Source organism: Hippopotamus amphibius, chromosome 1, assembly GCF_030028045.1.
Source record: "Hippopotamus amphibius kiboko isolate mHipAmp2 chromosome 1, mHipAmp2.hap2, whole genome shotgun sequence".
Classification (NCBI taxonomy): domain Eukaryota; kingdom Metazoa; phylum Chordata; class Mammalia; order Artiodactyla; family Hippopotamidae; genus Hippopotamus; species Hippopotamus amphibius.
In genome coordinates, this window is record NC_080186.1 from 100,559,777 (window position 1) to 100,848,134 (window position 288,358).

General features: G+C 36.5%; 6 protein-coding genes across 7 annotated transcripts; 3 read left to right on the forward strand and 3 right to left on the reverse strand.

Annotated features, from left to right (window-relative positions):
• Window positions 1–10,437: 10,437 nt before the first annotated feature.
• SIKE1 (suppressor of IKBKE 1) lies at window positions 10,438–16,341 on the reverse strand. Its single transcript, XM_057717174.1, has 5 exons — window positions 16,096–16,341; window positions 15,758–15,863; window positions 14,727–14,869; window positions 13,416–13,529; window positions 10,438–11,270 (listed from the first exon to the last, which is right to left on the reverse strand). Exons 1-5 carry the CDS (start codon window positions 16,252–16,254, stop codon window positions 11,169–11,171), a joined length of 624 nt encoding a protein of 207 aa, XP_057573157.1. The 5' UTR covers window positions 16,255–16,341; the 3' UTR covers window positions 10,438–11,168.
• A 32,697-nt stretch (window positions 16,342–49,038) lies between these two features.
• Window positions 49,039–57,886, forward strand: LOC130832668 (bile acid receptor-like). The gene is made up of 10 exons (XM_057701304.1): window positions 49,039–49,102; window positions 50,933–51,295; window positions 52,896–53,036; window positions 53,708–53,805; window positions 53,945–54,049; window positions 54,182–54,281; window positions 54,902–55,033; window positions 55,422–55,547; window positions 55,700–55,813; window positions 57,639–57,886. The coding sequence occupies exons 1-10, from the start codon at window positions 49,039–49,041 to the stop codon at window positions 57,884–57,886; spliced, it is 1,491 nt and encodes a 496-aa protein (XP_057557287.1).
• Window positions 57,887–60,952: 3,066 nt separating this feature from the next.
• Window positions 60,953–202,594, forward strand: SYCP1 (synaptonemal complex protein 1). Of its 2 annotated transcripts, XM_057747262.1 has the most exons (31): window positions 60,953–61,060; window positions 62,220–62,304; window positions 62,481–62,524; window positions 62,701–62,757; window positions 63,886–64,050; window positions 64,780–64,847; window positions 71,976–72,049; window positions 75,715–75,773; window positions 76,998–77,067; window positions 77,669–77,742; window positions 80,088–80,196; window positions 105,501–105,595; window positions 106,291–106,475; window positions 107,694–107,761; window positions 116,660–116,721; window positions 140,118–140,222; window positions 141,007–141,110; window positions 142,473–142,590; window positions 143,407–143,477; window positions 146,473–146,554; window positions 152,035–152,097; window positions 152,276–152,338; window positions 169,716–169,832; window positions 170,617–170,727; window positions 171,852–171,944; window positions 172,470–172,544; window positions 182,945–183,004; window positions 186,348–186,527; window positions 193,736–193,879; window positions 202,104–202,193; window positions 202,291–202,594. In XM_057747262.1, exons 1-31 carry the CDS (start codon window positions 60,953–60,955, stop codon window positions 202,426–202,428), a joined length of 2,937 nt encoding a protein of 978 aa, XP_057603245.1. In that variant the 3' UTR covers window positions 202,429–202,594. The 2 variants fall into 2 exon arrangements, with proteins under 2 accessions (XP_057603245.1, XP_057603251.1); XM_057747268.1 differs by lacking the exon at window positions 172,470–172,544.
• A 19,650-nt stretch (window positions 202,595–222,244) lies between these two features.
• Window positions 222,245–222,973, reverse strand: LOC130859859 (hypoxanthine-guanine phosphoribosyltransferase-like). The gene has a single exon (XM_057747324.1). It carries the CDS (start codon window positions 222,952–222,954, stop codon window positions 222,325–222,327), a length of 630 nt encoding a protein of 209 aa, XP_057603307.1. The 5' UTR covers window positions 222,955–222,973; the 3' UTR covers window positions 222,245–222,324.
• Window positions 222,974–233,027: 10,054 nt separating this feature from the next.
• TSHB (thyroid stimulating hormone subunit beta) lies at window positions 233,028–238,207 on the forward strand. Its single transcript, XM_057749249.1, has 3 exons — window positions 233,028–233,072; window positions 237,271–237,433; window positions 237,877–238,207. Exons 2-3 carry the CDS (start codon window positions 237,272–237,274, stop codon window positions 238,129–238,131), a joined length of 417 nt encoding a protein of 138 aa, XP_057605232.1. The 5' UTR covers window positions 233,028–233,072; window position 237,271; the 3' UTR covers window positions 238,132–238,207.
• A 9,870-nt stretch (window positions 238,208–248,077) lies between these two features.
• TSPAN2 (tetraspanin 2) lies at window positions 248,078–285,401 on the reverse strand. Its single transcript, XM_057745417.1, has 8 exons — window positions 285,286–285,401; window positions 268,313–268,415; window positions 259,627–259,724; window positions 258,378–258,452; window positions 256,787–256,885; window positions 255,489–255,560; window positions 251,965–252,048; window positions 248,078–249,394 (listed from the first exon to the last, which is right to left on the reverse strand). Exons 1-8 carry the CDS (start codon window positions 285,352–285,354, stop codon window positions 249,329–249,331), a joined length of 666 nt encoding a protein of 221 aa, XP_057601400.1. The 5' UTR covers window positions 285,355–285,401; the 3' UTR covers window positions 248,078–249,328.
• Window positions 285,402–288,358: the final 2,957 nt, after the last annotated feature.

Sequence of the window (288,358 nt, forward strand, 5' to 3'; positions counted from 1 at the left end):
TGGGATCTTCCTGGAGCAGGGCTCGAACTTGTGTCCTCTGCATTGGCAGGCAGATTCTTAACCACTGCGCCACCTAGGAAGCCCCGAGATTTCTTTTAAGTAAGGCTAAATTGATTCAAGATTTAAGGACTGTTCTTTGTTTTTTTTTTTTTTTTTTGGCTATGCCATGTGGCATGCAGGATCTTAGTTCCCAGACCAGGGATACAGCCCTTGCACCCTTCAGTGGAAGCTTGGAGTCCTAACCAGTGGACCGCCAGGGAAGTCCTTAAGGCTGTTTTTATTCTGACATTATGTCTTTCCTACCTAGGGAAGTTAATGGAACTTCCTTTATAAAATTATGGTAATGGTGGATGGTAAAGGAATCCACATTCAAGAGTTCGGAACAGGAAAACACAAAACTTCATAAAGAATATTACTTCCAAAAGAATGTAAATAACAATTAGTCCTAGAACCCCACAATCCAAAACTTTGTATTCATTAACGAGCCACCAAAACATTTAAATGACTGAGAATAATATATAAGAATAACAATTATGTAATAAAATATTACAATTTAAATAAGAATGAGGCAAAAGCTTTATATAATACTTCCCTTTAAAATGTCAGCATTACATTTAATGGAAGAATTATGTGGACATGCAAAGCTGCTGCACTAAAAGTATCACCATAACATTTTAGCTCTGGGAATCGGCCAGAGAGAAGCATGGAGCAAAACCTATTTCAAATTTAATTAAAAAATAAAAGCAATTGCATTTGGAATAAAATCCAAACTCTTTTACCGTAACCTATAATACAAGGCCCTAAATGACCTAGTCCCCCCTAAGTCTCCAGCCCCTGTTTCACTGTGTTTCAATCCACTGCCACCAACATTGCAAATTTGTTCCTGCTTCAGAATCCTTGCCTTTACTCTTGCCTCTGCCTGGAATGCTCTTTCCCCAAATCATCATATATTTGGCACTTTCTCATCATTCAGGTTTCAGCCCAAATGTTACCACCTCACAAAGATCTTTTCTAAAGTAAAAGTACCCACTATTACCGTTGCTCTCCATAATACTATTAGCTTGTTTTATTGCCTTTATAAAATGTATTGCTATCCAAAATTAACACATTTATGAATTTAATTTTTCATTTCCCTACTTCCTGAACAATAATGTAAGCTTTGGTTCATCATTGTATCCTCTAAACATAGGATAGTGACTGAGATAACAGTAAGTACTTAATAAATATTCATTGGGTGAATGAATTATACTTATTTAACTACATCTAAGACAGTATCGATTGTGTGATACATCATTATTTATGTACCAGCAAGAAGAAAATGTTGCATTTTCACTATGACATAGGGAAATTCTCTGGCAGTCCAGTGGTTAGGACTGTGTGCTTCCACTGCAGAGGGCATGGGTTCCATCCCTGGTGGGGGAACTAAGATCTTACAAGCCATGCTGGCACGGCCAAAAAGAAAAAGCAGCTCACTATGACATAATACTTTTATTACTTAGAATTTTATATTTATTAAAAGAGATCTTTTAAACTTATTTAGACCTAGTTTTTTAAAAAAATCATGTGTCACACGTGTGTATATAAAGTAAAAAAAAAAATAAGCAAAGTAGGGAGTTCCCTGGTGGCGCAGTGGTTAAGAATTCTTCTGCTGGGACTTCCTAGGTGGTGCAGTGGTTAAGCATCCCCCTGCCACATATGGACACCAAGTGGGGAAAGCAAGGGTGGGGGTTGGGGTGGGATGAATTGGGAGATTGGGATTGCCACACATACATTACTAATAAGAAAAAAAATCAAGTTGTATGCTTTAAATATATGCAGTTATTGTATGTCAATAAAAGTTCGTAAAGAAAAAAAGAAAGAATCTGCCTGCCAATGCAGGGGACACGGGTTTGATCTCTGCTCCAGGAAGATCCCAGTGCCGCGGAGCAACTAAGCCTGTGCACCACAGCTACTGAGCCTGCGCTCTAGAGCCCGTGAGCCATAACTATTGAGCCCACACTCTGCAACTACTGAAGCCCGCACTCCTAGAGCCCAATCTTCACAACAAGAGAAGCCACCACAATGAGAAAACCATGCACCACAATGAAGAGTAGCCCCTGCTCACTGCAACTAGAGAAAGCCCATGTGCACAACGAAGACCCAACACAGCCAATAAAGAAATATAAATAAATAAATAAATAAATTTATTTAAAAAAAAAAAGTGACCTTAAAAAAAAAAAAAGAATCCTCCTGTCAATGCAGGGGACATGGGTTTCATCCCTTGTCCGGAAAGATCCCACATGCCACAGAGCAACTAAGCCTGTGCACCACAACTACTGAGCCTGCATGCCACAATTACTGAAACCTGTACACTTAGAGCCCATGCTCTGCAAAAAAAGCCACCGCAACGAGAAGCCTGCACACCACAAATGAAGAGTAGCCCCTACTCTCCACAACTAGAGAAAGCCTGCGTTCAGCAATGAAGACCCAACACAACCAAAAATAAGTAAATAAATAATAAAAACGATACTAGGAAAAAGGAGCCTACCAGAAAATGTTTAAAAAAAATAAGCAAAGTAAATTAGTTACGGTATTCCTAAAACTTCTCTACAGGAGTCTAACTCTTCTTAATCTCTTTTTAGTAATAAATTTGAACATATTTTTTAAATGCCACACATCAAGAGCAGCATAAAATAATAAAAAAACCTAACAGACTAGGAGAAAATATATTTGCAATATATAAAACTGACAATGTATTATTATCATGAATATATAGTAAATTAATATATATCGATCGATAAGAAAAAAAATCAAAGAAAAGGAAAATAGAGGAAAGACTTGAATGTCAATATTTAAAAACCCCTGTATAGGCAAATAAACATTTGTAATTATGCTCAGCCTCACTAGTAGTCACGGAAATGCACATTTGTTCTGAGATAATTTTAGACTTACAAAAGAATTAGAAATACAGCGCAGAAAGTTCCCATAAGCTCCTTCACCCAGTTTTCTATTGTTAATCTTACCTCATCATAGAACAATTTTCAAAAGGAGTAAATTAACCTTGACACAATAATATTAACTACGAAATTAATTCGGGTTTCACCAGTTTTTTCTCTAATATCCATTTTCTCTCCTGGAATCAAATCCAGGATCGCACCCTACATTTAATATGTCTCCTTAGTTTTCTCCATTCTATGACAGTTCCTCAGTTTTTCCCTGTCTTTCATGACCTAGATGTTTTGGAACGATATTGGTTAGTTATTTGGTAAACTTCCCTCAATTCGATTTTGTCTGACGTTTCCCTTGATTAGACTGAGGTTATGTATTACTTGGAAGAATGTTACCATTCTCATTGCATCACATCAGGGCTTATATGATGTTGAAAAGTATTATTAGTGATGTTTACCTAATTAATTAGAGTGTTGTCTGTCAGGATTCTCCGTGGTAAAATTACTGTTTTTCCCTTTATAATAATTAAATATTGTGGGGGAGATACTTTGAGACCATACTTGATTGGTGTCCTCTTAAAATTCATGTCTACCCAGAACCTCAGAATGTGGCCTTATTTGGAAATAGGGTCTTTGCAGATACAGTCAAGTTAAAATGAAGCCATACTGGACTAGGGTAAAGCCAAATCCGACAACTAGTATCCTTAAAAGAGGGAAATTTGGACACAGAGATATATAAAGAGAATACCATGTGAGGACTGAGAAGGCAGAGATTGCAGTGATGCATCTGGAAGTCAAGGAAAGCCAGGAATTGCCAGAAGCTAGAAAAGGGGCATGGAACACATTCCTCCTCAGAGCCTCCATAAGGAACCGACCTGCCAACACTATGATTTCAGACTTCCAGCTTCCAGAACTGTGAGAGAATAGATTTCTGTTGTTGTAAGCCATCCAGTTTGTGGTAATTTGTTACGGCAACTCTAAGAAACTGATACAGAGGCTATACAAATATCCTTTTTCTGCTTGAACTTCAGTCCACTAATTTTAGCATGCGTTGGTGGATCTTGCTAATAAATCTCTTTTTTGTCTCATAGATGTGCAGGTTTTTCCACACAGAAGTATTCTTGGGCCACCAAGAATACTGGTAATGCAGTACTTTCTAAGAGTGGTTCATTGTTGTCTCCAGGATTTTATTCAAAGCTGCCGAAAGCCACTGTGGTAGGCAGAATTTTAAGATGACCACCAAGATTCTTATCACCTGGTACACTTGCCATGTGTAATTTCTTCCTCCTGAGCTTGGGCTGGGCTTGTAGATATTAGAGGATATCACCTATATCTCATTAATGGCAAAAGGAATCACTGCAGATGTAATTAAGATATCTAATCAGTTGCATTAATCAAGAGGGAGCTGGCCTTACATTCAGGTGTTTAATCCATTTTGAGTGTATTTTTGTGTATGGTGTTAGGAAGTGTTCTAATTTCATTCTTTTACATTTTGCTGTCCAATTTTCCCAGCACCACTTATTGAAGAGGCTGTCTTTCTTCCATTGTATATTCTTGCCTCCTTTGTCAAAGATAAGGTGCCCATATGTCCTTGGGTAAGGCCAGACACTATAAAACTCCTAGAGGAAAACATAGGCAGAACACTCTATGACATACATCAAAGCAAGATCCTTTTTGACCCACCTCCTAGAAGCATGGAAATAAAATCAAGAATCAACAAATGGGACCTCATGAAACTTAAAAGCTTTTGCACAGCGGAAGAAACCATAAGCAAGACAAGACAACTCTCAGAATGGGAGAAAATACTTGCCAACAAAGCAATGGACAAAGGATTAATCTCCAAAATATACAAGCAGCTCATGCAGCTTAATACCAAAAAAGCAAATAACCCAATCCACAAATGGGCAGAAGACCTAAATAGACATTTCTCCAAAGAAGACATACGGATGGCTAACAAGCACATGAAAAGATGCTCAACATCACTAATCATTAGAGAAATGCAAGTCAAAGCCACAATGAGGTATCACCTCACACCCGTCAGAATGGCCATCATCAAAACATCTAGAAACAATAAATGTTGGCGAGGGTGTGGAGAAAAGGGAACTCTCCTGCACTGTTGGTGGGAATGTAAGTTGGTACAGCCACTATGGGGAAAACAGTTTGGAGGTTCCTTAAAAAACTAAAAATAGAACTACCATATGATCCAGTCATCCCACTGCTGGGCATGTACCCAGAGAAAACCATAATCCAAAAAGAAACATGTACCATAATGTTCATTGCAGCACTGTCTACAATAGCCAGGACATGGAAGCAACCTAAATGCCCATCAACAGATGAATGGATAAAGAAGATGTGGCATATACATACAATGGAATATTACTCAGCCATAAAAAGGAATGAAATTGAGTTATTTGTAGTGAGGTGGATAGACCTAGAGTCTGTCAAACAGAGTGAAATAAGCCAGAAAGAGAAAAACAAATACTGTATGCTAACTCATATATACGGAATCTAAAAAAAAAAAAAAAAAAAGGTACTGATGAACCCAGTGACAGGGCAAGCATAAGGATGCGGATGCAGAGAATGGACTGGAGGACACGGGGTTGGGGGAGTGGGGGGCAAAGGGGAAGCTGGGACGAAGTGAGAGAGTAGCATAGACATATTTATACTACCAACTGTAAAATAGATAGCTAGTGGGAAGTTGCTGTATAACAAAGGGAGATCAACTCGATGATGGGTGATGCCTTAGAGGGCCAGGACAGGGAGGGTGGGAGGGAGTCATGGGAGGGAGGGGATATGGGGATATATGTATAATTACAGCTGATTCACTTCAGTGTACCTCAAAAGCTGATACAAGGGTATAAAGCAATTATTTTGCAATAAAGAGCTTGAAAAAAAAAAAAGAGGGAGCTGATTCTGTGTGGGCCTAACCTAATCAGGTGGGCTCTTTTTGCCCCCTGAGTGGCTGGAGACTATTTATTTTGGCCACACCAGCAGCATGCAGGATCCAAGTTCCCTAACCAGGGATCAAACCAGTGCCCCCTCCATTGGGAGCATGGTATCTTAACCGCTGGACCATCAGGGAAGTCCCCAGGTGAGCTCTTAAAAGGGAGTCTAGAGGTGGAAGACAAGGGAAGTCAGAGATGATCTCCTATTGGCCTTGAAGCCCTCTGAGTTCTACACTTTCAATAAATAGGTGTTGCTTTAGAGTGCTAAGTTTGTGGTGATTTGTTATACAGCAATAGAAAACTAATACAGCCATACTCCAAGTTCTTGTGCTGGCACTCTTGATTTTATAAGAAGTGTTAATGGAAAATGCACAGAAAATAGCTAAACCCCCATTCCTTTCTCAAATGGTCCTGTTTGTTGACTGAAATATCAGGAGCTTGCCTTTGTCCAGTCAAGCAACCAGGAATGCAAACCAATTTTGCTTATGCTTAGAATCAACTAGACAACCTCTACGTGTATAAGACTTATCCCAATTTCAGAGACATTAAAGTATGAAATAAAAATGAGGCTTAGGATCAGTAACATACAGAAATCCATTTCTAGGAGGCTAGACAAAATGTTGAGTGAATTGTAGTTCATCAAAGCTCTGAAGGTTCCACCTCCTCTTCAGCATTCTTGGAGAGTGACAAAAGAAAAAGCGTCATGTGCTTTCCACAATGAATATCATTGGATAACACTCCTTAATTCACTTTGAAAGTTGCCATGAGACAATTGCAAGTGAAATAACTGCAGAATATGAAATACAACTGCTTATAGTGAAGTGTCTAATATCAATGAGGTAGATGGAGGGAGAATTACAAATTAGGAGTCAGATATTAGCAAGGATTTTTAAAAAATGTATAATTTTATTATTCTATATGCATGTATCTCAACAATATATTGTAGTCATGATGAATTCTAGTACATCAGTGAAAATGAATGACAACTATATACAACAAAATGAAATTTAGAAACATAATGAAGAGTGAAAAAAATCAAATCCTCATAGACTACTAACTATACAGTCTGATACCACTTTCATAGAGCTCAAAAGGTCTTTTTATATGTGATAAAACTATTAATAAGAGGGAGCAGAGGGGTAGAGACAGGAGAGGAGCTCAAATACATAAATGAAACATATGGGTAATGTTCTATTTCTTAAAAGAGGTGATGAATTATTATGCTTGATAATTCATTTGCATGTCACATCCTCTTATAAGTCAAAAATTACATTAAAACAAAAGTAAAAAATTATGCATAAAGTGTTGACAGAATTTATATTTGCATGGTTGCTGTTTAACCTATGCTTATTTTATCAGTCAGGGTTCTTAAATTATAGTCAATTCAGGTTTTTTTTAACAAAAAGTGATTTTATTAAAAGCTATTAAAGTAATCCTCAGAATCTCTGGATAGCCAGAAAACCAGAAGTAGAGGCTATACAACCTCTATAATTACTTCAGATAATTGCTTCAGTGAAGACCCCACTGTGTGCACTGTTGGGCAGAGAACTGCAGCTTATAGCACTGAAAAGTTGTCAGTAGAGCCACTTTTGCTGCTCCTTCTGTGGAGCTGGATGTAGTAGCAGTGTTATATGTCACTGCCTTTACTCAAAGAATCCTGCATAGTTCCCTGCTTCTTTGTATCACTAATGTTTGAGGCAGAGGTATCTTCCCTGGCTGCAAAGAGGCTGGGAAAACAAATATCTGACACTTTCAAATTTTTTAAGATTAGGTGATGGGTTTCCTAACTATATCATAGGACTTAGGATAATGGGAAGCCAAAAAAAGAAATGACATATGTCTTCCACAGCCCATTCCTTGGCCACTCAACATCAACACACTCCTTCAGCTAATGCTTACACTTGTTAAAAACTATTCAATGTAAGAGGACTTGTGTCAGACACTGTTAGCTGCTTTCTCAACACTTCCTTTTTGCTAATAAAATACTGATTTTATTTGGGGCAGCTATGTACCCAGCCTCCTTTGCTGCTAAAAGTGACCATTTAACAGGTCAGGCAAATAAAGAGAAAGGGACATCTGTCTGGATTTCTAGGAAAGCTTTGCTTTTCCTCATAAAAGGGAATACATATAGCTGGCATAGGCCATTTCCCTTTTCTTTTTTTTCCTGCCTTCAAACATGGACATGACTTCTGGCACAGCACCAACCTTCTTGCAACAAGAAAATAGCATGAACGATGAAAAACAGCATGCTAAGGAGGCAAGTTTGAAAAACAGAACTGTACCCTTTGCTGTATGTATCAATAGTAAGGATGGTTAGGCACTGATAAAGCATTGTTCGTTTCAGTTGCACACATACACTCTCAGCTACCCACTCTAGAAAACAGATGACAATTATGTCTCATTATTTAAGATCCATTTATTAAATTCATGATATTTCCTAATATATGGGCTGCAGTGTTTCTTTTGCACTACTAATAAAACAGATTTTCCTATCAAGAACCATATGAACTCTGAACAGTATTTGGCATTTAAAGGAATCTTAACTTAATGGTTAAAAACGTTTAAGTCTGGGTTTGAATCTTGGTTTCAGTTTGGAAAAATAACATAACCTCCTTGTGCCTGAGTATCTGTAAAATGAGGTACAGTTGAAATGGAGATTATATAATAACTGAAAAGCACTAAGCTTTCTAGTTCTCCCACTCATTTTTGTCTCTGTTGGGTTCTCAAGTTGTAAATAGTCCCTCCTCTGTACTCTATACATCCTTATATTGGATTTATCACATTATTTGCCTCCTCTACAAGATTTTTCTTCAAAAACACTGTCAATGTCTTCCCCTGCTTTCTTAAATTCATAATTCCAAATGAAGTGCCTAACATGTAGACTAGACGGTCTCAAACTAGCATCCTTGGAAGTTATCTGGGAGTGATGATTAAAATACGAATTCCTAGATTCCATCCCCAAATTCCTATTTTAGTAGGTCAGTGAACCACATTTTGAGGAACAGTGAAATAGACCTTTGATGTTTGAATCAAATTATGCATAAGATATTAATATAAGGTTATAAAGGTAGGTATCAATAATACTTAAGCATTTTTTCAAGATACTTCCAAGCTGTTTTAATGTTATACTTTGACTTGTAATCATATAAATTATGATTTCTAACCATGAGGAAATCTCAAACCATTTCAGAAACAACTGTTTGTTGTTATACTAACTACAGTGTGATAATTAGGAAGTATTTATGAAAATCTGTCTACTTGACAGGTTGCTATATAAGTGAAAAATAAACTTTTGCACTTCCTAATAATTAGACTTAATACTGAGTAAAATTAGCTGATATTCTCAAAATCAAAATAAGATTTTTATTAGAAAAGATAAGTTTGTACTAAACTTCCATCATCCACTGCAAGATAAACTTTCATACCCACTCAGACCAAAGTCAAGAATATTCCTTCTCCCCTTCAATTTTCTAACTATACACTATTTTCATAGTATTAACATGAGCTAGAATTTATCTTATATAGGGTGCAGAGCGCTCTTGAGACTTAGGCTTCAAGCTTTTGATTTGCTGGCGGGGTGGGGGGGGAGTTAACATTTAGATTTATCCTGATATCTGAGATGTAAAGAACTTTACAAACACTCTACAGGAACATAAAGCAGATAAAGGGACACCATGTTATATTTTAATGGGCCATTTGATTATCATTTTCACTGAAAACTGGGCATGGCAGCTGACAAATGGAACTGAATGGAACTGTGGGACATACAGTGTGGCACTTAGGGCATATACTGCAAGGCAAATGGCTAGACTAAAAGTTTACATACTCTTAGGAAATGAGATAAAAACATCCACACTTTGGGTGGAAATCGTTTGCAGGACACTGAATGGAAATTTGACAAATTAAAAAATGACATACCAATTCATTATAGCCTACCATTTTAGGCAAAGTCCTTTGGTGTTACTGGGATCAGATGCTTTGGGATATTTTGGAGAAATTCTGTTTTAACTGGAGTTAATTCTTTATGGCAGTACAAAAGAAAGTTTACACCACACAAAGCACTGACAAAAAACTCTTTCTAATGATGTGTCTCTCCCATGCAGTATAGTGCCTAGGGTCACTGGGAAATATTGACAGGTTCAGCATTCATTATTTCAGTTATTTTTGGGCAAACCTAAATTACATGAAATAATTTATAAATTTGAAATGTGAGTAAACTGAGATGGGGGAATGAAATGATGAGTAAGCCTAGCTGACCAGTTAGTATTTGAATCTCAACACAGCTTCTATGAAGGTAATAAACTCTCATTAAGTGATAAAATTTTGCTTCCTTGTGAAAAATGGATCTAAAAAGAAAGCCAACTACTAGTACTAGTAATGAAAGACATCCAACTAAGTGATGGTTCTTAATTATAAATGAAAGTTACATATAAATTAAATGGTAGAATGTAGTACCTAAGAATTATGATGTGAATAAACCTATTATATCTTCTTCACACTGGGTGAACTACCCAAGTTGAAGATTTCCTAGAAGGATAAAATTGAAAAATTGACTACTACTATCTAACAGAACAATGAAAGTTACTTTTAGCATCTAACATACACAAACACAGGATACATTTTTCAGTATTCTTTGAACAATACGATGATTATACTACCACTAGAAAAAAAAAAGTTGACTTATTTTCAAGTACGTTTCCCAGGGACTAGCAATAGGTTCTCTCAAATTAAGAGTAAAGACACCAGGCCATAAAGTGCCAACTCTTAGCACCAGAGAGACTTAGAACTTCATAAAAGGTGAATGACATTACAAGTTAGAGGACCTGCCAATCTACTTCTGCAGAATTGTATTATTTTTCTCAAATGGAAAAAACCCAGGTTTATGCCAAATAGATTTAAAAAGTAATCTCTTTTTTAAATTTTTTAGAATTGCAATTTGCAATCCTATATAAAATAAAATTGCTGGTTTATAATAAAATGCTCGAAGTTTCAGAGATATGAAAGAACAAAACTGAACTGAAAACACAGTTTATATAATTTGAGGTCCCAGAAATGAAAATTAAAAGTAGTCTCTTAGCAAAAGGAATGGTGAAACTCAGTGTGTATTTTCACTAACACACCCAAAATCTGTTTTGTGGACAGCCACTTTTGACTGCGAATTCTAAACTGCCACTTGATATATTTAATCAACAATAAATCAAGTCTGAGGCATGACATTGAATGGACAATACTTGAATAGAGAGATAATAACTTCCTTCCTTGATAAACAATCTCCAGCCGTTATCCAGAAGTTGAATTATTTGATGGCTTGGGAAGCAGTGTCAATTGAGTTTTCCTTCCTGACCTGAAGAGACTCACTGCTGATGGATAATAATTCTCGAAGTTCCTTATTTTCAAGCTGGAAAAAAAAAGTGTATGTTCATTTCAGGCATTTTGACTATCAAATTGTATCAGAACACATTGTTTTGGGCCTGAAATAGAAAGCATATTATTTTAATTTTAAAAATTTTAAGGAAGCAAAAGAACTGAGAATTTCCTAAAATTCTACTTATTTATTCATTTAAAAAACATTTACTGAGTAATTTCCACATGCCACATGTTAGAACTACACAGAAAAAAACAAGGTCCCTTTTCACTTGAGAAATTCACTGCTTGTCAAACTGTTTATGGTTTCCACAAGTTTTAGTATTATTTCTTCTATCTTTCAAATTCCTAATTATATTTTTACTCTGTTCAATCTTCTCTCCTAGCTGCCCTACAGTTTTGGAGAAAGGAAGGAAAGGGGGAAAAGAATTACTGGGCACACAGCCAGGTATCACATGGGTATCTTACATATATTATCTCACACAATATGTAGGGTAGGTTCCTTTGCCTATATCCATGTCCTCTTTGAGATGAGGACACTAGCTCACAAAAGTCCAAAAACTTGTCCAAACTCAGACAACTTAGATGTGGTACTGCTGGGGTCTCAATCTGATGCCAATGTTCTTCCACTTAAAGTATTAAGTAAAATTTGTCCCACATTTCCTTAGGGCTGTTTCCATAGATAAGATAAATTAGGGATAGCACAGACAAAGTCATTCTATCATCTTAACTAACTCCTCATTCTTAACTGGGACCTTGCCACTCCCTTTGATTTCCAGATAGGGCAGTTTGCACTCTTCATCCTTATTCTCTCTGCAGGAAATTCTGGTAAACCATAGCATTTTCAGATTTCACCGAGAGTTAGACCCCATGGTCATTAAACCTTGTACCATATAAAGTGCTTCCCTCAATACTCTGTATCTCTCTCCTGGCATTTATATACCATTTCATACTAAAAAATACTAGTCTTATTCTTTTCATTAGACTCTGAGCAGGGACCCTGTCTTTTCTGTCTGGTATTTCTCAAAGGACGCATGACAGCATCTTGTAATAAGGAACATTCAAATCATCTATTGTAATGCTTTTCCTTAACAATTTTATGGGCACACTAACACCCTAGACCTTTCTTTGTAAATTATTCCCATTTTAATCAAAATATTAGATGAAAATAACTTTTAAAGAAATCAAGACTATGGGACCTCCCTGGTGGTCCAGTGGTAAAGAATCTGCCTTCCAATGCAGGGGACGCAGGTTTGATCCCTGTTTGGGGAACTAAGATCCCACATGTCATGGGGCAACTACGCCCACGCACCGCAATTACTGAGCCCATACGCCACAACTAGAGAGAAGCCCATGTGCTGCAGTGAAGAGCCTGTGCACTGCAATGAAAGATCCCACATGGCACAACGAAGATCCTGTGTGCCACAACTAAGACCTGATGCAGCCAAAAATAATATAAATAAATAAATAAATAATAAAAAAGAGTATTAAAAAAATCAAGACTATCCAATAAAAATTAATTTTAAAAAATCAAGACTATAAGACTTATAAAATAGACTGCAGTCCCTTGGCTTTGTTTCCCAAAGGCAACCACTTTTAATATTTTGATCTATTTCTTTTGGTATTTACTTCCATAATTCTAAATAATATGCCCTGTACTGCTATTTCCTAATCATCAAATTTATTTTTTATTTATTCATTTTTTTAAAAGTCTTTATTGAATTTGTTACAATATTGCTTCTGTTTTGTAGTTTTTTTGGTGTTTTGGCTGTGAGGCATGTGAGATCTTAGCTCCCCGACCAGGGATGGAACCTGGGCCCCCTGCACTGGAAAGCGAAGTCTTAACCACTGCACTGCCAGGAAAGTCCCTGATCGTCAAGTTTAGACATTATCTATCTGAGTTCTTTTTACAGCAGATGAGGGACTTTAGCTCACATGTATCTGTCCCTTTCACTCCCTCTACCCTCTCAATATGATATCTCAATTTCTAGCCAATACACAGTTGGCATTTTCATTGTTTGTTGCTAATTACATTTCCTTTCTTGAAAAGGGTATGGAGAATGTATTTTAATTTTCAATCAGACCACACAGGAAACATCAACACATTACAGTGATGGCATACCTTCCAGATTCTGAAAACTCAAAAAATTTTATGAACTTAAAATAGCTACAATCTTACCTCTAATTGCGCTAGTTTTTCCTGAATCTTACAGAATTGGTCATCATCCATCTGAACTGCTTTCCTCATCACTTCTCCCATTTCACAGATTCTATCAATCTGACTCTCAATTTCCTGTGAAGATATTAAGAATACAAAAGTGAAAAAGTCATCTTTTTTACAGATGTGAAGTTCATGAGAACATGTGCATTATGATGTTAAAAGTTCATTTAATCTGTGGTACAGAGGTTATACAGGAGTTTCACTACAATCGAAGTCCTCAGAGGTAAAGCCATAATAAAGTTATCTTGTGACATTCACAGATAATTTGTTTTCAAAAGATCAATTCTAGTCTAATCACCCATTGGATATTGGACACTGTCTCCAAATGGCTGTTTAACTTAAATTTGAATACCTTTATTGGCAGGAAGTTTATATTTCAAAGTACCTTATTCAATCGTTGGACATTATCTCTTAGCAAGTTTTTCATATAAGCTAAACTCTGTCTCCTTCAAGGATCAAGTTTTCTCCTCAGGACCACAGATTATTATCTTGTCCAGATGAAAGCCATTCACATGTTTAAAATATCCCTGTTCCCTATGACTTTAGTTAACTAAAGTCATTAAAATGCTTTCAATGGGATCTAAGATGAAACTTAACTTCCATAAATTCCACTGCAGCAAATAGCGAGGTGTCAACCTATTAATCTAGGATTAAATGATATAGTACGTGTGAATGTACAATGACAACTCTGAAGCACTCTACAAACTGAAGAACAATTACTGGGTCTCCCAAATTAAATCATAAGCAACCAAAGTACAGAAACTATATCATGTCTTTTTTTTTCTTTTTAAACCATACTTCTCTCTCCTAACAACACAGTACGAATGCTATGTAGTTCAGTTTAATAAAAGTTTACTGACTCTCTGCTATGTGCCAAGTACTATGTTAGGGATAAAAGATGAATTCATGCTCCTTACAACCAAGGAACTTACAGTCTAGTGAAATGTACAATAATAACCACCCATGTAGTTACTGAACACCTTCAACACTAACTGGCATTCTGTTTGGTGGAAGAACTAACTAAGCATTCACAAACATCTTGAAAAGAGATCTTGGTGAAGGAGGGAGGAACTTTATAGTCTTACTCAAATAAAAGGTCCTGAGCAGCTCTTTACTCTCTTCTTTGTATTCATATCTTTACAAAGCTATACTAAAACCTACAGCAAATGTGATAAACATGAAAGGAAAACTTTTCTTCAAAAGCCAGCACACAATCTAAAACAATTTCAAGATTTCAATTCATTTAGAATTTATTCATCAGTTCCTTACTGCAGAGTGAGACTGGTGAGCTTTCAGGACTGGTTCAGCATCCACTGCTTTTTTAGCAACCATTAATTGCAACATCTGTTTCCGGTATTTGCTCATGATGAGTTCCAAAGCATCCTGATGTTCCTCCAAGGAAACCCATAGCTCTATGAAAAAATAAGATAACTTGGCAGTGATATCTGAGAGATACCTCCTAAAGCCAAACTCAAACAGTTGGAATTTTATGACACTCCAAGAAATATTATGAATCCAAAGTTGTAAATTATTAAGTCCACAGAACTCAACAGTTATGGTCTATGTGAAAAATATCTTTTTAGGCAGCAGCAGCATTAACTGGTAGAAACAACATGGGATGTGGCATCAGAAGACAAGAGTTTAAATTCAGTTCTGTGAGTTACTAGATTACTACTCTTAAGCAAATCATTTAACCTCTCTAAGCCTATTTCTTATCTGCCTTGTAATAATAAAAACCTGGCTTGTCTACCTCAAAACAAAGATATGAGAATACGATGGCATGATATATGTGAAAGCCCTCTGTAAACTAATATACAAATAATGATTCATACTACTATCATTAATAATGTATTCATCAAGCCCAAGAATATACACCCGAGGATACGATTTAGCTCTTCCACCTTGCACAAGGAACATAAAAAACCCTTCAATCTTAGCTTTAATGTTTATTTCAATTAATATTTAAACATTAAATTTTAAGTCCTTGAGGATATTAACTCTTTTGTTATGCAAGACTCCATCTCGGGACACCTAATAAGCCATGCAATAATTCAACACTACTGAGCACCTCTCCCATAAGCTGCCTTTAAATAAAAAATCAGTCCGATGGCCTTGGAAAGGGTAATGTAACAAACTTTATTGCTACTGGGCCAGCACAAGCTAACCTTTCTGTTAAAAGTACTGACTTGGAAATACATACAGCATGTGAGTTTTTGTGAACAGTTTGTCAGTTTTGCAAGAACTTTTGAAATATTACTGTATATGAGAAAATCATAACTACACAAAAAGGCCTGACTAACCTCTGTTTTCCTGCTGCAAGTCTCTAATCTGTGTATTCTCTTGGGACAGCAGAATGTGAGGTTTGTATTTGGACATGTCCTTTATATCGGATGCATCCTCTTGATACTGGACAAACAGAGACAGACTAATTGCGCCGTAAACAGAACAGCCAAAGATACAACTTAAGAGGCAGGAGGCAGAGCTCCAGGGCAGCATTCTCAGCCCCGACCCCAAAGAAAGGTCTCATCACCGCCTTCTGGGACCAGGAGAAAATTCCAGGCCGAGTTCCCACTTCACCCCACCCTCCACCCCTCAAGTGCCCGAACCCGAGAGCACGGACCCCTACCCTCTGCCTGACCTGGTCCGGAAGCGCAGTCCCCGCCTCCCGCATAGCCGCCACCCGCCGGTGCAGCGCCGCCGACTGATCCACTAGCGATTCGGCGGCCGCATCGTGCTCCCGCAGCCTCTCCAGCAGAGTCTTAGCGTCTGTCAGAATCTTCTCGATGGTGCAGCTCATAGCGGCCCCAGGACCACAGTCGCAGCAGCGCTCACCTGTGCGAAGGTCTCAGCTCTCCCAGAGCGGGTCTCAGCGTTACAGACGTCACTTCCGGGTACGTTTAAAAGGCGTCTCTGTGGGAACCGCGTTATGCGCTTGCGCAGTGGCAGCCTAGGCGGCCAGTGACCCGCCTTAACCTGCGGCTCCGCTGCAGCCTCGCCCAGCGCAGAGCCCTGGAGGTCTGCCCTTGCCACGCCCTTGGTTTCCTGTTTCCACTGCCTGGTGGTCAAGTTGTGTTAGGGCTGGGCTAGTTTCTCCTTTCCTAACTGGTTTTGATTGATGGGGATTGATTGTTATTGTCAGTGGTTTTTAAAAAAATTTTTTTAATGTGATAAAATACACATAGAATTTATCATCTTAACCATTTAATAGTATTAAGTACATTCACATTGTTGTGTAACCACCACTACCATTCATCTCCAGAACTCTTTTCATCTTGCAAAACTGAAACTCTGTACCCATTAGACTTTCCCTATAGTGCCTTCCTCCCAGCCCTTGGCACTATTCTACTTTCGGTCTCCATGAATTTGACTAGGTTAGGTAGCCCATACAAGTGGAATCATATAAATCATAATTGTCATTTTTGTGAATGGCTTATTTCACTTGGCATGACGTCCTCAAGGTTCATCCATGTTCAGCAGAATTTCCTTCCTTTTTAAGGCTGAATAATACTCACATGTGTGTATATATGTCACCACGTTTTGTCTATCCATTCATCTATTGATGGACCGTTGAGTTGCTTCCACCTTTTGGCTGTTGTGACTAATGCTGTTGTGAACACATGTATAAATATGTCTGAATCCCTCCTGTCAATTCTTTTGAGTGTATACCCAGAAGTGGAATTGCTGGGGCATGTGGTAATTCTATTTTAAAATTCTTGAGGAATGATCATACTGTTTCCACAGTGGCTGCACCATTTTACATTTTCACCAACAGCACGTCAGGATTCCAATTTCTTCATATCCTTGCAGACACTTGCTATTTTTCTGTTTTTTTAATAGCCATCTTAATGGGTGTGAGATGGAGTCATTATTTTCTACTTACCTGTTTTTTTCTATTTTAATTCAATTATTAATTGAAAATAAATTTAACCAGAACAGCAAAGACTTGTGCTGTTATATTGGTTTGTGAGTTTACCTTGCCAAGCTTGTGTGTCAAACATTGTTCCTTTTCATTAAATACTTTAATACTGTAGAATACTTTTGGAGAGTTTTGTTTCAGGCACTGTTTAGTGTGGGGGAACACAGCAGAGAATGACACAAGGTCTTGGCCTTTAGGGAGTTTATATTCTAATGGGAGAAAGAGTTCATACTCTTCTAAATAATTGGCGGTAATTGTGGTGCTCCAAGGACAATGGTGCTTCAAGGACAAAGGGTAACTCTGCCTGAAAAAGTTTTGTCATTACACATCCTACTGGACTCTTAATTGCCCTCCCCACCATATTGCGATGGCTGCGAAATTCCTGAGCCCACCTGGGCTATGGGACCTGTTCCTCTCTTATCCCAAATAAGGAAATGCATCTGCCCTGTCCCACTCCCACCCTATAAGAAGGAAGGTATATGTGCCTTGACAAATCAGTAAATGAAATTTTGTCTGGGACCATTCCTTTGTTTTCTGGCTGTAAAAACTGATCAATAGCACATGTTCAGGCTTGACTCTCCCAGATTACTAGGAAGTTGGCCCAATGCTCTGGCAGCGACCCTTCCCTCTAATAAATTCTATCTTCTTTACATTCTGCCTTGTGTCTGGAAATTCTTTTCCAACCCGCGCTCAGGCCATGACAGTAATGACAGGATTAGGAACCTGGTGAAAGGGGCAAGAGTGTCACAGCAGTAGTGAGAGGTCAGAGAAAGAGGTGGGGGAGGAGAACTGGGCTTTTCGCCTTTGTATTCCCAGCAGATTCTGGAAGAAAATCTGCCTACTATACCTCCTATAGATAATAGTGCTGGGCCACCTACCCCAGCATTGCAGAATTTGCAAACAGTGTTTTAGTATATTCTTTTACTAAAACCACAGTCCGTACAATTAGTGCTCTCCTACACTTTCCCACACCATTTGAACCACAGCCCTACAGTATATTTACATTATGCAAAGGAGAGATGCTAGGTATACACAATAGGCAGTGACCTATAGGAGAGACAATCTAGTGGAATTCTCTAATTCTCTTTTTGCTGCACTCATACAGTCTGTTCCTATTGAAATCTGGAAGATGACTTTTTAGGTCCATTCTAAAGCCACAAAAGTACGTAATCAACTCTATCGAATTCTACCTCTTATTATGCTATACTGCGGAATTTTTTTCCTATTACCATTCTCTGCTGTGCCTCAGGAGGCCTAGATCCTGTCCTTCCCCCTTTTTTCCTGACCTGGGAAGCCAAAGTTTACAGTAGAAGATATACTAGTTCTATGGTACCATAACCATCTCTAACACCTGGTCTATGGAAAGGATTACATCCAGAATTGCTATCAGTATTGACAGTAATACTGATGTTTATTAAGTGCTTACTCTGTCGGTCACTGTTCTAAGGCCTTTATAGTAATTAAGTTATTTAATCCTCACAATTACCATGTGTTAGATTTCCTCCAAACGATGCCTGATGCATCAGAGAGCTTTAGTATTATCTATCTAGCTCAGACTTTTCTTTTCAGATATTGACCACTTTCCCTAAATCAGCTTTTGATTACACAAGTCCATAATTCCTTATTCAAAACCTTGGGACATGATGTGTTCCGAGATTCAGAAAATTTAATACTTTAAAAAGTAGTAAGATCCATGTAGTGTTCATTGTATATACCCTGGCAGGGTCTGAATGAATTATGTGCATCCTTTGCACATATATTGTATTTTTAATAAAACTAACTGCCTACAGTTAATAGTTTACTTCATATTTCCAGTCTTAGGCCGCTCTATGACAGAATAGAATTACTATTTTTCTTTAGGAGCATGCATGTTTTTGGTATAAATATTTGCTTATAAGAGCTTGGGAGGACAGTCCACAACAGGAACATGAAGGTCTGAAATTCTCTTCACTATAACTTGGAGTAAAGTGTGTGAAAAGGAACTGGACTGCATCTGCCAGGGCAGTGTCTGAGCAGGACAGTCAGTGAATCACACATGGGCCTAGTTAAGGCTGAATGAGTCAGGCTTTGGAAACTGTGCTGTCAACTATTATGGACTGGCTTCCTGGAGGCAGGGTCCATATCATACTTTGCATGGTGGGAAATAGGAGATCTTTCCTGAATTCAGCGCTTGTTCCCACTATCAGTCATCCTTAAGGAGAAAATGTGGCTCCTAGGTAGAGGCCAGCCTTTTCTCTGGCTGGGTCTGAGAAAGAGAGTGAGAGCCCATGGCTTGGAAAGGAAAAGATAGTGCTAAAGTGACTCCTTATTTTGGGAGCAGAGCTGCCATTCTACATACTGTGGCCAACTGGAGGACTGGAGGATAAGAAGAGAAATCACTGATAGGGAACCCTCAGGGATAAAGTATTGCCAGTAGATTCCAGGGCAATGATAACTAAAATTTGTTTTAAATGATCATCTTTTCCTGTGTTATAGTCCCTTTCATTTTTGAGTCAGTAGTTAAATTTATAAATACTAAAGCCTCAGGTTAGCTGTACGTAGGAATTTTAGGTAGGTGCCTAAAGATAAAGGTGATCACCTCAATTCTGGAGAACTTGGGGAGAATTTGAAGGTTACACTCGTAACGCAAGGAACCTTGACTGAAGCTTACCAGGATATGTTAGGACCCTTTTAGAGGGTGGAAATACGTGGCAATCCTGGCTTTGCCAGCCTTGACAGAGTAGGTCTGACTGTGGGGAGTAAGAAGCTTCCCCTAATGCTACACCTTTAAGCCAGTCTGGCATACATGGTAATGTTAGCTGGAGACAGTCTAGTGCTGTTTGTGTCCAAGTATTAAACCTAATTTCCTCTCCTACCCTTTTTCTATCTGATTCTTGGCTTCACTTCTTGTTTACAGTTCTGCTCCTGCTCATTGGATACCTCATCCGTATTCGGTGTTCCCTGTTGGACCCTTGGCCTTTCCTCAAGGATTTGGATCAGAGCCACCTTAGTCTTTCAGGCCTCAAAAATCAAGCTTTGTTTTGGGATGATGAAAGTGCTCTAAAATTAGATTGTGGTGATAGTTGCACTACTTTGTGAATATACTAAAAACCACTGAAATATACACTTTAAATGCATAAATTTTATGGGATATGCATAAATATGTGAATAAAGCTGTTAAAAATCAAGTTCTGGATCACTGGCTAGTGCACAATAAAAATAATCATAGCTTATATTTTTAGAACATTCATTCTGTGCAATGAAATGATCTAAAGGCTTTGTTCATAATTCTCACAATGACACTATGAGGTAGGTATTATCATTACCCCTCCTTTAACAGAGAAGGAACGTGTAATTTTCTCCAGGTCCTACCCCTTTTATGTTCCAGAGCCAAGATAAGGGTTGGGAGTCTGGCTTCAGAATCAGTACTCTTTACCACTACACTGTGGCATGGTATTAGAGCAGGGAGGGGAGTTAAGTATGTTTATCTCATTAAAAAAGAAGGTAAAATCTGGTGCTGAGAATAGTAGTAGGGATGGTTATTAAATGGTGCAAGGGTTTGGAATAAAGTAATTACTGAAGTGAATCAGAGGGTACATCATTTATTTATTGCTGCATAAAAAACGACTGCAGAACTTAGTGGCTTAAAACAATAATCATTTATTTTGTGCTTGAGTCTTCTGGGTAGTCCTTCTGGTCTGGGTCAGGCTTGGCTGATTCTGGTTTGTGACTGGTTGGTTGGCAGGGGGCTAGCTGGTCCTGGGTATATTCACTCACATGCCTGGTGGCAGGCCAGCTATCAGCTGCAGTGATGGGGGGGTCGGTCGTCTGTCTCTCATCCTTTAGTAGGCTAGCCATGGCTTGTTCAGGTGGCTATGGGGTAACAAGATCGTTACAAGACCAAATGTGCAAGTGTTTTTTCACCTCTGCTTACTCACGTATGCTACAGTGTCTCACTGATCAAAGCAAATCATGTGAGCAGCCCACACTGAAGGGATGGAGAAATAGACTCCACTTCTTTCTGGGAAGGAAAAAATGTGTGTCCATTTTTGCAATCTACCATGGAAGATTTGCAGTCTCTCATAGAAGGAGAGGTACCAATGGTTAAAGATAAATGAGAGATGTTAGGGGTCTGACTAAAATTAGAAATTACACTTTTGTGGTGGCATAGTCTCCATGATTTTACAATTTTCTGTAGCATGGTTCAACTTCTTAGAGACAAATTATAGTACTAGCAGTGGAAGAGAGTTAAGTCTTTGGGAATCAGTAATGAGGCCCAGCTGAAGAAGAAAGCAGTGGCCTAGGGGGATGGTACTTAGTGGATGGACTGATAGGCAAATGAGGGGGCAGTGGTGCTTGATAGAGGCAGAACCATCCAGTAGAAGGTGCCTAGTAGAGATTACTGCTTTTAGTGAGATAGGAGGGGCAAAATGACATGGATTCCAGATAGCCTTTGACTGGTCCTGTTATCACATGTAATACATTCTTTAGGACACACGTAAATATTTTTTGCTAGAAGACAGGGGTCTTAAAAGAACAAGAGGAGCAAAGCTGATGATACATTAGGTTTTTAAATTTCATACACAATATAAACCACAATTCCCAAGAAGATAGTGGCTTTAATTTTTGATATATTAGAAAGTTGGATTAAGTAAGCGTGCTTGCTTTATTTTTCTTTTCTTTTTTTCTACTTGTGAATGGTATATGTGTGTATGGGGAGTACTGGCAGGGTTATAACTTTAGCTATGTTACTCCCAAATGGGGTAGTAGTGATTATGTAGTTGATTTCCTCCACTGGACTGATGCCAAAGTTTCAGCTTTTCTACTTATGATTGTATATGCTTTCAATAAAGATTTAGGATTGTAATGTGTAATTTCTAAACAATGTGAACTTTTTTCAGATATCATTAGACATCTTTTTCTTCCCCTTTAAAAAGTGCTATAGGAATTCTTTGATTTAATGGAACATCTTTGTTAGAAAAAAAAGTAGTAACAAAACTTAACCTAAATGTATCCACCAAAAAGCGCAAAAATATCTTTATAAGAATAGTCATGGGACTTCCCTGGTGGCGTGGTGGTTAAGAATCTGCCTGCCAATGCAGGGGACATGGGTTTGAGCCCTGGTCTGGAAAGATCCCGCATGCCACAGAGCAGCCAAGCCCTTGAGCCACAACTACTGAGCCCACGTGCCACAGCTACTGAAGCCTGCATGCCTAGAGCCTGTGCTCCTCAAAAAGAGAAGCCACCGCAATGGGAAGCCCAAGCACTGCAACGAAGAGTAGCCTCCACTCGCCACAATTAGGGAAAGCCTGTGTGCAACAATGAAGCCCCAATGCAGCCAAAAATAAATAAATAAAATAAAATAAAATAAATAAAATTAAATAAAAAAAGAATAGTAATAATAATAAACATTTATTGAGCACATTTTATGTTTTAAGCATGTAATAAACATTTACAGATATTAGTACATTTACTCTTCACAACATCCCAGAGTTCTGAGGGTAGAATAGTGGAGAGAAAAAAAAAAAAGCCTGAGAGAGAGAGAGAGAGAGAGAGAGAGAGAGAGAGAAATGAAAGAGTGCTCTGGAGATGTGGACATGGCTGGGACTAGGGTGAGGCAAGAGAGATGTTCAGACCACAGACTTCAAGGAGGAAGTCTGTGGTCTGGACATCTTATTCTTAGGTTCTTGTTGGAGCCAGAGAGTGAAGGCCTCCTTAAATTTTGTGCCTGGGCACCTCTCTTGCCTCACCCTAGTTCCAGCCATGTCCTCGATCTGCAAAGTGTCCCCTAAATTTTTCAGCCAAGTACTGATTAGCACAAGAGTATTAGGAAACTGCCTGAGGTTGGGGAAAGAACCACCTAAAAGACTAGAGGGAAGCAGGCTCAGAATTCCTGGGTCAGAGATGAAGGGCAGTTTATTAGTCTCTGCAGTAACAGCAGCCAGAGCATCAGGACTTTCATGTTGGTGCCCCAATCTTCACCTCCCACAAAGTGATGGAAAGAGACAGGCTGGCACCTGAACATGTAATGGGTTGATATAGGAGAACCTGGATCTTTGGAAACATGAATCTTTTACAAAGGGTAGTAAGCATGCTTCCCTTTTGGTCTGGAGGGAGACACTATCTTATCCTTAAAGGTTGTTTTCTAGTCAAACACCTTTGAAAAGATAGTACGAATAAAAGAAAAGTGCATCAGTTGCAAGATGTGCATAAATGTAAGAGAATTTATCAACCCTTGGAGAATTGTCTCTCAACAACTATTTCCTGGTATTATTCCAAATACCTGCTGTATACCTTTACAGGAGTTGTAAACTCAAAGCCCAGGAGGGGCCATCCAGGAATAGTAATGAGTTAATTGAGCTCTGTGCTCATGATAGGGAGTGGAAGGCTCTGTGGTGAAGAATTCAAGAGAGTATTCCTCCCCCCACAACCCTACCTAAAAACATTCAGATTAAAAATTTTTTTTTTAATTTAGTGCTTGCCAAATAAAACTATGGTCACTGCTCACACTCACTCAAAGATGAGTACAGCTCTTTCCTTATACACTTGTGTTGGTATATTCCCTACTAGCATTTTGAAAACATGCCAGCCTACTTAACATTTTTAAGTTGTCTGTGATTTTTCACCATAAATATAAATACTTACTTTTTATGAATTTTTGAATTTTTAATTTTTTATAAAATGTTTAAAGGTTACACTCCATTTACAGTTATTACAAAATATTGACTATATTCCCTGTGCTGTACAATCCATCCTTGTAGCCTCTCTTATACCCAATAGTTTGTACCTCCCACTCCCTCACTCCTACCTATTTGCCCCTCCCCACCTCCACACTGGTAGCCACCAGTTTGCTCTCTATATCTGAATACACTTATTCTTTGATAAAATTAAGAAATAATAGGGCTTCCTAGGTGGCGCAGTGGTTGAGAATCTGCCTGCCAATGCAGGGGACACAGGTTGGATCCCTGCTCCAGGAAGATCCCACATGCTTCGGAGCAACTAAGCCCGTGAGCCACAGCTATTGAGCCCATGTGCTGCAACTACTGAAGCCCACGCGCCTAGAGCCTGTGCTCTGCAACAAGAGAAGCCTCGGCAATGAGGAGCCTGTGCACTGCAACGAAGAGTAGCCCCCACTCACCACAGCTAAAAAGAAAGCCCGCGCATAGCAAAAAAAAGACCCAACACAGCCCATAAAATAAATAAATAAATAAATAAATAAATAAATATTTAAAAAAAGAAATAATAAACATTTATAAGATGAGAATTAACTAACAGGAATATTTAATTATATCATTTAATAAATTTGGTTTTAATACTTAATTGAATAAAACATCATTTATCTGTAGGTTTCAGTCAGTGTATCTCAAAAAATTTGGGAGTCTCCCAAATTCCATTTATATATATTATACATAAATATGTAACATATATTAAATATGTATTCCATTTATATTGAAAAGAAAAAGCCTCACTAATTTATACTGATTCATCCATGCTTAATTCAGGATATCCCAATGAGGGCCACAGTATCCAATACCTAATACTAACCTATCAGTTAATGTGCTTTGATTTATTGTTAAAGGAGATTTCTCCCAAACTAGTATTTTCATTTATGCTTTTGTTTGATGCTCTGGAAATATAACCCAGGGTGAAGTGTCATGGTAACATTTGGGTTGGATGAAGGATATGTACTTCTTTTTGTAAAGTAGGATAATTATTTTATGAACATAGGCTCATTCTTGCAAAGATCAATTGTGAAAAATACTTCTCGAGATTCATGAAATTGACTTATCAGAAACATCCTTCAATGATGTAAGGATGTTTTCATGCATTTCCAGGGGTACTGGTATCCTAGTTTAGACACTGCTGACTTAAACATGCCCTTAGAACATCCTTTCTTTCGTGAATAAAGTCTTCAGTTGCCTGAATTATTCAAACATATTTTCTATTCCCTTCCCTTTTTTAAAAAATAAATTTTATTTATTTATTGGCTACATTGGGTCTTCGTTGCTGCTCGCAGGCTTTCTCCAGTTGTAGTGAGCAGGTGCTGCTCTTTGTTGTGGTGCATGGGCTTCTCATCTCAGTGGCTTCTCTTGCTGCAGAGCAGAGGCTCTAGGTGCACGGGCTTCAGTAGTTGTGGCACACAGGCTTAGTTGCTCTGTGGCATGTGGGATCTTCCTGGACCAGCGATCAAACCGTGTCCCCTGAATTGGCAGGCAGATTCTTAACCACTGTGCCACTAGGGAAGTCACCCCTTTCCTTTTTTGAAGCTTGACTTTCCCTTGATAATATTAATCCTTTGAACTCTTTCAAGAGGTGGCTGTCAGTAATTATGAAAAACAGAATGGAGGTTCCTCAAAAAAATTAAAAATAGAATTATAATATGATTCAGCAATTCCACTTCTGGGTATTTATGTGAAGAAAATGAAAACACTAACTCAAAAAGATATATACACTGCTTTGTTCATTGTAATATTTACAATACTTACAATAGCCAATATATGGAAACAACTTTAGTGTTCATTGACAGATGATTTCTCCATCAAATCTGAATGAGAGCCTTGCCAGGTAGAATATTCTTGGTTGTAGGTTTTTCCCTTTTACCACTTTAAATGTGTTGATCACTCCCTTCTGGCCTGCAGAGTTTTTGCTGAAAAAAATCAGCTGATAACCTTATGGTAGTCCCTTGTATATTATTTGTTGCTTTTCCCTTGCTGCTTTTAGTATTCTCTATCTTTAATTTTTGTCATTTTGATTACAACATGTCTTGGTGTGTTCCTCTTTGGGTTAATCCTCACAGATAGATGAATGGATAAAAAAATGTGGTATGTATATACAATGGAATAGTATTCAGCCATAAAAGGAATGAAATCTTGCCTTTTGCAACAAGATGGATGGACCTTGAGGCATTATGCTAAATGAAGCATCAAACAGAAAAAAAGATCTCATTTATGTGTGGAATCTAAAAATGAGCAAACAAAGAAGCAAATAGCAACCCCCCCCCCACCCCCCTGCCCAAGGCTCATGGATACAGAGAATAGATTTATGGTTGCCAGAGGTGGGGATGGGGCATGAGTGAAATGGGTAAATGTGGACAAAGGGTACAAACTTCCAGTAATAAAATAAATGTCTTGTGGATGTAATGACAGCATGATAGCTGTAGTTAATAGTACCATATTGTATATTTGAAGGTTGCTAGGAGAGTAGATCTTGAGGGGTCTAATCACAAGGGAAAAAAATTGTAATTATGTGTGATAATGGGTGTCAACTGGACTTAGTTTGATGATCATTTCACAATATACACATGTATCGAATCATTATGTTGTACACCTAAAACTGAAAGTGTTGTATGTCTATATATCTCAATAATAACAACAAAAAAGAACCATCAAAAAAAAAAAAAGAGGTGGCTGCTCTCTCTTGGTCTTCAACTCTCTCATAGTTCTAGGAGATGTGGCATCTAATCTGATCACTGATCTGACACTTTCATTCTTTTGTATTTGTCTGAGATCCTTCAAAGCCTAATTCTTTAATTCTTCAGATTTCAACTCAATCTTTCATCTGGGAAGCTTTCTGAAATCTCAGTTTTGGTTAGTTTCTTTTATTATATACTGTCAGAAGATTATGCTCTTTCACACATTTATTTTATTTATAGTTATGTTTCATCAGTATGATTATGAGATTACTTTGTTTCCCCACAAGACAGTAATCTCCACTAGAGTTGAGATAATGTTTACTTTTGCTATCATTGATCCCTAACACCTGCAGAGTGCCTGAAAAATAGTAGGTATTCAATGAATATTGTGAAACGAATGAATGATGCCTCCTGATCATGCTCCGTCAGCTTGAATGTGAAAGCTCCTCAGTTTGATTCTGATGGTTACCCGGACTTGGGGACCATTGCATTACATATACTAGAAGGTCCTATTTAACATCCCGGACTGGGCCAGCAGATAGAAATATGGCACAAGAAAATCATGCTACCATTTATTAAGCACTATGTCCACCAACATTCTTAGATGCTAGCTATAGAATAAAATTTTGGTTGGTTTGAATGGAGAATCATTTATTTTAATGTTATTAGGTTGCCTAAAGATCTGCTAGGAAGACTGGAAAATCAGGTTCACAGTTGTGCAACCGGGAACGATGTTCAAAATCACGTTGAAGAACTTGTCTAGTGAGAACATTATAACCACCACCTTTATCACTAGATGCTTCAGCTTGTTCTGCAGAGAGTTTTCAAATATCTCTACTGTAGTTGCTCCAGGAACTTTATTTGCAATTGCAGCCACTACCACAGAGAGTTCTGTGCATTCTTTGCTATTGGGAAGAGTTGGGGTAGGGGGTGATATCTGGTCAGTTGAGCCTTAGTCATGGGCCCATGTTCTAGCTGCAAGGGAGGATGCCACATTTTTAACTTCCATAGTGAAATCTGGGCTCTGCCTTACCAAGAATCACAAGGAGAGGAACTTTTCCAAACATAACGAAACGTTTCCGGTACCAGGTAGCTAGAAAGAATGATAAATTTCATCTACAAATGCTTATTGTGGGCTATGCTAATTACTTATTTCTTCCTCTGCTGTGTCCTCATAGTTTTGTCTGCTTAGCACTCATCATGTTCTACCCTGTGTGATAGTTATTTATATACATGTCCTACTCCCTACCTAAAAAGAAATTATGTTTTATTTATCTTTGTTCTGCTCTAGTAGCCAGTGAAGTGCTTAGTTTATAGTCAGGTGGCAAGAGATCTGGGGCAGTCATTGATACTTGTTAAGAACTTCCTATTGAGGTGTGCTGTAAATTGAACTCAATTAAATTTGTGATTAGAAGGGCTAAAATATTCTGATCTGAAAATTCTTTATTTAACTTTTTTTTTTTTTTTTTTGGCCGTGAGGCTTGCAGGATCCTAGTTCCCTGAGCAGGTATCCAACCTGTGTCCCTGGCAGTAAGAGGTCGTAGTCCTAACTATACCAGGGAATTCCCTGAAAATTCTTTAATCTAGAATGCTCATGTAATGTTTAATAAACCAAGTCCTGATACTACCAAATCTATAATCTTAAAATTCTGAAGATTAAATAATTATAGTGAGTGTTTCTTGAACAATTCCCTGACACTTCAGTTTCACCAGTCATAAATAATTAGAATTATATTAACACTAAAACAAGAATTTACACTGTCTCTTCCTTCTAATGCTTTTACTTTCTGTCACATTTATTCTTTTTGGGCTGAAGAGAATAGATTAGCTCTTCACTCTAATTTTTAGTGTTTAACTTCAGTTTGATAAAATACTTAAACGAGGGTACCAAGTGAAAAATGAGGTTACTAAAGGTTAATGTTTTAATGCTTTTAATAACTATTAGTGCCACTTCTGCATCTTGTCAAAATGATACAGATTCATTCTGGCAGGACTCAGAAGAGCTGCTAATAAAGAATTACTTGATTTAGTTAAAAAATAAGGAAGAGCAACTATCCTCCCCCATAGATAACTTTAAAAATACCCATTCTAACCCTGGCATTAATATAAAAGGAAGTGCCAAGTATTCATAAACAGTATATTAAAAAGGTGAATAATATTTTATCCTTACAATTAGAGCCTGAGCTGATCTGTCAATGCCCCATAAAATAAAACAGTCTGATAAGGCCAAAAAACCCCCAAAACAAAGAAACAAGAAAAGCCCAGAAAACAAACAAAAAAACTGTCTGCACAAATTATGTGCATTTCTATAACATTATGCCAAACATGATATTGATTAAGGAAAAGGGTAAGTAGAATGAAAAGAAGTCTTAGAAGATTTAATTCTATATTTTAAGGTGCGTGTATACAAAATATCTGCCAGTCTAAAACCAGTGGTTAAATTTCCAGGTAAAGTGTGTCAGTATGGTAAATGGTGACTCTCAAATTCTCTCTGATATTATTCGTCTCTTTAATTCACACAAAGGAGAATCACCTGGCTATTTAAACCAGGTGATTTTTTTTCACTCAAAATAAGCACCCTTAACAGGTGGTCCTATACTTTGCCACTTTGGAAAGAAAATAATACTTTTTCCCTGCAGATTTTCACTAGTATTATGGAAAAATATTGGACAGTATTATTTTACAAATTCTCTAGATAGGAAAATTGTAACTAGAATACTTTAGAAAAATGTCCTTTCCTTGAAATTGAGATTGTTATGTGATTTAATTTTTCATTGGTTATTTTATTAAAATGATTTTTTAAAATGTATAATATTCTGCAAAAGCTGAGTGAAGAAATTTCATAAATTATTATTTAATGTTCATTAGAAGCCATACATTTTTGGAGCTGTTTCTTCATAAACCAGTGCTAATCAATAAGATTTTAAAAATATATTAAGTATAAATTATAAATAGGTAGAAACATGTCTACCATTATCTACAGTTTCTGTATTCTGAAAAGTCTGTATTACCTTAATATGCTAGAAACAAAATAAAAATGAAGAGGAAAATATTGATTCTCTCTCATATGCAAGTGACTGTATTAAACACAGGGAAATAAAAATAAACATGGTCTCTGCTTATAAGGTATACATGATTAATTCATTAGGGTAAATATGAATAAAAACAATTATAACCCAGAGAGATAAAGTACTAATAGAAACATAAACAAGTGTCAACTACTAGTGTTCAGTTTTCCTCCCACAAAATGAGAATAAATAAATCTTGAATTCAAAACAGAAGGTGTAAGATAATGAAGTCCTTAATTTAGTATTTTGACTTTGTTGAATGCCAGAGGCATTACTTTATTACATCTTTACTTTCACTTCCTGGATAGTTAACTCAGCTGGTTAGCATAGCAGCCATTCATTCTTCATTCATTTATTTGTTTATTCAATCAAGAAATACTTATTGAGCATTTATTTTCAGCCAGGCCCTGTGATGGGCACTGAGAATACAATGGTGAAGAAGATATCCACAGACCAAGAGTCTAATGGAATAGTAATGAAAAAATGTCATTGACTGAATCATCCTAAGAGCCTTTCCTGCTCTATAGCTACAGAGTGACCCCCTAGTCTGCAAAGTGCAATGGTGAACTAGAAAAGAAAGCTCAAAGAATATTCTCAATTGATGATCAGCCACTAGCATCATTTATATATATATATATAGCTTGCATCTCATCATTATCCCTTATATTTTGAATTAGCATTCTAGTCACTTGCCTTATTTTTCTAATATTCTCAACTCTATAAAATATGAAGACTTGAGGAGAAAAGATTACAAGAGTAGAGCATATTTTCCTATAAATCACTTAAAACTTTGTGGCATTCTCATTAAATTCCAGTAGAACAGTCTTTTGAAATTGAATATTTAAATCTAATTTTGTTTTTAGATACACAAACTGATAATTTTGCTTGTGCAATCTCATAAACATATCATAAACTAAGAAATATGTTTTAAACTCTCCCATGCTCTTTTTTGCTCAATTAACTAAAAATTAAGTATAATAGAAAATGTCTCTAAAGGTGGCTTGATTAAATAGGAATCTGATTTTTATAGCTTATAGACATAAATAAGCAGCTGAAAACTCTGCTTTTCATTTCATTGAAAAGTATTGTTAAAATAATTACTCTAGTATAAAAGAATTAGATAACTTTGCAAGAGAAATGCTGTAGGTCTTCAAGATTCTTTCATAATAAATGGAAAACAACAACAAAATAACTTGGAACACTCCTATAATTAGTTGCAGTAGCTTTTAAAGAGATGTTGCTTTGCCCAGATCCTATTCTCTGTTTAAATTTTGTTTGACAAGCATTTTATAAATGATTAGAGGAGGTGGTTTCTGTTTCATTAATGAAGCTGATAATGGTTAAACACTAAAGCGGGGTAAACAGTTCAAAACCAGACCAAGAATGAAAAGCCAATTATGTAGAAATGATCCAGCTGTTCTAAATATGATTTCCTTCTACTATTAAAAACCTCAAAAATGTTTTAAAACACTTGAGAGAGAGAAAAAAAAAACAAAAAAAAAACCAAGCAAGCCACCTATCATAACTTTATTTCTTACTGTTTTGTTTAGAATTGAAAGGCACATCTAGCTTAGTTTTCAAATCTAATGAAACAGCTCCAAAAACACAAAATGGAATTTACTTGATCTTAACATAAAATGAAAATCAGTGCAACTTTAAGAGACAACCTTTCTGTTTGCTTATTATGAACCTCAACTGTAGAGCCAAACCTTTCTTGTTTCTAAACTGAGGTGAGATTCATGTAACGTAAAATTAACCATTTAAAAGTGAACATCCAAGTTGTATTTAGTACACTGTGTTGTGCAACTACCACCTCCATCTAGTTCCAAATCATTTTCCTCACCCCAAAAGGAAAGCCCATACCCACTAAACTTTTACTTCCTATTCACCCCACCTCCAGCTGCTGGCAACTACCAATGTGTGTTCTGTCTCTATGGATTTACCTATTTTGGATGTTTCATATAAATGGAAACATACAATATGTGACCTTATGTATTTACTTTCATTCACTTAAGGTTTCTGAGGTTCATCTACATTGTAGCATATATCAGTATTTCATTTCTTTTTATGGCTTAATATTTCATTGCATGTTTATTATTTATTTATTAGTTTGTTTATTTTGTGCACCATGTAGGATGAGGAACTTCCCCAACCAGGGATGGAAACGGTGCCCCCGCAGTGGAAACACAGAATCTTAACCACTGGACCACCAGAGAATTCCTCATTGCAGGTTTATACCACAATTTATCCATTCAACTATTGATGGACATTTACACTGTTTACATTTTTGGCTAAAATGAATAGTGATGCTATGAACATGTATTTATTTGAGTACCTGTTTTCAATTCTGTTGAGTATGCTCTTAGGAGTAGAATTGCTTGGTCATTTAGTAATGCTATGTTCAACTTTTTGAGGAATCATCAAATGATTTTCAATAACACTGAATCATTTTACATTCCCATCAGCAATTTAGGAGGGTTTGAGTTTCTCCACATGCTTGCCAATGCTTATTTTCTATTTTTTAAAAAACACTATTATAGCTACCCTAGGGGTTGTGATGAGATACCTCATTATGGTTTTGATTTGCATTTCCATGGTGACTAATGAAGTTTAGCATCCTTCCATGTGTTTGTTGGCCATTTGTACGTCTTCTTTGGAGAAATGTCTAATCAAGTCCTTTGTCCATTTTTTAATTGATTTTTTTCTTTTTTGTTGATTTGTAAGAGTTCTTTATATATTCTGGCTACTAGACCATTATCAGATATATGATTTGCAAATGTTTTCTACCATTCCATAAATTTTCCTTTCACCTTCTTTTTTTTTTTTTTTCACCTTCTTGATAATGTTCTTTGATGCAGAAAAGTCTTTAATTTTGAAGTCCAATTTATCTCTATTTCTTTTGTTACTCATATTTTTGGTGTCATATATATATAAGAAACCATTTTTAAATCCAAGATCATGACAATTTAGTCCTATGTTTTCTTGTAAGAGTTTTATGTTTTAGCTTCTGATATTTAGGTCATGGGCCCATTTTGAGTTAATTTTTTGATACGGTGTGAGGTAGGGGTCCAACTTCATACTTTTGCTGGTGGATATTGAGATGTCTCAGCACTATTTGTTGAAGAGACTATTCTGTCACCATTGAATGGTATTGGCACCCTATCAAAAATCATAGAAGTATGAGTTAAAGACTGGCTTTTAAATTCATTCAAAGTTAAGTGGACATTTCCATCTTGCTACAATGATTCTCAAAAATTTGATTCCAGACTAATAGGAAAGTGAGGATTTTCCAAGTGTTAGATGTTCTGGACCCCAGGTTTAGTTCTTATAATAGGATGTAGCAGTGAAGAAGAATTCTATAGTGGAAAGAGCATTCTCTCTAGGCTGCCTAGGGTTTGAATCACACCTCTGCATTTACTTGTCATTGACCCCAGGCAAGTAGTATTATCTGCTTCTACAGGACAATGTCTAGAAGTTCTTTAGTGGAATTAATCATTGTGGTGCTCATTATTGGTATGCTGCCAAAAAAATGCAGTTATGCTTTTGAGCATTGTTCTTCTACTGCTATGACAACTGGTGCGGAAGGGGGTCCACTGGATCTTTTCTCCATGATAAAGCTTCTTGTACAAGAAAGAAGTTTGGTATTTACATTTTGATTGTACATGCTGTTCCCCCCCCACACCATCTGCTTAGTGGTGTGGACTCATACTAACTTATGAAACCAATTGTGTGCATCTCTTTATAACTTTATGTTGGTATGACATCATGTTGATACACCAGAGAAATCATCAAATGCTGCAAATCAAGTTTGTTTGTTTTTTTCCCAATGAGCTGGTTCACTAGCTCATCGCTGCTTCCACTCCTGCTTTGCCTTACTAATTTTTAATAACTCAAGACATTTTAAGTGAAATCTCACTCCAGAAGTCTTCACTCACTTCCATAGGTCAAGTGTATCTCCCCTCTTCTTTCATAGAAACTATGAAAGTGCATAATTTTATTGCCTTTTCAAGGACTTTTTTGAGGATCAAAATCTGTATCAGCCAGGATTCAATCCTAGAAGCAGAACCAGGGATTTTAAGGGATTTATTACAGGGAATAAGTTGATGCAAATGTGGAGGCTGGCTAAGCAAGTCCAAAGTCGATAGGCAGGTGATCAGGAAGGGAAGATCACAAGCAGGCTAGAACCTATGGGCATGAGTTTTTTGGAGTCTTCCTTTTCATTCTCTTTCTCCCCTGCATCATTAGTCTCTCCCCTCCTCACAATGATCATTCTCATCATTTTACAAACATAGTCTACTATGTCATGTTAAAAACAACAACAACCATAAAATAAAACAAAAAATATCCCTGGACTTTATAACCCAATCTAGATGCCATCCTATTTCTCTGCTCCTCTTCACAGCTAAACCTCTGGCCAAATGAATAGAAAGTGTTTCTATTCATTGCATTTTGCATCCTCACCTTCCATTCACCCTTCAGTTCCCTGTAACCCAGTTTCAGTCTCACCACATCATTAAAGCTCTTGTTGTCAAGGTCATCATGGCAGGCACTTTTGATTGCTTAAACCATCCATTCTCAACCTCTCTTTCTCTTGTCCATTTTCACTGTAGATGCTAGAAAACTTAAATTCTCACCTTCCCAGAGTTTCCCTTGCAGTTGAGGATGGTTGTGTTATATAGTTCTTACTAATGAGATGCAAAATAATTCTGAGAGAAGAGAAAGTTTTTCTACTCTTGTTAAAGGGGCATATGTTGCTGGCACCACACCTTTGCTTTTTGACCCCTGCCTTGTACATGAGTCCAGAGCAATGACACCCACTTTCCAACCATGAGAGACAGTCCAAGGGAATCACAAAGCAGCAAGCTCTGACAATTGGCTCTCTAATGCCTTTAGCTGCTTACATACAGACTTTTTTGTTGTGTGGGAAAAACAGCAGATTCCTAATTGGGGTTTAACTGGATTTTTTTGTTTCTTGACTCTGAAATCAGTTCTAAGTGATTCAATCATCAGTTATGTTTGTACTGCTAAATTCAGTGGAAATTTTTTCTTTCTTTATCTTATTTAGCTTCTCTCAGTAACATTCTACGCTATAGAATACCTTCCCCGTGAAACACATATCTCTCTTTATTTCTTTGATGCCTCTTTCTTGGTTTCTCTCTTACCTTTTTAGCTACTCAAGCTATTTTGTGAGTTCACTTTTCCCAAAGCAAAACTTAAATGTTGGAATTCCTCCAGGTTCTGTCCAACTACTTTTTTTCTTCCTAGGAGATCTTATACAGTTCAACAGCTTTAAATATCATCAATATCCTGATAACTTCCAGATTATTTCCTGCAGCACTGACTTCTCTAAATTCTAGCCCCACATATCTAATTCTTTGCTTGATATTCTAGATGCTTCACAAACATTTTAATCTCAAAATTAAAAGTTGAACTCTCACTTTCCCTTAAAAATTCATGTCTCTTCCACTCTCACACATACTGGAAACTGCAATATAATCTGTCAACCAGAAACATGCAAGTAATCCTTCATTCCTTATTCTCCATCATCCCTAGTGTGGCAGGTACTATGGGTTGGCTCACTTAGTGCCAATTGCAATAAACTTCTCCCTGCTTTTCTCGACTTTAGAGACTGGAAAATAAAATATTCATTTCCTAGCCTCCCTTGCAGCTGAGTGGCCAGTGACATAGTTTTGATCAAGGAGATATAGATGGATGTTTCTGGAAGTGCTTAACTTTCTGAATAAAGTCTCACTAAAGGAAAATTTTTGCAACTTTATCTTTCTTATTGGTACTTACCTGTGCTACCTTAGAATATAACATCCATCTTGTGACCATATGGTTCAAATTCATATGTTAATGATGAAAGAGCAAAGAATAGAAGGATCTTAAGACATTGATGACATCAGTAGAACTGCTTACACTCAAGACATTTTTGTATGGTGGAAAAAGCCTCTACTAAGTCATCGTAGTAGAGTGTTCTGTTATTTGTAGCCAAATGCAATTTCTGACTCTAAGCATCCAATCCGTTAGCAAGTCCTGCAGCTTATACAGGAAAATATATCTTGAATCTGCCCTCTTGTCTCCTAGTCCATATCATTATCATCATCTTAGTCTAGGCTACCATCATCTCTCACCTGGAGTACTGTGATAGTCACATTACTGGTTACCTCATTACTTTCTTGCTCTCCTCCCCATATAGTATCAGAATTATATGCAAATAAAATTCACTCATACAGTAGTTTAGTTAGGAACAGAGGAGAATTACCTCAACTTGATAAAGAGCATCTATGAAAATCTTAGCTAACATAACATTTAATGATGAAAAACTGAATGCTTTCTCTCTAAGATTGGAAGAAAGGTAAGGATGTCTGCTCTCACCCTATTGAAAATAGTACTGGAAGTTCTAGCCATTTTAATAAGTCAAGAAAAAGAAATAAAAGGCATAGAGATGGGAAAGAAAGAAAACTATTTCTACTTGCAGATGACATGATTGTCTACATATAAAATTCCAAGGAATAGAAAAATCACTTTAGAGCTAATAAGTAAGTTCAGCAACATTGCAAGATACAAGATCAACAGAAAAATGCAATCATACTTCTATAAGCTAGCAATGAAGGAGCTAAAATTAAAGAGGATACCATTTACAATCACTCCAAAGAAAATGAAGTACTTAAGTATTTACTTAGCAAAACATGTACAGGATTTGTATGCTAAACTTTATGATGAAAGAAATAAAAAACCACCTAAATAAATGAAGAGATATACCATGCTCATGGGTTGGAAGTCTCAACATAGTAAAGATGTCAATTCTCCTCAAATCGATCATAGGTTTAATACAATTCTTATAAAAATCCCAGCAATTTATTTTTGGTATAAATAGATAAGCTTATTTTGACATTTATATGAAAAATCACAGGTCCTAGAATAACTATGACAATCTTGACAAAGAAGGATAAAGTGGGAAGATCCCTCCATTAAACATTATCTTTCTAGTTAGCTATGACAAAACGGTGTGCTATAGTAGTGGTGGCGAGATAGACACATAAATCAATTGACAGAATAGAGAACCCAAAGATATACCCACACAGGTATGCCCAACTAAATTTTGACAAGGTGCAAAAGCAATTCAACAGAGAAAGAATCACTTTTTCAACAAACAGTGATGGAGCAATTGAACATCCATAGACAAACAAAACAAAATAAAACAAAACAAAACCTTAACTTAAAATTCACATCTTATAAAAGTATTAACTAAAAATGAATCCTAGATGTAAATGTAAAACTTACAATATGAAACTTTTAGAAAAATATGTAGAAGAAATTCTTTGGGATCTAGAGCTAGGTGAAGAGTTCTTAGACTTAACACTGTAAGTACAAGACATAAAAGGATAAATTGATAAATTATACTTCATCAGAATTAAAAGCTTTTGCTCTGCAAAATCCCCTGTAAAGAGGATGCAAAGACACTACAGATTAGGAGAAATATTTGCAAACCACATATGCAACAAAAGACTAGTATCTAAAATATATAAACAATCCTCAAAACTCAACAGTTAAAAGATAAACAATCCAATTAGAAAATGGGGAAAAGACATGAACGGACATTTCCCCAAAGAGGATATACAGATGGCAAAAAAGCATGTGAAAAGATGTTCAGTATGATTAGCCATGAAGGAAACGCAAATGAAAACCACACTACATCAATGCACATCTATCAGAAAGGCTAAAATTTAAAATTGTGACAATATCAAATTCTGGAAAAGATGCAGAGAAATTGGGTCATTCATACATTGCTAGTATAAATGTAAAATTATACAGTTATTTGGGAAAAGTTTGGCAGTTTCTTGTAAAAGATACAATTATCATAAGACTAGAAATTATACTTTTAGGTATTAACCCCAGGGAAATGAAAACTTATGTTCACACGTAAATCTGTACCTAAGTGTTCATAACAACTTTATTTGCAATAGCAGAGAGTGAAATTAACCCATGTGCCCTTCCAAGGGCGAATATTTAAACTGTGGTATGCCCATAACCATAGACTACTACTCAGCTATGAAAATGAGTGAATTATTGATATACAAAACAACTTGGATCAACCTCCAGGGAATTATGCTGAGGAAAAAAATGCCAATCATAAGAGGTTATACAATGTGTGATCAACTATATAACATGTTGAAAAGACAAATTTTTAGAAGTGGAGGACAAGTTAGTGGTTGCCACAGGTTGGAAATGGGGAGAGGGAAAACGGAGGTGGGTGTGGTTAAAACAGGTTGCTATTAGAACTGTTCAGTATCTTGACTGTGTGATGGCTACATGAACCTACAAGTGATAAAATTGTACAGAATTTAATTCACATACATAAATAAGTACAGGTAAAACTGGAGAACTCTGAATAAGACGGTTTGTATCAATGTGCATATACTCAGTTGTTATACCACAATTTTGCAAAATGTTACCTTTGGGGGAAACTAGGTTAAGCACATGATCTCTCTGTATTATTTCTTAAAACTGCAACTTAATCTACAATGATTAGAAAAATGTCAATTAAAAACAAAACAACAAAAGAAAACAAAACAAAAAATACACTTCAGATTATGTGTTTTTTTCTGCTTAAAATCCTTTAATGATTTCCTATTACACCCAGAATAAGATTCAGACTTCTCTCTAAGGCTTGTAAAATCTGGTTTTATTTGCTCTCCAGTCTCATCTTGTTCTATTCCTGTCTTCTGTCGCCATTCATCACAATGGCTTTCTTTTGGTATTACACAAAGCAACACGCAAGAGTGTGTTGTTCCTACTAAAACACTCATCCCTTAGCTCTCTGTGGCTGGCTTTTCCTCACCCTTTAAGTCTTGTCTTGGATGTCACTTTCTCAAAGAGTCTTCCCTAATGATGCTCTTAATTATACAGCAAACAAGTGGGTTAGATTTGTAACTCTTTAGATTATTTGTTACTGATAATGTAATGATGTTAATATTTGTTTTAAATGGCATGTATCTATAAACACAGGCCACCTGTGTATTGAGTGACAGTATAAAAAGAATAAATTTCAAGAAATTTCCTCATTTACGCTTATTAAGGGATATCAGTGAACCATGTGATTATAAATAGAATGCTCAGTTGACAGTAACCTGTGTAAAATTTGAAAAATATATTCTGCTTCCCTTATTTTAAAATATCAACATATATTTGCACATATCTTTAAGTACCTTGGAATGAGCACTAGGCTAATGTCACAGTAAGTCTAGAGTATTATTATAAACCAGGGAAGTACATGTCAAAGTTTGTAGCTGTAAAGTTCTGGATGAATCATTCTTTTTTTTAGTTTTTGTTTTTGTTTTGTTTTTTTTTTTTGGCTGAAGCCACATAGCTTGCAGGATCTTAGATCCCAACCAGGGATTGAACGCAGGTTACCACAATGAGAGCACAAAGTTCTAACCACTGGACCACCAGGGAATTCCCGAATCATTTTTTGTAAAACTAAATAAGGAAGCTGATTGTCAATGGATTGTAGTATCTCAGATATAATCAGGGTGGGGTTGAGGGTATGCGTGGTCAGAATGATATGAATAAGTGAAAAGTTTGAATCATTGAGCATTTGAAATTGTATTTTTTTGATACAGAAACTAATAATTCAGCTTGTAAACAGAGGATAAAATTGGGAATTATCTAAGCAATACAATTTTATAAATTATCCCTGATATTTGTATATTAATAGTGAAAAGATTGAAGTTCTTTAAAAAATGTTCTCTTAAGAAACAAATGTTCTGCATAAATATTTAGAAGTTAAGTACTGCTTTCAAAAATATCAAGTAGTATATGTTTGTTTTGCTATTCTTCTTTCCTTTCCTCTTCTTTTCTTTTTTCTTCTTTTTTCTTTTTTTTTTAACTTATTCTATCATTTATTGAGGAAAAAGTTTTACATATTAGGGTGAAGTGGTAGAAATTGACATGGAACCTCATCATTTCCTGCCTTATGTAGTTGTTTTGCTATTTTTCAATGTAAGGTTTCTAGTAGAGTGTCACCTCTTTTAAGACATAATTTGGAGTCTATTTTCAGAATATTTTAGAATCAGTATAAATGAATTATAATACTATGGTTGTTATTCTTCGGTTCACTAATTAAAATTCACAGATACAGGGCCTATTATTTTAAAAAGTAAACAAAACTCCGTGTGACGTGACTTGATCTTGTCATGAATTCTGCTTTGTGGTAGATGAGGACCCTTGAAGAATTCATCGTCAGTATTATAGCTTGAAGTCAGAAATTGGAGGTGGACAAGATCAGGAAAGGTAGAGGCATATACTAAGGCTGTGCCCTGTTTACGTGAAAGTGGGACTGGGCAGGTCTGAGATAAGAGCATAGAATTAGATAAAAGAGTGAGTCATCAGGTCAGAGATGGTGTGACCAGGAGAATGGAGTTTAGTGGTAGAACACATTTGTAAACTTGCCTCTGCAGAAATGCCTTAAAGGAATGAGACTCTGAGTCTGGTATCCAACAGACTTTATTTATGTACATGATATTAAAAAACTCATAATAAAATTATTTATATATCTTGTTCAACTGCTTGGATTTTCATTGAGTTTCATCTCTGCTACTAACTAGCTATGAAAACTTGAACAAGGAGTAGTATCTATTTGTGTTGCAGTTTTTCTTAGCCCAAAACATGGGAGAGTTGGATTAGATGATTTATACACATCTAACACTGCAGCAATCTCTGAATTATTATTACATGCTGCTAATTGGTTTAACAAATTCCCTTTTTATAGATAATGAAAAAATAAACTTCAAGTTGAATTGTTATAGCACCTGTATTAGTGGAGTTTGAATTTAATGAAGTTTTTTTTTTCTTCCTGTATATATTACTTAGTAGTTTGTAGAGACCCAATGTTTTGTAATCAGAATGGAAGAATGTCAAATTCAATCAAGAAAACAAAGTATGTATTAAGTAAACAGTAAAGAATTCTGGGAGAGTGTGACCTGAAGGTCCCAAAGGCTTCTATCCCTGATGATCTGGTTATTATTTGATTTATGTCAGTTTGTAACTGCCCTTGCTTTGACCCAAGAGGATTGCGTGGGAAGTTTGTCTCTCAGAGCTGAAGCATTGCTCTGCAGAGTGTCTAGAGCCCAAGTGTATGCACAGTGTGCCCCCACCCCCACTCCTTGATTAACTGGGAAAAGTCTCAGTTGCTCCAGATGGAAAGTTAAACTCATTGCTAAATCTATCTATACTCATTCTCTGAGAAAAAGGACAATCTCTAGTAATATCGTTGAACTGTGAGTATTTTGTTCTCTCTAAAATAAGAAAAATGTATTTTATTCTGTGTAAATGAATGCTAATTTTGTTGACAACTCACTTCATTATTAAACTCTAAGATATTAATAAATTAGAGGGTATTTTTTGAGATCTTTAGTTTCCACTAACATTAACTTAATTTTTGCAAGGTGAATAAGACAATTGTTGTTACTATGATAGTCAAACTATAGAAAGCATTTTCTCCTTGAAAATAAATTTAATTAAGTAGATTACACAATTATTTGGTTCTTTCCTAAAGAATGACAAGGTAATTTTGGATTCTAGCTGGACTTGACATTTAATGTGATAATATGTCATTTCACAATAATGTTTACTGTTATATTTTTAAAAATTAAACTTGTTTTTAAATCAAGATCTTATTGATAAAATATTTTATTTATTTTATTTTTTGAAGCAATAGGTTATGTGTGAATTCAAACCACTTGAAATAAATTCTGACAAATATGTATTCAGGAAATTATATTTTTGTTGAAGTCTATGATGATATAATTATGAAAATTATGTCAGATTATGGAAAAAGACACAAATATTTCTATACCTCTGAAGTATATAGAATATTAGTTTCATAGTCATGAATTTTCTAAATATTTAATCTATTTTCTCCTTCTGTCTTAAGCTGTGAAAAGTACTTAATGTGATATTAATTAAATACTTTTTTCATTTAAAACTATATATGAATTATATGATTAGATTTATATGAAATGTCCAGAATAGGCATATCCATAGGAACAGAAAGTTGCTTAGTGGTTGTTGGGGTTGGGGGAAGGAGGGAATGAAGTGCCACCCTTACAGTTATAGGGTGATCACTTTGGGGTGATGAAAATGCTCTGGAATTAGATGATGGTAATAGCTGCACACTTTGTGAATATTCTAAAAACCACTGAACTGTGCAGTGAATTTAAAAGTATGAATATGATGTTATGTAAATTGCATCTTGATAAAGCTGTATAATAAAATCATGAGAAGACTTCACAGGGTAAAATCCTCCCTGTATTCAAAAGTTAAAGGATAGATTCTTATGGAGGAATCAAGAAGCCTTAATTCATGTTATTATTCAAATATATTCTTTTCATTTTTCCTGGTTCCAATAAGCTCAGAGAACTTTGGCTCAAAGAAGCACTACCATAAAAACCTTCTTATAATTATGTATCATATAGCACTATCACTCATTTTTTAGTAGATGCTACTATGAAAACTTTTCTGGTGCTTTTCTTGTGAAGCAATCTACTTTTCAATTATGTCAATTATGTCAACAAGCAATGTATTATTCATGATTCAAATGACATATTGCAAGAGTAAAAATGTGAAAACTGTAAAATTCTTTAACATATAGATGTAGTTCTCAGGAATCAATATGTTTTTCCTGTTAAGGTTTGGGCATATAAAGATTTACTAAGAACAATTTATGATTAAAGCAGAGGAGATGCAAATTCGTTTATGCAATTAAGCATCTTTTCAGTAAAATAGCTATCATGATCTGTGAAAAATACAGTTTTTTATAAAGTTAAATTTGTTAAAGAAAAAAATAGCCTTTGCCCAGGCCAAATTGATCCTCTTGATAAAAATCTCCTCTCTCAGCTAAGTTATTTTCTTTTTAAATAAATATTTACTAGGAAAGATAATGAAATAGAATCATTCCAAGCCCATTGTAACTTTTCTCTTTACTTTAATAGGATAGGAAGTTTTTGATTACATACCTCTATGTTATTAATAATTTAATTAAATGTTTTAAAACTAATTTTATAAGCATATTATTTCTGAAAGTTTGTTTTACTATGCATACATATTATAATACTTCTAATAGACATTTAAAAGTCTGAAGAAAAATTTAATTAGTGAACATTTTATGTAGAAAATAATGCAACTATTTCTATGAGCATATAAAAGAGATAAATATTTCATATTTTAAAAAGCATATTTTAATCAATGGCCTATTTATGTTTATGTTTCATATATGCTCTGGAATATAACTACAAGTGTACTTCATTTTATTGCACTTTGCTTTGTTGTGCTTTGCAGATAATGAGTTTTTTACAAATTGAAGTTTTGTGACAACCCTGCATTGAGCAAGTCTATTGGAACCATTTTTTCCGACAGCAATTAGCTCACTTTGTGTCTCTGTGTTATATTTTGTTAATTCTTGTAATATTTCAAATTTTTTTCATTATTATTGTATTTGTTATGGTGATCTGTGAGCACTGATTTCTGATGTTACCATTGTAATTGTCTTGGGGCACTGTGAACCCATGCCCATAAAAAGTTAACTTCATTGATAAATGTTGTATGTATTCTGCCTGCTTCACTAACTGCCTGATTCCCATCTTTCCCCTCTCCTTGGGCCTCCCTATTCTCTGAGGCACAAGTATATTGAAGTTAGGCCATTGAATAGCCCTACAGTGATCTCTAAGTGAAAGGAAGAGCATCATATCTCTCACTTTAAATCAAAAGCTAGAAATAATTAAGCATAGTGAGGAAGGCATTTTAAAAGCTGGGATAGGTCAAAAGCCAGGCCTCTTGTGCTAAACAGTTAGCCAAGTTGCGAATGCAAAGGAAAAGTTCTTGATAAAGGTGCTTCCCCAGTGAACACACAAATGATAAGAAAGTGAAACAGCCCTATCGTTGATATGGAGAAAGTTTTATTGGTCTGGATGAAAGATCAAACCAACCGTAACATTCTTTTAAACCACAACTTAACCTGGAGCAAAGCTCTAACTCTCTGCAATTCTACAAAGGCTGAGATTTGATGAGGAAGCTTCAGAAGAAAAGTTTGAAGCTAGCAGAGGTGGGTTCATGATGTTTAAGGAAAGAAGCCATCTCCATGACATAAAAGTGTAAGCTGAAGCAGCAAGTACTGATGAAGAAGCTGGAGCAAATTATCCAGAAGGCATACCTAAGTAATGAATGAAGGTGGCTCCATTGAACAACAGATGTGGATGAAATAACCTCACACTGGAAGAAAATGCTATCTAGGACTTCCATAGCTAGAGAGGAGAAGTCAATGCCTGGCTTCAAGGCTTCAGAGGAAAGGCTGACATTCCTGTTAGGGGCTAATACAGCTGGTGACTTGAAGTTGTAACCAACGTTCACTTACTATTCTAAAAACCCAGAGCCCTTAAGAATTATGCTAAATCTACACTGCCTGTACTCTATAAATGGAAAAAACAAAGTCTGGATGACAGCACATCCATTTACAGCATGGTTTACTGAATATTTTAAGTCCACTATTGAAACTTACTGCTCAGAAAAAAAAAAAAGTTTCTTTTCAAAATATTACTGCTCATTGACAATGCACCTGGTCACCCAAGAATTCTAATGGAGATGTATAGTAAGTTTAATGTTGTTTTTATGCCTGCTAACACAACATCCATTCTGCAGCCATGGCTTTTGACTTTCAAGTCTTATTATTTAAGAAATACATTTTGTAAAGCTATAGCTGCCACAGGTATTGATTCCTCTGATGGATCTGGGCCAAGTAATTTGAAAATCTTCTGGTAAGGATTCACCATTCTAGATGCCATTAAGAACATCCAGGGACTTCCCTGGCAGTCCAGTGATTAAGACTCAGCACTTCCACTACAGGGGGCATGGGTTTGATCCCTGGTCAGGAAATAAAGACCCCACATGCCAACTGGTGCAGCAACCCCCTGCCCCCCCCCCCCAAAAAAAAAAAACCTAAAAAAAAAAAAGAACATTCATGATTCAGGGGAAGAGGTCAAAATATCAACATTATTGGGAGTTTGGAAGAAGTTGATTCCAAACCTTATGGATGACTTTGAGGGGTTCAAGACTTCATTGGAGGAAGTAACTGCAGTTGTGGTGGAAATAGAAGTCAAGCATGAATATGTGACTGACTTGCTGCAGTCTCATAGAAAACATGAATGGATGAGGGGTTGCTTCTTATGGATGAGCGAAGAAAGTGGATTCTTAAGATGGAAACTACCACTGGTGAAGATGCTATGAAGGTTGTTGAAATCACAAAAAGGATTTAGAATATTAAATAAACTTAGTTCATAAAGCACAGGCAGGGTTTGAAAGATTGATTCCAATTTGAAAGAAGTTCTACTGTGGGTAAACTGCTATGAAACAGCAGTGCATGTTACAGAGAAATCATTCATGAAAGGAAGAGTCAGTTGATGTGGGAAACTTCATAGTTGTCTTATTTTAAGAAATTGCCATAGTCATCCCAATCTTCAGCAACCACCACCCCGATCAGTCAGTAGCCGACAACATTGAGGCAAGACTCTCCACCAGCAAAATGATTATGACTTGCTAAAGCCTCAGATGATGATTACATTTTTTAACAATAAAGTATTTTTTAATAAGGTATTTTTTTAAAAGACATGATGCTGTTGCACACTTAGTAGACTACAGGATAAAGTAAATATAACTTTTAATATGCACTGGGAAACAAAAAAATGTATGTGACTTGCTTTATTGTGATATTTGCTTAATTTCAGTGGTCTGGAACCAATCCCTCAATACCTCTAAGGTACCCTGTAGTCCATAAACTGATAAAAACATTTCTGCTTTAGACAATATTTTGGAGCACTTATTTATCAGTATTGGAAGGATTTGGTTTCAGAACATTATTTATGATATGAACACTGACAGCAGCATTGTTATAAGATACTTAGGTGTGTATTTGCCAGGATATTACCAGTTTTGTTTTAATATGTTACCTCTAGTTTATTGTATATTCTTTCTTTTTTTTTTTTTGATTACATACATGATTTTTTTGGTCATTGGTAACTTTAGTGAGAGAGTATGTGTGGGTTGTAGGAGGTGGGGTCCAGGCTGAAGGCAAGTCCTGTGGGTCAGGCACTGTGCTACATGCTTCACATTTTTTAGGGATAGAGAGTCGGCAGAGGTAAGGTGACAATTATGTCCCATAGTTAAAATTACCCTTGAAAATTCTTTACTTACCCCATCTATTAGGTACAGCGTATGTTAGTTTCAGGTAAAATACTATATATAGCAATACACATACAATGATGTGCAGAGTAAAATTTTACTTTATTTTAATTAAAGAGAAAGAAGAAAGCATATTAAAAAGAAAGATGTGGGGACTTGCTGGTGGTCCAGTGGTTAAGACTCCTCTCTTCCACTGCAGGGGGCATGGGTTTGATCCCTGGTCCAGGAACTAAGATCCCAGGTGTCGCTGGGACTTCCCTGATGGTCCAGTGGGTAAGACTCTGTGCTCCCAATTCAGGGGGCCCAGGTTTGATCCCTGGTTGGGGAACTAGATCCCTCATGCATGCCACAAATGAGTCTGCATGCTGCAACTAAAGATCCTGCGTGCAGCAAGTAAGACCTGTCACAGCTATGTGGTATGCACTGGTCCAGGTGGTAGGATGCAGACCAAAACTCAAAGTCTGTTGGAGTTAGAAGAAGGCAACATAGAAATACTTGATGGCATCTGGTTTCAGGACTTAATGAAGATCAGGTTCTTGATGTCTCATTGCAGAAAGAATTAAGTGAGAGACAAAGTGATAGGTAGGAAATGGATTTATTCAGAGACAAAACACACTCCACAGACAGAGTGTGGGCCATCTTAGAAGGTGAGAAAAGCCTCTATATTATTTCTTTTTTTTTTCAATCTTCGTTGAAGTATAATAGCTTTATACTGTTGTGCCAGTTTCCGCTGTACAACAAAGCGAATGAGCTGTATTTATACATATCCCCTCCCTCTTGAGCCTCCCTCACAAGCCTCCCTCCCACCCTCCCTATCCCACCCCTCTAGGTCATCAGCAATCATTGAGCTGATCTCCCTGTGTTAGGCAGTTCCTTCCCACTAGCTATCTATTTTACATTTATTTCTTAAATGAAATCTTGCTCAGTGAAAAAAAGGAGTATCAAATACTTTTTAATTTTCAGATATTTAGTATTATATGAAGCCTAATGCTAAAAGCAGCAATTTTAAAAGAAGGGTGAGTAACAACTTCAAGTTTTCACATTCATTTGAAATTTTCTAAAATCAAATTGAGACTCAAAAGAGAAGTTTGGAGAGAACTAAATGGGATTATTGCTAAAAAGTATGACAGAAATTAAACTGATAGCATTTAGAATTCTTTTTATATGGAGACCCAATTAATCTGTTGTAATACTGACTGATCTTATTGATTTTAGTCCTTACTTTTCAAGGAAAACTTCATATTGAAAGTGCTTCACTTTTGCTTCATCTGTTCCATTCAGTACTTCCTCTACATGACTACTGCTATGCTGTTAGAGAGTGGGGGATTCAAGTACTTCTAAAGGAAGCTTGAGCCTATTAAAGAATATAGGAGACAAATTTCAGAGATATTACTATTTTAATCATCTTCACGAATGTAAAAACCTTAGCCTTGACCCCATCACATGAGAAATAAATCTAAATAAAAGATTTTTCAATATAATCTCAGAAGCTATCTCAGAAGTTTGTTGTGTATATCTTTTGGTATGACTTAAAACTGATTTTATTCTTTTATGGTTCTTTTAAAAGGTGAAAACAGCTTTACCTTCGAATAGAGAGGATAAAGCTATAAAATATCAGGGATTCTAAAGTGACCTTTACTTTCTTTTAATAATTTCCAATTTCTTTAACTGTGATTTCCTGTTTAGGTCTATTCAAAGATACATTATTTTTGGAATTCCTTCCTAGGAAATAACAATAATAGTTTTTTTCCTATAAGGGGTAGTCTTAGATTTTGAATAAGTTTTCCTCATAATGGCTTATGATTTTTAGTCTTTACTATTAAAAAATAAAACACTTTTTCAGTAATCAAAAAACCAAAATTAATGTTTTAATGTTAAGCATATCATAGTGCTATGAAAAATATTTATGAAGAATTTAGAAGATTAAAGTGCTATGAAAGCCATTCTTTTCCTACTCTTTAATTTACTTCATGAAAAGTGTACTTTTTCTTCCTAATTCATCTAAATTTAGAACACTGAAATCTATTGAAACTATTAGAATAATAATTATAGGACTCAGTTTTTAAGTCAAGAAATGTGCTGGATTTTATTTTTTTTATTTTTTAAATTTAATTTTTATTTTTTTATTTTTATTCTTTAATTCTTCTATTTATTTATTTAAATTTATTTATTTATTTTTAGATTGGGTCTTTTTGTTGCTGCGTGTGGGCTTTCTCTAGTTGTGGCGAGTGGGGGCTACTCTTCGTTGTGGTGCTCAGGCTCCTCATTGCTGTGGCTTCTCTTGTTGTGGAGCACGGGCTCTAGGCACGTGGGCTTTAGTAGTTGCAGCACGTGGGCTCAGCAACTGTGGCTTGTAGGCTCTAGAGTGCAGGCTCAATGGTTGAGGTGCACGGGCTTGGTTGCTCTGCGGCATGTGGGATCTTCCTGGATAAGGGATCGAACTCATGTCCCCTGCTTTGGCAGGCAGATTCTTAACTACTGCACCACCAGGGACGTTCCTTGCTGGATTTTAAACACATTAATTAAACTCTCCCAGCAACTTTGCTAGGTGTGCTTCATACTTTCGTTTCTACAAATGTGGAAACCAAGGTTCAGGGAGGTGTAAAAATGACCCATAAATAAGTGGTGAAGGCAGTGTATGAAGTCTAACTCCAAAGTTTGGTACCCTTTCAAGAGCCATAATGCTTATTACCAAGATTTAAGTTATTTTAAAGAGCTGAGCAACAAGAAATTGTCAGAATTAAATAATTTGGTATGTAAAGATATGAAAAATCAATGTTCTTCCAGTTAAAGTGTAAATATAAATGTCTTGTATAAAGTCTGCTAAATTCTTTATTTTTTGAAAACAGTATTATAGTTTTATAAAATCGTACTGATTGGCTAATCATACTTTCAAAAAGTCTACAAAATTTTTGTTTCCTTCAGGTTCTATTTTAGCATCTACTAATGAAGAAGTGAAAATTGGAACAGAGAATGTCCAATACTTACGTCACTGCATCTGATGGGTACTGTCTTGCTGAACCAGTGCAGTACTATGGTATGTGACAAAAAAACTACAGTATGATAGTTGATAAAACTTTCTTTGGGGTGGGAATTGTGGTTAATCAGAGTTTTTTTTTTTTTTGGGGGGGTACACCAAGTTCAATCATCTGTTTTTATACACATATCCCCGTATTCCCTCCCTTCCTTGACTCCCCCCACCTCGAGTCCCCCCCACCCTCCCCGCCCCAGTCCTCTAAGGCATCTTCCATCCTCGAGTTGGATTCCCTTTGTTATACAACAACTTCCCACTGACTGTCTATTTTACAGTTGGTAGTATATATATGTCTGTGCTACTCCAGAGTTGTTTTTTTTAAAGAAATTAACAAATGAACCAAGGACTTTCAATTACTCCCTACCAAAGAAAATAATTAATTTCAAAAATCAGAAATACCAAAATGTTGTAAGTCAGAATCAAATGTAAGGGAGAAAAAGCACAATAGTCTAAAATTGTATTCAATTTTTAAAAATAGAATTTACATGCAAATTATGTTATTTTTAGGGGTTAGCTGAAGCTAGTTCACATGCAATTCAGAAAATGTCATTCAGAGTAGTTATTCAATGTACCTGAAACTTAATGGAAGATTTTTATCTTATAAAAAATAGAAATAGAAATAGAAAACAGCGTTCAAAAGACAACAGGATTTTTCTTCAAAAAGACTAAGATTATAATATGAATTGATTTTAAATGCAGTTTTCTTCTATATTATACTTTGAACTCTGATTTCCATGCCAATGGATCAGCCACTATTCTGCAGTCTTTTGACACTCAGCCAAGAAGGGTCCTCGTCTTTAAAAAAAGTTACATTGTTTTTATTGATAACTTTTCTTCTTCTATCAGGCTGTCATTAGCATTTATTCAACACTTTGCAATGGATTGGATGCTAGAAGATTGCAAATGCTTTATGTGAATTAATAGAAATTATGCTGTTTACTAATCTTGGTAGAATTTTGAGGGTGAGAGTAAGTCTAACCACCTTGTGATTCAGCACCAGGAGAAGTACAAATATTACTAAATACAGACATAGAGCAACTAAGTATTCCTGGGTCTTTTTGTAGCCAATTTTCTGGATTTATTTCAGTAATCCTCCTGAAAACAGAAAGTAAGTTGGTGTTTGGGAGCTTCTGATAATAATAAAAATAGTCATTAAGTATCATTTTGTATTTTGTACATGCTTTTGGATATCACATTTTATTTCATTCTTACAGTCACCCTGTGAGGTAGGTGAATTTTATCCCCAGATAACTGAATTGCTAGACAACAAAATAGAAAAGAAACTTTAGCAATTTAAATCAGGTCTACAAATGGTGAACGAGAGTGTTAAGGTATATTAAATGAGGAGTTTAAACATTTTTTTTTTTGCTTGAAATAACTAGATAACTGGTATAATTGTATTTTAGTTTGATTTTTTGGTGCGGGCGTGGGATAATTTATTAATTCATCTCTTTAGTGATCTGATTGCACTGAAAACAATTTTATTTACAACAAAGAAAATGCTGAAGCTGGGGAAAAGCTTTCCTTTCAAACTCTGGGAAATATTCATTTCTACTTATGGAAATAGACTGGATTGGTATGTAAGCCATTAGCAACCCTTTCTCCCAGCTCCTGAGCAACCTCTGCATACTTCTGGGATGGCAGCATTTATCATGCATTGAAATTCAGTTTACTGTCTGCCCCTCCTGCTAGAGAGCGAGTCCCTGGGATGTAGTGAACATGTTGAACTAACTCTGTTCTTTGAGTGTAAAACTCTTTGAAATTTGAAAATAATTATGAACCTGACTTTCACCATTTTTTTGTGTGTGTGTGTGTGTGTGTCAAAAAAACTAGATATTCTGCCAGAACAAATCAATTATCAGCTGCACGACACTGAATTTCAAGAATCACCTTATTGCCGATATTCTACTGTCCAGTTTCCTCCAGCTCTACAGTCCCAATCTTTACAAAGTCATTTCAACACTTATAGCTTGGATCCACAGTTCAGTGATGGAGAATATGGACTTTTTTCCTGTGCATTAAATAAATCCACTCATGTGGTTGCCCATGATGCTGAAGATGGTTACCCTGGAATAAAAAGGTCCAGAATAACTCATTCTTCCATTCATATTAAGGGACAGGAAGAACTCTGTGTAGTTTGTGGTGATAAAGCATCAGGATATCATTATAATGCACTTACTTGTGAAGGCTGCAAAGGTAAGGATAAAGTTAAAACTTTAATCATAGTGTTCACTGAAGAGTCACAAAATTTTAAACATGTAAGAATACTCTTTTTAAAATGTGAAAAATAAAACCAAGGAGAGCCATTGATATGTTTAAAGGTGATCAATCTGTGGGATCAAAGACATGAAAATGGAATTTAATGAAGTTTTAATTTGGTTTTCTTTTTAATTTTGATGAAGACTTTTGCATTTAAACATAAAATTCAAAATATTTATTGGCAGAAAGTTTCCGTGTTCCTAGGTGAATCTGATGTTGAAATAAAAAAAGTCTTTTAAAAAGATCTGAATGTTAACTATTAGGTCTTCTCATGTGGCTGGTATAATTCATGAATTAGGAAGAAATTTCAATTAAATGACTTCTAAGATTCTAAGTCTACTTTTTGGGAGTGCTTTTTTGAAAACAAATTGGAGGTCTGCAAGTGAAGATCGTCATTGACAACAACATTTTTGACTAAAATAGTCCTTGAGGAAGTTTTGAGGTTTTGAAACACTTCTGCATTTTTTTATTCACAAATGCAATATTGGGACAGAAGCTGGAAATGATTAGATAACTACAGCACTAGGTAAATATGCCTAGAAGTTCAAGGTGAAGTCTTATTGTCAGAATCTCACAAATACCCCACATGAAGAATAGCCAAAAAGAAGATCAAGGGAAAGGAGGTAACAGCTTTATGAGTAGAATAGCTGGGCCAGTATTTGCTTACTCTTAAAATGCAGGGCCTTGGTGTTAAAACTAAGTTGAAGAATGAGGCATAGTTCTGGAAAACTAAGCTGAGCTTTCTATTCCCTTTGCTGAATCTAAGTCATGAAACTCCCACTTTCAAGTGTGTCTATAAAAAGGGTATAGCAGGCTTCTAAGAGAGGTGTTGCCTAGCCTTATCAACTTCACTGCTTGGAATGGAATAAGAGGAAGATGGCAGGGATCATTGCATAGGAATGGGAAATCAAAGAGGAAATGGGAAGAGACTGCTATGCATTAATTTAGGAAAATGTAGAATCTCCACACCCCTCCTCAACACCCCCCCCCCCCCAGCCCATTCAAAATCTTTAACTAAATAAATTAGCAATACTTTCTCATCTGGGGAAGTGCTAAAAAGGAAGAAAGACAAAGGAGTAAGTTTGGAAGAATATCTTTTCCTTTAGGAGTTGAGGTAGAAAATGTGAGGAGAGAAAAAGAGAGGCTTTTCTTATAGTTTTATTTTACATGAGCACATATTCCTTCTAGAGAACCTTGAGAGATGTGCTGTTGAATCTTGATATTCTGTAAAATATAGTTTTAAAATGCTTTTAGATGATATAACGATAGAAAATAGTTGTTTTAATGTGTTGGGGTTATTTAGTTTAATTTCCAGATAGATTATTGACAAGAACCACCATGGAATAAAATATATCAAATAACAGAGGATTAAACCAATTATCCAGATAAATGTATATTAAACTAAACCTTCTTACTGAGGGAAAAAACATTTTATTGTACTAATTTAGTTAACTTGATTACATTCACTATGAAGGTTAAAAACAAGTAACTAAAAATACCTAATAGTAAAATTTTAAAAACTCTGTTTTGTTATTAGGGTTTTTTCGACGTAGCATCACCAAAAATGCAGTATATAGTTGCAAGAATGGTGGTCACTGTGAAATGGACATGTACATGCGTAGAAAATGTCAAGAGTGCAGATTAAAAAAGTGTAAGGCAGTAGGAATGCTGGAAGAATGTAAGTGCCATTGTGTTTTGTTTGTTTGTTTGAGACGGATTTTAGTTTTTCTTACCTTACTGGGAACTTACATTCTTCAAGTTATTATGGACATATTTAAACATAACATATTTGTCTGGATTTAAGCTATTTTTCTAGCAACTGCTAAATTAGGATAGCCAGTTACCAATCTAGGTAATTATTTCCATAAACTCTGTTCTATGCTATATTGCTCTAACTTTGGTAATAATCATATTTTCTTCTTAATTGGAAATCCTTGTATTTTTATATTACTAAACCTAAAGTTATATAATTCACCTAGAAAAAGAATTTTAAATTAGCAGTTTCCCTTCAATGTACCAGTTGACATTCTGTTGCTTCCAATGTATAATTAATGTGGAAATTTCTCTAACATAAAAAGGTCTAAATTTATAATTTGGAGATGCAAAATTAATTTTTAATTTATGTCTAGGATGATTTTGTAGTTTTAAGTAGGTAGTTGTGGAAGGAAAAGAAGTAAGAAATGCAGTAAATTTAACTGCTGTTGTACATGGTCGCCAAAAAAGAAAGGTTCTTTGTGAAAAGACAAGTTCATGATCACATATATGTACAATATAAGACAATTTTTGTGAAATTCCATAATGTTATTTGTTGTACCAAAAACATTTTATGTGAATTTTGTAATATCACAGGTTTGCTCACAGAAATTCAGTGCAAATCAAAGAGACTTCGAAGGAACTTTAAGCAGAAAAATAGTTTTTGCTCTAACATCAAAGTGGAAGAGGAGGGGGTAAACAACAAAGCTGTATCATCCACTACTAGATCTGCAAAAGTGGCAAGACTTTTCTTATAAAATTTCTTGTTTCTTTAATGATGATGTCTTGTTTAATAAGTATGCATTATAGTTTTTCCCCTATATCTTCTTACAGATTCAGGAGAGCATGGAACTAACACAAGAGGAATATCAGCTCATTAACAACATTGTGGCTGCTCATCAAAAATATACAATTCCTTTAGAAGAAACAGAAAGATTTGTATGTGTTTATTACTAGCAAGAAATAATTTGTATAATTATGTTAGAAAATAACAGCATAATCATAAAAGTTTAAAATTTAAACAGTTATTTGAAAGAAAAAAATTATTACTCATTTCTTTTTGTTGATTAGCTGCAGGGATATGCAAATCCTGAACTGATATTTTTGCGACTCTCAGAGACAGTTGTCCTTTACATACAGAGGTTAATGGATTTCACCAAAGGACTCCCAGGTAATCACTTTACCTTTGGAAAAAAGTAATTTAATATGTAATTTTTTTTTTAAAGTTCCTTGTTTTAAAGGAAGGTGGCATTTTAAGAAAACAAAACCCTCTATTTTTCTACCAAAACTGCTTCTAAATTCAAAAACATGTTTACTTTGTTTGCTTTAATCAATCAGGTGGATGAAAATATAAATGTTTAAAAATATTATTCAAGTGACTTCAAAGACTTAGAGTTAAGAAAAACTATCATTGGTAGTATGTTTTATTCTATTTTTGGAAATAAATTGTTTTTGTTTTTTAGATAAAACATGAAACAAACAAAATTCCCTGTTCCATACCAAAAAAAAAAAAAGTCAAGCTGCTGTTGGCCAAAATTTAGCCATCTATTTAAATGTGAAAATAAATTCTTCAAGGCTAAACCAACTATGTTTAATTTGCTCTTGCCATGGGAAAGTATTATCTGGTTCTGATGAAAGTGCCCCAAAATATTACCATGTGGAATCATGATTATTCTAAGGGAGCAGTCAGGATTCATATTACAAGTAAAAAATATAAAAATGTTAAATCCTATACCTGAACATTATCTTTTCATTACTTATTTCAAACAATTATGTGGTCTTTTCGCAAAGGATTTGAAAATTTGACCAATGAGGATCAGACTGCATTACAGAAGGGATCAAAAACTGAAGTGATGTTCCTTCATGTGGCCCAAATTTACAGTCAAAAAGAATGTTTGTCATCAACTTCTGAAAGTAAAAAAGGTCAATTAACTCAATCTTAATGTTATTGTTAATTTTAGCAACAAATTATATAACACTGAGCTATTTCTTCTTATATTGTTATTTTACTAGTTAGTGTACAGATAAGTACTTCATAATAGCTGTTTACAGTTTTCCAATTCATCGTTTGATCTTTTGCTTTCCTTTTAAAGAAAGCCATTCTTTTTATATAGCATCATAGAAAACACATATCTTCTATATAATTTTTATATAAAGAGTGAACTATTATTCTAGATTCATGTTTCAGTAATAAAAATTATAAAGCTACCATTTGTTTGGAATGTTTCCTGTCTTAGAGATTAGAGAGACTGAATTTACTGTCCATATAAAGATTTTAAAAAATCAGACTTTATATTTTTCCCTTAACTAGGTACTATGAAAATATCGAATCATTCAGATCATTCACTAAATTGTCACAGTCAGAGTGGTGATAAAAGTGCTGTTTATTCTAAGGAAACATTTTGCAGTGAAGACTGTCTTTCTACCTTGCTGACTGGTAATATTACATATAATACAAAATATTGTATTGGATGGAAAAAATTGCTCAGACGTTTCATTTTCTTATATGACTTTGAGAAAATATGATAATGGCAATATGAGTCTGTACTATGTTCTGATGAAAAATACATTTGATATTAATCTTTCTAGGTATTGCTGAAGAATTTATTACCACACTGTATTACTTCTGTAGAAGAATGAGCGAGATTAGTATTACTAATACTGAATATTCTCTGCTTGCAGCCACAACAGTATTTTTTTCAGGTAAAAAACTATTTAGCAGTAAAAGTTTGGATTAAGTTTGGCAATGAAATCATGAAGTTTGTGGTGGTTATATTACTCATTGATTCCAAATGTACCAATTTTCATCAAAATTGCCTTCTCTATAAGAGCATTCTCTTCAGCTTACGAACATGCTGTAATTTCTTGCATCTTAAAAAAATGCCTTTTTGACCTCAAATCCCCTTTCAGCTATTCTCCTATTTCTCTGTTCTACATTACAGCAAAAAAAAAAGTTTTTAAGAGTTGTCTGTACTCGTGCCTCCATTTCTCTCTTCTCATTCACTTCTGAACCCAATACAGTCAGATTTTGTCCCTGCCTTTCCCCTCCACCATAACTTATCAAAATCTTCAGTAATTTGGCATTGCAGATTCCAGTGGTCAATTCTTAGTCTTGATCTTACTTGACCTGTCAGTTATGCAGATCACTCCCTCTTTCTTAGAACACTTACCATTTGGCTTCAGTTGATCATGCCCTTCTTGACATGATTTTTTTCCCACTTGATTTCCAGGACATTATTCTCTCTTGGTTTTCCTCCTCAGTAGCTGCTCTGTCTTGTTAATTCCCCCTCATCTCACACATTGATAAAGGTTAAAATGTCCCAGGACTCAGTTCTCTTTTCTTCTATACACACTTCCTTTGAAATTTCATCCTATCTCATGACTTTAAATGCCATCTAGAGGCTGACAACTCCCAAATTATATACCAACCTGGACTGCTATCCTAAGCGCCATTTAATAGCCTACTCAAGATTTCAATTTGGATGTTTAGTAGGCATATAAAATTTAACATGTCTGAATGTGAACTCCCGATTGCTCCCCTGACCCTCTTATATGCTTCCTCCATCTCTACTAAATGGCATCTCCATCCTTCAAGTTGTGTAAGCCAAAATTCTTGAAGTCATCCTTCACTTCTTTTTTTCTTTTATACCCATATCAAATATGCAACAAATCTCATTGGCTCTAGCCTCAAAATAGATCCAGAACTCAACCACTGCTTACTGTCTCTGTCCCTGCCATCCTAATAAAACTACTAACTCACTTTCCTGTTTCTGCCTTTGCCTCCCTAGGGTCTATTCTTTGTACTGTAGCCAGTGATTCTTTGACAACAAAAGCCAGATCATGTCATTCCTCTGCTTATAACCCTTTAATGGCTTTCTATTTTACACCGTTTAAAGCCAAATTTCTTTCCATCATTGCCTATTACTATTCCTTTTGCTTACACCACCACAGCCACATTGCTTTTGATGCACATGCTCCCTGAAAATTTCAAGCAGGCTCCTTCCATAGGTTCTACTGTACTTGACAAATCTTCTGCGTATAAAGCTCTTTCCTAGATAGCTTCATGGCTCCCTCCTTCACTGTCCTGGATCTCTGCTAAATGTCATCTTATCTCTGATTACCCTTTTAAAAATAGCTACCTCCTCCTCACCGTAAATTCTTATCCCCTACTCTCACTTATTGTTGTCATATATTTTTATTTAAAAAAACTGTGTATATGTCTCTTTCCTCCCAGACCCAAAATATAAGCTCAATGAGGGCAGGAAATTTAGTCTATGTTCACTGCTGTATCTCCAGCACAATGACTGGATAAATGAATGCTGTCTAATCATTAAGAAATACTCTTCATAGAGTATTATGAAGATTAAATAAGACATTGCATAGAAGAAAGTTACATAGCATGAAATCTGGCATATATTAAAGGTTCAGTAAATATTTGCTATTTTTATTATTTAAAACTGTATTGTTCTAAATTAATTATCTTCCACTTTTCAGCACTTATTAAGATATATCTGATGATGTTTTTCAGATCGTCCATGCCTGAAAAATAAGCAACATGTGGAAAATTTACAAGAACCCGTTTTGCAAATTTTGTACAAATATTCAAAAATTTATCATCCAGAAGACCTACAACATTTTGCTCGTCTCATAGGGAGGCTCACTGAACTGAGAACATTGAATCACAACTACTCAGAAATACTTAGCATTTGGAAAACAAAGGACCCCAAATTGGCTAGTTTACCCTCTGAGAAATGGGATTTGTATTCACTTTGCTGAAATTTTAGAATGTTGTGGTTTGTCTTAAACTTCCTAAATCCAGATTTTTTACTCTATCATTATAGGATGACTGGTTTGAAAAATATGAGCAGAATTGCTGTTACCAATGTAATCACCATAAAATGGACATCATCAACGGCTCATCAAATTTTGTGGAATATAGGACCACCACTAGAGGGACATCTAGGATTCTTTTCAAGATTTGTCCCCAAAGAAGCAATGATTATTGTTACTGCATGATTCCTTCATAGGGAGTAGTACTAAATAGAGTTCTTACCTGAAGAAACTCTACATTTTTTCATTTAGTAGAAAGTTGAATGGAAATATATAGATTACTTGTAGACATAAAGATTATCTAGTGGAAACAGTTGTAATGAGAACAAAAGCAGTTGTAAACTTCATTAAGGCTAGATTGATAGATAAGGAACTAACATTTTAAAACTATTCCTATTATAGCATTTTACAAATTATTAAAGAGGAACAAAGCTTTGTTCAACTCTTACTTTTTCTTAATCGCTTAAAAATATTTTTTTTGATATGCACCACTTTAAAAGTCTTTATTGAGTTTGTTAAAATATTCCTTCTGTTTAGGGATCTTAGCTCCCCTACCAGGGATCAAACCCACACCCCCCACATTGGAAGGTGAAGTCTTAACCACTGGACTGCCAGGGAAGTCCCTTAATGTCTTTAAAATAGAGATCTTTTATAAGCCTCAATTAAAAATTTTGTCATGGCAAGATACCGAAAAAATTAAAATGACAAAATATGTTAACATATATTGGGAAATTAAGCACAATTTAATGCTCATTCTGGTAGACAATATTTTGACACTTTTGCCAACACCTTTTGTCGAAAAAATAAAGTTTTTAAAACCTGGAATCTTACCACAAATATTTTAATCCGAGTAAGAACAGGATTAACATTAAAAAAATTTCATGTGAAATACATGAAAGCGAGAAATTCTATGGAAGCACTAGATTTCCATAGAATTTTGAAAGACTGGATATGAGTAAGTAAAATACTGTGAATTTAAGTTAATTTAATACTAGGAATAGCATTTTGGTTTTCAATACAGAAAAAAGACCATAGTTGAATATTTCACTGTTATAAAACTTAAAAAAATTGGAATATTGCATTTATACCCTCAACTTCTAAAATATATTAATTAAATGTATCAACTATTCCCCCCAGGGGTTATCTTGTGCATTTATTCTTGGTATCATCTCTTGAAGGGAGTATTTTATCTTCTTTAGGGTACCTAGACTCCGTTTCATGTAAAATGAAAGCCTTACACTGGATCATCCTTTCTAGCTCAAAAATGTAATTTTAGTAGAAACTATTATGTCTGATAGGTTCATTTATACAAAACAAAATGAGTTATTTAAAAATATTACTAAAGTCCTTTGGAAAAGCATCAATTATATTGTAGTACATGGAGAAAGTGAGAAACCAAAGTCAATATCTTGAAAACAGAACTCACTGTCTTATGGCTCAAACCTAGGTACCTAGCACCACTGTATTTATTGTGTCTATTAGCCCAAGTCTGAAACCAGGCAGTCATCTTAGACTTCTCTCTTTTGCTTCTCACTTTAAAAGAGCCATCGAATCCTATTAATTTTATTTCCTAAATATCTTTTTCATTTCACACATTTTCTTCATCTTTACTGGCACTGTCATAGCTCAGGTCCTTATACCTTACTCACCCAGGCTATTAAAACTGTCTCCCTAACTGCAGTCTCATAATCCTAAACCATTTTTCATACTACAAATTTTCTTCTGAACTTGACCATGCCTCCCTTTCCGCTCAAAATTCCTCAAGATTCTCATCCAAGGCCTTCACATCTACTATGTCTCCAGTCTCATCATTTTCCCACTTGCGTCCTCACACACCTACACCGCAGTGACTGGACTCTCACTCTTGAACTCATCTCTCTCACAACTCCAACGCCTTTGCCTACCGTCCCGCAGCCGGTGACACCTCTTCCCGCTTTCAGTATCTAGTCAACGCTCTGTTCACCCTTCTATTTTCTATGGAAGCAATAACAGAAGCGTACTATATCCGTGAAGCCCTCTCCTGACTCTCAAGCCACTGTAAAGGCCGCTTTCCCTTTTTATGGGTCCCAAAGACCCTTAGAAAATTACTTCCATTAAATTATACAGGGGGCTATAATCATGTTTGCATTTCTTTCCTTCCTAAGACTGTGAACTCTTAGAGGACAGAAACAGATTTTTCACTCTCAGCTCCAGTCTATCATAGCACCTGACAGTTTTCCTCACATTCTTTAATAGCAGAAGCTCGAAGAACAATTCTAAACAGAAATAGAATCCAGACGAGAATTACTACTAACGTGAAGGGAAATCTCGCGAGATGTAGGTCTCGCGAGATCTGACCAACTCACGCCGACGACCGTTATTTAGCTGTTAAACCGCCGCTCGCCTTGCCCTTCGCTTCTGGCGGCTGAGTTGGAGCGGTTTCTCGCCTTTTCCGAGGTTCGGACGCAGAAGTTCTTGTTGGTTCTTTCTGCTTCCCTAATAGACGTCAGGTGGCGGTTCGCGTGGGCACCAAGGCCCCCGGTTTCCCGCTTTTTTTTTTTTTAAAGGTAAGGGCAGGTGTGCTGAGTTCCCTCTCTTGAGGACGGAACCCAGAGCTGGGCGAAGTTTTGATACTGCCCCTCCCTCACGCAGGCAGCCCCGGGCGCCTTCTCCGTAGTCGTTGAAGCACCTAAGGTAGTTCTTCCTGGCGAGGTGATGCAGTTTAACAGGGCAGGTGGAGGTAACGGGCTTCTTTTTAGGCTGTCGCGCTGATGATGCCTAGTTCGAGTTTCTGGATTATCTGCATCGCCCCCGTGGCCATTGGTGGTGAGGGGATGACGGGGACAAATAGGGGATGTTTCTGCTTTGAACACCCCCGGCAGTAAGAGTCGTCGTAGGCTTACATGGAAGCAAAGGTTTCACCGATTCCTTTATATACCCATTTATTATAGAATAAGTATGCATTAATGAAACAATGTAAAATACTTTCTTCCCCCTCCTGAGCAATAGATAATTCCGACTGGAACAGTGAAAATGGAAAAGCAAAAGCCTTTTAAATTGTTTGTACCACCAAGATTAAGTAGCAGTCAAGTATCTGCAGTGAAACCTCAGACTTTGGGAGGAGATTCTAATTTCTTCAAGGTAAATTTGCACGTGGATCTTGATTTGCCTGTTCTTAACTTTAGGTAAATGAGGTAAAGTGAGCTTTCTTACCGGTGTTATTTTATAATTTTTCAGTAAATATGTTCTGATTTACCCAAGAATTTTGGATAGAATTGCTTTGAGTGAATAATTAGCATATTTAATGTGTTTAGGCATCATTTATTTAAAAAAAGAATCACTGATGCTTTAGAATTCTGCATACATAATGGGACCTGCTTATTTTAATCCTCCCTCTTTCTTTAAATGGTTTAAGGCAACTTATAAACATATATGATGAAATAGTAAAATAGAAATTAGAAGAATATTAGGATCAAGGAAAATTAAGAAAATTTGGACAAAGATGTTGACATGTTGGTAAAAATTAGTGTGTGACTGAGGTTAAAATTTGACTCTGAGCTTCCTGGTTGACAGGATAAAAAGGGAAATGTGTATATGTAGTAGTCTTATTGGAAAGGAGGAATTACACCAAGTTTCTCTGGTGAAATAGAGCTTTTTTTAAAGTAATTTATTAAAATTCTTATGTGGGAACTTCCCTGGTGGTCCAGTGGTTAAGATTCCTTGTTTCCACTGCAGGGGGCACAGGTTCAATCCCTGGTCCAAGGAACTAAGATCCTGCATGCTGCACAGCACAGCCAAAAAAATTTTTTTCACGTTAAAAATAAATAAATAAATTTCACATGTGGAACTTTATGTTGGAGATGGGATGAAGCAATGAATATTTTAATTTTCTGTGCTGTAGAAAAAATCTTATGTCTCTATAGCCAAAGAGTATAACATTAAAATGCTGTTTAGTGAAGAAAATTCTCAGTTCTACCAGGGGAAAGATCATAATGAAATTGAAGAAAACTAATATTTTAAGCTACTAGTTAAAATCACTGATATTATTCCTGAGTACTTACAAAACATGTATCATGTAATTTTTAGTTTAGCTTTCTCTTATAAGTGAAAATTAAGAATTTTTGCTTTGTTTACGTAGCAGAATCATTTGATATTTTTTAACACTATGTATACATTGAAGCATGTACAATTATAGTCACTTCTTTAAGCAGATGTATGTTGTATATGTAATTACATATTACACTGCTAGTTATTAGAGTGGCATGGGACAGTGTGTTTAAGAACTTCTTTCTGTTTCTAGAGTTTAAACAAATGTGTTGAAGATGATGTTGGTTTTCCATTTACAATGACTAATCTCTCCAAAAATGGGGAAAACATTGATTCAGGTAGGAGACTGGAAAAGCAATGTTTCACCTTACATAGAAGCATTTTAAAAATATACATCGCTAGATATCAAATATGAGTATTATATTGATAGCCTTGACATTAAAGCTAGATATAATACTTAATATAAAAAGTAAGATGTTGGCATATTTAATTCCAGTTGTCTTTTATCTTGCAGATCCTGCTTTACAAAAAGTTAACTTTTTGCCAATGCTTGAACAGGTCAGTTAAGTATAGTGTATATAGATATAACCTGTTTAGATATTGAATTGCTTGCTTGAAAAAGAAAAGAAAAATCTTTAGTTGTTGGATTCCTAGTCTTCAGTATTTAATTTCTACTATTTGGAAACTCTCATCAGAAATATTTTCTCACAGGAAAAATTTATTCATTTTTTTAGGTTGATAATTCTGACAGTTGTCATTACCAGGAGGGACTAAAAGACTCTGATTTTGAGGTCAGAAGATTTCCCATCCATATTAAATTTCTTGTAATTGGAGTATCATTTATTATTACTTGTATTTTTCTTTTGAAGCTTCAAAAGGATTAATATTTAGTTAATGTTTTCAGTTGTATTCTTTCAAACCTTTTCCCCTCTTTGTTTTTCTTTTGAATTTGCTGAAACACTAGGCCTCTGTATTTTTCTGGGTTATAAAAGCATCGATTCTTAAGGGGCAATTTAACTTTAAACCATAGAAATCAAGAATAGAAAAGGGGAGATGGATACACTGTGTGAAAAGGCTGAGAATGAAGTCAGTATTTTACAAACAATTCTTGAATTAATAGTTATGATTGTTTGGCTGATTTACTGCCTAAGGAATTTGTAGGATATACTGTACTTTTGATTTTAGGTATAAAAATCATTCTTTCTTATGGCACCTAGATGTCTTTAAAACAAAGAGAAATTCCATGGCCTGATAAAATGCTATATGTTTGTTGCTGGTATTATGGTATCACAAATTTAGAAATACGGAATTTATTCATATATTTTAATAACAGAGCTATCAGCAAGGTGAAAATAGTGTGATTAAAAAAAAAACCCAAACCTCTGACATTTATAATGTGTAAATGGATGATGATGCAGGAAATCCAAATAAAATCCAAATGAAGCCTCAGGCTAAATGAAAGATCTTGTGTTCACTATTATTTTTCTTGTCATTGTATCTTAAACTTCACATCCTTTGGTTAATCCTTAAGCTGTTTGTATAACCAAAATTTGTCGAGACCATTTGCTAAAGTTTATAGATTTCATGTAGAATGATTTATTTTAGCTTTTAACCAGCCAGATTCTCTCATTGACTTAAAGATTTCTGACTTTTGGCTTAGGTACATTTTGAAGTTATTTGATTTTATTCAGCAAGGAGTAACTTAGTAAAGTGACCAGTAACCTTAGTGAAGTAGCTAATATTGTCTTAGTAGGTAAAAAAAGTTAATATAGCTTTCATTATGGTATTAGGGCATAAATTGAGGAGAGATTTGGTCTCAACTATTAAGATACTGATGGATATTTTCAGTAGGCAGCTGTAGTTTGGTTATACTAAAATTTTGAGCAATTAACAGTCTTTGAAAATCTATTTTATAATAGAATTCAGAGCCAATGAGCAGACTATATTCAAAACTGTATAAGGAGGCTGAAAAGATCAAGAAGTGGAAAGTGAGTGTAGAATCTGAACTGAAACAGAAAGAAAACAAGTTGCAAGAAAATAGAAAAATAATTGAAGCACAGCGGAAAGCCATTCAAGAACTACAGGTATAATGAGATTTGGACTTGAAAATATAGTATAGTAAATATTATAAAACTATTTAAACTAGAGTATGATTTCAAAGTAAGTTGGGCTTATCTTGTTTCTGTGATATGAATTTTAAGAATGGTGTTTTTTGAAGTTTCGTTACTATTAGTTGAATTTGAACTTGAGGATGAGCACAGAGGACAGGTTGCACAAAACAATGCAAATGACTAGGGAAATTGTAATTTACTCGATAAAGATTGATTTAATGATTCTAATTATAGAGTTTTAATTTTTATTAATTCCTATTACTGATGATGTTTTGTTTGATATGTCTATGTCTTTTTTATTATATTAGAAAATGACATTGTAGATAAAACTTTAAATTTGAAACTGTTTAGCTTCAATTTTATGGCATAGTGAAAGAAAAATTTTGAGAAAATGCAACTTTGAGTTAGGAGGAAGATAAAACATCATTTCAAAATGTTTAGGGAAGGTAATATTACATTAAAATATTGTTAGATACATTTTGGAGATAATTCAGCAAACCTAATTTTAGATTGATGACAGTGAGACCCATATTCTTATAGGATATCTGTAAGTGTGAAAAAAAATTCTTTTTTGTGTTTAAAGAAAATAAATCTTATAGACCATCATAGCATGTTAGCAAAGAAATGCTGCTTAATGATTATACTCATGTTTATTTTGTGAAGTAAAATGTGATGAACTGTTCTTCTGTCTTTGTAAATTAGTTTGAAAATGAAAAAGTAAGTTTGAAATTAGAAGAAGGAATTCAGGAAAATAAGGATTTAATAAAAGAGTAAGTAATAATTTAGTGAATTTGTTCTTTACAAATTTATTTTTTATTCCAAACTAATTATTAAAATAATTTCCAAAAATTGAATGAATTCTTTCTGTTGTATAGTATTAATTGACATATAAAATTCTATCTGGGTGCTGTGGAAAAAAAGAAGACATACTTGTTTTACATTCTTGTATTTGGAAAAACAATGACTAATATCTTCTCACTTTAAAAAATCTTATTTTTTAATTTTAATTTTTTAATTTTAATTTTTTCAGATATTTATTGGAGTATAATTGCTTTACAGTGTTGTGTTAGTTTCTGCTGTACAATGAAGTGAATAATCAGTGAATATATTTATACATATATCCCCATATCCCTTCCTTCTTAAGCCTACCTCCCACCCTCCCTATCCCACGCCTCTAGGTGGTCACCATGCACTGAGTTGATCTCCCTGTGCTATGCAGCAGCTTCCCACTAGCCATCTGTTTTGCATTTGATAGTGTATATATGTCAATGGTACTCTCTCACTTCATCCCAGCTTCCTCTTCCCCCACTGAGAATGCACTCAAGTACATTGTCTACGTTGGAGTCTTTATTCTTGCCCTGCCGCTAGGTTCACTTTTTTAAATGACAGGCAGGACACTAGGTTTTACTTTTTTAAAAAGTATTACTTTTTAAAATGACAGGCAGGGGAAGTCATTACTTGGTATTGAAAAAGGTACCTGATAATCCTATATCCACAGCTGCCTATGTATATTGTATACCTTTCTGTTTGACTATTATTTTAGGTGCAGCCCTTGCAGAATAGGGCTCAACTTAGTTCCAAGCTAATTCTTACTCTCAAATTCCTGTTTTTGCCAGTGGCCCAATCATTCTTCCATTAACCTTGGCTTAAAACTTTAGTATCATCTTTGACTTTTCCTTTTCTTTGTTTTAGGCAATAACTAAACCTTATTTTATGCTCTTCTTACTTCATTCAGATGATATCATGTAGAATTTAATAGAAAAATGTAATTGTTTAATTCATTTGCCAAGTAAGTATTGAATAGTTAGAATGTAATGTATGAGTCCACATACAGTCATGAATATGTTTATTCCTACTTGCTTTAAGTTAAATGTCATGCTAAGTGTGGTTCTAGAAGGTTTAGTACCTTGTCAGTGAAGTTACTATTAAGTGAAAAATGCTATTACAGCAGATTGTTTTAGCTTAATTGAAAGACAACCTATGACTTCCCAGAAAAGTCTAAATGTTGTACCTTAGTTTTTTTTGCTGCCTAAATGAGGTTTTGTTATTAGGGGGAAGGGAGAGAGAAGATGAAGGTTCTAACATTGTGTGGCTACTGTATGTTTGGTACTTGTCACTTTTATATGGGTATATGATTGTATTTCTACAGTATAAGACAGAGCTAAAGTCTACTTTAGCCCCAATACCAGTATTTGGTAACTTGTGAGCTTTCTTAAAATGGTTGCTGCCTCCATTAATAAACATTTGAGTTTTTGTGAATACTGTGACTACTTAGTTTAGTTATATAGTACACAGTGTAGTGTAGAATAGTGTAGTACAACATAGTATAATATAGAATTTATGCCACTTTTTTGAGGTGGGAGGGAGTAACTTTATTTTTTGGTGTGATATCTTTCTATTTTAAGTACTTAAGTCAGTTGAGTGTCAGTTTCGGCCTCAAATACTGAATTGTTACTTGTCATTTGAGAGACCCTAACATTTAGTTAAGTGCTATGTCAGAATATAGGTAAGAAACAAAGTAGAAAGTAGTACTTAAAATAGAGTTACTTGATTATTGGATAACAAATTTAATAGAAAGTAGCTCAACAGCTCATTATTCACTTGATCATGACTTTCTGAGAGGAATGTAGATTTTAGTGTATTCTTTCTTGTTTTTTGTTTTTGTATTTGTATTTTTTTTCTTGAGCTTGAAAGAGACTTTGGGTATTTAAAAACCATATGCCTGACCTGTAATAGAAGTTTGAGAGGAAATAGACAGTTTGGTTCATTGACCTTTTTGAGCAGGAAGAGAGTTTTGAGATAATTTAGATAATTTTGGAGGCATTATTCATTTTGAATGGAAAAAGACCTTACCTGATTCCCATCATTAGATGTAACAGTGATGTCTAAATTTTCAAATTCCAGCAGTCACGTCTGAGGCATCAACAATTAACATATTTTCCTTAAAAAATAACATTGGATTTTGTCCGTCTTATATGGGATTTGTTTAAATCCTTTGATGAGTTAAACTGTTATTAAGCCCTGCCCCATGCATATGCTATGGTGGTGGTTGTCAGAGGCTTCCTAAAGAGGAGAATGTATGAAGGGTGAATAGGAGTTATCCAAAAGGCTAATTAGAGGCTGCTACTCTAGCATTTTGTGCCATGCTAAGGAGTTCTGACTTTATCTTGAAGTGGAGGAGAAGGGTAGGCATTGCAGAAAGGTGGGCTGAAGAAAAGGCTAAGTGGTCACAGGTGTGGTTCCCTTTCTCTCCTTACTTCAATAAGAACAGCTATATTTTTATATGATTTAAAATCTTGTGATTTATATGATTTAACATCAGTTAAGATTTCATTTTGAAAAAGGATTTTGTTTCTAAAAAAAGTTTGAAAGTTGCTGCAGATGCTTATTTTGGAGTCAGTGCAGTTTTAAGAATTCTAAAATTAGGCCATTGTGAATGTATAGTGAACTTGCAATAAATATTTTTTTGATTGAATGCTGACTTGTATATAAAGTATATGGCTTTTGATTTTATGGTTTATGGTTTTATGCCAAGGCTGTGCTACTCAGAGAGTCACTGTGGTTGGGGAGCAAATTGCCAAAAGCATGTATTGACATATTCCTCTACCTTTCACCTTAAGTTGACAGGGAAAGACTGAAGTTGTTTCTTCAAGTTGTAGTTGAATAATTAGGTTTGCAGTTATTTGTTTTGATTTTACAAAACCAGTAACAATAAAAAGTTTTTCTCTCTAAACCAGTGGTTCTTAAACTTTAGCAAGCTTCAGGTTACCTACAGAGCTTGTTAAAACACATGTCGTTGGCCTCTCCTCCCCTGCCGGAGTTTCTGATTCAGTGGAGCAGACTTAAGAGTTTGCATTTCTAACAAGTGATGTGGATGCTGCTGGAGCAAGGATCATACTTTGGGAACTGCTCATCTGTGATAGAGAATAGTCACAGGCTTTGAAAACAAAACAAAACCACCTTTGATTTCAGTGACTTGTTAACCTTTTCATTTATTAGATTTTTGAAAATGTTAAAGGATGTAGTTTACATAATATTTCAGCTTTTGCTCTTTGTTAAACTAAGATTTAGACTTAAAAATGATTATAAAATGTTAATCTGTAACAGTTCACTTCTGCAGAAAAATTATAAGTTGGAAAATTAAACTTAACTGCTGTATATGTTAGCAACTTCAAGACAGCTAGAGGTCTTTTTTTTTTTTTAACTTTCAATACCATTTAATGATATTTGGAAGATACGACTACATTATATTGACCTTTAAATTTTTTTTTGGTTGAGATATAATTGACACATAACATTATATTATTTTCAAGTGTACAACATAATGATCGATGTATGTATATATTTCAGAATGATCACACAATATGTCTAGTTAACATCCATTACCACATATAGTTAGATTTTTTTGTGTGTATGGCAAGAACCCTCAAGATCTAGTCTCTTAGCAACTTTCAAATATACAGGATTACTAACTAGTTTCATCATGCGGTATATTATATCCCAGGGATTTATTTTATGACTGGAAGTTTGTACCTTTTAACTCCCTTCACTTGTTTCGGCCACCTCCCACCTCTATCTCTGGCAACCATTGATCTGTTATCTGTATCTATGAGTTTGTTTTTAATTTTTTTTTAAAGATTTTATGAATGAGACCATGTAGTATTTGCTTTTCCCTGTCTGTTTCACATAGCATAATGCCCTCAAGTTCCATTCATAATATTGTAAATGGCAAGATTTCTTTCATTTTTATGGCTGCATATATTTTTGTACACTTTATCTGATGATGGTCATTTAGGTTCTTTTCATGTTTTGGCTGTTGTAAATAATGCTGCATTGAACATAGGGATGCATATATCTTTTCAAGTTAGTGTTCTTGTTTCCTTTGGATAAATACCGAGAAGTAGAATTGCTGGATCATATGGTTGTATTTTTAATTTTTTGAGAAACCACCAAACTTTTCTCATAGTGGCTGAACCAATTTATATCCTCACCAATAGTGCACAAGTGTTCCCTTTTCTCTGCCTCCTCACCAATACTTGTTATCTCGTTTCTTTTTAATAATGGTCATTCTAATAGGTGTGAGGTAGTATCTCGTGATTTTGATTTGCATTTTCCTGGGGATTAGTGATGTTGGGCACCTTCTCTTGTACCTGTTGGCCATCTGTATGTCTTCTTTGGAAAAATCTCTGTTCAGATCCTCTGCCAATTTTAAAATCAGATTGTAGTTTTGCTCTTGAGTTGTATGACTTCTTTATATACTTTGGATATTAACCTCATCAGATATACGATTTGGAAATATTTTCTCTCATTTAGTAGGTTGCCTTTTAATTTTGTTTATGGTTTCTTTGCTATGTAGAAGCTTTTTAATTTGATGTAGTCCACTGGTTTATATTTCCTTTTGTTGCCTTTGCTTTTCAAGGAGTTTACTGCTTATGTTTTCTTTTAGGAGTTTTATGATTTCAGGTCTTAGGTTCAAGTCTTTAATTTCTTTTGAGTTCATTTTTGTGTATGGTGTCAGGTAATGATCCAGTTTCATTCTTTTGCATGTGACTGTCTACTTTCCCCAACACCATTTAGTGAAGAAACTGTTTTTTCCCCATTGTGTATAGTTTTTGTTTCTTTGTCATGACTGTATGTCCGTGGGTGGGTTTATTTCTGGGCACTCTATTCTGTTCCATTGTTTTATGTGTCTGTTTTTATGCCAGTGCCATACCATTTTGATTACTATAGCTTTATAATGTAGTTTCAAATCAGGAAGTATGATGCCTCCAGCTTTGGTTTTCTTTCTCAAGATTACTTTAGCTAAGTGGGGTTTTTGGTGATGCCATACAAATTTTGGTATTGTTTGTTCTATTTCTGTGAAAAATGCCATTGGAAATTTGAGTGCGATTACATTGAATCTGTAGATTGCTTTGGGTAGTATGGTATTGTGATTTATAAGAAAAAAAATGTATTTAGTCATTCAGATGACCAAAATAATTTCACATATATATTTGGTTTTCATCCATCTTTCCTGACTCACAACTCCTCAAACTCTTGGAATTTCCTAAATGTTGAGAGTGGCAGAAGTGTCTTGTTATGCTAATGAGGTGACTTTTGGACCCCACCTATGTATATGGGCTGGTTGCCAGGAAAGCCACCCAAGTGATTAGAAGATCTGAACTTTCAGTCATTCCCCACCCCCCCCCCCCCCCCCCCCAGTCTCTGGGGAGAGGAGAGGGCCTGGAGGTTGAATCAATTGCCAATGACTAAACATTTAATCAATCATAACTATCTAATGAAGCCTCTGTGAAAACCTGAGAGGATAGGATTCAGGGTTCGAGAGGTTCCTGGTTGGTGAACATGTGGAGGTTCAGGGAGAATGATGAGCTCAGAGAGAGCATGAAAGATTCTCGCCCTTTCCTCATACCTAGTCCTGTGCATCCTTTCTACTTGGCTGTTCCTGAGTTATATCCTTTTATGATAAACCAGTAATCTAGTAAGTAAATTGTTCCTCTGAGTTCTCTGAGCCACTCTAGCAAATTAATAGAACTCAAGGAGGAGGTGGTGGGAATCTCTGATTTATAGCCAGTTGGACAGAAGCACAGGTAACAACCTGGGCTTGCGACTAGCATCTGAACTTGGTGGGGAAGGGGGAGGGTATCAGTCTTTGTAGGATGGAACGCTTAACTTGTGAAATCTGATGCTATCTCCAGGTAGATGGTGTCAGAATTGAATTGTAGGACACCCAGCTATGGTGCCCAGAATTGCTTGTTGGTAGGGGGAACCCCCTCCTCAATTTGGAATTGGTACCAGCCTCCATTTAGGTAGTGTGGACATTTTAACAATATTAATTCTTCTCATCCATGGACCCAGAAGATTTTTCCATTTATTTGTGTCTTCTTCAGTTTCTTTCATCAGTGTCTTATAGTTTTCAGTGTGCAGGTCTTTTACCTCCTTGGTAGATTTATTCCTAGGCATGTTATTCTTTTTGATGCAGTTGTAAATGGAATTACATTCTTAACTTCTCTTTCTGATAGTTTTTTATTAGTATACAGAAATGCAGCTGATTTTTATGTATTGGTTTCGTATCGTGTAACTTTCCTGAATTTGTTTATTAGTTCAAACACTTTTTTGGTGGAGTCTTTAGGGTTTTCTGTATATAATAACATGTCATCTGCAAATAGTAACAGTTTTACTTCGTTCTTTCTGATTTAAGTGCCTTTTATTTCTTTTTCTTGTCTGTTGCTGTGGCTAGGACTTCTAATACTCTGTTGGATATCATTGGCGAAAATAGGCATCCTTGTCTAGTTTCTGATCTCAGAGGACAAACTTTCAGCTTTTCAGGGTTGAGTATGATGTTAACTGCAGGCTTGTTATATATGGCTTTTATTATGTTGATGTAGGTTCCCTGTATACCCACTCTGTTAAGAATTTTTATCATAAATGGATTTTGAATTTTGTCAGATGCTTTCTCTGCATCTGTGAGATGATCAGAGGTCTTATTCACATAGTGAATGACTATTTAGAAAGTTACTTATTTTATGTTTTGAAAGTAAGATAGCTAGAATATTTCTGGGGTAATTAGTAAGTGAAAATCCCAATCCTCTCTTCTCATTTTATTTCTTAGGTGAATCTGGAACTGTATACTAAAAAGTTATTGAAAGCTACTTGGGTAGAAACTTGTTTGTTAAGGAGCTTTTTACTTTAAAGGGAGGCAGTTATTAAATCATCTTTGCTAATAGTACAGTTAACCCATTTGTCCTTCATATAGTCACTTATGAGTAATATGTGATATATATAAAATATAATGTTTTAAGAATTTCTTTAAAGTTGTAACAGTAATGTTTCATAACTTTTATATATGATTTTGCTTTGAGATCAGATTACACTTATGCAAACTCTTTCCTTTGTTTCAGGAATAATGCTACAAGGCATTTATGTAATCTACTCAAAGAAACTTGTGCCAGATCTGCAGAAAAGACAAAGAAATGTAAATATCTTTCTCATTTTATATTATTTTATCAATTATTGTTATTATTTTACTGGTGGGGGATGGAGAGGGGAACAGATTGTCTTTTCATTTTTTGGAACCAGTTTTTGTTTGAATGACATATGTGTCTCATACCATTTCTTTATATAAGTAGCAACTAGATTCTCAATTCTTTGAGCTTTGAAAGCTCAAAGTTTTTTGAAAGATAATGTATTTCAAAAGATATATATTTACTTGGCATTTATGGTTAATTCTCATTTCAGTTAAAGTGTGGTCTTGAGACTAATGTTCTCTTCTGTCCAGAACAACCAGGAAATTGAATCAGGATTATATAGTCATGTTCGTAATAGAAAATACTGCTGGAGGGCTATGCTGAAAGCAGAATACTTAAGAATAACAGTATAGTATTTAAAAATAGAATTCTCAGATTTCTTCTAAAGAAATATTATTTTCATATTTATTTATTTATTTATTTATTTATTTATTGGCTGTGTTGGGTCTTCCTTGCTGCACAGGCTTTTCTCTAGTTGTGGCGAGCAGGGGCTATTCTTCATTGTGGTGCGTAGGCTTCTCATTGTGGTGGCTTTTCTTGTTGTGGAGCATAGGCTCTAGCTGTATGGGCTTCAGTAGTTGAGGCACATGGGCTCAATAGTTGTGGCTTACGGGCTCTAGAGTGCAGGCTCAGTAGTTGTGGTGCATGGGCTTGGTTGCTCTGTGGCATGTGGGATCTTCCCAGACCAGGGCTGAAACCCATGTCCCCTGCATTGGCAGGCAGATTCTGTTTTTTTGTTTGTTTTTTCCTTTAAGAACTTTTATTGGGTTACGATTGACATACATTAAATTACATATATTTAAAGTGTACAATTTGATATTTTTTTCTTATTAGTAATGTATATATGGCGATCCCAATCTCCCAGTTCATACCCCCAACCCATGCTTTCCCCACTTGGTGTCCATATGTTTGTTCTCTACATCTGTGTCTCTGTTCTGGCAGGCGGATTCTTAACCACTGCACCACCTAGGAAGTCCCTTCCATTTAGTTTTTTTTTTTTAATTTATTTTTATTTACTTATTTAATTTATTTTTTTATTGGCTGTGTTGGGTCTTTGTTGCTGCACACGGGTTTTCTCTAGTTGTTGCGAGTGGGGGCTACTCTTCGTTGTGGTGTGCAGGCTTCTCACTGTAGTGGCTTCTCTTGTTGTGGAGCACGGGCCCTAGGCACATGGGCTTCAATAGTTGTGGCACATGGGCTCAGTAGTTGTGGCTCCTGGGCTCTAGAGCACAGGCTCAGTAGTTGTGGTGCACGGGCTTAGTTGCTCCGTGGCATGTGGAATCTTCCCAGGGCAGGGCTTGAACCCGTGTCCCCTGCATTGGCAGGTGGATTCTTTACCACTGTGCCACCTAGGAAGTCCCCTTCCATTTAGTTTTAAGCTAAGTCAGAGATCAGGTGGTGGGAGAGGTTTGAAGAACTTTTTAAGCATTTTTAGGTGATCTCTTAAATGAACTAAAGAGTATATCTTTTTTTTCCTTCAATTTTCAGTTTATTTATTTATTTATTTATTTATTTATTTATTTATTTATTTATTTATGGCTGTGCTTAATGGCTTATGGGATCTTAGTTCCCCAACTGGGGATTGAACCTGTGCCTTTGGCAGTGAAAGCACAGAGTCCTAACCACTGGACCACCACAGAATTCCCCTAAAAAGTATATCTTCATATGACATGTAGATTCTTTTTTTCCTAAAACATCTTTTATTTATTCTATTATGATTACAATTATTATTTTAAAAAATTTTATTGGAGTATAGTTAATTTACAATGCTGTGTTAGTTTCAGGTGTACAGCAAAGTGAATCAGTTGTACATATGCATATATCCACTCCTTTTTAGATTCTTTTTCCATATAGGCCATTACAGAGTATTGAGTAGAGTTCCCTGTTAGTTATTTATTATGTATATATAATAGTGTGTATGTCAATCTCAATCTCCCAATTTGTGTCTTTCCTCCCTGGTAACTATAAGTTTGTTTTCTACATGTTCCCCAACCCTGAGGCTTAGCTTAGTGAGGGTGGAGGGCTACAGAACACTTTCTTAAGTACCTGCCACAATCTAATAAGCTCGCTCAGCTCACCCTTTTAAAGGCCTCTTCCCTACAAACTACACACACAAAGTGTGTGTGTGTTTATGTGTATGTGTGTGTATGAGAGAGAGAGAGGAGGGAGAGGGGAGAGCAGGAGGGAAGGGAAGAGGGAAGGAGGAAGAAGGGAGTGAGGTGGGGGTGGGGAGATAGATAGATAGATAGATGGATAGGTACCAGGAAAACCAAAAAGGTAGGCTTATATTATTACAGTATTATATCAGAACATTAGAACACTCTGCTACCAAAGTCCTTTCTCTATGCCACCTGTAGCAGCTTGCTCCTGACAACTGTAAAGTACATCTATACTGATTTATTTTCTTTTTTTGTAGTTTTATTTATTTGTTTTTCAGTACTGGCCTATTGGAAGAATGACTGGACGGTATTTTGGAAGTAGTGGTGGTGGTGGTGGTAATGGGAAGATTGGAGGTGTTGGCAATAGAATGCAGTTCTTTGGTGTAAATAGTTTCTGTGGAATAGAGAAGGTTTGTTGCTAAATGTGTTTAGTAGTGAACATGAGACAGTGAGTAGCTGGAGCGAGAAGGATGAACTATCTTTCTGTTGAAACGCTAATGTGTTCTGTCTCTGTTTCCTTAAATTTTACAGCCCTTTACTATTCAAATAAAAGTGGTTTGGCTCCTGTTGCATGTGCTGTGATAAGTCTAGAGCTCCCTCCAGTATTTTTGAGGGGTTTAGGATACTTGTATTCTTCTAAAGTCAGTTCATTTGGCTCCTCATTGACATTTGAGTCTATCATAGCTGCCATTCTCTTGTTTTGCAGCTTGTTACTGAGAATCTGAAACAATTACCCTTCCTTCAGTTTAATGTGGTTTCTGTGATGCTTGGCTTTACCTGGGGGAATGATGAAGGGACAGCCACATTTTCTTTTACTGCCTTGTGCCTTAATTCTCTACAGCACCACCTATTAACTCTAAGTTTTACTGACTTTACTCAAGGCTTGAGTATAGTTAGAGAGAATCATTGCTCAGGTTAAAAAAAAACGAAAAAAACCCCCACAACAACTCTAAAAAATATTATAGAGGATTTATAGGAGATTTCTCTTTGGGGCTACACCTGTTCTTAACTTGTTATTCTGCTCTTGAGGTTTATCTTCCTGCCTCTTCAGAGATAGAGCAGAAACAAGAGTGAGCTTTGCCTTTCATCTGTATTTCATGAATCTTAAATATACAAAGGAAAACTCGTTAAATCCCTGCTTATTGTAAAGGCTAAAACAATAAATATACTTTACAGAGTTTGAATAAATTAATGAATAGTGGTAATTCTATAAAAGGAAATTCGAGATAATTGAATAGCACCTAGATTTTGAGGTTGATGTCATGAAGTATGACCATACCTTACTATGAAGCTGCTTTTGATACTACTTTAAAAGACTCAAAAGATATACCAATGCCCTTTACTAACATAGATTTTTAAATATTTTAATGTTTACCTGAGACATTTGAGTATTACCTTGTTGGAATCATAATTATTTTAAAATTTAATTTTGAAATATTTTATACTTATAATAGATGAATATGAGCGGGAAGAAACTAGGCAAGTTTATGTGGACCTAAATAGTAACATTGAGGTAAGTGGTAGTGAAAATTTGAATATTTTAAACAGAGGCATTTCTAAGCAAATTAGAGTGACAACTACAAAGATATGAACAACTGTTTTTGATAAAGGGATTATTATTTACCTTTTGATATATGATTATATCCAATAAAATTCCCAAGGTTCTATACTATGAATATTGGGTTCTTTTTTTGGTATTTTTTGAACTTACATGTTAGTGACACTGTTTAACTTAATTTATTAGATATTAACTCCATGTCAGAGACTAGGACATTGTGACACATAATGATTAATTTAAAAAACATACTGAGTATTATTAATCTGTGTCTGGTGCCTGCTTACCTTTCTCATCCCGTCTCCTGTCATTCTGCACTTTGCTTCTCTGCTGTAGTTGTTCCTTTCTTTTTTGTTTCTCAAGCTTGCTAAGCTCTTTCTGATCTTGCTTCTTTGAATTTGTTCCTTCTATCTAGAACTTTTGTATCCAAGATCTTATACAAATTCATAAGCTTCATTCTGCTGTTCTATTACCCCCTTACTACTTTACCTAAAATGTCTTTGTATTCAATTATCCTCTATCTCCTCACTTGGTCTAACTTTTCAGAAGAGTGCTTAAAACTACATAATATTTATTTGATATACACTTGTATATGTGTGTGTGTGTGTGTTTGTGTGTGTGTGTATTCTTTCTTACACTGGAATATAAGATAGTTCCAGTAGGGTAAGGACTTTGTCTTATATCTTAAGTGCCTGAAACAGTGCCTGGCACATCATTGACACTCAGTAACTATTTATTAAATGAATAAATGAATTCATCCAATTTTACAAATCAGGATTTGTTGAATGAACTCATGCTGCCAGGTAATGGAAGTATAATTTGAACTCTTACGGGAAGAGACTTCACAGAGGTTACATTTTAGTGAAGACAGAAACAAGTAAGCAAAAATCAATAGAAAATTACAGATTTTGATATGGGCTTATTAAGTAAATGACTAACTATTGTTTCTGCTGCTATTTGGTATTATATAACCTGTCTTCCGTGCCTTTAAGCATCTGGGAAGCTATCATAATAGGCACTCTTAATATTTTAGTAAATTATTTAATTATTAAAAGTTATAGAATTTTCATTATTCAAAGTTGTATAGTTTTAAATATAATGATCACGATACAAATTTATTATTTTCATTGTTTAAAGAAAGCTATTTAAAAAGTCTAAGTATGATTCTTAAATATGTTTCAGAAAATGATAATAGCTTTTGAGGAACTTCGTGTGCAAGCTGAGAATTCCAGACTGGAAATGCATTTTAAGTGTAAGAATCCTTATTTTTTATGTTACTCTTCTGCTGTTTATATTTGTATTAGATTCTGTTAATGTTTTCATACCTTCAGCTTGATGCCTAAACTATTGAAAATTTTTATGTTGTGTATGGTTTTATAAGCCCCTCAAAATCTTGTGGAATGTGGCAGGGAATTGGTATATGTTAAAAATACAAATTTTGGCTTCAAAAGCTATGTTTTCCCTGAAATCAAATTATGGTTTGTATTTAAGTTTTTAGAAGTGTGATTTGGTCTTATTTTTACATTTCTTGGTCAAGTTGCATGTTAAAATAATAATATATATACATTTAAAATCTATTATTTCAGACAAGTGTGTTATAAAGGAAAAACTTTTATATATGTGCTATTATAAGAATTATAGATTTTTGAAATTATTGTAACTGATATTATTTAAATTCATTATTTTATTAAACAGAAAGTTAGCAGCAAGAAAATAGCAGCTTTAGCTTGTTAGAAATGTTTGGGGTTTAATACTTAGACAAATAAGGAAGTGGAGTAAAATATCAGAAACAAAATTTTGTTTGTTATACAATTATGTTAAGATATTAAAGTATATTTGTTTTATTTTTAAAGTAAAAGAAGATTATGAGAAAATCCAACACCTTGAAGAAGAATACAAGAAGGAAGTAAATAACAAGGAAAAGCAGGTTTTTGTTTTTTAAATCAACTTTCTGTATTCTTTATATTTGCTAATTCATGAGATACTTAAATTTCAAGAGAAGTTTGTATTTGTTGCCTGCTTGATAAATTTCTGAGAGAATTTTAATGTTATACATATTTAAATATATTTTCCATTTGCCTTAATTTCCATTGACTCAAATTTGCACATACTGAATGCTAGCCCTTTTTTAAAATCAGTGAATCTTCTACAATATTTATATTAGTGGGTATTAGGATGTTGCTGTAAAAATATATTATCTTGTGAGAACTTTTGTTCAGACAAAAACCTTATAGAATGTAAAGATGATGATCATTGACCACTCAACCTACGTTTTGCTGTTTATTTTGAAATACATGATTCATGACACCAATGAAGGGGAACTAAAACATTCTTTTGCTTCTTTCTATTAATGTTACATAGTGGGAGACTTGAAAATGGTGAGTCTATGTTCTTCTGCAGTCACAAGACTGTTGATTTCAGATGATTATTATGCCAACTTTAACACTTTCAAGCCTTCTGAATCCAGAATGGAAAATGAAATATAGGAATCCTCATCTCTCTACTCCCCACCTGTTTTTCCTGAGTTTTTATCTGACGTGCCACAGATACCTTGTAATTATAGATAACAAGGGTATCTACTTTATAATAATGGCAAATATTAATTGAAAGTACAGAGAAGATTCTTAGAGTTTTCTTTAAGTTCTGGTTAAATGATAGAATTCATATGTGTTATACTTTGATCTTTTGAAAGAGTTAAGAGTTAACAATTTTTTCTGTATTTTAATGTATTTTTTAAACCAGATTTCTGAAAGAAAAAGTTAAAATTGTGCTTATTAATACAGAACACAAAAATAGAATAAAGTGCTAAGAAGTTTGCTGGAATCTGGGATATGTGAGCAGACCTTACAGATTTTGGGAGTTCCATGTAAAATGATGCTGTGGCCTGCTAGTGTTTTTGTGGGGACTCCTAATGTCATTATTTGTAAGACTTTTTTTTTTCTGGACTTCTCCAAATTCTGGCCTGGGAATGTAAACTTTGCTGATAGCATTTTGGGGCTGGGTTGATTGGGTAAGAAGGACAGGCTGAGTCTCATCATTCCATATGCTGACTTCTGAATTATATCCTCTGTCTTCACCCCTTCCTGTGCCTGGAATACCCAGGTTTAGAGATTCTTTTTTTCAATTTGATCATGCTGATGTCTCTTACAAAGGTGGAGTAGGTTAGTTCTCTGACTGCATTGGTTTTCAGGGAGTAGAGTCCAGGGAAGGAGGGTTAAGAGGGCTTAGGGAGGTCTTACTAGTCTGTAGACTTCCGGTCTCTTTGTACTTAGTCTTCTTTTTTACACCTACCTTCCACAGTGCTTGTTGCTTCTAATTCTTGAAATATTCTGTGTTTCTTTGGCATTGAATTATCTTGCTTCTCATTTGTAATCTTCCTTGTGTAGACTCTTAGTTTTGACCTTGCCTTTCTATGCTAAATCATTTTCTGTTCCTTCTAACTGCTTTCCTTTTTTACATATTGTGGTTTGGATTATAGAAATCTCATGGTTTCATGGAAGATGAAGTCCATCTTTGTTGTTCTCCTGATTATTTTTTGGGTGATTTGAAGATGAAAATAGGGTAGAGAGGTCTCTCTGCCATCTTGAATCTGCAGGTCTTCAGTCTATCTTTATAAGTTTATCTTTCACCTTTTCTTTATTTACATGCACTCTGTATTCTAGCCATCTGAATATTTTCAGCTCTCTGAATAGAAGCGTGATCTCTCGATCCTTTGTGTTCTTATACAAGTCTAAATGTTCATTTCCCCCTCCTAGCCTGATTAATTTGTACTTGTCTGTCAAGACTCAGTTCAGTTCTCTGGGAAGGATTAATTTTTGATTACATCCCCTAACACTGATTTAGGTGTTCCTTTCTTGATTCCTATAGCATTTTTGTCTTATTACTAATAATATTCAAGTATAGTTGTTTGTCTCCTGGTCTAGGCTATGAGTTTTTTGAAGGTGAGTTCCATCATCTCTATATAGTCAATGCTTATTATGGTTTCTGGAACAGAGTAGGTACTCAGTAATATTTATGGAATAAATGAACCAGTATTTCAATATATAATCTTCTAAATGATAACTTAAAATGTATACTGTAATATTGGATATATCGCATTAGTTTATTCTTTCAATCATAAATGTTTATTGTGCAGATGCATACTAATGCCAGGCACAAATAGCTGAAGAGCATATAAACAAGTACATAAAATAATCATAGATAATGACAAATGCTAAGGTGCCATATTTATTTTTCATATCTGTAATGTATTATTTAAATATTTCATTTTAGGTATCACTGCTATTGATCCAGGGTACTGAGAAAGAAAATAAAATGAAAGAGTTGACATTTCTGCTAGAGGAGTCCCGAGATAAAGTTAATCAATTAGAGGAAAAGATAAGTAAGAATTCATATAAGAAAATATAACAGTGTTGTATATATTCCTCTTGTTATGTTTTAAATTTTAGCTTTCATTACAATTTTGTTATACTGCTTTCTAATGCTGTAATTTTCCACCTAGGTTGGAACAGTTGGAGGAGGGGATAATAGTCATTTAGGAAGCTTTTTAAGAGTATACGTGCTCCTCTTTTCCCTTTCCCTACTCTCACCTTCTTCATAGTTTCAATAAGGTACTTCATGAAAACAGGGATCTTTTTTTGTTGTTCATTGATGCATCCCTAGTGCCTAGAACAAGTGCCTGTCATATATTAGGCACTCGAACATTTTATAAATAAACGAATACTCTGGGAGCACTATGGAGGGAATTATTAATTATTCTTGGAGCAAGGCATTTGGAAAGGCATTAAGGAAAAATTGTTTGTTGAACTAGACGTTAGGTGATTAAAAGTTCACTAGACAGTGAATTGGAGGAGGGAGTATAGGCAGAAGAAATGGCTTGTACAGTTCCTGGAAGTGTGAAAAATATTTGGAACACTGATTGGTGTGTCTATATCTTAAAGAACACAGGTAGATGAGACTGGAAAAAATGTTTGGATCAAATTATGAAGGATCTTTAGTGTCATGTAATTTTTAGACTCTCTTATTACTGAGTATTTTTCAAACTTGTTCAAATAGTAAGGCACTTGAAAGGCATATACTTTGTGAAATACCATGCCCCTTTCAGAACATCTTAGAGATCTTGTGACATTTTTTACCTTTCTCTTAAAAACATGGCAAATAATTTTTAGTTCCTGCTAACCTATGCCTGCTTATTTCACCTTAGTGACATTACTGTGTCCTACACTCCAGATATACTGAAATTGTTTAACTTCCTTTACATTTTATGTTCTTCCTATCTCACCATCATGCTTTTGGCTACTTCATTTATGCAAAATGAACATCCTACCTCCTCTCCAAATCTAGGCTAAATTCTAGTGAACTCCTTATTGTTAAGAGTGGCTTAAGCATTACTTGTGTGTCTCCTGTGACCATGAGTGTCTTGAAGGCAGGAACTGTGTCTCACTAAATATGTTTGTAACTCTAGTGCCCAGCATATTGCTATGTATATATAATAGGGGTTTAATAGGTGTTAGGATGAATGAATGAATATTTAATCTTATATAAACTGGAAACAACTTACTGGTAATAAATAACTAGTACTATGTGATTCTACAGACCATTAACCACTGAAATATATTCAAGTTACTTTTCATTGTTTCCCATATTTATGTATCTTCCATTTGTTTTTCTCTTTATTTCAACTTAGAGATCTTTTATTGACCTGTTACCTAACCCTGCCTTCTGCTGTGTTTAATTTGCTTTTAAACTCACTTACTGAATTCTTAACTTTAATCATATTTTTTCCTTCTAAATTTCCATTTAATTATTTTTCTTAAGATTCCAATTCTCTGGTTAATTTCTCCTCTTTTAAAAATGACATTTCATCCTTTTTGAATATATTAATCATTGATATTTATAGCTATTCTCTTTTTACTTCAATATCTGGCCCACCTGTTGGTCTGTTTCTTTTTTTAAAAATGTGATAAAATACATGCAACATAAAATTTACCATCTTAATCATTTATAAGTGTACAGCTCAGTGGCATAGATACACTCACATTGCTATGCAGTCATCACTAGTATTTATCTCCAGAACTCTTTTCATCTTGCAAAACTGAAACTCTGTACCCATTAAGCAGTAATTCCCCATTCCCTCCTCCCCTCAACCCTTGGTAACCACCATTCTGCTTTCTATTCCTTTTTTTTTTTTTTTTGTATCCTTTTTCTTTGTTTCTTTTTTTTTTAAAGAACTTTTATTGAGATACAGTTAACAGACAATAAACTGCATATATTTAGAGTGTACAATTTGGTATCCCAATCTCCCAATTCATTCCCCCCCACCCTCCCTGCTTTTCCCCTTGGTGTCCATATACTATTCCTTTTTAATCTTACTTTTTAGTGATTTGTCCTTATCTTTTGATGTGCCCAGTACTTTTTCTGATTGAATTCCATACATTGTTATAAGAAACATTAGAGACTCCGGGTGATGTTGTCTTCTACATGCTAGGGAGAAATTGGGAGTATGGTGGGCTATAATCCAATTAGAGACTGAGCTGAATGAGGGGAAATAGTCAAGTTTATGAAGCTTTTTGAGTCTCCAGTTTTGTTTCCCTAGCTCTTTGAGACCCATAAAACTATGCTGTTTTTTTCTTTTTTTTCTCCCCTGGAAGTGGCGCTCTGCTGGGACCAAGCCAGCATTTATACCTCTTGCTGATGCCCAGAATCAGTAGATATCAGCTGCACTTTGTCAGTTCATTTATCAGTTCTTTCTTTCTTAGGAATCTTAGCCTCTTTAGTCCTTTTTGTTTTGATTTATTTCTGTCTTTTCTAGTTATTTTCAGCATGAGAGTTGGTCTGTTAAACTATTTCATTCTGCCTGGAACTATCCGTTTAAATTAATTATGATCAGCTAGTTTTTGTTTTTAATATTTTCTTGCTATTACCTAATTTGTCACTTGCCAATACTTGTTGCCTGCTAAAGAGTATCAGTGATCAGAGATTTAAGAAAAAAACTTAAGGGGAGAAAAATTTGACTATTTTGTCTCTGTGTATTGAGTACTATACTTTTAAATAGAATTCTGTTTGGAGGGGGTTTGGGTTTTTTTCATGAGGCCACATATCAGTCATCCTTGATTAAAACCCATTAATTTTTTTCATTCTCTTATCAATGCTGGCTTTTCTCCTTGTCTTAATCTCCTATTGTTCCTCTCTTTCCCAGACTTTGTCTTGGAAACCTTGCTTTTCTTATGTAGCATATAAAATTTCTTTTTCCCTCAACCTATTAATGCAAGTTTTCTTTACCTTCTGGCTTTAACAAATTTGAGGTCTCTGCTTCCTCTGCTATCCTCTTGAATGGAAGCTGCACATTGTCCTACATCCATGTATAATGGAGTTGGAGGGCAGTTGGAAACTTTCTTTTGGATATATATTGCCACTTTCAAACCATTTCTCATTCATTCATCCATTCAACTTTTATTAATCTCCTTTCTGTTCTATACCAGGTACAAAGCTAGTTATGGGGAAAGCAAATTATTTATTATTGTATCCCTGCTTTCTGGAAGAGAATTACTGTCTATTTCTAATGTATCAAGGAGTTTTATAATGAATGGATATTGGCTTATCAAATGCTTTTTTTTGGGGCATATATTGAGATTGTCATATGGTTTTTTCCTTTAATTTATTAGTGATTATTTTCTAATGTTAAAACTAATTTTCTAATGTTAACTTTTTATCCCTGGTTATAAATCTACTTTTATTATAATTTTTATATATTTTATTCAGTTTTACATATTGTGTGATTAAGGTTATTTTTAGGACTTTTTTGGCATCCATGTTTATAAATTAGATTGGTTTGTAATTTTTTTTCTTACACTTTCTTTAGCAGCTTTTAATATTAAGTATATCCTAGCCTAAAAATGAATATAGAAGTGTTTTCTCATTTTGTATATTATGAAAGAGGTTAAGTATGCTTTGGGTTATTTCTCCTCTGAATGTTTGGTAGAATTCCCTAGTCAAGTAATCTGTCCTAGATGTATTAATTTTAGGGGGAGTAATTTTTAAATTTTTGATTTCATTCCTTTAGTGGTTTGGAAATATACAGGTTTTCTGTATCTTCTGGAATCAGTTTTGTTCCATTAGTTTTTTCCTAGGGGTTTTTACTTTTTAAATAAATTTTCTAAATTTTTTTTCATAAATTTGTTTCTAGTTTCCCTTCAGTCTTTTCAATATTTTGGCTTTGTAATCTTCTCTAGTGTATGTTTGGTTTCTATTTCATTAAATTTCTAATCTTATCATCATTATTTCCTTCCTTCTACCTACTTTGTGTTTATGTTTCTAACTTCTTCAGATAAATTTGTAGCTTATTTATGGTTGTTTTAATATATGCATTTTAGTCTGCAATATTTTCTCTAAATACTGCATTAGCTGTATCTCACACTTTTAATATATGTTATTTTAATTATTGTTGCGTTAAAAGTATTTTCTTATTTTCTTTGGGATATCTTCTTTGATCATTGGGTTATTTGGAAATGTGCTTATTTTTCAACCAGATGGTGATTTTCTAATTGTTATAAAAATATATTTATAGCTTAATTGCATTGCATTTTCTATAGTTATTGGCTAGAATATCCCAAAAATGTGTATTAGGTGAAGTTGGTTAATCATTTGTTCAGATTCTTTGAATTTTTGTCGATTTTTTTTGTCTGAGTCTCTGTGAATTATTAAAAGTAACGTGTTAAAATCTTTTATTTTTAAATTTATTCTTGTACTTTTAAATTTATTCTTGTACCTCAGTTGGTTAGTGTTTCCTCTATTTAGAGACCATGTTTTAGGTACATACAGATTTAAAAATGAGATATGTCCTTGGCGAATTGTATTTTTTATCATTATGAAGTGAATCTATCGTAGTAATGCTATTTGTCATAAAATTTTTTTCCTTATATTAAAATAACTCTACATGTTTTATTTATTTATCTGACTTCATAGCTCTGGGGTGAATACTCAGGAGTGCAAATTGCTCAGTTGTGTGGTAACTGCATATTTAGTTTCAGAAGATACTGACAAACTGTTTTCCAGAGTGGCTATAACATTTTATACTTTTACCAGCTATGTGTGAACCATCCTGTGAGAATTTGGTGTCAGTTTTATTTAAACTATTCTAATATCTGTGTAGAGATATCATGTGGCTTTAATTTGCATTTCCCTGATGGCTGATGATCTTGAGCATCTTTTTGGTCCTTAATTGCCAGTTAATATTTTCTTCAATAAAATCTCTCTTTGTGTCTTTTACCTATATTCTAATTGGATTATTTGCTTTTTTATTGCTGAGTTTTCTTTATATATTCTAGATAATAGTCCTTTGTCAGAGTTGTGGTTTGCAGGTATTGTCTCCCAGTCTGTTGGTTGTCTTTTCATCTTCTTTTAAAACTATGCATATTTTTAATATATTTCCATTATGAGATCAAGGTCTATATCATATGCTATAATTTCCTTATTGACTTACACATGTACTTTTAATAAATAATTCCAGTGTTTTCAAACAAATTGTACATTAAAGTTCTTGTTTTACTGCACACTTGCTAACACTGAATGTAGTAATTAGTTTGTGCAAATGTCATGGGTGAAGTATGTATTATAATAGGTTTTAATTTGCAAATATATGATTTGTAATAAAGTTGTGCATCCTAACCTATTGTTACAGATGATTTCATTTATTTATTTTTGGAATTATATTTCTGTTGGTATTTATAATAAATTATCTTTTTATTGAGTTGTAGAGGCTTTCTATATATGTATGGTATTAATCTTTTCATTTTTTAACTGTCTTTATTGTTAACTTTATTGTTTAACTTTCAAACTGTGTATATTATTAAATGTGAAGTGAGTTTCTTATAGCCAGCTTGTAGTTAAAATAAAATTGTCAGTTTCTTTCAGTTGATGTATTTAGACCATTTAAACGTAATGTAATTATTGATATGTTAAGGCTTAAGTCACGTATTTTTTTCTTTGATTTTTGTTTCTATTTTCTATTTTCTGCCTTCTTGTGGGTTGCTTGAAAATTTTTTAGAATCCCATTTTGACTTATGTATATGTTTTTATGTGTATTTCTCTATAGACTTTTTAATGACTGCTCTATGTATTTTACATATTTTATATACATATATATTAATGCAGTCTACTGGTGTCATTTTACCAGTTACATTGAAGTAGGAAACTTTCCTCCCTTTTGTGCTTTTTCTCTCCCCATTTATGATATAATTGCCTTAATTTTCCTTTACATATATTTAGAACCACGTGAGGCAGTTATAATATTTTGCTTCAACCATCAAACATAATTTAGAAAACTCAAAAGAAGGAAAGCTCATTGTATTTACCCATATTTGTGCTTACTATATTCTTCTTTCCTTCTTGATGTTCAGAGTCTCCTCATTTCATTTTCTTTTCTGGTTAGAGGACTTCCTTTAGACATTCTTTAAGGATAAGTTGGCTTGCAACAAACTTTTAGTTTTCCTTCATCTGAGAATGTCTTGATTTCCTAGGTGTCTTTTTTTCTGAAATAGTTTTGCTGGTTAGGATTCTCATTGACAGTTCTTTTCTTTTATATTGAAAAATATTGTGCCACATTCTTCTGGCTTCTATGATTTCTTATAAGAATTCCATTGTTATTCTGATTGTTTTACCCTATATGTAAGATATCGTTAATACATCATTTTTCTCTGGCTTCTTTCAAGATTTTTTTCTTTGTCTTTAGTTTTTAGAAGTGTAAATAGAATGTGTCTTGGGATGTATTCTTTTGGTTTATTCTCTTTGAGGTTTGCTAAGCATTTTGCATCTATGGGTTTACGTGTTTTGCCAAATTGGGAAAATTTTAGCCGTTATTTCTTTGAGTACTTTTTCAGCCTCATCCTTTTTCTCTTCTTCAGGGACTGCAATTGCATGAATCTTAGATCTTTTGTTATACTTACACAGATCCCTGAGCCTCTGTTAATTTTTTTTAACTTTTTTTTTTAAACTTTTTAAAGAACATTTTTAGACTCACAGCAAAATTGAGAAGAGGATACAGAAAATTCCCATATATCCTCCTGCTTCAACATATACGTAATCTCCCTCATTATCAACATCCCCCACCAGAAATGTACATTTGTTGTAATTGATGAATCTGTTAACACATTGAGATGTCGTTAGCACCTGAACTCCACACTTTACATTAGGGTTCACTATTGGTGTTACATAAGTCCTGTGTGTTTGGCCTGTTCATCCTTCCCTCCCTGGTAACCCCTGGCAAGTAATGATCTTATTGTCTTTGTAATTTTTTCTTTTTGTGATGTCATATAGTTGGAATTGTGCAGTATGTAGCCTTTTTATATTGGCTTCTTAGTGATATGCATTTAACTTTCCTCCATGTCTTTTCACAGCTTACTAGCTCATTTCCTTTTAGCACTGATTAATATACCATTATCTAGATGTTCCACAGTTTGTCTACCCTTTTACCTACTGAAGGACATCTTGGTTGCTTCCAAGTTTTGGCAACTATGAATAAAGCTGCTATAAACGGCTGTATATGTTTTTGTGTGGACATGTTTGTCAACTCCTTTGAGTGAATACCAATGAACACATTTTCTGGTTTGTATAGTAAGAATATGCTTAATTTTCTGAGAAACTGTCAAACTGTCTTCCAGAGTGGCTGTATCATTTTGCATTCCCACCAGCAGTGAATGAGAGCCCCTGTGCTCCACATCTTCACCAGAATTTGATTTTGTCAGTGTTCTGAATTTTGGCCATTCTAATAGGTGTATAATGGTATTTATCGTTGTCTTAATTTATATTCCCTGATGACATATGATGTGGAACATCATTTCATATACTTATTTGCCATCTGTGTCTTCTTTGGTGAGATGTCCCTTAAGGTCTTTGTCCCATTTTTATATTGGGTTGTTTTCTTATTGTGAGTTTTAAGAGTTCTTTGTATATTTTCAATAATAGTCCTTTATCAGATATGTCTTTGCAAATATTTTCTCCCATTCTGTGAATTTTCCTTTTGTTCTCTTGACAGCATCTTTTGTAGAGCATAATTAAAAAAAATTATTTATTTATTTGGCTGCATCAGGTCTTCGTTGCGGCACTTGGGGGTCTTCGTTGCTGTGTGTGGGATCTTCATTGTGGCATGCAGGATCTTTTAGTTGTGGCACGCATGTGGGATCTAGTTCCCTGACCAGGGATCGAACCCAGGCCCCCTGCATTGGGAGCTCAGAGTCTTAGCCATGGACCACCAGAGAAGTCCCAACAGAGCAGAAATTTTTAGTTTTAATAAAGTCTGGTTTAGCAGTTCTTTCTTTCATGGATTGTGCCTTTGGGGTTGTATCTAAAAGGTCATCGCCAAACCTAAGGTTGTCTAGATTTGCTGCTGTGTTGTTTTCTAGGAGTTTTGTAGTTTTGTATTTTACATTTACATCTGTGATCCATTTTGAGATAATTTTTTGTGATGAATGTAAGGTATGTGTCTAGATTATTTTTTTTTGCATGTGCATGTTGTTCCAGCATCATTTGTTGAGAAGGCTTTTTGTTTGTTTGTTTGTTTTTTAATTGTTGTATTGCCTTTGCTCCTTTGTCAGAAATCACTTGACTGTGTTTGTGTGGGTCCATTTCTGGGTTCTCTATTCTGTTGCATTGATCTGTTTGTCTGTTCTTTTTCCAGTACCACATGGTCTTGGTTACTGTAGCTTTATTTTTTATTTTTTTAAAATAAATTTATTTATTTATTTATTTATTTATTTATTTATTTATTTATTTATTTATTTTATTGGTTGTGTTGGGTCTTCTTTGCTGTGCGCGGGCTTTCTTTTTAGTTGCCGGTGAGTGGGGGCTACTCTTTGTTGTGGTGCGTGGGCTCCTCATTGCTGTGGCTTCTCCTGTTGTGGAGCACAGGCTCTAGACACGTGGGCTTCAGTAGTTGCAGCACATGGGCTCAATAGTTGTGGCTCACGGGCTCTAAAGCACAGGCTCAATAGTTGTGGCGCACGGACTTAGTTGCTCCACGGCATGTGGGATCTTCTTGGAGCAGGGATCGAACCTGTGTCCCCTGCATTGGCAGGCGGATTCTCAACCACTGCGCCACCTAGGAAGCCCTACTGTAGCTTTATAATAAGTTTTGAGGTTGGGAAGTGTCAATAGTCTAGCTTTGTTCTCTTTCAATATTGCATTGGCTATTCTGTTTTTTCTTTGTCTCTCCATATAAACTTTATAATTAGTTCTTTTTGAGGACTTCTCTGGTGGCGCAGTGGTTAAGAATCTGCCTGCCAATGCCAGGGACACGGGTTCAAGCCCTGGTCCGGGAAGAACGTGCCACGGAGCTACTAAGCCCGTGCACCACAAATACTGAGTCTGCACTCTAGAGCCTGTGATCCACAACTACTGAACCTGCATGCCACGGCTGTTGAAACCTGTGAGCCTAGAGCCCGTGCACAACAAGAGAAGTCACCGCACTGAGAAGCCCACGCGCTGCAATGAAGAGGAGCCCCTGCTTGCCGCCACTAGAGAAAGCACACGCACAGCAACGAAGACCCAACGCAGCCAATAAATAAGTAAATAAATAAATAAATAAATAAATTTATAAAAAAATAAAATAATTCTTTTAAATTGAAGTATAGTTAATTTATAAAGTTGTGTTAGTTTCAACTGTATAGTAAAGTGATTTAGTTATATATACATATGTATATATTCTTTTCCAGATTCTTTTCCGTTATGTTATTACATGATACTGAGTATAGTTCCCTGTGCTATACAGTAGGTCCTTTTGTTTACCTGTTTTATATATAGTAGTGTGTATATGTTAATCCCAAATTCCTAATTTCTCTTTCCATCCCCTAAAATCAGTTTCTTAATATCCACAAAATAAATTGCTGGGATTTTGATTGGGATTGTATTGAATTTGTAGATCAAGGTGGGAAGAACTGACATCTTAACAATATTGTCTTCCTATTCATTAATATGGAATCACTCTTTATTTAGTCAATTTCTTTAATCAGAGTTTTGTAGTTTTCCTCATATAGACCTTATACATATTTTGTTAGATTTATATCTAAGTATTTCACTTTTTTTAGGTGCCGATGTGAATGATATTGTGTTTTAAATTTCCACTTGTTCATTGTGGGTATATAAGAAAGCAGTTGACTTTTGTATATTAACCTTGTATCCTGTAACCTTGCTATAATTTCTTTTTAGTTCCAGTTTTTTGGATTGATTCTTTCATAATTTCTACATAGCCGTTTACATCATCTGTGAATGAAGATAGTTTTATTTCTTCTTTCCCAATCTGTATACTTGTTATTTCTTTTTCTTACTGCATTACCTGGGACATTTAGTACATTGTTGAAAAGAAATGGTGAGAAGGACATCTTTACCTTGTTCCTGATCTTAGTGGGAAAGCTTCTGTTTTCTCACTTTTAAATATGATGTTAGCTATAATTTTTTGGTAGATTTTCTTTGTCAAGTTTAGGAAGTTTCCCTCTATTCCTAGTTTACTGAGAGTTTTTAACATGTATGGGTGTTAGATTTTGTCAAATGCTTTTTATGCATCTGTTAATTTGATTATGTAATTTTTCTTCTTTACCTTGTTGATGTGATACTTTAATTGATTTACAAGTGTTGAACTATCCTTGCATACTTGGGATAAATACCTATTGGTTGTGTATAATTATTTTTATACATTATTGGATTAAATTTGCTACTTTTTTTTGAGGCTTGTTGCATCTGTGTTTGTGATAGATATTTGTCTGTAATTTTCTTTTCTTGTATTGTTATTTGGGTATTAGAGTAGTACTGGCCTCATGAGTTAGGAAGTATTCTTTCTGTTTTTTTTTTTTTTTTTCCTTCTGGAAAATGCAGCTTTCTTTTGTTTTAGCATGGTATCCATTTCTCCATTCATTTTCTTTTAGTCTACTGTGTCTTTATATTTAAAGTGGATTTCTTGTAAGTTGGGTCTTGTTTTTCATCTGTTTTTGACACTCTCTGTCTTTTGATTGATATATCCAGATCATTGCTGGTTAAAGTGATTACTGATACAGTTGGATTAATATCTACCATATTTGTTACTGTTTCTATTTGTTTCCCTTGTTCTTTGTTTTCTGCCTTTTGTAGTTTTAATTGAGCATTTTATATGATTCTGTTTTTCTCCTTTCTTAGCATATCAGTTACACTTGTTTTTTCTACCTTTTTTTAGTGATTGCTCTAGATTTTGTGATATACATTTGTAGCTAATCTAAGTCTGCTTTCAATTATCACTATACCAAGATGATCCTAATTCCTTCCCCTGTCCCTTGTATCATTTCTGTCATTCATTTTTCTTATATATAAGAATACACACGATGACATATATATAACTGAATATGTTGCTGTCTTTATATCGAACAAAACTATCTGTTGAATCAATTAAGAGTAAGAAAAATAAAAGTTTTTATTTTGCCTTCACTATTCCGTTTTCTGTGCTCTTCCTTTTTTAATGTAGAACCAAGTTTCCGACCTATATTATTTTCCTTCTCTATAAGAACTTCCTTTAAAATCTCTTGAAAGAGAGATCGGTGGCAGTAAATTCCCTCAATTGTTGTTTGTTTGCGAAAGGCTGTATTTCTCTTTCACTTCTGAAGGATAATTTTGCAGGTGCAGAATTCTAAGTTGTGGCTTTTTTCTCTCAACACTTAAACATTTCACTCCACTATTTTCTTGCTCACATGGTTTCTGTGGAATAGTTAGATGTAATTCTTATCTTTGTTTCTCCACAGGGGAAGTGTTTTTACTTCTAGCTTCTTTCAGGATTTTTTTCTGCCTTTGATTTTCTGTAGCTTGAGTATGATTGCCTGGGTATAGTTGTTCTTTACATTTAACCTGTTTGCTGTTCTCTGAGTTTCCTGGATCTGTGGTTGTTGTATGATATTGATTTAGGGGAGATTATTGTTTCAAATATTTCTTTTGATCTTTTCTTCTCTTTCTGGTATTTCCATTATGGGTATGTTACATCTTTTGCAGTTGTCCGCAATTCTTAGTCTATTCTGTTTGTTTGTTTGTTTGTTTTTTAATCCTGTTTCTCTTGACTTTTTAGTTTTGGAGGTTTCTATTGATATATCCTCAAGCTCAGAGAGTCTTTCTTCAGCCATATCTAGTCTACTAATAAATCCATCAAAGGCATTCTTTGTTTCTTTTTTAAAAATTTTTATTTTCTTTTAAATTTTTATTTTATATTGGAGTATAGTTGATTAACAATGTTGTTTTAGTTTCAGGTGTACAGCAAATTGATTGCTATGCATATACATGTATCTATACCTTTTCAAATTCTTTTCCCATTTAGGTTATTACAGAGTATTGAGCAGAGTTCCCTGTGCTATTTGTGTCTTCTTCAACTTCTTTCATTAATGTCTTTTTTTTTTTACCTTGATTTTTTAAAAAATTTTATATTGGAGTATAGTTGATTTACAATTTTGTGTTACTTTCTGCTGAACAGCAAAATGAATCATATATATATATATATATATCTCCGCTCTTTTTTAGATTCTTTTCCTATATAAGCCATTACAGAATATTGAGTATAGTTCCCTATGCTATACAGTAGGTCCTTATTTATTAGTTATCTATTTTATATATAGTAGTGTGTATATGTCAATCTCAGTCTCCCAATTTTACCCTCCCCTCCTTCTCCCCCAGTAACTGTAAGATTGTTTTCTACATCTGTGACTCTATTTATGTTTTGTAAATAAGTTCATTTTGTACCCTTTTTTTTTAGATTCCACATATAAGCAATATGATATAATATTTGTCTTTCTCTGTCTGACTTAATTACTTTGCTCAGTATGACAATCTATAGGTCCATCCATGTTGCTGCAAATGGCATTATTTGTTCTTTTTTTCTGGCTGAGTGATATTCCATTGTATATATGTACCACATCTTCTTTATCCATTCCTCTGTCGATGGACATTTAGGTTGCTTCCGTGTCCTGGCTATTGTAAATAGTGCTGCAGTGAACGTTGGGGTGCATGTATCTTTTCGAATCACAGTTTTCTCCAGATATATGCCCAGGAGTGGGATTGTTGGATCATATGGTAGCATTTTTAGTTTTGTAAGGAACCTCTAGGCTGTTCTCCATAGTGGTTGTATCAATTTACATTCCCACCAACAGTGTAGGAGGGTTCCCTTTTCTCCACATCCTTTCCAGCATTTATTGTTTGTAGATTTTTTTGATGATGGCCATTCTGAGTGGTATGAGGTGATATCTTATTATAGTTTTGATTTGCATTTCTCTAATAATGAGTGATGTTGAGCATCTTTTCATGTGCTTTTTAGCCATCTGTATGTCTTCTTTGGAGAAATATCTATTTAGACCTTCCACCTATTTTTTGATTGGGTTGTTTGTTTGATATCGAGCTGTATGAGCTGTTTGTATATTTTGGAGATTAATCCCTTGTCACTTGCTTCATTTGCAAATATTTTCTCCCATTCTGTGGGTTGTCTTTTTATTTTGTTTATGGTTTCCTTTGCTCTGCAAAAGCTTTTATGTTTAGTTAGGTCCCATTTGTTTATTTTTTGTTTTATTTTTTTGTTTCATTACTCTAAGAGGTGGATCCAAAAAGATATTGCTGCGATTTTTGTCAGAGTGTCCTGTCTGTGTTTTCTTTTAAGAGTCTTACAGTATGTGGCCTTACATTTAGGTCCTTAATCCATTTTGAGTTTCTTTTTGTGTATGGTGTTAATGAATGTTGTAATTTCATTTTTTTACATGTAGCTGTTCAGTTTTCCCAGCACCATTTATTGAAGAGACTGTCTTTTCTCCATTGTATAGTCTTATCTACTTTGTCGCAGATTAATTGACCATAGGTGTATGCATTTATTTCTAGGCTTTCAATCCTGTTCCATTAATCTATGTTTCTGTTTTTGTGTGAGTATCATATTTTTTTGATGACTGTAGCTTTGTGACATAGTCTGAAGCCAGGGAGCCTGATTCCTCCAGCTCTGTTTTTCTTTGTCAAGATTGCTCTTGCCATTAAGGGTCTTTTGTGTCTCCATACAAATTTTAAGATTTTTTGTTCTAGTTCTGTGGAAAATGCTGTTGCTAATTTGATAGGGATTGCATTGACTCTGTAGATTGCCTTTGGTAGTATAGTCGTTTTGACAATATTGATTCTTTCAATACAAGAACATGGTATATCTCATCTGTTTATATCAATTTTGATTTCTTTCATCATCGTCTTATAGTTTTCAGAGTGCAGCAAGTCCCCTACATATGAACAAGTTCCATCCTGAGAGCACGTTCAAAAGTCCAATTTGTTCATAAGTCCAACAAAGTTAGCCTAGGTACCCAACTAACACCATCGGCCATATAATACTGTACTGTAATAGGTTTACAATACTTTTCACACAAATAATACATAAAAAACAAATATAAAAAATAAAACATTTTTAATCTTACAGTATAATACCTAGGAAAATACAGTAGTACAGTACAACTGCTGGCATACAGGGGCTGGCATTAAGTGAACAGGAAAGAAGAGTTACTGACTGGAGGAGGGAGAGGAGGTAGAAGATGGTAGAGCTGAAGGACTGGCAGCAATAGGAGATGGAGGGCAAGCTTCAGTTTCACTCACACCTGACACTGATGGAATGCACATTCACATCTTTGAAAGTTTGCAGCTTGAAGGTTTGTATGTAGGGGACTTACTGTATAGGTCTTTCGCCTCCGTAGGTAGGTTTATTCCTAGATATTTTATTCATTTTGATGTGATGGTAAATGGCATTGTTTCCTTAATTTCTCTCTCTGATCTTTCATTGTTAGTGTATAGGAATGAAGCAGATTTCTGTGTATTGATTTTGTATCGTGCAACTTTACCAGGATCATGAATGAGCTCTAGTAGTTTTCTGATAGCATCTTTAGGATTTTCTATGTATAGTATCATGTCATCTGTAAACAGTGACAGTTGTACTTCTTCTTTTCCAGTTTGGATTCCTCTTATTTCTTTTTCTTTTCTGATTTCTGTGGCTAGGACTCCCAAAACTACATTGAATAAAAATGATGAGAGTGGACATCCTTGTTTTGTTCCTGATCTTAGAGGAAATGCTTTCAGCTTTCCACCATTGAGTATGATGTTAGCTGTGAGTTTGTCATATATGGTCTTTATTATGTTGAGGTATGTTTTCTCTATGCCCACTTTCTGGAGAATTTTTATCATAAATGGGTGTTGAATTTTGTCAAAAGCTTTTTCTGCATCTGTTGAAATGATCACTTGGTTTTTATTCTTCAATTTGTTAATGTGATGTATCACATTGGTTGATTTGCATATATTGAAAAATCCTTGCATTTCTGGGATAAATCCTCCTTGATCATAGTGTATGATCCTTTTAAGGTATTGTTGGATTCTGTTTGTGAGTATGCATGTATTTTGTTGAGGATTTTTGCATCTGTGTTCATCAGTGATATTGACCTGTAGTTTTCTTTTCTGGTGTATCTTTGTCTGGTTTTGGTATCAGAGTGGTAGTGACCTCATAGAATGAGTTTGGGAGTGTTCCTTCCTCTGCAATTTTTGGAAGAGTTTCAGAAGGATAGGCATTAACTGTTCTCTAAATGTTTGATAGAATTTTCCTGTGAAGCCATCTGGTCCTGGACTTTTGTTTGTTGGGAGTTTTTATTTTTATTTTTTTTAAATTTAACAAAAATTTATTTAATTATTATTTATTTACTTATTTATATATTTATTTATTTTGTTAGGAGTTTTTACATCAGTTTCAATTTCAGTACTTGTGATTGGTCTGTTCATACTTTCTATTTCTTTCTGGCTCAGTCTTGGAAGATTGTGCCTTTCTAAGAATTTGTCCATGTCTTCTAGCTTGTCCATTTTATTAGCATATAGTTGCTTGTAGTAGTGTCTTATGAACCTTTGTATTTCTGTGGTGTCAGTTGTAACTTCTCTTTTTCACTTTTTAAAAAAATTTATTTATTCACTTATTCGTTGGCTGCATTGGGTGTTCATTGCTGTGCGCAGGCCCTTTCTCCCCTCTAGCTGTGGCGAGTGGGGGCCACTCCTCGCCATGGTGCATGGGCCTCTTACCATGGTGGTCTCTCACCACGGTGGCCTCTCCTGCTCGCACGGGCTCCAGGCTCGCGGGCTTCAGCACTTGCAACATGTGGGCTCAGTAGTTGTGGCTCGCAGGCTCTAGGGCACAGGCTCTAGGGTGCAGGCTCAGTAGCTGTGGCATATGGGTCCAGCTGCTGTGTGGCATGTGGGGTCCTCCCGGCCCAGTGACCAAACCCATCTCTCCTGTATCAGCAGGCGGGCCCCCAACCACTGCGCCACCAGGAAAGTCCCTCGTTTTTCATTTCTCATTTTATTGATTTGAGCCCTCTCGTTTTTTTTCCTGTGAGCCTGGCTAAAGGTTTATCAATTTTGTTTATCTTTTCGAAGAACCAGCTTTAGTTTCAGTGATCTTTTCCGTTGTTTTCTTTATCTCTGTTTCATTTATTTCTGCTCTGATCTTTATGATTTTTTTCCTTTTACTAACTTTGGGTTTATGTTTGTTCTTCTTCCTCTAGTTGCTTTAGGTGTAAGGTTAGGTTGTTTGAGATTTTTCTTGTTTCCTGAGGTAAGATTGTATTGCTATAAACTTCCCCCTTAGAACTGCTTTTGCTGCATCCCATAGGTTTTGGATGATGTGTTACTTCTTTTGGATGAATGTGTTACTTCCCTGCTGGAAGAAGATGTTGTCTTGTTACTGCTTGGTGGAGGTTGGAGTTAAGGTTTCCCACCTGACCTTGGTTGATAACTGAATGCAGTGAGGGATGGGGGGTGGGCAGTCCTTGTTAGTGCTGGCTGGGTAGGGAGTTCTGGCTCCCTATGTAGTCTTTTTATAAAAATAAATTTTATTTATTTATTTATTTATTGGCTGCGTTGGGTCTTCGTTTCTGTGCGTGGGCTTCTCATTGCTGTGGCTTCTCTTGTTGCAGAGCATGGGCTCTAGGTGCATGGGCTTCAGTAGTTGTGGCATGTGGGCTCAGCAACTGTGGCTTGTAGGCTCTAGAGTGCAGGCTCAATGGTTGAGGTGCACGGGCTTAGTTGCTCTGCGGCATGTGGGATCTTCCTGGACCAGGGCTCGAACCCATGTCCCCTGCATTGGCAGGCAGATTCTCAACCATTGCACCACCAGGGGAGCCCCTCCGTTATTACTGTGGGTTTAAAGAAAGCTGTTGCTGTCTACTAGGCCTCCTCTGACTCTACGTCAGTGGAGAGTGGGATGAGTGCCTTATTATTACTGGGATGGAGGTGGATATCCAGGCTCCCTTTGTAATCTCTGTTGCCACTGCTGAAGTTCGTGGGCTCACTGCTGGTTGGTGGGGTTGAAAGATGTGGCTCCCTATTTGACCTTCTCTGACACCACTTTAATGGGGGCATTAACATACCTCAGTACAGCCTCATTAGGTTGGAAGACCAGCATCACCACTTGGCCTTTGTTGGCATGGGTAGGATGGAGGTCACAGGCTTTTTTGTGGTGGTTGGCTGGGGTAGAGTCTTGTTAGGCTGTCCCTTTCCACTTTTGTTAGAGAGAGCAGATGTTTTGGGGAGCTTTTTTTTTTTAATCTGTGCATTGGTGTTTCCAGCTGCTGGCTTCATCAGCTCTAAGTGCTGGAATATGTGAGGCAAACAAACACAAGACAAAACAAAACTCCAACCCCTCCCCTGCCAAATCCAAACAATTCCCTTACCCCCCAGGTCATACTATTATGTTGTTTCTCAGATCCAGAGGTCTCTATTTGGTCTGGCTTCTTATCTCCATCTTTCAAAGCCTCCCTGTATTTTTTTTTAAGAGGGGACTGGTGAATTTTTATTTTTGTTTTTATTTGAAATAGCACTTTTGTTATTTGAAAGAAAAATTCAGATGGATTAAAAATTAGATGTACAAAATGAAGCCCTTTTAGTAAATATGTGCATAATCTCAGGGTACATGCTGCTGTTCTAAGTATGACATCAGAGCCAGAAGACAGAAGGGAAATGCCTAGCTCTTCCTGTGGCAAAAACCAACCAACCAACCAGCCAACCAGCCAAACAAGCAAGAAAGTCAGCTGGAAAGATAAATCACAGACTGGAAAAGCATTCCTTATAATCCAGGGCCAGAGAAAGATTTAACATGCCTATGATCCAAAAACCTCTTGAAAATCGATGTTCTAACAAGAAACAGAGCAAACATGTGCTCTGTTCCAATGAGAGGCCATGCATGTGGCCATTCTGTGTTAGAGATGCTTGACCTCTCAGGTTAGGGCACATGCAAATGTAAACATGGTGGAGACAGCATTGGTCACCATCACGCTGGCAGGTTTCTAGTCTGGTGACCACCAACCCAGGTGACAGTGTGAGTAAGCAGAGGTCCCAGCAGATTCCCTAGAGGGAAAAGTGAATGGACACTCCTCTCTGGGAGAACGGTGTGCAGGACCCCATCAGAGTTCCACAGGTGCATTGCTTTCCTAGCAATGCTGACCCTTAGAGTTGATCCCACTAAAATTCCTGCACAATTTTTTAAGGATGTCTTTTCAAGGGTATTCAGCACTGGCTGAAATAGAGAGATACACATTCCATAGACAGAATGTAGTCCATCTCAAAAGGCGAGAGTGACCTCAGGGCATGGAGTCATCTCAGAAAGTAAGAGCGGCAAAGGGAGAAACACTCCACAGATAGTGTGTGGGCCTTCTCAGAAGGTGAGAGGCTTGTATTTGTTTTATATATAATCTTGAGGGTTTTTGGTTGTACTTGGAAAGAACAGGGAAAAGAATATCTACTTTATCTTCCCAGAAGTGGAGCTCCTAGTTTCATTACTTTTTGTTATTCTGAGTTTTTCCTTGACCACTTTGAAAATTACATATCAGGTTCTGTTTTCTTAGTGGTTACTGGAGAGATTACAACATGGATCAATTACTTTTCAAAGTGTAAAATTAATCAATACATTTACCTTTTTCCTGGGGTATTTAAGGACTTTAAAACATTAATTCCATTTAGTTCCATCCCCTTCTACTTTTGCTGTATATTTTAATTCTGTAAAGAAGACATTATTATTACTAATTTACATAGATAATGCTTATTTAGCTTTACCTATGTATTGTATTAATCTCTTGTTTTGCTTTTAATTCATTTTTTTAATTGAGGTGTAGTTGATATACAATATTATATTTGTTTCAGGTGTATAACATCTTGATTCAATACTGTTGTAGGTCATACTCTGTTTAAAGTTATTATAAAATAATAGCTATATTTCCCTGTGCTATACAATATATGATTGTTACTTATTTATTTTATACATAGTAGTTTGCATCTCTTAATCTTCTACCTATATCTTGCCCCTCCCCACTTCCCTCTTCATACTGTTAACCACTAGCTTGTTCTCTATATATGTGAGTCTGTTTCTGTTTTTTAAGTTCATTTGTTTTATTTTTTTAAAAAATATTAAATATTTTTTAATATAGATGTGATAACATAAAGTATTTGTTTTTCTCTGTCTGACTTATTTCATTAAGCATGATACATTCTAGGGCCATTCTCATTATTGCAAATGGCAGAATTTCATTCTTCTTTATGCCTGAGTAATATTCCATCATATATAAATATATCACATCTTTTTTATTGATTCATCTGTTGATGGACAATTTTTTTATAGTTTCTTTGGTTTTGATATCAGGGTAGTGGTGGCCTCATAGAATGAATTTGAGAGCATTCATGCCTCTTCATTTTTTTGGGAAAAATTTGAGATGGATAGGTATTAGCTCTTCTTTATATGTTTAGTAGAATTCCCCTGTGAAGCTGTCCAGTTCTGGACTTTCGTTTGGTGGGATTTTAAAAAAATTAATTAATTAATTAATTTTATTGGCTGTGTTGGGTCTTTTTTGCTGTGCCCGGGCTTTCCTTAGTTCCAGTAAGTGGGGGCTACTTTTCATTGTGGTATGCGGGCTCCTCATTGCCGTGGCTTTTCTTGTTGCAGAGCATGGGCTCTAGGCGTGTGGGCTTCAGTAGTTGCAGCACATGGACTCAGTAGTTGTGACTCACGGCTCCAAAGCACAGGCTCAATAGTTGTGGTGCACGGGCTTAGTTGCTCCACGGCATGTGGGATCTTCCTGGAGCAGGGATCGAACCTGTGTCCCCTGCATTGGCAGGAGGATTCTTAACCACTGCACCACCTAGGAAGCCCTGGTGGGATTTTTTTAAATTACAAATTTGATTTCACTGCTAGTGATCAGTCTGTTTAGATTGTCTATTTCTTCCTGACTTAGCCTTGGCAGGCTGTATGTTTTTTAGACACTTGTCCATTCCTTGTAGATTGTCCAGTTTTTGGCATGTAGCTGTTCATAGTATTCTCTTATTTTTTTTTTTTGTATCTGTGTGCTACCAGTTTTAGTTCTCCTCTTTCATTTCCTGTTTTGTTGTTTCAAGTCCTCTCTTTTTTTCTTTATGAGCCTAGCTAAAGGCTTATCTTTTTTTTTTTAACCTTTTCAGAAAAATAAGGCTTTAGTTTCATTGATCTTTTTTTTAAAAATTTTATTTATTTATTTATTGGCTATGTTGGATCTCTGCTGCTGTGCATGGGCTCTTTCCAGTCGTGGTGAGCAGGGGCCACTCTTCATGTGGTGCGTGGGCTTCTCATTGCAGTGGCCTCTCTTGTTGCAGAGCACGGGTTCTAGGTGTGCAGGCTTCAGTAGTGGTGGCATGTGGGCTCAATAGTTGTGGCTCCGGGCTCTAGAGCATAGGCTCGGTAGTTGTGGCACATAGGCTTAGCTGCTCTGTAGCATGGGGGATCTTCCTGGCCCAGGGATCGAACCCATGTCCCCTGCATTGGTAGGTGGATTCTTAACCACTGCACCACCAGGGAAGCCCCTCATTGATCTTTTTTTTTACTGTTTTTGGTTCCTATTTTATTTATTTCCTCTCTGATCTTTATTATTTCCTTCCTTCTGCTTAATTGGGCTTTGTTAGTTTTTTTTTTTTTTTTTTTCTAATTCCTTTAGATGGTAGGTTAGGTTGTTTGAGATTTTTCTTATTTCTTGAGGTAGGCCTGTATCACTGTAAACTTCTCTCTTAGAACTTGTTTTGCCATGTCCTGTAGATTTTGGAAAGTTTTGTTTCCATTTTCACTTGTCTTGAGGTATTTTCTGATTTCCTCTTTGATTTCTTCATTGATCCATTTCTTTTTTTCATAACATTTTTTTTAGTTTCATTTGTTTGAGTTTTTTCCATTTTTCTTCCTTTAATTGATTTCCAGTATCAATTGTGGTTAGAAAAAATGATAAAATTTCTGTCTTCTTAAATTTGTTGAGACTCGTTTGTGACTTAGCATGTGGTCTGTCATGGAGAATGTTTCACGTGCACTTGAAAAGAATGTACATTCTGCTGTTTTTGGGTGGAATGTTCTGTAGATATCTTTTAATTTCAGTGATTCTAATCTGTCATTTAAGACCACTGTTTCTTTATTGATTTTCTGTCTGGATGATCTTGTCCATTGGTGTAAGTGGGTTATTAAAGTCCCATACTATTATTGTATTATTTTCAATTTCTCCCTTTATGTATGAGACAGAATCCAGTGCAGTTTCACTTTGCTTTCTCTGCCTTGTTTCAGGAGTAAGCAAGTGTTAGGCCTCTCTTCATGAGTTGAGTCTAGGTTTCTTACAGCCCCCTTGTTAATCTCACTGGTTTTCTAACCAGCTTAGGGGACTTGTCTTCCCACTTTTGGACCTGAGGGCTGGGGTGCGCAATATGTGGTTTGAGCTCCTCACTCCCCAAGGAGAATTCCCCTTCTCTTCTGTGTTCCCTCACAGGGGCACAGGTCCTCATATGATTGGTTCTCTTCCCTTCCTCCTGGATTCCATGTGGATCTTTCTTACAGCCTTGGATGTACAAGAGTTTTTCTGCCATTCTTCAGTTTTCAGTGAGTATTTTTCCACCTATAGATGTATTTTTGATGTGTTCCTGATGGGGAGGTGCGTTTTGTATTCTCCTACTCTGCCATCTTGATCTTGATCCCTTTTCTTAATTCTCAGATCTTTTATTTGGATCATATTCTTTCTACCTTGCAGAGGAGTAGTTAGGATATCCTTTAGTGAGAATATGCTTGTGGTGATCTCGTATTTTATTTGTCTGAACATTTGTTTATCCATTCTCATCTGGAAAGGGGTTTTTTGTTTGATATTTATTTCTAGTTGGCACACTATATGTTAAAACTATATGTTTTAGCACACTGAAGATAGCATGATGCTTTCTTTTGGCTTCCTTTGTTTCATTCGTCAAACTAACTGTTGAACATTTGAAGATAAGATATCTTTTCCCTCTCTTGTGGCTTTTTAGATTTTCTTTGCCTTTGATATTTTAGCATTTTCAGTATGATATGTTAAGATATATGCTTAATTTTATTCTACAGCTTCTTGAATGTGTAAATTAGTGTCCTTTATTATCGCTTTTCTTCAAACATTATATTTGTTCTATTCTTTGTTTCCTCTCCTTCTGGAAATTTGAATAAAAATTTTCTCTATCTTCTGTGACTCTTATTTTCTTTTCCATGTTTTCACAATTTTGCCTTTCTGTGCCTTATTCTGGATAATTTCTTTTGACCTATCTTGTCATTCACTAATTTTCTCTTCATTTGTTTCTCACCCACTATGAACTTTTCCAATTTTATTTTCAGTTATTAAGATGTTTATGTTAAGATGTTATTCTTACTTATTTTTCAAATCTGCTATTCTACTTTATGTAATTTTCTGTTTCTTATTATTTTCAAGATTTTTATTCTTTACATATACTAAGAATAGCTGTTTTATAGTTTCTTTCTGATAATTCATCTTAAATGTTTATGGGCCTCATACTATCTTTTATTTCTGATGGATTTTAGTCCAGATTTTGTTTATTTATTTAGCCTTGTTTTATTGGGTGCCTTGTTGTCTTTGACTACATGTTTATTGTTTTTCTTAAAAAAAATTGTAAGTATAATAAGACCTGCCTAGTATGTAGGTAATTTAACTTCCTTTTTGGAGAATTCCCATTTACTTTTACCATGTGCAAGGTGGCTCTACCAATCAGTTTCATGGCTTGGGATTAAACAGACCACTCAGGTGATGTGAACCTGTTCTGCAGATTTGCTTGAGGGTTGGTTTATTTTCGCTTCCTCCATATATAATAGTTGTTCTAGCTTATTGTACAAAGGTTTAGTTCTTGGGCTTCTTACCTTATACAGTCTTTGGATTTTCATATTTATTTTTGTCATTTCATCATAATTTCAAATCAGAAGTCTAGCTTTGCCAGGACCTGCAGATTCCCTTGGGGCAAAAGCAAGTTTTGTGCTTATTTTACTTCTCCAAGTTTCTATTTTCCCTTCACTTTGTGCCTGGTAGTTTCTTATTGTCTTGTCAGGAATTTAATGATTTTAATGTTCTTAATATTTGATCCTGGATTTTTATTCTTTTTTAGAGGAAAGTTTGTTTGAATGACATACCTATTACCCCAATGGCGTTTTCAGTTTCAGTTTTGTGTCATTTCTAGATAAGTTTTAGTTTATGGACATCTTCCTTATTTCTTTAATTTTTTTAGTTTTTATTTTTTTATTATTATTATTATTTTTAAGTTTTTTGGCTGCACTGCATGGCCTGTGGGATCTTAGTTCCCTGACCAGGGATCGAACCCGTGTCCCCTGCATTGGAAGTGTGGGAAATCCACCACAAGGGAAATGCCTTCTTTTAGTTTTTAAAAATGATATAATACTAATTTTTTAAAAATTCACAGTCAGTAATTCTAACATCTGAAATCTTGCAGTCAGGTCAAAGTCTGTCTTTTGTTCATTCTGCTGACTTTGCTTGTGGTGATTTGTTTACTCTTGTGATTTTAGTTGTGAGATCATGTAATTTCATCTCTGGAAATTCTTTAAGGCCTGAATTGGAAGTATATTTTTACAGGGGAAATTTACATTTGCAGCTTCTGGGATCCTGGGGGAACTTAGGGGAACTTCAAATTAAGTTTTGGCTTGGCGCTTTTTAGGATATTCAAGCAGCACATATTCAGTTCCCACACATGCCTAAATACTAGTTTGTGATTATGATTTCTCAGAGGAGACACTTGTTAACAGACCATTATAAATAGTATTATAATAGACAGTCTTTAGTTATCATTTCCCTCTTTCCAGATCTACTTTTCCTATTTTTTTCTAGAGTTGGAGTAGTAACTCCTTCATTTCTACGTGGATTTTGAGATTGGAATTTTAAAAAAATATAAACCTGAAACATTATTCTGTTGCTTAACATCCTTCATTGTTTTTCATGACTTAGGAAGTTTACACCTTAGGAGCAAGTTATATAAATCCTGTTATGATTTTGTCTTTATTATTTTCCCAATCATATCTGCCATTATTTCTCCCTTGTACTTTGTTTCATGCTATTGAAATATATTTCCTTTAGACTTCAGAATGTGTCATACTATTTCTTCCATTTTTGTCTTTGTATATGCTCTTTCACATCTCTTGTGATTTTCCCACAACTCCCATTACTCTTGTTAATTGTTACTGGCTTTCAAATGTTTCAACTCAGCTGTCACTTTCTGGAACTTTCCCTCTCTATGCCTGTCTCCTCTTACCTCTTACTGGTCCTATTAGGCTTAGGTGCCCCCTCTATGTATTGATATATTCCCAGAATTTCTAATGAGTACCCGTTAGCACTTACTTTGAGTATTTGTCTGCCTGCCCAGTTGTACTGTAAATACCTTGAATTTTAAGGTCCAGTTTCTGTATACACTATATCATCATTACCATCATCATAGTAGTATTTAACATTTGTTAACTATATGCTAGACACTGGTTAAACGTTTTAAGTTGCATTATTATGTGTAATCCTAACAGGAACTCTTCAAGATATGAATAACTATCATTTTCCATGTGGGAAAAGTAGAGAGAGATTGGTTAAGTATCATGCCCAAGTGTAGGTAGCTAGTAAAAGGAAATAGAGTAATTTGAACCCAGAGAAGGGCATGAACTTTTTTCCCTTAGTGTTTTTATGAGGTTTAAAATAGTGAATGCACACATACAAAGCATATAAACTAGCACCTGGCACTTAGGATTTAGTAAATATTTAGCTATCAAGTGGAGTCAGTAGCTTTTTTCATAATATTTAAATAAGTAAATGCAATAATTTAGAAAAATATAAAAACCAAGATAGGGAATAATGAAAGTAAAATCATGAATAATTTCATCATTAGGAGATAAATTACTTTTGAGATTTTTATGTGTGTTCTCTCCTTTCACATGTACTATTTATATAAATACTGTTTTTAAGTTGCCCTTTTTATTCTATATTTTATGAATATTCAAATTAGTAGTAAATAAACATCTATATCATCATTTACAGTGGTTACATGGTATACCGTTGTATCACCATAATTTAATCTGTCTCCTTTTGGATATTTAGGTTGTTTCCAATGCTTAACTATTACTAAAAATATAGCACCAAAGTCCCTATATATTCATTCACCTTTGAGTGCTTGGGCAATAACAATCTTGAAAGGTTAATAAAAGTTGATGAGGACCAATGTCAGTGCATCTGTATTTGTGTAATTCTCCCTCATTTTGGAGTATGTAATAGAGGAAAAAGTAATTGTTACAAACAATTTGTTTTCTTGGTATGTATTTTCTATCAAGTACTACCTATCTACAACTTTCTCTTTTAGAATTACAGAATGAAAACTTAAAAGAATCAAATGAGAAGCAGGATCATTTGACATCAGAACTGGAGGATATTAAAATGTCTTTGCAAAGAAGTGTGGTATGATTTAAAAACTGACTAGTGTGTGATGATTTTCACACCATCAGTCAGTCAACAAATATTTATTGAATGCTAATATATGTACAAGGACCTGAAGCTTCAGATAGAGAAGATACAGTCTCTGTCTACAAATACTTATAGTTTAGAGATATTTGATAAAAACACATCAAAAGTATAACTAAAATACAAGACTATGCTAGGTACCAACATGATTCAGGTGAAAATTCTACAATATTTCTAAGAATTGAAAGAACACTATGGGCTGGATTGCTTAGGAAGACTCCATGGAGAGGTTGGGAGTATAGGTGGGCTTTAGAGGAATGGTGAATTGAAATAAGAGTAGTGGTTAGGTGTATAACAAAGGGAGTTCAACTCGAGGATGGATGATGCCTTAGAGGACTGGGATGGGGAGGGTGGGGGGGAGTCGAGGGAGGGAGGGAGGATGGGGATATGTGTATTGAACAGATGATTGAACTTGGTGTACCCCCCAAAAAAATAATAAATAAATAAAAATTAAAAAAAAAAAAAGAGTAGTGGGTAGGGCACTCCAGATTGGCCAGAGTGGAGTAGAGGAGGGGTGAGAGGATAAGAAGAGAGGGAGGGAGAGGCAGTGAATTACAGAAAGCAGATGAATTCAGCTTTTTTTTCTTAAGGCCCTTGGTTCATAGCTTTTGTTTATACTTTATTTCGTTTAGAGTACTCAAAAGGCTTTAGAGGAAGATTTACAGATAGCAACAACAAAAATATATCAGCTCACTAGAGAAAAAGAAGCTCAAATGGAGGAATTTAATAAAGCTAAAGCTGCCCATTCATTTGTGATTACTGAACTTAAAACTACTATCTGCAACTTGAAAGAATTATTGACAACAGAAAAGCAAAGGTAAAAATACTTCTTATTTAGCTGAATAAAAAAAATTTACTTCTAACAGTCAGTGCCATTTTCTGTTTATTGTCAACTGACTTACAATTCCTGTAACAACTATAACCAAGTCTCTTTTTTATATGTAAAGTGGTAACACATTTTAAGAGTTTGTATTGGGTAGGCAGGTATCCCAGGAAAAGATAGCAAGTATCCTCTAGGATAGTTCCCATGCATGCTTTTCATAGCGTTAAGCAATACAGAAAAGCTCATAAGGGCTGATGCAGTGAAATGACATATTTAATTAAACTGTGAGTTATATAGAAGTAACTTCCTAGGTTGTTTGTTTTACTGGAGTCTGTAACCTTCTTTCTGATTTATAAATATAGCAACTAGCCTGGTACAGAGTAGGTACTCAAACATTTTTAATAAATCAGTGGATTAATGAATATGGTTAGGTATATATAAAATACTCATTTGCATTTCATCTAAATAGTTTCTTTGAAACTTGAGTTAAATGCTTCCTCTGTTTTTCACTACTGTGTATTAAGGAAACGTTTATATAAAGTTGTGTTATGAGGCCTAGGTAATTATTTTTGTCCCATTAGCATAAGGGTTGGTTAAGTGTGGCAGATGAGAGAGGAACAAGCTTCTCTCTGAAGTCAGGACCTGGGCCGAGTAGAGTTTCTTCTCTACTTCTTGTGTATGGTGAAAGAAGGAAAACTAGATATTCTAGCTCAGCTAATCTTATATATTCTTAATTGACCTAACCAGGTGATTTTCAAATTTTAAGTGACCTTGTATGTGATCTGTTTCAATTACCTCAGTTTTATAGATGAGGAAATGGAAAGTCAGCGGAGTTAAGTGAATAGTGTAATTCTCATATTTATAGTGTTCCTAAGGCAGAATTCAGCATGATAGTAGTTATATACTCAATTTCATTCAAAGTTCTAGGTTGTATTAATTTGATTATCATCAATAGCTAAGAGATAAATCATGACAGTAAGCTTTGAGGTTTTATGTAGATGTAATTAATATACAACTATGTATGTATAATAGTAATATCTTGTTTTGAAATGTTACACTATCTGGCACAAACTAAGTTGTCAAGAAATGTGTAATAATTGAATGAGTGAATCTATGATAAGCTATATTGTTGCTAAATTGCACCAGTTTTAGTTACTAGATTAATTCTGACTAAATGAATATTTTACATTGTGAACTAATATATTTTACAAGGTTGGAAAAAAATGAAGATCAATTGAAAGGACTTACCATGGAGCTTCAGAAGAAATCAAGTGATCTGGGTAAGTTTTAGAGCATAACATATATACATGATAGTTATAAAACCATCAACATTATTTCAGAATAGAATATAGTTTCTCCTGTCATTTACCAATAGTGATTATTTGATAACTTTTAATTTGATTTTTCAGAGATAGAAAATTTAAATCTTAAGAAAGACTATTCAGTTTCATTATGCAGCTCATAGATATCTGGAAGTGTAAGGAGCCTAAGAGATGTTTTTGTAGTCTTTTTTTCTTATTTTAGGATTCAGAGGCCTTAATAATAATTCTTAGTGGGAAATGTCTGTTATATTTTCATTGAATTTTGAAATTTCATTGATTAGTCATGTTGGATTATGAACTATTTACAGGAAAATGTGACCTTATTTTATCATGTGGCATTGTTAATACCCAACTTTCATGGCCAAAAGACAGGAAAGTTTATTATTTTGTGACTTTATGACCATTTAGTTAGCTAATTCTAATAACTCTATGCTTTGTATTTACAAAGCTTCATATCTACAATTCTGGAGGATTATAAGCATATATAAACATTTTTTTTCGAATTTTGGTGAAAAAAATTATTTTTATAAATAATTGTCAGGGATTTTTCTAGAAATCGCTGTAACTTTCTGTAATATTTATGATTAACTTTGCATGCTTATATAATTAAAATAATTGTAAGTAATAGTGCCAGTTAGGCTGTTTGGTTGAACTTTGAAACCCTGTTAATGCTTTTCCTTTTGCAATGCTTAATTTTCCACTATAGACTAGACTAACAGTTTTGAACATCCAAAATTGTACTATCCAATGGTAATAGCATTATTTTATATTAGAATGATTCTAAATGCATTTTTCATCCAATTTTTAAATCTTCCTTAAGAGCATAACGTACTGTTTTAAATCACTGCATATACCTATGTTCTTTAGAATTGGTCAATTGAATGTTGTAGACTAAGGAATAATTCAATCTGATATTGAATATAAGTGACTGTTATTGTCATATTAAAAGGTCAAATGCATAATGTGATTTTTCTCTTAGTAGAGCAATATATTATGAGGTTTGGATAAGGAATTCTGAAACTGTGAAATAGTTCTGTATGTGTTTCTTAGCATTATCTTAAGTGCTGTGGAAACATACAAGAAGTAAAATACCATGTTCTTGAGAAATCTCTAGTTATTGTGGGAGAAAGTTTGGACTCAAAATCATTAAGAACCAATTTTCAAAAATTAAAGGAGTGGGTGAGAATTCTATTTAAGATAAGAGAAGGGAATATTAGAACTTCTATTTCTATTTATTTTTTATGCTTTATATATGTTTTATAATGAGTAATATAATATACATATTTTATATAAATTTATCTTATATAAATTTATAAAATATAAATATATATTTGTATTGTATACATATGTATATATTTGGGGTAAATGCTCACAGATTCCTTATTGATGGAAATGTGTTAATGCTGATAACAAGATATCAGTGTGGACTGCAGAGTTGGAAAAGGCTTTATAGAAGAGGTAGATTAAAAAAAAAGTAGACTTTAAGGTATAGAAAGGCTTTGAGTAGTTGTAGAGAATGATGGAATGTGCAAAGTATTATGTTTAAGAGAGTATCATTAATAATGTGTAAATATTCAACATTAGTTTATTTCCTTCTTTGGTTAACAGTATAGTTCTCAAAACCAAAAAAATCTTCTTTCTCCCTTACCTTTCACTTGTAATTGATTATCTAATGCTGTTGTTTCTAACTCAATATCTAGTTCTTAAAATCTAATTTAAGAGTTTCTAACTCTTAAATATCTTTTGAATTTTCCCCCTTTTCTTCATCTCTACAGACCTAGAACAGTTCAAATCCTCATTTCCTCTCTCCTGGTTTTTAGAGTTTCAAGCACATTCTCTTAGCCTAGTAGAGGGATGCATGGGTATAACATAATAGAATACAAATTGTATTTGGCAGGTGAATCATCAAACCATGCTTCAGATTACCCTCATTTGTACCCATTTTTGTTCATCCCTTTTTGTGTTTACTAGGCTTCTATTTGCTTTGGCCTTCATTCATAACCTTCTTTCTTACTGCAATAGCCCTCATTCTTACTGCATTGTTTCCTGGCTATACTTTGCATTCTTCCTTAATGATATTTTCTTAGGATTACATCTTGGTTAGTGTATGCCTCCAGTGTCCCCTCAGGAGTCTCAATCATTGACCTATCCTAAGACCACCTTTATTCTGTGCAGTTCTCAGATACAGCCTGCTCTACCACTTATATCTTGGCATTAGGTTGGGACCAGATATCTCTGACCAGAACTAATTGCAGTATCTTTAGAATCAATCTTTTTGTTTCCACTCTTGTCTATCTTTTGTTCATTCTCTGCACTTGCGCTAGCATGTTCCTTTAAAAATAGAAATCTGACTATTCTGTGGTGCCGATTTAAGAGCCATCTAATTGCCTAAGTTCAGACTCTAAATATCAGCTGTCTCTTATGGTTCATTTAAAGAATGATGTAGTGCATACCAAGTAAGACGACTGTAAATACAGAATCTTCGTCAAATAATTTTTTCTCAGTTTCTTTAGTTGGTACAGTTTTCTTTGCTTCTTCATATGTCTCACATCTCCAATTCAGTCTAATGTAGCTCTAAACAGGTTTTACTCCTGTGGTCCTTTTTATATATCTGTATCCACGTTTGTTTTCACTCTGGTTATGTAACAGATTCTCCCTCTAGTTTTTTCTATCACTTCTTCTTTGGTTATTAGATGCTACAATAACTATTGAAATTAGACTTAGATGGTTCTCATTTAGCTTTGGATATATAATTAGGAACATAACAGACATGGTCTTTGTTCTCATGAGCTTTTGCACTGTACTTGGAGACACATAAAATGAATAATTACAAATAAATATTTAATTACAAATTGGGATAAGTGCTATGAAGGAAATGAAAATGACAAAATATAAGAAAATAATAAGGCCTAAGTTAGATTTGATGATCAAGGATGGCCTTAAACTGAGACCTAAATAAGTGAGATTTAGTTAGGGTAAAGCGTGTGAGTTGGAGAGAGCTTTTCAGTCAGAAGGAAAAGCATGTAGAAATGCCCTGAGGTGTGAAGGAGCTTGGTTAATTCATGTGACTGAATGAAAACCTTTGTGACTGAATGTAAGAAGCAACATAGAAAGGGGAATGAAGTGAGTATGGGGTGATAAGGACCAAATCAGGTAGGGCCAAGGAAAGGAATTTTGATTTTATTCTGATGGCAAAGGAACACTATTGAAAGATTTTATTAGAGGAATGACATGATCTTATTTACATTTTTAAAGGATTACTGTAACTTCTGTATGGAAGATAAATTTGATGCAGGTGGGGAGTGTTGATAGTGAGGAAGAGAAGTGGAGAAGTCATATTGGGGGCTATTTGAAAGATATGGCTACGAAAGAATGTCTTTTTTTTTTTTTTTGAGGTATACTAAGGTCAATCAGCTGTATTTATATACATATCCCCGTATTCCCTCCCTCCCTCGACTCTCCCCCACCCTCCCCATCCCGGCCCTCTAAGGCATCATCCATCATCAAGTTGATCTCCCTTTATTATACAGCCACTTCCCACTGGCTATCTAGTTTACAGTTGGTAGTATATATATGTCTTTGCTACTCTCTCACTTTGTCCCAGCTTCCCCTTCACCCCCTGCCCCCCCAAACCTCGAGTCCTCCAGTCCATTCTCTGCATCTGCATCCTTATTCTTGTCTTGTCACTGGGTTCATCAGTACCATTTTTTTTTTAAGATTCCGTATATATGAGTTAGCATACAATATTTGTCTTTCTCTTTCTGGCTTACTTCACTCTGTATGACAGACTCTAGCTCTATCCACCTCATTACATATAGCTCCATCTCATTCCTTTTTATAGCTGAGTAATATTCCATTGTATATATATATATATATATGCCACATCTTCTTTATCCATTCATTTGTTGATGGGCATTTAGGTTGCTTCCATGTCCTGGCTATTGTAAATAGTGCTGCAATGAACATTATGTTTCTTTTTGGATTATGGTTTTCTCTGGGTATATGCCCAGTAGTGGGATGACTGGATCATATGGTAGTTCTATTTGTAGTTTTTTAAGGAACCTCCAAACTGTTTTCAATAGTGACTGTACCAACTTACATTCCCACCAACAGTTCAGGAGAGTTCCCTTTTCCCCACACCCTCTCCAACATTTGTTGTTTCCAGATGTTTTGATGATGGCCATTCTGACTGGTGTGAGGTGATACCTCATTGTGGCTTTGACTTGCATTTCTCTGATGATTAGTGATTTTGAGCATCTTTTCATGTGCTTGTTGGCCATCTGTATGTCTTCTTTGGAGAAATGTCTATTTAGGTCTTCCACCCATTTGTGGATTGGATTATTTGCTTTTTTGGTATTAAGCTGCATGAGCTGCTTGTATATTTTGAAGGTTAATCCTGTGTCCGTTGTTTCATAGGCAAGTATTTTCTCCCATTCTGAGGGTTGTCTTCTTGTCTTGTTTATGGTTTCTTTCGCTGTGCAAAAGCTTTTAAGTTTCATGAGGTCCCATTTGTTTATTCTTGATTTTATTTCCATGCTTCTAGGAGGTGGGTCCAAAAGGATGTTGCTTTGATGGATGTCATAGAGTGTTCTGCCTAGGTTTTCCTTTAGGAGTTTTATAGTGTCTGGCCTTACATGTAGATCTTTAATCCATTTGGAGTTTATTTTTGTGTATGGTGTTAGGAAGTGTTCTAATTTATTCTTTTACACGTTGCTGTCCAATTTTGCCAGCACCGCTTATTGAAGAGGCTGTCTTTTTTCCACTGTATATTCGTGCCTCCTTTGTCAAAGATAAGGTGCCCATATGTGCCTGGGTTTACCTCTGAGTTCTCTATTCTATTCCATTGATCTTCCTTTCTGTTTTTGTGCCAGTACCATACTGTCTTGATCACTATGGCCTTGTGGTATAGTTTGAAGTCAGGAAGCCTGATTCCACTGACTCCATTTTTCCTTCTCAAGATTGCTTTGGCTATTCGGGGTCTTTTGTGTTTCCATACACATTGTAAGATTTCTTGTTCTAGTTCTGTGAAAAATGCCATTGGTAATTTGATAGGGATTGCGTTGAATCTGTAAATTGCTTTGGGTAGGACAATCATTTTCACAATGTTGATTCTTCCAGTCCAGGAACATGATACGTCCCTCCATCTGTTTGTGTCGTCTTTGATTTCTTTCATCAGTGTCTTAAAGTTTTCTGCATACAGATCCTTTGCCTCCTTAGGCAGGTTTATTCCTAGGTATTTTATTCTTTTGGTTGCAATGGTGAATGGGAGAGTTTCCTTAATTTCTCTTTCTGCTCTTCTGTTGTTAGTGTATGCGAATACAAGAGATTTCTGTGCATTAATTTTATATCCTGCTACTTTACTAAATTCATCGATTAGTGCTAGCAGTTTTCTGGTAGAGTCTTTCGGGTTTTCTATGTATAATATCATGTCATCTGCAAAGAGGGACAATTTTACTTCTTTTCCAGTTTGGATTCCTTTGATTTCTTTTTCTTCTCTGATTCCTGTGGCTAAAACTTCCAAAACTATGTTGAATAATAATGGTGAGAGTGGACACCCTTGTCTTGTTCCTTTTCTAAGAGGGGATTCTTTCAGTTTTTCCCCATTTAGAATGATGTTGGCTTTTGGTTTCTCATATATGGTTTTTGTTATGTTGAGGTAGTTTCCTTCTATGCCCATTTTCTGGAGAGCTTTTATCATAAATGGATGTTGAATTTTGTCAAAAGCTTTTTCTGCATCTATTGAGATGATCATATGGTTTTTATCCTTCAGTTTGTTGATATGATGTATCACGTTGATTGATTTGTATATATTGAAGAATCCTTGCATCCCAGGGATAAACCCCACTCGATCATGTTGTATGATTTTTTTAATGTGCTGTTGGATTCTGTTAGCTAGTATTTTGTTGAGGATTTTTGCATCTATATTCATCAGTGATATTGGCCTGTAATTTTCTTTTTTTGTGGCATCTTTGCCTGGTTTTGGTATCAGGGTGATGGTGGCCTCGTAGAATGAGTTTGGGAGCGTTCCTCCTTCTGCAATATTTTGGAAGAGTTTGAGAAGGATAGGTGTTAGCTCTTCTTGAAATGTTTGACAGAATTTGCCAGTGAATCCATCTGGCCCTGGGCTTTTGTTTGTTGGAAGATTTTTAATCACTGCCTAAATTTCTGTACTTGTGATTGGTCTGTTCATAGTTTCTATTTCTTCCTGGTTAAGTCTTAGAAGATTGTATTTTTCTAAGAATTTATCCATTTCTTCCAGGTTATCCAATTTATTGACATATAGTTGCTTGTAGTAGTCTCTCATGATCTTTTGTATTTCTGAGGTGTCCGTTGTTACTTCTCCTTTTTCATTTCTAATTCTGTTGATTTGCATCTTCTCCGTTTTTTTCCTCATGAGTCTGGCTAATGGTTTATCAATTTTGTTTATCTATTCGAAGATAAACAAAATTGAAGAATATCTTTTAAAAAATAGAATCATATCACACTTCTAGCATTTGGTGAGTCCTTTAATCTGAGGACATTTTGTCTGTCTTCAGCACTGAAAAATTTTCTTTCCTTTTTTTTTTCTCTTCTGTGTTGTTGTTCTCTCACTCCTTCTTCATCTCCCTTTCTTTCTTTCTTTCTTTCTCTCCCTTTCTCTCTGTCAGTCCTGACAAGTGGATTTTGCAAATTCTGGATCTATCTTTCACGTGTTAAAGTTTTTCCCTTGCACGTTCTACCTTCCAGTTCATTTTCTGCAGAACTTGGGAAAAAAATTTTTTTGCATCCCCCTAATAATTCAATGTTTAGATATGTTTATTTTGCTATTTAAAAAATCTTAGTTGTCTAATTTTAAATTTCTAAGAGCTGTAGGTAATTTATTTCATGGTTGGAGCATAACTATACTTAGCCAAATATCTACTTCTGTTTATTTTTTCTCCTTGGATTTTATTTTAGTTCTTTTAATTGAATTTGGTATCTCTCTTTCATAGTTTTGCTTTCCTTCACCAATTGTCAATTCTTGATTGTTTACTCATCTAAGTATTTGAGAATCCATATTCACCCACCTGTGTGTTGCAATCTGATTCTTCTGATTATGGGGAGAGATGGAAGGTGCTGTAAAGGAAGGGTGGGCTTGGTAGCTTATCTTTTGGTTATAGGGAATGCTTATGTTGCTTAGAGTTTATGAGCTATTAGGGGCAGTGCATGTCCCTTTGGCTCTAATTCCCAAAATCCTTGATTTAACCTGAGGTGGGCTGTGTTGTGGGGAGTGTGGTCACTTGGTATAGTTGTTCACATAGCTTTATTGAATTAATGTGGGTTCTCCCCCCTCACTCCCTGAGGATTCTTTAATGTTTTGTTAGATTCTTTAATGTAATGTTAATGTTAGACTGTCTGGATTTGTTAATGTTTATACACACACACGTGTGTGTGTATATATATATATATATATATATATACACTTTAAAAAAAAATTTCTGGGATTGAGGGGTGAGAGAGAGTGTCGACACATACATACACAGTCCACTATCTTTATTTTTATTAAAAAGTATTTATTTATTTATTTATTTCGGTTTCAGTGGGTCTTAGTTATAGCATGCGGGAACTTTTAGATGCAATGTGTAGACTTAGTTGCAACATGCATGTGGGATCTAGTTCCCAGACCAGGGATTGAACCTGGGCCCCGTGCATTTGGAGTGCAGAGTCTAACCCACCAGACCACCAGGGAAGTCCCAATCAGTCCACTATCTTTAACAATCCTTGAGTTTTAAAAAACTAACTATTTTTACCTAAAATGAAACTTTGTGTTTACATAAGGTTTGCACATGACAGGTTTTTCTTTTAGACTCTATATTAGCATTTCATATTTTGCAGATTTTTCTTAGAGACTTTGGGCAGTTATTACAAGTTTTTTGTTTTTAATGTACAGAGCCTGGGAGATTTTCAGTCAATCTATTATATCTCCAATAATTAATAACCCTTAACAGTGAGAAAGGACAGTGTTTCAGGTATCATAAAATTTTAAGTGACAGCTAGACATCATTTGGGAAGTTCTTACAAAAATGTAAGAAAGAGAAAAGCGGGAGGTTTGAACTGGGGGGAGACTTGAATTCATTAGCATGATGTTGAATTCTTAGAAGTATAAAAGGAAAAAAGCTCCACAATGATAAGGACTGAGAATTGCACCACAAAATGGTTAGTGGTGATCTTTGAGATCATAATCTCATTAATAGAGATAGGCATTAGTTTTGCATGGGATTAAGAAAAATGTATAGATAAATGGGAATTTGGCTACAAAACAAATTTGACAATAGTATGAAAAAGGCAGAAAGGTGAATCAGACCTTTCTGCTTTGTATTCAAATAGATAATTAGATGGGATATGGGGAAATTAAAGTTTCCTCTACAGAGAGTCAATGTATATTAGTAATACAGCAACTGAGGTTTTAGAGGAGGTGGGAATGTTGAGATCCGGAACAATGGCCAGAGTTAGCTTGAGAAGAGTGAATTACTTCTCCTTTTAAGTTTGGAGTAAAGATTAAAAGCCAGATGTTTAGATAGTGGTGAGTTGAAGGGTTGAAGGTAAAGGCATATGCTGTGTGACTTAATTTTATGTAGATCCGTTGCTTATTTTGTTTAGTAAACTTTGGGCTCATTTGGTTGTGGAATTAGTTTTATTGAAGCAGTACTATTAATGTTTTTCCATTATTATTTTGCATAGTTCCATTTGGACTTCCTCTATGCTTTACAGTGTTCCAGTTGCATTAACACATGTTTTGGTTTTTCCCTTTCAAATGGTATTCTTTTTTTCTTGTCTCTCCTTTCCTATTTTTTTAATCCAGCTTTTAACGTATTTATATTCTTTTGATTTTTTTAGAAGAGATGACTAAGCTTAAAAATAACAAAGAAGTAGAACTTGAAGAGTTGAAAAAAATCTTGGTAAGTATCTGCTTTCTCTTATTAATATGTAGCAATTATTTTTCAAAATAGTGTTAAATCCAGTGACTTAGACTCTCATTCTATAGATGTCTTATGGTAGTTTTTCAACTAAAATATAAAAAAAGTACATTTGGTTTTAGTGAAGCCACATTTCTTATCTCTATCATTTTTTATAGCTTATTTTGATAACTGTCTTGGTGAAGCTGTTTATGTTATTTAAGCATGTATTGATAGTACATTTAAGTAAGATCAAATATGCATATTATGTAGCTGATTGTAAATTTGGTGTGTCTTTGATACCTTTGAGCTACAAAGCTGCAATTTTGAGAAAGATATGTATGATATATATTTAGTACCTTTGTTTAGTGTTCAGGTAGAATCATATTTAATGAATTTGTTAGGATAAGACTTCATTATGTTTTAATTGATTACAATGTATAGAGCATGAGTTGGTAAACTTTTTTTGTAAAGGACTAGATAGTAAATGTTTTAGGCTTGGTGCTATATACAGAATGTTAATTTTCTCCTTTCTCTCTTTTTTTTTTCTTCTTTTATTTTTAACAGTCTTATAAAAATGTAAGAACCATTCTTAGTTCAATGGGCCTACAAAAGAAGATTGTGGGCTGATTTTATCTTGGAGGCTGTAGTTTACCAACCTTTGCTTATAGAAGACAATATTGTTTTTGATTACAGATCTTTGATTTTGGGTTTAACCAATCACATCTCTACCTGATTTTGCAACTCCTAATTCTTCCATCTCTTGGGAAGCACTATGTCCAAATGCTTATCCTTTCTTCGGTGAATTGCTTTTGCACAAATTCTTGTAAATAATAATATTTACATTTCTTTCAGATTTGATAATGTAAACTTATACTTCAAGTCTGACTTAAATATAAATTCTTTAGAACTTTCTCTTGACATTCTTAGCTAGTTTAGGTCTCTATGTAGCTTGTTCCTATAGCACCCTGAATTTTTCCTTTATAGCACTTATCACAAATGAAATTTAACTTATTTTTGGTATAATTATTTAAAGCTTAATTCGCCCTTTAGAGTCTCCTTTACTTATTAGCACAGTAGATGGCGCATAGTAGGTGGTCAGTAAATAGTGGAACACTCCAATAAGGGCTAAGAACCTATGTCCTCTTTGCCCTGTAACCTCAGTACTTAGCATAGTGACTCTTTGTAACCACTTCATGAATATTTGTTGAATGCATTAATACTAAAGTATTATTTTTACACTCCTGTATGGACAAAGATTGGTTTAGGTTCTGTTACATTTGAACAGCCAATAGAGCATAATTATATCTTGGTCCTTAGAATCATAATGCTTTGATGGTATCTAGCTTTTTACTTCTTATCTGTATGACCTAGAGCAGTTTACCTAAATTCTTGATGCCTTCGTTTTCCATCTATGAAATGGGGGAAATAATTGTACATATCTCATAGGGTGGTTGTGAGGGATGAACAAGATAATACATTTATTCATTTAACATTTGTTGAGTTCCTTTTATGGCGTACTCTGGGGGTGCAGTGAGGAGCAAATGGATGCATATCCTGTTTTCATGGAGCTAGTCATGAAATAATCACACTTAAATACAAGCAGTCATTCAAAGGTGATAATACAGTGGTGTTAAGGGAAATAAAGGATTAGTTCATAGTGTAATAAAGGAATTTGAACTATTTAGAGAATTTAGGAGAGGCTTTTTTGAAAAAATAGATTGAACTGAAATTCAGAGAAGAAAGGGAAGTGCTTATCAGGTAGAGGAAATATTACATGCAAAGGTCCTTTGATAGGAAGGAGTGTGGTGAATACAACATGGAGTGTGGTACAAAATGAAGCTAGAGAGGTAGTAGGAGCCTGTTAATTCACGGCCCTTTAAATCATATTAACAGCATTTTGTATTTATCCTAAGAGGAATGAGAAGCTCTAAAGAATTTCAGCAGGGAATGACTTGGTCAGATTTGCATTTTGAAAAGCTCATTTGGTTTGCAGTACGGAGAACACAATATTAAGATAGAATAGTTAAGAATAGGCTGATAATCACAGGAGCCAGAGAAGAGAACTTAGGCTGGGAGATGGTGGTAGTAGTGAGGAAAAAGTGGATGGTTTTGAGGGGTATTTAAGATTTAAATACTTTGGATTGATGTAGCATTGTAATACCATTTGTTGAAAAGACCTTCCTCTTTCTTTTTCCCTTTCTTTCTTTCTTTTTCTTTTCCTTCCTTCCTTCCTTCCTTCCTTCCTTCCTTCCTTCCTTCCTTCCTTCCTTCCTTCCTTCCTTCCTTTCTTTCTTTCTTTCCTTTCTCTCTCTCTCTCTCCCCTCCTTCCTTCTTTCCTTCCTTCCTTTCTTCTTTTCTTTCATTCTGTATGTACCTATGTATGATGTACGTATATATGTATGTATGTATGTATTTTTTTGGCTGCACCAAGCGGCTTGTAGGATCTTAATTCCCTGATCAGGGATTGAACCAGTGCTCTCAGCGGTGAAAGTGTGGAGTTCTAACCACTGGCCCGCCAGGGAATTCCCAAGACTATCCTTTTTCTATTGAGTTACTTTCACACATTTATAAAAAAATCAGTTGACCATATTTGTCTATTTCTGGGCTATTTCTGTTTCATGACTTTTGTGGTCTATCTATTCAGCAGTGTTTTGCTTACTGTAGCTTTATAGTGAGTCTTAGATTTGGGTAGTATGATTCCTCCCGCTTTATTATTCTTTTGCATATAAATTTTATTTTTAAAATGTATTTATTTATTTTTTTTTGTTTTTTGTTTTTTTTTTTTTTTTTGGGCACACAGGTTTAGTTGCTCCGTGGCATGTGGGATCTTCCTGGAGCAGGGATCAAACCTGTGTCCCCTGCATTGGCAGGCGGATTCTTAACCACTGCGCCACCTGGGAAGCCCTGTATTTATTTTTTGAACGTAATCATATTTTGTTTTATTTTTTCTTTCAGCTTTCTTGAGATATAATTGTCATACAGCACTGTAGTAGTTTAAGGTGTATAGCATAATGATTTGACTTACATACATCACAATAAGTTTATATCCATCATCTCATATAGATACAAAATTAAAGAAATAGAAAAAAATTTTTCTTGTGATAAGAACTCTTTAAGATTTACTCTCTTAATAACTTTCATATGTAACATACAGCAGTGTTAATTATATCACATTGTACATTACATCCCTAGTACTGTTTATGTTATAACTGAAGTTTGTACCTTTTGACAGACTTCATCCAACTCCTCATCCCCTCTTATTCTCTCCCTTCCCCATAACCATAAATCTGATCTCTGTTTTATGAATTTGCTTGTTTTTGAAGTATAATTGACCTAAAACACTATGTTAGTTCCTGTTACACACCAGTGATTTGATATTTCTATACATTTCAAAATGATCAGTGTGATAAGTCTAGTTATAATATGTCACCATACAAAGGCATTAAATAGGTATTGACTATATTCCCCACACTGTACATTTCATTCCTGTGACTCATTTATTTTATTTTGGAACTGGAAGTTTGTACCTTTTGGTCTCCCTTGCCTATTTCTTTCCTACCCTTACCCCTCTCCCCTCTGGCAACCATCTGTTTTTTCACTGTACCAATAACTCTGTTTCTGTTTTGTTGTGTCTGTTCATTTGTTTTGTTTTTTAGATTCCACATATGAATGAAGTCATACAGTATTTGCCTTTCTCTATCTGACTTATTTCAACATAATACCCTCTAGGTCCATCCATATTGTTGCAAATGACAAGATTTCATTTTTTTATGGCTGAGTAGTGTTCTGTTATTGCAAATGAGAAGATTTCATTTTTTTATGGCTGTTATATATCTATCTGTCTTTCTTATATCTTCTTTATCCGTTCATCAATTGATGGGCATTTATATTGCTTCCATATCTTAGCTGCTGTAAATGATGCTGCAGTGAACATAAGGGTGCATATATCTTTTTGAATGAGTGCTTTTGTTTCCTTCAGATAAAGTCTCAGAAATGAAATTGCTAGATCATATGGCAGTTCCATTTTAAATTTTTTGAGAAACCTCCATCCTGTTTTCTCCATAATGGCTACATCAATTTACATTTCCACCAACAGTACATGATGGTTCCCTTTCCTCCACATCCTCACCAACACTTGTTATATCTTATCTTTTTGATAATAGCCATTCTGACAGGTGTGAGGTGGCATCAAATTGTGGGTTTTTAAAAAAATTTATTTAAAAATTTATTTATTTATTGGCTGTGTTGGGTCTTCATTCCTGTGCATGGGCTTTCTCTAGTTGCAGAGATGGGAGGCTACTCTTTGCTGTGGTGCACAGGCTTCTTATTGTGGTGGCTTCTCTTGTTGCAGAGCATAGGCTCTAGGCACACGGCTTCAGTAGTTGTGGCACGTGGGCTCAATAGTTGTGGCTCGCGGGCTCTAGAGTGCAGGCTCAGTAGTTGTGGTGCACAGGCTTAGTTGCTCCATGGCATGTGGGATCTTCCCAGACCAGGGCTCGAACCCGTGTCCCCTGCATTGGCAAATGGATTCTTAACCACTGCACCACCAGGAAAGTCCCTCTTATTGTGGTTTTGATTTGCATTTCCCTAAGAATTAGTGGTAATGAGCATCTTTTTGTGTGTCTGTTGGACATCTTTATGTCTTTGGAAAAATCTCTCTTCAGATCCTTTTCCCATTTTATAATTAGGTTTTTTTTTTTTTGGTGTTGAGTTATATGAGTTCTTTGTGTCTTTGTATATTGTGGATATTAACCCCTTTTGGATATATCATTTGCAAATATTTTCTCCCATTTAGTAGGTGGCCTTTTCATTTTCTTGATAGTTTCCTTTGCTATGCAAAAGCATCTTAGTTTGATGTAGTCCCATTTGTTTACTTTGCTTTTGTTTCCCTTGCCTGAAGAAACATATCTAAAGAAAATATTGCTAAGACTGATGTCAAATAGCATACTGCATGTGTTTTCTCCTAGGAATTTTATGGTTTCAGGCCTTGCATTTAAGTCTTCAATCCATTTTGAGTTTATTTTTGTGCATGGTGTGAGAGAGTAGTCCAGTTTGATTCTTTTGCATGTAGCTGTCCAGTGTTCCCAATACCATTTATTAAAGAGGTTGTCTTTTCCCCATTGTATTTCTTGCCTCTTTTGTTGTAGATTAATTCATTATGTAAGTGTGAACTTATTTCTGGGTCTGTGTTCTGTTTCATTGATTTGTGTGTCTGTTTTGGTGCCAGTACCATACTGTTTTGATGACTCTAGCTTTGTAGTATGATTTGAAATCAGGGCGCGTGGTACCTTCCGGTTTGGTCTTCTTTCCCAAGATTGTTTTGGCTGTCTGGAGTCTTTTGTGGTTTCATACAAATTTTAGAATTATTGTAATACAATGAAAAATGCTATTGGTATTTTGATAGGGAATGCATTGAATCTGTAGATTGCCTAAGGTGGTATTGTAGTATGGTCATTTTAATGACGTTAATTCTTTGAGTCCATGAACACGATATATCTTTTCATCTTCTTTTTGTTTGTTTGTTTTCAGTTTCTTTCATCAGTGTCTTATAGTTTTCCGAGTAGAGGTTTTTACTTCCTTAGAGTTATTCCTAGGTATTTTATTCTTCTTGATGTGACTGTAAATGGAATTGTTTTCTTAATTTCTCTAATAGTTTGTTGTTAGTATATAGAAGTGCAACAGATTTCTGTGTATTAATTTTGTATCCTGCAACTTTACCAAATTTATTGATGAGTGCTAGTAGTTTTTTGGTGGTGTCTTTAGGATTTTCTGTTTATAGTATCATGTCATCTTCAAACATTGGCAGTTATACTTCCTCCTTTCCAATTTGGGTTCCTTTTATTTCTTTTTCTTGTACGATAGGTATGGCTAGGATTTCCAGTTCTGTGTTAGAAGTAGTGAGAATGGCATCCTTGTCTTGTTCATGATTTTAAAGGAAATACTTTTGACCATTGAGTATGATGTTAGCTGTGGGCTTGTCATATATGGTCATTATTATGTTCAGGTATGTTTCCTCTATACCCACTTTCTGGAGAGTTTTTAACATAAATGGATATTGAATTTTGTCAAAAACCTTTTCTGCACCTATTGAAATGATCATATAATTTTGATTCTTCAACTGGTTCATGTGGTATATCACATTGATTTGCAGATATTGAACCATCTTGCATCTCTGGGGTAAATCACACTTGATTGTGATGTATGACCCTCTTAATGTATTATTGAATTTGGTTTGCTGATATTTTGCTGAGGATTTTTGTATCTAAGTTCATCAATAATATTGGTCTGTATTCTTTTTTTGTGGTATCTTTGACTAGTTTTGCTAATAGGATAATACTGGCATAATTAGTTTGGAAGAGTTCCTCCCTCTGCAGTTTTTTGGAATAGTTTGAGAAGGATAGGTATTAATTCTGGTTTAAATGTTTGGTAGAATTCACCTATGAAGCCATCTGGTCCTGGACTTTTGTTTGTTGGAAATTTTTTAAATTACTGATTCAGTTTCATTACTGGTAATTCATCTGTTTATGCTTTCTATGTTTTCCTGGTTCAGTCTTAGAAAATTGTACATTTCTAGGAATTGGTCCCTTTTCTTCTAGGCTGTCTGTTTTATTGGTGTATAATTATTCATAGTAATCTCTCATGATCCTTTGTATTTCTGTGGTGTTGGTTGTATTTTTTCCTTTTTTATTTCTGATTTTATTGATTTGGGCCCTGTTTTTCTCTTGATGAGTCTCCTAAAGTTTATCAATTTTGTCTATTTTTTCAAATAGCTCAGTTTTATTGATCTTTTCTATTGTTTTTTTGGTCTCTCTTTTTAAAAATTTAGTTCTGATTTTTATGATTTTCTTCTTTTTACTAACTTTCGGTTTTGTGTGTTCTTTTTCTGCTTCCTTTGGGTATAAGGTTAGGTTATTTGAGATTTTTCTTATTTCCTGAGAGGTAGACTTGTATCATTATAAACCTCCCTCTTAGAACTGCTTTTGCCTGATCCCTTAAATTTTGGATTGTTGTATTTTCATTTTCATTTGCACCATGTATTTTCTGATTTCTTCTTTGATTTCTTCAGTGATCCATTGGTTGTTAGTAGCATGTTGTTTAATCACATGTTTGGGAGTTTTTTTTCCATGTAATTTTCTTCTTTGTAGTTGATTTCTAGTCATATAGTGTTGTGGTCAGAAAAGATGCTTGATATGAATTGAATTTTCTTAAATTTACTGATTTTTTTTGTGGCCTAGCATGTGATCTATCCTGGAAAATGTTCCATATATGCTTGAAAAGAATGTATATTCTACTGTTTTTGGATGGAATGTTCTATATAGATATATTGAGTCCATTTGGTCTTATTTGTCATTTAAGGCCAGTGTTTTATTGATTTTCTCTCTGGATAATCTGTCTATTGATGTAATTGGGGTGTTAAATTTCCCTATTATTGTGTTACTGTCAATTACTCCCTTTATGTCTATTAATATTTGCATTATTTATTTAAGTGCTTCTATGTTGGGTGCATATATCTTTATAATTATTACATCTTCTTTTTGATTAATCGCTTGATCAGTATGTAATGTCCTTCTTTGTCTCTTGTAACAGTCTTTGTTTTACTTTTTCTGATATGTGTTGTTACTTTGGCTTTCTTTTGATTTACATTTGCATGGAATACCTTTTTCCATCCCTTCACTTTTAGTCTGTCTTTAGATCTGAAGTGAGTCTCTTGTAAGCAGCATATGTATGGATCTGGTTTTTATGTCCATTCAGATACTGTGTCTTTTCTTGAGAGAATTTAATCCATTAGTCCATGTCATTTAAAGTAATTATTGATAGGTATGTTCTTATTGTCTGTTTTTAATTGTTTTTGGTTCTGTTTTCAAAGTTTAAACAGGTTTGTTTTTTGTAAGACCTGTCAGAGTTTTCTTTTTCTTCTTCTTCTTCTTTTTTTTTTGGTTGAAGTATAGTTGACTTACAACATTGTGTTATTTTTGGGTGTATAGCATAGTGATTTGGGTTTTTGAAGATTATATTCCGTTATAGTTTATCACAAGATATTGGGTGTAATTCCATGTGCTATACAGTTTATTCTTGTTGCATATCTATTTTATTTATAGTAGTTTATATTTGTTAACTGCATACCCCTAATTTGCCCCTCCCACTTCCCTCTCCCCTTTGATAACCACAAGTTTTTTTTTTTCTGTGCCTGTGAGTCTGTTTCTGTTTTGTATATACATTCATTTGTATTATTTTTTAGATTCCATATATAAATGATATCATATAGTATTTGTATTTCTCTCTGACTTATTTTACTAAGCATAATATTCTGTAGGTCTATCCATGTTGCTGCAGATGGCAGAATTTCATTCTTTTTTATGGCTGAGTAATATTCCATTGTGTGTGTGTGTGTGTGTGTGTGTGTGTGTGTGTGTGTGTACACATCTTAATCCAGTAATCTGTTGATGGGCACTTGGGTTGCTTCTGTGTTTCCATGTCTTGGCTGTTGTAAATAGTGCTCCCAGTGTGAACATTGGGGTGCATATATCTTTTTGAATTAGTGTTTTAGTTAGTTTTTTTGGATATGTGCCCAGTACATATCACCATATTGCTTCATTGTATGGTAATTTCTTCATCATATGGTAATTCTGTTTTTAGTTTTTTAAAGAAACCTCCATACTGTTTTCTATAGTGGCTGCACCAATTTACATTCCCACCAACAGTGTACCAGGGTTCCCTTTTCTCCACATCCTCTCCAGTGTTTGTTATTTGTAGACTTTTTGATGATAGCCATTCTCACAAGTGTAAGGTGATGTTTAGTTGTGGTTTTGATTTGCATTTCTCTAATTATTAGTGATGTTGAGCATCTTTTCATGTGCCTCTGAGCCATTTGTATATCTTCTTCAAAAAAATGTCTATACAATTCTTCTGTCCATTTTCTGATTGGATTGGTTTTTTTTTGATATTGAGTTGTATGAGCTGTTTGTATATTTTGACTATTAATTCCTTGACAGTCATATCATTTGCAAATATTTTCTCCTATTTTATAGGTTGTCTTTTTGTTTTGTTAATGGTTTCCTTTACCATGCAAAAACTTTTAAGTTTAATAGGGTCCCATTTATTTATTTTTGCTTTTCTTTCTTTTGCCTTAAGAGACTGATTCAAGAAAATATTGCTGTGATATATGTCAAAGAGTGTTGTGCCTATGTTTTCCTCTAGGAGTTTTGTGGTTTCCAGTCTTACATTTAGGTCTTTAATTCATTTTGTGTTATTTTTATATATGGTTTTAAAGAATGTTCTAATTTCATTCTTTTACATGTAGCTGTCCAATTTTCCCAGCACCAAAGAGACTATCTTTTCTCCATTGTACATTATTGTCCCTTTGGTTGTAGATTAATTGACAATAGGTGTGTGGATTTATTTCTGGGCTATTTTGTTCCATTCATCTTTGTGTCCAGTTTTGTGCCAGTACCATACTGTTTTGATTACTGTAGCTTTGTAGTATAGTCCGAAGTCTCTGAGGATTATATCTCCAGCTTTGTTCTTTTCTTTCAGGATTGCTTTGACAACTAATGGTCTTTTGTGGTTCTTTATGTATTTCAGGATTACTTGTTCTAGTTCTGTGAAAAAAGTCATGGGTATTTTCATAAGGATTGTATTAAATCTGTAGATTGCTTTGGGTGGTATGGCTATATTAATAATATTAATTCTTCCAATTTAAGAATACAGGATATCTTGCCATTTCTTTGAATCATCTCCTATTTCCTTCATCAGCGTTTTATAATTTGCAGAGTTTTCAGCTTTTTGGTTAAGGTTATTCCTAGGAATTTTATTTTTCTGATGCAATTTTAACTTTCTCTTTTTGATATTCTTATTAGTATATAGAAATGCATCAGATTTCTGTGTATTAATTTTGTGTCTTGCAACTTTACCAAATTCATTGATGAGCTCAAGTAGTTTTCTGGTAACATCCTCAGTACATCTTATTCTTGTATCCTGCAGTCTTGTTGAATTCATCTGTTAGTTCTATTAGTTTTTGGGTGGAGGCTTTAGGGTACTCTGTATAGAGTGTCATGTCATCTGCAAAGAGTAACAGTTTTACCTCTTTCCTTCCAATTTTGATACTTTTTTTCCTTCTTGTCTGATTGCTATGACTAGGACTTTTAATACTATGTTAAATAGAAGCAGTGAGAGTGGGCATCCTTGTCTAGTTCCTGAATTTGGCAGGAAGTCTTTCAGCTTTTCACTGTTGAATATTATTTTGGGTGTAGGTTTTTCATAAATGGCCGTTATTATGTTAAGATATGTTTCCTCTATACCAGCTTTGATGAGAGTTTTTATTGTTAATGTATGTTGAATTTTGTCAAATGTTTTTTTCTGCATCTGTTGGAGTGATCATGGGATTTTTTGTCTTTCCTTCTGTTAATGTGGTATATTGCATTGATTGATTTGCATATGTTGAACCAGCCTTGTGGTCCTGGAGTAAATCCAGCGTGGTCATGGTGCATGATCTATTTATGTATTGTTGAATTTGGTTTGCTAATATTTTGTTGAGGATTTTTGCATCTATATTCATCAAATATATTTTCTTTTATTGTAGCGTCTTTGTCTGGTTTTGGTGTTAGGGTAATAGTGGCTTTGTGGAACAAATTTGAGAGTGTTTCCTCTTCAATTTGGGGGAATAGTTTGAAAAGGGTAGGTATTAGCTCTTCTTTATATGTTCAGTTGAATTATCCTGTGAAGCTATCCTGCTCTGGACTTTCGTTTGCTGGAAGTTTTATTACAGATTCAATTTTGCTTTTAGTGATCAGTCTGTTCCAATTGTTTGTTTCTTCTTGACTAAGTCTTGGCAGGTTGTATATTTCTAGGAATGTGTCCATTTCTTCTGGGTTGTTCAGTTTGTTGGCATATTAATTGTTTATAATATCCTCTTATGATTTTTTGTATCTCTGTAGTATTGGCTGTTATTTTTCCTCTTTCATTTCTTATTTTATTTGTTTGGGTCATCTTTTTCTTCTTGTTGAGTGTGGCTAAAGTTTTATCAATTTTATTTTGTCAAAAATCAGCTCTTCTTTTCATTGATATTTTCTATTATTTTTGGTCTCTTATTTATTTCCTCTCTGATCTTTATTATTTCCTTCCTTCTGCTGACTTTTGTCTTTGTTTTTCTAATTCTTTTAGGTGATAGGCTAGGTTGTTTGAGATTTTTGTTTGTTTATTTCTTGAGGAAGGCCTGTATCACTATAAACCTCTCTCTTAGAATTGCTTTTGCTGCATCCTATAGATTTTGGAAAGCTGTCTTTTCATTTTCTTTAAGGTACTTTAATTTCCCCTTTGATTTCATTGATGACCCATTTTTTTTTAGTAGCATATTGTTTAATTGCCACCTGATCATTCTTTTCCCATTTTTCTTTTTGTAGTTGATTTCTAGTTTCATACGATTGTCAGAAAAGATGCTTGATAAAATTTCTGTCCTCCTAAATTTGTTGAGGCTTGTTTTGTGACCTAGTATGTGATCTATCCTGGAGAATGTTCTATGTCAACTTGAAAAGAATGTGTATTCTGCTTTTTTTTTTTTTTGATGTAGCATCCTGTAGATAGCTATTAAATCCAACTGGTCTGTTGTGTCATTTAGGACCTCTGTTGCCTTATTGATTTTCTGTCTGGATGATTTGTCCATTGATGTCAGTTGGGTGTTAAAATTTCCTACTATTATTGTATTATTTTCCATTTCTCTCTTTATGTATATTAGTATTTAAATGTTTAGTGCTCCTTTATTGGGTGCATATATGTTAACAAGTATAAAATCCTCTTCTTGTATTGACCCCTTTATCATTATATGATGCTCTTTTTGTCTTTTGTTATAGCCTTTGTTTTAAAACCTAATTTGTCTGATGTGAGTATTGCTACCCCCACTTTCTTATTGTTTCTGTTTGCATGAAATCTTTTTCCATCCCCTTACTTTCAGTCTGTGTGTTTCACTCTGAAGTGAATCCCTTGTACTCAGCATATTGAAGGCTCTTGTTTTTCTTTATCCAATCACCCACCATATGTTTTGATTGGAGCATTTAGTCTATTGAAATTGATAGTAATCATTGATAAGTATGTACTTACTGTTATTTTGTTCCTTATTTTCAAGTTGGCTTTGTAGTTCTTCTTTGTTCATTTCTTCTTTTTTTTTTTTCCCATTGTGGCTTAATGATTTTCTTTTGTAGTTTTCTTGAGTTTTTTTCTTTTTGGTTTTTGTGTATCTATTTTAGGTTTTTGATTTGTGGTTACCATGGGGTTCATATATGTTGACCATAATCATATACACTTGCTTTAAACTGATAGTTATTTAAGTTCAAGCACAGTCTAAAAGATTTACTTATTTTTGCTCCCCTCCCTCAAATTTTGTGATTTTGTTGCCCTATTTTACATTTTCATGCTTTATCCCTTTACTGTTTATTGTAGTTATAGTTGCTTTTATAATTTTTGTTTGTTTTTTAATATATGTACTGGCTCATTTAAGTGATCTTCAGTCCTTGCTATTTATCTGCATTTCCTTATTGGGACTTTCCATTTCCTATAGATTCTGACTTCTTTTTCATTTAGAGAAGTTCCTTCAACATTTCTTTTAGGATAGGTTTAGTATTGCTGAATTCTTCTAGTTTTAGTTGTCTGTGAAATTCTTTATCTCTTTTATTGTAAGTGATAGTCTTGCTGGGTAGAGTATCCTAGTTTGCAGGTTTTTCCTTTTCATGATTTTGAACATATCATGCAACTCCCTCTTGGTCTGCATTGGTAGTGTAGAAAAATCAGCTCATAGCCTTATGGGGGTTCCCTTGTATGTGACTCTGTTTTTCTCTTGCTGCCTTTAGAATTCTCACTTTAACTTTTGCCATTTAAATTATGATATGTCTTGGTTTATGTCTGTTTGGGTTTATCTTGTTTGGAACTGTCTGTGCTTCCTGTACCTGAATATCTGCTTCCTTCTTTAGGTTAGGGAAGTTTTCAGCCGTAATTTCATCAAGTACATTTCTGACCTTTCTCTCTCTCTCTCTCCTCCTCCTGGGACCCCTATAATGTGGAAGTTGACACATTTTATATTATCCCATAGACCTCGTATGTTGCTTTCATCTTTTTTTTTTTTTCATTTGTCTTTTTGTCTCCTGTTCTGATTGGGTGATTTACATTTTTATATCTTCCGGATCACTTATGCGTTTTTTTGTGTCAATTAGTCTGTGATTCCTTACCTCTAGAGTGCTTTTTATCAGAAATGGAATTGTCTGTTTTTGATTAGGTCTTCTGTATAATTTCTAGTCCTTTGTTATACTGATCAGTGCTTAGATCTATTCTCTTTCTTAATTTAGTTGGTGTTTTTATTATCAACATTTTGAATTCGTGTGTTAAACTGATTATCTCTGTTTCAGTATTTTTCAGGGGATTTCTCTTGCTCCTTCAATTACGAGTTGTTCCTCTGGCTTTTCATTTTACTTAACTTTCTCTGTCTCTATGAATTTAGATGAACCAAGTATCTTTTGTGGTCTTGAATGGATGTTTTTATGTGGGAGCATCCCTGTGTAGACTGCGTGTGCCCAGTGTTTTTGGTGTGAGGGCTGGATTTGGTGTGGAGACTAGTCACATCTTTCCCCAGGGTGTGCTGGCCACTATTACCTTGATAGGGAATCTGGATGGTCTTTGAGGAGTTAAAGCCTGCACAGGGTGTGAGGTGCGACTTCTCTGCTCAGTGGCAATCCCCACCCTTTCAGTTCCCAAGTTGCAGAAGTGGATGTCCTGAGGGTGGGGTTAGAGCTGACTGTGGCCCCTTAAGTGTGTATTTTTCCTTCTCCTCTCACTGGAGCCTTTGCCCCAAAGGAGGGGAATGTTATAGCAAGTGGGGCTCATGGGCTAAAATAGGTCTAGTCTGCTACCTGTGTATGTGTCTGTGGCTCCACTCACTCAGCCCAAGGTTGTGTCCTTTTTCCTGTTGTCATTGTCCCAAATCTAGTGCAAGGTTATGGCATGGAGTGGGCATGGCTGGAGCATTAGCTTGATTGACACTGAAGATCGTGGCTTTATGGTTGCAGGAATTGAAATGGCTGTGCTGCCATTAGAGGTCTGGGCTCCTTCTGTGGTGCTGTTTGAGTAAGCACAAACAGTGTCTGCCCTCACCCTACCCAGACCACACCCCAGGCTCCTGGGCTGCCTCTGCATTCCCAGATTGAGTCTTTTCCCAGGACCTGACTTTCCTAGATCCATTGCCAAGCTGTGGCATGCAGTGAGTGGGGTGAAGGTGTTCACTCAGCTTGGATTGGGGAGTGCTCACAGTGGCAGCCACTAGGGCAGACCTATGCCTGCCCTGCCTGGTGGCAAGCCAGCACCCACTCACTCCTCACAAGTGGAGTCTAGGAACCTTCATCCTTTCTGTCTGTCCCAGCAGTTCTCCAAACAGCCAAAGGGGTTTGTCTCCTCTACGCAGTACCTCAGGACTGGGATGCCCAGTCTGTGGCTCAACCCACTTACTCCCCATGGCGAGTGTCCCCCCCATGCAATTTCCCTTTTCCTCTTAGTCCTCTCCCAGGGCACAGGTCCAAACCTGATGCTTTTCTTCCTGTCCTACCGGATTACGTGGGACTCTTTATTGCATCCTTGGTTATATGGGAGTTCCTCTGCCAGTTTCCAGTTTTCCATGAGAATTATTCCATGTATAGATGTGTTTTTAATATGTTTGTGGGGAGAGGTGAGTTCCGTACCATCTTGGTCCCTTCCTTGAGTTGTTTTTGTAGTTCTTTTTTCCTCTCTTCCCTTGTGATTTGATAGCTATCTTTAGTGTTATGTTTGGGTTCTTTTCTAGTTTGTGTGTATGTATCTGTAATAAATTTTTGAGTTGTGATTACTATGAGGTTTATATATAGCAGTACCTCTCTCTCTCTCTCTATCTCATTAAGTTGCTGATCTCTTAAGTTCAAATGCATTTTAACAATCCTGCATTTTTATTCTTCTCTCCCCATGATTATTGTTTTTGACATCATACTTTACACCTTTTTGTTTTGTGTATCCCTTAACTACTTATTGCAGGTAAACTTGATTTTACTACTTTTGTCTTTTAACCTTTCCATTAGCTTTGTACATGGGCTGGTTTGGTGGTGCTGAACTCTTAGCTATTTTTTTCTGTAAAACTTTTGATCTCTTTATCAAATCTGAGTGAAAGCCTTGCCAGGTAGAGTATTCTTGGTTGTAATTTTTCCCTTTCACCAGTTTAAATATATCATGCCACTCCCTTCTGGGCTGTAGAGTTTCTGCTGAAAAGTCAGCTGATAGCCTTATGGGAGTTCTCATGTACATAACTTGTTTCTTTTCCATTGATGCTTTTAATATTTTCTCTTTATCTTTAATTTTTGCTATTTAAGTTACAGTTTGTCTTGGTGTGGCCCCGTTTGGGTTGATCCTGTTTGGGACTCTCTGTGCTTTCTGAATCTTGATGTCTGTTTTCTTTCCCAGGTTATGGAAGTTTTTTGCTATTAGGTCTTCAAATATGTCCTCTGGGCTTTTTCTCTCTCTCTCTTCTCCTTCTGGAACCTCTATAATGTGAATGTTAATACTCTTTATGTTCTGGAAGTCTCTTAAACTGTCCTCATTTCTTTTTTTTTTTTTTTACACTTTAAAAGAGTATGTTTAATGGTATGTGAATTGTATCTGTTTTTTTTTAGTTTTTTTTCTTTTTAATTTTTTCTTTTTTTATTTTTTACAATAAACTGCATATATTTAGAGTGTACAATTGGTATCCCAATCTCCCAATTCATTCTATAGGAGACATCCTGTGTGTTCCAGCCACATATTCTTCTCTGGTCATCAGAGTTATATGCTTTAGGAGTGCCCTCTATGTGGGCTGTGTTTTTCCTTCTGTTGTGGTGGGCTGCCTACTTTGCATGATCTTATTTCTTCATTTCTTCTTATTCTTTTTTCATTTTTCTGTTCAGCTTCAGTAATTTCCACTACTCTGTCTTCCAGCTCGCCGATCCACTCCTCTGTATCATCTAATCTGCTGTTGATTTCTTCTAGTATATTTTTTATTTCAGTTATTGTATTCTTCATCTCTGTTTGGGTCTTCTTTATATTTTCTGTTTCTTAAAAACTTCTAACTTCTCCCCCTGTCATCTAATTTTCTCCCAAGTTCTTTGAGCATTTTTCAATCATTACCCTGAACTCTTTTGGGTAGATTCTCAGCTCCACTTCACTTAGTTATTCCTTCATGTGGAACATATTCCTCCATTGCCTCATTTTGCCTAATTTGCTATTTTTATTTCTGTGTATTTAGGGGGTTGGTTACGTTTCCTGATCTTGGAAATGTGGCCTTCTGTAGGAGACATCCTGTGTGTTCCAGCCACATATTCTTCTCTGGTCATCAGTTATATGCTTTAGGGGTGCCCTCTATGTGGGCTGTGTTTTTCCTTCTGTTGTGGTGGGCTGCCTACTTTGCATGGTCTTATAGATGTGGGTAGCCCCAGTCCAGTTCGTTGCCAGGCCCTGCCTTGTGTGGAGGCTGCTGCCCACTGGTGGGTGGAGCTGGGTCACAAGGTGGCTGGCTGTGGTGCCCCAGGGGATCCTAGGGCTAGTACTGACCTGCTGGTGGGCAGAGCTGGGTTCTGAGATAAGTGGTTGTATTGCTGGGGTCTTACATCTAGTGTTGGCCTGTTGGTGGGCATGGCTGGTTCCTGACACTACTCGCTATGGGGTCCAGGGTGTCCCAGAGCTGGTGTCAGCTTGAAGGTAGGTGGGGCTGGATCCTTGGATGGCTGGTTGAGGGCGTCCAGGTTGTCTCAGGTGAGCGGGGCCAGGGCCCAAGGAGTCCTGGGGCTAATGCCACCCTGCTGGTAGGTAGGCTGGTTTTTGACAAGGCAGACTGTGTGGTTGCAATGGTCCTGTGCCTGGTGTTCGCCCACTGGTGGACAGGGTGGGCGCCCAAGGGATCCTGAGGCTTGTGTTCACCAATTGGTTGGTGAAGCTGGGTCCTCATGTTTGTGTTAACTGGTGGGTAGAGCTGGTTCCCAAGTTCTCTGATTGCAGAGCCCTGGTGGTTCCAGGGCTAGTGCTGGTACACTGATGTGTGGGGCTGAGTCCTGTGCCTTCTGGTGGATAGGGCCATGTCTTGAGGTGGCTATGGGCTTTGGGGCTCTTAAGAAAGTTGGCCTGTTGGTGGGTGGGGCTGTATACCTGTCTGGCTAGTTGCTTGGCTTGAGGTGTCCCAGTATTGGGGTCTTCAGGCTGGTGGGATGGACTAGGTCCTGGTACTAATAAGCTAGAGGGAGGATTCTAGAATATTGCTTGCCAGCCCAAGTGTTCTCATAGTAGAACAAGCTCCCCAAATTGGCTGCTGCCAGTGTCTTTGTTCCCAGGGTGGACTCCACTTGCCTCATGCCTCTCTAGGAGGCTCTCTGATGTCAGCAGTTGGGTCTGACACATTCTCCTTTCAAATTACTGCTTCTGCCCTGGGTCCCAGAGCATGTGAGATTTTGTGTGCACCCTTTAAGAGTGGAATCTCTATTTCCCACAACCCTTTGTCTCTCCCAAAAGTAAATCCTACTGGCCTTCAAAGGCAAACATTCTGGGGGGCTTATCTTCTTGGTGTAGGACCCCTGGACTGGAAGCCCAATGTGGGGCTTGGACCCTGTGCTCCTTGGGGAGGATCTCTGCAATCGCAATTATTCTCCTGTTTGTGGGTTGCCCACCCTGGGTGTATGGGTCTTGACCATACCACATATTTCTCCCTCCTGCCCATCTCATCGTGATTCTTTTTTTATTTCTTTACTTGTAGAAGATCTTTTCTGCTAGTTTTCTGGTCTTTCTCATCAATATTTTCTGTGTAAATAGTTTAACTTTGGTGTGCTGATAGGGGGAGGTGAGTGCAAGGTGTTTCTACTGTGCCATCTTGGCCACTCTGTCAACCTTTTCCATATAAATTTTATGTATTTATTAAAGGTGAATTTTTTTTTTGCCACATCACACAGTTTGCAGGATCTCAGTTTGTTGAATAGGGATTGAACCTGGGCCATGGCAGTGAAAGCCCAGAATCCTAACCACTAGGCAACCAGGGAGCTTCCCCATATAAATTTTAGAAATAGCTTGTCTGTGTCTAAGAAAATCCTACTAGAATTTTGGTTGGAATTGTGTGAAACGTAAAGATTAGGTTGGGTTGAATTGATATCATTACTGTGTTGTCTTCTAGTACATGAATGATGTATCTAGCTCCATTTATATAGATCTTCCTTATATCTTCATTAGCATTCTGTAGTTTTCAGCATATATATCCTGTACATGTTATGTTGTAATTATACCTAAATATGTTTTTTCTTGAAGGTATTTTAAATATTATTTAAATATATTTTCCCAATTTTGCATTGCTAGTAGTAGATGGGAATATGATTGCTTTCTGCACTGACTTTGTAGTGCAATCTTGCTGAATTCACCTGTTAGGTCTAGGAGTTTTTTTGCAACTTGTTTGTAATTTTCTATGTAGACCATCATGTTGTCTGCAAATAAAGACAGTTATATTTCTTTTTTTCTTGTCCAGCTGCACTGGCTCATACTTCCAGTGTGATGTTGAATAAGAGTGGTGATTGTGTACATCTTTGATGTCCTGATCTTAAAGGAAAAACATTTAGTGTTTAACCATTAAGTATGATGTTAATTATAGGTTTTTTGTAGACTTTCCCTTCTTTTCCTAGTGTCTTGAGAATTTTTATTATGAATCTGTGTTGAATTTTGTCGAATTATTTTTGTGTCATTTGATATGATCATGTGATTTTTCTTCTTTAGACTGTTAATATGGTGTTTTACATTGATTTATTTCCAAATGTTGAACCTACCTTGTATTCCTGGTATAAATCCCACTTGGTGTGGCATATAGGCATGCTTTGTTTTATTGTGCTTAATAGCAGATAATAGCATTTTCTATAAATTGAAGGTTTGTGGCAACTCTGTCTCAAGCAAGTGTATTGGTGCTATTTTTCCAATAGCATTTGCTTACTTTGTGTCTCAGTGTCACTGTTTGGTAATTCTCATGGTATTTCAAACTTTTTCATTATTATTATATTTGTTATGATGATCTGTGATCAATGATCTTTGTTACTATTGCAAAAAAGGTTACAACTTGCTAAAGAATCCAATGATGGTTAGCATGTTTTTAGTAATGAGGCTTTTTTTTTTTTCCCTCTCCCAGCCCTCTGCTCCTTGGCAACCACCAGTTTATTCTCTATATCCATGGTTCTGTTTTTGTTTCATAGATAGGTTCATTTGTGTCATGTTTTAGATTCCACATATAAGTGATATCATTTGTCTTTCTCTTTATGACTTATTTCACTTAGTGTCATAATCTCTGTGTTCATCCATGTTGCTGCAAATGGCAGTATTTTGTTCTTTTTTATGGCTGAGTAGTATTCCATTGTATCTATGTACCACATCTTCTTTATCCATCTGTCAATAGACATTTATTAGGTTGTTTCCATGTGTTGGCCATTGTGAACAGTGCTGCTATAATCATAAGGGTGCATGTATCTTCTTGAATTATAATTTTGTCTGAATAGATGCCCAGGACTGGGATTGCTGGATCCTCTGATGATTCTATTTTTAGTTTTCTGAGAAACCTCCATATTGTTTTCCATAGAAGCTGCACCAACTTACATTCCTGCCAACAATGTAGTAGGGTTCCCTTTTCTCCACACCCTCTCCAGCATTTGTTATTTGTAGACTTTTTAATGATGGCCATTCTGACTGGCATGAGGTGGTGCCTCATTGTAGTTTTGATTTGCATTCCTTTAATAATTAGTGATGTTGAGTTTCTTTTCATGTATCTATTTCATGTATCTATCCATCTGTATATCTTCTTTGGAGAAATGTCTTTTTAGGTCTTCTGCCCATTTTTCAATTGGGTTGTTTGTTTTTTGGTTGTTGTATGAGATATTTGTATATTTTGGAAGTTAAGCCCTTGTAGGTTGCATTGTTTGCTATTTTCTCCCATCCTGTAGGTTGTCTTTTCATTTTGTTTATGGTTTCCTCTGCTGTGCAAAAGCTTGTCAGTTTGATCAAGTCCCATTTATTTATTTTTGTTTTTATTTCTATTGCCTTGGGAGACTGACCTAAGAAAAAATTGACATGATTTATGTCAGAGAATGTTTTGCCTATGTTCTCTTCTATGAATTTTATGGTGTCATGTCTTATGTTTAAGTCTTTAAGCCATTTTGAGTTTATTTTTGAATATGGTAAGAGGGTATGTTCTGACTTTACTGATTTACACGCAGATGTCCAACTTTCTCAATACCACTTGCTGAAGAGACTTTTTCCCATTGTACATTCTTGCCTCCTTTGTTGAAGATTAATTGACTGTAGGTCTGTGGGTTTATTTAGCAATGAAGCATTTTAAAAATAAAGTATGTACATTGTTGTTTTTAGACATAATGCTGTTGTACACTTAATAAACTATGAATGGTGTAAACATAACTTTTATGTGCACAAAAAGTTCCTGTGACTTGCTTTATTTCCTGTATTGCAGTATTCTGGAATGAACCAGCAATATCTCTGAGATATGCGTGTATTATTCTTTTTCTATATTATTGAATTTGTTTTGTTAATATTTTGTTGAGGATTTTTGTTTCTGTGTTTGTGAGAGCTGTTGGCCTATGATTTTCTTGGATTGTCTTTCTCTGGTTTAGAACCAAGCTAATGCTGGCCTCATAAAATGAGTTGGGAATCATTCCTCTCATTTCTATTTTCTGAAAGAGATTATATAGAATTAGTATTATTTCTTCTTTAAATGTTTGGTAAAATTCTCCAGAATGATCATCTGGAGATAAAGATTGCTTTCTGGCAAGATTTTTAGATATGAATTTTATTTCTTTTTGTTATAGAATTATTCAGGTTACTTGTTTTATCTTGGGTGATTTTGACTGTTTATGGTTTTTAAGGAATTAACCCATTTCATTGACTTTGTCAACTGTCTGTGCATAGAGTTGTTTGTAGCACTCCCTGCAATTATCTTTTTAATGTCTTTGGAGTGTGTAGTGTTATCCTTATTTTCATTGCTAATATTGGTGACTTATGTCTTCTCTCTCTTTTTCTTTGTCAGTCTTGATAGAGATTTATTACTTTATCGATATTTTCAAATAACCAGCTTTCTGTTTCATTGATTTTTCTCTGTTGGTTTTTGATTTTCAATCTCACTGATTTCTGCTCTTTATTTCCTTCCTTCTGTTTGCTTTGGGTTTATCTGCTCTTTTTCTAGATTCTTAAGATAGAAACTTAGATTGCTGTTTTGAGACTTTTCTAATATAAATATTTAATGTTATAAATTTCCTCTAATCATCTCTTTAGCTGTAGCCCACAAATTTTGATATGTTGTATTTTCATTTTTATTTAAAATATTTTCTAATTTCTCTTGAGTTTTATTTTTGACCCTGGGGTTACTTAGAAGTCTGTTATTTACTTTCTGTGTATTTGAAGGTTTTGCTTTTATATTTCTGTTATTAATTTCTAGTTTAATTCCATTATGGTCAGAGAATATACTTTATTACTTAAATTTGTTATGGTTTGTTTTAGAAATCATGATATGGTATATCTGAGTGAATGCTCCATGTGCACTTGAAAAGAATACGTATTCTGCTGTTGTTAGGTGGAGGTTCTATAAATGTCAGTTGGGTACAGTTGGTTGATGGTATTGTGAAAAATCTTTCCGTTTTGATTGATTTTTGTCCAGTTCTATTATTTACTGAAAGATGGGTGTTAAAATCTCTTACTTTGATTTTGTAATTGTCTATTTCTCTCTAATTCTGTCAATGTTTGCCTGTGTATTTTGAATTTCTGTTAAAAGTCTCACATTTATATATAGCTATTACATCTTTCAGCTGAATTGACTCTTTGGTCATGATTGACTGCCTCTTTTTACCTCTGATAATACTCTTTTGTTCTGAAGTCTGTTTTAGCTGATAGTATTATTAGTTTTCATATGTTTATCATTTACATGGTATATCTTTAACCAGACTCTTTATATTTGTAGATTTTTGTACATATCTATATAGGTAGCATGATTAATAATTAGTCTTCCTATGTACTATTGCTATAGTTTTCTCTTTTAAATCACAAATATGATCATGTTATATGGTGGTATCAAAACTTTCAATAGCTCCACATTGCTTGTAGATAAAATTCAAACTCTGTAACTGCAATTAGTAGTTTTTATAGTTTTTAATCTAGCACCTCTTATTGGCAAGCCTTTAATAAAATTATTATAATCTCATGCTTGAGTAAGCAAAATAAAAATTGAATTCATAAACTTATGCTCTGTTGGATAATAGGAGGAAGTAATAGAAATTAAGCACCCATAACTAAAGAGTTAATGGTTGGATTATAGTTTGTCTTGCTCAGTATCTAGAGCTATGCTATCTAGTATGGTAGCCACTGGCCAAATGTGTTATTTAAATTAATTAAAATAAATCAAATTAAAAAGTCAGTTTCTCAGCTCCAATAGCCACATTTGAAGTACTAATAGCTACCATATTGGACAGCATGGAAAATGTTCCTATTGTTGCAGAAAGTTATGTTGTATAGGACTTGTCTAGAGCAGAGATTGACACAATTTTTATGTGAAAAGCCAATAGTAAATTTTTAGGCTTTGTGGGCCATATGGTCTCTGTTGCAGCTATTCAACTTTGATGTTACAGGGCAAGACAGGCATAAATAATATATAAACAACTAGGTTGGCTATATTACAGTAAAGAATTATTAAAAACAGGCAGTGGCTGGATATGACCTGTGGGCTGTAGTTTGCTGACTTATGGTTGTCTATAACATTTAAAATAGTATGTTGACAGAGTGAGCCCATCCTGAAGGAATGAGGCAATATAAAGCTATTTCATAGGAATAATAATAATAATGATAATAATAATTAGAGATTTTAGAATAGTTAAGAGAAAAGTTAGGGAGTGATGATAACTCTTCACATATTTCTCAGCTATCATGTGAAAGAGGAATTAGACTTCTCTGTGATTAAGGAACACAGAACAATAACCATTGTATGAAAGCTACAGGAAGAGCATTTTAGTAAAATATAAGTACAAATTGTATTGATAGAATAGTCAGTAAGTAATAAATGCTAATAAATTAAAGTGATTTATGCATAAGGTAAGGTTTGAATTCAGTGACCTATATGAGATTTTTTTTTTTTTTTAATATGAGTTTTTTTAAACAAAAAATTCCAGGGCTCTGTCCATTAAATCCTCTGTCATCATACTTAATTTTGGAATTTACTTAATGACTTTTCTCTTTTTAAAAAATTTTAGCCAAAGAGAAATTCATAATTCTCTTCACAACTCTATTTGAGCAGTTTGATTATTTTGAATGTGTGTGTGCTTTGATTGTCATGATTTGTTAATGTTCTTAAATAGGCAGAAAACCAAAAGCTGTTAGATGAGAAGAAACAATTTGAGAAGATTGCTGAAGAATTAAAAGGAGCAGAACAAGAATTAACTGGCCTTCTCCACACCAAAGAGGTTTGTTTAAAAAGGATACATTTTTTTTCTTTCAAGTGTTTTGTTAGTAGGGTACAGATTTACTGTTACATTTGTGCAAGATTGCTTCACAAAATTCCTCTTGAAGATGTGTTCCTGCTACATTTAGTATGCTAGCAATTGACTTAAAACACATCTAGAGAACCTCCACATTATAACGAGGTAGAGAAAGGTCAACATTTAAGATACCAATAGTATACATAATGCCATAGCTTATAACAATTACATTTCTTGATGTCATATTTCTTAATTGATACATTTAAATTTTAGTCTTCATTAAGTTCTTAGCTTACAATAGTTTTTATAGTGCTCATGTTATAATTTTAGAATCTTTTATTTTTAAAAAGTATGTTTTCAGTCTATTACAGTATTACATTGTAATTGTCTTTCTAATATAGTAAGAAGAGCTTAGTTTCTCAGATACTGCTTGATTTCTAATTAGCTAATATATTTCTTCTTAATAATGTGATATTTTAATTGAAATTAATTACTTGGTAGTATAAAATTGACAACAGTATTTTATAATATGTAAATATAATTTTACTGGTTGAGTTTCAGAATATCAAGATGGAATTTACTTATAGTATTGCATTTGTCATTGCTCATTGTTTTAAAATTATAATGATTATGGCATTAAATCAATTTAAATTTGAAAAAATTGACATATTTTTATCAAAGATATAACTCGCTTGCATAGAGTGACCATACTTTTTAAGTGAGAAAATTGTAAAAACATTTGCTGTGATAATACATGTTTATTTTCCAGAAAAAAGTACATGATTTGGAAATACAATTAACTGCCATTGCAACAAGTGAACAGCATTATTCAAAACAGGTTAAAGAGCTGAAAACTGAGCTTGAAAACGAGAAGTATGTTTTCTATCTATAAAGTAGTTTAAGTATTCAATTCCTGAGCTTTCTGTACTACTGTAAAGTATTAATAAGTTATGTGTAATACTTTTTTGAATAGGCTTAAAGTTGTGTTCTATTTCTGATTAAAGGTCAAAATAGTTTATCAATTTCATTGTTAAAGGAAGTATATATTATTGACATAAGAAGAGTATATCATGAACTTGAGAAATGCATTAGAAGAGAAATATATTACTTTTCTTGGAGATTATTTTGTTCCTCATAAAAACAATCATTTGTAGTTCTAACTATTTTGGTTGTTTTACTAAATTACTTTCTAGGTTTATATTGACAAAATGACAGAATATAAATTCATTTCTCACATTGTCCAAACATAATATTTAGTTGTTTCACCTACTTAGTAAGTTTAATTTCTAGAGAAAGTGGGAAGAAATAATTATGTTGTTACTCAGGGAGAACTAAACTCAAGTAGGCAACCTAGTGGTGAGCATGATTTTTGCTTTCTGGTTACTTCTCAACTCTAGATAAAAATGAGAAATAAGTAATTTACTCAGCATCTTGTCACTTCTCTTTCAGCTCTCATTCCCAGCATCTGGTACATTTTCACAGTACTTTTGTAGGGGAGGAAAATTCATCTATTAACCAAAATTTCTTTAAATGAATGAACTGATTAATATAAATTTGTATTATCCTTAGCATATTTGCTTTTTCAGCTTTTCATTTTTTAATTAAAACTCTTTGATGAGTATCAGTCAGTAGGAGATAATAGGTGCTTGTGAAATCATTCCATAGAACTGTGCACTCCCCTTCCCTCATTTAAAATTGATCCTGGCTGCAACCAGTAATAGCAGTAATCTCTCTTTCAATGTAGAATATTTGAGACCTTGTAAGAGCAGTTTAAGTGTTGCATATGTGCACAAAGTTTTACTTATTTTAATGAAAATATTTTAATTAAAAATAGTTAATCTCGTGTACCACTTAAATCATCAGAAATTTGAAACAGTTTCTAAGAGACAGCCTGCTAGAAAGAAAATATTATATGAAATAAATACTTTCCAAAATTTGTGGAAAGGTAAAGGGGAAAGCAGTACGGGAAACATGCAAGGAAATATATAACATCTTGAAAAAGTTACTATAGAAAATTTTCAAATATATACAACGTTAAGAGAGAATAATGTAATGAACCAGCATATACCTATCACCAAGCTTCAAAAATTCTTAACTGATGGCAGTCTTATTTCATTGGTAGCCCCAGCCCTTCCTTTCTTTCCCCTAAGATTATTTTTGGATAAAATTCCACATTGTATAATTTTATATGTAAATATTTTGGTATGACATGTTTTTTGTTTTTTTTTTAAATAGGCTTAAGAATACCGAACTAACTGCAAGCTGCAAAAAGCTTTCACTGGAAAACAAAGAACTAGCACAAGAAACAAGTGATATGGACCTAGAACTCAAGAAACAGCAAGAAAATATTAATGTAAGTGGAAAAAGAAAGTATCAGTGACTTAATTTTCTTACTATAAAGTTAGGGGGTTAGAATAGATTACCTCTAAAGATTCTGTCAGCTTTAAAAGTCTGATTATTTTAGATTATCTGATTATCTTTTTCTTCTAAATACTTTGTTTTAGAAGAAAAATATGCATATTGATCTTAGCTGGTAATAGAAACAGAAGATGTAGGCTCCCCATTGATAAAGCTACTCTAATTTTAAGCATCAAGATTTTTTATAAAGTACTCAAGTATTTATTAAGTAAATTATATAGGACACTGGGGAGCATACGATGATGCATAAAATGTCATCATGCCTCTTTTGGAGTTTATGACTCAATAAAAAAATGCTCAAATAACTTAAAATAGTATATCATGTGTATTGTTTTGGGGACAAAGTGTTATCAGAGTTCACAGGATCACTTCTGCCTTGAGGAAAGAAAGAGAAGGCTTCAGGGAGGATATAGCGTTGATTTTTTGCCTTAAAAATGAATAATTGTGAGTTCAGTAGGTAGCCATTAGTGGAAAAGCATTCCTTGAAGCCACAACAATATGAACAAAGGACACAAGACTCAAGGTATCACTGGGAAACAGCAAGTAAGACTTGGTTTTTTGGCTACTATATAGAGATTATCAGGGGAATAGAGTAAGGCTGGAAAAGTAGTGTGGAACTATATAAGTTAAATAGCCCATTCTCTTGCACTTAAATGAATTTTAAGACAGGTAAAGGTCTTAAATATTAATTTCAATTTTATTTTTGTTGAAACAAAATAATTAATATAAATACCGCTGATTATTTCTACAGAATAGCAAAAAGCAAGAAGAAAGGATGTTGAAACAAATAGAAAATCTGGAAGAGACAGAAACACAATTAAGGCAAGACTAATGCATTGGCCTTCTTTAACTGGCCAAAAATAGTATTTCTTTTCTATTGTTATATAGTTAATTTAGATTAATCTTATGTTGAAATATAGTATAAAGTAAAAAGTTATTGCTTTGGAATCTGCTTAAAAATAAAATTGTAATAATGCCTATTTTATACTTAGTTTGAAATAGTGATATTGGACATAGAAATTAAAGTATCATAAACTTTCTAATATTTACTATTTATTTAAGAAAGTACATTAATCATATGCCAGAAAATTTAGAAGAGATAGTTAAAAAATTTAATATTATTTTAAGAATGATCTGTGTTTCTAGGTGTTTTCACAATCATCTATTTTAATGCTGGTATGCCAGTTAGTCAAGTGGATATAACATTATTTTAATTTGGATATTTACATTTTCCAGTTTTTCACTATCATAAATAATACTGTAGTAAACATTTGGGGACATACAGGTTTTCTTTCTTTTTTTTTTTTTTAAGAATAGTCTTTTTTTAAATATATGTATATATTTTATTTATTATTATTATTTTTAATTATTTTTATCTGTGTTGGGTCTTCATTGCTGTTCATGGGCTTTCTCTAGTTGTGGGAGGCAGGGGCTACTCTTTGTTGCTGTGCACGGGCTTCTCATTGCAGTGGCTTCTCTTGTTGCAGAGCATGGGTTCTAGGCATGTGGGCTTCAGCAGTTGTGGCGTGTGGGCTCAGTAGTTGTGGCATGTGGGCTCAGTGGTTGTGGCTCACGGGCTCTGGAGCACAGGCTCAGTAGTTGTGGCACACGGGCTTAGTTGTTCCATGGCACTTGGGATCTACCTGGACCAGGGATTGAACCCATGTGCCCTGCACTGGCAGGCGGGTTCTTAACCACTGCACCACCTGGGAAGTCCCAGATTTTTTTCTTATAGGATAAATTTCAAGTGTGAATTTATTGAGTTTATAGGAATAATTATTTCAATTATTTTTGATACACAAATGGTTTCTAATAGGTTTTATTGGTTGTAAACCATGCAATACAACCAATATTTTATGAAAATGCTGGTTCCAAAATGTTTTAATTACTTTTGGGTATTATCATTAATTTATTCGATAATATAACAAAAACAACTCATAGTTCTTATGATTTATAATTTTCATGTTTTGGGTAAGCTTTGGAATTTTTTGTGTGTGCTTGCTAGAATTTCTGATTTCTAAATTGCTTGTAGCTGTTGCCCACTAATATTTTGAGACCTTGATTGTTTTCTTACTGATTTATTTAAGCTTTCAAAACATACTAATCCTTTATCTTATTTACAGCACATATTTTCCCTAACCCCTTGTTTTCCTTTCACTTTGGTTAATTTTTTGCCATACAGAAGTTTTCAAAAAAAATTTTGTATTAAATCTAATTGTCTTTCCTTTTGAAATTTTTTCCCATTGCTTTTATACTTAAAATTTTTTCTCCTGCCTGCGATCAAATATTAGTATTTTCTTTAGTTATTTTAAAAATTGATATATTTAAAAATCGGTATATTGATATTTGGTTTATCTTTCTCTTTTTCAAATAATAAAAACATTGCAAGGTATAAATTTACTCTCTAACACTACTGTAGATCTATGACCTGGTTTTTGATATGTAGTGTATTTATGCTTATTACTTTCTAAATAATCTGTTTTTGTATTTTGTTTCCTTTTAATACATTAGTAATTTGGATGATTTCCAAATATTTGGGGGTTCTTGTTTGTACTTATATTCTAATGTATTAAGTTTTGATTTCTGTTTGATTAAGGAATGTGGTCATTAAAACTTAGCTATTGCAAATTATTTGATATTTCCTTAGACCTAATATATCTCCCTCATAGGACTGTTTGGGGATTACATGAGGAAATGTAAATAAAGCGCTGAGCACAGTGCCTGGCACTTAACTGTTACTATTTTCCATATTTGAAAAGTCATCTTTTATTCTGCTTTTAAAGATTACCTTTGTCTTTTATGCTTACTTTTCTTCTTTGGAAGTAACTGTTATTTATAGATTAAATCTGTGATTAAGCCACTGTATATTTTGAGGATAAAAAGTGAAGATATATTTTAGGGAAAGGCTGCTTTTTATTTAAGAGAATTCAGATTATTTGGGTAATATCTTTTTGTACATTGACCTACTCTACGGAGTTACATAACCAAATAAAAATATATTTAGGAAAAGGAAGAATATGCCAATTAAAAATTTAAAACTCAAAGAGTAAACATCTTAGATCCAGTTTTCAGAAGGCCAGTTTTCTCACATGATTGAAATACTATTCCATGCAGTCACGTTAGACCCAGTAACATGTCAGTTGTAGTAACAAGAGAGTCTACAATTAGAAATAGCTTTAAATATTCTTCTGAGACAAATCGCCATTGTTTTCCTGTGCAACAGATAGATTTTTAATTTAAAAAAATTTGAAAGGATAATACATGCATATGGTGTAAAAATCAAAGGGACATGGGGAAAGAAAACTATCTTTCTTGCCTTTTGTCTTCTTGCTATCCAGTTTCCCTCCAAGAAGTATCATGGTTTCTTGTGTATGTTTCCAGAGGTGTTCTGTACATATATAAGGATACATGTATATGCAAATATCTCAGTCATGTAGTTCTTCATTAAAATTACTTCTATGTATGTCCCTAATTTATTTGTACAACATTATGACTATGTTTTAGAATGATGACTAATTTATGACTAAGAAAATAGTAAAGTGAAATCTTGACTTAAATAAGAAATAAGTTTTTCTATCTAGGAATTTTTTTTTATGGAAAAATGGCTATAAAGTTCTAGATAATTTCAAAATAACTGTATAAATTAATTTAAATGTAGGAGTAGAAATGTGTCTATTGACATTAATGCATGAAAAATTAACAAACAAAATGAAAATATAAACCAACAAAAAATTAAGTGGTCAACCATTTTAGGATAAATGGGGATAAAATGAAAATATGAATTTTATTACAGTGTCACTCTTCCATTTTCCTTCAGGAATGAACTGGAATCTGTGAGAGAAGAGCTAAAACAGAAAGGAGATGAAGTTAAATGTAAATTGGACAAGAGTGAAGAAAATGTATGTTGTATTTAATAATAGGTTCTATCACAAAATTTTAAATCATAAAAACAATACCATGCATCAAAAAAAAATATACTATTGTATAAATGACTGATGGGCCAAGGACGATTGTAGGCTGTTGACCTTAAAAATATGGGCCACGTTGGGTTATTTTGCTTATGTAGTTTGTATCTAGAAGAAACAGTGACATAATACTAAATTTCTTTAAATAGTGAGCATTAATAAATGTTAATTTATATTTTAGGCTAAATAAAAGGTTCAAGCTTTAGTAATATGAAATACACTGATAATCTAATAAGTTTGTGTTGTGCATTGGTGGAAATGATTTCAAAGAGTTCAGATAGGAAGAAGGCTTTTCGGGAAGATTATTACAAAAGTGGAATAGTGCAAAGTATGTGACATAATAATGGTATATAATATACATAGTGGGAGAAAATTGTGCCAGAATAGATTGCGGTGATCAGACTAGATTGTGAAGGCCTTGACTGTGTTTTTTCATTCATTCCACAAATATTATTGCTTACCTATGATATGCCAGGCACTGTTCTGGGTGCTAAGTTTGATTTTAATTTGTTTTGGTGGACAATAGTGATCCAAATAAGGTTTTTTTATTAGAAAAGTTAATGTTTTTAATTTTTAACAATGAAATAGGGAGAGGTGGAAGGCACAGGCTATGAAAAATAGTCTTGAAAGCTCTGAAAAAAATCTTAGAGAAGACTCTGGCCTAGTTTAGTTCACTTATACCTGAGCCATTCATTGCAGTTAAGGGGTGGAGTAATCTTTCCAAGCCTGAGCTGCATTCTCACCCTTGGAGACAGATTGGTCCCCATCAAGCTTTGTGAACTGAGCAGGATTACTGTGAAATTTACACTAGAAGAGTCTTTGCAGGAAAGGATGATGGCCAAATCAAGACTTAGGTCTTCTATATAATTGCTATTGGAGCCCATGGAAAGGGCATCTATCTAAACTTGAGTCAGGGCAAGCTTCCTGGAAGAAGCAACAGTCATTTAGAAACCTCTGATTAATAGGAATTAGTGGAAGACAGAAGGGTTGGCGCAAGTATAACAGGGAGAAGAAACATATTCCAAATTACAAACACACACACACACACACACATTATACACGAAGTATGAGAGAGCCTTGCAAATATGAGGGAGCCTGTCATATTTAAGCAACTATACAAAGTTTATCTTGGCTGAAAGGTGGAGTTTAAGATAGTGGTGATAGTGGAGAGAGGAGGGAAAGATGAGAGGCGGGGAGATGAGAAGTGAAGAGATGAAGATGGGGAAAAATGAGGATAGATCGTTTAAGGCCTCAGAGCTATATTTAGAAGTTTGAGGTTATTGAAGAGTTTTGACCTGAGAAGTATCATAATTATACTTACACGTTGAAGAGTTTTAAGACTATTGGAATAGTCTAAGGATGAAATGAACTATATTTTTAAGGGCTTGCAGTGAACCAGGAACATTCTAGATTCTTTATGTATGTTATTTAAACTAGAAGTCTTTTTTGTCCTCATTTTATGAATTAGGAAATCAGGCCTCCAAAGGGTAAAAACTTCGAAAAGCTACATGACTAAAAAGTGGTAGAGCTTCCTCTCTAATATTCTTTAGACTATATCACATTTTTTTTTCAGTTCCATATTTATTAGTTAAATTCAACCCCAAAAAATGAATTTAATCTCCTAAAGACTTGGTATGTAATTCACTACTTTAAAATTTGTATCAGAGGTTGCTTCAAAGCACTAATCTTGTTGGTGTAAGGAAAACCATGAATTTGATATTTAATGTAAAATAAAAATCTTCTGCTAAGAACTTAAATTTATTTTATCAGTGTCGAAGATATGAATGGTGAGTTAAGGAAAAAAAAATGAAATGCAAGACAAATTGTAGCATGTTTAAGCTTTCCATGGCTGGATTTCAGTTGAGACAGTTTCCTGGAAAGAATTCAAGTTGCAAATATTTCTTGGATATTTTGCCTGACATTGAAATTCATTACACTCTTTTTTTATCCCAATCTACTACCTTACTTCAGACACTTATTATTTCATACATACTTTATCTAAGTCTTTGTTTCCTCATCTCTAAAATGGGGATAATAATACCTATTTTTCTATATCATTGGATTGTTACAAAGTTCAGTTTAACACATTTTTGTGAAAGACATATTTAACAGATTATAAACATTTATGTATAGTTTAAAAAATTCAGTATAAACTGGGAAAGCTAATAAAATATTGTAAAGTGATACTACGCTAAGATAAGAATAATGAACATTAACATATAGACAGAAAAACAATTTCTTTTTTAAAAAAGTTTACTGAAATAAACTGGGAGAGCTATTTGTAGAAATATAAGAGTAAGCTTTATAATTCCAAGTCTAAAAGATATGCATAGAAGAAAATAGAAATTCTGTTAACATTTTTAATCCTGTGTCAAATAATATTTTTTAGGTTCGAAGCATTGAATGTGAAGTTGTAAAAAAAGATAAGCAAATGAAGATATTAGAAAACAAGGTATTATAAAATGTGAAAAATATTTGGTAATAGAGACATTGTAACAATATTTATATGGCTAGATTCTTTAGGGCCAACTTTTACATTGTCCTGTACAAAGAATTCTCAGTCCTATTTTGAAAGCTTTCAGGAATAGTAAAGGATTTTTACTGCAGGTTTCTTTGAAGAGGCTTTGGGATTAGGAGTTTTTGCACAATGCATCAAAGAGCAAAGCTTAATTAAACTGCTCTTTAGCTATCTCTTCCCTTTCTCCAATTCTACCCATTCTCTCAGAAGCTGCATTTGTTGTGGATATCTTTAGAGTGGCAAGGTGCTTTTCAAAATCATTCTTAGATATGTCTCCCATTCTTATAATCAAGGGAACTGCAGAAAAATTTCTGCTTTCTTTATGTGAAATGTTTTTACTGCCTGGCTGACAAGACCACTTTTCCCTTCTCTGCCCTTCACCATACACTTGTCCTAAACTTGATGTTCTGTATAGTGAATTAGTGAGTAGTCCTTTGGAAAGTATAGTTCACTTTCTGAAGTTTTGACCTCTAATAATTAACACCATTTTCTTCTGCTTAGAATTCTGGTGAATAAAATTCTTTGATTTTATGTACATGAATTATTTTACTTACAAATGAACTGTAATAGTTGAAAATCTTTTCAAGAATTTCTTGGCATTCCACCAAATATATTAATTAGTCCTAAGTTTGGAGATTATTTAAATTTAAAAGGATTGAAAGCTTAAGTTACTTTAATTTTCATTAGTTTAATCAGAAAGAAGGGAGAGTGAGATGGGGCTGTCGAAATGACAAAGTTGATAGATCTGATGTCATCCTTTTAGTAAAATATACATATTTTTTGAACTGTTGTAATTACAGTTATAAAGATGGCTTTTTTCATGTGTAGTAATGTCAGTTATATAATTTTTAAGGAGAAGCTGAGTGGGAGAAAAGTATGATCATCAATATTAACTCTCAAGGGAATGAATTTTGATGGTCTGAGGAATGGAGAAATACATAAAAAATGTGCTTTCTCAGGCAAAGTTATAATCTGGTGGTACTCCAAACTGATATTTTAAAAAATTTGTTCAGCATTCATTTGGTAAGGCTAAGAAATAACCGATTTTCCTATCTTTATTGAGTTTTAAATTTTAATTTCATTTTTCATTACTGAAGTTTTAATTAGTTCTTTTTAAGATCTGCTCAATTATCTTTTATGGTCTCCCATTTCTTTTTCATAGTTTCAAGTGTTTAATTTTTAAAAATATTTAAAATATTTTAATTATATATTCTTTGATAATTTCAATATCTGAAGTCTTTTCAGGTCTGATTTTGCTCTTTATTCTTTCTGTTGACTTTTTACTCTTTGAATCCTTATTTCTTTATGTTTTTTGAGTCCTTGGAATTTTATCTGTGGTAATTTTTTGAGGCTTGTGTTGAAAATGATATTCTCCCAAAAAGATTTTCTTGGGGGCACTACTAACCAGGAACCCATTTTAAAGTAAATTCTCCATTTGAAATTTTTTAAGATTATAGGGATAGCATGAATCCAGCTATAACTGCCCCCCATCCCCCCAATATAAGCCCACCTCATGGCTACAAGTTTTCAGGACAGTTTTTGTACCATTCACTCAGTGCCAGGGTCAAGACAGGCAAGTTTCCTTACTGTACGCTTCTTTGTGACCGATTTATTTCTTGTTCACACTTTCACTGAGCAGGTAGTCCTCTGAGTTTGTGATTTTATGCAGGGTTGTCTTATTAGATTCTCTACCTTTAGTGAGCTCTGAGTTTTATCCCCTATCTCCTTTAACCTAGGTAGGTTCAGCAGATACCCCTAGGCCAAATGCTGGCTTTGGTGCTAGCCCCAAACCTATTACTACACTTTAAAGTTATAATTTCAAGTAAGCAGATTCCTTATTTTTTAGACATTTACTTTTAAGTTATTTTTATCAGGAAGGTTGTTTAGAGTATCTAGGTGGTTTTTCTGTCAAAAATGGAAGTATTTGATTTTTTTTAATAAATAAGAATGTATACATATTTGTGTGTATGTTTGTACCAACCAAATTGGCATGAAAATCAGTAAAATGTTTCTCATTTTTCTATAGCTTTTCCTCAGTTTTCTTTTGAGTTTTCTGAGGTAGACCATCGAGGGGGTTGGGCACATTAAAATTTAGATAAAATAAATCACTTGTAAACAGCAGTATCATATCTTATTCAGTTTCAGAATAGTTGCTGACTGTGACTACACTTGAGTGTTGCAAGAAAAATACTTAACACAGTATTTTGTGCTAATGAGGGAGATTAAAATTTTTTTGCATTGGAGTTTCTTTCTACTTTGATGGAAATTAGAACAATTTATATATCTATGATGTTTTAGGACCCTTTAGAAATCTGTGCTGCTTTTATGGTACTTTATATATTTCTTGGGCTAGTACCTCTTAGTCCAATTTTACATGTGTAGCCGGGTGAAATAGTCCCTCAAAGTGAGATATAAAAAAATGATTTAGCTGCTATTTCTATAAAAGAAATTAGAATGTACTTAGGAGGAGATAGAGTATTATATTATTCCCCTTCCCCAACTATAACAAGTAAAAGAGATCTCATAAATGATAAATAGGGAATAATGAATAAGATAGAAGACATTATAATTAATGTTACCTCTGGCTGGCTTTTCAAAAATCCAATTAATTATATAATTCAGCCCTCTGTATGAGATTGAGTAAGAGATTCTTTTCACTTAAAGTAGTTGAATTCATATGTTCTTTAAGTAGATTAAGACATTTTAAAATTTTCAAATTTGTACTGAGATGATCTATTAAAATTTGTACTTGTTCACATAATTTTTGACATTAATGGAATTATTTAACATCATGATTTCTGAAGTGATCTCTGTGTTAATATTTTCGTTAGTTTGAAATCATTTATTTTGACTGGAATATTGAATAAAATAATTTTAATTTCTCTTGATTTTTTAGTGTAACAATTTAAGGAAACAAGTTGAAAATAAAAGCAAGTTTATTGAAGAACTCCAGCAAGAGGTATGCACTGATTCTCAAAATCAAACTATTTTTTTTTTAAAAAAACCCTGTATTTCCACTACAGTTTTAGAGAATAATACTTTCCTTTACTTTAGTAATTTTAGTCTAAGTCAGTAACAGTGCAAGTTTGAATCAATTTGATATTAAAACGTGATTCTTTATTTTTAATTTTTAACAGAATAAGGCCTTAAAAAAAAAGAGTACGGAAGAAAGCAAGCAACTGAATGTTTATGAGATAAAGGTATTTGAATTTCTTTTTTTTGTTTTAAAAATACTAGTACATAGATGAGAATTTTGGAATTTTAAGCCTTTTATTAATATTGTAGCAATTATTTTCAATCATTATCTTTTGAGATTGTGGGGATCAATCCTTTTAGTTGTACTAGAGTGCATATCTTTGGTTTATCTATGTTAAAATCATCTAAGCAGCTTAGAATATATGTACATGTATGTATATGTCTTCATATTCCTTACCCATGCATTGCAAATTGGGATTGAATAGATTTGGGGTGGAGCCTTGGAACTGTTATTAGTCTGGATAAAAAAATCAAGGCCACACTATATGCTGCTGCAAGAGAGACACTTTATTTAATATAAAGATAAAAGGAAATTGAAAGTAAAAGAATGAAAAAAGATATATAATATACCATGCAAACAGTAAGAATAAAAAAACTGGAATGACAATTTTAATAACACATAAAATAGGTTGAAATACAAGGAGTATTATCAGAGATTCAGAGGGGCATTTGATAATGATCTATCAAATAGATAATTTCATAATTATATTTGGGGGTTGTAATAGCCCTCTTTCAGCAATTGATGCAACTAAAACAAAATTGGTAAGAATATAGAAAATTTGAACAAAACTGTTAACTACCTTGACTTAACTAACATTTGTAGAGCATTATAGCTACAACTGTAAATTCTTTTGAAGTGCACATAGGATATTTACCAAGATAGACCATATGCTGGGCCATACATTTAAAAATAATAAAGTCTTATAGAGTATATTCTCTCATTACAACAGAATTAAATTAGAAATAAGTAACCATAGGGTATCTGGAAAAACCTGAATATTTGGAAATTAAACGTTATACTGGTAAATAATTCATGGGCGAAAGAAGAAATCACAAGGAAAATTAGAAGTTATTTTAAACTGAACAATCATAGAAATACAATATGCCAGAATTTGTGGGATGCAACTAAAGCAGTTCCTGTAGGGAAATTTATAAACAATGTTTATTTTAGAAAAGAAGAAATGACCTAGGTTTTCATCTAGATACTGAAAAAAAGGGGAGCAAATGAAACCCATAGAAAGTAGACCAAAGGAAATAATAAAGATGAAAAGATAGATCAAAGAAATAAGAAAGACAAAGAGAAAAATTAATGAAATCAAAAGCTGATCCTTTGAAAATGTTAATAAAATTGATAATTCCCTAGTGGGGTTGATTACAAAAGGAAAGAGAGAGTAAAATGCACTGAAGGCAGGAATGAAATAGAGCTTTACCATATAGATACTGTAAATATTAAAAGGATAACAAGGGAATGTCATGGACAGTGTTATATCAATAAATTTGAAACAGATGAAATGGGCAAATTTCTTGGAAAACCTAACTTTCTAAAACTGACACAAGATGACCTAGTACATCTGAAGAGCCATATATCAAGGAAATTGAATTTGTCATCAGAAATTTCCTAGAGAAAAATCTAGATCTGGAAGTTCTCAGGTGAATTCTAACAAACACTTCAGGAAGAAATAATAACAGTCTTCCACAAATTCTTTAAAAAAGTAGAGGGGAAACAATTCCCAACTAGTTTTTTTGTACCAAATCCTGATAAAGATATTACAAGAAAAAAATTACAAACCAGTATTCTTTATAAATATGGATATAAAACCCTTAACAAAATACTAGTAAATATCTAGCAATATATTAAAATCATATTACATTGAATAGGGGGTTTTAGAAATGTAAGTTTGGTTTAAAATTTGAAACTATCAGTGTAACTTACTATATCAAGTAATTAAAAAGAAAAATCATATAATCAGCTCAATGATTGCAGAAAAACATTTGACAAAATTCAGCACTCATTCTTGATAAAAAATTTTCAACAAACTAGGACTAAAAGGAGTTTTTATCAGTCTAATACAGAATACCTACAAAATAGAGCTAGCATCATACTTAATGATGAAAAACTGAATCCTCTCTCTTTAATATCAAGAACAATGTCTGCTCTTACCACCCCATTCAACACTGTATTGGAGGTTCTAGCTGGTAACATTAAGGCAAGAAAAAGAAATAAAGTTATATAGATTGTAAAAGAATATGTAAAACTGTTTCTTCTTAAGTGATGTAATGGTCTACACTGACAATTCTAAGGTTTCTACAGAGTCACTAGTGTACTAGTAAGTGAACTAGCAATATTCATAAAAATATGATAAATTAGATTTCATCAAAATCTGAAAGATCTGCTTATCAAAAGGTATCACTAAGAAAATAGGCAAGGTACAAAGAAGGCGAAAATACTGTCAAAAATATTTGTTTAACAAATAACATATATCCAGAGTAAAGAACTCTTAAAACTCAACACTAAAAGACAAATATTCCAATTCAAAGTGGGCAAAAGACAACAACAAACAGCCTGATTTAAAAATGGGCAAAGGACTTGAATAAATATTTCTCCAAAGAAGATATACAAATGGTATATAGGTAAATGAAAAGATCCTCAGCATCACTAACCATTAGGAAAATGCAAATTAAAACCACAGTGAGATGCTACCTCACATCCATTAGGATGGGTACTGTTAAAATAAAAACATAACAAATGTTTGTGAAATTATAGAGAAATTGAAATTCTTGTACCCTGTTGGTGGGGTATCAAATGGTGCCACTGCCTTGGAAAGCAGTTTGCTGGTTACTCAAAAATTAACAATTGAATTAATGTATGATCTGGTAATTCCACCTCTGCATATATACCCAAAGAATTGAAAACAGGGTCTGAAAGAAATATGTATACACCCATGTTTGTAGCAGCATTATTCACAATAGCCGAAAGGTGGAAGCAACTCAACATTCATCGACTGATGCATAGACAAGCAGTATGTGATATATACATACAATAAAATGTTACCCAGCCTTAAGAAAGAAAGAAATTCTAATATATGCTACAGCATGGATATGCCTTGAGGACATAAGCTAAGTGAAAACAGCCAGTCATAAAAAGATAAATATTATATTATTCTACTTATGTGAGGTACCTAGAGTTGTCAAATTCATAGGTTAGAGAGTGGTGGTTGCCAGGCTCTGTGGGAGGTGGGGAGGGGAGTTGTTTAATGGGTACAGTTTCAGTTTTATGAGATAAAGGGTTCTGGGGATTGGCTGCATAGCCATGTAAATGAACTGTATGGTTTAAAAGGGTTAAGGATTAAAGACCTACATGTAAGGTCAGACACTATAAAACTCCTAGAGGAAAACATAGGCAGAACACTCTATGACATCCATCAAAGCAAGATCCTTTTGGACCCACCTCCTAGAATCATGGAAATAAAATCAAGAATAAACAAATGGGACCTCATGAAACTTAAAAGCTTTTGCACAGCGAAAGAAACCATAAACAAGACTAAAAGGCAACCCTCAGAATGGGAAAAAATAGTTGCCTATGAAACAACAGACAAAGGATTAACCTCCAAAATATACAAGCAGCTCATGCAGCTTAATAGCAAAAAAGCAAATAACCCAATCCACAAATGGGCGGACGACCTAAAGAGACATTTCTCCAAAGAAGACATACAGATGGCCAGCAAACACATGAAAAGATGCTCAACATCACTCATCATCAGAGAAATGCAAGTCAAAGCCACAATGAGGTATCCCCTCACACCAATCAGAATGGCCATCATCACAAAATCTGGAAACAACAAATGTTGGAGAGGGTGTGGAGAAAAGGGAACTCTCCTGCACTGTTGGTGGGACTGTAAGTTGGTACAGCCACTATGGAAAACAATTTGGAGGTTCCTTAAAAAACTACAAATAGAACTACCATATGATCCAGTAATCCCACTTCTGGGCATATACCCAAAGAAAACCATAATCCCCAAAGAAACATGTACCATAATGTTTATTGCAGCACTATTTACAATAGCCAGGACATGGAAGCAACCTAAATGCCCATCAACAAATGAATGGATAAAGAAGATGTGGCATATATATATATATATATACAATGGAATATTACTCAGCTATAAAAAGGGATGAGATGGAGCTATATGTAATGAGGTGGATAGACCTAGAGTCTGTCATACAGAGTGAAGTAAGCCAGAAAGAGAAAGACAAATATTGTATGCTAAGTCACATATACGGAATCTAAAAATGGTACTGATGAACTCAGTGACAAGACAAGAACAAGGACGCAGATGCAGAGAATGGACTGGAGAACTCGAGGTTTGGGGGGGCGTGGGGAGTGAAGGGGAAGCTGAGACGAAGTGAGAGAGTAGCACAGACACATATATACTACCAACTGTAAAACAGATAGCCAGTGGGAAGTTGTTGTATAACAAAGGGAGTTCCACTCAAGGATGGAAGATGCCTTAGAGAACTGGGGTGGGGAGGGGGGGGGGACTCGAGGGAGTGTGGGGGGGAGTCAAGGGAGGGAGGGAATACGGGGATATGTGTATAAAAACAGATGATTGAACTTGGTGTACCCCCCCCAAAAAAAAATTAAATTAAAAAAATAAATAAATAAAAGGGTTAAGATGGTAAACTTTATGTTATGGGTATCTTACCATAATAAAAATGAAAAACTGGGCAAAAGACTTGACACTTCACAATGGAAATTATACTAATGACTAACTCATGAAGAAATATTAAACACTATTTTTTTTTCCAATTGTCCCATCACCATTTATTAAAAGGTTCCATCTTTTCCAGTGATTTGAGATAATCACTTTTATCATATTCTAAATTGACATATATACTTGGACCTATTTCTTTCTTTTTTTTTTTTTTAACAGACAATAAACAGCATGTATTTAGAGTGTACAATTTGGTATCCCAATCTCCTAATTCATTCCCCCCTAACCCTCCCTGCTTTCCCCACTTGGTGTCCATGTGTTTGTTCTCTACATCTGTGTCTCTATTTCTGCCTTGCATTTCCTCTTTCATTGTTGTTAGCATTTGCCTTACATATTGAGGTGCTCCTATATTGGGTGCATATATATTTATAATTGTTATCTCCTCTTCTTGGATGGATCCCTTGATCTTTATGTAATGTCCTTTCTTGTCTCTTGCAACATTTTTTATTTTAAAGTCTATTTTATCTGACATGAGTATCACTACTCCAGCTCTCTTTTGATTTCCATTTGCATGGAATATCTTTTTCCATCTCCTCACTTTCAGTCTGTGTGTGTCCCTAGGTCTGAAGTGTGTCTCTTGTAGACAGCATATGTACGGGTCTTGTTTTTGTATCCACTCAGCCAGTCTGTGTCTTCTGGTTGGTGCATTTAGTCCATTTACATTCAAGGTAATTATCGATATGTATGTTCCTAGTACCATTTTCTTAATTGTTTTGTTGTTGTTTTTGTAGGTCCTTTTCTTCTCTTATGTTTCCCACTTAGAGAAGTTCCTTTAGCATTTGTTGTAGGGCTGATTTGGTGGTGCTGAATTCTCTTAGCTGTTGCTTGTCTGTAAAGCTTTTGATTTCTCCCTTGAATCTGAATGAGATCCTTGCTGGGTAGAATATTCTTGGTTGTAGGTTCTTCCCTTTCATCACTTGAAATATATCGTGCCACTCCCTTCTGGCTTGCAGAGTTTCTGCTGAGAAATCAGCTGTTAACCTTATGGGAATTCCCTTGTATGTTATTTGTCGTTTTTCCCTTGTTGCTTTTAATAACTTTTCTCTGTCTTTAATTTTTGTCAGTTTGACCACTATATGTCTTGGCGTGTCTCTCCTTGGGTTTATCCTGCCTGGGACTCTCTGTGCTTCCTGGACTTGGGTAGCTATTTCCTTTCCCATGTTAGGGAAGTTTTCAACAATAATCTCTTCCAATATTTTCTTGGGTCCATTCTCTCTCTCTTCTCCTTCTGGGATCCCTATAATGCGAATGTTGGTGCGTTTAACATTGTCCCAGAGGTATCTTAGGCTGTCTTCAGTTCTTTTCATTCTTTTTTCTTTTTTCTTTTCTGCATCAGTGATGCTCACCATTCTGTCTTCCAGGTCACTTATTCGCCCTTCTGCATCCATTAATCTGCTATTGGTTCCTTCTAGTGTATTGTTCATTTCAGTGATTGTGTTGCGTATCTCTGTTTGTTTGCTCTTTAATTCTTCTAGGTCTTTGGTAAACTTTTCGATCTTTGCATCCAGTCTTTTTTCAAAGTCCTGGATCATCTTCACTGTCATTATTCTGAATTCTTTTTCTGGGAGGGTCCCTATCTCCTCTTCATTTAGTTCTTTTCTTGGGGTTTTATCCTGTCCCTTCATCTGGTACAAAGTCCTCTGCTTTTTCATTTTCTGTATCTTTCTGTGGCTGTGATTTTCAATTCCACAAGACGAAATACTGCTGATACTGCTTGATACTGCTGTCTGCCCTCTTGTGGAGGAAGCTATGTAGGAGCCTCCTGTGTGCTGCTTCCTGATGGGAGGGACTGATGGTGGGTAGGGTTGGGTGGGCGGAGCTCAGTAAAGCTTTAATCTGATTTGGTGGGCGGAGCTCAGTAAAACTTTAATCTGCTTGTCTGCTGATGGGTGGGGCTGTGTTCACACCTTGTTGGCTGTTTGGCCTGAGGCCACCTAGTGCTAGAGCCCACAGGCTCTTTGGTGGGGCTAATGGCGGACTCTGGGAGGGCTCACACCAATAAGCACTTCCCAAAACCCCTGCTGCCAGTGCCCCTGCCTCCTCCATGAGCCACAGCTGCCCCCCCCCCACCTCTGCAGGCAACCCCCCAACACCAGGAGGTAGGTCTGGTTGAGTCTCCTATGGGGTCACTGCTCCTTCCCCCTGGGTCCTGGTGAGCACATATTTTTGTGTGCCCTCCAAGAGTGGAGTCGCTGTTTCCCCCAGTCCTGTGGAGGTCCTGCAATCAAATCCCGCTGGTTTTCGGAGTCTGATTCTCTGGGGATTCCTCCTCCCGTTGCTGGACTCCCAGGTTGGGAAGCCTGACATGGGGCTCAGAACCCTCACTTTAGTGGGTGGACTTCTGCAGTATAACTGTTCTCCAGTTTGTGAGTTACCCACCCAGCATTTATGGGATTTGATTTTAACGCGATTGCGCCCCTCCTACCGTCTCATTGCGGCTTCTCCTTTGTCTCTGGATGTGGGGTGTCGTTTTGGTGAGTTCCAGTGTCTTTCTGTCGATGATTGTTCAGCAGTTAGTTGTAATTCCGGTGCTCTTGCAGGAGGGAGTGAGCGCACGTCCTCCTACTCCGCCATCTTAATCCTGTCTCAACACTATTAATTATAGAAAAACAAAATCACAACAGGATATTACTACACCCCTAAGCAGGATTAGCCACCTAATATGCAGGGCTCAGTGCAAAAAGAAAAGGTGGGGCACCTAGTTAAAATATTGTTAAAAAATTCAAAATGGGCTGTAAGCTAATCACACGGCATTGTATGACTACACAGGTCTCATACCTATGAAACTGGGCCCTGCCTACAAGAATGGCTGAAATTACAAAGACCATTAACACCAAATTTTAGTGAGGATGTAGATTAACCAGAACTCTCATACAGTGCTATTAGGAGTGTAAAATACTATAATCACTTTGGGAAATGGTTTGGTTGTTTCCTATGAAACTAAACATAAATCTACAACATGACCCAGCAATTCTTGTCCTAGATGCTTACTTAAGAGGAATGAAAACATGTCTACTAAAAGTCATGTATAAGAATGTTTATAGAAGCTTTATTCATGATGATAAAAAACTAAAAATAATTCAAATGTCCATTAATAGGAGACTAGAGAAACAAATTTGTTATAGTCATACAATGGAGTATTACTCAGAAGTAAAAAAAAAAAGAAAAGAAAAAAAATCTATTGATTCCTATAGGAACATGGATGAGTCTCAGAACATGCTGAGCAAACTAACTCCGATAAGAAGAGAATATGCTAGGCATGATTCCATTCAAATGAAGTTTTGGAATAGACAGAACCAATTTATAGAGACAGAAAGCAGAACACTGGTTGCCTATAGAGAGCTGGGTTCAGACTGCAAAGGACATAAAGGAACTTTCTGGGATGGTGAAAATGATCTGTATATATCTTGACTGATGTTGTCAGTATATGACTGTAAAGACATTTGTCAAAGCTCATCAACCTGTACACTTAAAATCATGCATTTTATCGCATGTAAATTATTTCTCAATAAAGTTGAACTGACTGATTAAGTCTGGCCTAGAGTTCTCTTTGTGTGAAGGATTTTAATTTCTGAAACAATTTCACCAATAGTTATAATATTACTTAGTTGTCCCATTTTGTCAAAAAATTTTTATTGAAGTAAGTTGACTTACAGTATTATATTAGCTTCATGCTCCTTCCATGAACATTCCCGGTTGCAGAACTCCTCATTCCCATCCCTTCAGGCTGTCTCCTTGCAGCCTACAGCAGACCTCTCCTTGGGTCTGTTCTCCAAATCCTGTGTTCCAGCACCCAGGCCCTGTCCATACCAGCAGACATGTCTCAGGCTGGGGCGCTCAGGGCTGTGCCACAGACCATCTGTGTAGGTCTCACTCTGTCCTGCCTGCCACTGATTGGTTGCTGCACTCTTCTTCGAGTCCCCAAAGTTCCCTTTATGTCCCAGATGATCTCCCCCGGGTGTGGGAACCTCTCCTTTTCTTCATCTCCCCACCAGGGGCACAGGTCCCATCTTACTTCCTCTTTTTTTTTTTGTTCTTTTTCTTTCTTTCATCCTACCCAGTTATGCAGGAATCTTTCTTGTCCTTTTAGGTGTTCAGGGTCCTCTGCTAGTGTTTAGCAGGCTCTGTGAGAATTGCTCTATTTGTAGATGTCATTTATTTATTTATTTATTTATTTATTTATTTATTTAAGCTCTTTATTGGAATATAATTGCTTTACACTCTTGTGCCACTTTTTGAGGTACACCAAAGTGAATCAGCTGTATTTATACATATATCCCCAAATCCCCTCCCTCCCTGTAGATGTATTCTTGATGTATTTGTTGGGAAAGGTGAACTCCACATCCTCCTGCTCCACCATCTTGACTCCTCCCCATCTCATTGTGGTTTTGATTTGCATTTCCCTGATGATAAACATTCTTTTCATGTGCCTGTTGGCCTTCTGTATGTCTGTTTTGGAAAAATGTTTATTCAGGTCCTCTCCCCATTTTTTTAATTGAGTTGCTTGTTTTTTTGTTATTGAGTTATATGAGTTCGTATATTTTGGATGTTAATCCCTTATCAGGTATATCATTGAGAAATATTTTTTTTCCATTCAGTAGAGTGCTTTTTCATTTTATTGATAGTTTCCTTCTCTGTGCAAAAGTTTTTATTTTGATTGCTATTTGTTTAATCTTTCTTTTGTTACCTTTGCCTGAGAAGACAAAAAAAAAATATTGCCAAGATGATGTCAGAGAGCATACCGCCTGTTTCCTCCTAGGAGTTTTATGGTTTCAGTTCTTGCATTTAAGTCTTTGATCTGTTTTGTTTATTTTTGTATATGGTGTGAGAAAGTAGTCCAATTTGATTCTTTTGCATGTAGCTGTCCAGTTTTCTCGACACAGTTTATGAAGAGGCTGTCTTTTCCCCATTGTGTGTTCTTGCCTCTTTTGTTGCAGATTAATTGACCATATAAGCATAGCTTTATTTCTAGACTCTCTATTCTGTTCCACTGATCTACGTGTTCATTTTTGTGCCAGCTGTTTTAATTACTGTCGCTTTGTAGTATGGTTTGAAGTCCTGCTTTGTTGTTCTTTCTCAAGATTATTTTGTCTATCTGGGGTCTTTCATGTTTCCATACAATGGTGAGACGTGCCATTGATATTTTGATAGGGATTACATTGAATCTGTAGGTTGCCTAAAGTAGTATGGTAATTTTAACAGTATCAATTCTTCTAATCCCTGAGCTTAGTATATTTGCCTTTTTGTAGAGCCTTTAATTACTTTCATTAGTGTCTTATACTTTTCTTACTACAGTTTTTTTACCTCCTTAGTTAGATTATTCTTAGGTGTTTTATTCTTTTTTTTTTTCAATTTTAAATGGGATTTTTTTTTTAATTTCTCTTTCTGCTTGTTCATTGTTAGTGTTTAGACGTACAACAGACTTCTGTATGTTAATTTTCTATCCTACTATTTCTTTCAATTTTAGTAAATAATATTTTGGGGGGATTTTGCCCTGCTAATCTACATTTTCTATATTTTGAAAATTGTGACATCTATAGTGATATCCTCTTTTCAACCCTGATGTTGGTTATTTAAGCCTTTTGTTATTCTTGATCAGTCTTACCAGGCATTTATCAATTTTGGAAGTTTTAAAAAAAACACAGATTTGGATTTTTTGACCTTCTCTGTAGGGTGCTTATCTTTGTTTCATTATTTCCTCTTCCTTTTATTACTTTTCATTATGTTTTTTCCAATTTGATATGAATTCTTTGATCATTAATTTTCAGTCTTTCCAGTGTACACATTTTAAGGCTGTACATTTCCCTCTAAGTTTGTTGTAGTTGTGTCTCACAGGTTTAGATATATAGTAAGTCAGTATTGTTTTGACCTTCCTATATTTCTCAGTTTCTAAGCTTAAGGGCATGTTATGTTTTTGGAACTGATTTCTGTCATAGTCACATTGTAATTAGAGAACACACTCTGGTATGACTTCAGTACTTTGGAATTTATTGACATTGGCTTGATGGCCCAATACAGAATCACTTTTTATAAATACGCCTCATGTGCCTGAAAATAATGTATATTCTACATTTGTTGGATGAGGTGTTCCATTTGGTCAAGATTATAGTCATATTCTTTAAACTTCTGTATGTTTGTTGATTCTGTGTCTTTCCTGACTTTTTTCTTCATATTTTATTACTTGAATGAGATTGATGTGTTAAAAAAAAATCTCACTTAATGACTGTGGATTTCTATTCTTCCTTGCAGTTCTGTCAGTTTTTCTTTTAATACCACGTTATTAGGTACATATTATATGTGATTTTTTATTATACAATGTGAAACTTTATATGTATACTTAATATATATTCTATATATATTCTGTATATTTTATACATAATAGAACTCTTTTTCCATAATAAAGACATTCCCTTTATCTATGTAGTAGTGCTTTCTTGCCTAGAGAATAATTCTTCTGTTTTATTGTTATAACTGTACCAGTTTTCTTCTTAGCAATCAGTGTTTGCATGGTATTTTTTATTTATTTATTAAAAACTTTGGTTGGAGTATAGTTCATTTACAGTGTTATGTTAAGCATGGTATTTTGCACAATCTATTTACTATTGTGCTTTCTGTATCTTTGTTTTAGATGTGTCTCTTATAAACAACATATAGCTGGAGTTCATAATTTTTGTCCTTTTTTCTAGTACATTTTAGCTTCAGAATACATAATCTCCTTTATCTCTCGTGTCTAATTTATATGCTGTCATACTCTTATTATTGTCACATATTTTATTTATTTATTTTAAACATAAGCTTTTTAAAATAAATTTATTTATTTACTTATTGGCTGTATTGGGTCTTCATTGCTGCACATGGGCTTTCTATAGTTGTGGCAAGTGGGGGCTACTCTTCATTGTGGTGCAGGGCTCTTCACTGCAGTGGCTTCTCTTGTTGTGGAGCATGGGCTCTACGTGCGTGGGCTTCAGTAGTTGCAACACTCAGGCTCAATAGTTGTGACTCACAGGCGCTAGAGAGCAGGCTCAGCAGTTGTGGCACATGTGCTTAGTTGCTCTGTGGCATGTGGGATCTTCTTGGAGCAGGGATTGAACCCCTGTCCCTTGCATCGGCAGGCGGATTCTTAACCACTGCACCACCTAGGAAGTCCCATATTGGTACATATTTTAATGAATTTGTTTTTATAAGAGTTTTGTATTGCCCAGGAAGAAGGAAAGAATAGAGTGAATTGGGAAGAAGCAATAAATACTAAGAATATTTAGAGTTGATGGAATACATGAATTCACAGATATAGGAAGACTGGTGTATACCAAGAAGGAAGAATTAGAATAAATCCAGAACTAGACTTAGTATAGTAAAACTACAGAATGTCAGACACACATAGGTCTTAAAAGTAACTAGAGAGAAATGAGAGATCACCAGTGAAACAATGACAAAAGATTTACCATGGACATCTCAACAAACAACAATGGAAGTTAGAAAACAGTGAAAAAATATTGTCAAGTACAGAGAAAATGTCAACTTTAAGTTATGTCTACAATATATCTCTCTTTTAAGTGTGTTAGAGAAATAAGGATATTTTTAGATAAAAAAGTGAAGGAAACATACTTTTTAAGAACACTCAGATAGTTAACAAAAATGATCATGTATAGGGCCATAAAATTCAAAGACTTGAAATCATACAGAGTATGTCCTCTAATCACAATCCTATTAATCTAGAAATTATAACATGTGTTTTTTAATGGAAGTCTAAAGTTAATACCTTTACTGTGAACATTATTATGCCAATATATTTGAAAAATATAAAAAAATAAAGTGAAATAGATTAGCCAAAACAATCTTAAAAAGAATAATTAGGCTGAGTAGTCCTATTAAGGAGATTGAATCAGCAATTTAAAATCTTTCAACAAAACGAACTTCAGACTCAGATGGTTTTAGGTGCAAGTTGTGTTTGTAGAAAATCTGTAAGAATCTGCAAGTGAGTTAATACAGTTATTGAGTGTGTTTAGTATTGTTGTTAGATATATAATCATTACACAGAAATAATTACTAGCCTTAAACATCTTCAGCAAGCTATTAGAAAATGTAATTTTAACTCTATACCATTTATGTGGAAATGCTGGTTCTCTCCAAATTAATTTACATATTCACATACTGTTGCTGGGAGTTTAAATTAGTACATGTACTTTGGAAAACAATGTCATTGTTTTGTAAAGTTGAACATGCAACCTGCAGTTTCAGTTCTGGGTATAGAGAAATTTATACATTTGTACCAGGAGGTGTTTTTTGATAACATTCACACCATTATTGTGTGTATTAACTCCAAATTGGATACAATTCAGTGTCTATGAACAGTTGACTCTATAAATAAACCATGATATATTCATACAATGGAACACTATTCTGCAGAGAAAATGAAGGGACTATACACACATAAATGCTTAAAACCTGCTGCTGAATGAAAATGCAAGACAGAAAAATATGCATATGCTGAAAATATTTGTATAGAGTCTAAAACAAAAAACTCTGAAAAACTGATACATAATTATGCAGTAAAGCTATAAAAAAAGAGGAAAGGAATCATGAATATTAAATTAAGAATCTTTGTTACACTTGAGGGGGCAGAAAGGGAAACTAATGAAGAGAGGCATTCAGAAGCTTTTATCAATGTTGATAATCTTCTGTATTTTAAAGTTGGTGGTTGTAGGACTTCCCTGGTGGTCCAGTGCCTAAGACTCTGCACTCCCAATGCAGAGGGCCCAGGTTCGATCCCTGATCAGGGAACTAGATCCTACATGCTGCAACTAAGAGTTCGTATGTCACAAATAAAGATCCTGCATGCTGCAACTAAAGGTCCCGCATGCCACAGCTAAAGATTCTGCATGCCACAACTAAAAGATTCTGCATGCCGCAATGAAGCTCCTGCATGCTGAAACTAAGACCTGGTGCAGCCAAATAAATAAATATTGAAAAAAAAAAGGTTGGTGGTTGTTTCATGGGTACAGAATACAGTCTGTTTCATCATTAAATTACCCATGCCTCCCTTCCCCAATTCCTGTCCCTGTCCTCTACCTCCTCCTCAATTCTAATTCAGTCTTAAGGCAATAAGTGATTCTGGAGAGTGGGTGCTAGTTAAAGGTCCTCTTTCTTTTTATAATTATTATATTAGTAAATATTTGTACAAAATATATGGAAACAATAGAAATTGAGGGTGTTGATTATAGAAAATTAATCTCATTAAGAGTATGCCTTTTGAGGAAATCCATTATAACTGTTTTTTTTTTTTTTTTTAGTTTCTTGTGTTTTTAGTGTCATATTTTAGGATCTATTGCCAAATCTGTTGTCATGAATTTTAATTCCTATTTTCTTCTAAGAGGTTTTTATTTTAGCTATTACATTTAGATCTTTAATCTATTTTGAGTTACTTTTGTAATGTGGTATGAGATGAGTCCAACTTCATTCTTTTCCATGTGCTTATTATTTGTCTCAGCAACATTTGTTAGGGACTATTATTTCTCCATTGAATTGAATAGCATTGTGTGGCTTTATTTCTGGATTTCCTGTTCTATGGCATTGATCCACATGTTTACCTTATGTCAGTACCAGACTGTTTTGATTATTGTAGCTTTGTGAGTTTTAAAATCGGGGAGTATGTGTCCTCCAACGTTGTTCTTTTTCAAGATTGTTTTGGCTATCCAGGGGACCTGGAAATTCCTTGTAAATTTTAGAATCAGTTTGTTCCCACAAAAAAGCAGTTGAAATTTTGGTAGAGATTTCATTGGATCTTTTCACTCTATTGATAGTGTTCAAGGGGACACTATCAAAAGATCAAAGGACAGTATCAAGAGAGTGAAAAGACAACCCACAGAATTGGAGAAAATATTTGCAAATCATGTATTTGGTAATGATCTAGTATCCAGGATACATAAAGAATACTTCCAATTCAGCAACAAAAGCCAGTCACTGAAAAACAAATACTGCGTGAAATCTAAAATGATCAAACACATAGAAACAGAAATTAGAAAAGTAAATACCAGGGACCTGGGGGAGAGGGATATGGGGAGTTGTTCTTCAATTTGTGTAGGTTTCAGTTATGCAAGATAAAGTAGTTCTAGAGATCTTCTGTAGTACATAGTGCCTATAGTTAAAAATTCTTTAATTTTTACTTAAAGCAATCTACAGATTCAGTGCAATCCCTATTAAATGACCAATGACATTTTTCACAGAATTAGAAGAAAAAATTTTACAATTTTTATGGAAACACAAAAGATCCCGAATAGCCAAAGCAATCTTGAGAAAGAAAAATGGAGCTGGAGGAATCAGGCTTCCTGACTTCAGACTGTACTACAAAGCTACAGTAATCAAGACAGTATGGTACCAGCACAAAAACAGAAATATAGACCAAAGGAACAGGATAGAAAGTCCAGAGATAAACCCGCACACTGATGGTCAACTAATCTATGACAAAGTAGGCAAGAATATACAGTGAAGAAAAGACGGTCTCTTCAATAAGTGGTACTGGGAGAACTGGACAGCTACACGTAAAAGAATCAAATTAGGACACTTCCTAACACCATCCACAAAAATAAACTCAAAATGGATTAAAGACCTAAATGTAAGGCCAGACACTATAAAACTCCTAGAGGAAAACATAGGCAGAACACTCTTTGACATAAATCACAGCAAGATCTTTTTTGACCTGCATCCTAGAGTAACAAAAATAAAACAAAAATAAACGAGACCTAATTAAACATAAAAGCTTTTGCACAGCAAAGGAAACAATAAGACAAAAAGACAACCCTCAGAATGGGAGAAAATATTTACAAATGAAGCAACTGACAAAGGACTAATCTCCAAAATATACAAACAGCTCATGCAATTCAATATCAAAAAAACAAACATCCCAATCAAAAAATGGGCAGAAGACCTAAATAGACTTTTCTCCAAAGAAGATATACAGTTGGCCAAGAAGCACATGAAAAGATGCTGAACATCACTAATTATTAGATGTAAATCAAAACTACAGTGAGGTATCAGCTCACACTAAGAGTGGCCATCATCAAAAAATATACAAATAATAAATGCTGAAGAGGGTGTGGGGAAAAAGGAACCCTTTTACACTGTTGGTGGGAATGTAAATTGATACAGCCACAGTGCAGAACAGTATGGAGGTTCCTTAAAAAACTAAAAATAGAGCTACCATATGATCCTGCAATCCCACTCCCAGGCATATACCTGGAGAAAACCATAATTTGAAAAGGTTCATGCACCCCAGTGTTCATTGCAGCACCATTTACAATAGCCAGGACATGGAAACAACCTAAATGTCCATTGACAGAGGAATTGATAAAGAAGTATGGTACATATATACAATGAAATATTACTCAGCCATAAAAGGGAACAAAACTGGGGCATTTGTAGAGACACGAGTGGACCTAGAGACTGTCATACAGAGTAAAGTAAGGCAGAAAGAGAAAAACAAATGCCGTATATTAACTCATGTGTGTGGAATTTAGAAAAATGGTATAGATGAACCTATTTGCAAAGCAAAAATAGAGATACAGATGTGGAGAGCAAATGTATGGACAGCAAGTAGAGGGAAGGGGTGGGATGGATTGGGAGATTTGGATTGACGTATGTACACTACTATGTATGAAGTAGTTGGCTGTTGAGTACCTACTGTATAGCACAGGGGGAAAAGAAAGGAAGATACATTCTGTTTGCAGGACATAATATTAAGTTAACCTTAAAAATGCATTCCAGTATACATTAGGTACAAATACTGTTTGATCCCACTTATATGAGGTACTCAGAATAGTTAAATTCATAGTCAGAAAGTACATTGGTAGATGCCAGGCCTGGGGGGTGGGGGATGGAGAGGGAGAATGGGGAATTAGTGTTTAAAGGGCACAGTTTCAGTTTAGAAAGGTGAAAAATTTGGGAGATGGATGATGGTGAGAGTTGCACAACACTGTGAATATACTTAGTGCCACTGAACTGTAGTTAAATATGGTTAAAATAGTATATGGTTAAAACATAAAATAGTTTTACGTTGTGTGACTTTTACCACAATAAGAAAACATTAAAAAAATGTATCAGGGTTAGGAGGATAGGACGAAATAGGCATTAGTCAAAAAGAACCCAAACACTATCTACTAGAAGAAATAAGTATGCACAAAATTAAAAAAAACATTTAAGAGAGTATCATGTAAGCATTCTTATGACAGAAAACAAAGGGACAGAGGAAACTTTTGAAGGTGATAGATGTGTCTGTTGCCTTGATTTTGGCAATGATTTCATGGGTGTATGCATATATCCAAACTCTTCAAACTGTATACAGTAAATATGTGAAGTTTTTTGTGTATGTTATGCCTCAATAAAGCTTTTTTTTTTTTTTTGAAAAAAAAGGAAGGGGGGGAGGTTTCTTTGATTCACACGGGTGTTCTGTCCAAGTGGAATAGTTACTTATGTAATAAAACAGCAAACTGAGACTAAGTGATTTAAATATTATTGAAAAATTAATTAAAAATAAAAATATGGCTGCTTTAAAAATATTAGTTGTTAAGACTAAATACATATTTTAGGGGAAAGGATAGATTTGGTGAAAAATAAAGTACATCTCACCATATGAAAACTGTAAGTAAAATGATCCAACCATAATATCTATGAATAAGTCATCTTTTAAGAGTCACAAAACCACAAAATGAATACAGAATATTTTCAAGTAATCCACAGCATTTACTAATGTTCATGCTATTTTCTTTATTCAAAGGTCAGTAAATTAGAGGTAGAACTAGAAGATGCCAAACAAAAATTTAAAGAAATGACCGACAGCTATCAAAAAGAAGTTGAGGACAAAAAGCTATTAGAAGAAAATCTTTTGGGAGAGGTAGGAAAAACTAAATATGTTTGAGAAGTTGTTATACTAAAACCCTATATTTGTATATTAGCATTTTAAAAGAAAAGTAATAATTCTTTTAACATTATGATTCTTTTTTTAAAATTAATTAATTTATTTATTGGCTATGTTGGGTCTTTGTTGCTGCACGTGGGCTTTCTCTAGTTGTGGTGAGTGAGGGCTACTCTTCATTGCAGTGCATGGGCTCCTCATTGCAGTGGCTTCTCGTGTTGTGGAGCACAGGCTCTAGGCCTATGGGCTTCAGTAGTTGCGGCACACAGGCTCAGTAGTTGTGGCTCATGGGCTCTAGAGCACAGGCTCAGTAGTTGTGGCACACGGGTTTAGTTGCTCCAAGGCGTGTAGGATCTTCCTGGAGCAGGGATCGAACCCATGTCCTCTATATTGGCAGGCGGGTTCTTAACCACTGTGCCACCTAGGAAGTCCCAACATTATGATTCTTTAGAAGATTTAATAAATTTACATTAGGGATAATTGATTAGCTTTTTAAATGGAGCTAAAAGTATTGTTATTTAAATATTTCAGCATTGAGTAGTATATAATCATTTAAAAAAAATTAATTGATCTTTACAGTGTTATACTGTCATCTTACTTAGTAGAAAATCCTAAAATAAACCAAAGCAGAACAGTAATGCATTTTCTATTTGGCTTTTCTAATTTTCTGGTGTTTGATTTCTGCATTTTAACTTAAATTTAACATTTAAGTTAAATTTATGTTTTTTCCATTAATTTAAAAATCTTTAAATTTATTTGATAGGTTGAGAAAGCAAAAGTAATAGCTGATGAAGCAGTAAAATTACAGAAAGACATTGATATACGATGTCAACATAAAATAGCTGAAATGGTAGCACTTATGGAAAAACATAAGGTAATTTTTTTCCTGTTGTGTAATGAAAATTATTAATTGGAGCTGTATTTGTGCCTGAAAATGGTAAATATAGCATTCTGATTTGTCAGAGAAAATTATTGTCTATGCAACAGTGAGTAACTATAGCTGGAATACCCTTGATCTCATTTCTCCAAGTTCAATTCTTAACCAAATGAAGCTGAGTCTGGGTGTCACTTCCTTGAGGAAGATTCTCCTTATCATCTTGATAAATAGATGTAATCACTCTTTTTCTCAATTTTTATAGTAGTCTCTTATGGCATTTTCCACCTTATATTTATTTAAATACATACCCAGGATATGTATTTAAATAAATATATTTATATAAATATAATATTTGTATCCTCTACCTGTATCTAACACATGCTAGGCTAAACAATAATAAATAGATGAAAGACAACGTTTGCTGTATTTGTGAGTGTGCTCTATTTTTTATTGTTGTTTTAAAGCAATCATTCTGTTAGGGAATTAAGCCTTATACTCTTTAAGGTTTGGAGAGGAAGTTGGCTTATACTTAACAATTAATCTTTAGAAATTGTTGCTAGGATATTATTAAGAAGTAACCAATGAGGATTTTAAAAATATTTTAAGTAATGTTCTAAATTCATAGATTTAAGCATATTTGGTATGTCTTAATCCAGTACAGTTTTGATCCTTGTTGATATTTAAATTGTCCCAACATTGGCCAGTGGGAGCCTCTTCAACCTGGTTGGGATGTCCTTTTGACTATTAATCTGTGTTAGCTTTCTTGCTTTCTCTTATGACAAAATGTTCAAGACTCATCTTGTATTCCCTGCCCAACATCTGGAATCAGCTGTTTTTTCTAAGAGGTCCTTGAGTTTCTAGCCTTTTTTTAAATTGTGAAATTCAGTGTTTCCAATTTAAAAAAATTATTTCTTACTCTTCGGTTACCTTCAAGATAGTTATCTATGTTTTATTGTTTTTATTGTTAGAATTTAAAAGTGTAATTGAAAAAAGTTAAAAATGTATTCATATATTACTGAATTCATAAACATCATTTTTTAAATGCATAAGGATACCAGTCTTATTAAAACATAATCTTTTGGGCTTTTCTATACCTAAAGTGGTTTCTCTTTTTAATACAGCACCAATATGATAAAATTGTTGAAGAAAGAGATTCAGAATTAGGACTTTATAAGAGCAAAGAACAAGAACAGTCATCAATGAAAGCATCTTTGGTGAGAACAAATAGCAGTAGAAGCCAGTTTTCATGTCAGCATGGCTGGTAGTAAAAGAATAATGAAAAAAAATGGTAATTTTAGAACTATAGAATCAAATAATCGTAGATCTGAAAAGGATGTTATAGATCTTATAGGTACGTGGTATTCTAATTTTTTTTTGAAATGACAGAATGAACTGTTTTTTCAAATGAAAAGTTATAAACTCCAGTTACAAATAAGTTTTGAGCTCTGATTGAGATTGGGGAAAGGAGGAGTGGGACAGACTGGGAGAGGATGAGAAGGAGAGATATATGTAGTGTTAAATATGTCTTTAGAGTAAACTATACAAAATTTGTCTAAATGAAATTTTTAGTTATGTTCAACTAGCAGCCTTCATATCAGTAGGCTTTTAGAAAGTGTTTGTGTTTCATGAGTGAATTTATTTCTCTATAAAACTAAATTTTTTGAAACACAAGTTTGCATTTCCGTTGTCTTAAGAAATATATGGATGCACTTGTAAACCTCATGTTCCTTTTTCTTTAGGAGACTGAACTATCCAATCTCAAAAATGAACTTTGGTCTGTTAAGAAACAAATTGAAATAGAAAGAGAAGAAAAAGTAGGTTTTATGACATTATAAATAAAGTAACTAATTTTAAGTTTTAGGTGTAACTTAAGTTTTTATAAATGTGTCATATTAGAAAATAATAGGATAAATTCAAGTAGGGATTAAAAATATAATTTTTCCCCATTAGCTTTTTTTCCCAGAAGTATTAAGCATATTCCCTTGTTTAAATATTAAACACGTTTAAATATATGTATACTTTAAGAGTAGGAGTGCTTTCAGATATAAATACTTTGGAAATATTATTTATATATTATAAAGTGCTTATGTATTTGGATGTGGTTTTTAGTTATTGATCATGTTTCAGAAAAAAAATAATGCCTTATATTTGTATAGTGTTTTGGAATTTACACAGTGAATTGACTCACACTTTAAAATGACAAATTTTTTTTTCTTTCTATAACAGCTCATTGTGCTGAGTATCCTACTTATATCTAATTTAATCCTTACAGCAGTGGTATAAATAATACTTATTATTATCTCCATTTTTACAGAGGTTAGGTTATTTATTCAAGATCACATAATTAAAAAAATAGAATGGCTTAGAATTCAAATCTAGGTTTTTTTGCATAATTCCAAATCCTGTTTCCTAATCACTCTGCAATATGCCTAGGTAACATGCACTTTCAATTTCAAACCTCTATGCATTTGTACACTTTGTTCCATGCATTTAATTCCTTTCTTCCTTTCTCCACCTATGGAAAACTTAACATACCGTTCATCTTGCAAAGGTGAGCTGACTGTATATAACTATTCTCATAGTGTTTTGTTCTTATGTTAAAATAGTTATGTCACTCTGTGTCCCATTATATTTATCAGGTTCCTCAAGGGATAGGGTTATGTCTGTTTATCACTGTCTTTCCTTTATTTGAGCACAGTGCTTTGAATTCTGTTTTCAACAAATGTTTGTCAAAGAAATGACTTAAGTGGCTTTCACTTCACCTGCAATTATAACATACATACTTACCTTTATCCTACTGTTTCAGTAGAAGAGGAATAATACTTCCCTGTATTAAACTACTCCTAATGTTCTTTTTTTCCATTTTTTTTCAGTTTTATTGAGATATAATTGACATGTGTATGTGGTGTATACCTGTATAAGTTTGAGGTACACACCATAATGATTTGACTTACATGTATTGTAAATGATTACCACAAGTTTAGTTAACATCCATCCATCATTTCTTATAGATTAAGAAAGAAAAAGAAAAAAAAGTTTTTTCCTTGTGATGAAAACTCTTAGGATTTACTCTCAGCAACTTTCAAATGTACCATATGGTAGTGTTAACGATAGTCAGCATGTTATACATTACATCCCTAGTACTTATTTGTCTTATAACTGGAAGTTTGTACGTTTTGACCTCCTTCATCCAGTTCCCCATCTCCCCAACCCCTGTATCTGGTAACCACAAATCTAATCCCTTTTTCTGTGAATTTAGTTGTGTTTTGTTTTGTTTTTTTAAGATTCCACATATAAATGATATCATTAGTGTTTGTCTCCATCTGTTTCAGTTAGCATAATGCTCTCAAGGTCTATCCATGTTGTCACAAATGAAAGGATTTCCTTCTTTTTATGGCTGAATAATATCTCATTGTATGTACACTGCACTTTTTTTTAAAAGCTTTGATCTATTTTTATTTATTTATTTATTTAGGCTGTGTTGAGTCTTCATTGCTGTGAGTGGGCTTTCTCTAGTTGCAGCAAATGGGGGCTACTCTTTGTTGCCAAGTGTTGGCTTCTCGTTGTGGTGGCTTCCCTTATTGTGGACCAGGGACTCTAGGTATGCAGGCTTCCATAGTTGCAGCACTCGAGCTCAGTAGTTGTGGCACGTGGGCCCTAGAGTGAACAGACTTCAGTAGTTGCAACACTAGGCTCAGTAGTTGTAGCGTGCGGGCTCTAGAGCACAGACTCAGTAGTTGTTGTGGTGCACGGGTTTAGTTGCTCCGAGGCATGTGGGATCTTCCCGAACTAGGGATTGAACCCGTGTACCCTACATTGGCAGGCAGATTCTTAACCACTGTGCCACCAGGGAAGTCCCAATTCTGCACCTTCTTTATCCATTCATTTGTCTGTAAACAGTTTGTTTCCATGTCTTGGGTGTTGTGAATAATGCTATATGGGGGTGCAGATATCTCTTCAACATAGTGATTTCATTTTCTTTGGATGTGGTGTCAGAAGTAGAATTGCTGGCTTTTATGGTAGTTCTTTTTTAATTTTTTGAAGAATCTTTATACTGTTTTCTATATTAGCTGAACCAATTTACATTCCCACCTATAGTGCACAAGGGTTCTTTTTTTTCTCTGCATCTGTGCCAACATTTATCTCTTGTTTTGTTTGATAATAGCCATTCTAACTGGCATGAGGTAGTGTATCTCGTAGTTTTGATTTGCAGTTCCCTGATGATTAGTGATGTTGAACACCTTTTCATGTACTTGTTGTCCATTTATATATCTTCTTTGGAAAAATGTCAGGTCCTTTGCCAGTTTTCAAATTGGATTGTTTGTTTTTTTGCTATTGAATTGTATGAGTTCTTTATATATTTTTGATGTTAACCCTTTATCAGATATGTGGTTTGCAAATATTTGGCAGTGTTTTGCATTGTTGGGGAAGCTAGGTGCTTACTTTCATGGTCTCACTTTCCTGTATGGGAAAAATTGCTGACTGACAGGTTCTCTCTTGACACTGTGTTTGGGAGAGGGGGTGACATGGATAAAATGAAACTGTTTCTCTTATTTTCTTCAATATGTTCAATCTGGGATTTTTTATTTTTATTTTTTTGTTCAAGTGGTGTGCTGGAACTTCTCTTTTGGATTCCAGAACTTCCATAGAGGTATTCTCATCTATGGATAATTGTCACAGTCTGTGTTCTTGGTGGGGAGGATGGTAAAGACGCCTATTTGGCCATTTTGCTGAAATCACTCTCCCCTTTTTCCTAATGTAAACATTTAGTACTATAAATTTTTCTCTTAGTACTGCTTTGGCTGTGTCCCATATGTTTTGATATGTTGTGTTTTTGTGTTCATTCAGTTCTTATAATTTTATATTTCTTTGAGACTTCTTCTTTGACCCATTGATTATTTAGAAGTTTGTTTTCAAATTTTCATTTGTTCAAGGATTTTCCTGTTGTCTCTCTGTTACTGATTTCTTGTTTGATTCCATTATGGTGAAAGAATACAATCTTTATGATTTCTGTATTTGTCTGTAGGATGATATAACAAAAATACCATAGATTGAATGGCTTAAACAACAAATATTATTTCTCACAGTTCTGGAGGCTGTAAATCTGAGATTAGAGTGTCAGCATGGTAAAGTTCTCATTAGGGCCTATTTCCTGGCTTGTAGACAGTTGCCTTCTTGCCGTGTCTTCACATGGCTGAGAGAGAGCTCTGGTTTCTTCATCTCCTTATAAGGGTACCAATCCCATCGTGAGGGCTTCACCTCCATGATGTCATCCAAATCCAATTACTTCTCAAAGCGCCCTCTCCAAACAGCATTCCATACTGGGGGTTAGGGCCTTGATGTATGAATTTTGGGGGGATACAAACATTCGGTCCATAGCAATTTTTTTCCCCTAGAACTATGAGCTTGTTTTTGTTGTTGTTGTTTTCATGTTTTTTTGTTTGTTATTGTTGTTGTTTTGTTTGTTTTTTTCCAGCTGCGCTCTGCTGCACTCGGTATCTTAGTTCCCTAACCAGGGATGGAACCCATGCCCCCTGCAGTGGAAGTGCAGAGTCCTAACCACTGGAAAGCCAGGGAATTCCCTGTTTTATTTATTTATTTATTTATTTATTGGCTGCATTGGGTCTTTGTTGCTTTCCCTAGTTACAGTGAGTGGGGGCTACTCTTCATTGTGGTGTGTGGGCTTCTTTTGTTGTGGAACACAGGCTCTAGGTGCACTGGCTTCAGTGGTTGCAGTACATGGGCTCAACAGTTGTGGCACACAGGCTTAGTTGCTCCATGGCATGTGGGATCTTCCTGGAGCAGGGATCAAACCCATGTCCCCTGTATTGGCAGGCGGATTCTTAACCACTGTGCCACCTAGGAAGTCCCAGCAATTTTATTCTTTTAAATTTGCTGAGATTTGCTTTATGGCCCAGAATATGATCTGTCTTGGTAAATGATCTGTAGGTGCTTGAAACAAATGTATGTTATGCTGTTGTTGGTGGAGCGTACTATAAATGTCAGTTAAATCTAATTTGTTGGTTGTGTTGTTCAGGTTTTATACATTTTTGCTGGCTTTCTGCCTAGTAATTCTGTTAGTTGCTGAAAGAGGGGTGTTGAAGTCTCCAGCTTTGTCTGTTTTCCTGCTCAGCTCTGTAAGTTTTTTAAAGCAGTTTCACTGACATATAATTTATGCACTATACAATCACCCATTTAAAGTGTACAGTTCAGTGGTTTTAAATATGTTGACAGTTGTGCAACCATCACTGCTACGTAGTTTTAGAATATATGTATCAACCCCCGCCCCCCCAGCAGTGATTATACCTGCCCCTTTGATCCTGTCAACAGAGTCACTAGCTCTAGTCAATCACTAATCTGCTTTCTGTTTCTATAAGATTTACCTATTCTGGATATTTCACTTAAATGAAATCATATATTATATGGTCTGTGAGGCTTCTTTCACTTAGCATAATATCTTCAAAGGTTCAACCATATCCTAGCATATATCAGTACTTCATTCCTTTTTATTGCTGAATAATATTTTGTTATATGCGCATACTATTTTATGTATCCATTTACCAGTTGATGGAAATTTGGGTTGTTTCCATTTTCACTATTATGAATAATGCTATTAAGAATATTTGTGTAAAAGTTTTATGAGGATATATGTTTTAATTTCTCTTATATATGTAGGAGTAGAATGCTAGGTAATATGGTGTCTCTATGTTTCATATTTTAAGACTGTTCTTCAAACCAACTGTAGCATTTTGGATTCCCAGTAGCAGTGCATGAAGGTCTTAATTTTTTCACAACCTCACCATACTTGTTATCTTTTCTTGATATAGTCATCCAGGTGGGTGTGGCATGGTATATCATTGTTGTTTTGATTTGTATTTCTTTAATGGCTAATGATGTTGTTCATCTTTTCATGTGTTATTGGCCATTTGTATATCTTTTTTGGAGAAATGTCTATTCAGATACTTTGCCTATTTTAAAACTAGCTTCTTTATTTTTTTAGTATTGAGTTTTAAGAGTGCTTTATATATTCTAGATACAAGTCCCTTATCTAAGATTTGTAAACATTTTCTCCATTCTGTGAATTGTCTTTTCACTTTCTTGATGGTATCACTTGCAGCACAAAGTCTTTAATTTTGATGAAATTCAATTTCAATTCTTAGGAGAAATCCTACTTTGTTATGACATATAATCTTCTTTGTATTCTGCTCGATTTGGTTTGCTAGTATTTTGTTGAGGATTTTTTGCATCTACGTTCATGACAGAGATTGGCCTGTTGTTTTTTTGTGATGGTTTTGTCCTAAGGCTTCACATCTTTTAACCAACTCATTGTGAAGCCCTAGAGCTCATGTGTCTATCTGACAGGATAAGCTATGGTTATTCATTTTTGCCATTTTCCAATCTCTCTTCCACGCTGTATTTCCTTACTCACCAAATTGCATGAAGGAAAACATAAGAATAACATGATTTGGTATACCTCACTTATAGAGTGATGAGAGGTGAACCCAGAGATAAGGACAAAATTCACATGGTTTTTCAATGAATCTCATATTTTTTTGTTTTCTGCTCCTTCAGGGGAATCTTCTTTTTCACATTTTGTCTTTTGACTTTGTTTCTAATATGTTCTATTTATTGGCAAGGATAATTAATTTTGTGTGGGTATGGTTGTTGTGCTTTTTTGTCCAGACTAAAGAGACCAAAATGATAAGATGTAGTCATTTTTCCTGCATTTCCCAGGCTTCTGTTTCATGGACTGCCTACTTATCCCTTCAGATCTCCTCTTATCAAATTCAGGTATATTAGTGACAGTTATTCTCATTATTGTATGTGTTCACTTTCACCACCACCATGTAAGTGGTGATTAGGTTAGGACCACATTGAGTCAAATCAGTACAGCTGTGCTCTATGTCTTTCATGCTGAACCTTTACTAGAATCGGAGATTATGACCTGATATGGTATGTTTCTGTTGTTGAATTCATTTTTGCCAGTTCTTAACTACTTTCCCTTCCTCCCTCCCTTTATACTTTTTTGTTAGTTTAGGGAGAGGAAGATTTTATAATCTGGCTTCACTCTTCCACCTTTACCAAGAAGTTTGATCTATTGTCTCAATTTTTTTTGACATCTACTTTAACTTTGTTATTTTTTTTTCTGTTTGATCAATCATGAGCTGAAAGAAGGAGTTAAGAGTTTATTACTGTTATATTTCTCTTCTTGAGTTCATAAAGCCAGTTTTGCTTTATGTGTTTTGATGAATACTATTCATTGTATAAAAGTTTATACAATTAATTGTTCCTTGGAAAGTGTATCTTTTATCTTTGTACTTTTTGCTTTGAAGTTAGCTTTTCCTGATATTCATGTTATGATCCTAACTTTCTTTTTGGGTTTGTTTGTCTTGTATGTTTTTGTCCATTTCTTATTAACCTTGATGGAGTCTCTAATCTGAGAGTCTCTTTTTCTTTAATAGCTTAGTTTTCCCAATAATGTTTATTGATATGATATGTATTTTTAAATTATTCTGGAATAATTTAAAAATACATTTCTGGAATGAATTCCATTTGGTCATGAAGTATTTTTAATGTGATGCTGGATTCTGTTTGCTGATATTTTTGTTTAGTACCTTTATATATTGATATTTGTAAGATAGAATGTAGTTTTATTTTTTTAAGTCATGGTAAAAATATGTATCATTAAATTTACCATCCATCTTAACACTTTTTAAGTGTACAGTTTAGTAGTTTTAAGCATATACATATTGTTGTACAATAGATCTCTAGAATTTTTTAATCTTGCAAAACCAAAAGTCTAAATCCATTAAACACCATCTCCCCTTCCAACCACCTTTTTTTTTCTGTTTCTATAACTTTAACTACCTTAGATACTTCATTTGAGTAGAACCATGCAGTATTTGTCTTTCTGTAACTGGATTATTTAAATTAGCATAATGTCTCAAGGTTCATCCATGTTGTAGCATGTGACAGAATTTCCTTTTATTTTTTTTAAAAGTCTGCCTAATATTCCACTGCATGTATATACCACATTTTCCTTATCCATTCATCTGTGATGGACATTTGGGTTGGTTCCACCTCTTGGCTATTGTGATTAACGTTGTCATGAACATGGGTGTGCAAATATCTCTTGGAGATCCTGCTTTGAATTCTTTTGGATATATACCCAAAAGTGAGATTCATGGATCATATGGTAATTCTATTATTAATTTTTTGAGGAACCACCATGCAGTTTTCTATAGCAACTGTACATTTTACATTCCCACCAGTAGTGTGCAAGGATTCCAATTTCTTTGCATCCTTGCCAACACTTATTTTCTATTATTTTGATAGTAGTCATCCTAATAATGTGAAGTGATAGCTCATTGTAGTTTTGATTTGTATTTCCCTTATAATTAGTGATGTTGGACATCTTTTCATATGCTTGTTGGCCATTTGCATATTCTCGTTGGAGAATTGTCTATTCATGTCCTTTGCCCATTTTAAAATTACTTTTTTTTTGGTTGAGGTGTATGAGTTACTTACATATTCTGGATATTAACTCATCAATATGATATATATTTTAATCATGTTTTTGTCATCTTATTTTACATTACATATTAACATTTATTTTATTCTATTTTTCTCTAAATTGTATGTGTGTGTAACTTTGGTTGATTTTGGAGGCGTATATATATATATATAGTCTTTTTAATTATTTTACTGGTTACCTTTATATTTTTTAAACAGTATATCTAACAGTTTCTCCTACTGCCTATTTTGTATATACAATTTTTATATTTTATTATTTTACATTATCAGGATTAATAAAAACACATATTCTGTTCTGTAATCACAATTCTGATATTTAAGTTGAGCTCCTGTTCTGTGTGAAACTTTTTCTTCGTTTTCAATTTTGATCCTAGTCGATATGCCAATCCTAATTTTGACCTATTTTACATACCAATTGGTGTGAAGAAATTGTTGCTGATGACAGTCTTAGCTTCCACTTAAAATAGGTTGGCTTTGTGAGACTGTGCTAAATCACCTTTCCTGTATCTTTCATCTCTTGATGGTGTGTTAATCTCTGCCTAGTGAGATGTGGTATTTTGTGCATTTGTTTACATTCTTGATATGGAAGGAGAGTTTTAAAGTCTTCCAGTTTGTCCCTCCACATATAGCAATCTCTTACTCTGTAGTCAGAACCATTGTGGGGATTTTACCACTTATTGAGTTTATCTAGTCAGCTGTATAGTCAGGATCTAAAGAAATGGCCAGAATAGATTTATGGTTCCATGGGCACCATTAGGTGGACTTGGATTAAGTGCTATTTGTCACCTGACCCCAATACACCTGCGCTCAAACTAGTGAAAAAATAGTAACATTATGGGTTATAAGAATTGGTGTTAGCTAATAGTCAGTGTCCAGTTACCCATAAGTCTTAGTATTTCTCTTAGTGCTCATGGTAGTAGGAAGGATTCAATATGTATTTGTGGTATTATTGGAAAATCCTTCCACAAGAGTACCAGGTTTCCTTTTAATTTTTTTTTGTTTGTTTGTTTCAGAACTTTATGTAATGAAATTATAACATGCCATTAATTGTTACACATATACACAGAAACAGAAATTTAGAGTAAAATAAAATTTGGATTAAACATTGGAATTTATGATTTACACTACTGATTAAATAAAGAACCAAATTTCACTATGTTTTTTCGTTATTTTCTTTCTTGCTCTTAATGTTTCTTGTATTCTACAGCAGTAATTCTAAATACCTGGAATTACCACAAACCTCATTTAAATATCAAAGGAAAGCTATGAACCCTCTCTTTTAAAACACACAGAAACAAATACATTACCTATAAACATTTACTACAATGTTTCGCACAATTTTAGGGAAAGTTGATAAGAATCCCTTTTCTAGATCATTTTCAATGACTTCGTAGTGATAGAAAGTGGTAGTATCTATATTTATTCTATATTCCATTTGTCCACAAAGAAGACAAATGACACCTGGCTCTAGAGCTTAAGATATGGTGTTTATTATGTAAAAATTACATAACTTGCAGGCACAAAGTACAAGATTAAAGCCTTATCAACAAGATTACTTCAGCAAAGCAAGTGTCAAGTAAGCTAAACCACCATGTTAGCTCTCAGAAAGAAAAGCTTCATTATCTATATCCTTAGGACATGTCGTCAATCTATGACTCCAGAACTGGGTATATAAAAGAGGTAATTTCAAACAAAATGCTTCTATCCTAGACGACAGCATTTCATCCCCGTAGAGTAGACCCATTGTTATAACTGAAGATCAGCTATTGGTAATTGATAGAATACATAATAAGAACAGTGCCTACTGATGTATCAGCTTATTGCCAGCTTCTTTCATAGTGAAGTGTGTTCTCTGGTTAGAAGCAGCACTTTAGGAGAGATACCATGGTGTATGCAAGACATTCAGTGAGTGCAGGTATTGGCATAGGCATCATGGGCAGGCAAGGTAAGTTTGCCTAAAGTTGTACTTATTGGAACTTTTCCTTCTCTGAGACCTTTAAGGTTCCTTGGAGCTGTAACCATTCTGTTTTCCAGATGACTGTCATATTACAGGCATTACACATATTCTTTTCTCTAGGCCAGGGTTAATTTTTCTTTTTTTCCCATTGAATACGTATACCCTAATCTCCAGCAAAATGTATTATTTCCTGGAGTACTAGAGGAATGATGTATTATTTTGTAAGTATTTTGTACTCTTTCGTACTTTCTGTCTCTCATCCCTGTTATCTCATGTTGATAATTGATTATTCAGTGTCCAGCTGAATTGCTCTTCTCAATACACAGAAAGTGAATTCTGCCTCTAAATGCTCATAATATTTTGGATCTCTTTACAGCTCTCTACATTTAGTTACTTGTGTATATCCATTACTTTATAAACTGGTCCATCCACTTCATTTTACAAATGAGAAAGCTGAGATTCAGTATTTTAAAGGACTTACTCAGGAGTCCACAGATACCTGCGAGAGACAGATAAGAATTTTTAAAGAAGATAATCAAAATCAAATAACATACCTCTGTAGAAAGGGACTAATTTGTTTTTCTTTTGTCTTTTCATTATTTTATAAGATTTAGAAGGCAGTATTCTTTGTTAGTATTCTTAGGAAAGATTTGATAATAGGGATATTCATTTTTTATAACAGTAATGACTACATTGTATGTACTTGATATTCATTTTTAATAGGAAAAACTCAAAAGAGAGACAAAAGAAAACACAGTTACTTTCAAAGAAAAAAAGGACAAGGTAAGAGCTTTATATAATTCTCATAGATTTCTTTATAACCATTTCACTTTCTAACATATACTTAGTAAATTTTTTTTGTTCATAAATGGGAAAATAACATCAAAAATATATCACACAGAAGATGTGATACATATATAGAATGGAATATTACTCAGCCATAAAAAATAACAAAATAATGCCATTTGTGGCAAAATAGATGAACCTAGAGATTATCATACTAAGTGAAGTAAGACAGACAAAGACAAATATCATATGATATCGCTAATATGTGGAATCTAAAAAAAGGCTACAAATGAACTTATCTACAAAACTGAAATAGAATTACAGATGTAGAAAATAAACTTATGATTACCAGGGGGTAAGATGGGGAAGGGATAAATTGGAAGATTGGAATTGACATATACACACTACTATTTATAAAATAGCTAACTAATAAAGACCTACTGTTAGCACAAGGAACACTACTCAGTACTCTGTAATGGCCTATATGGGAAAAGAATCTAAAAAAACTGGATATATGTATAACAGATTCACTTTGCTGTACACCTGAAACTAACACAACATTGTAAATCAACTATACCCCAATAAAAATTAAATATATATATCACAATTTTCATTTCCAGAATTATTTCTTTGTATTTATTAATTCAAAAGCAATAGCTGAAAAATTTCAAAGCATTTGTCATTTGGAAATTTAGAGAAGATTTTTATCTTTTATAATTTTTATTATAGTATTAGTTAGGTACTTCTGTGTTTCTCTCTTGAGAAATTTCCAATGTTAGAGGGAAAATATTTCAATTAAAAATTCTAAAGCTCATGTTTAGATTATGTCAAATTTTGAGTTATAAGAGGGCTAAATAAATGACATCTTGCCTTTTTTTACTTAAGCCTGAGCCAATGGAGAAAGGTGGTGAAAATCAACATAATATCTTCATTATTGGTAAATAATATTGGACAATGTGGCTTATATTTGAAGGCAACAGGATTTCTTAATCCCAAAATCCCAAATTAAACAAGTTTATCTACTCTATCACAGGTAGAGCTGCACTGGGACAAGTCTACCTACTTGAATGGCCTGCTCTTGTAAAATGTATGGCATAGAGTAGAATGTGTGCTTCTTCTGGTACCCAAGAGGAGGAGTAAGGAAGGGGCTGAACTATATGTCCCCAATTACTCCTTCCATATGCAACAATCCCAGTAAGTTGTTGCTCTTCCCATGAGGAAGCAGAGAGAGGTTAGGAATGTTCCCTGCACATAGAAGGAAGAATCAGGTATGAGAAAGGGAAGTTCTATTCAGCTTCTAATCCAGCTGATATATAGGATTATTACAGAAGAGTTTTATTGCAAATTTTAGTTAAAATGATTAAATATTCTTTATACAGAGTGATGCAGTCTCCTAAGTCCCCACAGAAGTTGGTTTGACTATAAATTGAAATTAATAGAGTAGTTGAGATCAGTTTAGTTGTTAGGTATAGGCAGTGCTATAACTTTGTTATATTTGGGCTCAAAGAGAAGAAAAAAAGAAATATTGTACCTGTGAGTGACTATTAAGTGCTTCATATGTCCAGACCCCATGATAGACATTTGAAAACATTATTGGGAAATTATTGTCATATTAAAATTAGCCAGGAGGGTTAGATATAGTCTAAGTGAAGTGTCTGATGAAGATAGTAAATTGGTTAAACTCCAATATTTATTTCTAAATACATATTGTGTTCATATTATGAAAGTATTTATCACATATTCTTATAGAGTTGTTTTGATTGTGTATAATTCCAGTAATATTATGTCTATTATTTATATATGTTATCAAGTAGATTAGTTAATTCCCTATATTTTATCTGGGGATCTAGGTATATATTGCAAATAATGAGAAAATGATAAAAGAAAAGATTTAAATAGACTTATATGTGCTATGTTTTATTCTAACAATATTGAAGTCTCAAAAGCCTTATATATGATAATCATTAGGTTTATCAAACATTTCTGAGTTTGGGCATGTTGCTTCTTCATGCTTCAGTTTTATCATCTATAAAGGGATAATAGTAGTACCTTTTTCCTAAAGTTGTTATGAAGATTAAGTAAGATAATATTTGTAAAGCATTTAAAATAATGCTTGGCACATAGGAAATGCCGAATAAATGTTTGTTTAAAAAGAACAACAGAGAACGTCATGAATGTTCTGTATATATGCATCATTGGAAATGTAATATTCAGAAAAGAATGTAACTTGTAGGAAAGTACATACATTTTCATGATGTATTACAAAGAGGGTTATTTCAGTAGTCTAGAATGCTGATGCAGTTTCTTTTATGCTACCAAACTGCCAGGAAAATGTTAGAGTCCAGATGTGACCACAAGGTGGTGTAGTTGCCATTCTTAGTCCTTTTGGGTGGGAACAATTTGTCCATGAAAGCAGTTACATTTTGGAGATTCTGAGGATGACTCCTGGTAAGTCCAGAGAGCAGAAAAAAGTTTGCTTTCATCAAAAGTGTGTTATCAACTGTGATACAGAAGTATTTATGGAAAAGGATATAGAAATGAAACTCTGTGAAAAAATGCTACCAAAATTCATACTTGTTGGAAAAAGGATTATGAAGTGAGATCACTAGAACTGGGCAAGCAACCTGCAAATTACCTCATTTAGCTCCGTTTTAAAAAATTTATATTTTATTTTTTAATTGAGATATAGTTTACTTACAGTATTATATGTTTCAGGTATACAACATAATGATTCACCATTTTTAAGGTTATATTCCATTTATAGTTACTATAAAATAATGGGTATATTCTTTGTGCTGTACAATATATAGTTGCAGCTTATTTTATACATAGTAGTTTGTGCCTCCTAATAAGCTATCTTTATCTTGCCCTGAAAATTTCTCTAGTTCTTTAGTTTCATAATTTTTCTTCTCTGATTTTTTTGGAGGGGAATGAAGCTGGTGGATAGGAAAAGGCTGATATTTTTATAGATGATATAGGAAATATGAAAGCATAAAAGAGAATGCCCTTTGGCTATTAGGCTATTGGAATGAACCACAGATTAAGATTTTTTTTCCCACCAGGAATAGAAATTTTTCTCTGGAGAATTCTTAACTTTTGGTCAATAGGGAGTTGAGATGTCTTATTTGTTTTTATAGCAGCTCTGTGAAAACAAAGAGGCGCAAATACCATTTTAATCTTAAGTGGGAAAATAAAGTGACAAAGAAGATAAATGTAATTTATTCAAAGTTTCTAATTAGTACTAAATTTGGGGGAAATTCTAGTTCATTTCAGTGTTATTTCTACTAGTTGCTGCACTTTAAAATGACTTGACTTTATTCACTTCTGTTGTTCAATATAGAAAACACAGACATCGTTATCGGAAACACCTGAAACTAGTTATTGGAAACTTGATTCTAAAGCAGCTCCTTCACAAAATATGTCTCAAAATTTCCCATCAGCTGATCATGGGAAATCAAAAGATAAAAGAGACTATCTGTGGACGTCTGCCAAAAGTACTTTATCTACACCGTTACCAAAGGTTTGTTGCTAAAATTTCTAAGAAAGTAGTAATTCTTTTTATAAAAAGTCTCAGGTATAGGTCCCTGATATACAAAATCTGGTTTTGACTTGCATTTTCCACTATCACCTCAGTTACCTCCCTTTGCTCTTTACTCCTCATCATCTTGCATCTTGTCTTTTACTTAGCAGTCAGCCCTTGTGGAGCAGGTGCCACTAACAAGGTGGCTCATTTCTAGCTATCTTCGACATGTCCACTTAATGCATGGGGAATTTGTTCAGCCTTTCAATGCTTAATGGCAGTGTGTAATGCTCTACTTCTGACTCCCCCTTCCCCTCTCTCTGCCATCGATCTCTCTCTAATTTCTTTTTACTGCTCAGGCAGACACAAAGACAGATACATTTTCTGCCTAGGTTTATATCCACCTAGGGAATGAGATGCCAGTCTCCTTTTCTTATAAGGCTGCTTTTTAGTTATAGCCTTACTTATCTTGGGAGTTGAGGGGAAGAGTATTTCAACCTGTCTTTACCCCCAAGCCGAAATTTCATGCTTTTCCCTCCCAATTTCGTTAAAATAACTGGGAATAAGACAGGTATTTGGTGATTGTTGGGCCTATTCTACCACCTTTTAATAAGCCTTAGAGAAGGAGCTAGTCTTAATTATGGGTAACTTTCTTTAGAATATGTGTTACTAGCACTTTCCCCCCAGCTTTGTGCTTTAGTTGGCAATTCCAGAGCAAAAGAAAGAGTCCCACTCATATCCTGTTATATATACAATATTATCCAGCTTGTGGAAATTATGAAAATTAGTAAAGTGTGTAGCTTAGCAAGGCTTTTATATAAAATTATTTTGTTGTATTTATCACTGTTATTCAAAATATGAAATGATCTCTATTAAAGAATAACCTTACCTAAAAAAACTTTTTATTGAAATATAGGCAAGAAAAATGCACAGATCATAATTATACAACTTGATGAATCTCTACAAACCAAACTTCACATTATTACAAGCACTCAGATTAAAACACAGAATGTTACTACCACCTCAGAACAGCTGATTGTTTCCCCTTCCAGTCATTAGCCCTTCCTCCAAGGCCAACTACATTCTAATATTAGATGTACCTGTTTTTGTATTTTCTGTAATTATAATCATATTCTTTCTGTTTTGATGTTTTCCACTTAACATTATGTTTATGAGATTCATCCACATTGTTGCTTGAAGTTGCTTTATTTTTATTTGATATTTCATGGCGTGACTGTACCACAGCTTATTTATCTCTTGTAATGTTAATGGACATTTGGTTAGTTTCCAGAGTGGGCTTTTATGAATAGCATTGCTATAAAAATTTATTATCTGACAACTACGCATCTTGGTTGGGTAGACCCCTAGAAGTGAAGTTGCTGGGTTACAGGCTTATGCATAATACATTCCATGTTAACAGATACAGCCTGAGCTGTTTTCACTCTGATACAAAATGTGTGTGTGTTTTTTCCCACACCAGCCAATTCTCCAGTTCTCCAGACACCAACTAGGTGTCCTGCAATTTGATTCAATTCTGACACTGTAGTTAATGTAGCTAATATAGACTCCCACAGGTTAAGGGCTCAGTCCCACAAGGCTGCTTCCATTTTAGACACAGTCCTGGCTTGCCACTTGTACTACTGACCAACTGGCTATAAATTGGGGGTTCCCACAACCCCCTTCTCAGGTTTGATAATTTGATAGAATGACTCACAGAACTCAGGAAATTACTTCACTTGCTATCACCAGTTTATTATAGAGTATACAATTTGGGAATAGCCAAATGGAGAAAATGCATAGGGCACAAGGTATAGGAAAAGGGGCACAGAAGCTTCCATGCCTCTCTGGGAGTGCCACCCTCCCAGCACCTGCATATGTCTACCAACCCGGAAGCTCTCTGAACCTTGTTGTTTAGGGGTTTTGTGGAGGTTTCATTACATGGCATGATTTGTTAAATCATCGGCCATTGGTGATTAACTCAATCTTATTCCAAACTTCTAATCATGCCTTGGTCTTTCTGGCAACCAGCCACCATCCTGAAGCTATCATTCTGAAGCACCTCCTACCATCAGTTATTTCATTAGCATAAATTCAGGTAAGTTGAAAGGAGCTCATTATGAATAACAAAAGACTCTCCTATCACATCACTGGGGACAAAGACCAAATATTATACCAAAAGATGCCTCCTGTCAACCCTGTCATTCAGGAAATTACAAGGGTTTTAGAAGTTCTGTGTCAAGAACCAAGGACAAAGACCAAATATATATATATATATATCTCTTATTGTATCACACTGCCAATCATGCTTTTTCTTTTTTTAATTATTGTACCAATTTATATTCTGGCTATCAGTGAATGAGAGTTCTGCTTGCTGCACATTCTTGTCACCGCATGGTATTTTTCATCTTTTTGATTTTAGGCATTCTGGTGGTGTGGTGACCTTACTTTTTATTTCAAATGAACTTTTATTTTGCAATTAATTTTAGATCTATAGAAAAGTTACAAAGGTAATACAGAGAATCCCTTTATACTCTTCACCCAGTTTTCGCCATTGTTAACATCTTACATTATCATGTGCATTTGTCAAAACTAAGAATCATTCACTGGTACATTGCTATTAACTAAACTTCAGGACTTTATTTGGATTTCACAGTTTTCCTGTTAATGTCCTCTTTCTCTTCCAGAATCCAAATCAGGGTACCATATGGTATTTAATTGTCATGTCTTGATTGTAATTTTTAATGTAGGCATTTACAGCTATAAACTTCTCTCTAAGCACTGATTTCACTGTATCCCATAAGTCTGTTGTATTTTCCTTTTCATTCTTCTCAAAGTACTTTCTAATTTCCCTTGTGATTTACTTTTTGACCCATTGGTTATTTAGGAGTGTATTTGTATTACCAAATTTGTGATTTTGCTAAGTATCCATCTAGATGGTTTATAGTGTTGTTCAAGTATTATGTTTCCTTGCTGAACTTATGTCTGGTTGTTCTTTTCATTATTGAACGTGGGGGTGTGGAAGTCTTCTACTATTACTGTTGAATTATCTAATTTTCCCAGTTTTTGGTTCATGTATTTGGGGGCTATATTGTTAGCTACATATATACTTAATATCAGTTATCTTTTCTTGATGGATTTACTCTTTTACTTTTATAAAATGTTCTTTTTGTCTCTAGCGATCTTTTTTCTAAAGTCTATTTTATCTGATATTAGCTCTTTTTGTTTACTATTTACATGGTATATCTTTTACCATGCTTGTGTCTTTTGTGGACATCATATAGTTGAATCATGCTTTTTTCCATCATTCATTCTGACAATCTCTGCATTTTGATTGGAATGTTTAATTGACTTACATTTAATGTAATCATTAATAGCGTAGAACTTAGGTCCACCATTTTGTTCTTTGTTTTCTACATGTCTTATGTCTTTTTGTTCCTGTGTCTTTCCAGTAGTGTCTTAGTTTGTGTTAAATAGGTATTACCTAGTATACCACTTTAATCCTCTTTTTTTTTTTTTTTTACTATACGTTTGGAATAATTTTCTTAGTGATTAGCTAAAAAGTACAGTTAACACCTTAACTTAAAATTAGTTTGAATTAATGTCAGTGTAATTTCAATGGTATATAAAAACTTTGCCCTAATATATCTTTGTTCCTTCTTTCTCTTTTGTGCTATCATTGTCATACAAGTCATTTATTTATACATTTTAAGCCCATTGACACAGTGTTATTGCTTTATATATGTGTTTAAAATCAGATAGGGAAAAATGAGTTACAAACAAAAATATATTTATATTATCTTGTATAAATACCTATGTAGTGTCCTTTTTTTTTTTAAAGTAAGTGCAACTTTTTAAAATTTTTATTGATTTTATTTATTTGCTGCATTGGGTCTTTGTTGCTATGCGGGCTTTCTCTAGTTGTGGCGAGTGGGGGCTACTCTTCATTGTGGTGCATGGGCTTCTCATTGTGGTGGCTTCTCTTGTTGCAGAGCACAGGCTCTAGGTGTGCAGGCTTCAGTAGTTGTGGCACATGGGCTCAATAGTTGTGGCTTGCAGGCTCTAGAGCGCAGGCTTAGTAGTTGTGGCACACGGGCTTAGTTGGCTCTGTGGCATGTGGGATCTTTCTGGTCCAAGGATTGAACCTGTGTCCCCTGCATTGGCAGGTGGATTCCTAACCACTGCACCACCTAGGAAGCCCTGTAGTGTCCTTTTCTGGTGCTCTTTATTTCTTCATATGAATTTGAGTCTTGTGTTCTTTCATTTCAGCCTGAAGGACTCCCTTTAGTATTTCTTGTGGGGAAGATCTGCTAGTGACAGATTCTCTCAATTTTTGTTTATCTAGGAATATCTTAATTTCACTTTCATTTTTGAAGGACAGTTTTGCTGGATATAGAATTATTTGGTAACAGTTCCTTTTAGCATTTGGATATGTCAATCTTTTATGGACTCCCTGGTTTCCAATGAGAAATCAGCTGTTAATATTATTGAAGAGAACTTGTTTATGAAGAGTTGCTTATCTCTTGCTACTTTCAAGTTTCTCTTTGCTTTTTGACAGTTTGATTATGTTGTGTCTAGGTGTGGTTCTCTTTGATTTTATCTTTCTTGGAGCTTGTTGAGCTTCTTGGCTGTGTAGATTAATGTTTACATCAAACTTGGGAGGTTTTCAGCCATTATTTTTTCAAGTATTATTTTTGCCCTTTCTCTCTCTGCCCTCATTCTTTTTTAATTTTTAATTTTTATTTTTTGGGGAGCTGTGCCATGCAGCTTGCGTCTTAGTTGCCCAGCCAAGGATCAAACCCAGGCCCCCTGCAGTGGAAGTGCAGAGTCTTAACCAATGGACTGCCAAGAAATCCCCTCTGCTCTCATTCCCATTATGTGTATGTTGGTATGGTTGATGGGGTCCCACAAGTCTCTGAGGCTCTTTTCATTTTTCTTTTTTCTTCTTTCTGTTACTCAGACTGGATAATATCAGTTGAACTATCTTCAGGTTCATGGATTCTTTCCTCTACCTGCTCAAATCTGATGTTGAGCCCTTTTAGTGAATTTTTCATTTCAGTTATTGCACTTTTCAACTCCAGAATCTCTATTTTGTTCTTTTAAAAAATATTTTCTATCCATCTATTGATATTCCATTTGGTTTGACATTGTCTTTATGCTTTCCTTTAGTGCTTTGGACGTGGTATTCCTTAGCTCTTTGAACATATTTAAAATAGCTGATTTAGTCTTTGTCTAAGAAGTCTAATAACCAGGTTTCCTTAGGGATAGTTTCTATCAGTTGCTCCCTCACACATATATGGGCCATAATTTCTTATCTTTTGCACAGCTTATAATTTTTTTCTTGAAATCTAAACATTAAAAATAATGTGACAACTCTAGAAATCAGATTCTCCCTTCTCCTCAAGGTTTGTTGTTTCTGCTTGTCATAGTTTTTATTGTTTGTTTAGTGATTTTTCTAAGTTAATTTTGTAAAGTTTGTATTCTTTGAGTGCCACTAATGTCTCTACTAGTTAGCTTAATGTTCAGCTAGTGTTTTAATAGAGATTTTCTTAAATACCTAGATCAATAAATCTCACAATCTTTGCCAAAGGACTATAAGTTAGTGTTAGGGCATGCTTTCAACACTCAGCCAGACAGTAGAAAACTCTGCCTTAGCCTTCAGTTTCTGCATTTGCAGACCCTCGAGATGAGCCACAGGTAAGAGCTTAGGGCCTTCTTATGTCATTCCTGTACTTACTTACAGCCGTATCTGTGAGTATGGCTTTCTGTATTTCCAGGAATATATCAGAGTTTTTCAAAGCCCCTGTGGACATCTTATTTCCTAGCTATCCATTAAGGTTTTTGGTTAGTCTGTCATTCACACAACTGTTAACCATTGCCTCAGGGAGCTGCAAAGTTAAAACACTTGTCTGTAATTGTTTTTGACAAATGCTATTCCATACACACATCAAGGGGAGACTTTTTTGGGGTTTTTTTTTTTTTTTTTTTTTGGTTTTTTGTTTTGTTTTATTTTTTTAACTGACTGAGTTCTGAGTTGGGTCAAATACAAACAGTCCTGTAAATGAAATCATCCAAAGATCAATAGGCAGATCAAATAATGACAACTATTTGGGAATAAAACTTTGAAAGAGCTCCCAGTTCTATTTTGCTCTGTCCAGTGGCTGCCAGTCTGGACCAGGAATGTGGGCTGTTACCATTTAAGGGTAACAGAGCTAGAGAGCAGGGGATGAGATGAGGAAAAGTTAAGATACCACTAATTTTGCTTTTCTTACAGAGGTTCAGCCATTCTCCCCCCCCGCCCCCCTCCCCCCAAAAAAACCACTCTTCAGCTTGTGGCAAGCTTTTTCTTAATTTCCACAGTTCTAAACAAGCTGATTCTGACCACTTTTACCAGCATTTTTGTTGCTTTGTGGAAGAACAAATTTTTGGAGCTCCTTACTCTGCCATTTTTGCTGATATCAGCAACCTTACTTTTTAAAGATACTTTTTAAAAACTATAAAACTTACATATTACAGGATAATATGGAATACTAAACATTGGCTAATGGAATTACTTTATCAACAAAACATAAGCAAACTTATTTTCTCATAAATCAGTAAGGATTTTTATGGAATGAGAAAAACTCTCAGTTTTTTGGTCTTAATCATTGTTAGAAATACTAAAATCTCTCTTAAGATTGTTGACTGCTGAAGAGTGACTCTCTCTCTCTCTGTGTCCTTCTCTCCCACCTTCTCTGTCTCCTTCTCTCTCCCCCATTATTTTCTTCAAAAACTTCTGAATTAAATTCTTTTTTTTTTTTTTTTTTTATTATTTTATTTTATTTTTTTGGGGGTACACCAGGTTCAATCAACTGTTTTTATACACATATCCCCATATTCCCTCCCTTCCTTGACGCCCCCCCCCTCGATTCCCCCCCACCCTCCCTGCCCCAGTCCTCTAAGGCATCTTCCATCCTCGAGTTGGACTCCCTTTGTTATACAACAACTTCCCACTGACTATTTTACAGTTGGTAGTATATATATGTCTGTGCTACTCTCTCGCTTCTTCTCAGTTTCCCCTTCACCCCCCGCCCCCTCCCATACCTCGAGTTCTCTATCCAAAATTTCTGTTTCATATACATGCCAATAATAAGTTATTATTGATTGATTGCCATTATTGATAATATGTGTTTTATTTGATAGGATAATATATTGTTTTTCTTTTTGGATAGGCATATACTGTGAAGACACCAACGAAACTAAAAATCCAGCAAAGAGAAAACAAGAATGTACCCACTGAAAAAAGTAACAAAAAGAGAAAAATGGTCTTTGAGTTTGATATTAATTCGGATAGTTCAGAAACTACTGATCTTTTGGTAAAATTTTTATAAATAATCAGCATTTATTATTTGTTTATATTATTGTATTTCTACATTATTTCTTGATGTATATGTGTATGTGCATAGGATCTATTATTGCAGTACAAAAAATGGTAGAACTCTACTGTAACATGGAACCCTCTGCTTTTGTAGCATTTCAAGGAGGGTTAATAAATCTCCCTAAACTTCAGAAAACATGACATTTTGAAATACTTAATATAATGTAGTTGTCATATGAGATGACTAATCCTCTTGTTTTCCAGAAGAGTGTTTCCTTTTCCTTTTTTTTTTTTTTAAAGAAAGGCTAGGTGAATATCTTTAATCTTGCTGCAGCCAAATTCGTTATTCAAGATCCCTCTTGATTTTGTATATGATATATGTTATTTTGTTTTTATATCACTTATTGGTTTAAATTTATATCAAGGTATTGGTTGAAAACTGTAACATTTCTATGATTCTTAAAGAGTTAATATGTTAAAAATGGCATGTTTAAGGAGGATAGTTCCCCTAGCAGTTTGTATTACCAGTTATTCCCTACTGTGAGTATATTCACACATATCAGTATTTTCTAAAGGTATAATAATGATTTATTGAGACTAATTAAACTTATACTCATTTAATTTAAAACCAGATAAACCTCATTACACGAAATGGAGCAATTTACTAAAGATTCTTAATTACAAAATTCCAGTAGAAGCCATTGTTTCATTATTCCAACTCATAACTATGAGATCCTTTAAGCTTTCATACTGCTTTAGGCCCTCTACTTTCATTTGTTCTGGAATAATGAGTAGCTGAAGCCTTAAAATTATAATTATTGAAGTTAACTTATAGAAAATCCCTACTCTGGTAATTTTTTGTTTTATAGATAATGATTAGCATTTTAATTATTAAAAATGTGAACCAGGCACTATTCTAAAGACTTTACACAGATTACTTCAGTTATTTCTTAAAACAATCTCATGTTCTAGAAGTAGAGACAGGGTTATTATTCTCGTTTTACAGATGAGGAAACTGAGTCATACTGGTACTTTGCCCAAGATCACATAACTAGTAAGGCATGGAGCCAAAATTTGAATACCAACAGTCTAGCTCCATAGCCTATGTACATCACTGTACATAATAACTGCCAGTTCAAACTGAAGTCCAGATATTAAAAAAATGTAATGAGAATTAGTAGAAAGGGCATGAGCTCTGATATTAGATATCCCAGGCATGGAATTAATACTGTTTTTCTAGTAGTGTGAATTTAGGCTAGTGTCTTAGCTTATCTGAGATTTGGAATGACTCATGATTTCATTTCATTTCATTTTTAAAAGGAGCATCACAACTTTGTTACACAGTGAATATACTACAGTATTTCATTTATTATTTATTTTATATATTTATTACAGTTTACACTAGTCTAAGAAGACATTTCTCAATGGGCTTTATTGGTTATAATTATCACTTAAAATTTGTTATTTTTGTAATTTTCTTAGATGTTGCATTTAAATTTTGGTGAACATTCAAATTATTATAAAAAGTAAGATTTAAAAATATATCATTTAGAATGACCTTAGTGGAATAGGAAGTGCCAGGAACCCATTTCTCCACCTAGCCAACAATGGTACTGGCAGAAACTGTCTGGAGTAATTTATTTTGGAACTCTAGAGACTATTTGAATGCTTGCAACTTCCAGAGGGAAACTTGGCTGGTATGTTATGGTTAATTTTGGTCAATTTTAGCCTTAAAAGTGGTAGTGGCTACCTATCACCCAACCCATAGCCATATGGTAGGACCATGCTCATGTCTTGCTGGAGCCAGGGTGAACAAAAACGACCTTGTCCTCCAAAGATCAGGGTTCAGTGTTCTGATTGCTGATTGCTGCTTCTGATCACTGAGGTACAGGAACAGAGTCTGGCTGCTGTTGTTTCAACCCTCACTGGCTGAAGTGTCTTCCAGAGGTTTTAAACAAAGTGCACTTTCTCTCTTTTTTTTCCCCCTCTTTGGGGATCCAAATGTTCAATGATTAGAATATTCAAAATCAATCACATTTACAGGGCATTTAGAAAGCCATGCCTAGGGAAAGACACAGGCTTAGAAAAAAAAACAAACAAAAAGATCTCAAATTTTCACCACAGGCTTATCCAGTGCACAGAGACACTTTCAATAGTAAAACAAAAAGCAAAACAAATCTAAATAAATAAACAGCAAACCCTGGGGAAGGGGAGGAATCTGATTTGCAGATGTAAGAGTAAAGTGGCTAGTTTTAAACAACAATAATAAAAAAAAATCACAAGGCATGCAAATAAAAGAAAAGTATGGCCTATCAAAGGAACAAAACAATCAAAAATGTCCATGAAGAAGCTCAGATATTGAATTTAATACACTAAGACTTTGAAAACAACCATCTTAAAGATGTTCAAAGAGCTAAAGGAAGACATAGACAAAGGCAGAAAAATGTATGAATAAAATGAGAATACCAATAAAGAAATAGAAATTATGAAAGGAACCAAGAAGAAATCTTGGGATTGAAAGTACAGTAATTGAAATGAAAAGTGTATTAGAAGGATTCAAAAGTAGATATTAATAAGCAGAAGAAAGAATTGATAAACTTGAGGATAGAACAATAAACTATTGAGTATAAGCACAGAAGAAAAGAATAAAGAAAAGTGAACAGAGTCTCAGAGACTTGTAGGATACTATCAAAAGATCAATATATGAATTTTGGGTGTTCGAGAAGGAGAAGTGAGAAAGGGGAAGAAAGAATATTTGAAGAAATGGCTGAAAACTTCTCCAATTTTGATGAAGTAAATGAATCTACAAATCTGAGAAGCTCAATGAATTCTAAGTGGATAAATTGAAATAGACTCACATCAAAACACATTATAATCAAACTGTTGAAAGACAAAGAGAATCTTGAAAGCAGCAAGAGAGAATCAACTTATCACGTACAGCTTACCCTCAATAAGATTATCAGCTGATTTCTCATTAGAAACCTTGGAAGCCAGAAGACAGTAGGTTTACATATTCAAAGTGCTGGAAGAAAAACATTGTCAACTAAGAATTTGCTATCTGGCAAAACTGTCCTTCAGAAATGAAGGAGAGGACTTCTTAGGTGACGCAGTGGTAAAGAATCTGCCTGCCAATGCAGGGGACGTGGGTTTGAGCCCTGCCCTGGGAAGATCCCACATGCCACGGAGCAACTAAGCCCGTGCGCCACAACTATTGAGCCTGTGCTCTAGAGCCCATGAGCCACAACTACTGAGACCATGTGCTGCAACTGTTGAAGCCCATGTGCCTAGGACCTGTGCTCCACAACAAGAGAAGCCACTACAGTGAGGAGCCTGCGCACCACAGTGAAGAGTAGCCCCCGCTCGCAGCAACTAGAGAAAGCCTGTGTGTAGCAACAAAGACCCAACGCAGCCAATAAATAAATTAAATAAAGAAATAAATGTTTAAAAAAATGAAGGAGAAATTAAAATATTCCCAGATAAACAAAAGCTGAGGGAGTTGGCGCTATACTTTCTCTTTGAGAAATGTTGAAGGGAGTTGTGTTGGTTGAAATGAAAGGATGCTTGACAGTAACTCAAAGCCATGTGAAGAAATAAAAGATCTCTGATAAAGTTAAATACATGAAAAGCTGAAATGATTGTAATTTTGGTTTCTAACTTCACTTTCTATTCTCTATATAATTTAAAAGACAAATGCTTAATTAATTATGTTGTTGGGCACACAATATGTAAAGATGTAATTTTTGACATTGGTAACAGAAAATGGAGCTGTATAAGAGCAGTTTGTGTAGGCTATTGAAGTGAAGTTGGTATAAATGCAAATTAGATTAGTCTCATATTTGGTTTTAAATGTAATCCCCATGGTAACCACAAATATTATCTATAGAATATACACGAAAGGAAATGGGAAGGGAATCAAAACATTTTACTACTGAAAAAAATCACCTAAACACAAAAGAAGATAGTAATGGAGGAAATGAGACAAAACAAAACAAAGCACGTATAAAGCATATAGAAAATGAATGTCAAAAAAGGCAAAAGTTAGTCTTTCCTTATTAGTAATTATTTAAATGTAAATGTAAATACAATTAAATGTAAATACAGGTAAATGTAAATGTAAATACACTCCAATAAACAAAAAGAGATTCATGTTAACTTCAAATTGGCTAAATGTGAAAGGATGGAAAAAGATATGCAAATAGTAATATGCAAAAAAGAGGTGGGATGCCTATACTAATATCTGACAAAATAGACTTTAAATCAAAAAGTACAAGAAACAAATAAGGACATTATATATTAATAAAAGGTTCAATACAGCAGGAAGTTATGACAGTTTTAGTCATTTACACACCTAATAACAAACCCTTAAAATATATGAAGGAAAACTTTATAGAACTGAAGAGAGAAATAGACAATTACACGTTGATAGTTGGGTACTTCAATACCCCACCTTCAATAATGGATAAAACAGCTAGACAGAAGATAAGTAAGGAAATAGAGGACTGGGAAAACACAAACCAAATAGATTTAATAGCCATGTAGAGAACACTCAATCCAACAAAAGAATATGCATCCTTCTTAAGTACACATGGACATTCTCCAGGATGGGCCATATAGGTCCCAAAGCAAGTCTCAATAGATTTAAAAAGATAGGCATCATATAAAGTATATTCTCTGAATACCAAGAGATGAAGTTAGAAATCAATAAGGAAAGGAAAATTAGAAAATTCACAAATTTGTGGAAATTAACATGCTTCTAACCAACCAATGGATCGGAGGAGAAGTCACAAGGGAAATTTGAGTTAAAGATGAATGAAAATGAAAACACAATACACCAAAATTTATGTGAGACAGAGAAAACTGTGCTGTAAGGGAAATGTACAGCTGTCAGTTCCTACATTGAAAAAGAAAGAAATCTATAAACTAACTTTATACCCTAAGGAACTGGAAAAAAAAAGATCAAACTAAACCCAAAGCTGAGAGAGGAAGGAAATAATGAGGTTAAAGTGGAGATAAACAACTTAGAGAAAACAACAGAGAAAATCAGTGAAACCAAAATTTGCTTCTTTGAAAAAATCAAATTGACAAACCTTTAGCTAGACTGACAAAGAAAAGCAAATATCTGAGAAATATAATTAGAGATATTATTACCAAGCTTTTGGAAATAGAAAGAGAAAACTATAAATAATTATATGCCAACAAATTAGATAACCTAGAAGAAATAAACAAATGGAAAAACTACTTGAAATACACAAATTACCTAAACCTGCTCAAGAAGAAACAGAAAACCTCATGAGACCAATAGCAAGTTTGAGTTAGTAATCTAAAACTCCCAACAAAGAAAAGTCCTGGACCAGATAGCTTTATTGATGAATTCTACCAAATATTTAAAGACTTAACACCAACCCTTCTCAAAGTCTTCCAAAAATTGAAGGGAGGACACTTTGTAACTCATTCAATGAGGCCAGCATTACCCTGATACCAAAGCCAGATAAAGACATCACAAGAAAGGAAAATTGTAGGCCATTATTCTTTCTGAATGTAGATGCAGAAATCCTCAACAAAATATTAGCAAATCAAATCCAACAGCATAGTAAGAGGATCATTCACCATGACGAAATGAGATTTATCCAAGAAATGCCAGAGTGGATCAATATAAGAAAATCAATGTAATACACCACATTAGTAGAATAAAGGGAAAAAATCCATATGATCATCTCAATTGATATAGAAAAGGCATTTGATGAAATCCAACATCCTTTCATGATAAAAATCATAAAGCTAGGACAGAGGGAAAATTCCTCAACATGATAAAGGGTATGGATGAAAACCAAAGCTATCTTCATACTCAGTGGTGAAAGACTGAAAGCTTTCCCCCTAAGAATAAGAATAAGACAAGGATGTCCACTTTCAACATTGTTAGTCCGCATTGTACTGGAAGTTCTAGCCATGGCTTTTAGCTATTAGACAAATACAAAAAACGAAGAAAAATGAAAGGCATGCTAATGAAGAAAAGGAGGTAAAACTGTCTCTAATTTGCAGGTGACATGATCGTGTCTATACATGGAAAATCACAAAGACTAAACAAGAAAGCTTCCATACGTAATAAATAAACTCAGCAGTTTGAAGGGTGTAAGATTAATATATGAAAATTGGTTGTTTCTATATACCAGCAATGAATAATCCAAAAAGGAAATTAAGAAAACAACTCTCTTTACTATACCATTAAGAATAATTATATACGTAAGAACAAATTAGCCAAGAAAGTAAAATACTCATACACTAAAAATTACAAAACACTGCTGAAAGACTTAAAAAAATGAAAAAAAATTTTGTGTTCATGGATAGGAAGACTTAATGTTGTTAAGAAGAACTACCAAAAGCAGTCTACATATTCAACATGTTCCCTATCAAATTTCCAACAGAATTTTTGACAGAAATGGAAAATTCAATACATGTATGCAGAATTGCAAAGGGCCTCAGATAGCTAAAACAATCTTGGAAAAGAAAGATAACATTGGAGGACTCAAAGTTCCTGACTTTGAAACTTATTACAATGCTAGTAATTGAAACAGTACAGTATCGACATAAAGACAAACATATATACACCAATGTAATAAAAAACAGAGCCCAGAAATAAATCTTCACGTATATAGTCAATTGATTTTTGGCAAGAGTGCCAAGATCATTCAATGGGGAAAGGACAGTTTTTTTGACAAATGGTACTGGTAAAACTGGATATCCACATGCAAAAGAATGAAGTTGGACTCTTACCTTACACCATATACAAAAATTGATTCAGAATGAATCAAAGACCTAAACATAAGGACTAAAACTATGAAACTCTTAGAAGAACGTGCATATGATGACACCAGAGCACAGGCAAAAAAAAAAAAAAAGAAAAAATAGATAAATTGGACTTCATCAAAATTAAGAACTTAAATGCATCAAAGGACTCTATTAAGAAAGTGAAAAGACAAGTTAAAGGTTGGGAGAAAATATTTGCAAATCATATATCTGACAGGAGATTTATAACCAGAATACATAAGGAACTCCTATAACTCAGTGACAAAAAACAAGCCAGTTTAAAAATGGACGGAGGACTTGACCAGACATTTCTCCAAAGGAGATATACAAATGGCTTTATAATAAGCACATAAAAGATGAATGCTACAGAGTTATAAGGACAGACAAGTTTTTATTGTTTTAAATTAGGTTAATTTATTATTATGTAGGCAGTCATTAGTGAACATTCAGTTACCATGTACTAACCAAAATTTTAATGATAGTTTATAGTATGATTTTTAAAATAATTTCTCTTTTCTAAGCTAGTCAGTTGGTATGTACTTGTTCTGATTGTATCTGAAAAGTCAGCTGTTAGTGACAGTGAATTCTGCTGCAATCTTAGAATTCATGAAAATAGTTGAATATTTTCATCCATGAAGCTTCTGAAATTTGTGTCAAATGTGACTTTAAGCAGTAGGAAATGATAATGTGAACTGCTTGCTTACCTGACTAAATTTATGTAGCATATTCATTAAGAACATGGATTATGGAGCCAGCCTGCCTAGATTTGAATCCTGGCTTCACCTCTTACTGGCTATATAGTCTTGGACAAGTTACTTAATATTTGTGTCTCAGTTCTTCACCTTTAAAATGGGGATAATAATAGTATACATATGTCATAAAAATGTTGTGGGGATCAAAACTAATTAAAATATGCAAAGTGCTTAAAACAGTGCTTGACATAAAGAAAATAGTAAATTATTGTTAGCTATTATTAGGGAAAATATTCATAAATTGATAATTGACATTTATAATATTTATAGGATTATAAATGCTTATTATAAGGCCTAAGTGTATTTGAATAAGTAGGTTAGGGAGAAGGGGCAGGGAAAATGATAGTGTAAAGACTCTGAAACTGAAATAGAAGTCAATACAAAAACACTATTCATACAAATCTTATATTCCACATAACCTTTTAGGTATATAGTTAATAGAATCAAAATCTAGGCCCTTGTTTGGCAGATTGAGGATTTATATTGTCGTCTCCTTTCTTCAGTCTTCTTTATTTTTTTCCCTCTTCTGTTCCCCTCTCTCCTCTTTTTTTTCTCCCTCCTGTACTCCTCCATCTCCTTCTCATATGTGGGGTGTATATTTAATATTTAATAATATAATATTAATGGTGGCAGCCTCCAAATTATATTTTTATATTTTTCTTTAAGAGCATGGTTTCAGAGGAAGAGACATTGAAAAAACTATACAAGAATAATAATCCACCAATTCCTCATCTTTGTGTCAGAACACCAAAAAAGGTAGCTTTAAAATTTTATTTCAGAAAGCAAATTTCAAAAGCTAGATTTAATTTTTTTTTAGTTAAACATATTATAATTTTACTTATTTTCTATTCAGACTCCTTCGTCTCTAACAACCCCTGGATCTACACTGAAGTTTGGAGCTATGAGGAAAATGCAAGAGGACCGTTGGGCTGTGATTGCTAAAATGGATAGGAAACAAAAACTAAAGGAAGCAGAAAAGCTGTTTGTTTAATTTCAGAAAATCAGTGTGATTAAGAAGCCTAATAGCATCAAATTTATAGTTAATTTTTTTATTCTTATTTTCTAAAGAGCCAAACATTTTCTGAAATTGAGACTTTTTTGATATTTTCATAAGTAATTTGTTTCTTTATATTTTAATATTTCAGCCTAAATGGGAAATAACCACATGTTACTTAAAAACTTGTAATTCTGTTCAGGTACTTAGATGATTATATTTTGGTTTTACCTCTTCTTGTATTCATGAAGACTGTTTTAGCTAAGTTTTCACACTTGTAAAAGTTGTCCATTGAACACTAGGTACACATGATTGAGATTTACTATTTATTCTTTACTATTAAAATACTTTGGATGCAAATAAATACTTCTTATTGATTATTTGAGTTCATCTGAACAGCTAATCATTATATTTTTGCTCATATTTATTTTTAAAATCTTGAGGTCATTTTAGTTGTTTCATCGTTTTGAAGCAGCATTGATTTATCTATTTATAAAATTGACAGATGGCTTTAAGTTGCAGGAAAAAAAGGCTCTACCAGTATGACTTCCTAAAATACTTCATTTATTCAACATTCATTTGGCAAATATTTATTGAGTATCTGCTAAGAATTAAGCACAGTTCTAGATACTGGGGATATAGGAATGAATGAAACAGAAAAATAAGCCCTCTCTTCTTCTAGAGCTTACATTTTAATGGGGAAAATAGACAATAAATAAAATATGTAAGCAAAACACATAGTAGGGACTTCCCGGGTGGTACAGTGGTTAAGAATCTGCCTGCAAATGCAAGGGACGTGGGTTCGATCCCTGGTCTGGGAAGATCCCACGTGCCGTGGAGCAACTAAGCCAGCCCGTGCGCCACAGCTACTGAGCCTGCACTCTAGAGCCCATGAGCCACAACTGTTGAGCCCATGTGCCACAACTACTGAAGCCCACATGCCTAGAGCCAGGCCTTGACAATGAGAGAAGCCACTGCGATGAGAAGCCTGCTCACCACAATGAAGAGTAGCCCCCACTCGCCACAACTAAAGAAAGCCTGTGTGCAGCAACGAAAACCCAATTCAGCCAATGAATAAATAAATAAATTTATAAAAACAAAAACAAAACACATAGTATATTAGTTAATGATAATTGCTCAGGAGAAATAAAACAGGTAAGAGTATTAGGGAGTATTGAAGAGGGTTGAAATTTATGTAGAGTGGCCCTCACTGAAATGACATTTGAAGACCTAATGAATAACTAGTAAGCCTGTGGCTATCTTGAGGATAACATTCCTGACAAAAGGGACGAAAGGTATAAAGGCCTGGCGGTGGAGGTATGCTTAGTGTATCTGGGAAGCAACAAGGAGGCTAGTGTGGGTAGAGGATAATGAGCAAAAGAAGAGTATATGGAGAAAAGGCCTGGTTTTTAACAGGATAGGGAGTTTGGGTGGGCAGACTATGTACTGCTTATAGGTTACTGTAAGAACTTTGGCTTTTACCATGAATAAGATGTGAAATTAGCAGATATTTCTGAACAAAGAAGACTGTGGTCTGACTCATGTTTTAAAATAAGGATCTTTCTGACTGCTATATTGAGAACAGATTTTGAGAAGAGGACAAAAGGTTAAAACAGAAGAAAACAGGTTATTTTAATAATGCACATGAGAGATGGTAGTGACTTGAACAAAGGTGAGAGCAGGAGAGGAGTAAAGAGGTCAACTTCTGGATCTATTTTGAAGATTAGATGTGGGATGTGATAAAAAAAAAGAAAGGGCCTAGGATAATGTCAATATTTTTGGACTGAGCAATGTAATTTTGGACATATTAGGTCTAAAATGCATATTAGACATCCAAACAGGGATGGTAGGTAGACTTAGAGACAGATCCAGGGAAGTGATATAAATTTGGGAGTCAGTAGCATATTTAAAGCTATTGGAGTGGATGTGAATATGTCCAATTGTGAGAGTGACTGTACCTAGAAAAGAGATCAGAGATGAGAAGGAACCATAAAAGGATTAGCAAGGGTAATACTGAAGTCTAGCAAGAAGATATTTCAAAGAGGGAGTGATAAATGGTGTTAAATACTGCTCAGAGATAAAGTAAAATTGATTAATGTGTTATTAATATGGAGGTCTTTGGTGATCTTTACAATGGCAGGGTTAGTGAAGTGGAATTTGATTGAAGAGGGTGGTTAAAGAAAGAGTGGAAGGAAAAAAGTGTAGACAGCTAACTTCATCAAAAGTAAGAAACTCAGGAAGTTATACTTTAAAGGCAAGAAGATGAATGCAGCAGCTACTTGAAATGGAAGTGAGTAGAGAAGATTTTTTTAAAGATATAAGAATTAATAGTTTAAATAATTATGGAAAGATTCAGGATGATGGAAAATGATTATGCTGAAGAGAAGATTTTTTTTTTCTTGGTAGCATGTCCTATAATAGGCAAGAGGGATAGAATCTGGTGGAGAATTAAAGTGCTGGGCCTTAGCTAGGAGAATAGACAGTTCTACCATAGTAACAAGAGAAAAGGAAACGTATATATCACAAGATGATGGTGGATGGGAGTTTGTAGAACTTTTGGTTTCATAGCTTCAATTTTCTTAGTGAAGTAAGAATTAAGATTACCCACTGAGGGCTTCCCTGGTGGCGCAGTGGTTAAGAATCCACCTGCCAATGCAGGGGACATGGGTTTGAGCCCTGGTCTGGGAAGATCCCACATGCCATGGAGCAACTAAGCCCGTGCACCACAACTACTGAGCCTACACTCTAGAGCCTGTGAGCCACAACTACTGAGCCCACATGCTGCAACTACTGAAGCCCGCGTGCCTAGAGCCCGTGCTCTGCAACTAGAGAAGCCATAGCAATGAGAAGCCTGTTCACGGCAATGAAGAGTAGCCTCTGCTCTCCACAACTAGAGAAAGCCCACGCAGTAGCAATGAAGACTCAACACAGCCAATAAATAAATTAATTAATTTAAAAAAAAGATTACCCACTGAGAGTGAAGGTGGAAGAGAGTGTTGTAAGTTGTGAAGAGAAGAGTAGTATGAAAGACTCATCTAAGAAAGTAAGGGAGTGAATGAACTTTAAAAAAACAACTGGCAAATGGATAAAAATAGTCTTAGAGTTGTTTATAACAATTTTGGTGTAGTAGAATTTTAATTTCCTTATGGTGTGGAAATGTGTTTGTAGGAAAGGCTAGCCAAGAAAAAATGGAAATGCTATATAACATTACAGAAATTATGTTCCTCCTTCAACTTGTGTACCTGTAAATATACTCTGAAAACTGGATATAGTCTTAGGATTTCTAGCTTTTGATCTAGAAACTTTAATTGAAACTTTATAATTAGCCTCCTGAGCAAGTATTTTCTTTGGAGGATTATTAGTCTTGATAACATGACATCTCATATTTGAAGCTATTACATATTTTCAAACATTTTAAATTAAAACAAGACTTGTGTATTTAGTTAACACTAGCTTTTCTGGCTAATCATCAACTTCTCACTTATCTAAAGTCCAACATAAATGTTACTATTTAGGAAGCAGCATTTCTCCAGATGGTGATTTAGGAACCCTGGCTCCTTCCAATTTCTAGCTCTGCCATCTTCAACAACTTGCTTCCAAGGTTGTTGCGAAAGGAGAAATACCACGGAGGATCCATGTGGGAAGTTTTTAATGACCCGGCTATGAAATGAACATCACTTCCACCCTCATTCTACTTTCTGGAACCAAATCATATGGCCACACCTAATTTCAAGACAGACTGTGACCCATTTCTAGTTATGTCTCAGGAGATCAGGGAAAAGGGTCAGGTGAACAACTACCCAATCTGTCACAATTAGTTTACACTCTTTAAATTTTCAAATAGTGTTCTTCCTTGTTTTTAATTTTAAAAAATGAGTTAGGCTCTTAAGTTTCGGAAGATTGCTTCTTGCTGTTTTTGAAATGCTGGGCATACTCCTTTCTTGGAAACATCCCCCTCTCTCCTGATTTCCCTTACACTGACCTTTTTCTCCCCATGGCACGTGTTATCGTCTAACACACTATATACTTGGTATGTTCATTATTCATTGTCTTCATTTACTTGAATATAAACTTCACAAAGACAGGGATTTTTGTCTGCTTTGTTTATAGATGCATCCTGAGTACTTAGAACAATTCCTGGCCCATGGTAGGTACTCAATATTTTTTGAATTGATTAAATAAAAATTTAATATATATTTAAGAAAAACTTACATATACCATACTGATGATTTCTATAGCAAAACTTCAGAACCAAAATGTTTAATACATGATTTAAAAATAAGATCAGAAACTAACATAACATTGCAACTATACTCCAATAAAAGTTAATTAAAAAATACAAATAATATCCAGTATTGCAAATTAGAAAATCATAAAAATCTCTGAAAGCATATTGTTATAGTAGCCTATATTTTTCTCTTCTGTTTTGAGCTCTGGAGAGTCAGTTTTGACAACCAAGTCCAGAATAAAATTTAAGACCAATGCTATTGTTTTTTTTGTTTGTTTTTTTAAAGCTCTTTATTGGATTATAATTGCTTTACACTGTGGTGCCAATTTTTGAGGTACACCAAAGTGAATCAGCTGTATTTATACACATATCCCTACCCACCCGCGACTCCCTCCCACCCTCCATATCCTGGCCTTCTAAGTCATCACCCATCATCGAGTTTATCTCCTTATGTCATGCATGAGCTTCCCACAAGCTGTCTATTTTACATTTGGTGGTGTATATATGTCAATGCTACTCTCTCACTTTGTCCCAACTTCCCCTTTGCCCCCCACCCCACCCTGTGTCCTCAAGTCCTTTCTCTACATTTGCATCTTTATTCCTGCCCTGTCACTGGGTTCATCAGTACCATTTTTTTTTTTTTTTAGATTCCGCATATATGAGTTAGCATATGGCATTTGTTTTTCTCTTTCTGGCTTCCTTCACTCTGTATGACAGACTCTAGATCTATCCACCTCATTACAAATAACTAAATTTCATTCTTTTTTATGGCTGAGTAATATTCCATTGTATATATATGCCACATTTTTTTTTTTTATCCGTTGATGGGCATTTAGGTTGCTTCCATGTCCTGGCTATTGTAAATAGTGCTGCAATGAAAATTATGGTACGTGTTTCTTTTTGGATTATGGTTTTCTCTGAGTATATGCCCAGTAGTGGGATTGCTGGGTCATATGGTAGTTCCATTTTTAGTTTTTTAAGGAACCTCCAAACTGTTTTCCATAGTGGCTGTAGCAACTTACATTCCCACCAACAGTGCAGGAGGGTTCCCTTTTCTCTGCACTCTCTCCAGCATTTATTGTTTCCAGTTTTTTTGATGATGGCCATTCTGATCGGTGTGAGGTGATTCTTTATTGTGGCTTTGACTTGTATTTCTCTAATGATTAGTGATGTTGAGCATCTTTTCATGTGTTTGTTAGCAATCTGCATGTTTTCTTTGGAGAAATGTCTATTTATAAAGGTCTTCTGCCCATTTGTGGAGTGGGTTATTTGCTTTTTTGGTATTAAGTTGCATGAGCTGCTTGTATATTTTGGAGATTAATCCTTTGTCCATAGCTTCGTTGGCACGTATTTTCTCCCATTCTGAGGGTTGTCTTCTTGTTTATGGTTTCTTTCGCTGTGCAAAAGCTTTTAAGTTTCATGAGGTCCCATTTGTTTATTCTTGATTTTATTTCCATGCTTCTAGGAGGTGGGTCCAAAAGGATCTTGCTTTGATGGATGTCATAGAGTGTTCTGCCTAGGTTTTCCTCTAGGAGTTTTATAGTGTCTGGCCTTACACTTAGGTCTTTAATCCATTTGGAGTTTATTTTGTGTATGGTGTTAGGAAGTGTTCTAATTTCATTCTTTTACATGTTGCTGTCCAATTTTCCCAGCACCACTTATTGAAGAGGCTGTCTTTTTTCCATTGTATTTTCGTGCCTCGTTTGTCAAAGATAAGCTGCCCATATGTGCTTAGGTTTACCTCTGAGTTCTCTATTCTGTTCCATTGATCTTCCTTTCTGTTTTTGTGCCAGTACCATATTGTCTTGATCACTGTGGCCTTGTAGTATAGTTTGAAGTCAGGAAGCCTGATTCCACCAACTCCATCTTTCCTTCTCAAGATTGCTTTGGCTATTCGGGGTCTTTTGTGTTTCCATACAAATTGTAAGATTTCTTGTTCTAGTTCTGTGAAAAATGCCATTGGTAATTTGATGGGGATTGCATTGAATCTGTAAATTGCTTTGGGTAGTACAGTCATTTTCACGATGTTGATTCTTCCAATCCAAGAGCATGGTATGTCTCTCCATCTGTTTGTATCGTCTTTGATTTCTTTCATCAGTGTCTTATAGTTTTCTGCGTACAGGTCTTTTGCCTTCTTAGGCAGGTTTATTCCTGGATATTTTATTCTTTTTGTTACAATGGTGAATGGGAGTGTTTCCTTAATTTCTTTTTCTGCTTTTTCATTGTTAGTGTATAGGAATGCAAGAGATTTCTGTGCATTAATTTTATATCCTGCTACTTTACTAAATTCAGGGATTCTTCAGTATACACAAATCAATGTGATACATCATATTAACAAATTGAAGGATAAAAACCATATGATCATTTCAATAGATGGAGACAAAGCTTTTGACAAAAGGATATAAAGTATATGGTTTCCTGACTCTACCATCCATCCTCTCACTTGAAAAAGACTTTTGTTTTAGAAAGATCATTAGATGTAAATCAGAACACGTGAGGTTATTGAAGATATTAAAATAGTACAGGTGAGAGATGGGAAAATTTCTTAGACTGAAAGTTTAAGTTATAGACTTTTAGATTAGATTAATACCTTTCCTAAGAAAAATATCCATAACTTTAGCAGTAATAAAATATCTCCTACTTCATGTAAATGTAAACTAATGATGTCAAAGAACAAGTTGTTTCGGTTGATATAAAGGTTAGAAATAAATTATTCATAATTCAGGCAATCTGAATTCAGTATAATTAATAGTCTACAGGCTGTAGTAGTACATCAAGAACTTTAATCAGTAGCAGGTCAACTGTGGGTTAGAGATAGGAAATGACAAAAGAGACAGATAAGACATTATTTAAGTTATGAAATCATAGAGTTTAGAGCTGGGGGAAAGTGAAAAGTTCATTTAATTAGTGAAGCAAAAAGTTAAAAACAACAGATCAGTGTTTTGAGGCCTATAAAAATGATCAAATTATAAGGAAAAGATAAAAAATGACAGTTTCAATATTCATAACTTACATCAATGCATAAATATAATCATACAAATTCTTAGTGCCCTACTTTTTTCCTTTTGCTCTCTTTCTCACCCTCTCTCTTCCCCTGTCTACATACATCAGGGTCCCCCTCCACCAAATCCCCCTCTCCTAGATAACCCTTGTCAAGAAGGTTTTCTTATATTTCTTCATGACAGATGGATTTAGATATAATGTATTTAGGTATATTTTTATGTATGCATGCATACATACAGGGTTCTCTGATCATGGTTAATTTACAAAAATGAGATAATATATACTTTTTGGAGTCTTGTTTTATTCATTCATTATCTCATGGAAATCTCTAAAACATGGTATAGTTCCAATTCATTCTTTTAAATTGCTGTGTAACATTTCATGAATGTACCATAATTTAGCTATTTATCTACTAGAGTATGGTAGAGACTTTTGTGATCAACTGTATCCAGTTCTTCTCTCCTTCCAGGCACATGAGAGAATTATACTTGCCCTCTCATTTTGTTAAGGCTATATGGTAAGTTCTGGCCAATCAGTTTTAGGTAGAAGTGATGTGCATTAATTACTTCCATGCCATAGTATTTGGTTAATAACATGAGACCCTCTGTTACACTCTTCCTCCTGCTGGAGCAATTTATGATGTTACAGATGATGAAACCTCTGTCATCCTAGGTCTGTGAGTGAAAATTACATGGAATAGAGTTCTCTGATTAAGCCCACCATGGTCATGTAGTATGAATAAGTAATAAGACTTTCTGGTGTTGAGCCCCTGTGAGTTTGGGGTTGTTTGTTATTGTTGGCATAACCTACTCTATCTTAACTGATACAATGGGATTTCTCTTTGTTTCTACTTTTATGTACTATGAACAATGCTAATGTTAGTGCTTTTGTTTCTGTAGAATGATTTATTAACTTGGAATTCTTGGGCCTATGGAGATATATATTTAAAATTTTAATAGACATTGCCAAGCTTCCCTGATGGTCTAGTGGTTAAAACTCTGCACTTCCACTGCAGGCAGCACAGTTTTGATCTATGGTCAGGGAAACTAATAAGATCCCACATGTTGTGGAGCATGGCCAAATAAATAAATAAATAAATAAATAAAATAACCAAGTGATAAAACTGTAGTGAAGATCATTTAATTATTCTAATAATTTCCAAATTATTTTTTTTTCCTTTTTTTTATTTTTTATTTTTTTTTATTATTATTATTTTTTTTATTTTTTTGGGGGGTACACCAGGTTCAAACATCTGTTTTTATACACATATCCCCGTATTCCCTCCCTTCCTTGACTCCCCCCCCGAGTCCCTCCCACCCTCCCCACCCCAGTTCTCTAAGGCATCTTCCATCCTCGAGTTGGACTCCCTTTGTTACACAACAACTTCCCACTGACTATTTTACAGTTGGTAGTATATATATGTCTGTGCTACTCTCTCGCTTCGTCTCAGTTTCCCCTTCACCCCCCGCCCCCTCCCATACCTCGAGTTCTCCAGTCCATTCTCTGTATGTGCATCCTTATTCTTGTCACTGAGTTCATCAGTACCATTTTTAGATTCCGTATATGTGAGTTAGCATACAATATTTGTCCTTCTCTCTCTGACTTACTTCACTCTGTATGACAGATTGTAGTTCTATCCACCTCATTACATATAGCTCCATCTCATCCCTTTTTATAGCTGAGTAATATTCCATTGTATATATATGCCACATCTTCTGTATCCATTCATTTGTTGATGGGCATTTAGGTTGCTTCCATGTCCTGGCTATTGTAAAGAGTGCTGCAATAAACATTATGGTACAAGTTTCTTTTGGGATTATGGTTTTCTTTGTGTATATGCGCAGAAGTGAGATTACTGGATCATATGGTAGTTCTATTTGTAGTTTTTTAAGGAACCTCCAAATTGTTTTCCATAGGCTGTACCAACTTACATTCCCACCAACAGTGCAGGAGAGTTCCCTTTTCTCCACACCCTCTCCAACATTTGTTGTTTCCAGATTTTGTGATGATGGCCATTCTGACTGGTGTGAGGTGATATCTCATTGTGGCTTTGACTTGCATTTCTCTGATGATGAGTGATGTTGAGCATCTTTTCATGTGTGTGTTGGCCATCTGTATGTCTTCTTTGGAGAAATGTCTCTTTAGGTCTTCTGCCCATTTCTGGAGTGGGTATTTGCTTTTTTGGTATTAAGCTGCATGAGCTGCTTGTATATTTTGGAGGTTAATCCTTTGTCCGTTGTTTCATAGGCAATTATTTTTTCCCATTCTGAGGGTTGCCTTTTAGTCTTTTTATGGTTTCTTTTGCTGTGCAAAAGCTTTTAAGTTTCATGAGGTCCCATTTGTTTATTCTTGATTTTATTTCCATGCTTCTAGGAGGTGGGTCCAAAAGGATCTTGCTTTGATGGATGTCATAGAGTGTTCTGCCTAGGTTTTCCTCTAGGAGTTTTATAGTGTCTGGCCTTACACTTAGGTCTTTAATCCATTTGGAGTTTATTTTGTGTATGGTGTTAGGAAGTGTTCTAATTTCATTCTTTTACATGTTGCTGTCCAATTTTCCCAGCACCACTTATTGAAGAGGCTGTCTTTTTTCCATTATATTTTCGTGCCTCCTTTGTCAAAGATAAGGTGCCCATATGTGTTTGGGCTTACTTCTGAGTTCTCAATTCTATTCCATTGATCTTCCTTTCTATTTTTGTGCCAGTACCATATTGTCTTGATCACTATGGCCTTGTAGTATAGTTTGAAGTCAGGAAGCCTGATTCCACCAACTCCATTTTTCCTTCTCAAGATCGCTTTGGCTATTCGGGGTCTTTTGTTTCCATACAAATCGTAAGATTTCTTGTTCTAGTTCTGTGAAAAATGCCATTGGTAATTTGATGGGGATTGCATTGAATCTGTAAATTGCTTTGGGTAGTACAGTCATTTTCACGATGTTGATTCTTCCAGTCCAAGAACATGGTATGTCCCTCCATCTGTTTGTGTTGTCCTTGATTTCTTTCATCAATGTCTTAAAGTTTTCTGCATACAGAACTTTTGTCTCCTTAGGCAGGTTTATTCCTAGGTATTTTATTCTTTGTGTTGCAATGGTGAATGAGAGTGTTTCCTTAATTTCTCTTTCTGCTCTTCCGTTGTTAGTGTATAGGAATGCAAGAGATTTCTGTGCATTAATTTTATATCCTGCTACTTTACTAAATTCATCGATTAGTGCTAGGAGTTTTCTGGTAGAGTCTTTCGGGTTTTCTATGTATAATAACATGTCATCTGCAAAGAGGGACAATTTTACTTCTTTTCCAATTTGGATTCCTTTTATTTCTTTTTCTTCTCTGATTCCTGTGGCTAAAACTTCCAAAACTATGTTGGTTAATAATGGTGAGAGTGGACACCCTTGTCTTGTTCCTTTTCTAAGAGGGAATTCTTCCAGTTTTTCCCCATTTAGAACGATGTTGGCTTTTGGTTTCTCATATATGGCTTTTATTATTTTGAGGTAATTTCCTTCTATGCCCATTTCCTGGAGAGATTTTATCATAAATGGATGTTGAACTTTGTCAAAAGCTTTTTCTGCATCTATTGAGATGATCATATGGTTTTTATCCTTCAATTTGTTGATATGATGTATCACATTGATTGATTTATGTATATTGAAGAATCCTTGCAGCCCAGGGATAAACCCCACTCAATCATGGTGTATGATTTTTTTAATGTGCTGTTGGATTCTGTTAGCTAGTATTTTGTTGAGGATTTTTGCATCTATATTTATCAGTGATATTGGCCTGTAATTTTCTTTTTTTGTGACATCTTTGCCTGGTTTTGGTATCAGGGTGATGGTGGCCTCATAGAATGAGTTTGGGAGTGTTCCTCCTTCTGCAATATTTTGGAAGAGTTTGAGAAGGATAGGTGTTAGCTCTTCTCTAAATGTTTGATAGAATTCGCCCGTGAATCCATCTGTTCCTGGGTTTTTGTGTGTTGGGAGATTTTTAATCACTGCCTAAATTTCTGTACTTGTGATTGGTCTGTTCATGGTTTCTATTTCTTCCTGGTTCAGTCTTGGAAGATTGTATTTTTCTAAGAATTTATCCATTTCTTCCAGGTTCTCCAATTTATTGGCATATGGTTGCTTGTAGTAGTCTCTCATGATCTTTTGTATTTCCGAGGTGTCCGTTGTTACTTCTCCTTTTTCATTTCTAATTCTGTTGATTTGCATCTTCTCCCTTTTTTTCTTGATGAGTCTGGCTAATGGTTTATCAATTTTGTTAATCTTCTCAAAGAACCAGCTTTTACTTTTATTAATTTTTGCTATTGCTTCCTTCCTTTCTTTTTCATTTATTTCTGCTCTGATCTTTATGGTTTCTTTCCTTCTGCTCACCTTGGGGTTTCTTTGTTCTTCTTTCTCTAGTTGTTTGAGGTGTAAGGTTAGGTTGTTTATTCGATAATTTTCTTGTTTCTTAAGGTATGACTGTATTGCTATAAGCTTCCCTCTTAGAACTGCTTTTGCTGCGTCCCATAGGTTTTGGGTTGTTGTGTTTTCATTGTCGTTTGTTTCTAGATATTTTTTGATTTCCTCTTTGATTTCTTTAGTGATTCCTTGGTTGTTTGATACTGAATTGTTTAGCCTCCATGTGTTTGTATTTTTTGCAGTTTTTTTCCTGTAATTGATATCTAGTCTCATGGTGCTGTGGTCAGAGAAGATGCTTGATATGATTTCAATTTTCTTGAATTTGCCAAGGTTTGATTTGTGACCCAAGATGTGATCTATCCTGGAAAATGTTCCGTGTGCACTTGAGAAGAAGGTGCATTCTGTCGTTTTTGGATGGAATGTCCTATAAATATCAATGAAGTCGAGATGGTCTAATGTGTCATTTAAAGCTTGTGTGTCTTTATTTTCTGTTTGGATGATCTGTCCATTGATGTAAGTGGGGTGTTCAAGTCTCCCACTATTATTGTGTTACTGTCGATGTTCCCTTTTATAGCTGTTAGCATTTGCCTTATGCATTGAGGTGCTCCTATGTTGGGGGCATAGATATTTACCATTGTGATATGTTCTTCTTGAATGGATCCCTTGATCATTAGGTAGTGTCCTTCCTTGTCCCTTTTAATAGTCTTTACTTTAAAGTCTAATGTGTCTGATATGAGTATTGCTACTCTAGCTTTCTTTTGACTTCCATTTGCATGGACTATCTTTTTCCATCCCTTTACTTTCAGTCTATATGTATCCCTTGGTCTGAAGTGGGTTTCTTGTAGGCCGCATATAGAAGGGTCTTGTTTTTGTATCCATTCAGCCAGTCTGTGTCTTTTGGTTGGAGCATTTAATCCATTTACATTTAAGGTGATTATTGACATATGTGTTCCAATTACCATTTTCTTAAGTGTTTTGGGTTTGTATTTGTAGGTGTTTTCCTTTTCTTGTGTTTCCTACTTAGAGAAGTTCCTTTAGCACTTGTTGTGAGGCTGGTTTGGTGGTGCTGAATTGTCTTCACTTTTGCTTGTCTGGAAAGCTTTTGATTTCTCCCTCAAATCTGAATGAGATTCTTGCTGGGTAGAGTATTCTTGGCTGTAGGTTTCTCTCTTTCAGGACTTTCAGTATATCCTGGCATTCCCTTCTGTCCTGCAGAGTTTCTGTAGAAAGGTCAGCTGTTATCCTGATGGGTTTTCCCTTATATGTTATTTGTTGCTTTTCTCTTGCTGCTTTTAATATTTTTTCTTTGTGTTTAATTGTCGTTAGTTTGATTAATATGTGCCTTGGCGTATTTCTCCTTGGGTTTATTCTGTATGGGACTCTCTGTGCTTCTTGGACTTGGTTAATTATTTCCTTTCCCATGTTGGGGAAGTTTTCCACTATCACCTCTTCAAATATTTTCTCAGGCCCTTTCTTTTGTTCTTCTTCTTCTGGGATGCCTATAATTCGAATGTTGGTATGCTTAATGTTATCACTGAGGTCTCTGAGAGTGTCTTCTATTCTTTTTATTCTTTTTTCTTTTTCCTGCTCTGTGGCATTTATTTCCCCCATTCTATCTTCCAACTCACTTATTCGTTCTTCTGCCTCAGTCATTCTGCTGGTTATAGCATCTAGAGTATTTTTAACTTCAGTTACTTTGTTATCCATTGCTATTTGTTTTTCTGAGTTTTTATGAACTGTTTCTTGTACTTTCTCTATTTTGTTATCAAGATTTTGTATCATTTTTACTATCATTACTCTGAATTCTTTTTCAGGCATTTTTCCTATTTCCTCCTCATTTATTTGGTCTTGTGGGGTTTTTTCCTGCTCCTTTGCCTGCATGGTGTTTCTTTGTTTCCTCATGGTTGTCCAAGCTTTTGGGGTTGCTTGTCCTGGCGATAGAGGTGTTTAGAGAAGACTGTCCAAGCCTCAGACTAATGTCCAAGTATTGGATTAAACAAATACTAAGTCTAGGAAACACATACATGTATAAGACACACAATTACTAAATCCATTAGGACATAAGGCTCTGGAAAGACCTGACAGAATCCCAGTATGCTATCAGATATTCAAAGAGAAACCCAACAGAAATTGACAACTGAAAGAGAACAAATCAGAGACAAAAGCAAAAGCAAACAAACAAACAAATAACACCTTACCCATACAAACATTAATCCAGGGAGATTTTGTAAGCTAGGATCAAATATAGAAAAGAGCTAGAGTACCACCAGACAGAATGGAGATTCTCAGAATGAAATTAGACAATTGTACTAAGAACTAAGATAAAGACAAAAACCTAATATTAAATACCAAGGTGGTGCGTCCTCTGGAGAATAGAGCAAGGAGTCTGAGCAGATCGATAGTGTTGCTTATAAGTATGTTAAGATAAAATAAACTAAAAATGGCTGGAAGAAAGGGGAACAGAAGAGTGTAGTGTGATTGGAAATATGCAAATAAAAAGAAAGGAATAGAAATGTATAAAAGATAGGGATGAAAGGAAAGTATGAGAGATATATTGTCCATACTACCAAAAACTTAGCTAGATATAGAAGTATATAAAAAGGCAAAAAAATAAAAATAGTATAAAAAAAATTTAAAAAAATTATGTTATAAAACTTGTAGATCCCTTAGGACTAAGATCATAATTAATAAAAAAAAAAAAAAAGAGAGAAAAAAAAAATCCAGAACTGTTCCCAGAATGGACCAGTTCAATAGGATTGATACTAATATTTCTGTTTCCTTAGAGTCTCAGTGGTAAGTGTCCTTCTACTCGCCTTGGGTTTTTTTGCATTATTCTGTGACCAGCAGAGGTTCCTTTATTGTTCGTCTGTAAGCCTCGGTGTGTGGGGAGGGAGAGAGTACAATAGTGGCTCCTTCCCCTGGGAGTGAGTGAGCAGTGGCACACTATTGTTTCAGTCAGTCTTGGAGGTGCCTGTTGCAGAGGAACGCTGGTGGCTCAGGTGTAAACAGAAAGTCTCAGAGTTGGGCCTCTCTCAGGTTTTTTTTTGGCAGCCTCCCTGCTGCCGGGTTCCAAGGGGTTTTAATCCAGCCCCGCCCGAGTGCCTGAGGGTACTTGTTATCCCTGAGCGCCTTAGGTGGCCCACAGGGCATGTCTCCACTGCCTGCTGCAGAAGCTCCAAAAGAGAGAGAGAGGCTATGCCTGCGGAGCCTGCAGCATCCAGCTTCCATCATGGCCGGGCAGCTCTCAGGGGTGGGCACTCCTCACCGTGGATCTCTTCCCTCCTGTCCTCTCGGTCTGTCACCTTACTGGCAACAATATTTCTCACTCTGAACCAGCTCTCCGGTTCCCACGCTCCCGCTCCTGGACCCTCTGTTCAGCTGTGGATCGACGTTTCGGTCCAGGAAGGCTGAGCTGCAGTGTGGACCCTCCGCGTGTTTCTCACTCTCCCCCATCTGCTACGGCTCTGCTGCTTCACCCTCTTTGAGCCATCGTAGATGCCTCCCTACCGGTTATGTTGGGATCCTTGCAGTCCTTTCTGGTGTCCGAGGCCATCTGCTGGTGTTCAGCTGGTTCTCTGTGGGAATTATTGCATCATTTGGTGCATTCCCAATGCATCTGTGGAGAGGGATGCATTCCACATCCCTCTACTTCGCCGCCATCTTTTTCTCCTGGACACAGGCTTTTAACTCCTTTGGGTTAAAACTAATAAACATGATTTCTGGATCTTGTGATAAGTCATTCAGTTTTGTAATAAACTGCCAATCTGTCTTCTAAAGTGGCTGTATCATTTTGCATCCCCACCAGCAATTAATGAGAGTTCCTGTTGCTCCACATTCTTGCTAGCACTTGGTATTGTCAGTGTTCTCGATATTGGCCATTCTAATAGGTATGTAGTGGTATCTTGTTTTTTAATTTGCAGTTCCCTGATGGCATATAATTTGGAACATCTTTTCATATACTGATTTGCCATCTGTATGTTGTCTCTGGTGAAATGTCTGCTCAGGTCTTTTGTCCACTTTTAAATCAGATTGTTAGTTTTCTTATTGTTGAGTTTTAGTATTCTTTGACTATTTCAGATAATGGTTTATCTGATAGGTCTTTTGTAAATATTTTCTCCCAGTCTGTGTCTTCTCATTCTTTGGCACTATTGGCTTTTTAGCTATAGTATTATTTTTTTGTGTTTGCTCTAGGATTTTCAATATATGACTTTAACTTATCATAGTTTACCTTCTAATAATATCATAGACATATAGTATAAAAACCTTACAGAAATATATTTCAATTCCCCATTCCTGTCCTTTGTTCTATTTTTGACATACAATATACTTCTACATATGTTACAAACACCACAATGCATTGTTAATATTTTTGCCTTAAGCTGTTAAGTTGTCTTTTTTAAAATAAACACTTCAAAATGAACAGTTCTGTGGCATTTAATACATTCACAGTGTTGTGCAAGCACTACCTTTATCTAGTTCCAAATCATTTCATCACCCCAAAAGAATACCCTTTACCCTCTAAGCTGTTATTCCCTATTTTCCATTCCCCCAGTCCCTGGTAACCGTGAGTCTGCTTTCTGTCTCTATGAATTCACTTATTCAGTGTGTTTCAAATAAGTGGAATCATACCATATGTGATTTTTTGTGTCTACCTACTTTCACTTCAATTGTTTTTTACACACGTGTACTGAAGGAAGTTAGCTATGTTATTAGTTTATTGTTCCTTAGCTACCACGGATTAATTTGCTAATGATCTTTTATTGATTTTCTCATGTAACAATACTGTAAAAGGTATTGTTTTTAAAGTATCTTTTAAAGTAAAAGGTCTACTAAACAAAGATGAGAAAAGTTAAGATACATTTTGGTGAGATTAATAACGTATTGTTGATTAGTTGCTGAGAAGTGGTTACGCATGTTATTGTGAGTACAGTTAATACTGCTCATATTATTCAGCCAGAGAAATAATATCTAATTACAAAGAGGTTATATAAAGTAACAAAAGTAGAGTGAAAGATATTATACTAAGGGTTAGAGAAATAAGTTTTGATATATAGGAAAGAGACAATACTGATCTGACTTTATAATACTACAAATTTTATTACAGAAAACATTAGCAATTCCTATTAACATTTATATATGACCTTAATTTTAAAAATGTTTTGAAATGGATGGGACAAGCTTGTATAAATTCATATAAATCTGGCATATTAGGGGCTTTAACTGGTTGCCAAAAGAGAGCAGCAAATTGACATAATTTTTATACATATTAAATCAAAATTGTCTCTTTACTTTGGAGCTTTGAGGTAGTAAAATGATCAATATGCCCATGAGGTCCAGCTCTACTTGCTATCAATTATCTGTATTGTTTAAGAAAAGAGCATTAAAAGGAGTTTAATAAACAGATTTTGTTTCAAATTGCAGACTATTGTAATTTGATTCTTATAGATAACTCAAAGTTCAGATGAATAAACATGTTTAAAAAAATATCTGTTGCATGAAATTTTAGAATTTTATGGAACTAGAGCATCTTGCAAGCTAAAAAAGTACCCACTCTTTGAGGAGGGGAAAGTATTAGTAAATCTGATCCATATTCCAATGTCACTCCTCTGTTTAGCTAATTGAAGATTGTGGGTGGCTTTTTTTACCTTTGAATTAAAATTTTAGTGTAATAAAAAGGATATTAGGAAACTTGGATTTTAGCTGGGCTTTGCCTGTAGTTATCTATAGAACATTGAAGCAGTTAATAACCTCTCTATGTATTGAATTATACACTCTGAGATTAGCATCTATATGTTCACTTATTTATGTGTTCAGTAAATATTTATTGAACATATAGTATATACAATAGGCTGGTTTGAATTCTGAGCATACAGTGATGACCACGATAGATGAGCCTCTCCTTTTATGATGTTTACATTCTATTTGGAAAGGGAGAAACAGAGAAAAACGTGTGAACAAATAATATAATATCAGAAAGTTATAAATGCTATGAAAAAGGTATGAGATAATGGGATAAAAAGTGATGGGGGTAGTGTGAGATACCAGATTTGGTGGTCAAGGAAGGCTTTTCTGAGGAAGTAATTTTTAAGCTGAGATAATGAGGAAGCCATTTGGAGAGATGGTGAAAGAGCTCTTCATAATGAACAAACAGCAAATGCAAAGCCCTGTTGCAAGAAAAGTTTAGAATGTTCAAAAGAACATGGAGAGTGAACTAGTGGTACAATATGAATCCAGATAAGTAGGCGCAGATCATTTCTATCTACTGGATTTTTAAAAACAACTATGTTGGGGGTATGATTGACATACAATTACTGCATGTATTAGTTTCCTAGGGCTGTTATAAAAAAAAGTACAACTGAATGGCTTAAACATCAGGCATTTATTGTCTCACAGTTCTAGAGGCTAGAAGTCCAAGATAAGGTATTGGTATTGTAGGTCATGCTACTCTGAGGGTCCTGGGAAAGGATCTGTTCTAGGCCTGTCTCCTAGTTTCTGGTAGTTCCTTGTGGCAAGGAACTCTAGTTACCACATGGCGTTCTCCCTGCTCATATGTCTGTATCTAAGTTTCCCCCTTTTATAAGGATACCAATCATATTGTTTTAGGGGCCTAACCTACTCCATCTTAACTAATTTCATTTCAACTTATCCCAAATAAGGTCACATTATTAGTTACTAGGGGTTGGAACTTCAGTGTATGAATTTGGGGGTACACAATTCAAACCATAATGGCGCATATGTTTAAAGAGTACAGTTTGATATGTTTTGACATATGTATATCCTATGAAATCATCACAGTCAAGATAATGAAAATATTCATCACTCCTAAAAATGTCTCTGCCTCTTTGTAACCCTCTCTCCTGCTCTTCCTTGCCTTTCTGCATTCCCAGGTAGTCACTAATTGGCTTTTGCTCTAATGATTAATTTGTATTTTCTAGAATTTTATGTAAAAAGAATCATATGGCATGTACTTTTTTTGGTCTGGCTTTTATTTTTATTGAGGTAATAATTATTTTTACTGAGGTAACATTGGTTTATAACATTGTATGTTTCGTGTATACAACATTATAATTTGGCTTCTGAGTACACAACAGCCTGCTTACCACAAGAGTCCAGTTTCTGTCCATCACCAGGCAGTTGACCCCCTTTACCATTTTGCCCTCCCTCCAACCCTCTTTCTCCTCAATGTGTTCTCTGTATCTATGTGTTTGTTTTTGTTTGTTTTGTTTATTTTGATTTTTAAAAATATTCCACATGATTGAAATCATACGTTATTTGTCTTTCTCCACCTGACTTATTTCACTTAGTATAATATCCTCAAGGTACATCCATGTTGTTGCAATTGGCAAGATTTCATCTTTTTATGACTGAGTAGTATTCTATTGTGTGTGTGTGTATATATATGTATATATATATATACCACATCTTCTTTATTTATTCATTCATTGATGGGCACTTAGGTTGTTTCCGTATCTTATCTATTGTGAATAATGCTGCCATGAACATAGGGGTGCATGTATCTTTTTGAATTAGTATTTTTGTACTCTTTGGATAAATACCCAGAAGTTAAGCAGATGGATCATATAGTTTTATTCTTTTTTTTTTTTTTTTTAAAGAGACAGCCTTTATTTTAAGGATTTTTTACATTGAAGAATTCAAAAAGTGGTAGGTTTTTGGAACCTATTGACCTGTATTTAAAAGGAACTGTTGACAAAGATCCACCAGAAATAATCTGAACAAGCAGAAAAACACAGTTACTACTACTGAAACCTACTAAAGTAATTCCAGGATGTACGGTTTATCCAACGTAATGATACCTCTTAATGCTGTCACTAATGTGAAACTGACTGCTTCTTACTTTTCTAAACACACATTGGTATAATAACAATATTCAATCCCTTCTGTTCTTTCCTGAATATATAAAAATTAAAATACCAATTAAAAAACTAATATACTCTTCTCTTTAAATGTTTCTTACAGATACAATTTCAATATTTTCATTCAATAGTGGTGTGGTTTAAGAGATTTTTCATTCACAAGCCAAACAACAATCCACCCAAAGGGAACTGATAGCCTATAGGCTCATAGTGCAAATAAAGATTTCGGGAATGCAGCAACTGACCTTTCTAAAATACGAAACAGATAAAATTCTTAGAAGATACATGCAATAAGCTCTACTAAGCAGCTGGCCACAGAACTAGAACATTTGATAATTTTACTGGTGATTTCAATGAGACTCCAGATGTTTCCAAGCTCAACTTCAGCTCTCATCTTAGGCTTTGTATTTTGCTTTTCCAGTTTCACTAATGACACAAACATGATTCAAATCCCTGAAGTATTCATTATAGTCAAGGGCATATCCTACAACAAACTTGTCTGGAATTTCAAATCCAACAAAGTCTGGTCTGTATCCAACGCTTCGAGGGTTCCTTTTCACCAGCAAGCTTGCAACATTGACCATCTTTGGATTATGCTGCTTGACCAAGGAAAGCAAGGTTTGCATTGTTTTGCCAGTGTCAGTTCCAGTTAAAGTTGAGAGATCATCTCCACCAATTACTTTTATGTCGCCTGTTGACTGGTCATTACAGTAGCTCTTCAGTCTGATAAAATCTACAGTCATAGGAATGGATCTATCACTATTTCTATTCAGTGCTTTGATGTAATCCAGCAAGTCAGCAAATAATTTATAGCCCCCCTTGGGCACACAGAGGGCCACGATGTGATGGCCTCCCATCTCCTTCATCACATCTCGAGCCAGCCGTTCGGTCCTGTCCATAATTAGTCCATGAGGAATAAACACCTTTTCCAAATCTTCAGCATAATGATTAGGTATACAAAATAAATCTAGGTCATAACCCGGTTCATCATCACTAATCATGACGCTGGGTCTGCGGGTCGCCATAACGGAGCCGGCTGGCGCGCGGGCTAAAGGCAGTCTGGGGAGGAGGAAGCCGGCGGCAGGGCCGAGCAGGAGGCAGAGGCGCGGTGGGAGGCAGCACCGCACGGGAAAGCCGAGAAGTCCGCGCGAGCGCTCTTCGCTGCTGCCGCCTATTCTTAATTTTTTGAAAAATTACCGTATTGTTTTTCATAGTGGCTGCACCAATTTACCTTTCTACCAAGTCTATGAGATTTCCCTTTTCTCCATATACTCTCCAACACTTGTTATTTTTTTCTGTTTTTGATAATAGCCATTCTGATGGGTCTGAGGCAATATCTCATAGTGGTTTTGATTTGCATTTACCTATTAATTAGTGATGCTGAGCATCTTTTCATTTGTCTGTTGGCCATCTGTATGTCTCCTTTGGAAAAATGTCTATTCAGTTTCTCTGCTTATATTTTCAGGTTTTTTTTTTTTTTTTGATATTGAGTTTTATGAATTCTTTATATTTTTTGGATATTAACTCCTTATGAGATAAATGATCTACAAATATCTTATCCCATTTGGTAAGTTTTCTTTTAGTTTTGTTGATGGTTTCCTTTGCTGTGAAGAAACTTTTTAGTTAGACACCTGTTTATTTTTGCTTTTGTTTTTCTTGCTTGAGGAGACATATCCAGAAAGATATAGCTAAGACCAGTGTCAAAGAGTATACTGACTGTGTTTTCTTCTAGGACTTTTATGATTTCAGGTCTTACATCCAAGTCTTTAATACATTTTGAATTAATATTTGTGTGTGGTGTAAGGTAATGGTCTACTTTCATTTTTTTGCATGTGATTGTCTAGTTTTCCAAACACTGTTTTTGAAGAGACTGTCCTTTCTTTATTGTATGTCCTGCACTTTTGTTTGTTAGGATGTTTTTGATTACTGATTCCATCTCCCTTACTAGTAATTGGTCTCTTCAGATTTTCTATTTCTACGTAATTCAGTGTTGTTGTATATTTCTATGGTAATTTCCCATCTCTTCTAGGATTTCTAGGTTTTTGGCTTATTGTTCATGATAATCTCTTATGTTCTTTTGTGTATCTGTGATATCGATTGTAATATCTCCTCTTTTCTGATTTTATTTATTTGCATCTTTTTTCTTGGTGAGTCTAGCTAAGGGTTTGACAATATTGTTTACCTTTTCAAAAACTGAGCTTTTATTTTCATCAGACTTTTCTATTGCATTTTTAGTCTCTATTGCATTTATTTCTGCTCTGATCTTTGTTATTTACTTCCTTCTACTAACTTTGGGGTTAGTTTGTTCTTCTTTTTTTCTAGTTCCTTGTGGAGTAAGTTTATTTGGCTTATGTTGTTTCTTTTATATCTTTCTTGTTTCTTAATGTAGCCATCTGTTGCTATGAACTTCCCTCTTGGAACTGTTCTTGCTGCATCACATAATTTGGTATGTTGTATTTCCAGTTCCATTTGTCTCAAGGTAATTTTTCATTTCTTTTTTGATTTCATCTTTGACCAATTGGTTATTCAGTAGCATGTTGTTTAATCTCCACATATTTGTAAATTTTACAATTTTCTTCTTTTCACTGATTTCTAGTTTCATACCATTGTGGTTGGAAAAGGTGCTTTATATGATTTCAGTCTTCTTAAATTTATTAGACTTGTTTTGTGGCCTAGCATGTGATTTATCCTGGAGAATATTTCAGGTGTGGTTGTATTGGATAAAACAGCTACCTTTCCTAATCTATAATGAGTGGCTTCATGTAGGAGGTGAATCTTATTGTTCAACCCTGCCCTAGCTTTTGGTTGTCTCTCAAACCTTTATTTTGTTTTGTTTTGTTTTGTTTTTTGTTTTACAAAGTTTATTAGAGAAATATCCAAGAAGACACAAGAACCATAATGATGAAGTTTAATTGGGATGTTTGCAAAAGCTTTTCAAAGAAACTGTGGCACTGTAAGACTTGTCACCAAAACTTGGAAGTCTATTTTTTCAAACTTGGTATGCCATGCTTTTTTTTTTAATTTTTAAAAAATTTGTATTATTATTAATATTTTTTAAGCTCTTTATTGGAATATAATTGCTTTACACGCTTGTACCAGCTTTTGAGGTACACCAAAGCAAATCAGCTGTATTTATACATATATCCCCATATCCCCTGCCTCCCATGACTGTCCCTCATGCTCCCCTCAACTTCCTGCTAGCTATCTATTTTACAGTTGGTAGTGTAAATATGTCTATGCTACTCTCTCACTTCATCCCAGTTTCCCCTTCGCCCCCTGCCCCCCCAACCCCATGTCCTCCAGTCCATTCTCTCTGTATCTGCATCCTTATTCTTGCCCTGTCACTGGGTTCATTAGTACCATTTTTTTTTTTTTGGATTCAGTATATATGAGTTAGCATACAGTGTTTGTTTTTCTCTTTCTGGCTTACTTCATTTTGTATGACAGACTCTAGATCTACCCACCTCATCACATATAGCTCCATTTCATTCCTTTTTATGGCTGAGTAATATTCCATTGTATATATATGCCACATCTTCTTTATCCATTCATCTGTTGATGGGCATTTCGGTTGCTTCCATGTCCTGGCTATTGTAAATAGTGCTGCAATGAACATTATGGTACGTGTTTCTTTTTGGATTATGGTTTTCTCTGGGTATATGCCCAGTAGTGGGATGACTGGATCATATGGTAGTTCTATTTGTAGTTTTTTAAGGAACCTCCAAACTGTTTTCCATAGTGGCTGTACCAACTTACATTCCCACCAACAGTGCAGGAGGGTTCCCTTTTCTCCACACCCTCTCCAACATTTGTTGTTTGTAGATGTTTTGATGATGGCCATTCTGACTGGTGTGAGGTGATACCTCATTGTGGCTTTGACTTGCATTTCTCTGATGATTAGTGATGTTGAGCATCTTTTCATGTGTTTGTTGGCCATCTGTATATCTTCTTTGGAGAAATGTCTGTTTAGGTCTTCTGCCCATTTGTGGAGTGGGTTATTTGCTTTTTTGGTATTAAGCTGCATGAGCTGCTTGTTATTTTGGAGATTAATCCTTTGTCCATTGCTTCGTTGGCAAGTATTTTCTCCCATTCTGAGAGTTGCTTTCTAGTCTTGTTTATGGTTTCTTTTGCTGTGCAAAAGCTTTTAAGTTTCATGAGGTCCCATTTGTTTATTCTTGATTTTATTTCCATGCTTCTAGGAGGTGGGTCCAAAAGGATCTTGCTTTGATGGATGTCATAGAGTGTTCTGCCTAGGTTTTCCTCTAGGAGTTTTATAGTGTCTGGCCTTACATGTAGGTCTTTAATCCATTTGGAGTTTATTTTGTGTATGGTGTTAGGAAGTGTTCTAATTTCATTCTTTTACATGTTGCTGTCCAATTTTCCCAGCACCACTTATTGAAGAGGCTGTCTTTTTTCCATTGTATATTCTTGCCTCCTTTGTCAAAGATAAGGTGCCCATATGTGCTTGGGTTTACCTCTGAGTTCTCTATTCTGTTCCATTGATCTTCCTTACTGTTTTTGTGCCAGTACCATATTGTCTTGATCACTGTGGCCTTGTAGTATAGTTTGAAGTCAGGAAGCCTGATTCCACCAACTCCATTTTTCCTTCTCAAGATCGCTTTGGCTATTCGGGGTCTTTTGTTTCCATACAAATCGTAAGATTTCTTGTTCTAGTTCTGTGAAAAATGCCATTGGTAATTTGATGGGGATTGCATTGAATCTGTAAATTGCTTTGGGTAGTACAGTCATTTTCACGATGTTGATTCTTCCAGTCCAAGAACATGGTATGTCCCTCCATCTGTTTGTGTCATCTTTGATTTCTTTCATCAGTGTCTTAAAGTTTTCTGCATACAGATCCTTTGCCTCCTTAGGCAGGTTTATTCCTAGGTATTTTATTCTTTGTGTTGCAATGGTAAATGGGAGTGTTTCCTTAATTTCTCTTTCTGCTCTTCCATTGTTAGTGTATAGGAATGCAAGGGATTTCTGTGCATTAATTTTATATCCTGCTACTTTACTAAATTCATCGATTAGTGCTAGGAATTTTCTGGTAGAGTTGGGTTTTCTGTGTATAATAACATGTCATCTGCAAAGAGGGACAATTTTACTTCTTTTCCAATTTGGATTCCTTTTATTTCTTTTTCTTCTCTGATTCCTGTGGCTAAAACTTCCAAAACTATGTTGAATAATAATGGTGAGAGTGGACACCCTTGTCTTGTTCCTTTTCTAAGAGGGGATTCTTTCAGTTTTTCCCCATTTAGAATGATGTTGGCTTTTGGTTTCTCATATATGGCTTTTATTATTTTGAGGTAATTTCCTTCTATGCCCATTTTCTGGAGAGATTTTATCATAAATGGATGTTGAACTTTGTCAAAAGCTTTTTCTGCATCTATTGAGATGATCATATGGTTTTTATCCTTCAATTTGTTGATATGATGTATCACATTCATTGATTTGTGTATACTGAAGAATCCTTGCATCCCAGGGATAAACCCCACTCGATCATGGTGTATGATTTTTTTAATGTGCTGTTGGATTCTGTTAGCTAGTATTTTGTTGAGGATTTTTGCATCTATATTCATCAGTGATATTGGCCTGTAATTTTCTTTTTTTGTGGCATCTTTGCCTGGTTTTGGTATCAGGGTGATGGTGGCCTCATAGAATGAGTTTGGGAGTGTTCCTCCTTCTGCAATATTTTGGAAGAGTTTGAGAAGGATAGGTGTTAGCTCTTCTCTAAATGTTTGATAGAATTCACCCATGAATCCATCTGGCCCTGGGCTTTTGTGTGTTGGAAGATTTTTAATCACAGTCTCAATTTCCATACTTGTGATTGGTCAGGTTGTATTTTCTATTTCTTCCTGGTTCAGTCTTGGAAGATTGTATTTTTCTAAGAATATATCCATTTCTTCCAGGTTATCCAACTTATTGGCATATAGTTGCTTGTAGTAGTCTCTCATGATCTTTTGTATTTCTGTGATGTCCATTGTTACTTCTCCTTTTTCATTTCTAATTCTGTTGATTTGCATCTTCTCCCTTTTTTTTTCCTGAGTCTGGCTAATAGTTTAGCATTTTTGTTTATCTTCTCAAAGAACCAGCTTTTAATTTCATTGATCTTTGCTCTTGTTTCCTTCATTTCTTTTTCATTTATTTCTGATCTGATCTTTATGGTTTCTTTCCTTCTGCTCACTTTGGGGTTTCTTTGTTCTTCTTTTTCTAATTGTTTTAGGTGTAAGGTTAACTTGTTTATTCAATATTTTTCTTGTTTCTTGAGGTAGGAGTGTGTTGCTATAAACTTCCCTCTTAGAACTGCTTTTGCTGCGTCCCATAGGTTTTGGGTTGTTGTGTTTTCATTGTCATTTGTTTCTAGATAGTTTTTGATTTCCTCTGCTTTCTTCAGTTAATTTTTGGTTGTTTAATAGTGAATTGTTTAGCCTCCATGTGTTTGTATTTTTTACAGCTTTTTTTCCTGTCATTGATATCTAGTCTCATGGCTTTGAGTTCAGAGAAGATGCTTGATATGATTTCAGTTTTCTTGAATTTACTGAGGCTTGATTTGTGACCCAAGATGTGATCTATCCTGGAAAGTGTTGCATGTGCACTTGGGAAGAAAGTGTATTCTGTCGTTTTTGGATGGAATGTCCTATAAATATCAATTAAGTCAAGATGGTCTAATGTGTCATTTAAAGCTTGTGTGTCTTTATTTATTTTCTGTTTGGATGATCTGTCCATTGATGTAAGTGGGGTGTTAAAGTCTCTTACTATTATTGTGTTACTGTTGATTTCCCTTTTTATGGCTCTTAGCATTTGCCTTATGTATTGAGGTGCTCCTATGTTGGGGGCATAGATATTTACCATTGTGATATGTTCTTCTTGGATTGACCCCTTGATCATTATGTAGTGTCCTTCCTTAGCTCTTGTAATAGTCTTTAAAGTCTAATTTGTCTGATATGAGTATTGCTACTCCAGCTTTCTTTTGACTACCATTTGCATGGAATATCTTTTTCCATCCCTTTACTTTCAGTCTATATGTATCCCTTGGTCTGAAGTGGGTTTCTTGTAGGCCACATATAGAAAGGTCTTGTTTTTGTATCCATTCAGCCAGTCTGTGTCTTTTGGTTGGAGCATTTAATCCATTTATATTTAAGGTGATTATTGACATGTATGTTCCTATTACCATTTTCTTAATTGTTTTGGGTTTGTTTTTATAGGTCTTTTCCTTCTCTTGTGTTTCCTGCTTAGAAAAGTTCCTTTAGCAATTGTTGTGAGGCTGGTTTGGTGGTGCTGAATTGTCTTCACTTTTGCTTGTCTGGAAAGCTTTTGATTTCTCCCTCAAATCTGAATGAGATTCTTGCTGGGTAGAGTCTTCTTGGCTGTAGGTTTCTCTCTTTCAGGACTTTCAGTATATCCTGCCATTCCCTTCTGTCCTGCAGATTTTCTGCAGAAAGATCAGCTGTTATCCTTATGGGTTTTCCCTTATATATTATTTGTTGCTTTTCTCTTGCTGCTTTTAATATTTTTTCTTTGTGTTTAATTGTCGTTAGTTTGATTAATATGTGCCTTGGTGTATTACTCCTTGGATTTATTCTGTATGGGACTCTGCGCTTTGGGCTTGATTATTTCCTTTCCCATATTGGGGAAGTTTTCCACTATAACCTCTTCAAATATTTTCTCAGGCCCTTTCTTTTCTTCTTCTTCTTCTGGGATGCCTGTGATTCGAATGTTGGTGCCCTTCATGTTGTCACCAAGGTCTCAGAGACTGTCTTCCATTTTTTTTATTCTTTTTTCTGTTTCCACTCTGTGGCAGTTATTTCCCCCATTCAACTCACTTATTTGTTCTTCTGCCTTAGTTATTCTGCTGTTTATACCATCTAGAGTATTTTTAATTTCAGTTATTTTGTTGTCCATTACTGTTTGTTTGCTCTTTAGTTCTTCTGAGTCCTTATTAACTGTTTCTTGTATTTTCTGTATTTTGTTATTGAGATTTTGGATCATCTTTACTATCACTACTCTGAATTCTTTTTCAGGCAATTTTCCTATTTCCTCCTCATTTATTTGGTCTTGTGGGTTTTTTTCCTGCTCCTTTGCCTGCGTGGTGTTTCTTTGTTTTCTCATTTTGTCTAATTTATATGATTTGCTGTCACCTTTCCCTATGCTGCCTAGCTGTAATTCCTCTTGTTTCTGCCCTCTCCCCTCTGTGGTGGGGTTTGTCCAGTGTCTTGAGTAGGCTTCCTGGTGGGGGGATCTGGTGTCTGCTTTCTGGTGTGTGACTCTGTGTCTTTTCTCTCTGATGAGCAGGGCCATGTCAGTTGGTGTGTTTTAGGGTATCTGTGAGGTTAATATGGCTTTAGGTAGTCTATGTGCTGATGGGTGGGTTTGTGTTCCTGTCTTGTTTGTAGTTTGGTTTGAGGTGTCCAACACTGGCAATTGCAGACAGTTGGATGAAGATGAGTCTTAGACTCTGATACAGGGCTCTGTGAAAATTCTCTGCAGTTAATCTTCCCTGTGTGTGAGGACTCCCTAGTAGTCTAGCATCCTGGATTCAGTGCTCCCTCCCCAGAGCCTCCTACTTGACTTCTGATGGAGTAGTCCAGACTTCAGAGGTTCCTTGTCCCAGCAATAAAGGAGTTTAAAGAAGACTGTCCAAGCCCCAGACTAATGGCAGTGTGTTGAGTCAAACAAATACTAAGTCAAGGCAACACATATATGTAAAAGACACACAAATACTGAATCCAGTAGAACATATGGCACTAGAAAGACCTGACAGAAGAATCCCAGTATGCCATCAGACAATCAAAGAGAAAACCAACAGAAATTCAAAACCAAAACCACACCCCCCCCAAACACACAAACACAAATCCAGGGAGATTTTGAAAGCTAGGATCAAATATAATAAAGAACAAGAGTACCACCAGACAGACTGAAGATTCTCAGAATGAAATCAGACAATTATACTTAGAACTATGATAGAGACAAAACCTAATAATAAAAACCAAAGCAGTGTGTCATCTGGAGAATAAAGCAAGGAAATAGAGAAGAGCGATGATGTTGCTTATAAATATATTAAGGTAAAATGAACTAAAAAAGGATAGAAGACAGGGCAACAGAAAAGCATAGTGTGACTGGAAATATGAAAAGAAAAAGAAATAGAAATGTATAAAAGAGATGAAAAGAAGGTAGGAGAGATACAGTCAGCACTAGAAAAAACTTATCTAGAAATAGAAATATATAAAAAGGCTAAAAATAAAAATAGAATAAAAAATAGAATAAAAATATCTTGTAAAACTTGTAGATCCCTTAGGACTAAGATCATAATTAATAAAACAAAAAACAAAAAACTAGAAGTGACCCCAGAATGGACCAGATTGATAGAATTAATAATAATATTTCTATTTCTTTGGGGTCTCAGCTGTAAGTGTCCTTCTACCTGTCTTGGGCTTTTTGTATTACTCTGTGACCAGCAGAGCTTCCTTTATTGTTCATCTGTAAGTTCCGGTGTGTAGGGAGAGAGAGGGTACAATAGTGGCTCCTTCCCCTGGGAGTGAGTGAGCAGTGGCACCCTGCCTGGGTCATGGTGGCTTGGGCAGCTCAGGCCAAGAAAGTGACTCCAACCACAGCTCCTCCCCACTGCTGTGACTCCACCAGGGTGCCCTGCCTGGGTCATGGCAGCTCAGTCAGCCATGGCGGTGCCTGTTGCAGAGGGGCGCTGGTGGCTCAGGTGTAAACAGAATGTCTCCAGAGCTGGTCCACTCTGAGGACTTTTGGCTCTTGGCTGCAGGCACTCTAGGCCAGCCCCACCCAGGGGCCTTTGTTATCCCTGAGTGCATTAGCCAGGCCCAGAGGGGTCCTTCCTTTGTCCATTGCAGGCACCGAGAGAGAATTTACACCAGTGGCTCCTCCCCCCTTCTTGTGAGTCAGCAGTATTGAGCCACTGCCATGGCTGCCCAACCTTTCATGGTAGGCATTCTCTGCTGCGGATATCTTCCCTCCTGTCCTCTCAGTCCATCTCCCTACTGCCAACAATGTTTCTCACTCTGAACCAGTTCTCTGGTTCCCACGTTCCAGCTCCCAGACCTCCTGTTCAGCTGTGAACTGATGTCTCAGTCTGGACATGCTAAGCCATGGTGCAGACCCTCTGTGTATTTCTCACTCTTTTCTGTCTGCCACAGCTCAGCCATTTCTCCCTCTTTGAATAGTCCCAAATGCCTCCCTTCTGACCCAGGGAAATTCCCTGTTGGAGAAGGGGTTTCCCTGTCAGATAAGGGACGTTTCCCTGAATTCAGCAGTCTCCCCTCTGTTTCAGATCCCCCTGCCCCAGGGTGTGGGACCCATCCCTTTCCTTTCTTCTCCTTTCTCCTTTTCTTTTTCCCCCTCTGTTCTACCCAGTTATGTTGGGATCTTTGCAGTCCTTTCTGGTGTCCGTGGTCGTTTGCTGGTGTTCAGCTGGTTCTCTGTGGGAATTATTGCATCTTTTGGTGTATTCCTGATTCATCTGTGGAGAGGGATACAGTCCACATCCTTCTACTTCACTGCCATCTTTCTTCCTCACTATTTATTACTTTTTAAATCCAAGGAAAAAACAAATAAGATATTTTGAAGTAATTTTGGGGGTTTTAATCAACAAGATATATGCCAGTTGTCCTGGATTACATAAAGAAGTTGTCTTTGCTTTATAGATGAGCAATGATTTTATATATCTCTAATGAGCATTTAGGTAAAATATGGGGCACTCAAGCCTGCCCCCCTCCCCCAATTTTCATTCCCAGGACTTGCTTAGATAATGTTGTGGGTGTTTTGTTTTGAATTTGTTTTTTTCTCTTTCTGTGTATATCTTTTTTAATGTTAATAAATATTAATAAAGGATATCTTAACAAGGATAATTTTATTTTGAAATAGGAGAAAAGGAAAATTCATGCTGCAATAATGTCAGAGTTTCCAGAGGAAGATGTTGTGAAATTGTTTGTCTAAACACATTTTATTTGGGGTTCAGTATGAATTTTCAATAGATGGTTTTTGGATAAGAAAGCAGTAATTCAAACGTGATTATATAAACAAGAAGATCAGAGGGGAATTATCTTGAAGGGTATAAAATGAACCAGGAGCTTTCAGTCTGGGTCATTACAGCATCAGCTCACCAATGCAAAGTAAGGTAGGTGTCTACACTGAGAAGGCTTTGTGAAATGAAATGTCATTATTCTAAATTATTTTCATTTTCATCATTTTAGCATTTATTTAAAAATGGCAAATGCTGAGTGATAATTTGCATTTTTAGGCTGTAGAAATTCTAGTTATTGCTCCAGAATTGTTCAACGGTGGATGAAGATGAATGAACATATGTAAGGATAAGAAAATATTCTACTGACTTCAAAGAAGAGGAAAAATTGATCAATTCCCTAATGAAGGCTGGTTGATATTCATGGCCTTCCCATACTATTTACATGTGATTTAAATGTTTTAATCAATTAAATAATCTGTGTATTAAATCCTGCCAATTACTAATGGTATCTTTGATGATAATGTACTTCTGAGAAAACTTGGGAGTAAATTCAGTTTTGGGTACCTTGAAGAGGTAATTTACTCTTTGTTGTTTTAGTTATGGCTGTACCCCGCTTGGATAGTGTCCAAAGCATACACCTGCCTTATAGTACATTTTGCTCTCTAGAAAAATATATTGCTTTAGTGAACTTGCTAGATTGTTCACAAGGTAGGCAATTGGTTCTTTTCATAACACAGTTAGGGATTTGGAGAGAAAAGATTGGTGAAGGAAATTAGCAGAGCAGAGAGAAATGTGCTTAACAATGAAGGTAGTGAGAACAAAAAGATGAGAGAAAATGTTGGGTAAGGGCAAAGGAAAGAGGATATCTTGGAATAAGTACAAATGTTGAAAGTGTAGACATAGATGGTCATGGCACTGAAAAGGGCATCTCTCATTATTTAGGGCCTAAAATAATACCCCTGTGTTTAGGTGCTCAATAAATCATTTATGAATGATTTTAAAAGAGGCAATTAAGATGCAGAGGGTGAGAATCCAGGTAACAATAAAGGAGAAATTGTGTCAGATCATATCTAGCAAGGTATTAGCTAACACTGATTTATATACTCAGTGCTATGTAGTTACATAGTCTTCTGTAACATCCCAATTGCTTCACATGTATTGTTTTATTCTTATTATGAACTTAGGAAGGAGTATATGGAAAAATGAAGGTACAAATTTCTTAATTTCTCAGTTACACACAATTGCAATAAAATCTGGAAGCATAATTCTAGATCATTATCTTTTAGACCAGGGACTGGACACTAATTTATCACATAGAATCACAGTCTATTTGTGCTGAAAAGTGCTTCCTGATCGTCTTCTGGTTCTAAGCCTTTTTTAACAGTTGAAGAAATTGAGGCCCAGAAAGATTCTTTGGGTGAAGTTTTACTATTTGCAATAAAGGAGAAAGAATAATTCTTACTTTCTTTACTAAGTTATATAGCTATTGTTGCTGATGATTCATCACTTTTAATTTTTCTTTTGTTAGTTTGGAGTTTTACATTTATAAGAGGAACTTGGGAACAATGTAGAGCGTCCATAATGAATATGACAACAATGGGTAAAAGTTCCAAAACTGTTTTTTATTCTACAGTTTTAAAAAGGATCAGGTGTACTTGTCTCCTTTTGTTTTGCAAATAGGGAAATTAGGCCCAGATAGATTCAATATTTTAATCAGTTTCTCATAGATCCATGGGAGATATTGAAATAGAATTCTGTTTCTTAAGTCCAGGACCAATATTCTTATCACTAGGTCAGCACATATCTATTTTATATAGATCATAGAGCTAGCAGTTAAAGTATGTGAAGTTAATTATTTCCTATGGCAAAACTCCAGTAGCTGGCTGGCTAGATGAGCAAGGACCATATGATCATTTCAGGTGAGTATTTTATATCATTTACTCAGTAGATATATTTTTTTTAAGTTTTTTTTTATTATGGACCGTTTTTAAAATCTTTATTGAATTTGTTACAATATTGCTTCTGTTTTATGTTTTTTGGCCACAAGGCATGTGGGACCTTAGCTTCCCAACTAGGGATTGAACCCTCACCCCCTGCATTGGAAGGTCAAGTCTTAACCCCTGGACTGCCAGGGAGGTCTCTCAGTTGCTATTTTTAAGATCCTGCAGAGGATCCTCTAAGTCTGTGGCTCTAAAATAATGGAACCAACTCTATACCTTAGAGGGAGCTCATATTTGTGAAGCACTGAGAAAACCAGACTCCGTGAGCAAGGAATTCTTGTAATTTTGCTCCATGATTGAAATACCAAAAAACCTCCTAGGAATGCTCAAATATGCAAATTTTATGTGAAAGTATTCACCAGAAAACCCTTCTTAATGGGTTATTTCACTTTCTTGTCTACGTAGAAAAAAAATCTTTGATTACTGGGGTGTCAGAGTCATAATTTCAACTCTCAGAGCACTTAAAATACTACCTACTTTTTGTAACATTTATTCTTATTTATCTTGAGTGAATATCTAGGAGTAGAGTTGCTGGGTCATCAGTTAAGTGTATGGTTAGTTTTATAAGAAACTATCAAACTGATTTTCAAAATATTTGTATGTACTATTTTACCATCCCACCAGCAGCAAAATAAGGTTCTAGTTGCTCAAAATCATCACCAACACTTGGTGTTATCAGCTAAACAATATGTATTTTTATTATTAGTATTCATAGTTATCTCCTTCACTAGACGGTCAGCCCTTGAAGTCAAAGACCGTAGCTTATGCATTTTGTATCTGTCAATGCCTAGTATAAATGCTCAATATATGTTTGTCTAATTTATCTGCAATTCTCATTCTACAGATAGGAAATTGGTTGGAATGGCCACTAATCTCTGGAAGTTGACATTTAAAGTAAATACCTTGTAGCTTGTTGAATGTGGTTTCATTTTTTTTCTTACAAGTTGATTAAAGACAAAAATTCTTATTAACCGAGGCTGAGTCTATGATATTTCAGTTAATGGAAGTTTCAGTGTATGCAGCTTAAAGATGCTATTGGAATATAATTGATAGATGTGAGAAAAAAATTGAGAAAAATCTTGATATATTTTTCATGATTGAATAACAATGTTTAATGAATTATAATTTATTTAATAGAATAATAAAACAAGTTTGTGTTCAAAAGTAATACTACTCCATTAAGATATGTATTTTCTTTTCTGACAATGATACTTGAGAAGGAAAAAAATCCAAATATACCTAGCTAGCTGTACAATACTTCTAAATGAAAAAAATCTTCTTAACCTTTGAAGTGATCAACTTACATCCAAAAGTCTGAAACTTGATTACCCTCTCTCAGTAGCAAAACTTAAATAATTATGCCATAACATTATCCAGCTTATTGCAATGTCCAGTTGATAGTGAACACACTCTTCATCAGAAAAGCTGTATTGAGATATGTGTTCTGCCTGAGGCACAGTAGATCCTCTGTTGCCTTCCATGCAGTCAAAACTTATTTTACTTTCCTGGCTAACTTATAGTGGGTCTATCATCCTTGATTGTATTACTCTCATTATGTCAACATATATTTTTTGCCTCCATAGTCTTTTTAAGATGAGTTCCATACAACTTCTGAATAAAATAATTTTATTTTTCCAACTCTCTTTCAACTTTAAAGGAATATCTTAAGGGTTGAGAAGAGGGATTTTTAGATTTCTGGATTAGCCCCTTAACACCAGTGATAATTTTAGTTGACCTTTAGCCTTGTCTTTCTTGACAGGCATAGGGTAGAATCACATGCAAGATTATTTGCATTGAGCTGGTACTGAAGTTTGATCATGCATTTGATTTCTTTGCCCTTTCTTATTATGACCAGTTTGTTGGCCTTTGAAGCTATTAAACCAAAGTTTTTAGAAAAACACATTTCTGGGAAAGGCCTTATTGAAGCCTGAATTCACTTCTTATAATGATAAAGGCAGCTATTTCGATTGTTTCCATTGAATGAATTGTTTTGTACTTAGTTGACATATGTGTCCCTGCCACTTTTCTGTTGTAGTGTTTCAGGCTTGCTATTTCACTACCTAGTGGAGCTAAGTGGCACTTTAAGCAGGACTTTCACTGTGTGAGCTGTCACTATGGACTATGTGGATCATAGCCACATCTAAGTGTATAAAGAAAGGTTATTGAGAGTATTAACTATGTAAAAACACCTAATAGAGGGCGTAGGACAAAGTAGGCATTCACTAAATACTCATATTTACACACACACGTGCACGCGCGCACACACACACATTATAGCTCTTTCCAAATGTCCCTTCTGAATGTCATAAAGGATACATGTAATAGATTCTTTAATTTTATCTTTGATTTAGCATGACTACTATCTTCCTGGTGTCCATGATTTTTGGCCTTGCATGTGGGCAAGCAGTGTCTTTTTGCATTCCAACTGAGTATATGATGCATGTTGAAAAGAAAGAGTGTGCTTACTGCCTAACCATCAACACCACCATCTGTGCTGGATATTGTATGACACGGGTATGTAGTTCATTTCACTTCTTTTAACTGAAAATTAGATAAACCTAGACTCAGTCCATCTTCATCCAGAGAGAAAATGAGATAAAGCACAAGCTCATTTCCAAAATCTAATGGTTGTTGGCTCTGTAGAGGTATGGTGCACAGGTTACAGTATCTACACAGTACAATAGATACAGAAATTTTATAATAGTTTTACTTCCAAAATTTATTTAAACCTTATCTTGTTCTCATGATATAAGTTAAAGGAGAGGAGGTGTCACATTTTGTCTCTATGAGATTTAGTGTGGCTATGTTGAGTTGGTACTGGGGAATGGAACTAAGGAATCCTCCTCCAGTCCTATTTGTGACAAAGGAATATGTGAATTGATTTTTATCTGTTTCCATTGTCTATATATTTTCTAAAGTCCTATCACATTATGATCCTTTTTAAATTCTTTCCTCAGGACTTCAATGGCAAGCTGTTTCTTCCCAAATATGCTCTGTCCCAGGATGTTTGTACATATAGAGACTTCATGTACAAGACTGTAGAAATACCAGGATGCCCACACCATGTTACTCCTTATTTCTCCTACCCTGTAGCTATAAGCTGTAAGTGTGGCAAATGTAATACTGACTATAGTGATTGTATACATGAGGCCGTCAAAACAAACTACTGTACCAAACCTCAGAAGTCATATGTGGTGGGATTTTCTATCTAACTTCAATAGCAATGTAATTTGCAATTTGGTTAAATGTGTTTACCTGGAAAAAATTAATAAAATATAGATATATTTCACAACACCTTGTGTACATTTGAGAACTATTTCATCCATACCCATACCCATTCATGCATTAGAGAACTTCAGGGCTTTAGAAGAAAAGGTGAGTGAAAGAGCATTTCCAGCTCATACGAAGGATGGATTCCACATGAAAGGGCAGAGTGCAGGTAAAATGGAGAACAGGGACATGAAATACTAATGAAAGCCAGCCTTAAGCAGGCTCTCTTAACAGAGGCCCATGAGGTTTGTCTTGACATAGAAAAGGAATATGGTGAAGCTACAGAGTAATGTGATCAGCAGCTGAAGGATCATATGGTGTCAGCATACTGGAGACACCTAGTTCAAAAGGCTAAAACGGCGCTGGAGTAGAGGGGGAGAGTAAGGAATACATGAAATCTACAATATACTACTTAATCCTGTCATTCAAATGCACAAGATAAAACTTCACCAAAACTCAATAAACAGTATATTCTAATCTATTAAATTTAATTACTCTGGTGGGCCTACTGACTTATGAAAGTTATACTCCAAAAGCCTAGAAAAGAGGCCACGATCATTTTACATGTAGAAGTCTAAATCCTTTGTAGTCTTTCAGGTAATTTGAGACATTTTCCAGCAACTTGTGCTTCTGGCTTTTGATGTCATGAAAAACTAGTATGATTATGAGAGATTTTAGGAATACTGGTAGAGTGCTAAGGGATTTAATAGAGAGGAATCAACCTAAATTTTAACCTAAACCTTCAATATTGAAACACTGTTTTCCAGTAAATGTGCTTAGTGAGTGGTTTATTTATTTTTTCCTTCTTTAGTAGTCTTTCATGAGAGTTTGGTTTCAACAGCTTAGTGAAGTGAGACAGATCTAGTGCCCTGCAGACTTGACCTCGAAAAGATGATTTATCCTATATTTTTCTATTCTTCTCCATTCAAATTGCTGCCATTGGGTGAAAATCAATTGTCAGCGGGGCTGGTTGTGTTTGCTGTATCCAAGTCACTGGTTGTATTCATCTGGGCATCTTGTAAGTGCTTGCAGGCTGAAAGTGTCTGGGGGGATGCTAAGGTAGTGTAGATGGATTAGTACAAAACCCACGCTCTGCCAATGGGGAAGGAATAGTTGTACATTTATATGCAAAGTCAGGAATCCACATCATTCTTACCTTAATATTTGAAGCCAATATTAGCATGATCTTCAAATATTAATCTGGGGCTTTGGGTTCTCATATCACTTGATAACATGGACACTTAAACCTGCAGTATTAAAACATCCCCTCTGAAAACTGTATATCAAATATAGATCTTTGATTAGTGAGTGAAAAGTCTAATGTTCAAGCCTAACTGGCACTAATCACATATGACTTTCATGGAATCTGAAAAATGTTTTTCAAGGACTTGAGCTGTGGAAAGGCTATGAGGTTCAGGGAGGCCCCTTATAAATAGTCCATCTCAGAAGACATTTGTTAAATGGGCTTCCTCAACCTTCAGGGAGGAGGTTAGGCCTGGACATGGGTGTGGTGGCCTATACCACCATGGAGCCCTAGAGTGGGTATATCAGAGAAAACTTATTTCCTTCCACTGAAAGCAGTCCATTTGGATTAGATGCATGTATAAATTATATTAAACTGTTTTTGAAAATGGAGTTGTCCAAGGCAAAGAATCCTTAGAAAAGAGCTTAGGCATTGGCATGACCAACAATTTACCTCAACTGAATCCAGAAACTTGGATATATGGAAATGCTATTTTGGAATGTATTAGTATTCTTTGGGTTTAGAAGTGGGAGAATGTATAGAGAACTTAGAGATGGGAAAGTGAAGAATTATTGCTTGTGTAAGAAGAGAAAGATGGAAATTTTAGAACATCTTCTGAACTGGTCTTTAATTCAACCTGAAGTTTAGAGTCAGTTTTTGGCAGAGGAGGTTTGAGATTCAGTTCTTTAAAAAGAATCCCTCTTGTTTCTTATTTGACTTTGAAATATAAAGATTTATTTCATAACTAAATGGATTTGGGTTTGGTGTAGCAACAATCTCTTCTTTTCTAATGTCCAAATGCTTTAGAAGTAAGTGAATGTACCAAGATGATATATTGGCAGGTAGCAGTGTGATGCTTCCTGATAATAGGAAATTCAAGTAATAAAAGTTCTCTTTTAGAGGGAATGTACCTCAACATAATAAAGGCCATATATGCAAGCCCACAGCTAACATCATACTGATGAAAACTTTTCCTGCAAGATCAGGAACAAGACAAGAATATCTACTATTATCATAGCATCAGAAGTCCTAGCCAGAACAGGTAGGCAAAAAAAAAAAAAAAAAAAAAAAGATAAAAGACATCCAAATTGGAAATGAAAATGTAAAATTGTCCCTACTGCATGATACTATATGTAGAAAACCCTAAAAACTCCATCAAAAAACTGTGAGAATTAACAAATGAATTTAGTAAAATTTCAGGATACAAAGTCATGTATAGAAATTGGTTGCATTTCTATGTACTAGTAACTAACAGAGAAATTAATAAAACAGTCCTATTTACAATTACATCGAGAATAATAAAATACCCAGGAGGTAAAAGACCTATACACTGATAACTGTGAGACATTGATGAAAGAACCTGAAGAAGACACAAATAGGTGGGAAGATATTCTGTGCTTATGGATTGGAAGAATTAATATTGTTAAATAAATGTCCATACTACCTAAAGTGACCTACAAATTCAATGCAATCTTTATCAAAATTCCAATGCCAGGTTTTACAGAACAAGAACAAACAATTCTGAAATTTGTATGGAACAACAAAGGACCTCAAATAGCCAAAGCAATCTTGAGAAAGAAGAACAAAGCTGGAATATCATTCGCCCAGATTTCAAACTATATTACAAAGCTATAGCAATCAAAACAGTATGGCATTGGCATTTAAAAAAAGACGCTAAATCAATTGAACAGAATAGAGAGCCCAGAATAAAGCCCATGCATATATATGGTCAATTAATATACAATAAAGGAGTCAAGACTCTACAATGGGGAAATGGCAGTCTCTTCAATAAATGGTGTTGAGAAAATTGGACATCTACATGCAAAAGAATGAAACTGGACCACTTTATCACACCATATACAAAAATCAACTCAAAATGGATTAAAGACTTAAACGTTAAGATCTGAAACCATAAGACTCCTAGAAAAAAATGTAGTCAGTATGCTCTTTGATATTGGTTTTAGCAATATATTTTTTCAGTCTGTCTCCCCAGATAATGGAAACAGAAGCAAAAATAAATAAACTACATCAAACTAAAAAGCTTCTGCACAGCAAAGGAAACTATCAACAAAATAAAAAGGCAACCTAATAAATGGGAGAAGCATCTGCAAATGATATATCCCATAAGGGGTTAATATCCCAAATATACAAAGACTCATATAACTCAGCATCAAACAACAACAACAAACAAACAATAACAACAACAAAAAACAACCTGATTTAAAAAATGTACAGAGAACCTGCATAGACATTTTTTCCAAAGAACACATGCAGGCGGCCAACAGGTACATGAAAAGATGCATAATGTCACTAATCTTCAGGGAAATGCAAATAAAGCCCACAATGAGCTATCACCTCACACCTGTTAGAATGGCTATTATAAAAAAAGACAACAATAACAAGGAGAAAAGGGAGACCTTGTACACTGTTGGAGGGGTTATAAATTGGTGGAGCCACTATGGAAAACTGTATGGAGTTGCCTTAAAAAAACTGAAAATAGAGCTACCATATGATCCAGCAATTCCACATCTGGATATTCATCTGAAGGAGATGAAAACATTAACTGGAAAAGATATATGCACCCCTATGTTCGTTGCAGCACTATTTATAACAGCCAAGATATGAAAATAATGTAAGGTCCATTGATGGATGAATGGATAAAGATGTGGTAGATTTATATAATGGACTACTGATCAGCAGAAAAGAAGGAAATCTTGCCAATTTCGACAACATGGATGGACCCTGAGTGTATTATAAGTGAAAATATCAGATGGAGAAAGACAAATACCATTTGGTTTCACTTACATGTGGGAAAAAACCCTAAAGAAGCCCGTAGAAAAAGGTAACAGATAGGTGGTTGCCAGAGGTGGAGGGTTGGGGAGGGGGGTAGGGGAAATGGATGAAGGGAGTCAAATGGAAAAAACTTCCAGCTATAAAATAAATAAGTCATGGGGATTTACAGCATGGTGACCATAGTTAATAATACCATGTTGCATAGTTGAAAGTTGCTAAGAGAGTAAATCTTAAAACTTCTCATCACAGGAAAAAAAATTCTGTAACTGTGTATGATGACAGATGTTACCTAGAGTTATTGTGGTCATTTAAAAATATTTACAGATATTGAATCATTACTTTGTACACCTGAAAGTAATATAATATATGTCAATTATACCTCAATTTTTTAAAAGTTGTTTTTATATATAAGAAATTACCTCTCCCTCCTTTAATGAGCAGCAAGTCTGAGTTTAAGTGTAATAAATATTCTTTTATTGTGGTATCTTCCATTCTAGTTCTATTGTTCACTGTTGGGTTCTTCCTTGACCTCTCATTTCTTTCGGCCAGTTCTTTCTTATCTTTTAACACAACTCTGTCTCACTTTCTCTACTTTTATTACCCTCCTTTCACCTGCCATTTTTGCCTGGCTAGCATCCATGTCCCTTCTTGTGGTAGCTGCACCTTGATTTTCAATTAGGGGCTCTCCCCCTACCCTTTTCCAGGTCAAATGGTTTGAACAGAGCTGATGGAGGTATGCTACTTAGGCTCAACTAAGCCTGACTGATTCAGGGATGGGCATGTGACCTAATCTCTTCCAGTAGGAGTCAGTCTTGGGGATTTAAATGTAACTATTGGACAAAGAGTAGTGCTTGGCCTGTTGGGGTTCCTAAGCTGCTAGAATGTGAACCAAGAGCCGCTGCTAGCCATCTTTGGCATCTCCTAGAAACAGCCAGCCTGAGAATAAAGCCAACGCAGGGGAGAACAAGAGAGTGAGGAAAGGGAGACCTACTGATATCATTTGAGCCTAATCTGAAGCCAGCTTCACACTTTAAAGAAATCATCTTTCCTGTTCTGCTTAAGCTAGAGTTGGGTTTCTGACAATTTTTCAACTGAAAATTACTGATTATTCAGCATCTTTCCCACTAGTTTCAAAAGATGCTCCTCATCCCATCCTCCATTTTCTCCAGATCCTTGCTGTTTCCTCTTGTATCTTCTCTTGCTTCCTATTTATAGACTCCTTCGCTTCAGTATGAAGCATCCTCGAATTGCTTCTCATCCTAAAAAAAAAAAAGAAAAAAAAAGAAAAAAGAAAGAAAAGAAAAGCAAAAACAGAAAGAAGCAAACAGCCCTCTCTTGACCCTGTGCAACCTTATATTTACCCCTCTCTCCTTGAATTCCTATTCCAGGTTCTTTGTGAAATAGCCCTGTCTTTGTTTGTTTGGGTTGCTATAACAAAATACCACAGATTGGGTAGCTTATAAATGACAGAAATCTATTTCTCACAGCTCTGGAGGCTGGGAAGTTCCAGCTTATGGTGCCAGCATGGTCATATTCTGGTGAGAGCTCTTCATGCTTCAGAGCTGGCTCCTTCTCACTGTGTCCTCACTTGGTGGAAAGGGCAAGGGATCTCATAGGGTCTCTTTTGTAAGAACATGAATTCTATTTGTGAGGGCTCAACCCTCATGACCTAGGCACCTCCCAAAGGCCCCACCTCCTAATACCATCACACTGGGCATTAGGATTTCAACATATGAATTTTAGGGAGACACAATCAGACCAGAGCAAGCCCCTCACACTAAACATTACCTTCCTCACTTCTCATTCTCTTCTTAACCCGTTATAATTTGAATTCCACTCCTATCCTCCCTTGAAACTGTTTTCAGTAAAGCCAATAATGACTTGCTAAGAGTCCAATATTCAGGACACTTTTTAGTCCTGATCTTCCCTGACCTGTCTGCTTCCCTAGGGAGCCCAGTGAAGGTCACATATCTGGAGTCTCGACATAATACATTCATGGCATTTATAACCAGTCCTAACGAGGCTAAAGTCAACATTTTCTCCTGTCATGCCTTCATACCCCTTTTCTCCAAGATGACTCAAAATCTATGCTGTGGTGTTTAGCAGGCAACAGTAATATAGTTCTGGACTGTACTTCCTTCTGGGAATGTAATTTTGCTTGGTGCTGTAGGGGTGAAGATTATAAGCCTTGTGAAGGAAGGGCTAGTGTTATAATAACCTTATGAGTCCTGTTGACCTTGTGGACACTGTTAAATGTAGAGCATATGAGAAACTTGAATTTGTATTAATTTAACCTTGGTTGTCCTAAGGAATTACACTCATTTCATTAAAAGACAGTTTAGATGGCAGCTATTGAAGGGATGCAGGTAGCTAAGAGACCCTCCAGTCTGAGATGAAGAAGTGGATGGGGAGTAAAGAATTGTTTGGGGCTTTTATCTTACTAGAGTGGGAGATTATAATTTTTTAAACTTTAATTTCTCACTGAGATCTTAAACATGAGAGGTGGCTCATATTGTTCAAATCTGGGCATTACTACTTTTATGTTGCAGATTCCTCAACCACAGTTCTAGTCCAGACTTCTTTCCTGAGCTTCAAGGGTCATGTGTCCAGTGCCTGTTTATATATCCTCTTGGAGGTCCTGTAGTCATCTCCAGCTTGCATCATCACTACAATCTGCTTTTCCTCCTGTACACCACTATCTTCCAGCTGCCAAGAAACCTAGGCGTGACTCTTACGTTCCTCTCTCAATTTCCCTTGCATCTGTCTACTCCTTCTTGCTAGAATTTGCATTAGTTAGAAATCCTCATGACTCTGGACTTCGCCCTCCAATCATTGTTTATACTAAAGCTGAGTGATCTTTAAAAGGCTGAAATTTGATCTTGTAAAAATTAATTTGATTAAAACTATTTAATCAAATTAATTTGATTAAAACTATTTAATCAAATTAATTTGATTTTTTTTATAAATTTCCCAACAACTTCTGTACAAACATAAGACTCAGCACAGTTTAACAGGGCCCTTTATCAACTCAGTTCTTGACCTGCCCTCTTTGAACGTTTCCACACTTTCTCTGTTTCAGGGCCTTCTTCATATTTTCCTCAGTAATCCCCTTTTCTTCCCTACCTCTATTACTTCTTACTTGACTCATTTGTATGGGTTCTTCAGGACTCAATTTGCTGACCTCAAAATTCAGGAACCCTCTCTCCTCTGACCATCCACCCCAAGGTTGAGTGGATCCACTCTGGGTTAATGGTTATCAGAGCACTTACCTCATGGTAATTATACTTGCCTTTTTTCCACTCTAATCTCCTTGAGAGCAGAGACTTGTCTTGTTCATCTTAGCATATCAGCATTCTTATAAAGAATTTTTTCAAGTGTACAAAATAGTAGTTCCAAAACAAAGTAAAAAAACAACTCTAATATTAGAGTAGGTTGCATCTTACAAGACAGAGTAGGCCCAGAGAAAAATATAGGAACTCTAGCTATGGCCCTGATATGTAGTCTTTAAATTAAAATAGAATTGGGAAATATATCAAAAGCTATTTGTTAATTCAACAAATGAATGTGTTCAAATAGGTATTCGGTATCATGCAGAAGTATCTTTAGTTACACACAATTATGCATGTTTGATTTATAATTAACAGAAACTCATAACAATTATAACAATAGGTAATATTCATAGTGCCAAGTACGCTAGGCACTTTGTTGGTTATATCTTTTAATTGAATTTAAATTTCTTCTATTTAATATAAGTAAAACCATCATCAATTATACAGGACAGAAACAAAACACCACCAAAGTTTTGGAAGTGTTTCTGGCATATTAGCTAAAAACTTTGTGAAATCAGCATAGATTTTGCTTTGCAACATTCAGGACATATTACTTCTCTTCTTCATGTACTCCATGTCCCCAGGAGATAGCCATCTGAATAGTGGATTCCTGAAATGTATTTAGTTGTCGTTGTTAAAATGAGAATACCAACAAAATGATTAATAACATTTTGCATTGGTGTAGTCTCTCTACCTTTCAAAAGACACCTGCATGCAATACCTCACAGGTACATTTTATAAAAAAAAAGAAAGTCATGTTGAAAGAAAATAGAAACCTTTTGTCCCTCTAGAATATACCTTAACACAAATTTGATTTTGATAAGGACAAACTAAAATGATGTAGTTAAGTGACTAGCTTCAAGTGTCCATTAGTGCTCCCTCCTAGGGGTGGGGAAAATGGGGCTGCTGAAATCCAGGGGCTGATGCTCAAAGGGGATGACAAGGGAGCGGTGAACCAGGAAAGCTGGGGGTGCACCTCCTGAATACTCCACAGCTCCCCCTGGGGCCATGGGAACCACATGTTACCATGACACAGAGGGTGTCTCTTCCTTTTAATCTTTAATAAATTTACTTCAGAAGGGAAAATATGCCACCTCCTTCACTGCCATCTGCCCAGGAGCCTCGTTCTTACCAAGTCAAACCTATCGGCGCTGTGCACAGCGGAAAGGGGGAGCACCTATTCCTGATGACAGAGGAGCTACTCTGGGGAAGAGAGGTGCAATTCGGGAAGAATAATATTGATTGAAATATAACTATATGCAATAACTTTGTTAGAGTGTTGCTTTTAAGTCCAGCTCCCATTAACACTATAGAAAGGTTAATACTCTTTCCTTTTTTCACCATATTGTTTGAGTTGATTGAGAGTTAGACATTTAGATAAGTCGTATAAAAGTGTGTATAAAGATATAATAGGATTTGAAGATAAATCAAACAAGCAACTCTGGTACATAGGAAATTTAATTTGAAATAACTTAAAATATTTCGTCAAGAAGTTTTAATTCAGTGCCGTGGCACCATACATTTAAGAAAATGTTTGGGTCTGATCTCAAATTAGTTCAGGTAAACAGATAGAGCCAAAAATTTATATGTGTTTGTATATATTTGTACACATATATGTATACATGTACGTACTTATATATATACATGTATACATATATTCAAAGTTATATATGTATATATATTCAAGAGATATATATTCAAGATGTATTTATAGATCCAAGATATGTATATAAATCTACCCTCACTCAGAGATGAAATTCTCTAATTTTACTCATGGCACATATTTTAGAAAAATTACTCCCAAAAGGCACACTTTAATTATATGTGGAACAAATCTCTATTCTTCCACTTTTAACTAGACTTCTTTAAGGTTAATTCAAATATAAAATGAAGCTCACTTTTGTTGAATCCCAGAAGATTCTGAGCTGGAAGAAACCTAAGTATGCCCTTAGGCCTGTTCCCTATCTTCAGGCAGACAGATGAACTAAAGCCACCAAGAGAGATGGACTGTTTATTCTTTACTTAAAAAGCTCTATTTCTCAGCTACCAGGGTAGAAACATCTATTTCATGAATGATTTTCTTAAAATAATCTTTCTGCTAGCTACAGACACAGTAAAGTAGCGATGCATAATTAAATTTTTAGCTTGCTTCCAATCTGACTTTTTTCTAGAAATCTTCCTCCACAGTTGGTAGCAGTAGCAAGTATGGAAGGACAAATGTGGTTCTCTATGGAAGCAAGACTATTTCAAATGGTTAAGTCTTCTCAACAAAATGTTTTGTAAAACTTTCTTGGAGTGCACATTTTCCTTCAGTGCAGACCCAAAGACTTGTGTTCTCATGAGTACAAACTTACTTGGGGGTTTCCAAAGTCCCCCATACTTTCATTTTTGTGTGGCCTTTTAAAACGTAATTTAAAAAAAAATCCATGATTTACTAAATGTACCAAGTTGTTATTTAAAAATGGACATATATGTCAATTTAGATTGTAAATTTGGGATTACAATGAAGCATCAAGACCATAAAGAACACAAACATTTTATTTTTATTGGAGACTTGCACAGAAGGGACATATTTCTGTTGCGTGTGTGTATTTTTGTTTCCTTAGCTTGTCTCTGTTGTGTGCACAAAAGTAGGAGAGAATGTTTTTCTTTATTTCGGTTTGGCTAAGGCTGCTCATGATATGATATATTTTAAGTGGCGAAAACTGTAGTTGTTAATCTATAAAGAAGAATTCTCTAGGTGAATAAATAAGAAAAAATAAAAAAATTAGGAAAATATGTAAACTCAAGTTATGAGGTATTTCAAAGATACAGTGCCAGTAAAAATTCTCTTTCCCACAATTTGCAACTGCCAGATCTCTTGCTTTAGTCTTTCTATGCTTACATCTGAAGAAACACAGAAAAGTTTGCGATAAAAGCCCTTTTGTGGATGTGAGGATTGCAGTAGTTCAGAGAAGAGTCAGAAAAGGAAAGTAATAAAGCAATATTTAAAAGCCTTTATATAAGAACAAAAATGTTTCCTTAAAAAGTTGTTAAAAGGTTTTCTTTTTAGTCCTAAAAGACACTCAGTTTTACAGGGCATGTGATTGTCTGTGTGACACTCTTTCCAGAGTGAGGTTTTTTTTTTTTGTTGTTGTTGTTGTTGTTTTTTAAATACCAGGAAAGTATGACTTATTCAAATTAGGTTTTCCATGCTATATTTAATTTTACAGATGTGTTTAGTCCTAAATTCTGGGGAGAGCATGTATATAAAAAAATCCCAGGAAACCCTTACACCTAACCCAAACACAGTCACCTTTAACACTGCACCGTGATCTCTCAATTCCTGTAGCTTATTGCTTCCGTAAACTAGAAATCCCTGAATTCTCTGTATCTAACTTCCTGTGGCTAGAGTCTGAGAAACTGACCCACTATCATTTTTTTTTCTAAATAACCAAGTTTTTAAAGTTTATCAAAGCTTTTTGATCTTTTTTCTGAGAGTTAAATATGTTTTTTCTCTCACATAACAAGAATCAGGAATTCCCAGCAAACAGATTTCATTATGCATATACCAGAAACACGCACATCACAGACGAATATGCTCTCAGTCAACATACACAGGCGTTCACTCAAGGGGCAAACCAGTAATGAGCCAAACATATATACATGTGCAAACATACAATTAACAGCAAATTATTTTAGATCCTAGTGTCCTTTGAACATTAAAAATGAGCCAGGAGACAACTCCTGTGACATTTGTATGCTCTAGATTACAATTTTCATGTAGAAGTAGCTTCACATGACATCTCGTGAATTTCGTATCGCACAGCAAAGGACCATGCTGAATATCATGCCAAAGATCTGAAACAGAAGGAACCACTTGTTAATACCTTTCAAGTGATGAAAATTGATTTTTAAAAAAGGCCAGCATGTCTAACTCAAGTTAATAAATAATTATAACCAATAATTGCTGAACATAAGTGGCACTTTTATACGTGCTACTCAATTATGGCTACCGGTTAAAGACTTCCATTAGCTGCTTAAAATACATTCCTATTTTATTATTGTTTAAAAATAACAAGACTCTGCTCTAAGAAAAGGGCTCTGTTTCTAGCTTATAGGGCAGTTCTTAATAATCATAAAAGACTAATACACTACCGGCTTTGGAATTTTGTATTTCAGGTTAATCCCAGATCTCATTCATATTTTTATTTTGGAAAATGTGCTTGTAACCACTTGTTTAAATACAGTTGTGGTCTAAATAGTTTTCTAATGCTGGCAAAGCTTTGAATTTTTGCAACAGTGACCACAATTTAAAAAGTGGAGCATCTCTTCATCCCCAGTCCATTTTTAAGCGCAAATGATGTTTTATTATTTAACTCAATAGTTTTACCAAAGCATAAATTGAGGTGTTTGAACTATGGTATTACTGACATCTTCTACCTCTTGGATACTTCTTTGAGAAGCCAAGTACTTGGCAAAATCAATAGCTACTTAAATGTTTTGAATAGAAGGATGCCAAAAGATCCTTCTTGTCCTCAGTCACTTCCCCTACAATTCTGCAGAGCCTATTATATGCTATCTGTAGGAGTGATGTTTATAAACTACTATCAATGTTTGTTCAAAGATCAGTACCATAACTCTCTGCTTCTCTCCTGAATCCCATCCTACATCAGACTAGGATCTGTAAATGCTGAATTTAAAAAGGCATGTGTTATTGGTTATTGGAAGGGAAGGGGTAGACTTAAGGAAATAGCTGGGATCAGGTCTCCAAGCTTCTGGCTGACAAACTCAGTACCAGTGTGTGGCAGGGGAGACACCTAATGGACATGTTATTAACTGATTACATTGTGGAACTCTTACCTTATGAAGAAAAGAATTAGAGAAGAAACTCTGGGGGTTTCTTCTGAGTCAAGAAGGCCCAAAGAGCGCATTCCCCCTTTTCCGTGGTTGTAAGATTGGATGCAACCTTTACTTAAGCCTTGTACCTAAAGGGATCCCCTCAGAAAGAAACTTTTTCAGTCTCACCCTGCCACTGTCATGAATCAGGGGTGACCACTTCTAGAATGCTCATTCCTTGAGACTGTAGAATTTTTGGGAGGGTCTATTTGATACCTCTGTTAACGCAGAACTTTTTCAAATCTTCTGCCTCAGAACTGTCCTTGGGAAGCAGCTGACTGGCCATTAGGCTAGCCCCAGGGCAGTTAGGGAGGCCCTGAGAGAAGTCCCTGGATTGGGAGGTCCTCAGCATAGTATTTTCACCCACTGCCCCAGCCCTCTGTGCTCTAAACACAGAAAGGAGGAAAGATGATTGTGTATCCCCTGAGAACTGCCAATTCTTTGATTTCCTCACAATTCCATTGCTCCTGCCTTAGCTTAGGCCATGAATTAATCTACATAGGCAGGCTAGAGGGTAAGTACCATCTTAGCATTAGCTATTATCACTCAACTGGACAATGGGAATCACCTCTTTATGGGCTTACCTGACTCCAATCTTACTTCCCTCTAACTTTATCTCCACACTGCACTACAGGTCCTTCCAAACCTGGGTGGCTCCCCTCTACCTTAAGGATAAAGCCCAACCTATCAAAAAGGCACACAAAAAACTCAATTATGTGGACCCTTATAACCCCTTCCAGTGTCATCTCTTGCTACATCTACCACAGCCTTCTGCCCCATCAACTCTCGCACACTCTTGTCCTTGAGAAGTACTGAGCTACCTGCAAGTGCACGGATGCACTATGCTTTACACTTCCAGATATGCTTTGCCTGGGTTCTGGGTTTAGGAACACTCAGATCATATGGAGAGCTAGCGTTTATTGAGTGCTATGTTCCAGACACTTTATATGAATTAATTCCTAATACTACTTTATATGTATTACCCCACTTACTCTTCACAACAATTTTATAAGGTTGGTATATCGAAATCCCCATTTTGCAGATGAGGGAATTGAGACACAGAGAAATTAAGAAACTTTCCAGTGACTCCAGGGCTTGTAAGCAGTGGACCTAGCAGCTGAATCCAAACAGCGTGATGCTAGAGTTTGCACTGTTAATCACTGCACTGCGCTGCCTCTGCAAATCATAGATGAGAGCGTTTCACCTATGTTATCTTAAATACTTAACAAAGGAAGAGACCCAGAATTAAACATCACTCATCCAGTGTAAGTTTGGTGGCCTTCAAATGGGACGTTATTGCAATGATAAACTCAAAGTCATAATTAGTTTAAAGTTGACATTTGTATCATATTTTAGAGAAATAAGTATTGATGTATCTAATTAGCTTTGTTCTTAGATATCCTGTCAAAAACATCTTTGTCTTCTATGAGAAATCTCTCCTAAGATACTGCCATATCACACTTGAAGAGAAATAATACAAAGCTTCAAGGCTTCTTAGGGGTCAAAGAAGGTATGTTCTGGAACTTTCTCACCGTGAGACCTGCAATTCCAATACCGACAATTCCGATGAGCTGGAGCTTAACACTGATTATGCTCTCAATTTCATCAATGCAATTCTGTTTTGGAAAAGAAAAGGTCAGGAATAACAACCAATGGTGCGTGTGAATCATCCCCCTGATCCAATCCTTTCCTTCAGAAGGAAAGAGAGAGTCAACCAGTGAGAGTTAACCCATATCAGCTTCTGCTCACATTTAAACCATTCCTCCTACATATCATTCTAACTTTAAAGCAAAAATGTAGTTGGGGGAAAAATGATAATACTCTCCTTTTGGTGGAATTTTCCTATTTAGGCCAATGGCTGCTTCAAAGCCCTGAAACCTGGCTGGAGGAAGCTATTCTGGGACCTGAGGCATTTAAAAATTTGGGGCCACTTCTTACTTTCAGCAAAAAAAAAAAAAAAGTAAAATATCCCCAAAATAATAATCCCTTGCTTTTGGATTGTCATTTATAGTTTAAAAGACTTTCTACATACTTGGTCCAATTTACTACGCAACGTAGGCATCACCCAGTAAGAAGCTATAAGGTCTGTACAGGTTCAAATTTGACAAAGGAAAGCCAAGTGTTGGGGGCTGAAGGACTGTTCTCTTCTATGGTGGCTGCGATGGGTGGACCTATTCATTCATCTGTGTCCCATAGAGACCTGTGGGCAGGTCTAAAGAACCTTCATGGATGGAGAAATATTGGACAGGGGGCAGAATATATCACTTGTAACTGTAGTTTCTCCAACTTCTATTTGGTCCTCTTAAATACAGAGGTATTCTCTCAACCCTATTTTCCCCTTAGGCTGCCCAGGTCCTTTCACTTGTCAATGGTCAGCTCTCTCTGATATCCACCTAAGCTATATATGAAATTTTTACCACTATGCTCACATCTCCTATCATACTTTATTCATTCATCATTCATTCATTTGACAAACATTTTTTTCCTAGTTTATTTATTTATTTATTTCCAGCTCTTTATTGGAGTATAATTGCTTTACAGTGTTGTGCCAGTTTCTACTGTACAACAAAGTGAGTCAGCTGAATTTATACATATATCCCCATATCCCCTCCCTCTTGAGCCTCCCTCCCACCCTCCCTATCCCACCCCTCTAAGTCATCACCGATCATTGAGTTGATCTCCCGGTGTTATGCAGCAGCTTCCCACTAGCCATCTATTTTACATTTGGTAGTGTATATATGTTAATGTTACTCTCTCACTTTGTCCCAGCTTCCCCTCCCCTCCCTACCCCACCACCGTGTCCTCAAGCCCGTTCTCTACGTCTGTGTCTTTATTCTTGTCCTGCCTCTGGGTTCAACAGTACCGTTTTTTAAGATTCCATTAGCATATGGTATTTGTTTTTCTCTTTCGAGCTTACTTCACTCTGTATGACAGACTCTAGGACAAACATTCTTGAGCACCTGCCTTGCATTCGTCACCAGAATGGCATGGTGGATATGGAGAAAATAAGACATGGTTTCTTTTGCCCTCAGGGAGCTCATAGTTTAGAGAAGGACACAGACTCACAAAAATAATTATAATACATTCTGGTAAAAGTTGAGAACCACTGCTCTAGGTAGTGGCTCCTTCACTTACTGGAGCCAAGTCGTAGAAATTCTTCCAACCTTCCTCACCTGCACCTAGAAACTTACACACCCCATCATCTGGTGCCAGCTACTGATGTAGGCAGTGAGCATGCAAAGTGAGCAAGGCACACTGTGTCTTACTTCCTTTTCTCTCATTAAAGCTGAAGAAAGGCCCTTCTCTGTTGAAAGTTAACCCCTTTACTGGCTCTGGATCTTATTCTCTCATCTCCCCAGCAAGCCTGTGATTCGCTTATCTCCTTTCCTTCCTACACATTCAGCCTCTCCTTCCCCGTTGACATTTCCACTCATCATACAACGCCACGTTCATGTTCCTCGGGCTAAAACAAAAATCCCCTCTAACGCTGTCCTCTAGCTCTGCCCATGTCCCCGCTTTCTTTCACAGACAGCTTCTTTCTGTGAAAAAACAAGCTAAGGGGTAAGGTGAGGAGATAGGAGAATGTGAGGACAACGATACAGAAGCTTCCGGAAACATTCTCACATTTCCCTCCCTATTTCCCACACCGTTCCTGCGTTTTCCCAATGGCTTCATTGAAACCGCGTGGCAAACATCATTAAGGATCTTCTAAGCACCAAATCCAACACATTATTTCCAGCCTTTATTTCCTTGTCTTCTTCTCAGCATTTGACTTTATGGACAAATCACCTCCTCCCTCGCCTTCCAGGAGCATGTCTTTGGACTCTCCCTGACTCTGACTCCTCCTACACCGTCCCGTTCTGGCTACTTGTCCTCACCTTGCCCCTTAAATGATAATATTTTAACCCAGCTCTTTCCTCATTCTACATGCTCCCCCGGGTGTTCCCATCCACTCCTAAGCTTTAGCTACCACCAACATGGTGAGATTCCCACACCTGTGTCTTCAGCTCAGATTACCTGTAAGTCCCACAGGCACCTAAAGTGCAGACTTGACCGAAACTGAAGCTGTCATCTGCTCCTTTCCCTGTATTCACCTCTCTCAGTGAGTGAGTCTCTTCCTACCCAAGCAGGAGTCCGAAGTCTTAGCTTCCTCCCTTTCACTCTCCACTCACACCCAGTCAGTCACCCAGACCCCGGACATCTCGGAATCTGTCGCTTCCTCTCCCTCCCCACTGTATGTGACTTGCTCTAGCCCTTCATCTTCTCTTACTGGGGTGAACACACGTGCCCCTTAAGTGGCCTCCCTCCATGAGTCTCCAGCCTTCTGTTCTACCAGTCACACCCAGCAGCCCGAGTGCTCTTTCTACAACGCAAAACTGATTATGCTAATCCTTTGCTAAAAGCAATGGCTTCTCCAAACTTCCAGGTATAAAACCATGCCTTTACCTGCCTTTCCAAAAATGTCCCTCACCATTCCCTCTGGATTCCCTATTCTCCTTCAGTCCTGTCAGGCTTCTGTTTTGCTGCTTTCTGGGCCTGGAATGACCTTCCTTTGTCAAAACTCGGCTCAAGGATCCTATCCTGTGTCAAGCTTTCCCGACTCCACTGTGTCTCCACTGTCCTCTGTGCAGATGCTGCACTCTGCACAGCACCAGCTCCCTGGACTAGTCTGTGAGGCCACTGAGGCAGGGACCATGTGATTTTCATCTTAGAGGTTTCAGAACCTGGCATAGTGCCTGCCACGAAGCACTTAATAAAGGAAGCATTTATCAGTGCCATGACACCCATGGAAGCGCATGGGACAACATTCTTAAGGGGCACACCCATGGCCCTGGTGAGCTTAATTAATGCCATTACATTTGCATCATTACTGGCAAGTCAGCACACCGTTATTCCCCAGGTGCCAGGACTCAGCATTGCTTCACTTATCCTACATAGAATAAAGCCGAGGCCAGAAGAAACTGGGAGAGAGCCTCCCAGAATCACACCCCCCTCTCCGAGGGCAAGAACCATCCTAACATCATAGGCAGGATAGGAAACTGGTAGAGTAGTTTACCTTGTGTCCTAGGAGATCCTTTGGGCAGGTGGGTTGGACCTGTTCAGAGCTTTCTTTTCCACAGCACTGAAACTACAAAGTCAGAAAAGGGCTTTTAGGACAGGGAGGAAGAAGCAGCAGCTACAAGTCTGGGTGTCAGTATTAAGGACTGGGGGTGCTGAGGCCGCAAAGCAGCTCTGAGCCCCACATTGCAGCCCAACAGCCATTCTGGAGAGAGCGGGAAGAGTCACAGAGTCACGCTAGCAAAGCAAGAAAACGACTTCACCAAAGGTGTCAAACTTTTATGACAGGAAGCAACTGAAGGCAACCCACACAAGGCAAGAGGTTGGCTGACCGTGTTTGCGTAAACTGCTGGTTTTTAGACAGGAGTTGGGTCTTTAGATTCTTTCTTTCAGCCTTGCTGAGTAGCTAAAGTTTTATGAGTTTCAGGAAAGGCTCATTAACTGAGGAGAGCCTGGGACAGAGAGGAGAAGTGGCCACAGTAAACCCCAGGGGCTAAAAAACCAGGGCTTGAAGACTGGCCAGCCAACAGGTATCCTGCCTTAGGGCTGCCCTTCAAAGACAAAGGAACCTCTGTGCTGTTTGATGTCCTCGGTGCAGCTGAGGCTGAACAGGATAAATGGTTGGCACCTTCCAGGACAGAGCTATGACAGGCAAGAACTGGGCTACCTGAACACACCTGGCCAGGAGCTCACGGCTGCTCCTCCATAGCACAGTGGTTGAGAAATCAGGACGACACTGGCCTGGCCCACCTCCCCCGGAAGCCTTCCTTGATTAACTGCCTGGAGCTGCGAGCACTGCTCTGACAGCACATTCCCACAGGACATCCCAGGAGAAAAGGAGCACGCCTGCCTCACATGCCCCTGCATTTTACAACTGAGGGGGCTGAGTGAGGATCAGGGAGGAAAGGAACTGGCTCCAGGTCACAAAACTGTTCTGTAGCAGAGCTGCAGCGAGAGATAAGCTTTTCTGACTTGAAGGTCATGGTTGTTCCTGTTACACCACAAGGCCACCCTTGAGGGAATCTGATATTGGGAAGCTTTCTCGATGTTCTTATTTGCACTCTTTTGTCTCTTTGGGTGCATGTCCTGATTCCCTCTTGTCAACTCTGTGTTAGGCCTCTGTCTCTTCTAAGTTCTACGCATAATGCAAATGATTGCTCCCAAGAAGGAAGAAATAGAGTGTGGCTGCCTGGCTTCACTCAGTTTATTCTTATTTTTAATTTAGGTGATCAGAGAACCTGGCTCATGCATCATCTTTAGAAGATGCAATTTTAAGGAAGAAGGAAAGTTACTTACTGCTGAGTGGAAGGTAATGAGAGTTCCATTTCCCTTTTCCCTGTCTCTAAGGTAATCATTATAAGCTTCTTCGTACATGGTCTGAACATGCCGTACAGCCTGAAAGAAATACCAGGAAAAGAAGAAGACATAAGTGGGAAGTTTCAAACGTTCGCCTTTCATCAAGAAAAAGTCCCTCTTCCCTATCCTTCAAAACTATGGCCTTTCCATATGTTTATCTGGATTGAAGGGTAATTCTGCATATATGGAACAGATTATAGATTCTGGAGTTTCTAAAATGCCTCTGAAGATGGAGGGCTAGACTAACCAAGAACAATTTTCATAAACTAGAAAGACTTCTTAGAGTGGAGGTTCTCAGCCCTGAATAGACATCAGCAACAACTGAACCCCAGATTCCTAGGCCCCACCCAGGTGATTCTGATGCACAGCCAGGGTAGGAACCCATGCATTCTTGCGACTCCATTGGTTACAAGTACTCAAGTCTTTTCATGACATGGTTTAAAAGGTTTACGACCAAGGAAAACTGTTTCAGCATTCAAATATCATAGAAAATGTAGAGAATGCTTTTTCTAGTATAAAAGCATGTGACCCCCAAAGCCATAGGCTCTCAAGAAGTCATAAGATCCAATTCCTCTAACCTAACAATATAGCCAGCTACTTTAGAAAATTTCTAGATGATGTGGTATTTACTCATTCTACATATTTACCATTTTAAAAAATCTAAAATAAGTTCATAAACACAATACTGATGGCACATGAATCTATGTGAAATACAGTAAACCTAAGATTCCATTCTTCCTCCTCTTCCACTTCACTCCTCTCTTCCTCACTGCCTGTTTAAATCTAAAAAGGCCCCTTCCTCTGTGGGTTCTTCTGATAACCTATTCTGCACACCTACAGTTTGAGCATATATCTAAACACACTGGCTTCACCGGCACCCAGGGGGCAGGCTATAGTCTTTAAGGATGACCTGGCCTCTGTCGAGGCCAAACCCCAAGGACAAAAGACAGGCTAACATGGATGAGAACAAGTGTTCTTCCCCCAGCCCTCTTTCTCACGTCTGCAATCTAATTCCTCCCACATTCCAAATGGGATCATATTAAACTAGAGATCCTTTAGTTACAAAAAACCATAGACCCCTTTATATATCTAATGAAAGCTATGAACTATTTCCCCAGAAGTATGTGTGCACCTATATGCACACACACACACATACACACATATACACACACATACACACACACATACACATACACACACACACATACATACACACAGACACACACACATACATACACACACATACACACAGATACAAACACATGTACACATACACACAGATACGCACACACACATACACACAGATACACACCCATACACACAGATACACACACATACACACACACACACACACACACACACACACACGCTCAAGTCCACACCACAGATCAAAAAGTTCTATGTAAATGATTATTGTGGGGGTTATTTGGCTTTGGAATATCATTGTGTGTATCAATATTCTCATGTCCTTTGCCATAAAGAGAACATTTTAGCCATCATTAAAAAACAATTATAAGTAAAATTGACTTACTACATCCTTGCCTATAAAAGCAAATACTCCAGTGGTTATTTCAGCAGCAAATATCACCAACAGGCAGGTAAAAAACTGTAGAGGAGAGAAAATACTAACTTCATTAATTCAATACCTTTTCAATTTATTTAACCTCTTTGATTCTAATTCCATTTGAAAAACATTAGGCAGGGTTATTATTCTGAACAGATCTGGCAGGAAGCATCTGGCCCCTTTGTCCACTTGTAGTTTGTTCACTCATTTGTTCGCTCATCAGTTCATTCAGCAATTGTTTACTGAGCATCTGCTCTTTGCCAGGTACTGTCCTTGGCGCTGAATATACAGTGGTGAGGAAGATAAGATCCCAGTTCCTCTGCTCTCATGGACCTTACAGTAGAAAGAGGAGGATATGATAAATGAGTAAGCAACAAAAGAGGAAGATAATTTCAGAGAGTGATAGAGAAATCCCAGCACCTAGAACAGTGCCTGGCAGCCATGTGTTCAGTGACTACTTGATGAACAAAAGAGGTTCTATAAAAATATAAAATAAGACCAGAAGATAGAGCATGACTAGTGTGCCTGGGTTTGGGAGGGGTGACCTGAGACTGCGTGGCCTGGATGGCTTCTCTGAGGAGGTGGTGGCGGAGGTGAAGGGTGTCCTTCTGGACAAATTTCTGTTCTGATCTCGTGGGTCTGCTCTGATTAACCGCATTCAGTGCTAAACAAGACCCGAGAAGCTCAGCAGCAGCGGAAAGAACGGAGAACTGCGGAAGTGAGTTAGAAGGCTCACGTGGCCGATCAGGAGAAGCAGCCACTGCTCAGACATCAAACGCTGCAGTGAGTAAGGAGAGGCCGCCTAATACAGCTGCTGTTTCTCCTGATGGAGGGATACAAAAACTTCCCTCCTGCTCCTCTTCTTCCTTCGGTCATACGGGCATTGGATGTACAGCAGTTAACTGAAATTATTTCATTAAAAAAAAAAAACAAAAAACAGAGGCTGCTTGTTAAAATAAACCACAAGAGGTATGTTTTGCTTAAATTATTGATCTCAACCAGCAGTACTTTTCTTGTAGATAACAGTACCCCCCTGACTACAGGAATCTTGTAGCTGCCTCACTCACTGTAAAATATTATTAGGCCTTTTTCTCCCCAAACAGCTTCACACTAATGACCTGTTTTTTTTTTTTTTTCATACGTTCCATAGATGTAGGGACAAAGATAACGTCCAGCTCCCTTCCGGCCAAGTCCCTCCCCACCCAGCCCCACTTACGGATCCGAGAACACACTGCGACTCCCGCGTGGCTCCGCAGCACCCGAAGAAGCCGACGGCCATCATCAGGGCCCCCGCTCCAACCAGCACATAGAGCCCTGAGGGGAGGAGGCCAGAGAAGACGCTCACCGCTCGAGGCTGGCTCTCTCCCCAGCACCGATGCTGCCCGCCGGGCCTCCACCGCCACTGCTCCAAGCATCCCGCCCAGCAGAGCCCGCAGTTGTTAGTACGATAAAAGCAACCCTTGTGGAGTGTTTCATGCTGAGTGCTTCACACACCTGACTTCACCTGCACAAGGATCCTGAGAGGCAGGGGCCACTATAATCCCCAGGGAACAGAGAAAGCCCATGTGTGCAGAGGTGAAGGAGCCGCTCAGGGTCCCACGGCCAGCGAGGACTGGAAACCGCCTCTGCCCCACCGCTCACGCTCTGTCACCGCCAAGCGCCTCCTACGTGCCGGCACGTTACCGCTCAGATCTCCACCCCTCCCTGTAAAGTGGCTGTTCGTACAGACCACAGAGATTGATGACACTGAGTCCAGGGGTGCTGAGGAACCAGGGCCAGAGCTGGGCCACGAACCCTCGCCCCCTAAGAGCCTCTGTGGCACTCTGGAATGAGTGGCTGTCTCCATTCCGGGAGAGGCCCTGAGGACGAACTGTCTGGGAGGGAAGGGGGGGCTGTTGATCCGTCCAGGCAGATGCAGACACAGGGAGGGGGTGGGACGGAAGAGGGGGCTTTTAATTAAGGAAGGGGCGGAGGACACAGCGTTAAGGCAATAGGGGTTCATGTGGATGCTGAACTTCAGAGGGCGATACCACGTACACTGGACGCTCGCAAGGTTTTAAGTGTTACAAGAAATTAGCCAATGAAGGGAGGTGATAAGGTAATATGCACCAAATAATGTTATTACTTATTAATAATATTATTACTAGCTACATTTCTTTTAAGGGCTTATTTTCTCCAGGCACTGTTCTAAGCACCTAGCACAGATTTATTAATTTAATCTTCATGAAGCAGGTACCATTATTATCTCCACTTTTTTTAGACAGAGGAACTGGGCCCACAAAGGTTAAGGGATTTGCCCAAGATGGTAGAGCTGGGATAAAAATACCCATCTGCCCCGAAAGCCAGCTCATCACCATTATCTCATCCTGCCTCTGCAGCAATGACAGCGGCCTTAATTCGGGTGGTAATTTCACTTAGTTCTGAAGTCGAGCCACAGGAACCGCTGTTCTCAGAGAAAGGAAAGGGCAGAAAGGTTCTTGTTCTGAGAGAAATAAAGGCCAGCCAGTCTCCGACTTCCTCTTCTGATCTTGAGATAAGGTCGAACACAATATGGGGCCTGGCACTTGCCTTGCTCAGAATAACGCGGACCCGCCTCGACTTTATTTTCTGCATTTTATTCGCGTGAGTCACCTGGAAACCACTCCCATTCGTGGGAGGCGCCCCCCCTCTGTGGGGAAGCCCTGAGGCTGCCCTGCAGGGTGCCTCCGGGGGCCCCTCTGGGTTGTGGGCAAACACCTGACAGACCAAGCGCGGGCGGGCTTCCTGCTCCGCCCAGGCTGCTCTCAGCGCCCTTTTCAGGGCTGGGGAAGCCCTGCTCTTCCGAGGTCCTGAAATAGGTATTTATTTATTTCCTGCTAGGCAGGCTTGGCCACTTCCTCCCTTTTCCTTTTCTCTAAAAAAAAATAATTCACGGGGAATGGATACGGTAATGAGAGAAATGATACTATATTAAAAATAATACTATTATTGGCCCCACCGCCTAAACACCTTATTCTTTTAAAAAAATTTCTTTATTTTTCAAAGCTCTTTTATTTCCATCATCTCATTGGCTTCTCAAAACAACCCCACCGAGGAAGGTAAGTATTGTACGTATTTCCATTTTACTAATGGGGGTCAGAGCCGCAAGAGGGCCCCAGGCAGGACACACAGGCCTGGATTCCCACCTAACCCTCACAGAATGTCTCCTGGCTGGGCCACCTTATTGCACGGATTTCCTGCTTACCATGTTCATTGCCTCTTCACTGCTACATGAGACAGCCTACAGATTCTCTTTTTTAAAATGTTTTATTTATTTTTTATTGTTGGCTGCGTTGGGTCTTAGCTGTGGCCCGCGGGATCTTCACTGAGGCATGTAGGACTTTCGTTGCGGGGTGCAGGCTCTTCGTTGCAGCGCATGGGCTTCTCTCTAGGTGTGGTGGCAGGTTTTGTCTCTAGTTGAGGCACTCAGGCTCAATAGTTGTGGCACACATGCTTCGTTGCCCCTAGGCACGTGGGATCTTAGTTCCCTGACCAGGGATTGAACCTGTGTGTCCTGCATCGGAAGGCGGATTCTTTACCACTGGACCACCAGGGAGGTCCCTAGTCTACACATTCTGCTTAGAGTCAGCCTAGAGACTGGACCCACTGGGATCCTTATCCATCCTACACTCCAACCACATAGGAATTCACCATGATGTGACCCAGAGTACTCTTTTCCATGTTGTGCCTTTGTGGGTTCTCATATGTGTCTTTCTCTATAGACGTTAAGTCCTCAGACAAACCTTATTCACCCTACCTAGAATATGCCGGGAACATGACAGAATTCTCGGTCCGTGTTTGTTGGATGAGAGGATAAAGAGAGAGCAAATCAAATCTGGACTGGCCGTCTACCGTTGCCCATCTTTGCTTAGAGATACATGCTGGGGTTACATCCCAATGAGAATGCAAGAAGACACCAGAGGGCTGGGCTCTTCCAAGTCAGGCAGATGAGCGCACGGCTGCACACCCTGAGGAAAGGCTGCGAAGAGTGTGGCACCCAGGAGAGTGGGGTGCTCCTGAGGAGGCCGGGGTACAGTGGACAGAGGCACCAGGGTCTGAGGAGGACAGAGCTGCTCCCCACTATGAACAAGCTCGCTCAGCCCCTAGCCCTTCTGAAATAAGAGCTCCCTAAGAAAATTTGCTTCTTTGTACAATATTCCATTCTTAGGCTATCAGAATCCCAGAGTAACACCCTGAAACTGCCCTAGCAGCTCCAATTCCTGCGGCCTCTCCCCAGTAAACCTCTGCGTGCATGTGGGGCCACGTGACTCAGCTCGATGCCAAATGAGCACTGCTGGTTGCAGCCAAAGGGAAAGTCTGAAAAATTCTACACGTGGCAAATTTCTTGGGCCTGCTGACTCCAGTTCCAAATCTGGTTGCAATACCCTGCACACCACAAGGCCACTTGTAGCTTCCAAGGGTACCTTATCCTTTTTCTGATCTGGCCCTCAAAACATAGCTGTTGAATGGATACATTAATTGGCAGTCACATTTAAATTCCAAGATGGTTTCTGTAGAGCCCTCTCACTCCCACGGCAGCTTTGTGACAAGTGTATGACCTATTTCCCAATCCCCTGTGCTTTCTGAGTCCTATTTCCCTTGATTTGAAAAAGAGAAAACAGTTTGATACTGCATTTTTAGCATTAATAGCTGGGCCTTGCGATGCCAGTGATCTCCAGGTGACGTGCTACCACCAGTTTGCTGACAATTCCATCACTTGTCTCTGGTTTCCGCTTCTTCTTTCGAAGCGAGAAGCATCCGTTAACGCAGAAAGGAGACAGTGACCTCCTAAAGGGCTTGTCTGCACCAACTCATTTTTATACGGCTCCCCTTTTAAGGACTGGACAGTGACATGGTCATCAATTTCAGTGGCTTTTTGGCAGCAAATGATTTTACATATCCAGCTAATGACGATTTTCATCTAAAAATATTTTTCTCTGCCTCTTTGCAACTTTCTGTCCCTCGCAGCTTTCCCTGAACACACATAATTATATATGTATTTAGAATATTGGATGGGACTTAGTTTATGGGGAAGGTAAGGACTAGGGTCCTTGCTAAATAACAATAGTTGTTAGTTACTGAGTGCTGTTCTAGGAGCTTAACATGCATTAGTCATGGAGTCATTCAGCACGAAGAGTGACCCCCACCACTCCCAGTGCCGCAGGTGCCCTGAGCAGCACCTGTCCTGTGCCGAGGAGGACGGCATTATCTCAGGAACCTGCCTCCTGGAAGCCTCAGTGCTATCAGCTAGTCTCTCACCCTGACTACACAGCATCTAAACCACTCTTTTATCTTCCCCTCTCTTACTCTCCCATGTAATCGTGTCTCCCGCAGGCTGGCTCCTTCCTCAGCCTGCCCTCACTGCTGTGATAACGACAGCTAATATTTATTGAGGGCTCAGGACACAACAGGTACTGCACACGTTCATAGGTTAAATCACCTCATACATCAACCCTATGAGGTACGTAGAAGTGGTATTCATATTTCACAGGTGAGGAAACTGAGACACAGAGAAGTAATTTACCGAAGACCGCAGAGCTAGTGAGGGGAGAAACGGGCACGGAAGCTGGGGTTCTCGTCCAAAGTGCACACGCTCACTCCCAGGCTGCACTTTCAGTAGGAACTCAGTGATTGTCAGTGATTTTCTTAGCTAGAAATCTGTGAATTTTGCAATTGGCAAGTGGCAGGAGGGTTCTTTTTCTTCTTCCTTGAGAAGTGCCCAAGGGATGTATCATTGATGATTTCTGAGTTTTCCCCTCAAAGCACAGGGCTTGGGAGCTAGAAATCCAGGCCTGCCAACTGTGCCTTTAGGTAAGTCCTCTTATTCCTCAGTTTTGTTATCTGCAACATGGCAATAATTATCTGTTCTTAAGTTCTTCCAAAAATGCTTCGGAGACATGGTCTCAACAATGTAAGCTACGGCAGGTGCCTGTTCGGCACCCGCTACAAATCCCAGGTACAACTAAATATCGAGAAGCAAATAAATATTACCAGAGTGAGTCAGAGTTTTTAAAAAGGCAAGCCAACCCCTTACCACTCAGCACTGGAATGCTTTCCTTACACATAATATTCAGCCACCATCAAAGGCAGGCTCTGGCTTCACAGGGAGGGACAGTCACAGCCAGCCTGTGATCCCGGAGAGCGAGTGGCTACAGTCTGTGTGGGCAGCCCGTTCCCCTTGACGGAGAAACCCACTGACACCCTCTGTCCTCTGCTCACAGACGTGGCTTCGTGCGCTCCAGCCTTCTGAGGGCCAAGGGGACCACTCCCCACTCTGCGCTCCTGGAAAGAAGACCCCTGTGCTGTCTGTACCCCTAGGGGCAGCCCCAGAGACAAGTTGTAACAGGAAAGCAGAGGGGCATGTTGCTGGAACTTGGAAGACACTGGGGGCTTCTCCTGAGAGTTCACTGGAGGAGACTAACGTGGAGAGGGTCTGGGAAACATCAAGTCACCCCGCCTTTCTTGCTGCCAGCTCCACTCTTGCCAGGCTCTCCTTTTTCCATGATAGCAACCAGTGGACACGACCCCCTGATTCAGCCTCCAGGTCTCAGCCTGAACTCAGAGGTCCTTGAGAAGGGGTGGCAGGTGCAGTCAGTCTGACTACCCTGGCTCCCTGGCCTCGTTTCCAGCTCCCGTCATAGCTGGATCCTCTCCACGCTGGCCCCTGGCTATGAAATCACCTCTGGCTCTTTATTATAAGAAGAGACCTGCTTTCCATCACCAAGGAGGAAGACCCAAGGGTCCCAGAAAGGAAAGCATCCCTGTAGAGGCGGCAGTCATCTGCCCAGAAGCAGGGAGCTAGACCACGTGCCTTCCTGAGGTCCCTCTCAGGGAGAGGCTGTGTTTCTTTAAGAGCACATCAATGGGCCAAGCCTGTTCTCCAGGGCTCTTTAGCAAAGGGTGATAAGAGTTCAATGGGTTGATTGCTCTGGAACCTATTCTGAAAAGAAAATACACAGATCAGTGCACAGTACCCTGTGACATGAAGTGAGATTTTCCAAACACTGGGCCTGCTTCTTCTTTAAAGTCCTATTACCTCACACTGTTTGCTATGCAAGTCTGTAAAATGGTATCCCGATGTATTTTTCTTCTTGTTTTATTGGTAGAGAACTGGTGTCTTCCCTATTTGGAAAATTATTTATTGAGGAAAGAAATATCAATTCTTGTAAACATGTCTATTGCTCTTTCTATTTATATTATAAGAAGTATTTGAAGTGGAGAAAAGGTTCCTGACTTCACAAGGACGTTTTCTTGTTGGCACTCTCTAGAGCGACAGCACAGGGAAACGAACAGAACAAGCACAGGCCCAAGTGCTGGCAGACCTGGGCTGTGGCTGAGCCCCACCACGAAGAGCTGGAAAACCACGGCTCACTGCCAGCACCCCTCCTCGTCTGCTTCACCCCCTGCTCCTAAGTCTCTATGATAACCCACTTCTCTGGACTTCCAGCACCGACCACGAGCATCCTCACCACCAGCCACCCAAGGGTGACTTGGAGGGGAGGTGTGGCTGAGGAAGAAGGGTGGGCCAAGGGTGGGCAGACCCATGCCCAGGCCCCAGGTCCCCAAGAACAAGCAGGAAGGATTTAGGCCCTGCTGTGGGGGCTGTTGTTTTCCCCACCCAGAATTCACTTCCTCCTCTTTCCTGTTAGACAAAGAACCTCTTCCACTCTCAGTCCGTGTGGTCTGAGAGGGCCAACTGGCCTCAGCTCCACGGCAGGTGTGAAGCCCAGGCTTCAGCCAACAAGCCCGACCCGAGCAGCTGGCCACAATGACTGGTGTGGGAAGGGGCACGGGACCCAAGATTGCCAATGACAGTGAGACCCAGGACTTTGGGTGGATCAGCTGCAATGAAAGAAGAGGCTACTGGTGCTGGGGTTACTTGGGAGATGGCACCTGGAGCTGTGGGTGGCTGTTTTATCCCGTCTAGGGGGAACCTGCCCCAAACCGGAGCCACAGGAAAGTGGACCTAAGAGATGGCTACAGACATATCACTTGGTCCCTGAGATGAGAACTAATCCTGACTTTTCATCTGTGTGAGTCAAGAAATTTCTGTTTTGCTCAAGACGGTTTGAGTGAAGTTTCTATGATTTGCAATTAAAAGAGTCTTGACAGATATGTCCATAAACAGATGACATTTCCTGCATCTTGGGCTGTTCATATTGCTTTAGTTTAGATAAGGAAACAGGATCAGGAATGTTTGTACAGAACTAGTTCACCCTCCTACTCAACGCAGGAGTCTCCTGTATGGATAAACACTCCATTCTGATTTTTGGTTGAATACCAACGTATCAAGGGATCACTTTCATCTGTAGAAGTCTGCTCAGCTTCTTTGATTTATCAAATCATTAGAAAGCTTTTCCTCTGTTGGACCCACATCTACATCAGTGAAACTGCTATCAGTGCTTTGTTTCTGGAGCAACACGGACAGAGGCTGCCCCCCAGACTGCCTTCCATCCTTCCTTCATTCCACATACCCACCCTCTCTCTAACCCAGCAGGGTCCCTTACTTCTGTAACTCAGGTTTCCATCTGAAAACCATGAATTGTGACTTCTAGGCTCTACAATATCGATCCCTGATATCTTTTTTCTTTTGATTCCTTCTGTCCCTGAGTTTGACAATGTTTAATAGTAATATTTAATAGTGCTTAATAAAGTTTCTTGTCTTCTGTCCTTTTCTTCACAATTCCTACTGCAACCACCATGGGCTATGCCCGAATTTCTTCAGGCCTGACTGAATCAATAATCTAGCATGGTCCTTTTCTGTACTCCCCTCTCATTCCAGAACAATCTCTTTAAAATGCAGTGTAGGCCGTACTCTCCCCCGGCCCTTATTGTTTATTACATTCACTAGCCCTGACATTCAAGGCCCTCGATACTTGTCCTCTGTCCCTGCCCAGCTTTTCAAATCTTAATTCCTACTGTGCCCATATCCTTTACGTCTGGTAAGAGTCCTTCGCGCAGCCTAGGCTTGCTAATCACTGTCCTATAGACACACCCTGTGCCCCAAACCTCTGCAGTCCCTATTCTTTCTCTTCTCTGTTGATTATGGTTGGTCTTTCAAACCTAACTCAAATCCTTCTTGCCTCACCAGTTTAGAATGACCCCTGATGCACCAACTGCAAATACCACTGTTAGCACTTAGTTACACACTAGTTTCTCAGCCTCTACTTATCACATGGTCTCAGAATTGGAGGCTACAGCAGCCTCCCCCTCCTCACCCCTTTCCCACAGCTGGAGGGAGGCGGCTATTACCCTTCCCACACTGAGGCCTCTCCCCAGGGCAGCCCTCCCCCTCCCCCTCCTTCCCCTCCCCACCCCCACTCTCCCCCTTCCCTCCTCTCTTCAGCCCCTAGTCATGGAGGGACTGAGAGTAGCCCCTCCACATCTTGAGATGTCTCTCTTCACTTTGAACTATGTGCCTCTCCTAGGCAATTTAAAATACAAGATCACAAATACACACAACCAGACCCTGTCGGGGCAGGGGTCCCCTGTCACCCCAGATGGAAGAGTGAATAACTGACTTTGTGGTATACCCACGTCACTGAGGGGGGCAAAGGGGGGTTTCCAATTCTTTGGAAATGAACTGTGGTTACATGCTGGGCTTCTTTTCTTGAAGTGGCTGAAAGAAGTACAACGGTTCAGTCCCGCCTGGGCTTCCTTGGTTTGAGAAGCAGAGGGATGAACCATGCATGGGGTAGGCACAGTAGGGGTGGCAGGGCCCTCTCCTCTCTGCCTGGACCACACATCCGCACCCTGGGGCCAGGTGGGCATCAGGGGCTCCGGTGTGCCTCCTTTCTATCCCTCCGTCCCCTGTTCCAGACGTCTAGGTGCAGGCTCCACTCAGGCAGCCCCAGCTAACGCGGAGGAAAGCTGAAGTCACTCACCCATGTAGAGGTACTCTGGGGACTTGTCCTCGGACGAGAACTCCTTCATGGTGCCTCCAAACCGAAACCATAGTCCAAAAGCAATGACAGCCGACCCTGCCAGCTGGAAGGTAAACAGCCTGCATTTACAAGGGAGGGGAAATGGTGCGCAGGACCTGGGAGGCCTGGGGCCACAGAATCTGAGGGCTGGAGGGGGCCCCTAAGAAACTGGCCCATCTCCTCTTCATGTTTCGCACAGTGGGGGTGGCATGATGTGGTCAAAGCCCCCACCCCGCCCCCACCCCAGGTCCCTGACGCCTGATGTGATATTAGAACTGGGGTTTTCTGAATGCCCAGAGTTTCTCCCGTTCTGCCAGGCTGCCCTCCGGTTTCAGGGCATACACAGCACAGCCCAGGAGGCATCCCCCAAAGACTGTTTCCATCACAGTCCCCAGGGAAGGTATCCGCTCCCTGCCCTATTGTTCCCTGCTGGGCACTTGGGATTTCCTCACCAACACCACAGTGAGAGGTCACCAAGAGTAAGACGAACTCCAAGACCTGAGGGAAACCTGCTTTCCCAAATGGAAAGAAAACATGCCAACCTCAGAACCCGCCCACACCTCCTAAGGGTGCAGTGCCCCATCAGAAGGCCGTTTCAGACGTGTCTAGAACCCGTCCTACCCTCCCCGGCCACCACGGTCACTGCCTGGGGATGGTTTTACAGGCAGCGAGGGAAACTGGCCGGGGTTTTTTTGTTTCTTTTCTCTTTTTTGGTTGCTATTTTGGGTTTCCATGGAAAGCAAGAAAGGAAAAAATAATGTTCTGAAAATGCCTGGTCTGTGTGCTGTGTGGCTCATGGAGAGGCTGAGTGGCTGGCGCAGGCAGCGGCTGGGCAGGCTGGCGGCTGGTAGAGTCATCGCCCGCTTCCTCTCCGCTACTCTGAGGGCTTTTGTGAGGCTCCGCACCGGAGCTGGAAGCCTTTCTTGCCATTGCAGGACTGTCCCAAAGGCCCGCCAGTAGGCTCCAGTCAAGGTATCCTCTCTCTCCACAAACACCCAACCTCGAATTTCATTGTATCAATCAACAGATACCCACTGGCACCTTCTGGATTCAAGGCACCACAAGAAACTGAGCAGAGATGTAAAAAGAGCCTCCTGGTTCTACTGTAAAATAGTCAGTGGGAAGTTGTTGTATAACAAAGGGAGTCCAACTCGAGGATGGAAGATGCCTTAGAGGACTGGGGCGAGGAGGGTGGGGGGGAACGCGAGGGGGGGGAGTCAAGGAAGGGAGGGAATACGGGGATATGTGTATAAAAACAGATGATTGAACCTGGTGTATCCCCCCCCCCAAAAAAAAAAAAAATAGCCTCCTGGTCCTGCCAACCCACCCAGTTAGTGTTGGGCTGCCCTAACCCATCCCCAGACCAACAGTTTAGAGGCTGCCCCTGCCCCAACAGGGAAGAGCAGACACAGATGCTGGCAACAGGGAGAGAGAAGCACGCAAGTCAGAGAAGTAAAGGTTTAATGAGGAAAAATGACGTCAAAGTCAGGGTCAGACCAGAGCCCTGTTTATACAGGAGCCTTCCATCTGTGGGCTATTTGTAAAGGGCCGGGGCTATCTGGCTGGAGTTATATGAGAACTTTATCTTTCTTCACCCTCCATCCCCCCAAGGCCCATTCCCTCCTTGGCCGGCTTCTTCAGAAGAGCAGCAGGACTGCCGCAGGAGGAATTGGAGGGACAGAGTTCTACCAGCTGGACTCTCTAATATGAAACAACTAAAAGTTTCCAGTACTTAGAGGAAAGCACTAATTGGATAATGTGAGGAACAGCTAAAGGAACTGGGCTCAACCAGCTTTAAAAGATTTTTGCATTTTTAAAAAATGGTAGCAAGGAATGGAAAAATATTCAAAGAAGTCATGTTAAAACATTAACAATATTTTTCTTTGAAGGGTAAAATTACAGGTGACTCTTCTCTTTTCATTATACTTTCTAAGTTTTGTGCACGAAGCATGTATTACTCTTGTAAGTTTAAAAGTGTGATATGGCAGTTTATCTGATCAATCCAGAAAAAAATGGGGAGAGTTTTCTTGGGTTATGCTTTAGTTTGGGAGGAAATCAGCTTTAAGGTCATTGCTGTTTCTGTGCAGGGAAGACAGTGATGTCCTGGGGAAAGCCCCATCCTCGGAGGGGCTGCCTGGGACAGATGTGCCCAGCAAAGCCTCAAAGGCAGCAACTACCCACCCCGCCTCTGCAGCAACTCGCTGGAAAGAGTTTCCAAATACAAAGCAAAAATCTATTGACAGAGGCATCAGGCCAAGGGCTGTAGCCACTGAGCAGACTGTGGAGGGGGTGACTGGTCTCAGGGACACCCTACCACGAGGTCACATTTTTGGCATCTCTGTACACAAGCTCTAATTTATAGCTGTCTGGGATCATCCTCCCAGACGGAATACATTCGTCCATTTCTGGCACAGATGTGTTTGATGCATAATGGAAAATTAAAAGAGAGGTTGTAGTTTCAAGCCACGGGGCAATGAGAAAAAAGCTGCGCCTACTCATCCACGGCCCCCAACCCCAAACCCAGGGTTTCCTGCAGGGTCAAGGAAACTGTGGTGTAGCTGAATGTCGTCACTGTGGAGGGAATCCTCCCAGCATGCCTCCGGGTCAGGAATACTGTGGGTGTGGACCGGGTCAAGTTCAAGTTTGCTCCTGATGACGGCCATCACTGCTTTGGAAAGTGGCATCAACAGAGACAATGAAGCCCTTTGGTCCTTTTTAACTCACGGTTCTTTCAAGGCTCTCGAAATACTGTGTTCACTGGACTTTGGTTGCTCTATCACATACCTGAAATTGCTTGAAAAAAATTCACACCAAGTCCAGTCCAGTCAGGGACAAAGTGAGCAAGTCTAGTGTCAGTAAGGCCTGTTGCTCTGTGAGTCCCATACCCGGGAAGAGAAATCTCCCTGGGTGAGCCTCTAGTCCTAAATTTTAACCCTACTAGAGCAACCCCCCACCCCCACGCCATGCCCCCGTTCTCAGTCCCTCCTTTACATTCAGATACAACACTGCACTTCTGGTTGCACCTCAACACTGCAGCCAACATGTGAACAAATAAAGATGGAGAGGCTGCCCCTTCGTGTTTTCCTTCTCGTGCCCCCGCCCTCATCTCCCTTCCTTCCTCCCTGTCTTTCAGAGGTAACTGTGGTCCTGACTGGATACTGTGTTAAGCATCAGGGAAGCAATGATGAAAAAGACACCACTCAGTCTGACACAGAAGATAATCCCATAAACTAGTAAATGACACAGGACACAGGAACTGTGCTCAGTGGAACTGCTTCACTGCCCAGGGATTAGAGCAAAGCGTGAGGACCGGTGTGCAGCAGAAGACATTCCATTTTGACTTGCATCTTGAAGAATGAGTTGACGTCTCAGAGCAAGGAGGGACTGGAGGGAGGGATGAATGCCAGGCAGAAGGAATGTGTAGGTAAGGACTATGCTTCCTTACGTGGAACACTCTGCTGGGGAGAGAGGAATCTGGGGGAGGCCAGAGTCTGGGGCTTGGAAAAGGAGTTAGGGCTTGTGACTCACAGCTTCTACTAAGCTTGTTATCATTGTGGAAAGTCCATGGCAGGGCCTTGAGGAGAGGGGAGGTGGGAGCCCTCATTTTGATGGGGACAGTCAGGAGCATGGGTGCTGCCTGATGCCAGACACGGTGAGGAGCCAAAGGGAAAGGCCTGCGTGGCTGAAGGCCAGAGAGGGGATGCTAGGGGCTGGATGTGGTGACCGGGGAGGACCCTGAAGGATGCACTCTACCAACCAAAGAACTTTGCCGAGGGCTGCTCTGCATCTGCGACTAGTACCAATCCCCATGCCTTTGGAACAATTACCATTAGAAATATTGTTTTTAATGGAGAAAAGGCAACCTCTTCAATAAGTGGTGCTGGGAAAACTGGACAGCTACATGTAAAAGAATGAAATTAGAACACTCAACACCATATCCAAAAATAAACTCAAAATGGATTAAAGACCTAAATGTAAGGCCAGACACTCTAAAACTCCTAGAGGAAAACACAGGAAGAACACTCTTCGACATAAATCACAGCAAGATCTTTTTTGATCCATCCCCTAGAGTAATGGAAATAAAAACAAAAATAAATAAGTGGGACCTAATGAAACTTCAAAGCTTCTGTACAGCAAAGGAAACTATAAGCAAGACGAAAAGACAACCCTCAGAATGGGAGAAAATATTTGCAAACGAATCAACAAAGGATTAATCTCTAAAATATATAAACAGTTCATCCAGCTCAATATCAAAAAAACAAACAACCCAATCAAAAAATGGGCAGAAGACCTAAACAGGCATTTCTCCAAAGAAGACATACAGATGGCTAAGAGGCACATGAAATCTGCTCAACATCACTAATTATCAGAGAAATGCAAACCAAAACTATAACGAGGTATCACCTCATACCGGTTAGAATGGGCCTCATCAGAAAATCGACAAACAGTAAATGCTGGAGAGGGTGTGCAGAAAAGGGAACGCTCTTGCACTGTTGGTGGGAATGTAAATTGATAGAGCCACTGTGGAGAACAGTTTGGAGGTTCCTTGCAAAACTAAAAACAGAGTTACCATATGACCCAGCAATCCCACTGCTGGGCATATACCCTGAGAACACCATAATGCAAAAAGACACATGCACTCCAGTGTTCATTGCAGCACTATTTACAATAGCCAGGACATGGAAGCAACCTAGATGTCCATCAATAGATGAATGGATAAAAAAGATGTGGTACATATATACAATGGAATACTACTCAGCTGTGAAAAGGAATGAAACTGGGATGTTTGTAGAGACATGGATGGACCTAGAATCTGTCATACAGAGTGAAGTGAGTCAGAAAGAGAAAAACAAATATCATATATTAACATATATATGCAGAATATAGAAAAATAGGTGCAAATCAGCTGGTTTGCAAGGCAGAAATAGAGACACAGATGTAGAGAACAAATATGGACACCAAGTGGGGAAAGCAGGGAGGGTTGGGGGGAATGAACTGGGAGATTGGGATACCAAATTGTACACTTTAAATATATGCAGTTTTTTGTATGTTAATTGTATCTCAATAAAAGTTCTAAAAAAAAAAAAAAAAAAAAGAAATATTGTTTTTCCAGGAATGGACTTTTTCATACAACAGCATGAGTAGGGCTTTGATGTTAATCATTTAATAAACGTTTATTGAGCATCTATTGTGAGTCAGGAGGCAAGGATTCATAGATAAGGAAGATCCAGTTCCTTCTCCGGAGGATTTCAGGGGCTAGTGGAGAAGCTGATCCTGCCTCTGTGGCCCAAGAGGGACCCAGTGCAGGTAAGAATTCCATCAGAGAGCCAGCCCCTGAGAAGACTCCAGATGTCTTCATTCTTTGTGTCACCGTTTCTTTTCTGAGTACCAATTGTGAATTAAGAACTCAGGGAATGTGATGCAATAGGATTTTGAGGGCAAAAGTGTGTACACTATTTAAAGAGGAGAGAAGTAAAAGAGAAAAAGAAGATAGAAGTGAAAGGAACAGACAATGACATATAAATCCATGTCATTAGATTGAGGATTACCCGGTACAATTACATTATGCATTTTCATGGGTGAATTATTTCAGTAGCTGACCATATTCCAGAGAGTCTGCAGGACAAAGTTGCAAATTGTAAGCACATGTCCATGGAGAAGACTGTGTGTGTTCTAAAACTAAGGTAGCAGAAGAGAGGACTACAGACCTGACTACAAAACTTTTAAAGCAAAGTGGATGGACAAAAAGTTTCCTTTAAGTAATGCCTATGTGCCAGAAACAAGTCATTTAACATGAAGCAAAGCTTGTTAATGGATTTCAGTTTTATTGTACTGTATTTATTTCCACTTTTCTGGGATTGCTGATGAAATGTTCTATCTTGAAGACATATTTTTTTACCTAAAAAAAAATTTTGTTTTCATGAATCACAAACATGGTTTTTAGGAAAGCACCAAATTGGAGGGAGGGTACTGCGGAGACACAAAAGTGCTAAGATCACTCCCCAAGCCTGGGTCCTTCATGCTGCTCTGCTCCCCGACACCCACCCCTTGCCTCCAGCAGGGGGTAGCCAACCCTGGTCACAGAGAGCAAATACATGGCTCTCTGTTATCTGATGACTAAATCCATCAGAAAGCTCCCTTAGGGACGCTTCTCTCCCTAAGCATCACTTAGGGATGTTCTCAGGCTGCTCATATGCTTTTCCCTAGATGGGAGACACAGTTAATTATCCTCAGAAGCTCTAGACACACAGTTTCAGTTCCTTCCCCCACTTGGGGACCCTGCTCTTGCTATTTCCTTAGCTTAGAAAGTTCTCCTCTGCTCCCCTGCCACCTGGCTCCCGCCCACTCACAGCTGTCAGCTGCGATGCCACTTCCTCTAGGAAGCTGACCGTGGCCTAGGTATGTACCTTCCTCCGTATCTCATATAACCATTTCTGTTTAAATATTTCTGTAAAAAAAAAAAAAAAAATTAAGGCCTGAGCTGTGTGAGGACAGGTACAGGATCTATATTGCTGTGTCCCAAGCACCTACCCATCTGCCTTGCACAGCCAGCTCCCAACAGACATCTGTTAAATGAATGAATGGAGGGCCTTCACAAAGGCACCATTTAGGCTGGGCTGTTGACTGAATTGTGTCCTTCCCCCCTCCCCCCCAAAAAAATCCCTGTGTTGAAGCCCTGACCCTCAATGTGATGGCATTTCAAAGTGGGGCCTTCGCGTGGTGATTAGGATTAGATGAGGTCATGAGGGTGGGGCCCCCATGACAGGATTCCCTCATAAGAGACACCAGAGAGCTCTCTCTCTCTGCCATGTAGGACACAGGGAGAAGGCAGCTGTCAGGAAGAAAGCTTTCACCAGGAACCAAACCAGCTGTTACCTTGATCTTGACTCTCCAGCCTCCAGAACTGAGAAAGAAATTCCTGTTGTTTAAGCCACCCAGTCTATAGTATTTTTTTTTATGGTGACTCGATCTAAGACAGGCTGATAGAAGCAATTGTGAACAACCTCCTTCAACAGCTCTCCAAGGGAATACTTTGTAAAGTACTAAATTCCTCAGCACCTGGGAAACACTGTGCAGACACCTCAGACGCCACTGTGTGAATACACTGTTGAATATACTCAGCAAAACACCAAAACAAAAGAAAACTAGAGCGGGTAGTATCAGTTCTGTGTTTTCCAAGCCTGCAGGGACAGACAGAAAGAATAAACCTATACATGCCTTTAACAGGCAGGACATATGAATATTTAATGTAATCGTGGCAACACACACACACACACACACACACACACACACACACACACAATGCACTTGAAAGAAAAAACAAATGAATTCTGTATTTCTGCTCTTCCAGGGTGAATGCCATGTACATACATACTCAATTATTTTGCAATTCTTTTCTTTGGGATGACGTCACACGAAGAGGGAAATGACACTTCAACCCTAGAGATTTCATTAAAAGCTTTTAAGCTAACACTTGCTCTTGGTGGCAGTTCTCATCCCAGATGGAATCATGTAATGAACACTCACAATTCTTGATCTGGTTGCAAACGACGTTATGATACCATAAGGGTAATGGAGTTTCATCCTTTTAGCAGGCAAAAGTCAGAAGCACATTTGCTCTAGAAGATGATACTAATTTTCTCAAAGAGGAGAGCCCGCTCCCAAGATTTTCATCCTATCATGCAGTGAAAGCAAGGCAAGGATTCAGATGGCATTCTCTCAAAATCAAGGATTTTGTCAGAAGAAATACAAGAGCCAAATGCCATATGACATCCAGGTGAAACCACCTCTGAGGAAGCTTGCTATCCTTGCCTCAACATCAGGACCAGGGGAAGTGGAATTGGGAGGCAGGACTGTGGCAGTGTGTGAGAAGATGGCTGTTAAGCTGGAAATGCATGGCTGTCAGTCTGGAAACACACTGGTTAGATATCAGTGTTTCTGATTTCCTGTATTATTTTCCTCATAACAATTTCATAAGAACAAGCTCATGTTAAGAAATTCCTGAAAGACTTCCTCCAGGTAAGGATGTATTTTAAAATCAGTGCTTAATGCTCTGCAGGTAGTAAAGGGTTCTGCAATCCAAACTACGATAGATCGGGAGTGTCCTATTCATCTCTAGAAAGACAATCGGGCTATGTATTTGTGCTAAACATACTTTCTTCTGTTTGTTTAGGCTGTTATAGAGTTAATTTGTGGGGATCGACTGACATTGCTGGGGGGTGGGTGGTACAAAAGGGCTGGGGGGATCCTAAGCTCAGGGGGAGGAAGCTGAGCCACGATGAAAAGCTTGCTCTGAATGATAAAGCAGATAACTTAAATACAGACATGGAAAGTGTATGTATTTATTCAGTGGTTGTACATGATGCCTTTTTCTAAAGAAATACAGGGAAAAGGAGAGGAGAGATCAGTAAGAATTAGGAGAAAGATGATGGCTCTATAGCGTTCTTCATATAGTAAAACAAATGCCACAGACTACTGGCTAATGATTCGTGAGCAAATGGCTTTATCTCATGAAGATAAGATACAACTAAAGTAAAATCCAATCCACCAAGTCACCAAAGTGATTTAAACCCGATGTCTGTCTTACCTGACCTAGGGGACGAGTTCCAGGAGGACAATAATGGTCTTTCCCATGTTCTCTGAACTCCCTCCTTGCAGCAGCCAGCTGGCTCTTACCCTAGGCTTGCACTCTGAGTAAACCACTACCTTGAGGGCTCCCCTGACTCCTGTGACATCTCAGCTATAGTGAGCTTTACATTGGCAAAGATGGAATATTAAATAATATTAGTTTTACAGCCTAATATTTTTCAAGGTAGCTTGAGAGAACTACTCAAGCAGATAAACAGGATTTTTGAATACAAATCAACAATAATGACCTTCACCCAGTCTTAGCTGTTACAGAAAGACAAAGGGGGGATATGTTTCAGGTAAAACTCAGGTTAGATTGGAACAAGCCAAAGCACTTTGTTTATTAAAAAGTTAGCTTGAATTGAATCCAGTAGAAATCATGAAAGTTTTGTATTCTAGAGCGAAGTTTTCTTGATGGCAATTTGACCAGAAATCATTTGGGGTCAGGAAGGCAGGCAGCACTGGGCCATTTACAGGGGACTAGACAGGTACAGGGAGTGCAGGGAGACCACGTGGGCCTCCTGGGTAAGTGGCAGAGCTTCCAGGCCTTGTCCCTGCCCAATTCCCTTGCCCTAGTTTATAAGCTGACTCTTTCTCAATCACCATTATAATGGGGAGGACAGGGCTTGGCACACACTTTGGAACATTCCCCAACTGCTCTTGTAGAAAATTTTACCTCCTCTGAGTATTCGGAGTGAATAATGATGCTCTTGGACAGGACAGTTACAAAAACATCCACATGTATACGCTGTGTTGTCAAGGAGTTGTAGCATATACGCTGTGTTGCCGAGGAGTTGTAGCAGATAAAAACGGGGGTGCTAGGCATCCCAGGTCTGAATCAGGTTCTGCCACTTACTAGTTCTGTGATCTCGGGCAAGTCCCTTAAAACCTCTCTAACCCTCAGCTTCCTCAGCTGCAAAATGGAGGTAGTAACAGTGCCTCCTTAAGAGATTAAATGAGATCATCTTACACACTTAGAACCACTTAGAACAGTGTGTCCAGCACTTATTGTTATTATGGTCGTAGACTCACTGATGTTACATTCAACCTGAAAACTTAATCCAAGACAGAAAACACCATGGCCATGATTCTAATGACAGTCCTCTGCCACCTTCCTCTACTAATTTTATTTTAGCACTACACTCTTTCCATGACAGCTGGGATTCCCTTGAGTTTTCTAAACCTCTATCGTAGGTATGTCAGTGCCCTTTCCAGAAACTATGTTCCCCCCTCTCTTTAGTTTTAATAAGACCCAATAAGAGAAATACAGGAAAAGATGACTTATGAGAGAAAGAATAACTATATTTAGGCTAGCGCCATCCAATAGAACTTTCTCCAATGATGTAAATATAAATGTTCTCTGTGTTGTCCAATACTGCAGCCACTAGCCACCCATGGTCACTGAGCACTTGAGATGTGGCTAGTACGACTACATGTGAAATGTGAGAAGCCACATGTGGTTAGGAGCACAGCCATCACACTGGAGAGTGCAGGTCTAGAATTCACATGCTCATTACAGCTTCAAACTTCTCTCCTTGTCTGTCTGTAGACTTGGAGTGGTTAAGAGAATAGTCTCTGGGGCCACACACAGAAAACCAGCTCTGCCACTGGCCAGCTCTGAGGCCTCAGACGAGACTCTTAAAACTCTGTACCTCTATTTCCTTGTATGTAAACTAGGGGTGACAATAGCTGCTATTTCAGAAGGTCACTGTGAGGATTAATATACAAAATGTGCACGGGAAAGCAGCTGGCATGTAGCTTCCATTTATATAATGCTCAATATTCTTCAAGTTTTAGCTACTGAAATTAATTTTAAATACCGTCTCTTGATATGTACGCTTTCTCAATTCCCATCTTGCTTTTCCTCTGCCTTAAACTGATCAGAGGTGTTCTCAACCTTTCTCTTCTTTCTCCTATATGCCGGAGTGTTTTATGTACCTCTTTGCACCTGCATTTCTGGAATGCATCAAGACAATCCAACACTGGATATAACCTCCCCAGTCATAGACTTCACATTTTCCGAGCCAGTAGCATTTATTATACCTTATATTCCACGCGCCCTCGTGAGTGTGTGCAGTGAAAAGAACACAGGGTTTAAAATCAAAAGACCTGGGTGTGAATCTTGGATTTGCTTCTCCCTAACTCTTTGGTCCAAGACATACTGTGCCTGCCTTTCAGCTTTCACATCTGTAAAATGTAAAATAAGTAAATCCCAGTATTTCATGGGATTGTTATGATTCATGATCAAATGGGATAATGTATGTAAGAGCATTTTGCAAGCCAAAGCATCATATGAATGTTATTTTTGTCCCTAATTAAATCCAAAGAGGATGAAACAAACAAGCCAAGGTAACCCCTATTCATCTGTATGATGTGCTCTCAGCCCATCTGGTCATCCCATCTTATGGGCCTTTTTCCCAATTCCTTCTCCTTAATTCCTTTGTAAGCATGATACGACAGTTAGTACAGTGTCACTTGCTTTAGGAGAACAGCTCTGTTGCGATATTAACTGTCAGTGTTAAGGTGGGGATGGAAGTTATGTTCTCTTTTGTCATACATGATTGGGGACCCAAATATTCTGGAATAACACAGTGAAGTACAATAGGCAATGGACAGGTGGCCTCCCGGTAACTGTAGAAACCATGAATTCTCGATGTAAAAGAAAAGTGTTAAAAGAATAATGGTCAAGTGGTAACTGGAGTTAAGAGAACTGCCACAAGGAAGCCAGGTGACCAAAGAAAGGGCACTCCCTGCCCCATTCAGAAACAAGAGCCACCCGTGGATCTTTGACCTCTGAAGGCCACATCTAAACCAATGGTTCTCAAAGTGTGTTCCCTGGGCCAGTAGCATCAGTATCACTAGGGCTTCTTAGAAATGCAGACCTACTGAATCGGAATATATATTTGAACAAGATTCCCAGGTGATTTGTATGCACGTTACGTCTGAGAGGCACTGTTCACCAAAGGTTTTCCTATTCCTATCCACTGGCCTCCCCTTGGTAGCACAGAAGCAGGGCAGGGAACAAACAGCTTCCGCACTAGGCTCCGTTAGCCAGAGCCGTGCCAGTGACTGCAAAGCTCTTCTAGGTGCTGAGAGATGGAAGGAGGATACCAGCACAGGCACTCCCTGCCCCCAAGGAACAAAGACATTAGAGAGACAATAAACTACACTCAAAGGCACAATGGAGCACCAGATAAAGGCCTTTTGAGTGCCTCAAGATCAAGGACGCTGTCTTAACCATTTCTGAACGCCCAGAGTTTGGCGGGGTGCCGGGCACATAGTAGGTGGTCACCATATACCTGCTGAGTGACTCATTGCAGAGGAAAGAATCTCCCTTTTTGACTCCAGGCCTTTGATAAGCTCTAACATTCTTGCCACTTTGCTTGATTTGTTGGACTTAGGACACCTGTTTCCCACTTCTCCTTACCTTTCCGAATCTCTTGGATTCTGGATTCCACGTTCCCACCTGTTTTCTAGTGTTTACATATAACTACCACTATATTACTGAATATTTACGATGCATACGCCATACTTAATACTTCACATATATTTACTTTTATCTGCACCAAGGTCATACATTGACGTCGGTACTTAATTATGTCCATTATATAGCTGAGAAAATGGAGGCTCAAAGAGGTGAAACAGTTTACTAACCAAGCTCTGCTAGTTAGTAAATACTACGGCCAGAATAAACCCAGGCAGTGAGTTGCCAGTATCCACCCTTTGAACTTGTGGATATGAATTGCCACGCTGTCTAGACCTGGCCGAGGTCTACCAGACTACTGGAACCAGAGCTCTGGCTTCTGCAGGCTGGCCCCTATCACAGACTCCTTGCCCCTCCAGCACCACTGGGCCCTTCTTGTCCACAATAGGGGAGGCTGCCACTCTCTCCCCACCTTGACAGAAGTCAGAAGTGGAGACCATCTGACAACAGGGCCAAAGAAATTCCTATCTGCCTTCTGGGGTGGTCTAGCTTTTGGGCAGACCCCCCAAAATACTTTCTTCGGATTTTTTTTTTTAATCAGTCTTTCTGACGGGTGGTAGCTCTGAAGTTACTGTTTGAAATAAGTTTGGGAAAGAGGAGGAGGTGACCTCTGTGAGCTTCAGCAGAGTCAAACATCCCTGGAGCCCACGAGACACGGTCTTTTCTAAAAGCACCTGTTAGGCTTCACCAAGTGAAACCCCAAAGCTGCATTAATAACAGTGAGAAGGAAAGAAGAGCAACTTCAAACAAGCCATATATGGTATCTGACTTTCAGCAACGAATGGTCCCACTTCCTGTTGGTCGGCAGCCCCGAGCAGCTCACATAGCACAATGATAGGAAAACGCTGAGCACACAACAACAAACCAAGGAATAAACAGTGCCCAGGTTTTTTTTTTTTTCTTTAAACCGACATATGTGGCTTGGTGGATTGTACTGTTTTATTTATATTGCTATGCAACGGAGGGGAAAAAAAATAAAGGTGATTTCAGTGAAAGGCATGGGACTATGCCATGCTATCTGATTGTAGTGTCCAAATTTAGACATGACAGATGCTGGGAGGGGTTTCAGGTTCGACATCAGCCATGATAACAGAAATTAATTCAGTGGGGCTTAGGGCTAGGTTTTACTTTTGTTCTGTTAAAACTCAATGGTGAATACAATCAGCAGCCCTGGGCCAGGGAGTGCTGTGCTGGCTCTGGCAGGATCTAGTTGAATGTTTATAAAATCAGGAGCACAGCCTAGGGAAACTTCAACAGAGCTGCCAGAAGGAGGGCGCAAATCGATTTGTTAAATTGCAGATCACAAAACATACCCCAGCCCCGCCTCTGCGATGACCTTCTGGTGAGTTCCTGACAGGAAAGGAAGTGTTGTCACCCAGGGGGACCTCAGACCTCAGAAGGGCTGGCATGCAAGCATCTAAGAGTGTGTGTAAATACTACGCTTGAAGTCAGGGCGGACGCCTGTCCTTCCAGGAAAACTGTCCCCTGTCCTCTCCTCCTTCCCTAAACTTCCCACAAACCCTCCAACCAGGAAGAAAACAACTTCAGAAACTAGGGTGGGGCCCTTCTGGAATCAGGTTCCCTCGGTTACAGGGAAGGTAGATATCTAGACAATTTATCCCAAACAATCGCTTTCCTCTAAATCATTAGGAAGCTGTTTCAGGTCACCCCTTTCCCTTTGGTTGTACAGGGATAGACATGGGAGCACTGCCTGTGACTGCTGCTGGTCCCTCGTCCCCATACCCCGTGGAAGTGAGAGTGAGGAAGGCCCCATAATCCCCTCCTGGGCCCAATCTGTGCAAAGAACAAATTGACAGGTAATGAGCAGGAAGAGACAGGCTCAGTCCTCCAGATAAAGTTGACAATTGATTATCTGTGCAAATCAGGAAGGCCATTTGTATCAAGTTCTCTAACCTGCAGATTCATTAATTCTTTCTACAGATATTTGTGGGATGTCTTCTATGTGTTGGGTACAGAAAAAAATTCCTGCTCTCAGAGTATTCTAAGTTCTAGCGGGGAAAATCCACAAGTACAAACTGAGACGCTATGTGCAGTTATCCTAAAATGAAGACGAGCTGCCGGTTACTTGGCAAATATATACACTATTCCCCAATATTAAGGGACTCTGAGGAAAGAGCACTAACTTCTGCTAAATGCTTTCTATGTGCCAGGCACTTAACAATAAAAATAATTTAAAAAATTTGAGCACTTACTATATACTGGGCTCATAGGAAGGTGAAGTCAGATGCTTTACGTATTTCCTTTTAACCCTCTCAACAACTCTTCTACCCCAATTGTTCAGCTGACAAAACAGGACTACAAGTAAGAATAACTTGCTCAAGCACACTCTGCTTGCGATCTCTGCACGTGAGCCTGATCCCTTTGTCAGATGGTGGTCACATTCACCCTTGCTCCATTCCTCTGCTGGTGGGGTGGTGTGTCACCCCCTCACCCTTGCCCACCTCCATCCTACCAGTCCTTCAAGCTTCAGCTTAAACATCCCCTTCTTCAGGAGAACTGTCCCAAGTCCTCACTATTGCGGTGAACTCCTTAATTAGATCAGATATATAAAAGGTCATGCCTAATCCCAGTAGCTAACATATGATAGGCACTCAAACATCGGTTTGTTCCTACTTCCCTTTCTTCCTGTGTTTAGAGCCAGAGTTTGAAATTTGTCACTTGATTATATACTGTCCTGTTTGTTGTTCTATATGCATCAGTCATTTCCTCAACTAGATTAGCAGCTTAGGGAACAGTATTTTTAATTTATAAATTATGTATATATATATACACTTTTGTCAATATAAATTACATATATTTATTTATATTTACATATATAAGTTATTTTTACAATTCTTGTGCAATGATTTTTTAACAGAGTGGTTATCAAACTCGAGCATGCATCGGCATTTCCTGGACTTGTTTAAATAGATTGCTGGATCCCTCCTCCAGAACTTCTGATTCAGCAGCCTGTGATGGGGCTGAGAATGTGCATCTCTGACAAGTTCCCCGGAGGTGCTGATGCACCCAGGAGGTGAGGCCCAGGACTCACACTTTGAGAACCACTGGTTAACTACATGTACCGCAGTGCTTAGGAGTGTGAAGGCTTAGTTTGAGTCCCTCCTCTGCCACTCATTAGCTGTGTGATCTTGGGCAAGTGGACCTATTTGAGCCTCTGTTTTTCCTTATTTGTAATGGCGACACTAACAGTACGCACAGCAGGATTGCTGGGAGGATTAAGTTAATGATGAATGCCATGTGCACAGCACTGTCCCTGACACATTGAAGATGCTCAATAAATGTTCCCCATTATGCCTGGAAAGGCTGGCACAACATCAGGCACTAAATAAGCACTGAACCCAGACGAAGAATTCCTTCTCAGACTTAGATAAAACCTCTTTTGAATTTGTAAGCAGTGAGAGTGAAGAGTGTCACTGAAGCATGACATCTATAATTAACAGCTTTTGACATTAAGCCAGACTATTAAAAAGCACAACATAAAGGGCCTTTAGAAATGCCCTTTCCCATAGTATGCTGGATGTAAATGCCCAAGTGTACAAAAGCCATGTGTATTTTTAAAATTCAGGGCTGTCTACGGGGTACCTCCTTCACACCTTCCCCTACTGAAGGATGCTGAGGATGGCAACTTGGCTTCTGAAAGCTCGGAACTGCTAGAGTCACCCAGGCATCTGGGCTAATGGGTTGGCAGACACAAGCAGAGACCATCCTTCAATAATTAATTAGTTGGAGTCACAGGAAAACAAACTCCCAGAGCAGATAGGACAACAACCAACCTCCTTTATCCTAGTTGTTTCAAAGCACCTGGCCCCCTGCTGCTCCCTCCCAGCTCTAAGAACTTCACCCAAACCAAGATCTGTATTTTCCTTCAGGGTCTATCTGAGCAGTTATAGTGACTGACAGTCTCTTGAGGAAGCCCAAGAGGGAATGTGCAGACAAGACAATTTTCAGACCATGTCTCCCAGTCCTTCAGGGTTTAAGACAGAGTATCCAGGAATCTAGGGATGGTTTAGCCCTAATCTTGTCCCAGTAATATAGAAGACAAGGGTCGTGGCTCTATCAGTCTGTGAACCACTAATTCCAGGAATGTTGTTCATTCAATGCAGAGTTGAATGAGATCATCTCTGGGAGCATTAATATTTAGCAGAGGCTGCGAGCTGGGGGTTGTGGGAGGTGCTGCTGCCCCTTGGAAGCCCCTCCCTTCCGCCCATTCCCTCACAGAAAGCACCACCCCCTCCTTCCATCCAGCTGTACCATCCCCTAATACCCAGAAAAAGCATGACCCCCCCCCCCACCGCCCCATATCACTTCCACTGCTACCCCCGATTTCCGACACACGCCCACCACAGCCAGGTGATGTCTCTACACACTCTGGATGGGGCACCACCTCTGGCAGTCCCAGCGCCCTGGCCAGGCCCCGGCTCCAGCGGAAAGGCAGAGCGAGAAGGGGGGTGTGTGCACGGGGGGGCTGGAGGTGAGACGAAGCTGGTGTCCCCGCACCTGGTGTCACCGGGCTCCAGGTGAAAACCAAGGCAGAGAGGTTCCTCAACGGGAGGAGCCACACGGGGTCTCCCCCCTTCTCACCATTTCTCGTTGCTCAATCTCTCTGTCGGTTCTCTCCCCCTCCATCCCTCCCTCCCCCATCCTCCCCCTTTGTCTGCCTTTTTCTCACCTCCGCCTTTCTAAACACCCTGCCTTCAGGAGCCCGGCTGGGACGCCCCAGCGGTCAGCTCCCGGGGGACCCCGGCCCTGCGCCCCCGCCCGGCCCCCGCCTCCGCCCGGCCCTCTCCGCTCCGGGTCTCACCCAGAAGAGCAGGTTGAAGCCGAGCAGCAGGTACTTGATGCACCGCAGGCCCCCGCGGAAGCGCCCCATGCTGCGGCCCCGGCGGCGGGATCCCGAGTCCCCAGGCCCGGCACGGAGCGCCGGGAGCGGCGGGAGCCGGCGGGGAGGGGGCGGAGCTCGAGGGGCGTGGGCGGGGCCTGAGGGGGGCGGGGCGGCGGGGCGGGAGCCGGCACCGGGTGAGAGAGGGCCGGGGAGCACCGGGACCCGAGAGGCTGGCGATGGGTGGGGGCACCCTGGGGTGGAGGTCTAGCGGCCAGAAGGAGCAGGTACCCCGCTCTTCCCCGCAACGAGGGGCTGCTTCCTGCCCTCCCCAGGCCGGACGACGAGCCCCGTAGGCACCCCGCTCGCAGTGGTTATCGGAGCATCTGCGAGGAAGGAGCGTTCACTGGGGACCCGAGACCCATTTAATCTGCACTCTGCTGAGACTCATTTGAGGCCTGCGGTGATGGTTGCGAATAAGGACACGGCCCTGGTGGCTATGGAAACTAGGAAGGTGGCTCGGGTAGAAGAGATAAGCAGGACCCAAGGCCGCCCAGAAGCTGGCAGTACTCGTCACGGGACACCCGGCCCGGGACACACGGTCCCAGGTTGCGGTTCCCCAGCGCCTTGCGAGCGCACAGGCCGCGGAAGCAGCTTCTAGGGGACCCTCCCGCGGCCCCTCCCGCGCTCGTCCAAGAATTCTTACCTTAATAGGCAAGAACTGGGGGAAGGCGCGGGATGTGGCTTCCCTGCGCCCAGAAGGCTGCGACCCATCCTGCTTCGCCTGGCCAGCGGTGGGGAGTCAGACAGCCCAGATCCTGCTGGATTCGACTGATGGGAGCGCTTGGAAAGGAATCCAAATCCTCGGGGATTATTGTGATGTGGAGATGGGAGAAAAGGGGGGCAGGTTTTGTTCTGCTTTGTTTTATTAAGTTAGGCTGCTGGTGGGGAAACCAGGCTCCCACTTCCATTGACTAAGTGTTTGCAATATGTGGTGCCAGACAGTACGGGGGCGACACGAAAGTGTAAAATCCAGGGAGCCTACGCATTAATTCAGTAAAACTTTAAGTGCCTGTTTTAGGCCAGGCATAGTAGCAAGCCTCAGGGATTCAACCATGAGGACTGTTGCACTGACTCTGGTGGTAGAGACAGATCTGTGAGCAAATTATAGCAAGGTGAGGAGGTTGGGCAAGGTTCTGGTAAGCACTGCCTGCCCTCTTGGCGTTGGGCAGGGAAGGCTTTGCAGAGGAGAGTGGGCCTGAGCAGGTCCTAAATGAGTCTGAGCAGAGAGGAAGGGCAGCTGGGGCAGCAATGCAAAAGCACAGGGCTGGAGGAGCCGGGGCCTCCGGGGAGAACTGGGAGAAGTGCAGTAGCCAGTGGAGCAGAGGGAGCTGAATGGGGATGCTGCTGCTGGAGCACAGCTTTCCGTCAACTCACAAAAGTGCAAAACTATCCTGGGGCCTCAGTTTCCTCATCTGCAACATGGAGATAATAGTACATACTTCATAGGATTGTGAAGATTGAGGTAATATTTGTAAAGTACCCAGAGCAGTGCCTGGCATAGATTAAGGAAGTACTATATAAGGGTTAGCTAGCACTGTGTTGTACTCTACCAGTCAGTTTCTACCATGTTGCCTCTTTGCCATGTGTCTTTGGACATTTGTTTGAATATCTCATGAATTTTACTTATGAAAATGAATAGAAGACAGAAAAATGAAAGTGCAGATTCTGATAAGCATAAGCCCCAAATAGTGAAATAGAGGCAGAGATGGAAGTCATTAGGAATGCAGAAAGAGGCATGTCTTTAGCTTCAGTCAAACACTTATTGTCGCCTCTAATCTATTAAAAAAGAAAAAAACTAAATTAAAAATAGTGTCTAGTACATGGTAGGCATTCAGTAAATCTCTGAACTAAATGAACAACACTGGTATTATACTTTAAATATATTGCTGAATTTTATATCTCTAAGACAGAATACATTTAGAGACTATATATTCTAGACTGTCTGGGAATAGAACCCCTATTATAAATCTATTATTCTTTCATACTACAATTTTAGCACACAGTATTAGAGACAGATGGTTGCCTGCCTAACATAACAGATAAAGATTTTGAGTGTAGACTTCCCCAGCCACACCCCACTCCAACAAAGCTGTGTCTTAGGGGAGCTGACCCTTGACAGGACTAGGACATCCTAATTGATAACATGTGTTCAAGAGTACATTACTATATGAAAGTAGGAGACTACATTAAATGAAATAAGGAAGTTAGCCTTTTAACTAGACATTACGCAAAGCCAGAGACAGGAGCTAAGCAGGGGAGAAAATGGTTAGATTTTTATTTTTAGTCAAATTGAGGCTGCATGGAGGATGCTTTGAAAGTTAAGTCTTGTGACTAATTAAGAGACTATTATAGCAGATCGGGTAAGAAATGAGAACCTGAACCAAGACAGTGGCAGTGTGTGTAGAAAGGAGGCTGAGATATTCAAAGACTTGCTGAAAGATCAAGATAGATTGGATATGAGGAATAGAGGGGGAAAGAGAGGAAAAGATGACTTCTGGGTTTCTTACTTGGGTAAGTAACTAGGCAGATCATAGAACCATTAACAGGGATAGAGCTTAAAGAAGGTGGAGCAGATTTTGGGGAGAATATTACAGATGCCATAGGTGGGCTCACTTGTCACTCAATCCTACATCGAATTTAGAGAATAGGAATACTAAGTACTTGCTTCCTGGTATCCTTTGCAGCTAGGGGTGGTCGTATGACACAGTTCTGATTAAGGGGATTTATGAGGAAATCTGTTGGGAGGTTTTTGGAAAACCTGAAATTGTCTTGATAAAATGTTCAATTGTCACTGGCATTTCTCCCTTCCCTTTTTTCCTGTCTTGAATTCAGACATGATGCCAGGAGCTGTAGAACATTTTGTGACTATAAGGAAAGGCCAAGAGAATTACAGACCTGCCAGCCAGGAGATCATTGAACTGCTGAACCAACACCAGCAGCCACCTATCTCCAGATTTCTTGTTATGTAAGAAAAATAACCCTTGTTTTGTTT

Bases quoted from the DNA above. Each gene is read 5' to 3' on its own strand.
- SYCP1 (XM_057747262.1), top strand. From the start codon at position 60,953: ATGGAAAAGCAAAAGCCTTTTAAATTGTTTGTACCACCAAGATTAAGT. The intron at 62,525-62,700 runs GTCAGTTAAGTA...TCATTTTTTTAG, and splicing joins TTTTGCCAATGCTTGAACAG to GTTGATAATTCTGACAGTTG. The intron at 64,848-71,975 runs GTAAGTAATAAT...CCTTTGTTTCAG, and splicing joins AATAAGGATTTAATAAAAGA to GAATAATGCTACAAGGCATT.
- LOC130832668 (XM_057701304.1), top strand. From the start codon at position 49,039: ATGTCCAATACTTACGTCACTGCATCTGATGGGTACTGTCTTGCTGAA. The intron at 51,296-52,895 runs GTAAGGATAAAG...TTTTGTTATTAG, and splicing joins TACTTGTGAAGGCTGCAAAG to GGTTTTTTCGACGTAGCATC. The intron at 55,814-57,638 runs GTAAAAAACTAT...GATGTTTTTCAG, and splicing joins CACAACAGTATTTTTTTCAG to ATCGTCCATGCCTGAAAAAT.
- SIKE1 (XM_057717174.1), bottom strand. From the start codon at position 16,254: ATGAGCTGCACCATCGAGAAGATTCTGACAGACGCTAAGACTCTGCTG. The intron at 14,870-15,757 runs GTTAGTCAGGCC...ATTTTTTCATAG, and splicing joins CTTGCAGCAGGAAAACAGAG to AGCTATGGGTTTCCTTGGAG. The intron at 11,271-13,415 runs GTAAGATTGTAG...TTTTTTTTCCAG, and splicing joins AAAAACTAGCGCAATTAGAG to CTTGAAAATAAGGAACTTCG.
- TSPAN2 (XM_057745417.1), bottom strand. From the start codon at position 285,354: ATGGGGCGCTTCCGCGGGGGCCTGCGGTGCATCAAGTACCTGCTGCTC. The intron at 255,561-256,786 runs GTAAGTAACTTT...CTGACTTTGTAG, and splicing joins TCATTACCTTCCACTCAGCA to TTTCAGTGCTGTGGAAAAGA. The intron at 252,049-255,488 runs GTAAACTACTCT...TTTCCAAAACAG, and splicing joins AGGATCTCCTAGGACACAAG to AATTGCATTGATGAAATTGA.
- LOC130859859 (XM_057747324.1), bottom strand. From the start codon at position 222,954: ATGGCGACCCGCAGACCCAGCGTCATGATTAGTGATGATGAACCGGGT.
- TSHB (XM_057749249.1), top strand. From the start codon at position 237,272: ATGACTACTATCTTCCTGGTGTCCATGATTTTTGGCCTTGCATGTGGG. The intron at 237,434-237,876 runs GTATGTAGTTCA...TTCTTTCCTCAG, and splicing joins CTGGATATTGTATGACACGG to GACTTCAATGGCAAGCTGTT.